Source organism: Labrus mixtus, chromosome 9 (assembly GCF_963584025.1).
Source record: "Labrus mixtus chromosome 9, fLabMix1.1, whole genome shotgun sequence".
NCBI lineage: Eukaryota > Metazoa > Chordata > Actinopteri > Labriformes > Labridae > Labrus > Labrus mixtus.
The window spans coordinates 9,560,503-9,763,002 of record NC_083620.1 but is presented as its reverse complement, the minus strand read 5'-3'; the positions used below and the strand labels follow the sequence as shown (position 1 = coordinate 9,763,002).

At 45.1% G+C, this 202,500-nt stretch overlaps 12 protein-coding genes, 1 long non-coding RNA gene and 1 other non-coding gene across 30 annotated transcripts in view; 6 read left to right on the top strand and 8 right to left on the bottom strand.

The window, feature by feature from the left end:
* Positions 1-7,876, top strand: part of LOC132980179 (chloride channel protein 2-like) — a 121,832-nt gene extending 113,956 nt beyond the window's left edge. The window contains exons 24-26 of the mRNA XM_061046152.1: positions 1,830-1,916; positions 5,047-6,676; positions 6,707-7,876. Of these exons, the coding sequence (XP_060902135.1) occupies positions 1,830-1,916; positions 5,047-5,241 (282 nt within the window). The 3' untranslated portion in view covers positions 5,242-6,676; positions 6,707-7,876. The remainder of the gene's footprint in view (positions 1-1,829; positions 1,917-5,046; positions 6,677-6,706) is intronic.
* Positions 1-51,133, bottom strand: part of fam131ab (family with sequence similarity 131 member Ab) — a 130,928-nt gene extending 79,795 nt beyond the window's left edge. The window contains exons 1-6 of one of the 5 annotated variants that reach the window (XR_009674142.1): positions 50,599-51,133; positions 45,462-45,601; positions 35,277-35,370; positions 35,007-35,189; positions 29,675-29,806; positions 26,513-28,846 (exon numbers count right to left, since the gene is read on the bottom strand). Coding sequence is in view for 4 of the 5 variants with exons in the window: in XM_061046154.1 (XP_060902137.1) it covers positions 28,209-28,846; positions 29,675-29,806; positions 35,007-35,189; positions 35,277-35,370; positions 45,462-45,601; positions 50,599-50,629 (1,218 nt within the window). In the remaining variant the exon portion in view is untranslated. Of the gene's footprint in view, positions 1-24,308; positions 28,847-29,674; positions 29,807-35,006; positions 35,190-35,276; positions 35,371-45,461; positions 45,602-50,041; positions 50,226-50,598 lie in introns of those variants that run through there. The other 4 variants (XM_061046154.1, XM_061046156.1, XM_061046158.1 and 1 more) reach the window with 4 other exon arrangements.
* LOC132979871 (heat shock protein beta-7-like) lies at positions 14,275-19,290 on the bottom strand. Its single transcript, XM_061045704.1, has 3 exons — positions 18,948-19,290; positions 16,121-16,281; positions 14,275-15,002 (listed from the first exon to the last, which is right to left on the bottom strand). The coding sequence occupies exons 1-3, from the start codon at positions 19,195-19,197 to the stop codon at positions 14,811-14,813; spliced, it is 603 nt and encodes a 200-aa protein (XP_060901687.1). The 5' UTR covers positions 19,198-19,290; the 3' UTR covers positions 14,275-14,810.
* Positions 51,134-57,244: 6,111 nt separating the features above from the next.
* Positions 57,245-71,310, bottom strand: alp3 (alkaline phosphatase 3). Its single transcript, XM_061046153.1, has 11 exons — positions 71,030-71,310; positions 68,819-68,935; positions 68,255-68,370; positions 67,519-67,693; positions 65,185-65,357; positions 64,946-65,086; positions 63,397-63,466; positions 62,657-62,791; positions 61,204-61,395; positions 58,801-58,917; positions 57,245-57,846 (listed from the first exon to the last, which is right to left on the bottom strand). The coding sequence occupies exons 1-11, from the start codon at positions 71,097-71,099 to the stop codon at positions 57,554-57,556; spliced, it is 1,599 nt and encodes a 532-aa protein (XP_060902136.1). The 5' UTR covers positions 71,100-71,310; the 3' UTR covers positions 57,245-57,553.
* Positions 71,311-73,538: 2,228 nt separating this feature from the next.
* LOC132980182 (uncharacterized) lies at positions 73,539-74,849 on the top strand. The gene is made up of 2 exons (XR_009674143.1): positions 73,539-74,406; positions 74,439-74,849. It is a non-coding gene; the product is annotated as an uncharacterized LOC132980182 (long non-coding RNA).
* Positions 74,716-118,283, bottom strand: LOC132980177 (eukaryotic translation initiation factor 4 gamma 1-like). 11 transcript variants are annotated; one of them, XM_061046140.1, is made up of 33 exons: positions 118,238-118,283; positions 111,448-111,497; positions 111,085-111,206; positions 109,997-110,080; positions 108,533-108,565; positions 107,116-107,136; positions 106,395-106,589; positions 105,420-105,522; positions 97,985-98,124; positions 93,257-93,349; positions 91,731-91,818; positions 88,689-89,849; positions 88,508-88,596; positions 87,989-88,169; positions 87,371-87,504; positions 87,034-87,180; positions 86,522-86,932; positions 84,579-84,725; positions 84,181-84,414; positions 83,990-84,094; positions 81,156-81,437; positions 80,909-81,020; positions 80,704-80,812; positions 80,266-80,585; positions 79,978-80,105; positions 79,718-79,890; positions 78,760-78,885; positions 78,492-78,573; positions 78,274-78,372; positions 77,867-78,001; positions 77,693-77,774; positions 76,405-76,545; positions 74,716-76,208 (listed from the first exon to the last, which is right to left on the bottom strand). In XM_061046140.1, the coding sequence occupies exons 3-33, from the start codon at positions 111,202-111,204 to the stop codon at positions 76,021-76,023; spliced, it is 5,463 nt and encodes a 1,820-aa protein (XP_060902123.1). In that variant the 5' UTR covers positions 111,205-111,206; positions 111,448-111,497; positions 118,238-118,283; the 3' UTR covers positions 74,716-76,020. The 11 variants fall into 11 exon arrangements, with proteins under 11 accessions (XP_060902123.1, XP_060902126.1, XP_060902125.1 ...); XM_061046143.1 differs by having other exon boundaries at positions 105,429-105,522; XM_061046142.1 differs by having other exon boundaries at positions 118,219-118,272.
* Positions 84,815-84,881, bottom strand: LOC132981330 (small nucleolar RNA SNORD66). Its single transcript, XR_009674554.1, has one exon. It is a non-coding gene; the product is annotated as a small nucleolar RNA SNORD66 (small nucleolar RNA).
* A 2,223-nt stretch (positions 118,284-120,506) lies between the features above and the next one.
* Positions 120,507-130,998, bottom strand: psmd2 (proteasome 26S subunit ubiquitin receptor, non-ATPase 2). The gene is made up of 21 exons (XM_061045608.1): positions 130,825-130,998; positions 129,460-129,516; positions 129,199-129,363; positions 128,592-128,713; positions 128,097-128,321; positions 127,852-128,010; positions 127,097-127,241; positions 126,737-126,797; positions 126,494-126,640; positions 126,293-126,399; positions 125,303-125,430; positions 125,036-125,123; positions 124,779-124,941; positions 124,582-124,683; positions 124,297-124,448; positions 124,122-124,205; positions 123,718-123,886; positions 122,760-122,854; positions 122,527-122,653; positions 122,281-122,399; positions 120,507-121,272 (listed from the first exon to the last, which is right to left on the bottom strand). Exons 1-21 carry the CDS (start codon positions 130,945-130,947, stop codon positions 121,090-121,092), a joined length of 2,721 nt encoding a protein of 906 aa, XP_060901591.1. The 5' UTR covers positions 130,948-130,998; the 3' UTR covers positions 120,507-121,089.
* A 1,045-nt stretch (positions 130,999-132,043) lies between these two features.
* Positions 132,044-144,854, top strand: prss16 (serine protease 16). Its single transcript, XM_061045645.1, has 9 exons — positions 132,044-132,295; positions 134,054-134,235; positions 134,595-134,827; positions 135,584-135,719; positions 138,259-138,373; positions 141,352-141,553; positions 143,100-143,190; positions 143,346-143,548; positions 144,555-144,854. Exons 1-9 carry the CDS (start codon positions 132,089-132,091, stop codon positions 144,662-144,664), a joined length of 1,479 nt encoding a protein of 492 aa, XP_060901628.1. The 5' UTR covers positions 132,044-132,088; the 3' UTR covers positions 144,665-144,854.
* A 2,036-nt stretch (positions 144,855-146,890) lies between these two features.
* On the top strand, positions 146,891-157,006 carry serpine2 (serpin peptidase inhibitor, clade E (nexin, plasminogen activator inhibitor type 1), member 2). Its single transcript, XM_061045652.1, has 10 exons — positions 146,891-147,109; positions 149,680-149,959; positions 150,210-150,437; positions 151,343-151,540; positions 153,438-153,636; positions 154,549-154,646; positions 155,521-155,607; positions 155,734-155,817; positions 156,480-156,548; positions 156,834-157,006. The coding sequence occupies exons 2-9, from the start codon at positions 149,698-149,700 to the stop codon at positions 156,515-156,517; spliced, it is 1,194 nt and encodes a 397-aa protein (XP_060901635.1). The 5' UTR covers positions 146,891-147,109; positions 149,680-149,697; the 3' UTR covers positions 156,518-156,548; positions 156,834-157,006.
* A 916-nt stretch (positions 157,007-157,922) lies between these two features.
* Positions 157,923-171,774, top strand: wdfy1 (WD repeat and FYVE domain containing 1). Its single transcript, XM_061045648.1, has 12 exons — positions 157,923-158,187; positions 159,553-159,620; positions 160,986-161,059; positions 161,246-161,300; positions 163,278-163,428; positions 164,353-164,465; positions 167,095-167,221; positions 167,506-167,611; positions 167,728-167,829; positions 167,908-168,038; positions 168,140-168,248; positions 168,430-171,774. Exons 1-12 carry the CDS (start codon positions 158,051-158,053, stop codon positions 168,487-168,489), a joined length of 1,233 nt encoding a protein of 410 aa, XP_060901631.1. The 5' UTR covers positions 157,923-158,050; the 3' UTR covers positions 168,490-171,774.
* A 57-nt stretch (positions 171,775-171,831) lies between these two features.
* Positions 171,832-183,136, bottom strand: dhrs12la (dehydrogenase/reductase 12-like a). The gene is made up of 11 exons (XM_061045658.1): positions 183,009-183,136; positions 182,245-182,357; positions 179,860-179,993; positions 179,016-179,098; positions 178,798-178,893; positions 177,951-178,032; positions 177,803-177,864; positions 176,959-177,063; positions 175,598-175,688; positions 175,320-175,457; positions 171,832-173,447 (listed from the first exon to the last, which is right to left on the bottom strand). The coding sequence occupies exons 2-11, from the start codon at positions 182,298-182,300 to the stop codon at positions 173,332-173,334; spliced, it is 963 nt and encodes a 320-aa protein (XP_060901641.1). The 5' UTR covers positions 182,301-182,357; positions 183,009-183,136; the 3' UTR covers positions 171,832-173,331.
* Positions 183,111-187,856, top strand: ap1s3a (adaptor related protein complex 1 subunit sigma 3a). Of its 3 annotated transcripts, none has more exons than XM_061045684.1 (5): positions 183,111-183,252; positions 184,013-184,191; positions 185,507-185,615; positions 187,033-187,170; positions 187,283-187,856. In XM_061045684.1, the coding sequence occupies exons 1-5, from the start codon at positions 183,250-183,252 to the stop codon at positions 187,316-187,318; spliced, it is 465 nt and encodes a 154-aa protein (XP_060901667.1). In that variant the 5' UTR covers positions 183,111-183,249; the 3' UTR covers positions 187,319-187,856. The 3 variants fall into 3 exon arrangements, with proteins under 3 accessions (XP_060901667.1, XP_060901668.1, XP_060901670.1); XM_061045685.1 differs by having other exon boundaries at positions 187,033-187,205; XM_061045687.1 differs by having other exon boundaries at positions 187,033-187,209.
* scg2a (secretogranin II a) lies at positions 187,526-191,346 on the bottom strand. Its single transcript, XM_061045637.1, has 2 exons — positions 191,219-191,346; positions 187,526-189,865 (listed from the first exon to the last, which is right to left on the bottom strand). Exon 2 carries the CDS (start codon positions 189,855-189,857, stop codon positions 188,025-188,027), a length of 1,833 nt encoding a protein of 610 aa, XP_060901620.1. The 5' UTR covers positions 189,858-189,865; positions 191,219-191,346; the 3' UTR covers positions 187,526-188,024.
* Positions 191,347-202,500: the final 11,154 nt, after the last annotated feature.

Below are 202,500 nucleotides of genomic sequence, written 5' to 3'. Positions count from 1 at the left end.
GAGGGTTTGAATGATTCTAACAGCACATAATGACAGTCTCCATTTGCACACAACTTTTGAGCACGGGTTGTTTTTATTTGGACTCCATAGAAATGAGATACGTCGTTTATTTTCTGTCATCACCATGAAAAGATAAACTTTAAAGACACTTTGAGGGTGATGTATGTTCAGGACATGAAACAGAATGTTGGCGTTTGACAAATATAATATTCTAGATACTTTAATTAGCTTAGCTGGTGCTAACGATGAACTTGACATTGATACTATAGATAGAAATCAGTCTTGACTTTTATCCCCTTTTTATACAAGAGGCTGGTCACCCTTTAATGTCCTCCTCTTGTGTGTTTGATCCCGGCCGTGAGACAGCTGTCTCAGGTTAATGTGTGCTCATCATCATTAGAGGAGCCTCAAGTCTGCAGGAAGAGTTTCACACGTATCCATGAAACTATTTATTTTGCCAACGGGTACCATATGAAGTTAAAGGTATAACATGCAACGTTTAGAGAAGATGTCCAGTAGATGTCGCACTTGAGCACTGGTCTCTAAGATGAAAGAAATCACTTTGCCCCCCTCCCCCCCCCCATGAATATGAGTATGTAAGAGCAACATTAGCAGTTAACTAGCTAATGTTAGCATAGTAAGGAAAAGTCATATTGATGCAAACTATCCTCAACCTTGCTGCTTTTACTGATGACTTAAGTTACACACATGATGGTTGGTAGAGTTGTCTCTCGGCGCTGGTGGCGCAGTGGTTAGTGCGCACGCCCCATGTATGGAGGCTGTAGTCTTCCAAGCGGCGGCCCAGGTTGGAATCCAGCCTGTGGCTCCTTTCCCGCATGTCGTTCCCCACTCTCTCTCTCCCTGATTTCCAACTCTATCCACTGTCCTATAGCTCAATTAAAGGCACAAAAAGCCCAAAATAAATCTTTAAAAAAAAAAGAGTTGTTGTCCGAGGGTTCGATCCCCAGCTCCTGCAGCAACATGTCCGATGTGTCCTTGGGCAAGACACTTAACCCCGAATTGATCCCGCTGCTTCGTAGGCGGCCTATGAATGGATTAGTTACTTGTGATGGTCTCTTTACCCAACAGCCTCTACCATCAGTGTGTGAATGAGTCGGTGTGACCTGCGGTGTAAAAGCACTTTGAGGAGTCAGAAGACCAGAAAAGAAACATACAAGCTCAAGTCCATTTACTGTTTACAATATCCTGCAGCTGAAGCTTAGGCTGCTGCTGTTGGAGTGCAATGCATCCTGGTACTTGTAGGATTTCTGGCATGTCTCTGCAGGTAGAAGAAATTAAACAAATAACTTTTAGCTTCAGTTTACTTTGTTTACCATTAAAACTGATTGCACCTTTAAACTGAAAGTTGCATAACTCCCTCTAGATCAAATCTAAATCAATCCACATCATAAACACGGCTATGATGCGCAGGGCAGGGCGGTGTTCTTTTTTAGGATAAATATCTTCGACTGATGAATGACTTGTGTTTCAAACTTTGTTATCGAGGTTAGAAACAGACTACTTTGATCAGCTGCATTCAGAGCAGGTTTTCGTTTCTTTGTTTTCTTTTCTGGATAAACTTGTGCAACTGGAACACTTTGAATGTCCCTGATCAAATTTCCCAGAACGATCGTGTCCCATTTAAAGTAACGTTGGACGATTTGAATGAATCCATTGTGCACAAAGTCGTCCATGTTGGATAATTGAAGTCAGTGGTGCGTTTCCTCTAACTGCACCTCACTTTCTACTTAAAGCAGGAAGCAAACACAGCATGCTCTCTTATTTTCACTGTTTTCATTGCTTCACTGATTGTTTCCGTTTCCCTGCAGACCCATACCATCTTCTCTCTGCTGGGCCTCGACCACGCCTACGTCACCAGCATCGGACGCCTCATCGGGGTGGTTTCCCTCAAAGAGGTACCGATCTTTTTTGGGGGTATTCTTTGACATTGGGGCATCATTAATGTGCATGTTTTATCTCTGTAGATCAATCTTTGGTTTATGTTCTCATCACACCGTGTTGTGTAAAAGTCCGGACTCTCATCATTTACAGACGCAGCTTAGATGCCGCTTTCATAACCGTAAAAAATCACTGTCGGAGTCGTCAGGAGCGCTGTCACCGTGCTGAACACATACACACAAAGAGCTTTCAGTCAACATTTATGATTCCTCCTCCCTCCGCCTGTTAGAGACTGTGACAGACAAAAGGCTGCTTAATATTGCTGTCTTCCTCTATTGTCTCGCTGTCTGTTCTCCGCCCGCCTCACTCTCTTTCCACTGCCGCCGCCTCACAAACAACTGGAAACCTTTTGCATGTTGTGAATTGGCCAGGAAGTGGAGAGAGGATTGTTGCTAAGTGCAGCGCCGCTTGCCTGTCCCTGACATTTAGGCTTTTTTGTTCTGCGTTCCTCCAGCAGACAAAAAAGCCAGCCAAGGCAGATAAAGCCCGTCCTCTCTCGTGGTCTGCCTGTCCGTCACTCAGACACGCTGTTACATCACAGCCTCTCCGCTCTGTGTGAGAGAAAAGAAATGCAAGGATGTTTGTGTGTGTGATTACAGTGGGTTATGTCCACCCTACAGTACGCAAAGGCTGCTCTATGCAGTGACACAGGATCTGTAGAAGCCAAATCCTTCACCCAGTATCAGCCAAAAGACGATCTCGACCCGGGCAAACAGAACACTGAATAATCCGTCATCCTGAGACCAGAGAGGAAAAGAATGAGACTTTTAGAAAACGTGTGCACAAACCACCAATGGATTTAGAAAGTTGAATATTGTTTGTATACGATCACATGTCCTGATAAATATGTCCTAGAGGCCATTCAACCCCAATGCATTCTGATTATTCAGAATTTAAACGTTTTTTGTAAACATTATTTTAAATGTAAATGCAGAAGTTTCTCTATGTCCCAAAACAGCGAACACTGCATCCCCACCAGGGGGCTCTCAATCGAAACAATAACAAAAAATGATGCAGAGGCTGGCGGGGAATCATGGGAGTGATTCTCTCTGCTACTCCACCCCTTCCCACCCTCGATGAAAACGACCTCCCAGTTGACCGTAGTCATGACGACCGGGTCAAACCGACCTGAGGAAGAGAATACGTTTACAGACAAGCTAATGTATCCGAGTATAATCTACATGACGTTTTTTTATCACAGCAGCACATACAGCGACAGTACGGCAGCTTTCAGTAGCAGCTCACGCTTCCTTATGCAGCGGGCTTTGTCGTAACATTCAGTATTTCCACGGCAACGATAAACATGTTGCGTTTGTTCTGGCGGCCGTCACGACACAACACGTCCCGTTACCACTCCAAAATGAAGGATTTCTCTGGCTTTGATAAGTGTTGGAAATATTTGAGGTAATGTAGGAAATCAACAAAAATATTAATATAACAGGTTTAGTCCATTTTTAATTAGTCCCCTTAAGGACATCATACTTCATGTTCGTCTTTTGTAAAATTTAAAGAAATCGTTCTGCTATTCTTGGCCTCAATCTGTGCCGACTGTAACCACATGTTAGTGACACCAAGCTGCTGTCATTGAGGCCGTTTCCAGAAACCACGTCCTAAAATAATTGTCTCCAACAGTCTCAGCCTCTTTGATTTCCAGGATGTAGTTACTGTAGTGGAAGCTGTGAGGGAACATTTTAAATCCACTTTCATTGCTGTGGTGTGTGGGAGGCGAGGAGAGTCGCAGAGATTAATAAATGTGGAATCGTTTCCGCTTCTCGTTTCTCCTCTGTGAAAGAATTTAGCCAACACAGGCGAGAGCACAAGTCAGCTCGACCTCAGCCTCCGTGCGTTCTTTCCTCTGACCACGATCGTTCCCTGTATTACATTCTATAAAAAAGAGAAAATAGCTCGTGTGCCTGTGCGTCAGATTGTAAAGTACTGACATGATCACTGTAGAGCCAGGGAAGCATCCAGCGAGCAGTTTCATTTCCTCTGAGGCCGCCCATGACAAAGCTGTGTGCAGCAGTTTAATGAGGCACTGTGAAAAGCCTGAACTGTGCAGCACATGAGGATCCAAAACCTGAACTACCAACCAACTGAAGCACCGTAGAAATACTCGCCCTCTTCAGACTGTGTTTCTGCAAAAGCGCTGTAACTTAGCTCCGCCGTCATCGCGTCTTTGTACGTTCATACGGATTCTGTGACGGCGTAATAGTGTGTAATGGCGTCCCAGTCTGTGAGGTCACATTGCGTTTCAGCGTTGCAGAAGTGCTGCACAGCGGGAGCTCCACATACACACACAGTCAGACATGCACACACACACAGCGCTGTTCTCCCCCGCTGGCTCAGCTGATCCCCTCTCTCCTCTGGAACACCTGTTACTACCTCTGCAGACGCTACAGAGGGGGGGTCACTTCGTCGCCCCATTACACCTCCGTGACATTCAGATTGAAGGTGATACGTCACAGAGGTGTAATTATCGCATTATTATTCTGAGTAAGAATAGTGATAGTATTCTTGTCTGATGTTTTTTGTTTTTAGGTTAGCTCTTTGTCTTCAGTTCTTCTGTCCTATTCACGGTGGTCAAATGTCACTATGGCTTCTTAAAACATGCAAATGGCCATGATTAAATAATGAATCACCAGCCTTCAGTCCTCCATGCAGGTGAACTTCCACATACCTGTGCTAACCGTGGTTACAAATAGCTCCGGTCGATTCGTCAGTTTAACCTGACACAGCCGACATATATTGTACTGTATTTCCATTTTATTGATCTAAATACTAACAAACTGTGCCGCGCTACATGATTCATTCTTCCACTGTACTGTTGTTTACTTCCTGGTCATAGTTCAGCATTAGGCCGGATGGCAGCAGCTACAGCTCCAACTAGTGACCCGGTACACAACATTCGACAGGCTTGACAAAGTGCAGTGTGAAAGCAAACCAACCCAAATGAAACATGCACCAAGATCGTAACTTCACCCATGAATCGCAGTCCACCAAACTTTATCTGTGAAAGCGACGAAGACGTTTTTGCATCAGACTGAGTTTGTGCCTTCAGGTCTAACAGTTTGTTCTCTTCCCTTCAAGCTTCGCAAGGCCATCGAGGGCTCTGTGACAGTGAAAGGCGTGAAGGTGCGTCCGCCGCTGGCTAGCTTCAGAGACAGCGGCACCAGCAGCAGCGAGAACGAAGCCACGGAGCTCCACAAGCTGTGGGACCGCCACAAGAGCATGTCACTGCCCCGCGAACACACCCCCTCCGAGTCTGATGAGAAGTCCCAGTGAGGGGAAAAGAGAAGAAGGGGAGGAAGAGGAGGCACTGAGATCTTTAATCCCCCAAAGCCACAAACGTGCAGAAATCCTCAGGGCTAAGGATCAATATTTAATTCTGGAAAGAGTTCTACTGCTACGCCAGCCTCTCCTCATTTCTCTCCTCATCTGCTTCTCTCTCTCTCCTTCCCCCGCTGTCATCACCAGTACTATCCCCAGAAGTCTTGCACTGACCAAGCCAGACACTCCACGAGGGAGTGGAGCACATCTCAACCATGTGCCCTGCTCTCCATTTTACCTTGGGAACCCACAGCAGAGCGAATGTGGATTAGGGTGAAAAAGGACATGTGTCGGTGGATTCCGACAAAGGGAGTGGGTTCAAATCTTTAAAAAAAAGGGATTTTTTTAAGCAGATTTTTTTCTTTTTGACTTGTGTATCGTTAGAGTTTGATCAAAGTTTAAACCTGAAACGTTTTATTTTGGAAAGAGTCTTCCACTTGAATAGAGAGATTCAGAAACTATGACAAGGAAGAATACTGTAAGTGTGTACTGTAAGTGTGTGTGTGTGTGTGTGTGTGTGTGTGTGTGTGTGTGTGTGTGTGTGTGTGTGTGTGTGTGTGTGTGTGTGTGTGTGTGTGTGTGTGTGTGTGTGTGTGTGTGTGTGTGTGTGTGTGTGTGTGTGAAGCGGATAAATGTGTGTGTGCATGAAGAGGGAGGGAGCAAACATACGGACGAGTACTAGGGCCAGGCTAAAGAACAAAGATGATGGGATGACATTATTTTCTATTTATGCATCAAAATGTTGAGAAAACAGTTAAAATGTCCATAAAAATAAAATCTCAGTTTTAAAGGTCACATAATAACAAAATCCACTTCACCATGTTTCTCTAACACTAATATGTGTCTCTAGTCTCCCTACAAACCCCCCAATGAGAAAAGTCCATCCTCTTCATCTTTTGCCTGCTCCACTTTTCAGAAAATGTGTGCTCAAACAGGCTATTTGGAGATTTTCCCTTCATGACATCACAAAGGGCAGTAACCCCTCCCCCAGGTGGGTGACACTCCCACAGCTAGGTGTTTGTTCTGCCCTCTGAGTCTGCCTTCTCACCCTAAACAATAGGACATGGAGTGAGATAGCCCGAGACACCTGAGCCCTTCCAAAGAGGGGGCGTGGTCAGACACAGCTCATTTACATTTAAAGGTACAGACACAGAAACAGCCTGTTCTGATCAGGGCTGAAATAGAGGGGTTTATAGGCATGATCAAATACAGGATCAGAGTGGATTTAGAACAAGAAACTTCACAGACATGTTTTGAGGAGCTCTGAGACTTATTTAAACTGGTTGAAGAGGAGGAGAATATGTAAAACTTTAAGAACAAGAGTGAGAGATGACAAGAAATAAACAGAAAAAGTTGGAAAGTCAAGAATAAAATTGGACTATTAGACCGAGTGTGAGGCACCAAAAAAGAAGGATCTGAGATTAATTTAGCTTTTTGATAATAGCAAGCAGAAAAAAGTACCGTAAAACTCCAATTAAAAGCCCAGGCTTTATTATCTGACCCTGCTTTTAACTGAGACAGGCGTCAAGCGTGCCGACGTGCTGCACAGCTGGAACGCTTACAAGCATTCTTTTCTTTCAATCTTTATCTCACAGATGTTGAAGTCCATCTTAATGTTTTAATGCTTTCATTTTTAACTGCAAACTAATGGACACTAAACGCATCGGGAGCCTCTAACTGAGAGCTGCCTTCATTAGCACAATGTGCAGCAACTCCAGGATTCTCAAAGGGACTAGGCCTGAACTTGTGATGGGCTTTTATTAGAAGTTTTACAGTAAATGTTGAAGTTAAAATGGAAATCCTCAAAATCTGAAAAAAATACTTCCTTTGGCGTGTTTTTATTTTCTATACCTCGCTTCTGGCTTTCTAGAAATTTGCGTTCTTATCTTTTTTTCCATCCCTGGCCCTGATAGTCGTCCGTACAAAAGACTTGTTCCTTTTAAATCTTAAACACATTTCACTCTTCGTTTCCGGCTCATCAGGTCGTCTGGGTTGAACTGGAATGTAAATCACTGTTTGTCCGATTGAGACGCATTGAACTACGGGACTGATGCCTTATTTTTCTGTTGTTTTGTTTTGTCCTCATTTCTCCACTTTAGACCTTTAATGGTCAGACTGAGAGCACGTCTATGCAAGCAAGCGTGCCGTTGGGCAGCGGCGAGAGCACCTGTAGCCCTTTTCAGAACGTATACTCCTCTCATACTGTAGCTACAGCCTTACATCACAAAGACACATTAGAAAACTGGCAAACAAAGAGGCGGCGGCGGCGATGCACTCAGAGTTTTCTGCTTATCTAAATTTAGCTGTTAATAACGGTTCATCTGAATGTTGGGGCGGATGGAGAGGGCAGGAAGCGAGGGAGAGACGGAGAACAGGGAGCAAATGGATGGCTGAAAGACTGAAGACATCATTACCTAACCAGCTGCTCTGGGCCCTCTCATCAATCTGCCTTTGATTTCCATGTTCGCTAACCTCCATTACTATCAGTAACACAGATTACCCCCCCCCCCCTCCCTCCACCGGCTGTATGATGACTCAGTGCAGATTGCAGACCTTGTTGTTTACATTCACATAAACACTCCATAGCTTACATGAGCAGCCTGATTATTGCAGATCTTTGACGTGAGGGACGAATGATACATGTTGCCAGATGGATGATAATCGTTTTAGTTGTACAATAATTGTAACAACTATGTAATTTACAATTTAATCTAAGAAATGCACAGTGCAGAAAGATCTTGGCATGTCAAACAAACAAACAAAGAAACCGTGTTAGTGATTGGAGAGTGTCCACCTCAAACTCTCCAACTCTGCCTGATTGCCCACAGCCAAAAGATGCTAAATGCATTTGGCTACAGCAGCCCCAAAATGAGTTCAGTGTTGGAGAACCAAAAAACTGAAGTTCTTCTAATGACCACTGGGGGCTGCTCTTAAAGTCAGTCAATCCCTTTAGAGCCTCATGTTAAAGACAGCTAACTTTACACTAGAAGAAAAACGGTTTTGGTCAGGAAAGGAACGCACTCTGTCGAACTTTCAATGAATTAACTGACGATTTGTCTGGACCAAAACGTTGGGTAGTTTGCATGCACATTTTTAAATCCTTTAAATTCTGACTTTGACATAAATATTATTTTGTGTCAAAGATGAAGCTAATGTTTCCATTATCTTGTGTTATAACGTAGGGAGGATTGGCGAGGTTAGAAAGGGTTAAATAATTGATGTTTTGACATCCCACTTCAGGCCACCCCTGCTAAAGTCAGCGCCCCAGTTGGGCCCCCCCCCCCCCCCTCCTCCCCAGTCCAAAAAGTCTGAACACGCCACTGGTGAGAGTCAGCGACGTTTGAAGTCAAAGTCAGAATGATTGTGACATTACTGCTACGAGCCAATCACGGCGGAGCGATGCAGCATAGAGCTGGAGCCATTAATGATTAAATGGCGGCCTTGTTACTGACTCAGCGAGCGCTCGGACATGACGGATGATGTACACATATACTGTGTGTATTTAATTATTCATGTCTTACATAATGTGTGTTGCTTGTCGGCGAGCTCTCTGCGTATTGATTTCTCCCCCTCCGTCTTTTCTTCCTCTTCCATGTATTTACTCCCTTGAGCCACTGACCACGAACACATCCTCAACGACACACTCCTTTATTTAAAGGCAGGGTTGGTTGGTGCAGACGGAACACTGAGGGAATGCTACTTTCAAAATCATGCTTGTTTTAGAAAATGACCAACCCTGCCTTTAAAATATATTTGTAATGTTTTTGTTTTTAAACTGAATGTCCTCTTCTACCTTCTCTAGCTCTGCTGTTCAGAGGCCTTAAATATGCACTCATAGTTCGGCTTCATTGTGCTAACTTAGCATTTGTTGCTATGCATGAGTTTAAGTTTTGGTGGTTTCCTGTCTTGCTGCAAACCACTAAAAGTAAAGAAGCATGGCTCTGCATGTGAGAGTGCACGTGAGATTTTATACGATCATAATGTACCAAAAATAAAAACAGAAACTTGACAGAAGTCGAACACGGGATGTATGAATGATGTTTGCCGTAATGTGCCTGTTTGTCGTTCGTCCTTACAGTCTCTTATTTTATACTCAAAGTGTCTGAATAATTCCACTTTGATCGGTGTCTTCCATTTATGCAATGAGCTTTATTTACGCGGGGCTGGGTTAGCGAGTTGTGCTCATAGATTAATATATTTAACATCATCATGTGTGTAATATAGAATCATAATTTAATGAACTAATCTCAAAGTTTTGACTACTCTCTGTTTGGAAGAGATTTACGGGGGCTGGTTTTATAACATGTTTTCTATTTGTATCACGTGAAGATTTGAAGATTTGATTTGAATTCTGTGTTTTTGTTTTTGGGTTGTTTTTTTGTTGTTGTTTTTTTATCTTTTGACATGCTGTCGGAACATTTCTACTAAGACAAGTGCAAATAACGCTGAAGGCTGCTCGTGGCTTCCTGGCGAGGAAGCAAAGATGAAATATGTTTGTGAAGTCAGGGACGACTTAAAGGAGAAATATTGATTTTTAAATTGAATTTCTGGATCTCAAAGACTAAAAAGGTACAAGAAGTTCTTCAATGGACGACTGTAGATCTGTCCAGCTGTAACGGCTTAAATATCTTTGGTGGTTTCAAAGTGAAAATATCTTCACAGAAAGGATTTCTATAGCGACAGAACTTTAAGATGATGATGAAGACGATTAAAGTCAAGCCTGGTTTAAACTTCTGAGTTGAATCGACGCCGTAGTGGCCTACACCGCCCTGAGCACTTCATATTTGTGCGTCGGTGAGTCCGCGTAGCTCTGCAATACTCCACCTACAAACGCTAGTTGGCAGAGCAATTTCTATGCTAGTTATACCGCCAGTTGCTTCGACCAAATTCTCAGCTGGTTTTATGTTCAGGAAACCGTGGCGACTGCGACCGAGCGTACGATGTCAGAGTTGGAGCTGACGCATATCGAGCAGCAGCTGATTAAACATCGGAGGAGATGTTCAGCTGGATAGTGTTGTTAGCTCAGGCTACCAGTTAGCATTCGTTAAACACACAGGTTCACATATATTCATCTTCCCGTCATAGTTAGACTCGCTATCAGGAGGGGAAATGGTAGACCAATCACAGGGTTTGTCGTATGCATCGCTTCATCGTGTAGTTCAATTTTTATGGAGGTGCATGTCAGGCTGCAGGCGTAGACTTCTCTATAGGTACCTGCCTAAAGGGCATGCTGCTGCGCAGAAGTCTAAATCAGGCTTAATTGAGACCCTAAAATATGTAAAATTAGGTACATATAATGCTCGAATTCTCCTTGAACTTTGACCTTTGAAGGGACCTGCAGGAGGTCAGTTGGCTTCCATTCCACAAGTGCCTGCATCGACTCTCCTTCTCAAAAGCAATCGACAAGTGTTTGTTTTTCTAGTCTTATGCATGTGGACGAGGCACTTTTCACACACACACACAAATGTGAGCAGGGTTGATGATTTGTCAGCTCAGTGTGCAATTATCACCATGGCGACCTGACGTCTTGTCCCCCCCTTATCTGCTCACCCCGGGGACTGACTGAGATCCACTCGTCTGATCTGGTTCTGTTCATTTGTTTGAGCCTTTCATCGATTTTTAGGACTCTGCGTTCTGTCAGAGACCACCTTCCCCTCCGCAGACATTTCATCTCGTTTTCTAGCAGACCGACATCAACCCGAGGTGGAGGCGTATTTATTAGTGTGTATTAATCAAAGTAGAAAATGTTCATTTCTTTTTTTTGGGGGGGGAGTTCTTTTTTTTTTTTTTTTTACGGATCATCTACTTGTAGGTAATCAAATTTGTGCAATAACAGTTGTTCATCTCACTTTGTAACCCCGTTTTAATTGATGCCATGAATGCAAGATAACCTTATTTTTGTAAAGAAACCTGAAAAGTGTAAAAAGATGTTCGACTACGAGGAGACGTGACGCTCACACGTGAGCCTGCGTGTGAGAACGAGATCTGTTATAGACGGAAGGTTTCCCAAAGTCTCACTGGCTCTTTGACGCCCGGAGGTGTTGTTTCATTTCGACTTTGGGAAACTTTCCGTGCGTCTGGTGTTTAGAGGCTCTGTAGTGACTCCTGCTGTATGGACTGTTGTCAGCGCTCTTATACAAGCCAACAAACTTTGTTTTGTATATCAGGGACGAATAAATGAGATTTTAACAAACAGGAAGATGACTCCTTTGAGTGTGTTTTTTTTATTCTGCTGCTGTGATTTTCTCCCATCTGCCGTCTGTCGTCTTCGTTCCTGGAGCGCCGTATTTCTCTCATGCTGATGCTCCCAGTGGGGCAGCAAACACAGTTATAACACAATAATGATCGAATTAGTTCATTTTTCCCCAAATCTTTTCATCGGCTCAGAGAGTGAACTGCTTTATGCAATACTTCTAGCACAAGCGCTGCGTTGTGATTGGATACAAGGTCCACCTGAAATACTCACCGCTGCAGGATTAAGTTTAAATGCCCTGAAATTCAAGCCGCCCGATCTGACTCAAAGATTAAACCTTTATTGCTGTTGCAGTTATTGTAGGTAAATACAAAAATGCAGGTTTATTACACAGACTGTAAATATGAATGTTTGAAGCCTGAGAGACTTCACCCGTCTGTTCCTGCAGGGGGCGCTGGAGTCCCATCGATAACGGTCTCCATGCTGGAAATGCTGACTCAGTCTAACTTTCAGTCAACCTAAAGACAGACTGAGAGCTGGAGCCGAGGCGGGTTTTAAACCTCCTGACAAACTGTTACACCGCATCCAATCTCACTGCCGGTTAATAGCTGTAGTGATGGGACACTAACACCTCGATATCCTGTTACACAACTGGGTTATCAACACGTGTAAGTGTGCGGCAGCAGCGTGCATATTTGAGCGCGTGCAAGTTCTCTCAGAATAAGACGGAAAGTCAGAGCTGAGTTGGATCAAAGCACAGCTGCAGCGGCTCGTCCGTGTTGCAATGAATGATCTTAGAAACACATGAGCGACGTAGAGCAAGAGCAAGGCGCCATCTGTCCGTGCCGTCGCCGCCCTCGCTCTGATGAATACCTAATAAAGGTGTCACTCAGAAAGAAAAAAAAGTCTTCCTGCTCTCAGCTACAGTGTAGGAAGTGCTGGTGTCACTTGGAGACAGATTGATGTAATGCCTGGTAAGAGCTGCAGACAGGCCTCTGGAGACTGGCACGCGGCGCTCTCTGTCTCCGTGTGTGTGCATGTGTCTTCTTCAACGCCACACCTCCTAACAAGCAGAGAAAAATGTCAATACAGGTTCCTTCTCCAGCTTGCAAAGGGCTCCATGCACAGGTGCTCAAGTCATAAAAACAAACAACCCAAGGCAAGCTGTGGGATTTGTGCAGAATTAAAAACAACTTTTATTTCTTATTATTTTAAAGCAGAAGCTTTGAAACATTCATGAGAGGAGGGGACTGCATGCATTTAAAGATTTCTTCAACACAACATGTTTTGGATTGTACAGATGAAAGCAACAAAATAACCCCGAAGTTAAAACCCCTTTTTATAAACTGTATCATAAACGTCCTGTCAGGAGAATTTAACCAGCTGTGACATTAAACGTGACATTTAGTCCTCTTAATGAACTTTAACAGCACAGAGAGATCTCTCAATAGTTATGTCATCATCACACTTTTTAATTTTTCTCTGCAAACTTTGAAAGTGGGCGGTTTAAATAAAAGGGCGAGATTTTGGTGAGAACTCTTGCTATATTTTACCCTCCAGTGGCTTTACATAATTCTCCTTCAAGCACGGCGTGCTCCGACCTCCACCTCAGCGGTCAGGGAAGTGTGGACAACAGGAACGCAAGGAATACAAAGAAGAAATCCTTACTGCATCTTATCCCATCTCCCCATATCCCATTTTCTGGTCTTTTATCTGCTCTTTTGTAAAGCGCCTCGAGATAACACTTGTTGCTGGATATAGACGAGCTTAAAGAATATTGAAATTTGGTGCCATCTTGACGAATATCCTCCGACTGGGCGGCCTGGATTCAAGTCTAGCCCATGGCTCCTGTCCTGCATGTCATACCCCCCCCTCTCTCTCTCTCACACACACACAGATGTCCTGCTCTATCCTCTGTCCTGTCAGTTAAAGGTAAACAGCCCAAAAATAAATCTTAAATAAAAGCTGCAGTCCCTTTTACTCGCCTGGTGTTGCTGCTTCTTTGGACAAATCAAGGGAGCTCTCAATGAGAGGCACCGATGCATTTAGTGTTGAAATAGTTTGTGGATCCTAAATAAGGAGAAAAAGCAGCAAGACACAAAAACCAATGATAAACAAATATCTGTGCAAGAACGACAGAATGATGCTCATATGTGTGCTGGACATGATGCAGGTCTGCATGCTTCTTTATGAGGTAAGTTCAAATTTGTGATGTATTTATTTTGTTTTTTGTCATCCTAATTTTGCACAGCTAAATATTCTTTCTGGTGTAAATTTAGTGTTTTATAGCGCAAACGATATATATATTTTTTTACTTTTTGGGACTTCTGGGGCTCCTTAGTTTTGCACAACTTATGTTTGAAGATGATTCAAAGGTCCTGTCTTGTTTTCATGCCCGTCCTAAATAAAGGCAAGGTCAGTATATGGACTGAGGTTTATAAACGGCTGGGCTATTAGGAGAAGTTTTATGGTATGTGCAAGATCAAGCGGCAGTTGTTCTTTCTTGTTGAAAAATGAAGCCGATACGTAAGGGTAAAAACGACACTTCATGCTATGAGGACCCGTTTTAAAACGCAAATATTAACACGTTAACAGCCTAGAACAAATCAGGACTCTGATCCACAGAGATCACTTGTTTATTGGTAAAAACTGTACAGTGTGAATTATTATATTATAGTTCATAAATTCTGTTTGTATCCAGCCTAAGCGTTGGGTTAGGGTTAGTAGGGTTAGGGTTGTGTTTGCATCATTGGGGAGGATGAGCTGACTGACAGGGCGGTGCATTGACATCTCCTCTTTCTCTCCAAGGTTGTGACAGAATTTCCAACATGGCAGCTGATATCTTTGGGCTACAAAATTGCCTCTTCAGAAACCAAAGGGTGACGTCACTGAGACTATACGTCCATGTTTCATACAGTCGTTGGTAAAATACAAAAATACACGTTGCAGCCGTCTCTCAGCAGCACAAGACTTCTTCAATTTTTATGAATATGGGGAGCGATATGTGTCGTATGTTATCATCTATACATTTTGCAAACAATCAAGTTCCTGCAGTTGTCGCCACTCGCCCTTTAACCATCTTGATAAAGGGAAACTTTAACCAGACAGAGGTGCCCGGGCTCACTGTCATCACTGGGAGTCATCCTCTCGGGATCAAACATTTTAACCACAAATATAGAAGCAGTCTGTCTGCTGGACTGATTATTAGGACAAACAGTTAGCATCCATTCAGCGGTAACTTCTCCTTCACTTTAAGATTTAAAAATCACAACTTCATCATCTGACAGTCACTAAACATCAGGAGGTGATGTACAGTGAAGTACAGGGGGGATCAAAGATGAGCTTCACTGCGATAGATTGGGACAGCCGGGGGCTCCGGTTCACCCAGCGCTGCTGTCCGGCGGACGCTCACAACCAGAGTGCCATCAGGATGAATGTTTCCACTGACAGACAAGGGGTCCATATCCTCCGGGAACAGGGACTTATGGGTGAACGTGGCACTGACGCCTCCGTCGTCGAGGATCTGAAAAATGAAGCCAAAAAAAGTCAGAAAAAAAGATGGAGCTGAACATGGAAGGAGGGGTTAACCTGAAGGAGGAGGGCGAGCGGAAAGGTCAGCGAACACTCGAGGACAGGGAGAGAGAGAGAGTGAGAAGAGCAACAGGGCCAAGAGAGGGTGAGAAAAGAGGGTGAGAACCAGTGAAAGAAAGAGGTGTGAGGGGTTACTGCTGCTCAGCGGGTAGAGAGAGAGAGAGAGAGAGAGAGGAGATCAACATGGAATAGTTCCCTCTTGTCCGCTGACCCGAGTTAAAATGATCCTCCTTCACTGCTGCAGAAACATTTCCTCCTTCTTCTCCTCTATCTCTCTCACCTTTTAAACATGACTAATGTCAAACTGTGGGGGAGCATAGAGAAAGAGAGAGAGAGAGAGGGAGGGAGAGAGAGGTAGCAGAGAGAGAGAGGGGGGAGGGAGAGAGAGGGAGGGAGAGAGAGAGAGGGAGAGGGGGGAGAGACGGAGCAGAGAGAAAGAGGATTGAGAGACAGGAAGCAAGCAGCTTGTCTCGACTGTAACTGACAGCAGGGCTAATTCAGAAACTGCTGGACCAGAGAAGGAGGCTGTACCTTTCAGCAGCCGTCGCATGCTCTCTGTCATGAGGTGCTGAGGTCTCTCGTGCGTTTATAATGACATGCACATGTCTCTTTGCAAATGTACTTTTCAAAACACGTCATAACAAAACACAGACATTGATTCAGTTTGTATTCTTATGTTTAACAATGCTTGAGATGCTGAGCGGCGCAACGAGAGGGATTGATGACTGAAGTTACCCCCTTAGAGAGGTTTTTCTATTGTCATTGCAAAATTTGCACATTTGGTGGTTTGAAGTTTGTCAGCCCTCTGGGGCCCCCTGCTGGCCTGGGGTCCCAAACAGTTGTCTGCCTTTCCTGTTGACAAGCAGCACCTCAGAAGGCGTTAAACCTGGTCAGTGCTCACAGGATCAGACTTTAGGAAACACACACACACATACACACACACACACACACGCACACACACACACACGCGCGCACACACACACGCACGCACACAAAGGGCAGAAACACACACACACACACACACACACACACACACACACCCACACACACCTTCTGGGCGTGAATGACGACGTGGTGGTTGTAGGCCATCACCACGATGTCATGCGGCTCAAACTGGCTGACATCAGCTGACATGTAGTAGCTGTCCCCCAGGCAACGCACGCCGCCACCTGTACTGCTCTCCCTGGCTGTCACAGCGCCACCTGCAGGAACTAGAAGGAAACGACATATGAGATGTGCTGTAAACGACTGCAAATGTTTGAACAAACATTGAATCATTGAATCAGTAAAAGTAGAATAACATGTTTGGATGCATGTCCTCTTGTTGTTGTTGTTTCCATAAAAGGCCAAATCTAAGTTTTATTTTACATTATTCAAGCAGCAACCTCCAGTGTAGAAATACTGAGCCGATGCTGAAGTGTAAAATCCTGCAGTTCCTCGAGTGTCCACTAGAGGCTGGCTGCAGAAGCACAGGAAGTCACATACACACCCATTCTAAAAAGCCTGTTTTTACAGCAGAGATTAACATGTTTACAGCCTGGTTCAAAAAAACAAATAGGTCTGATTAGCTCATGTCTCGATCGACACACACTGTACGGGGGGTGAATGTTTTGATGACTCATCAGTTTTGATTTGATGAAGGATAAGAGTTATTCACAATAAGGCGTGTAGCTGACATGATTGACAGGTGGGCGCGGTGTAACGGTTTGTCAGGAGTCTTAAAACCCGCCTCAGCTCCAGCTCTCAGCCTGTCGTTAGGTTGACTGAAAGTTAGACTGAGACAGCATTTCCAGCATGGCTTCGTCCAGTAATATTCAGTCTATGGTTTTATTATGTAGAAGCATTACTTACAAAAGCTTGTTTGTATTTCAAAATAAAAGTACTTTGGGTCATTTTGACAGGGGCTGAGTGGGCAGCTGTGGATCAGCTGGTAGAGGTCAGGGGTCAGCTTATGCAGAAACATGTCCGATGTGTCCTTGGGCAAGACAGTTAACCCAGAATTGCTTCGTTGCTTCTGATGGACTCTTCAGCAGCCTCTACCATCAGTGTGTGAATGTGTAGGTGTGACCTGAGGTGTGAAAAGTGCTTTGAGTCGTCAGAAGACTAGAAAAGAGCTATACAAGCTCAAGTCCATCTACCGTTTATATTTGTCTGTCGAGTCTTGTTGACGAGAAGAGGTCATGGACACACTGATATCTGAAAGATTAGTGCGTGTTAACTGGTGCATTACAGCTATGCACCTAATATAATGATTGATCACTTTTTGTGCCTTTATTCTCAATCCAAGCTGCGACGCTCAGATAGAGTTTTTTAGAACTTCATGTTGGGACTAGTAAACATGTTTAAGAGAACTTAGAGACTGAAATGTTTTTTCTGGATGTAAATTTAGTTTAGTGCATGTGTGCAGATCTGAACTACAGCATCTAACACGTCTCATCTTCTCTTTTATTTGATGGGACATGTGGGTGCTGGAATCTTCCACGTGAGTCAGTAAAATCAAATTAAACCCGATCATTGATTCTGCTTTAATCGGCCTGTGGAGCCACACATGCCATCAACCTTTTTTTTATTGTGGTTGGTAATGCTCTGTGCCGCCGCAGTAGAACTGTATAAACGCAGCCGTGTTTTATGTAAGAGGCCGCACGACGCCTTTTCCACCTTTAGTTCTGCTCTTTCTGTGACACAGTAGACGAGGTCTGGAGCCGACCCGACTCTCTTCTCTCACAGAGCACGGACGCTGTTACGACCCCGGCTCATTACTTTCTCGGCGCCGCGGGTCTTTTTCTTCTCTGTGGCGTTTCTTTCTTTCTCACATTCAATCAACCCACCACTGTAATGTGAGAAACGAATTCTACTCTCCCGCTGCTGCAGGAAATGAATGAAGAGAGTCTCAACACCCTGAACCTCGGAAAATGCTACAAAAGGGGGGGACCATGAACGAGGCACTAACGGCTCCAGTGGAGCTCTTAATGCGTGATGAGAGAGACGATGAGTCAGACTTCTGATGTACCATTAAAATCAAGTGTTTGAGCCGGTTATGACACAGGCCGAATTAAGACTGTAAGACTGTTGTCTCTATGTGAGCTATGTAAGCAAAACAGACCATAAATCATAAGATCAGTTATTTCTATTCCGTTATTCTTTAAGTACGTCTCAGCTGCCCCGGGGTCTGCGTCAGATCAGGTGATGAACAGCATGCTGCAAAAACTGTCTACACCCCTCCCCCCCACCCCCACCACCCTCTGTACTCCTTCTAAAGCCACGCCCCTCACTTACATGCACGAGCGCCGTTGGTCCAGAAGCAGACCTCAGCTCATCTCTTACATTGTGTAGAAACTACGTCGTCTCATGTCTCATTCAGCGGTAAGTAAACTCTCAGTGTAAACTCTGTCATCAGTGACGCGCTTTGAGAGTGGGATAGAACAGGGGTTCCCAAACTTTTTAGCCCCTCAACCCCCAATATAAAGGTGATAAAGAATGGGGACCCCCATTGTCTCTTGAGGTGGTTAAAACATTTGACACACTAGGCTTCTCCAAACACTGGCTTTGGAACACCACACAGCAGCCCAATACCATCATATTATCTTTGTAATTTATTGTAAGAAACTACTTTTTTGTATATTTGTTCAAATTAATTGGTGAAATATGCAATTTTAAACCATTTTCTATTTCTGTATGTTTTTGGAAGGAATCTTGCGACCCCTCTAACTACATCTAGCGACCCCCAAGGGGGTCCCGACCCTCACTTTGGGAACCACAGGGCTAGAGCATGCAAGGGGTAGAGAACGAGCAGGGAGGCGTGATTGGTTCATCAGACTGGTACCTCGTGTGAGAAATGACTTCCAACTCCACCACCTCCTCTCTCAAACGTCCTTACCAGATTGTCCGAAGGAGGATCGGCTGTGTCTGCTGAAGGGGGCCAAACAGTTTGGACCTCCGGGGCCCTCCTCTGCAAACAGACCGGAGTAATCAGCAGAGTCAAGAAACGGCTCAAAAAGTGGATCCAGAGAATCAGATGAGGATCCGCCCAGTGAGCCCTCAGACCTGAAGGAGCTGGACGTGCTGTAACGCGACGATGAGTGGAAGGACGAGGACGACCTGCGGCTGGAAGAGGTCAGAGATGCCATCGTTGAAGAAGTGCAAAATTAGCTTTCCTTTAAGCTCCTCAGCACGACTACTGAGAGAATGAATGACCCAAAAGAAAGCAACAAAAAGCTTTTAACCTCTCGCTCTCTGTCCAGGGGTTTTTATAAAGCCCTGGTGCATTGTGGGTCAGTAGGGCACAGCGTGGGCTTTATTCTTATGTCCATAAATGGACTTTTGTCTGACCACTGCTGCCAAGAATGTAACGGACAAACTGATAAGGAGGCAGAGACCCCTTCTTATTCAGACGGCAGAGATAACACTGAAGAGGGGCCTCACGGAGACGCTTGGAGCATGTGGTCAGAAATAGCAAAGTGTTTGAGTGGTCGGGTTGTCCGTTAGGCTGACTGAGCTTGCAACGTGAACACTTTATCAATAATGCAGGACAAAAATTGCCCATTTATATTCTTTTCACCTGCTAATGGAGTAACAGATAACGTTCAAATGTGAAACAGAGAGTGCTTCCTGAGGGAACAAATTCAAGGCTGGAATCAGGAAATGTGAAAAAGGATTTCTCTCTGACAAAAGCCAAACTTTACTTTCTCTTTTAGAACGCTTTTATAAACATGACTTTTAATTAACGTTTTTGGAACAGCCTTGAACATATCTGTTGCGTGCATACTTTAATTCACATCATTTGATGGCTGTCATCATCGACACATATCCAGAAAAGTACAACACGGCTGTGTCCGAAACCACATACTCTAAATACATACACTGCATACTGCAAACTCACCCGACCGTTAGCATGCGTATGGAGAAATCAATGAACTTAAAGGACTTCAGTAAGATGTGTAGTGAGTGAGATGATAAAGTGACCTTACTAGATGATCAGACATTAAGGAAACATGATATGTTGAAGCGCTGGCTTCTCTGACAACAATGCAGCAGCCAGTATGTCCTCCTTCTAACTTTAGATTCTGGTCCTGAATGCTCTGGATTTGTTTGGACCAGAGAAGGTAGGCGGTTTTAAGACACCCCCACACGACCGTTTTGGACGCCCCTTGGTTTGCCAGATATGAGAGCAGTTATCAGGTCAAACCAACAGGTGTTGCAGCGATGGAAGCGTGCAAGAGAACTGGTTCAGATAGAAGTGATTGTACCCGACCTAAAAAGTCTCTGCATGTTTCTAATAAGCTCCACGAGCAGAAACGTGCTCAAACTAGGATCAATATTGAAGATGATTTTGAAAAATGGAGAGAGGTTAGAACGCAGAAAGGTTTACAGACCGATGCAGAGCTGGATAAACACTGAAGCTTCAGTGTCCACCACATGGCAACCTGTGTGAGCATCGACTCTAGAGAGGAGGGGGAGGGGGGAGACAGGGCTTTACAATGTTTAGAATTTAGACTGCAGTACCCATTTTAAACACCAGGTGTTAGAGTTACATACTGCTCCTTTAAAAATAATAACGAATATAACATAATGGAGCAAACTTATCAAGGATTTATGTTAAGCCAGAGTCATCTCCCTCTGACTTTATTGATTCAAGATTCAAGGGTTTAAACACGTGGGGGCAGAGTTACATATTGATCCTTTTACAGTAAAACGTATAACTCATCATGAATCTTTACAGCGTGAGTTTTGGCAGCGTGCAGCTCAACATCGTCACCTTCACCCTGGAAGCGGTATCAGGCATTATAAATTACTACTAAAACATGATCAGTGTTGAGGCTGATGGCCTCTTTTATTTTTATAGTTCGTAAAGAGTCATCGATATTTATTTCACTGTGTTTCTTAAGCAGCTAAAAAGTCCTCACAGTAGCTTTAAAGTCATTTTTTACTGTCAGATATCTGAAGGATGTGTTTCCTGCAGCTCCTCACAGTCGGCAGCACAGGGGTTAATCCAGTCCGATCTCCTGCAGAGGTCCAGTGTTTACATGGCTTTAATCTCTTGGTGGCACACATTACCTCACAGAGCCCAGATCCCAGTACCCCTTGACCTCCAACAGATGGTGTGTCTTCATGAGGCTTGATTCAGAAGAGAGGGATGATGAAATGATGCAAATGACGCAAAAGCGGACGAACAGCAGAACAGCTAGAGGAGGGAAAAGGAACATCAAAGAAGCTGCTTTTAGCATTCCCAAGCATCAATTAATCATCGTCAAATCAACCGTGATCCTCGGAAGTCCTGCAGGAAAACCGCACAGTCAAGACCAGCAACTGTGTTTAATATCAATGCTTCTCTAATGTCGGGATGCTGCAACTGGTGGAAATTCTGGAGGAAAGAAAACTGAAAAGATACTCCTTTATTTATGCATAAATCCAGCAGAGATGTAAAATGCATGTCGGATGTCAGCCCATCACTCGGCCTATCTCATCATCTATTGATGGATGGACGGATTGATGGACATGTTCATATGCACAGTAATCTGACTTCAAAAATACATAAAAAATAAATCTAAAGGAAATATGTGGCTGTCAGATCTCTTATATCTCAAAGTAGAGCTGACATGAACACTTTTTCTGTTGCTCTTATAACCTCATGATGTCGTGTAAAATATGGATTTAAAAACGTGATAATTTGCATTGAAACCAGAATTTGATAGAAAAAAGCACAAAGAGAACAAGTCGGATGATGAAACGGAGAAATCGTTTACACTGCAAACGCTAAGCAAGAATATTTGTAAATGATTTCCTTTGTTTCCTGGTCTGGACTTCCTGACTCGTATATCACTGGCCTAACCGCATTTCCACAAAGTCTGTGGAAATGCGGTTTCCACTTTTCAAGCACGCGCCGAAAGCTGCTGCACGCTGGAAGCTCAAGCTGAACAGAATAAAATGACACGGACAGGAAGTCAGACCAGGAAACGCACAGAGCTCCGGTCAATTTCAAAGTAAAACACAACATTCAGACTCCCGATAGTATGTTCTATCACTTCATCGACATGACGTACAAACTGCATGAACAAAAAATCGTCCTCTCAAAGACAAAGCAACATATTGTTTGTACGTTGTTGTCTTTATTCCTGCGTGATCTTGTAGTTCTCCTGAGATCTTGTAGTTCTCCTGTGATCTTGTAGTTCTCGTGATCCTGTAGTTCTCCTGTGATCTTGTAGTTCTCCCAAGATCTTGTAGTTCTCCCAATATCTTGTAGTTCTCTTATGATCTTGTAGTTCTCTTGTGATCTTGTAGTTCTCTTATGATCTTGTAGTTCTCTTGTGATCTTGTAGTTCTCCTGTGAACTTGTAGTTCTCCTGAGATCTTGTAGTTCTCCTATGATCTTGTAGTTCTCGTGTGAACTTGTAGTTCTCATGTGATCTTGTAGTTTTCCTGATATCTTGTAGTTCTCCTGAGATCTTGTAGTTTTCCTTTGAGTACTGCTGCTCATGGCTGCGCTCACGACGGAGCAAACCTTGTGGCAGAACGTAGCGCAGCTGGACGTAGCCCGCTGCATCGCTTACTCTCTGCAGGTGGTTTCAATTTTCCACACTTCTTTTAAAAGAGACGCTCTTAATTTGTATGATTAATTAATTGAAATACTGTAACTCGATGCAGGAACAAACTTGTGTTACATTTTCAAATATTTGATCGACTTTATTTGCATACTGGACAACAAATCCGCAGTCTGTGGCTGTGGAGGGACTCAAACCCTGATGATCACACACGTTGTTGAACATCCTTCATATCCTGCTCTGATCCCTCCCTCGCTGACGACCCACCTAATGGATTTCTGAGCTCCCCGGGGGCCCATGATGTCATGGAGGAATGAAATACCTACTGCAAGAGGATCAGTCAGACCAGCTCGACTGCCGTCCTCTGCTCTGGTAATAACTTCTTAATGATGATGTCGTTGTGTCGGGGAGCTCATTGCAGACGGCTTCATGGCGTGTGTACCACGGTGATTGTCGTGCAGTAAATGATGTTTGAAGAGGTTAATGTAACAGTTCATTATCCTATCATAACCATAAAACACTGCACGAAGTTAATGAGATTAGCTGAGCTCTCCAAGCTTCTCCTCTGGGCAGCGCTAACCGTTATTTCAACATTTAAGTTCAGATGAAAACAGGGGGAAATCATCAATCTCAACGGGCGTCCGTATGGTTATAACATCAACGAGTCACTAAACACGACTTTGTTGTATCCTTTCAGAACCTTCACCTTCATCTATCTAAGTTTACGAGGACAGAATTTATGACCGAGCAGCATTTCTCCAATATCACTTGTGCACTGGTTGGTGAAACTCATCCACAAAACGACGTGACTTCAATACATTTAATTGTTCATACATAAATGTTAAAGGTGGCGCCTGATTGGCTGTGTGCTGTCGAGAAGGTTCAGAGCGGTTTCTGAGGCGTTGTAAAGAGAGCAGTTTGAAACAATCCAACAGAAGAATGAGAAATTAAACTGGACACGTGCAGCGCAGCTCATGACTACTCTGGGTGCTGGTGTGATCGACTGATACTTGACGGGAGGAATATATCTTAAGTGTTGAGCAGTGTAGTTTTGAAAGCGAGTCTGAATAAAACATTGTAGAGAGAACGGGCCGCTGCGTCCTCTGAGCTGTTGGGTCCCCTCCAACCTCCATTATGTCTGCCAGCGTCCCAACGCTCTTCCTCTTTATTCTTTCACCACCACATGGATCATACATCTTTATTTTCTCTCAGTGGTTTTTTATTGACAAACTTTGGTTTTCCCCGGAATAATGCACAAGATGCTAAGCAGAGCAACGAGAGTGATCGCTGTCTTATGGGGCCCCCATAGGGAGGTTTCCTCCTGTCATTGCAAAATTTGCACATTTTGAGGTACTGCTGTGGTTTAAAGTTTGTGAGCTCTCGGGGGCCCCTTACTGGCCTGGGGGGGCCGAGCAGTTGCCCACCTTGTCTGTTGACTGGCAGCGCCTCTGAGCTGCACGGTAGATGTGTATGTAGGAAGAAGGTCGTTGTTGGCGTCTCAGAAATAACAAAAACATCCACAGTTAGCAGGACGGACTCAGCTCGGAGTGGTTGCCATGGTAACTTTTTTTTTCTGCTTATTGGTGGATTGAGTACTCGGGTACAGAACGATGTGAACGCAGACCAGCGAGGGAGAGGGTCGAGGGGAACAATCGTGTCCGATGTGAAAACGTCCTAAGACAAGAAAAACACACTCCAGATTCATCTTTGTTGCAAAGAACAATAACAATATTTTATTAACTTGAAATAATATCAGATGCAGCAAACAAAGATTTGTTATTCAAATCCAAGGTGGCAATTTTCAAATAATTACATTCAGCCAAAAGAGGAAGAATAGTATTCAAAGAAGAAGAAAAGGACTAAAAGAAAGGTCGAGGATTGAAGTTTTCCGAGGGAGGAGACTGATGAGGGTGTGTGTGATGCTGAGATGATATGAAACGGATTTCAGGTCATCTGTGATCGCTTCATGGAGTCCTTGTCGAGTTGTATGGCTTTGTGATCCCTCACGAGCATCTTGTCTTTGTGTGTGTGTGTGTGTGTGTGTGTGTGCGTGTGTGTGTGTGTGTGTGTGCACCCCGTCCCGTCCTTGGTATTTTGAGATGTTTAAATCAAAGCAGTGGCGTCTAATGTGGGTTAAACTCAGGCCTGCTCTCTCTGTAAGTCTCTGTATTCATCTCCTCTTGCTGTTTTCACACTCGGGTTTTGTTGCAGTATCGCTGCTACGGGGCCGGTGTTGCGGCAAGCGGCCCTTCTTCTTTGTTCTAAAATGGTAAGTAGGCTATCGTGTGACGAGGGCGCCACCATCATCTCCTGAATATTCATCCGCCCTCCCGCCTTGCTGCTGTCCAACAGATGTTTTGATGTCTTTTTATAGCGCTGGGTTCTCCCGCCACTATCACAGAGAGAGGGAGCGAGAGAATCTGGAGCACTTCTCTCTGATAAGTGTCCAATGTCAGCGCTTGCCTGAAGCGACAAACTAAACACACACATACACACACACACACACACACAAAGAGAGACATCTGTCAGACCGAAGGACAGCAGGGGGCTCTTCTGTTTTTGGAAATATGAATCACTTCTGAACAGAGAGGTGAGCATTTAAAAAAAAAAAACTTTTTGGAGTTTTCTCGGACAGCTAACCTCAAAAGATGTTGCTTAGAAAAAGCTTGAGGCGGTAATGATGGGGTGGAGAGAGGGGGGGAGGGAGGTGGAGTGAAGGGGAAAATGACACAAGGGAGCAGAAAAGACAGACAGGAGAAAGATAGGCATCTCCTGCTCGTCAGGCCGTTTCATAATCGAGGGCTAATTGCCTGTTGGCAAAGGTAGCACTCAGACGTCCTCTTGCTTACATAATGAGCCCCCGCTGTGGGGAAAGATGGAAGGGTGGGGGACGGAGCGAGGAGAGGAGGGGAGGCCAGGAAATGACAGGACAGGGACAGAAGGAGGAAGAGGGGAGACATTCATCAGGCTGTCTGTGTGTGTGTGTGTCAGCAGGAAATCTTCCCTCCTATCCTTGTGAGGACAAAATGTTCTCACAAGGATAGGCAGACGAGGATATCCACCATGATGCCACGTCAACAAGGGGAGCGAGCTTCAGGTTCTGATATAGTAAGTAGTAAGTATACTCATAAAAACACACTCACGTGCAAGAGAGCAGCAAACACTCGAGTGAATGAAAAACGCACAAGGTGCCCGTCTCTCTGTCACACACATCACCGAGGAGAGGACATGAATACTCAGAGAGACAGACGGAGGGGATGCGTTGGAGTGGACAGATTAAAAAGGGGAGGGTGTTGAACAATGGCTCACTCTCATAACTGAGCCAGGACAAAAAGCGTCGCCCGGCTTTTAATGTCAACCAAAAGGACAGTGACGCAAACCGCCCGCTGTAACCTCCAGTTTCTACTTACAGGGGAAAAATGAATGCAGGCGATGCAACAGGATCATTTTTGTGCCTCTGTTGGAGGGTAAGGACGCTAAGCTATGGCCTGAGTGACAGCACAGATGATGATGATGTGATGATGATGATGGTGCAACTTGGGAGGTCAAAGGTGACGAATGAAAGGCACAGCTTCGATGGTTCCCCCTGAGTTGTCGCTGTCTTTTTCAAAAATCTCCAGCCTGGAGCTGCTCGTGTAGTTTTCATGAAGTTCTGAGCCCGATGAGTGATGCCGTTTCTCTAATCATTTCCAGATGTTTGTTTGTACTGAATGCTTTTCTCTTCGTCTTCTTTTGTTTAATTTGCAGCACCAGTAAAAGTTCAACCTCCAACAAGAGCTCCGCTAAACACGAGTCACTGCATTAAAGGGAATCGCTGCGTTGGAGGGGGGTTTGTAATGAGCTCACGATGCAAGCTTAAAAGGCTCGCCGACATCTTACAGTAAAGCCACACACACACGCACACACACACACGTTTGCACAATTCTTATGGATTCACACATTTAGGCTTTTCTTACCATTAAAACAACATTAAAAGAAGGATCTGGGGGCTGAATCTGTGCTTTATAGTAGAAAATAACCAGGCTCTCTCTCCCACACACACACACACACACACACACACACATGCACACACGCTGAAGATGAGAGAGGTGGTATGCAGGTGGGTGTGATGATGCACTGACGCTCTGGTCCAATGGAGTTTCCTGAGTTGTATGAATGACGGTCCCTCTGGGAGAGCCTCAACACAGTTCCTCACATCGCCATGGTGATGGAGGAGTTTCTGCATGTGCCACGTTTAAACATGCCAAATATCATAACAAAGAAAAGAGGATAAGTAAAGATTAAAAGGCAAAGCTTCTTAGGGTTCAGTATGAGAGGACGAGAGGATCATGACGTATGGCGATCACAAACCGTATCACAGTATCCTCTTTTCAAAACAAAATTAAAATTGTTCACATTTGTTTTATAATTTTTTTCCCAGTAAACTATATCACACAGTGATAACGAAGAAAAGGAGAAAAATCTACAGCCACGTTAGCTTCGTGCAAAAAACCACATACACTGGCACGCCGCAGAGGCAAAGAGATCAAAAGCAAGACAACGCATACAAAAATATAGAAAATCTCCGATGCAACTCTTTCTCTTCACAGACAAAAATCTGCCTCTTCAAGCCGCGCCTCTTCCTTGCCACACTCGGATGGCCAAAGGGTCACTTCAGGAACATTCTGTCACTGTTGCTGCTGCTGCTGCTGTTGTTTTTTTTTGTAAGACAAGCAAAGGTCTCATGGCTTCCACGCAGGAATCCACAGAACCTCCCAAAAATATCCGGTACCTACGGGAGATCATTATGGCGTCCATCATAATGATGTCGGGAATAAGGGGAACAACAACATGTCTGAGTGATAGAAAACTAGTACAATAAAAGCATATCATTTCTGTCATATAATCTGTATCAAGTCTTTGTTAACTTTGTTATTTTAAAATACATACTATGTCCTGTCACTTTGAAGACATTCCAGCATTTGCTCATAACTTGTAGTGACAGGGTTAAATAGTTTGGCATACTCAGCAAGCCATGCCCAAAAGGATGCTATTTTGTCTCTTGCAAAGGACAGGGAAGGGGGGGAGGGGAGAGGGGGGAGGTAAGGGCAGGTCCCAGGATGCAGTGTCAACCCTCCCTTCCACGGGAGACACTGGGGGTGTGGGCGAGGGGAAGGGGGTTATACAGAATACAAACCGAGCTCAAGACCGGGTCAGCCCATTTGATTTCAGCACTTGCAAAAACATGCAAAGATAAGTCAGAGTGTCGGACTCTGGAGTCATTCTGTCTGCCTGTTGGTGGCGTCCATTTGTCAGAGTCACTTCCCAGGACGGGACGGAGCCGAAAACTGTGAGCGTCATACCCACGAGTAAGTCCCTGGACTGCTGGAGCAAGCCCCCTGCTCTCACACAGATAAAAAAGATTGTTTTGACGCCTCAAAATAAAACACGTCAAATGGAGACAAAGTTTAGGAGGGAGTTGAAATGCTGCAAGTAAGGCAAAGATGGATGCTTCAGTCCAAAAAACAAACATGCGCGAATGTTCAAACTTTTCAGACACGATGGAGAAGAGAAGAAACGCCTCCACAGAGAGATCGAACACTGAGCTGAGATGAGAAGAGTCATTGGTTGTTTGGCTCTGCTGCCCTCTCCTCCTCCTCTTCGTCTTCATCCTCCTCATCCAAAGACACTACCCCAGAAGAGGCCACGTCAGAAACTCTCCTGCGTGGGTCATACTCCTCTCCGTTGCCCTCCGCCTCCACCTGGCACACCGTGCCCTCATAGTCCTTGCAGGGGGTGTCATCGTCTTCGCCCGGCGACAGGTACGTGTCAGAGTAAGACATGGAGAAGCACGGAGAGTCCTGACCCCTGCATGGCCTGATGCCCCGTCCTCCCCCGCCCAGGCTGTGGAAGGCACAGTCTCCCCCTCTGGGCCCGCTCTGCCCTGCCCTCTGAAGTCGGGCCAGCAGAAGCTCCTCCCCTCCCTGCAGCGCTGAAAGGATCTTGGCGGCGAGCTCGGCCACATTGCTGTGGGAGTGGGAGCCACGGTGGGAGTCCAGGTCGCGCAGCAGCGGGTGGTGCTCGTCCAGGCTGCAGAGGCTTGAGCACAGGGTGTCCGGAGAGCCCGCCGTAGGGGAAGGCTCACCGCTGCCGCCTCCCTCCCCTCCTCCGACATCGCAGCACGCCCCGCGCAGGCCCAGGTGCTGGCAAAGCTGGCTGTGGATCAGGTCCTTCAAGTAAGGAGGATATGATGGAACATCTAGAGGGGAAAAGATAGACTCTCAGCACCAGGAATAACACTTACAACAACAGAATATGAGATGAAACTTTAAAATGTAGCGATGATTCACTGAGTGGAGGTAGTCTCAGTCATTACACACAGCCAGTACTCAAAGACTTGACACTTCCTGTTTATTATTTAACTCATTTAAAGTTACTCTGTGCCTGAGAGGAGTGTTTGATGTGCCCGACATATTTTAGTTGGTAGAATTAACAGAACAGGAAACTCAACTATGGAGCAGCGAAAGACCAGAGGAATAAGCGTGCCAGGCTGCACGTGATGCTCTCGTCACTAAGAGGCCTGAGCCTGACAGTCAGAGGCCAAAGATGAACGCATAAAGATGGAGAAGAAACACTGAGCTGAATGTTATTAGCTGCAGGACAGGTTATTGGTGGTTCAGTGTAATCAAGATGAAAGCTCGGGCGTACACACACGCGCGTGCACACACACACAAACACAGCTCTGGTAAATACAGTGTATGTATTTATAACCCGCTCACACACCGACCTCACGCACACACTGTCTCTGCAGCAAAGGAAATGATATTAAACTTGCAGGAGGGATATCAAATTGCGCGGAGGGACAAAAAAAAATGTTGGTAGGGAAGAAAACTAGGGCACTGGGACAATGGCGGAGAGGCATGACATGAGAGAAGAGAGAAGAAGAAGAGATGGATGAGAAAGAGGGTGTGTGTGATTGGGTATCAGGCAGGAAGGAGCGGCACAATATGAAAGGAATAAATATGTATGTGTAGAGGTACTGTGTGTGTGTGTGTGTGTGTGTGCGTGTGTGTGTGTGCGTGCGTACCTGTGCTCTGTGTGGCGGGCTCGTTGGCAGGCAGAAAATCCTCGTCATATGAGTCATCGTTGGATTCGTCGCCGTCCACAGAGGACCAGGCCCTCAGCTTAGCCTCCGCTATGGCAAACTGCTCCGCCACTCCTGTGCACACACAAACATAAAAACACTTGTTAGGTGCACATGCACAAATACGTGGTTGGCATGGTAACAAGGAGGCAGGGGGCCATCGTGTCTCCCTGTCATGTAGCTGTTTGTCAGGACAGATCAAGGAACAGTATTATTAGACTGGACAGACGCCGCAGTCCCGTTACAGTTTATGTTCCTGAGCTGGCGTTTGGCTGCTGATGCACTAAAGATGGCTATCACCGAGTGTTTGAGGGTTCTTATGCAGGTTGCAATCCTGCCGCCTAGAGGCGAGACAGTTTTTTAGAAGAAGCGCAGAGAAAAGCAATGACACAATCATTGTCATAAGCTGTTTCCCAACGGCATGTCAAAGGCTGTCCCTTTTCGAGGCTTCCTTCAAATGCGTCCCTTCTCTTCCCGGGCCATCAGGGATGCACTCGGTGTATCCTTTGTGTCCCAACATATCCCAAGATCCATCGCATGCGTTAAACCGATGGCTGACTATTAAGCGATCAAGTGTAACCCTTAAATGTAAGAACAAACGGGGTCTTGACACTTCAAATAATCTTTAAAAATAACAGGTTAAAGGAGCAATATGTAACTCTAGTGTTTAAAATGGGTACTGCAGTCTAAATTCTAAACTTTGTAGAGAGCTGCCCCTCCCCGCCCCCTCCTCTCTAGAGTCGATGCTCACGCAGGTTGCCATGTGGTGGACACTGAAGCTTCAGTGTTTATCCAGCTCTGCATCGGTCTGTAAACCTTTCTGTGTTCTAACCTCTCTCCATTTTTCAAAATCATCTCCAATATTGATCCTAGTTTGAGCACGTTTCTGCTCGTGGAGCTTATTAGAAACATGCAGAGGCTTTTTAGGTCGGGTACAATCACTTCTATCTGAACCAGTTCTCTTGTCCGCTTCCATCGCTGCAACACCTGTTGACCTGATAACTGCTCTCATATCTGGCAAACCGAGGGGCGTCCAGAACGGCCGTGTGGGGGTGCCTTAAAACTGCCTACCTTCTCTGGTCCAAACAAATCCAGAGCATTCAGGACCAGAATCTAAAGTTAGAAGGAGATGTGTTTCTAACGCTTCAAAGGCCTTTTCTCAATCCCAGTCGCATTTGAGTTTGTTTCCATCTCGTTGTTTTTTCACCTGTAATGATAAAACTGCAATTTCTACCATTAAGATTGAAGCCCATATTTTGCAAGTAACCAAACAAACATTCACATGGATGTGCATGTTGATGACAAGCACACGCAAGGCCACACAGAGGACATCAGCGTGTGTCTGGCTGAGGTGACTCAGCACGTACCAGACCTAACATAAGCCACAAGGTCCAGCAGACCAATCACTTCCAATCATCATCAGGAGCCGGCAAATCACAGAATAAGACTCCACTTTCTCTTTTTCTATTTATCTCTCTGCCATGCCTCATCCTCTTCTTCCTCAGCGCCCGTCTGTTTTGTATTCCTCAGTGTTCTTCCCCTGCCTCCTCCGTGTCACGCCTTTTTCCCGACCGTCTCTCTCAATGAAACACTCTATCGACTCACCTGACTCTCCCCATTCCCACCAATTGCTTTTCTTGCATTGCCGTGCATGCAATCTCTCAGCCATGTCCCCTTCGCTCCTTTCTGATTTCTATCTGTGTCTCCCTCCGTCTCTCTCTCTCAGTATTCATGCATTGTCTCCCGCAGAGCGAGAGATCGATGCTCTCATTCATCTCCGACTGTAGCTCGGCCCTGAACTCTCCTCACGGAAACACTGACACACCCTCCAGCCAATGCAAACGCACAGGAAACTCTTTAGTCGGCCTGAAATCCGTTTTTAAAAGTAATTCTGTTGAGGCTGAAAGAGAGTTTTCAAGTGGGTACAAACTCTTTTATGTCGGTGAAGCGCTTACCAGACACAGGAAGTGATACGAGACAGTCATCATCGACTTACAGACAGGAGACCTGATTTGAAACCCGGTTCTGTATTTCTTATCTCATATATTTGTTTGTCTTGTGATTGCTTGATGTTGGTTTGTTCTCCTGTTTCTTCACTTCACTGCAAACCTGCTCCTCTTTTGAAAAAGTTATTATTGGATTCAAGAACAAACGCAGCCTGAAATAATATCTTTCTTCCTCCTCTGCATTGTTAGATTGTGCTGTGGCTTGTTTCCCATCACTGACGCCAATTTCCAGATTCAGACCGTCCAACAGGTTTGTTTGCTACGTGCTGTGTGTAGAGTAAACCCGGTGCGTCCTCTGCTACACTACAGTGTACGAGAAACTGGAGGACAGCCACTCAAACACACACACACACACACACACACACACACACACACACACACACACACACACACACTTCACACTTATCCACACACATACTTTCAACCAATCTTCTCACTTACACTCTTTCTGTTCCTCCTTCACACACGCACACACACACACACACACCGTGCAGTAAGAGACATAGAGGCTGCTGTGGCTTAGTGGTAGAGTTGGCCGTTTCTAAACTGGAAGGTCGAGGGTCCAGCTCCTGCAGCCACATGTCGATGTGTCCTCGGGCAAAACAATTTACCCCCAAATTTATGCGTCAGCGGTTTTATTGCTTTTACTTTTTCCTTCATCATTGTGCTTACAGTTCTTTTATCGCTTGTTTTTATTTTGTTTTATTTAATGTCAATACTAAAATGTCAATTCTTTGTGTTTGACATTCTTTGTGTTTTAATTCTCTTCTTTTCTGTCTGTTCTTTTGTGAAGCAGCATGTTTTTATGTATGAAAGGTCCTATATAAATAAAGCTGAGTTGAGTTGAATGTGTATGAATGGATAAGTTAATACTGATGGAAACTTTAGACTGCAGCCTCTGCCATCAATTAGCTCTAATCAGACCGCCGTTTAAAGCAGCGATATTTACGTTTCACCTTCAATCTGAATGTCCCGGAGGCGTAACGGGGTGACGAAGTGCCCCCCCCCACTCCGTCCTGTCTTCATTGGTAGTAACAGAGGTGTTACAGAGGAGAGACAGGATCAGCTGAACCAGCGGGGGGGAACAGCACTGTGTGTGTGCATGTCTCACTATGCGTGTATGTGGAGCTCCCGTTGTGCCGAGTTTCTGCAACGCTAAAACGTAATGAAAAAAAAAGCAGTCTGGAAACGGCTGTGTGAACGTGTAGGTGTGACCTGCAGTGTAAGAGTGATTCAAGGAAGTCAGAAGACGAGAAAAGATCAATACAAGCTCAAGTCCATTTACCAATAAACCTCTCTGTGTCAGTCAAGCCTGGCAGCCGGTTTCACGCACTACGGAGAGCGTGTGTGTGTGTTGTTAGAAGTCAGTCCATCAAGAGGACAACCAAACCTCTATTCAATTTCTCATCTTGCACTCAGTGCATGGTGTTGTGTTCCTTTACGTCCAACTAAAGGTACCAAACACAAACTTCACACGTTTGCACACTCTCACTCTGTGTTCCAACACGCACGCTGACATCCTCTCGCTGTGTCCAGTCAGCCACAGTAACTCCATTACTGCAAGGGCTTCAAGGAGACAGTCGACTAAATAATAGGAATCAGCACAACTGGCAGATCCCTGAACGTAAGGACACACGATGATGATGTAACAGATAAGATGGAAAGAAATGACAACCAAACCATCATCCTTAAAGTCAACGTTCGCGCTGAATCAGCAGGACTATATTAATATATTTCTGTCTGATGAAGGGCTGGGGGCAAGTGTGGTGATAAATTCTATTAAATATAAATTGGAGCAACGACTGGTGTGTAGTCTAAGGCCCTGTGTTTACCTAGTGTTATTTTCTGAGCGCCAGCGGCTTCTTTCAATTGTTTCTAATGAGGAGAAAGCGTTTAAGCAGCAGAAAGTAAACGCAGCACCCAGCGTCTTTTTTCTGAGCGCCCCCCCTTTTTTTGTGCGGCCGCTCAGAAAGGCACTGTCGACGTCACCGGCGCTACCGATCTTGTAGTTCTCGTGTGATCTTGTAGTTCTCCTGTGAACTTGTAGTTCTCCTGTGAACTTGTAGTTCTCTTGTGATCTTGTAGTTCCCCTGTGATCTTGTAGTTCTCCTGTGATCTTGTAGTTCTCCTGTGAACTTGTAGTTCTCTTGTGATCTAGTTCTCCTGCGATGTTGTAGTTCTCGTGTGATCTTGTACTTCTCTTGTGATCTTGTAGTTTTCCTGTGATGTGTGTACAGCTGCTCATGGCTGCGCTCTGCTGAGTGCACGCTCCAGAAACTGACCCGGTGGGGCAGGATGCGCGCTGCCCAACAGAGCAAAACTGTGGCGCTGACGGAAAGCAGTGTGCAAGGATTGTGTGGAAAACGGCAGTAAGAACTATTTGGGGGCGTGTAAACAAATCAGCTTTTTTGAGTCATCGTTACAGTTTCCTGTGAAACCGCCATCCTTACCAATGAACTTTAAAATAGTTGCGATAATGGATCAAAAAGATCGGAGCGTGAGAAGAGAGCAGAAGAGAAGTCGAGTAAATAGTAAGAAATAAAAGAGGAAAAGATCAAACGGAAGGTGAACAGACGAGGCATGAGGAAAATCGCTCAGTCACGGTGGCACAGGCCAGGAGCAAAACCTTACTGTGCAAATTAACCTTGAGAGTCTGCATTGCAGGGAGCGAGGGAGCGAGCGAGGGAGAGAATGGAGGGAGAGCCGACGAGAGAGACCGGGTGAGGAAGAGGAGATAAAGACACAGGGGGCAGAGAGAGGAAATTTAACAGAGGGAAATGTGAGTATGGGAGGAAGTGAGTGTTGAACTGAGGTTAAGGGACGAGTGAAAGAAAGAAAAGTTCAAGATGGAGTCAGCAGTTTCTTCCTTCAAAATAAAATACAGACTTCTCCTAAAGTAAAGCTGCTCCATTGTCCCTTCTGGGCCTCCATACATGTGTGGTGGTGACTGTGTCTGCAGAGACTCTGTCCTCTGACTGGATTTTACTGTTCTGGTTGACTCAGGACGTTTCTGGGTGGAGCTGGTGTGTTTCCTCCAGCCAATGACAGCGCAGCAGGTGAATTTAAGAGTGGATACAATTCAGTGATTTCTTTTAAACAAATCCTTTACTACCAATCCAGCTTTGAAATTGATGCAACACAACAGATTCACATCGGCTACTGACATCGCTGCATGCCACACGTCAACAGGGCGGACATCTGCAGATACCGATGTTCAAATCATTGCATCTGTAACTTATGTAATAAACAAGTCGGAGTAGAAAACGTACCGGCAGCAAAGCGAGCCTCTTGTTCTCCCTCAGTGAGATCGGAGTACGAGTTGAAGTCTGACTCCAGGGCTGCCGGAGTGTCGATGGGCTTACACCAGCCTTTCCACTCTATGAGATGGGCCACTCTGCCCTGAGCCATGGCTGTAGGCTTCGTCACATGGTCCTTCACTACCTGGGAGATACCTACAAGGAAAAAGACACGTGTTGCTTTTAATACATAACATCTTTACATGTGTTTAAATATCTGCTGCATGCTGCTGTCTCACTCACCATGCAGGGAGGATCGCGCTAATGCAGCAATCTCTTGAATGGTGAGAGCTCTTCTTGATTTTGGTAACATTTCAATGGTGTCATCAACATTCACCTGAAAGGGCAAGAAGAGGAAAAACAGTGTGACTCAGGGAGAAAGTAGTCGAGCAGCTCAGCTCAGCATGCACGTGAACCGGCCTCTCAATGTGTCATGACTCAGAGAAAAAAACTAATGTTGTCTTTGCATGAAGAGGGGACTCCTGTGTGCTCCGCTCTGCAGCTCCTTCAGAGTATTCAAGGCCTTTGTCATCAATTCTTTCAATGACTCATAAGCTGACAAGCACACATGGTTTTAAGAACATGCACACATATGCACAAACGGAGCTGTACTGATCGATGACCACTTCAGCAGCTGCTTTTATATAAAGTGTTTCTATAATGAAGGCTGAGCATGTTACATCGTGTTAAAAGAACAGTTTAACATTTTCCTGCCACCAAGTCGATGAAAACAAACCACTGCTGACTCTTTTATTCTAGTCGATTCTCACGCAGGTTTCCATGAGGTGGACACTGAAGCTTCAGTGTTTATCCAGCTCTGCATCAGTCTGTAAACCTTTCTGTGTTCTAACCTCTCTTCATTTTTAAAAGCATCTCCATCATTGATCCTAGTTTGAGCACGTTTCTGCTCGTGGAGCTTATTAGAAACATGCAGAGGCTTTTTAGGTCGGGTACAGTCACTTCTATCTGAACCACTTCTCTTGCCCGCTTCCATCACTGCAACACATGATAACCAGAGGCGCTGCTTGTCAATAGGCAAGGCAGGCAACTGCTTGGGCAGAAACGCAAAAATGCAGTGTGACGGCTGTCATGAGCACGCCAAGTCAACAACGATGTCCTTGACATGCAAAAATGTTCTTGCCATTCTTCTGTAATGACCATTTCATTTCCAAAGTTATGCCACCGACACAAAGTCTGCACAGGTCTTGTAAAAAACCATGTGTGCAAGGAAACTCAGATTCACAGAGCAGATTTAACGGATGCAGTGTGGACGGAGGGGTTTATTAAATTAGCCTGCGTGCTAATTAGCGCACTTTAGTCTGGTTTCGGTAACCGAGCTGACCCTCTTCAGGCTGCAGCTCAGAACATTTTGCATGCGTCGTTCGCCGTGGACAAGCGGCCATAAGGTGATGGAGGTCGCTCTCACTGGATTGGTTGCTGACATTATCGAACACAAAGCCAACACTCGTTGCCCGTTATGAGATTTCTGACGTCACTGCAATTATGTGAGTAATTATTCCATTCTTGAAATGATCTTTTTAAAGCTCTGTGTCCAGACAGCCTGGAGGGTCAGCGAGTTAACAGACGCAGACAGGAGACAAAAGATGAACCCCCTCCTCCCGCTCTGTCCTCCATAAAATCTGTCTGCTCTGTAAAGTCAAACCACAGACGGAGTATCGGGTGTTGACAAGCCCCTTTGTCTGCACACTCTTTTTTTAGCTTTACCTGTACTCACGTGGGAAACGTTCCCGTCAACAGCAAAGGCCACATGTGGAGCCAACGCTGCCGCATTGTTGCTCTATATGGGTCACCACACCTGGAGCATTGAGCCGCTTGATGACGGATTTGGGCAGATAAGTGGAGCTCGACAGGTACAGGTCGCCTCCAGTCCTGTGGTGAGTGACAGCGGCTCGCTGAAGCTCGAGTTTCAGAGACTCTTCTCACTAAAGAGCAACAGAAGCAGGGATGATCGTTGGGCCACTAATTTCATTTATTTGATTTGAAGAGAATCGGAAACTACCAGACACCCTACCAGACCTTGTCCTGTTAATTCCTCTTCACACAATCACTTCCACAGCAAAATCACGATACAGGACCTACATACCACCCTGAATGTAAAACTCTGCCCTGCACTCCACATTCATGTAAATAAACGAACAAACAAAGGAGCAAACACAGTAAAGTGTTGATTGTTTTTCCAAACTGCTTCCCCTCCAGGTGCTGTGGATCAAAGCTCGTAGCATCTGAAGTTGTGGCCTTTGTTTTCCTGCAGTCTGTCTGGTGTAACGAGCCGCAGGCGTTAGCAGATCAGGTGACGATCTGATTGGCAGGTAGAGCATGACAGCAGAGAGGAGAGCGTGTTGGTCAGGCGCTGATGTGATTTGTTGCTCTCAAGTCACAAACAATGTTTGGTTGAGTAGACATAAAAAAAATGTAAACTATTGTACATTTGGCTTTTTCTGCTATAATTAATCGTACTGCGGGCAACCTGATGGTACAAATACGATACTTATGGGACATCTGGCAACACTGGGCAGCGAGATCTGAACTTTCACTACAGCCACATTGAATAGTTTGAAAAATTCAGCCCTGAAAAACTGAACAAACAACAACATCATCCTTTCAGAAAGGCCGTGCAACAGCAGCAAAGAGGGGAGGGGAGGGGGGTCTGGAGATGAGGATGATATCAGCGGCTGCCGAGAGGCGTGATAATCCTCTGGTGCCGCAGAGCAGCTCACAGATCAGAGGGAGGATAATCTGGAGATAATATGACATATGCCCTCGAGGAGGAACAGAGAGGTATAATGTGCTGCTCTTTAAATTAAAAATCACACGTCAGCCGTTACTTGTTGTCCACCCACAGCGGGTGCATGTTTTATTTGTTTTCAAATAGACACCAGGAGAAATCCCGCCGCATGTCGGGGGAGGGGGTTATTTTTTCTACGTCTTCAGAGATATTCATCTCAAACACTGCTTCCTGTCTTTTGATTTCTTATGAGCCTAAAAAAGGAGATTTTTTTTATTTCTGTTTTTCTCAGGGCGCCATCCAAGGCAAGCTGTTTCAGAGACATTTCCACCCTTGGAAGAGTTTAGAATTGGAAACCGACCGCTTCCTTCCACAGTTTGGATGCAATTCTTGTGTGACATTGAAGTAAATCTGTACGAGCTGGCTGAAAGCATCGGCTTGAGCGTCACCTTGCCACACAGCTCCAGTGAACAGCACCGCTGGCTGCTCGGCTCCCCTCCCTCCCTCCTCTGCTTCTACTTCCCCACTGCCCTACTGAACATCAGAATGAACGCAGAGGAAGACATGAGCAGCACTCAGAGCAGACCGAGCACATCATTACACCGCTGTGCACTCGTTTCCTGCACGCACTCACAGCACAACAACATGCAGCATCAATATATGCACGTCCAGTAGTTCTAACTAGGACCTCAGAGCAAGCTGAATTTAACACCATATTATTCAATTCTGAGCTAAACACACTGGAGCATCACATGAGAACAGCAGAACAACCACATGGATACTGTAAGGACTAATCTTCATAGTCTGGTGCACACAGACAGCAGACAAGCTTTTGGCTTTTAAACCACAAGTAAACTGTCTACACGGTCAGCGTGGGCGGACTAATGCAGCCTTGAGACCGCGGAGCGAGACACACAACAGACTCTTCAATACAAGGCGCATGTTCGGAGCTGCCAGAGTGCAGCTCTCAGTGTTTGTGTGTGTGTGTGTGTGTGTGACATAACACTGACCTCGGTGGTGTCTCCCTGACTGCGTCATCAGGAAATCTGCACACTCAAAATTTAACTATTCAGCTGCTTTTGTATTTTTAATGTGCAGAGCTCCCGATGACGCAGTGAGTTGTTTTTGTATTTGCTACGGGACTTTCAGGTTTCACATTTTCCTCGGTAAAGATTCACAATGAGTCAGAAGTTTGACTGTTAAAGGTCCAATCAGTGAGATGTGTAGAGAGTGAAATGATAAAGTGACCTTACTATATGATCAGACATTAAGGAAACATGCTATGTTGAAGTGCTGGCTTCTCTAACAACAATGCAGCAGCCAGTATGTCCTCCTTCTAACTTTAGATTCTGGTCCTGAATGCTCTGGATTTGTTTGGACCAGAGAAGGTAGGCGGTTTTAAGACACCCCCACACGGCTGTTTTGGACCCCCTCGGTTTGCCAGATATGAGAGCAGTTATCAGGTCAAACCAACAGGTGTTGCAGTGATGGAAGCGGGTAAGAGAACTGGTTCAGATAGAAGTGATTGTACCCGACCTAAAAAGCCTCTGCATGTTTCTAATAAGCTCCACGAGCAGAAACGTGCTCAAACTAGGATCAATATTGGAGATGATTTTGAAAAATGGAGAGAGGTTAGAACACAGAAAGGTTTACAGACCGATGCAGAGCTGGATAAACACTGAAGCTTCAGTGTTCACCACATGTGTGATCACCTGTGAGCATTGACTCTTGAGGGGGGGGGGGGGACAGCTCTCTACAATGTTTTGAATTTGGACTGCAGTACCCATTTTAAACACTAGGTGTCAGAGTTACATACTGCTCCTTTAAATTGTTAGGGCACAGGAAATGTTTACCTTTCTTATCACTGGTTTAGCTTCAAATGTATAATTGTTATAGAGGATTGAGCTAGTGGGTATGGGCAGTATTCTTATTCATGTGTTTATGAAGAGCTGCTTTTGCATTTTTTCCATCTAATACTTTGAAAATCAAGTTTACCGCAAAACTGCTGTTGTTTGGGACAGGCGTCAATATGAGACGAGCCTTTAATTGTTTCTTAACAAAAGGTGTTGTTTTTGCTTTGTAAGACAGTATGCTAAGCTGCTGCACGGCTGGTACACTGCCCTACAAAGGCAAAAGGCAGTAACTTCAACTTTTTCAAAAATTAGTTTTTGTCATTTTTGGAACATTACAGATGTGCTTTATCATGTGGACAAATATCTTGAGTCAATTGTGTTGTTCTTTTGAGAAAATAGTAGGTTGTATTTGCCTTAACTTCCAAAAGCCCTCGAGAAAACAAGACAGAGTCCAGTAACTTCACTCATCAGGGTCTTTGCCTTTGTACTGCAGCATTCAGGAACGCTCAAACTGAGTTAAGGTCTTCTGTCATTGTTTTACTGCGGATCAAAGTGAAGTTACTGTTTTACTGCAGTGGAGTTAAGGTGTTATGCCTTTGTTTTAATATCTGTCATTAAGCACTTCTGACACACACAGTAGCTTGACTAAAGTGTAGCAAAGAAATAGTGTTGGTTGTGTTATTTTAACAATGCAACCAAGTGGAATACAGTATCAAATGGAAGTTAATGCCTTTTGCCTTGGCATGACGCCTTATTATTGTACAGGCAATGCAACGGCAGAGTACCTTAACTTCCAAATAAGGGTCAAAGGTCATGATTGAGCTAAAGATTTTTATGTACATTAATAACCTGATTAAAAAGACAAAGAATTGCCACATTTCCAATATTCTGCCTGCAACTCATTTGGCTGGACAACAAAAATACTTTAAAGTCATTTTTCTCAGTTCTACACTCTGGCGAGTTCAGGTCTTTTGCCTATGTAGGGCAGTACACACTAGACAGATTGTTATATCCTTGGACTAACGGGACTCTGCGTCTCAGAACATCTCGCTTTATTCAGCGTAACACCTTAGAGTAAAACTTCCACCAATGTCTGCCACGAGGTAACAATCTGATGAACCAATCACACGCCTCCCTGTCTCCCAGCTCGCTCTCTACCTCTTGCGTGCTCTAGCTCACACTCAAAGCACTTCACCGATGATACTGAGAGTTTACTTACTGCTGAATGAGACATGAGACGATGTAGTTTCTACACAATGCAAGAGATGAGCTGAGGTCCACTTCTGGAGCAACGGCGCTCGTGCATTTAAGTGAGGGGGCGTGGCTTTAGAGGGAGCACAGAGGGAATGCTACTTTCAAAATCATGCTAGTTTTTCAAAATTACCAACCCTGTCTTTAATTCTCTGAATGTTGAGTAGTTTTGTTTCCTGTGAAAACAGCTCCAGTATTGACTTTTGTGACTATGAGTGCAGTGGTTCTCAACTTGCATAAAAAAGTCTGTGAAGCACTTTTTAAACATGTTTGATGTGTTCAGTTTCTTGTTACTGTCACATGTTTTGTACCGACTGAGGTCCAGTAAATGAATCTGATTGGTCGAAAAAATATCAAAACTTTGGGCTGTGATTTTTCACGGAGGAGTTGGTGGTGGGTCCTGAGGCTAGACGAGTTGAGAACCACTGATCTAAAGTATTTCATGGATTCATGTCTGTTACAATTTAGAGAATTAAGAAATTAAGAGAGAAATTAAGAGAACGTCATGCACAGAAACGCTCCTCAAACAAGTTGCCTCTCTTCTGTTTCCGGTTACATCACAGTGGTGTCATTGAACCGGCTCGTCAAGTCACACAATGTTTTCTTGCATATTAAACCTCAACTACAAAACCCACAGTTGCACTGACATGTTGCTTACAGCAGTCTGCTCTTCTGAGACAAACAGGAAGTCATTTTTTAATCCATGGGAGAAAGCGTGCTGGTTTCCATGTGATAAATTGGCGTGATATATTCCTCCCCTGGTGGAAAATAACCTGCACATCCTTTTCCTCCTGCAGCAGGCCATGTTTCTGCCTTATGTGCATCTGTCTCTGTCTCTCTCTCTCTCTCTCTCTCTCTCCCTCTCCCTCTCCCTCTCCCTCTCTCTCTCTCTCTCAAGTTTCCACTATGGGAACATTTCTATGGCAACTGGTCGCCATGGAACAATCCCTCCAGGTATGCCTGAGTGCCTGATTCATCGATGATGTCACACTCTCAGAACATCAAGCGAAACCACAATAGCCAAATGAATGTCTCCTGAACCTGCTTTCTCTGCTGTGAATGCCGTGGACCTCGAAGGCGTCAGAGACCAGACGTTTGCATCATCAAAGCCAGAATTAAAGTCTTTGGTAGAATAATGAGGTAGAAAAATGCAAGAGCCTATTTCTGGTTATTGCTTCAAAGCGTTTCCAACTAAAAAATGAATTACTTCCTGATACTGATGAATTTGACCAAATGAAGCCAATGTGTTTCCTTTGGATGGGGGGGGGGGTCCCTGAAGTGTGAAGCATTGAAGAGTCCTTCCGCTCTAAGAGTTATGTGATAAGATCAGCGAATCCTGCCAACCAGTCTCTCTCAGTGCTCAGCATTCAATCAGCGGCCGAGTGAGACTCTGAATTTCATAATGGATCACTTAGGCTCCGCTAATCGTCGCCTGGCTGCCTCGCTGTGACACATCACATTCACACCCAGATGGTGCACACTGATGGATAAAAGAGGCAGGGCGGATTCGTCATCCTCATTAAACATCATCATCATCATCTTCTCTGAGCCAATTATTGGAATCCAAAGAAGTTCAGGTGCACAGCTCGGGCAGTGCTTTGATTTAAAGTCCAGAGATTCATGACAGGAGGCTAACAACTTTAGCATTTAGCGTTGCTTGTGTGTCCTTTGTTTTTCTGGAGCCCCGGCTTCAGTGAAGCCTCCAGAGGTCTCGCTACAGGTCGAGCAGAACAAGGACAAGAGATGTTTCCAGTAACACATCCATTGTCAGACGCTCTCCTCTTCCCGTACTCCTCACCGTGCAGTAGGCACATTTCTACGAGTGTGATAAATGTCGGCCACCGTGCAATATATATAACTATGACGTGAAACTTTTTACTTTGGCTCGATCTTAAAAGATAAAAAAAACTTGAGACCATCGTGCAGTGTCTGTGTTGCTGAGTTGTAATCTGTGATCATGACTTCTGCACTTTATCTACGAACCAATCTGCACATTTTTATTGTTGTTGCTCTGAACTGTTTCTGAAAGGCAGGGTTGGTAATTTTCTAAAACTAGCATGATTTTGAAAGTAGCATTCCCTCAGTGCTCCGTCTGCACCCCCCTCCCCTCTGTGCTCCCTCTAAAGCCACGCCCCCTCCCCTCTGTGCTACCTCTAAAGCCACGCCCTCTCACTTAAATACACGAGCGCCGTTGCTCCAGAAGTGGACCTCAGCTCATCTCTTACATTGTGTAGAAACTACTTCGTCTCATGTCTCATTCAGCAGTAAGTAAACTCTCAGTATAAACTCCGTCATCGGTGACGTGCTTTGAGTTTGAGTTAGAGCATGCAAGAGGTAGAGAACGAGCAGGGAGACAGGGAGGCTGTGATTGGTTCATCAGATTGGTACCTCGTGGCAGACATTGGTGGACGTTTTTACAGACTTACAACTGAAACAGATGACAGATTTTCTTTGTTCCTTTCTCAGAGAACATGAGTTATTAATTTCTGTCAGGACCTAAAGACAATTTCAACCAGAATCAAAAAAAGTGGATCTGGAGGAAATGAGCAACCCTGCCTTTAATCATGTGATGTTTATGATAACGTGTGATGCTGCGGCCCTCTTGGCCATGTCACACTCGTTAAAGAGATCTAGAAGTCAAAGGGTTGATGACCTGCTTCAATAAAGGTTAAATAAAAACATATACATCAGAACCGTCTGTTTTGTAAACTGTTATCTTATCCATAGACTATGAGACACTGTGGTAGTGACTTATTAATCACAAGCAGGCTGTGCTTTAAGTATTACCCACATGTGTTCTAAACTTTGCTCTAAATTAAACCTGTAATTCACCAAATGGAAAAACATGCTGTACTGAAAAAGACTCAACTACAAGCGATCAAGATTTAATCCAAAGTGTTAGCTGAGGTCATTAATCGAATTTAAAAAGACTCTCTTTCTATTTTCAGATCTGCGTCTACGTCTCTTTGCAACCTGTGGAGTCTCCCCCTGCTGGATAAATAAAAAAGAAAAATGCAGTTTCTTGAACCAAGATGTGATGTTCACTTCTAATATTTATATATGATCGATGACCAATCAAATTCATTGCTCTGGAGATCGATTAAATCATTAGGAAAGAGGGTGTGTGCTCAGTCTGAAGTCAAACACAGATGAATATTAAAAACTGATCCGGGTCAAACTGATCCAGGTCAGCAGGCTGCAGGTTTCGACCATTAAGGTTCTGATCTCGTGTTAAATTTTATCCGAAAGCATCCGACTTTAATACTCCGTCTCGCTGACGTTCCATTTAAAATCCGTTTAAATTAAAAATTAGCTGCAGCTTTAATCATGCCGAATGACTTTCAGGTAATTAGAAACCAACTGGTTAACATTAATGAGAGCTCAGAGAGGGAACGGACGGCTCGATTAATAAGGTCGTTATTAAACCTGGAAGCTGGAGAAAATCATGGAGGGTCTGGTCGGGAGAGTGTCTATGTTCCTTCAGCGCCATCTTTGCTCAGAGTATTACTCTCCTCATTTGCGCCACCTGCTTGTGCAGTCGAGCTTCAAACTGCACCAAACGTAAGGGGGGAGGGGGGGGGGGGGGTGTGTTCCTGAGGGAGTACAGGGCTTAATTTTGATGGGGGAAAAGTTCAAAGACATTAAGGGAACATAGAGATGATCCTGTCTTGGTCTGTGCCTGCATGACGATCGTAACTCTGAGCTCAAATACTTTGAATTGATTTGCAAAAAGAGAAAACCCAAAACTTGTGATGAATGCTCTGAAAACAAACATCTCTGGAGTCCCTTGTTCCTCACAGATGGTCCGAACATGAAGGCTTGTTTAATCGAAAACTTCTTATCTTTCTGAAAGTCTGAAAAGTGTAACATCTTTAAAGTCTGCTTCTGCAAAACAACCAGCACACTTTCACTGACTGAGACGCGGGGTCGATGGTTCCAGTTTTTCATGGCTGATACCGGTTATTAGATTATTACTAACATGTGCCCCTAGTCTGTCTACAAACTCCCCAATGATGAGAAAAGTCCATCCTCTCCGTCTTTTGCCTGCTCCACTTTTCAGAAAATGTGTGCTCAAACAGGCCGTTTGGAGATTTTCCCTTCATGACATCACAAAGGGCAGTAACCCCTCCCCCAGGTGGGTGACATTCCCACAGCTAGATGTTTGTTCTGCCCTCTGAGTCTGCCTTCTCACTGTAAATAAACCCAAGCCCTTCCAGAGAGGGGGCGTGGTCATACACAGCTCATTTACATTTAAAGGTACAGACACAGAAATAGCCTGTTCTGAGCAGGGCTGAAATAGAGGGGTTTATAGACATGATCAAATACATGATCAGAGTGGATTTAGAACAAGAAACTTCACAGACATGTTTTGAGGAGCTCTGAGACTTATTTAAACTGGTTGAAGAGGAGGAGGATATGTGACCTTTAAAGCTAAGGAGCAACTCGCCTCATTATGATTTGCAGATGAAAGTGAAAAATTAGACATTTCACGAGGTTTCAGTGAAGCTTCATTGGGAAGGTTATATCATAAAACCAAACCAAGCAGTAATGATGACAATGTCAAAAATATAAGAGCACCTGGCTGAAGTCCAGAGCGCCCAAAGGTGCTGTCAGAATCAGTCTGCGTGCCAAGCAGGTCCGCGTGTTCCCCAAAAGTGCGACGTCGGACATGGAGCCTGCCGGGCTCCAGTCCACGCGCAACGAACCGTCAAGTGCCACTGTCAGGAGGAAGAGAGCCACGTGAAGATAACAGCAAATGAACAAGAACTCAAAGCAGCTCCCAAACATGTTCTCGCTCCAACTTACAGGAACGTCATTATTATGACAACAAGGACGCTTTCCAATTGAATGAAGTAACATAAACGTCGTTGTTCATAATAACTGGAGCGAGAGCGGCCAAACTAACTACCGGAGTCTTAAAGATTAAGCCAATCCTTAAGAGTTGCAGTCACCATGCTAACCCACATGCCTCCTGCGGGGGCTCCAGCGCATGAGCAGAAAGGGATGTAATGTTGCCATATCTCACTGCAGTTTCTCCCCAAAGAAAACCACAAAGGAACCCTAGACGTCAGATGATTACCCCTTTAAAATAAACATACGACTGTCAGCAAAAGTGAACATAGACATCGACTTCACGCAGCCAAATGTGAAGAAAAAAGAATCAAAGAACCATCTGATTTTGAAAAATCAAGGACTCAAAGTTACTCCAAGGGGATATTGTTTGGTGATTTCGTTTTAATAGCGTTTACAGCGGCGTCGAGATGAAGGTTGAGTGTTATTATCTCAGGGTGCTGCAGGACTTAAAAAGGCGTCTACAAAAGATGCAGTTCTGGAGTACCCTTCTTTTCAACACTTCTTAGAATTCACGGAGCACTTTATTGCAGCGTGCTCTGCAGAGACTACTTGTAGTGAGATCATGTTGGGAGGAGGGGGGGGGGGGGGGGGTCGTGGAGGTCTACTTCCATGCACTTTAAAGCCATGCCGTGTCATGCAGGTAAGGTCAAGGCCCTGGCAGCAGCCCAAGCCTGTTGGATATTTTATGAAGTTGCCTCTGCTTTGTCGGAGGGAGAGAAGCATTATAACACAATAAGCATGGTGCCTGTGGATGTATTATGCAATTTCCTTAGACCTCCCTGTTGTCTTAGGTATTCTGACGTGATAAGGACACGTCATCAACAGAAGCAAGCTGGTGCGCGCTGCGGGACCAGAAAGCTGCTCTGCAAGAGGCGCAAATGTCACTAAGCAACCCTCCTCCTGGCTGCAAAACGTGACTGCCAACAGGAACAGGACTATGTGGTTGACTACGTGTGTTTAACCTTTCTAACAGCTGCCCTCGTCGTCACCTGACAGGCTCAGCGCGGAGGTGCTTGTAAACTTGCTCCTGTGTGCATGAACCTCGCACAGCTGCAGCTAAGGCGTGCAGCGGGACATTTCAGCACCTGGACAGCTCCCATATCCTCACTTCACTAGTGCAGGCACACACGCACACGTGCCAACCCCGCGCGTGCTCGTCACTCTTCAAAATCTGATTTGCGAAATGAGATTAAGAGGTGGGCCTCTAAATGTCAGTGCCTGGCTCCTCTTTCCGGCCCTCCGCTGCTGGGGAGGCGTGTCTAGTTACTGTCTGTGAAAAGAACGAGCCGCTCGATTAGTCGGCGGCACCCATCTCAAATATTGAGTCCAATATCAGGACCAATCACTCACCTCCGGGTCAAAGAGCCGACGATTTGCGCGCACGGGCTCAGGTTGCTCCAGCAGCACAATTCAATATGTGCCGTTTAATTGGGTGTGATGAGATCAGATACCCGGGGTGTATCGTATCATTGAATATAGGCCACATCGGTCAATGCATGTATTGTTGAGAGGAGTGAAGGATGCGCACGTGTTTTGTTGAGCAACAAACTCCTGTGCAGACTGTACCAGACACTTGAGCCCGGTGCCTGCTCGCTCTAACCCGAGGGGGGATTTTAAGGTGACACATGCAGGAACAAATTGTCAGAAGATGTCTCCGTTTCGCAGGAATCGCCACAGCCTCCTCCTGTCAGTTCACGTTCACATGCGTAAGATCTGTTTTTTTTTAATATTCCAGGTGTTATGCGTAGATTTGCCTGCACCTCGCAGGACAATGTAAAATATGGCAGACCGAATCAACACTGACGTATGAAGCATCCATCCTTAAATTTCCTCTACGGACACTTCAAACACTGATTGCAGTTCGTATTTACGCAGGCTGATAAACTTCACAGACTTTGTCATCACAGATCTGCCCCCCAGAAATAACATTTATACCGTGCTCCAACAGTTCCGCGAGATGCATGCAAACCTGGGCAGGAATGCAAGTGTCGACATAACACCGGTCATGTATTGTTTGTGAAATGGAACATCGTGTCGAAGGGATGTGGTGACTCTTGTACTCACTCGACACCTTATTTTGAGCCTTATCCTGGGTTTCCTGCTTCAAACAAATTATAAACCTGATTATCCACATCACAATAACATGACGTATCCAGTTCTCTGTTCATGTGTGTGCAGTGTTTCCCGATGTACTCAGTCAAGTGCGCACACTGGTATCTTGTTATGGTTATGTTTGCGCATGTGAACATGATATCCTGGTTTTCAGAAACTGGATAGGAGATAGATTGTGGCTTTTAAACACTTAATCCAGGTGACTCTGACTCTCATCGTTGGTGCAAAACTTGATGGCTGAGATGGTGAGAAATGATGATCTAATCACACAGATGATCATAAACATGGCTGCTGCCATGCAGGGGTTAGGATAACCAGGTTTCTTATTCTCCAGACACAAACAGGAAAGGACTGAAATATCAATACGCATGTCATTACAATGCATGACTTGATTACGCGGGCTTCAAACATTCACCCACAGCACTGTAATAAGGCCTCAGTCAGGTTTCTGAACATTCTGCAGAACTTAAAGGAGAAATTGAGACATGACTGCACAGATGATCAGAAACCTGGATATCGTCATGATATCCAGGTTTCTCTTGTGCCTTGTCAACATCATTATCCCGAGTCAGATAAAAAAAAAAAAAACTCTACTGTAAACGCGCTCCATAAATATGTGGCCCTGGCTTTTAGAGGTTTGCTGCGACACACAGTGGATTCTTTACGCACAATTCAAACTCATGGTCTTTCACTTCTGCAATGCACAAACCCAGTTCTGTTGTTTTTGCAGCAGTGACCCTGAGAAAGAGCAAGAATGCACATTTTTTAGATGATGGCATGGAATAAAGAAAAGAGATGAAGTCAATGTTTGGGAACAAACGAATGAAACTACAGACTCATGTGAGCATGACATGCTGGGCCCGAGGAGACTGAGAGGTTGTCTTTTCTACTTGGAGACTGAAACTTGTGTCCGCTCTCTGGTGAAGCCCTGCGGTCATCCTCCGTCTGTGGCTCATTTGTTAAATTATTCGACGCATTTTTTTTTAATCTCAATTAATCTGCTTCCCCTGACCGCGATCTTTCTAAAATGCTTCCTCTTCCCTTCAAAGCAAATGTGAACTACAGTCCTATTTTTATTTATCTATGTTGTTGTTTTACTTAGGTCTCTCTCACAAACACTCTTCTTTCTCTCTCTCTCTCTCTGTCTCTCCTCACTCTCTCTCTCTCTCTCTCTTCATCTCTGTAGTTCTCGTTGTCGTGGAAACTGCAGATAGGGAGACCTCAGTCGCGCAGCCCCCCCTCTCTCTCCTTCTCACCCTCTCTGTCTCTCTCTCTCTCTGTCTCTCTCTCTCATGTCTTCCAGTGACTTAAGAGCGAATCAACACATTAAGGTCGACACCAGCAGCAGTAAGATGTGTGATGTCACACACACACACACACACACACACACACACACACACACACACACACACACAGGCTGAATCTGAGAGTCAAACAGGTGGCTGCTATACTGACCTACTGTATAGCACTGCCTTGATAAATGTGCAGAAACGCACGCACGGTGCTCTCTGTGCTTTATGGGACTGGAGCATGTCCTCACGTTACGCACTCCGCGACAAGGAGACGGGGACGAGGCGCCATAATCATCAAGCAACTGAAGCGACACATTACATAACCAATTAGGAGGTACAGAGGGGAGACGTCAGCATGGCTATGAAGCATACATCACAGTTGCAAAGGTTACATGAGACATTAAAAGCAAAAGTACGCAAGCATGTCTGCTTGAGTGTGAGGAACGCAGACCAATGAGTTGATGCATGGATGGAAAGATGGATGGATGTGGGACCGTAGATTTGATTTATGGAGGCTCCAGACGAGTCCCAGTAAGACAAATAACAAGGTGGAGGGAAATCTAGGGGAGACACACGAGTCGGAGGTCGGGGTAGCACACATCAGGGATGGGGCTCACGGCGGCTAGCGGAAGGGAGTCACGTACAGCGAAGGTGTAAACAACCGTGAGAGCAGAGAGATGCGCTGGCAACAGGGAGCTTGTTTCTTGGCAACAAGCAGAAGGAACTCCTGCTGTACGTGTGCGCCTTGAAGAGCTATATTTATATTATGCGTCTGCAAAATAGTCTGTCGTTTAACAGCAAGAAGCTATAAGCCCGTTAAGCTTAGAGAAATAGCAAGTTATAACGCTGAAGATCTGGTTGGTGAGCATGCGTCAGGATACGAGCTAAATGGTGTCCTACCTTGCAACTAAACTGGGTCAGCGCGGTCAGAACCATCTTGCCTGGATGCGTCCTCTCCTCTCAGACACGCAGAAAAACCCGTTTAACAGCGCATCCCTCAACGGTGTCAAGAGCACCTCTGTCTCCTGCCTCTGACTGGCGTGCTCACCAAAAAGCTTCTTGCAACTCTCGAAGCATCGCGATGTTTAGGCTGCAGATACCAGCCCCTAAAGCTCCTTTCCACCACCCCGCTAAAATACCCCCCCCCCCCCCCCCCCTCCCTCCCCCCTGTACACATACACACAATTTAACCTTCAAATGGACCGAAATCCTAGAAATTCCAGTCATCTTTAACGCTTTTTGTTAAAAAAAAAAAAAGCTCCTTATATATGAATGCATATGACTCAGCAGCGCTATCATATGTCTCCTAGCTCGGGCACAGCATGCTGTGCACTAAAGCACCCGAATTCACTCCAAGCCGCTGCACCCGCGAAAAGGCTGCAGCAAAACAAATGCGAAATGTCAGGCTCCCTCCAACGTGCGTTTCTTTTCATGAGAGCAGATTAAACACATCTTACCAACTGGCGATTTGGAGCTGATACAGCCCATTTTTGCAGCTGCATGTAGAGCCCTTCAGGAGAGCAAACTAGCAAAATTGATTTCCCTAATTTCCTCGTGCAAGAGCGTACCTCACTGATCGAAAGCCTCTGTCACTCTCCTCATCTACGGAGGCTCCGCTGGGTTCCGGTGCGAAGCGGCAACGCGCTGCTTTGGCTCAGACCGCCGGAGTGACGCTGAGGGCGGGGGGGAGTCCGGCCATCACTTCTGCTCCGTGTTTTCTGTCTCGACTTTGCTTTTTAAGTTGCTTCAAATCCATGCAAATGAACATACATACTTCAAGTGCAGATGTGATGTTTGTTTTTCTTCGTGGATTGAGTCTTGGGTCTCTGCTTGGATGAGTCTTAGCTTTACGTCACCGGTCGAAGGGTAGAGACTTGTTGTTCAGCACCACAGCGGACGGACAGCGCTCTCTGCAGCGGTGACAGCATGTGTTTCTTTGGTCGGCTGGGAGCTGCAAAAGCTGGGGTTTCCCCTCCCGGTCTGCACAAACCGGTACAGCCCTGTGAGCGCTCTTGTGGTCGCCCAGATCGGCTGTTAATGATTGGAGGGTGATACTGATACAAAAATCCCACGCTTAACTGCTTATATACACCAAGGGCGAGTTTCCGCCTCCTTGTGCCGTTTCCCCCAGCTAGGTAGAAGCGGAATGAGATGTGATTGGCTGGTGTCACCTTACATGGGACACAGGGAGAAGGGAGGAGTCAGAGCGGTTCGCACATAAGAAGAGCGAGTTGTCAAATGGTTGCATTTCAGCTCATCAGTTGGCATAATGAGAAATGAGGCACATGCTGCATATTTCAACAGGTCTAAAGGGAAAATGGCTGAGTTGACGACAGCCTGGAGCAGGTAATGATTATAGCAGAGCAGCTTGTGCAGAGGTTCAGTATTAATGTGTGTTTTCCTCTCGCGAATAATGAAACAATCCGGGAGAAGAAAAAAAAAAGGTCGAGTCAGACCTTTAAATGCCCGCGGCCTTTTAACACGGCGATGAGCGGCGAAGCAGTAATAGAAGCATCCAATCATGGAGAAGCACATGTGAGCAAAGTGACATTTTTCACATGCAGTCTGACACGTTTCATGACTTCAGACCCAGTATCTTGCGCTCACACTGGCTGCTGGCTCATTACGACTAACAGCGTCTGTAAAAGAATACGTTTTAACATTCTGTCTTCATGCATGCTCGATCAAAGTGACCTCTCACAGCTCATGTGCTTACGGCCTAAATTAATTTAAAAAAAAAGAAAAAAGAAAGGTCTATTGTGAGACCTAATCGTGGCCTCTTTGTCAGCGGCCCACTCTTGTCTCCATCAGGTCGCGCTGAAGCATTTTTATTCTCCTCTTCCCTCTCTTAACGCCCACCAGGGCTCTAAACATAGGCCCGCAGAGCCGCTGACCCACGCAGCTGCTCTCCCATTGCACTTATCATCTGTTTCCCCGGAGATGCGCATTTTCCATTCATCCCTATAAGAACAGCATGTTTGGCGTATAGGTGCTCAGCGCGTGCTTGGATTTTTAAGACTCTCTGAACCACATTCACATATTTGCCACACACACACACACACACACACAAAAAAAAAATCTAAATTCTCATTAGATTTGATCCTAAGAGAATAGACTGAATATATATCTGCTTTTAATCAGAAATGTGTGTTTTGTGGAGAATTCAATCCGCTCATGGGGGAACAAATGGTACCCTAACTTTAGTGTCTCCTCTCTCTGAATATTTCCCCGAATCGTCATTATGCATATGTGGGAGCTGGTTACATTTCAGCACGTGTTCATTGCAGTTAAGGGATTAGACGGAGAATTTCCACTCATGAAACCAACGAGATGTGTAAAGTTATACAACCTGAAGATGGTAATTCGACATTAGTGCAACACGATTAAATAAGAGAATCTGCATAGACTCTCCAGCGCGTGTTGCATGCAAGTAATTGTGCGTGATTTAGGCGTGAAGGGACAGGATGGAAAGCCGCAGGTGCCACAGGTGTTTGTTTTTTGTAACACAGTGAATGCATCCTTAATGCACAATAAGTGATCTGAACTACATTACAGTAGACAGTCTGCAGGTTAATGTGAGACACAAAATGAGACAGCTTGAAGACAAACCGAGGGAAATGTGCAGCATTGCTCATCACACATTCAACACGTGGGAGGACACGCAGGGTTATTTTTGCTCATGTAATGTGCCACAGTCTGTGATTTTTACAGTGAGAAGCCCAGCAGACTGTAATCTTCTGTACTTCCTCTCTTCCTGCAGTGCGCACTCAGCTCCGATTTCATAACACAACAAAGTTGCGGCAAAGCCACAGCTCATGCAGCCTGATCATCAGCCCTCTCTGTGTGCCAAATGGTGCTTTGTCCGGTGCTCTAGCGCCACCGAAAGGAAGCCTGTGGTACAGGCAGCAGTGGGAGCTGCTGGACTGCGGAGAGCCTGTTGCCTGTGTGTGACTGCAGAGCTGAGAGCGCGTAGATGTGCTGGGAATACACGAGGAGATGGCGATATTTCAAATTCAAGGCAGAATGTTAAAAAGCTGCATACGTTCATGTCTCCTGCTGAGTGCTAGACAAAGGTTTAGAAAAAGTGCATTTTTACATAAAACATAATATTCCTCCTGTAAAGTCTAAATCATCATCAAATACTCAGATCCTTACATAATCTCATAAATGCTCTAAATGTCATGCATGCAGCAGAGTGAGGCTGGGATGATGCTGTTTTGGTTTTGTTGTAGTTTTTGTGTATGTGTTTGTTCTCATTCCCCCTCACCTGTCTGTTCTCGTTCTCCTGCAGGTATGTGAGTGGCAGGGGGTGTGGCTGGCTTCTCCCCTCAGGCTCACCTGGCTCCACTCACCTCGTCCACCTGACAATAACAGCCTGGTCCTCTTCACTCCACCACTCTGCGGGATGATTCTGTCTAGTGCTCTAGTACTCTCTTTTAGGGCATCTTGTAGTGACTTTTCTCATTATGTTGAGGTTCCTTTGTGGCATTTTTGTCCTTACCTGTGTTTGTTCTTGTGCTCAGGTATTCTGGTATGAGTTCTTGAAGTATTGCCAAAAAGTTTATTTTTTTCAAACTCCACGCAGTCCATCCTTGAATCCAAGTGGATGCTTTTTGGAGATGGTAAATGATAAACATACTGCACTAATGTTCTCCTCTAGTCTTCTGACCACTCAAAGTGTTCATACACTGATTGCAGAGGACGCTGGGTAGCAATGTGGGGTCCAAGGTCTTGCCGAAGGAAACTTTGACATGTGGACTTCAGGAACTGAGGGATTGAAACACCAACCCTCCGATGAAGAGACAAACCACAGAGTGACAGCCGCCACAAAGCATTCCCTTTGGGGATCATGAGATCTTATATTCACAAGTATGAGACAACATGATGCCTACAAAGAGCCACCGCTTTCACTGGCACAAATCACCTGTCATGAAGCCCACAAACTTCAGAGCCAGACCTCTGTGCCAAGGGAGTGAGAGTGCACACAGACCAAGTGCTGGATCAGGTGAGGCAGAACCGTCTGGTGATGCAAACAGTCAAGCAAAGCCGACGCCAGCAATGAGACTGAAGGTGCTTGTCCTTCATATCTGTCCCAGAGTTTCTGTCTGTGCTGACACTGCAGACGAGATGCAGATCTGAATCAAGATCATGCAGACTCATCTTCTCAGAAGAAGAGGCTTTCTGAGCAGAAAATAAGCATCAGTATCCAGTGGCAGGAGGAGATGTTCTGTCCCTTCAGGACTCAAAAGAAGAGCCAGCGGGTTCTGAGGGGGACGCAGAGCGCGGTGAGAAAAAGCCGGAGAGCCGTGATGGACGGGAGGATTCTTAAGGAACGGGAGGTAATGAAAAACGACGCAAGTCCAGGTAAGTTTCAGAACACTTACAAAGTTTGAAAACGTTTTTTTAATCAGAACTTTTTTAACCAAGACATTTAGGGATCTGGACCGAGTCAAGACCAAGACATTTAGGGATCAGGACCCAGTGAAGACCAAGACATTTAGGGATCAGGACCCAGTCAAGACCAAGACATTTAGGGATCCGGGCTGAGTCAAGACCAAAACATTTAGGGATGGGGACCGAGACAAGACCAAGAAAGAGGCAGCACAAGTCCAGATACACTTGTTTTTATGTCTTGAAATAAGATGTTTATCTGGATTTATCAAGTGAACGAGGATTATAATAAATGAAAAGAGATATTTGTGACTATAAATCAGATGAACATGTCGTTAAGATTTGAGTTTTCGCAGATGCGTCTCCTCCTCTTGTCTCCACCCACTCCCGTTTGTGTGGGGAAGGTGTGTCACTAATTTAGACTGTAACACCGGGAAGGCTGGGACCGGTCTTCATACCAAGACTGATCTCGATTACTACAACACTACAGTGTAGATGTTTGTCAGGAGTCTCAAAACCCGCCTCAGCTCCAGCTCTCAGCCTGTCGTTAGGTTGACTGAAAGTTAGACTGAGACAGCATTTCCAGCATGGAGACCGCCATCGATGGGACTCCAGCGCCCCCTGCAGGAACAGAAGTCGGACGCCACTCAGGCTTTGTCCATTCATATTTTTGGTGTCTCAAAGTACTGAGGACCGTGGAATGATGACAAGGACCCAGAGTGCTGCTTCCTCCGTAACCCTGAGTATGTCTCTTAATAGCAGAAAAAGACACTCACGCTGTGGAGCTTCACTCCGCCGTCCAACATATCAATGAGTCTTGACTGACTGTGTGTAAAAGACGAGAACGGTCTGATGGCCTCCGGCTCGTCCTAATGAGTACAAGAAGCGTCTGAATCAGGTTTAATAAGGTCCAAACCCCAACAGATGTCCAAAATAATTACCACAATCTGTCACGAGGAGATAAAAATAGGTGATCTTTAAATATTTTGCATTATTAATGGAGTGCTGTAGAAATGTCATCAAACCTCAATTAGCTCTGCGGATATGGAAAAAAAAAAAAAGGATCAAAGAATGAAGAGTCTCTACGGCACTCATGTTGTACCTCAGGTGAGAGAGTAGTACCCTTTTTATAACCTGAAACCTGATTGGCTGCATGTGATTAAATTGTAATGACCACTAGAATTTAAAGATGAATCTATAAATCTACAAACTGGGACTGATGGAGCGTCTCAGATTATAACTCGTCATGTGTAGACGCAGACTCAGAAGCCTGGGGGAAGAGATGAATGTTAGCGACCTAATATGATGCACGCTTACTTCAAAATATCTTAAAAACGCGGATGAATTATGCATCTCAACACTTGCCCACATCTCACATCATAAACACAAACATAGATTAAAGGAGCAGTTCCGCAACTTGAGGAAACTCAGACTCCTGAGAGTGAGATGTTAGACTGATACGGCTTTAATGTTTGTACACTAGATATGACGCTTCAGCCCACAGGACAGACGGACGGACAAACGGACGGACCGATGGAAAGATGGATACTTTCTTCATCCCGAGGGAAATTCAAAGCATCCAGAAGCCGCTTACAGGACACACATGACATGAAACATTTAACGCCCGCTTGCCCCCCTCCCTGTATGTCTATACAGGGAGGGGGGGGCAAGCCAAGATTCAAAGCAACCCCTACAGAGATGCAAATAAAAAGTTAAACCTATATCAGGAACATTCACATAACCTGTGCAGGAACAAGAAAAGAAACCTAGGGGGCGCCGGTAGCCTATCAGTTAGTACGCGTAACCTTGTGTACAGAGGCTTGGTCCTCGAAAGAGCAGATGGACCGGGGTTCAAATCCGACCTGTGGCTACTTTCCTGCATGCCTCTCCCTGGTTTCTGAATCTAGCCACTGTCCTGTCACTAAAATAAAAACATAAAAAGACTCAAAAAATCAGACCTGTACACATAAGAGTCGACCTTCAGCTGCACAGCAGAATTTATGCTGCAGGTACAGCAGAGTCTGAAAGGAGGCAGGGCATCTTTTGAAGGAGTCTGTGCAAACTTTAGAGGTGCAATTTTGCATTTATATATTATTTGTCAAGATTAACATTAAAGTGTCCAACTGGAGGCTGTCACACATGAAATATCTAGATATCTAGATACTTTCAGGAGGACTGCTCAGGATATTCTTGAGCGTGGTGAGCTGTGTCTGACCACGCTCCTCCCTGGAAGGACTTGGGTGTCTCGGGCTTTCTTGCTCCATGTCCTATTGTTTACGGTGAGAAGGCAGACTCAGAGGGCAGAACAAACACCTAGCTGTGGGAGTGTCACCCACCTGGGGGAGGGGTTACTGCCCTTTGTGATGTGGGAAAAATCTCCAAACGGCCTGTTTGAGCACACATTTTCTGAAAAGTGGAGCAGACAAAAGACTGGACAAAAGGATGGACTTTTCTCATCATTGGGGGGTTTGTAAACAGACTAGAGACACATATTAGAGTTAGAGAAACATGGTGAAGAGGATTTTTGTATAATATGAATCAAATATTTAAATAAATTTATCAGATGGGCTCAAAGTATCCTGTGGAGTTTCATATTTGTGAAGATGCGTTTTGAAGAATCAAAGATTTTAGATGTTGTGAAGATCAATAAATTTAAACATATGATGTTAAAGCACCAGTAGATGTGTTTATGTTGATAAAGTGACAAACCCATTGTTGGATAAAAGCTTTATTGGTATGACACCAGGAATCGTCCGCCTGCCAAAGTGAAAACACATTTACACTGGATGGTTCTTATTATGTTCATATGTCTCTTAAAGGCTGTTTGTCCTCTCCGCTGTAGAGCTGATGGTGCATTCATGTTGTGTTTTTGTAAATAAGATGTTTTGCTAGAGGCAGCACAGCCCTGGTCGGCTTCATCCGCCCTGCTGAGGTGTCTCAGCCCTCTTCCCTTAATGACCCTGACCTCCCTGATTTGGCAAGTTGAGTGAGATCGTTGGCGGTCGGGTAGGAAAAGGGATCTTACATCAGCAGGGTAAGTGTTAGCAACACACTGAGGAGGCCACCAAGCAGAGCAGCTGAGCTACGAGCCACCGCCCCGGCTCCGTTTAGGTCATGGCCGACGGTTGATTGGCAGTGCCTCATGTCGGCGCCCACACAGGCGGCGTAGCCCATGGCGTGGGCGATGTAGTTCTGCTCGTTGACGCCCTGGAAGAGGTGGGCCATGGGTCCCCGGGCGAGCACAGCTACATCTTCTCCGCTGTGGGTGGTCGACTCTGTGGGGGCGGCAGACAACTGGACGTAGTCTTTAGATTCTGGAAAACAGAGTAGGATAAATAAGTATGATACATGGACGTATTGTCAGTGATGTCATCCGTTGAAGCCCAAGGATGGCGGTCGACATTCTGTCTTTTCCTTATTTCACGTGCAGTTTTTTACAGATAAAGTAAAGAGATATAGAGGCTGATACCGCTTTTTGAACCGGCATGTAAACATTTCTATTTCTGTCTATTTAATTTGGGACCTACTGGAAGTTTCAGGACTTTAAAAGCCTCAAGTGGCCACTGAAGGAACTGCAGTACTTTGGACTTATATAGTCCTCTGACTGGATTTTACTGTTCTGGTTGACGCAGGACGTTTCTGGGCGGAGCTGGTGTGTTTCCTCCAGCCAATGACAGCGCAGCAGGTGAGTTTAGGAGAGGATACAATTCAGAGATTGGACGATTCAAACCGGTGAATATGACGGACGTGGACGTAACAGCAAAGAAGAGTAAATATAATCACAGTGAGGAGAAACACCAAGTGGATAAAGCTCGTTCTAAAACGAGGGTGAACCTTGTGTTATCTTTTACCCGTGGACGTGGAGTTGTTCTGCTTCCTGTTGGACAGGCAGGTGACAAACACCGGCGGTTAGCTTATGCTAGTGTATGTTAGCTTGCAGTGTAGGTACAAGCAGTAAACGTACACGCTACATCCTGCAGGGGGCGGGGCTTCTGGGGGCGATGAGCCCAGGAGGAGGGGCACAGTTTGAATGTTTACAAACATTTCTACTGACTCCGCCTTTAAATCTTTCTCTTTTTGGTTTATAAATCAGAAGAGTGGAAATGAAATCCAAACAAATGCCAGAGAACGAGAAAGATCAACGAATCATATCAGAGGGAAAGGTTAGACTGTATTACAAACATGGATCGAATCGAAATGAAAAAGGAAGTAACCATGTTTACTTCGTTTAGGTTATGTCTACAGGGTCCTGTGAGGGAAACACTTACTAGTGTTGACATTGCGGATGTCTGGACGAGTCCCGTTTCGGATTTTGTGCCCTGGTCCGTTTCCGTACATCAGTGTTGTGTACGGCAAAAAGTCTGTTCCCCACAACGGAGATTTACCTGAAAGAAAAATACAGGCCGACTATCAGACACTGCATTTAGTTTTCCTGCTTCATTTATTGACACACACACAGACACACACACACAGACAGACACACACACAAAGACAGACAGACACACTCTCATGAGGGAGGGTCTCTGGATCCTCGGGGTGTTGCAGGAGGTCTACAGCTTGTTGAGTATCTCTGTGTTTCTCTCCAGATGAGCCATTAGCCTGGCATGCCACCTCCCTGATGAAGAGCTCAGAGTTTCACAAGCACATTAATCACTGCTGTACCGCTGGGACGAGGAGGAGGAGGGGGGGAGGAGGAGGAGGAGGAGGAGGAGGAGGAGGAGGGGGGGGAGGGGGGAGGAGGAGGAGGAGGAAGAGGGGGGGTAAAATAAGGATAGGACAAGACAGAGAGAGTAGAAAGGTGGAAACACAGGATGTAACACAAAGGCTCGATCGATACAGCGAATGATACAGATTAATTCGCTGGCTGAATCTTTCAAAGTGAGAGAATCATTTAGATTTCCATTTATAAACACAAACCATACAAGCAACAAATCTGATTTTATACGTCTGTGCTGAATCTACACAGCTACGCCACACGTGTGCGTTGGTGCGTCTGCATAGCTCTTCAATACTCCGACTAAAACACTTGTTGACGCTGCAGTTTTTTATGGCGTTTTCACATGAGGCACGATTGTTCCCCCCTCCTCTCTCCCCCCGCTGGTCTGCGTTCACATCAGTAACATTGTTCTGTACCCGGGTACACCTGCATATGTACACAGTCCGATCCAGCAGGGGGCAGTATGCACGTAGTCGGTTTGCAAGAAGCAGAAAGAGGAAAAAAGTAACCATGGCAACCACCGTGCAGCTCAGAGGATGAAACGGGCCCGTGTTGTGCGGATATGACGGTTTTTGAAACACCAGGAGACGTTTAGAAGTACGTCCACTTCCTCGTTTGAGCACGGTTGTGTTCACATCTTCCTCGGACTGTACTTGAGTACGGGTACGGTACCAGAGTCCTGCAAGTTTGTGTTCACACTGATCAAATGAACCAGACTTTGGGGTCAGGTCTAGTGGGATCTGGGTCAGTGTCCACAGTGTGAAACCACTCTTAGTTACTTCGCCAGTTTCTGGTTCCTCCACATTCTCTGTTTGTTTTTTTACAGGAAACCATGGGGACGGAAACCGAGCGTATTGATGATTAATATTAAGCAGCAGTTGAAGTAGAAAAGAGAGGAGATGAAATGTAAGACCACTGAATCAGCTGAGTCAGATGTTGTGAATGCAGGAAATACGATACTACTCAGGGGACCAATCACAGGGCTTGTAGTCTGCGTTGGTTCGATGCATGGTCACATTTTTAAGGAGTCACACGTCAAGGTACGTAGGTAAGACTCTGCGTAGGTTCAGGGCTAAGCAAGCTTACGGCGTACGCTTCAAGGCAGAAGTTTAAATCAGGCTTTAGAGTATTCATTTATGTAATATGAGCCATGTTAGGGATATTATGGATTATTTCAGTCCCATGTCAGATGGAAAGTTTCAGAAGGGTCCAAAACTACAGCACACAGCTCAGTGTGCAACCAGTAAGTCACTGAGTAACCCCTCCTGTCCCTGCAGCTGGTTCATCTCAGGTCTGAAGCCCTCAGGTAAAGGACGGGGAACAGTGAGTGAGATGAGACGGAGAGCTGAAGGAACAAAAGTAAAGGAGTAAGTCAGGTCTATAAAGGGACGATCCAAAGGGAGATTAACAGGCAGGGGAGATCGACAGAGCGAGGAGGACTTCGAGAGAATAATGAAAGAGAGGGAGGGGGGAGAGAGAGGTGTCGGTGTTGATGGTCAGAGATGGGCAGCAGGAGGAGAAAACGAGGAGGAATCGAGGGACTGAAATAGAAAGGCGAGGGGGAGAGAGGCTGCAGTTATACGTGTTTACCCGGGCTGTAATTGCAGAGGAGAGAAAGCAGGGAAATGTCAAGCTGCTGGCGGAAGACGAACACTGAAGCAGAGAGAGGGCAGGCATGACACACACACACACACACACACACACACACACACACACACACACACACACACACACACACACACACACACACACACACACACACACACACACACACACACACACACACACACACACACACACACAGGAACAGACAAAAACACACCTGGAGGTGCGAAAGAAAATCATTGTGCCTCAAAAGGAGTTTGTCTGCAGGTTCAAATCAAATTAGACATTTCTGATATCGAACACTTTTTTGAGGGATCTTACTCCGTACAGGAAGTGATGTCATAATTACCCAGAATGCTCTGCCCTCTAAATGGGAATCCATTGAGGGTAAAAGGGTGCGAGTGGTCAGCCATCACTATGGTGAGAGTTTCCTGCTCCTTGGTGAGTTCGAGGCCTTTGGCGATGGCGTTGTCCAATGCAACCGTCTCGTGGAGCGCCATGTACGCTCTGCCATCGTGATGAGCCTGGTCAATACGGCCACCTGACCACAGAGAGAGGGAGAGGGGGGGGGGTTAATGAGGAGAGATGATCAAGTAATGGTTTCTGATGGTTCTTGGAACAATAAGGGAGGGATGACAACTGATCTTTAAGATGGAGTCAGCAGCTTCTTCCTTCAAAATAAAATACAGACTTATGTAGGGACCTTCAAAATAAAATACTTAGTAAAGTAAAGCTGCTCCATCGTCCCTTCTGGGCCTCCGTACATGTGTGGTGGTGACTGTGTCTGCAGAGACTCTGTCCTCTGACTGGATTTTACTGTTCTGGTTTGTTCTGGTTGACAAAGGACGTTTCTGGGCGGAGCTGGTGTGTTTCCTCCAGCCAATGACAGCGCAGCAGGTGAGTTTAGGAGAGGATACAATTCAGTTTAAATGTTTACAAACATTTCTACTGACTCCATCTTTATTTTTAAGGACGTTCTTTAAATGTTTTGAAGAAAGTTTCGTTCAAATCAACTCTCCGATCTCTGTGTTTTTAATTAGACAAAAACATTTTCACTAAATACTGAACATGACAAAGAGACCTGAGCCTCAGTCTTCAAATGCTCTTACAAAGATTAGCATTTCAGATAAAACTCACTTCTGCAGAGATCCTCAGTCTTGCTGCAGGATTCATCTTGTATATCTCTGCTCCTGGCCTCTCTATCCCCGTATTGGGAAGTGAAGTAGACTTTGGGTTATTACGTTGTGAGCTGTCAGTGATTGGGTGCACCATATGCTTGCGTCTATTTATACATTTGCCTGTTATTTTAAAAGTCATTGTGAAGACACTCAGTAGTGCCGTGAAGTCCCCCGACGGCTGCCTCAGATTAAAGGAGAGATGGATGAGGCGGCCGAGCAAACACACTGCGGCAAACTCATTGAGCAGTATGCGGAATCAATGTCAAATAAGTGGATCCACTGCAGCTACACACTGCTCCACAACGTGCTGTGCTGTTGAATGCTGTTTCTACAGCACACACCATGATGATTAACTCCAAGAAAAACCTCAATATCAGTGCTGCATGGCGTTATAGACGCTCTTACTAACTTTGTAAAGACCAACAATCACCAGTGTGTTCATTTAATTACCACTTGGGACCACATCAACAGAATCAATGCTTCCATTGATCCAGTGTGACCTGCCACGTGTTTTTCCACCTATTTTTAGAAGAAGCACCACCTCTCAGGAGATTTCATTACCCAACCTTTGTCTGATTAGGTGAGGGGGAGTGTGAGGAAGGTGGGCCAAGCTGTTTTCCTCACCCTCCACTAATAGGAAGAAGCCTTTAGGGTTTTTCTGGAGGATGCGGATGGCCTTTTCTGTAGTCTCAACGATGGATGGGTCCATTCTTGGATCCCTCTCCGCCTCGTAGCGCAGATCACCCGGTTCAAACAGAGCTGGGGATAGAAAAGATGCAAAAATCATTTTATTTTCCGATGTAGGGATACAGTCATCAGTTTCATCCGCCTACAGTGGATGTGAAGCAGAAGAGGGGAAGTCCAATCCTCCTCCTCCTACTACTAAAGCTATTTTCTGCACACGAGCGATTCAAGTCTCTGTACGCTCTGTAGCATCAGGGAGCACAAAGTCCAAAAGAAGGACTCGTTACATTTCCTTTAACCCGTCACACATGACGAGAAAGACACAGATTTGACAGATATAATGATACTGTAAATGAAGCCTGCTGTGCATCAAACAACAAGTGAAACATCACATACAGGAAATACTGGAGCATTTAGAAACAAACTATTAAAGAGCCTAAACCTACATGTTGGATTTATAAAGCGTGTTGACGTAAACCAAACTGTTTTCCTGACCACAGATTTGACAAGCAGCCTCAGCTGTAGGTCAAGAACAGCAGCTGAAGGAAAACCTGAGAAGAGTTTGAAGGACTGACATCACAGGTAAAAAAGAGACGAGTAAGCAGAACCAAGGCTGAGCTCTGGGAGAGCGTTACCTTCATGATTCTCTCTGAGGAGAAGAAGAAGCGCAAAACACTCACCCATGAGGTAGTCCGTAGTTTCAGGGTCGACAGCATCGAAATCGTTTTTATTCCACACGTAGCGGGCGACCTGTGTGACACCCAGCACATACAGATTTACACACTGAGTGGGAGGAAGGGGGTCAAGTGTTTGCTTACTGTATGAGTCACTTTCTGTTTTGCTCTGTTTTCCTCGATTATGTTCAGTTCAGTCAAGAAAAATGTGTTTTTACAATCATTTATATTTGACGTTATGGCTCTGCTCTGGGATCTCCTGCCCGTCTACGTGCTTAGGCTACGTGGAGAGCATGAGGAAGGAGCAGCACGCATTCCTTTACTTCCAGTTCATATGTGGAAAGACTAAGGCGAGGAGAGAGAGGCAGCGATAACCCAAACAGAGCAGCATGACATTAAGTCAGAACGCATTAAGGAGGAGCTGGGGTGGAGGAGCGGCATGCAGAGAGAGCAGCTTAAATAAGGCGGCATGAGTGCAATTAGCCAATAGGATGTTTTGAATCAAATCAGCTGGCCATCAGCTAATGAGGGCTTACATGAGATCAGCTGTTCTCAAAAACAGTGGCATGAACAATTCTGAGCTCCACAGTTCCTTTCATTTAAAAACTGTAGCTCTTTAGAGAGAGCGATGTTGACACTCAAGTCTTGGGATTTAAAAGTGAAACATTTGTTTTCAGTATGAAATCAAATACCGTTTACTTATCATCCTGCATGAATTCCCCCCATGGGCACATGTTGGAGGATCACTTTGTCATTATTAGGTCTCAAGGGGATGTTGTCCTGTGTGAGTATGGCTCAATGTTACCACCGTGTGTTGTTAATTTAGGATTGGGATCCGGCCAGCTTGAGCAGCGAGGTGACAAAGCTCTCAAAGTAGGCTGCAGCAAAAGCAAAGCTTTTACTCTGCGTGTAGTTAGTAGTTTCACACATTGCTGCGGTTGCAATTTTGCAACCTACGTTTTAGCTCACACTCCACCCTGAAGAAGCTGCTCTACTTAAAGGTCACATACCGTATTCTGTAAAATCCACTTCACCATGTTTCTCTAACTCTAATATGTGTCTCTAGTCCGTCTACAAACCCCCCAATGATGAGAAAAGTCCATCCTCTTTTGCCTGCTCCACTTTTCAGAAAATGGAAACATGCAGGCCGTTTGGAGATTTTCCCTTCATGACATCACAAAGGAAAGTAACCCCTCCCCCAGGTGGGTGACACTCCCACAGCTAGGTGTTTGTTCTGCCCTCTGAGTCTGCCTTCTCACCGTAAACAATAGGACATGGAGCGAGAAAGACCGAGACACCCAAGTCCTTTCAGAGAGGGGTGTGGTCAGACACAGCTCATTTACATTTAAAGGTACAGACACAGAAACAGCCTGTTCTGATCAGGGCTGAAATAGAGGGGTTTATAGACATGATCAAATACAGGATCAGAGTGGATTTAGAACACAAAACTTCACACACATGTTTTGAGGAGCTCTGAGACTTATTTAAACTTGTTGAAGAGGAGGAGAATATGTGTCCTTTCAGAGCGTTTCCTCTGCTCCGACAGAAGAGTTACCTTTTCTCGCTTCATGTTCTTCCACTCTTCAATGAGGTTGCGTCCATCTCTTCTTTTGCCCCTGGAGGAGAAATCTGCAGGGTATTCTGGGTCCTTGGTGTACCGAGGGGTCATGTACTTTCTACCCCCGCCAATGATCACCTGGAAACCCACACAGTGGCACACACAAGGATATTTAAATATGATGTCATCGTTTTAAAACTGTATGTGTGGAGGGCATTTGTTTTGAAGGACCTCACATCTATGTCTGTGTTGTTGAGGAGCTGGGAGGAGATGTCAGTGCAGCCATCCTTCTTGGCACCTGCAGGCACGTCGGCGTCACTGTACCACTTCCTGCTGGCGCTGTGGGCGTAGCTGGTTGCGGGGGTGGCGTGTTGCACCCGTGTGGTCGTCACAATGCCGACAGACTTGCCTGCAAGATTGTTTCATGTCAGGCTTAATGTGTTGTAGAAATGCATAATGCTATATGTACTTAAGCCTGTGATTGGCTGTCGTGCAGGAAGCAACAGGCTGCAACGATTTTCACTGTTTGTCTCACAATTCTACAAACATTTTAATTAAGTACGTTGATATTCAAACTCAATCAGGTATTTTTTGTCTGCACAGTATGAATTTAAATTCTCAGCTATTTGTGCATCCTGTTATACAAATATTTAATATTACGTCCCACCATAAATAAGAAATCACACTTTATGTTGACAATTTGAGAACATCGTCTTTGCCATTGGACCTTTAAAGGAGCAATATGTAACTCTGACACCTAGTGTTTAAAATTGGTACTGCAGTCTGAATTAAAAACATCATAGAGAGCTGTTTCCCCCCCCCCCCCCCCCCCCCTCCTCTCTAGAGTCGATGCTCACACAGGTTGCCATGTGGTGGACACTGAAGCTTCAGTGTTTATCCAGCTCTGCATCGGTCTGTAAACCTTTCTGTGTTCTAACCTCTCTCCATTTTTCAAAATCATCTCCAATATTGATCCTAGTTTGAGCACGTTTCTGCTCGTGGAGTTTATTAGAAACATGCAGAGGCTTTTTAGGTCGGGTACAATCACTTCTATCGCTGCAACACCTGTTGGTTTGACCTGATAACTGGTCTCATATCTGGCAAACCGAGGGGCGTCCAAAACGGCCGTGTGGGGGTGCCTTAAAACCGCCTACCTTCTCTGGTCCAAACAGATCCAGAGCATTCAGGAGCAGAATCTAAAGTTAGAAGGAGGACATACTGGCTGCTGCATTGTTGTCAGAGAAGCCAGCACTTCAACATAGCATGTTTCTTTAATGTCTGATCATATAGTAAACTCACTTTATCATTTCACTCACTACACATCTCACTGATTGGACCTTTAATGACGTGTGTGTTTTATTTGATCAAAGACTAAAAAAAAAATTGTGTTATGTAACCCACATTAACACACCTGATTGTCAGTTCTCAAAGTGCTTTACTGGGGTCAGGGCTCATGTGTTGTGTCACAGAAACATGATAAGCGGGGAGGTGTTCCCCTGTGCAGCACATTATCCTGCAGTGTAACCTGCAGCCTGCGCGGGCTGCTGGTGCTCTCAGCTCCCCGGTGGCTGCTGTAATATCGCTCAGACGAGACTCCGCTGCTCGCAGCAGAGCGCTCAGCTGTAAAATCAGGGTTTTGCAGAGGCTGTATGAAACTCGAGGGATTTTCTTTTGTCGAGAGCCTGAGTGAAACTGTGATGCTGCAGGGCAGAGTGAGGTATCAGCCTGCTAGCTGACATCGAGTCACAGAATCCCATTTGTTGCTCGGATTGAAGACGTCCACCATTATTTTCCCTTCAGTTTTATTCTGTGCTGCCATTGGTCAGAAATTAAACATTTGGAGTCGAATAAGAGTCTCTTTCTACTGCAGACAGTTATTAAGAGAGTCATTCATCTGCACCTCTCTCTCTCTCTTGTCCTCTCGCACCCTCACCCTTTTTCTCTGGAAGATGCCGCCTCTCCTTTATTTCACTTCAGAATCTTGTTTGAAAAACTTTCACCAATAAGAGGATCAGTAATAAGATCATAGTTCATTCATTAACAGTGATTCAATCTCTAAGCCTGCAGACTTGTTTACACATTACACCCTGTAACAGGCTGTAGTACAAAGGTTACCATGGTTACCATAATTATAGTGCTTTTAAAAAAAAAAGACAAGGGCACATAAAGAAGTTTAATTGTATTATTGTATCCTTGAATTAATTTGTCTGTGTTTTATTTTAATTATGTGAGGAGTTTCTCTCTTTTATGACGTCTCTTGGGTGTCTGAAGTTTTATTTTTGATGTATTTTTAAAAACGATCAGGGGACAGGCATTGCAAATGAGCCATAAAGCTATAAATGCTGACCTATTTGTTTTTTTGAACCAGGCTGTAAACATGTTCATCTCAGCTGTAAAAACAGGCTTTTTAGAATGGGTGTGTATGTGACTTCCTGTGCTTCTGCAGCCAGCCTCTAGTGGACACTCGAGGAACTGCAGGATTTTAAACTTCATCACCAGCTTCATATTTCAACACCGGAGGTTGCTGCTTGGATTCAGCAGAGCGTGTTTGTGTCGTGTGGTGGTCTTACCAGCGTCTTTGGCCCACTTCAGGATGGACGTGACCTCGTTGCCCTTCTGAGTCTTGCAGATGCCGTTGCGAGCCGCAGCGTTCACACCGATGACGTTCAGGTTGGTTTTCACTCCACACAGGTACGCTGTGGCTGTGGCTGCGCTGTCTGCGATCTGGAAGTCCACACTGTAGGTCTGCACACGTGTGTGCATGTGGGGGGTTATTACAACTATATCCTGCAACTGCAGCACTACCGGTTCGACTTTAGTGCATGAAATGAAGCCACTTCCTACTCTTTTTTGCTCGCCATAAGGGTGTTGTATGGAGGATAAAAGTTAGGACCCATACCAGGACTGACAGGGACCCTAAAATATTCAAACCTCAGTTCATTCTTTTTCAAATATGAAATTATATTCATGTTTCATGGGGCCCCTGATCCCTGCTAGCCATTATATTCATTTATATAAAGACAAATGTTTCGGACTCAGTACCTAATCGGCCATCTTGGATAGTTTAATCATGCTTGGTCCTTTTAAAGTCATGCCTTCTTCCTTAAGACCCCTCCACCCCCACCCAACAGGGAAAACCCACAATTCAGGAGGATTACACCTTTCTAAATCCAAACTTTATAAACATGCTTTTTTGTCAGTGAGTAACATGTACATGTTCATCAGGATATTATTATCGCACCAGGTGTCCCATCCCTGTGTTCAGGTAACTGTCTTGGTATCCTCCGTAGTGTGTGAGCGTGTTACCTTTGCTAGTCCCACGTGAGGGAAGGTGTCCATGGTCATCACTGTCTCCTCTCCTGTCTGGTTCTGAAGCTGTCCCTTGAGGATACGAGCCGCTGTGTAGGTCGTGATTCCCATACCTGATGCACACAACACAACACAACATAACACACACACACACACACACACACACACACACACACACACACACACACACACACACACACACACACACACACACACACACACACACACACACACACACACACACACACACACACACACACACACACACACACACACACACACACACACACACACACACGCACTACTTTTAGCCTCTACTCTTACGTCATGTGTATCTGCAGAGGGGTCTCGATGCAAACATCAAAGTCTCATTGTGCTTTGCTCCTTTCTTTTTCTTGTGATTTCTTTTGTGCTGCACTTTGATGAATCAGACGGGAAACGGGGGAGAAAAGCCCTAATTATACCTAACCAGGTCAGAGCCGAATTCCTGCCTCTTAGCCTTTCAGACACTCCAGACCGGAGTGTCATTAGGGGGAGATGTTGACCAGTTGTGTAACCTACCATCGCCGAGGAAAAACAGGATGTTCTTGGCCACATTGGTGTTGAGTTTACGGTCCAACGCTGACTGCAGAGTCTGTCGGGCCTGAGACCTCCAGAACTCGGGGTTCTCCTCCTCAACTATGGACACACAGATCACATCAGGTATGGTGGAACATCTTTGTATGATCGGTGAAAAAAAAGCTATATTTATGCCGTTTGTTTTCTCTAAACGTCAGGACAAGTCAAACACGTCTTTGGTGAAACAGTGAGTGTCGATTGAAACGTGCAGATTAAAGCACAGCTAAAGCTTTTAGTACATCATGTATCCGAGTGCAGGTGTGAGATCTCTTTGAACACGCTCGGTGCATCCTGCAGAGATCAGTGTGAGCAGCATCAACATCAACACACTGCTCTTTGGTGGGGCCTTTTGGGACTGTGTGTGTGTGTGTGTGTGTGTGTGTGTGTGTGTGTGTGTGTGTGTGTGTATGTTTGTTTGTTTGCCAAGCCTCTTTCACATGCTCTCTTATCTGCTCCAGCTGATCATCGTCTCTGTGCTGTAACAGCCAGTTTGATACAGCAGTCCACTTCAACGCTGATAGCAGCCGGTTGCATAACTTTGCAAGAACTGAGTGTGCTGCTTTGAAAAAGTTTGCAGGCAAAACAAATGCAAAGTGTGCAATAGGTGTGAAGTTCTGTAAAGGATGACGCTGGAGTTATGAAGAAGAGAGGAACCTGAAGTGAGGGCGAAAGACAGAGAGGAGAGCGTCCGCCTTGAATGAGCTGTGATTATTTTAAAAACAGAAACTGTCAGAAAAGTCTGACTGAATTAAAAGATCATGATTTCATAGTTAAGTTTTTATCTTAATTTTAGTTTGGGTTTGAAGGACTGGAAGTTATCTTTTGTTCTTCTTTACTTTTATAGTTTGTTTATTTCAGTGTTTAGAATTCACTTCCTGTTTTATTTTGCAATAATCCCTTGTGTTGCTTTAATCCCCGATATAAATTTCTACTACTTCCTGGATCCATATATTCCTGTTGCTCGTTTCCCTGTGTGAGCATCTCCCTAGTTTAGTCTTTTGTGTTTCCTGTTTTATTTTGTAGTTCTCGCCCCCAGTGTTTCCCGTCTTGTCTCACTTCCTCTCTTTGTCAGTTCATACATCTGTAAAAACAGGCTTTTTAGAATGGGTGTGTATGTGACTTCCTGTGCTTCTGCAGCCAGCCTCTAGTGGACAATCGAGGAACTGCAGGATTTTACACTTCAGCATCAACACTGGAGGTTACTGCTTGGTTTGTAACACTCTTTTAACAGCTCTACTAAAAAAGTTTATTGGGGAGCTAATTCAGAACTCTGCAGCTGCATGTTCATTAAAGGGGACATATTGTGAAAAATCCACTTCTACAGTGTTTCTGAACATTTATTTGGGTAACCTGAGTGTCTACTGACCCACAAAATGTGAAATAAACCCATCCAGTCCTTTATTTGTGGTCTGCATAAGTCTTACAACACAGAGAAATATGCTCTCCTTGTGATGTCACAGTGGGATTCTGATAAAAAATCCCCTCCCCTCCCCTCCCCTGGTATCTCTACCCATGGACTCCACCCCCAGCATAGAGCAAAGCTTTTGCGCAGGTACGCCATTTTTATTCTCGCTACAGAAGAGTGATGTCTACCTGGAAAACTCAGGGGGGGCTCATTGCATTTAAAGAGACACACACACCAAAACGGAGCGTTCTGAGAGAGCTGGTTTAGCACAGATGTTTCATTTAGACCACAGGAGACTTTTTGAAGGGGGATCATATGTCCTTTTTAACAAATAAATACAAGAGAGAGAGACAGAGCATTCCTCCTTTTTTTTCAGCGCCTTGGCTGTGAGGAACGTAAAACACATCAAATAAAAAGTTAAGGTGAGTAACCTGCAGCGCGCTGTCATGGTTCCAGAGGATTCACAAGTGCCGTCCCATTCCTATTTAAACTTTTCAAGCCCTCGCAGCCTCATGCACTCAGTCACTTTCCAGGTGACATCAACAAAGTCTCTAAGGGTTCAGGATTTAGGGATTAAGGATTTGGGTTCAGGGAGGATTTAGTGACACTTGAGGAGTATTTCCTAAGAAAGCGAACATCAGATAGAAGCATTGATTCTATCGGAGCTCTACGTTTAAAAGCTTAGTCAAGTCAAAGGATGTTGCATTCAGCATAACGGAACAAAAGAAAGTGAAGAGTTTCATCTTTACCTTTGGCGTGACACGATCCAAACGCCACCAGCACAAGTAGAGCCGAGATCGCCGCTCTTTTCACTTCCATGATACTGTGTGTTCAGGCTGGAGTTATGCTCCTCTAACCTTCCTGAAGATCAACTCATAGTGCTTGTCTGCGATCACAGCAGCTGCTAATCATCTTTTACTGCACGCCATAAATACACGATGACCCGCAGGCCTTTAGGAGACGACCTGCACCTGAACAGGTAGCAAAACTATGGAGCCAAGTGTGAAGATGAAATATAGCTGAAACAAATAATAAAGACCTGAGAGTGTGAAAATGTTCAGTAAACAATGATGGACAAACAGGTTAAATCTCAGAGATTAATTATTGACAGTTTATTTCAGGGGATTATTTATGATGCTGTGCTAAAGATCAAGTGTGTGCACATGTGCGTGTGTCTTCTAATCATAACTGGAGTGTATCTGTCTGATAATGCAGCAGGGGACTCCGTTATGTAAGGGAGCCAGACAGAGTCCACGGGGACGGAGCTGAAAGGCACAAACACTGCGCCTTCATGAAGACGTTCAAGAGGAAACTGTTTCCGTACCCGGAGTCATCTTGTCTCTTTTTTTAATCGATTGTCCAAGCTGTCTCCGTCACCGTGACAACGTGGGAGGGAGAAGAGGCAGCAGCGAGTTTTTCTTTTCATTCAACTGGTCCCGTTCATCACACTGATAACGACACGTTTCTAATTTGATCACCTCGTGTTCCCGATAAGTTCACTGATTAGATCTGCTGATGTGGCGTGGAACATGAAGTCGAGGACTTTTATCTTTTGTTCGCGCAGACTGAGTTTTAAAACATGATTCATCAGGGTGAAACAGCAGGTCAGATGTCAAAGTGGGGGGTCGCCAGGGGGACATGGACTATTAGGGCTGCGGAGGGCAGAGAGAGGAAATGGAATGAAAATAAAACACTTAAAGGTCCAATCAGTGACATGTGTAGTGAGTGAAATGATAAAGTGAGCTTACTATATGATCAGACATTAATGAAACATGCTATGTTGAAGTGCTGGCTTCTCTGACAACAATGCAGCAGCCAGTATGTCCTCCTTCTAACTTTAGATTCTGGTCCTGAATGCTCTGGATTTGTTTGGACCAGAGAAGGTAGGCGGTTTTAAGACACCCCCACACGACCGTTTTGGACGCCCCTCGGTTTGCCAGATATGAGAGCAGTTATCAGGTCACACCAACAGGTGTTGCAGTGTCTGAAAGAATTAGATCTCAGATACAAGCGGCTGAAACGAGTTTCCACTGGAGGGCGTCTGGGCTCAGCCTTAGAGAGAGGGGGAGGAACTCTGACATTCTGGAGGAGCTCGGAGTAGAGACGCTACTCCTTCGCATTGAAAGGAGTCAGTTGAGGTGGTTTTGTGTGTGCGTGTGTGTGTTTGAGTGTCTATATACTTTAGTATCACGTGGTTCAGATCTGCTGCTGCCATGGATGCTGGGGTCAGATCAAAGAGGTTTAGGGTGCTGAGAAAAACTCAGGAGAGGAGGAGAGGCAGCTAGAGAGAGAGAAAGAGAGAGAGAGCCTCTCGGTGGAAATCCTGTTACATGTTGTTCCTGCTCTCAGGATTGTTGATTTAAAGCTCCAAAGTTAAAATGTTTAGCAATCGCAACAATTAAGACATAAGATTTCTCAAACATTTTACAAAGTTTAAAATAAATGAATAAAGGACATCTTCTTCTTTGGTTTCCCCCGGAGGTCAGAGAAAGGTTTGAGAGACATCAGAAATGCTGCTAACGTCATATGAGGGGAAAAGGTCAAAGCAATCAAGTCCTGGTTTAGAGCCTGCACCATAGGCCTGCACACACGGCTGATTGGTCCAGAGCATAGCAGATGGCTCAGCCCGATGTGTGTGGTGGCTGAATGAAGAAAAACAGCGGTATAATATATATATATATATAATATATATAATATATAATAATGGAGACAATTAGGATTGTTAATTTAGACACTTTTTTCATGTGGGTCCTTGGGGGGGGGGCTCAGCTTTCCTCACATATGTATGAGAGAGGTGTTCCAAGGGAATAAAGGTAGGGAACCGTCGTTAAAGATGATGGACGTCCAGGATGTCATGACGACTACAGTAACTAAACGTTGGGAGCATTTACAGTGCAATGGCTCCCTCTAGTGGAGATGTCAGACATGCAACATCAGCTCTGGAACATAGAGGTGGACAGTGTGACGAACAAAACCCTGAACCCTATGACTTTATATTTTTGATTATCCTTCAGGTGCATTATTACACCCATAACTAATCCTTTCATGTTCAGAATTAGAGGAGGGATTGATGTAACCCTGCAGACATGGCAAGTAAAAAATGCTATTCTTGATTACATTAATAATATCCTCAAATGCTTCTTTTTACATGAAGGGGTATGATCTGTCCACTTGTGATGCAATTGTGTTAACAAATGTCAACCTGAGTATTGCGTCCTGCTGACAGGGCGATGATACAGCAGCAGAGAGAGAGAGCAGGTTAGAGATAAGGCGATCGCCCAGAGGCTTCAGGGAGAGAGAGCAGGTCTCGTAACAAGTGAGATAAGCCGATAAGGGTGGTTCAAAAAGATGGCCTAGCGTTGTGTGAGGTTACACACACTCACAACAAAAGGTTTGTGCTGTAGGTCTGATGTGCGTGGCGAGTGTGGGTGTTTTGGTTAAAAAAAAAAAAAAAAAAAAAGGTGACTCTGTAAAAAGTGTGTAGGTGAAGCGGAGAGAGAAAGTAAAAATGTGGGAATGTGGAGGAGCTGGGTCAGTTTGTCTCTCCGTTATTTGTTTTGCAAAGTTTGCTTAGCGCACACACACACTGTCTTTGGGATGCATTTAGAAGCTTTCCAGCACAACCACACTTTCTATTTGTAGCTGATGCAGGGGGGCAGAGCATGAGAGTGATGAATTTCCCTTTGGGGACAAAAAGGTATATCTGATCTTATCTTTTGTTTTCTGCTTCTTAAAGGTCACATATTCAGCAAAATGTTTCCACAACTCTAATATGTGTCTTTAGTCTGTCTATAAAACCCCCAATGATGAGAAAAGTCCATCCTCTCCATCTTGTGCCTGCTCCACTTTTCAGAAAATGTGTGCTCAAACAGGCTGTTTGGAGATTTTCCCTTCATGACATCACAAAGGGCAGTAACCCCTCCCCCAGGTGGGTGACACTCCCACAGCTAGGTGTTTGTTCTGCCCTCTGAGTCTGCCTTCTCACCGTACACAATAGGACATGGAGCGAGAAAGCCAGAGACCACCCAAGCCCTTCCAGAGAGGGGGCGTGGTCAGACACAGCTCATTTACATTTAAAGGTACAGACACAGAAACAGCCTGTTCTGAGCAGGGCTGAAATAGAGGGGTTTATAGACATGATCAAATACAGGATCAGAGTGGATTTAGAAAAATAAACTACACACATGTTTTGAGGAGCTCTGAGACTTATTTAAACTGGTTGAAGAGGAGGAGAATATGTCACCTTTAAGAATGAACATCTTCAAGTTACCTTTGACCTTTTTCTCCAGGGAGTCCGGGCAGACAGGAGTTAACTCTTAACTCCAAACTGTAAAGACACAAACCTTGAAACACAGAGAATGATCAAAGCCTTTTCTCTGTGAGGTCACATCGGTCCATCCGATCGGTCTCCACAAAAAGCACGAGGAGCGAGAAGTTTCTCTTTTATTGGCAACGATCTTTATTAGCTCTTCCAGTTCTGGATGTGAAAAGAGGCATTCATTTTCTTTAATTAAATATCTTTTTTTTAATAAAGTAAAGCAAAAAAGTATTTACACATTTTCAATTAAACTGTAATCAATGACTCGGGTTGGATAATTACAAGCACCTTCTGCCAGCTGCGGAGAGAAAAATATAAATACAGGGAGAAGAGCGTTTCTTCTTCTTCGAGTACAGAAAAGAAAAGATCCGTCGTATATATTTACAGAACGCTCCTGAAGGGCATCTCCACTCGGGGAAGCAGAGATGGCGCCAGGAGGCGAACTGTTGAACTCTGAAGTCCTTTTTCGTAAAAGTGGATTTTTTTTTTACTTTATATTTTTCATGTTTCTATAGCGATATTTAATTCTTTAAAAATCTGACGACCGGCTCGGTGGGAGGGTGCAGCCGTGAGCCCTCGCTCGTGCTCGCGTCCACCGTTTGTTTTCTGAAGCGCAGGAAACACGTGAAACAGACACAGGAGGAGGGGGGGGGGGGGGGGTGTGTCATTGGGGGGCGTCAGGGAAGCATCGCCATCCCCAAGCAGCAAAATGGTCAATGTCAGTAGCCCCTCCCCCCCAGAAAGTGACGCCGTCCTCTTTAAGGAAGCGTTTAGTCCTCGAGAGTCCAACAGCTTCAGCTCCCGTGTGAAATGTCCGTTAGACAGCGCTCGCCACTTTTCTTTGTAGTTTTCTTTTTTTTTTTATAAAACACTCACTCCAATCATCCAACACGGGGAAGGAACCAAAGCGAACCGTCTCTACATGAGCGACGTCATGAAGATCCGAACTTGTGACGTGACAGTGCTCGCCGTGTCGTCACACGATGAAGTCATCAAAAATATAGATATGAACAGCTTTTTTTTTTTGTTTTTGTTTTTAAATCTGTCGTTAAGCAAAGTGTCTCGAATAGTGTTGCCGTGGCGATGAACAGCCGTTTGGAAAAAAAAACAGGAGAAGGGAATAAACCTCAAAAAAATACTGAAGGACACAACGCCATCTCCGACATCTCACCTCGCCATTTCATTGATTTAAAAAAAAGACATTCGCTTTGCTCAAGAAAAAAAATCAAAAAGAATGAAAACCAAAAAAAAATAACACGATCGAATGTACGATCCATAATACAATCTCTCCCAGGTGAAGATTTTTTCTCTCGTTTTTTTTCTGTTTATGCAGAAGGTCGTCTGAGTCCTCCACGAAACATTCACACTCGTCCCGAGGATCCTCCCCCGAACTCCCCCCCGCCCGGCTCCGACCAGCAGGCCCTAGCTGTTGTCGGACTCGTCCTCGTCCTCGGCCTCACGGAGCCAAGTGAAGAAGGCAGTGACGGACTTGAGGGCCACGCCCTTGCCCTGCTGCTCTGCGGGGTCTTTGCTGGACTCCCACTTGTAGAAGGCCTCCTCTTTGATCACGTCCTCGTCGTAAAGGGTGTCAAAGAACATCCGCAGCAGATCTGATGGCGAGGTGGGAGAGAGAGAGAGAGAGAGAGAGAGAGAGAGAGAGAGAGAGAGAGAGAGAGAGAGAGAGAGAGAGAGAGAGAGAGAGAGAGAGAGAGAGAGAGAGAGAGTCAATTAAAACCTCAAAATCACAAAGATAACAACGTCATCTGAGAGTGAAAGAGGTTTAGAGATATCAGAGGTTGTACTCACTGGCGGGCTGCTCCATCTCCACCATCAGGGCCTGCAGGGCGTACAGAGCCTGCAGCTCCTTCTGCTCGTCCTTCAGGTATTTCTGCAGCAGCTTGGCCCTCTGTTTGATCTGCTCAGCATCCACCTTGAACGGGTTCTCACCTGCAGGAAATAATTTCAGGGAAACTGTATCACACCAGACCACAAAGACGCACAGCGTACTGTTTATGAAATACATTTGTAATAGGTTAGGATCTTTCTGTGTCTAAATAATATGATTAATGAAATGTTCCTCATGGAGGCTCATTGTTAACAATCCTAAACTAAAGCGGTTTCCATCTGCACTCCAGGAGGACTGCTCCGGATATTCTCCTGACCTGGTTGTTCACACATGAACCTCACATTGGGAGACTATCCCTGTCAGACAAGAGGGGGGCAGGGGGGGAGGGTCTACTGAGGTAAGACGCAGAAGAAGTGGATGATGCATCAGAGTCTGCTACACAATGCTTAAATGAGAATATTTGTCTTTATATCAATGCTACATGCAGTTCAACATAATCCCAATCTGAACTAAAGAGTGGAGAAGAACATACTGGAGAACAGGAAACATAATGCAGCAGGTTCATTAGAGCACAGAGATGGTAGAGGTGGCGTGCAGACAGTCTATGATCGTGCAGCAATCACAGGGAATAAACATCACCACCCCCTCCCACTCACTCCAGGTGAATTCTCCTGATTATATCCTGCTGCGTTCTCACATCAGCTCACTCTGACTTTCTGCAGAATAAAAACGAGGAGGCTGGAGGAGAAACATTCAGCTGTTTGTGTTCACACATGACGCTCAGCGAGGAAAACTTCAGGAGTTTTCTGCAGGTGTGAAAGCAGCTATTAGAGGGCAGGATGTCATCGGCTGTAGACAACTTGCTTTAAGAAGGTTCATATTCAACACAAGACATTGCACCACGGTAGATCCACTGACAACAGGGACGCACTTATGGATGTCTCTCTCTCTGATCTCCTGCAGAGCGGACACGGCTAGCAACGTGTGCATGAGAGGTAAAGAGACAGGGACGCTAACGGATCATCTGATAAGACGGTGACCTGATATTAAACAACAGGCCAGAAAGATGCCTGGGCAGGCCGCTGATGAGCTTCATAAGGAGGCTTTATTTTTAAAGGCTTTTGATTCGTTCATTGAGAGGACAGGGATAGAGCAGATAGAGCTGGGTACAGGGATCAGAGAGAGGGGCGGGGCCTCATTCATTAACCACGCCCTTAAAGTAAATCTTCGATCTTTGTGTTGACTTACAAGTAACGGCTGACTGGCAGACGCAGGTCATCAAAGCTCTGACGAACATGTTGGACGAGCTCTGCTGCTCATCCAGGTTGGCCTGCACACACACAGAGGATGAATTTACTTATTTTATTCATAAATCAAGGATTAAAGATTGAGACAAACTACACATGGAGCGCCATTACGTACCTCGATCCAGTCAAAGATCCTCTGGGTGTCGGCCTGGTCTTGCATCAGGCGCTCCAGCTGTTTGGTCAGCTCTCCGGAGCTCAGCTCCTTCTTGTTGCTTTCCTCCGACTCGTCACCCAGAGTGAACTCCACATCCTGGATTACACAAAACAGGTTCAACTCTTTAGCTTCATAACAGGGTAAAGAACCTCTAACTCGCCATAAGTGCCCCGGTGGCGTTACATTGGTGTCCCAGTCTGTGAGGTCATGTTGCCTTACAGACCACAACAGCCAAATCATTCAGCGCCACCGCTGATACATATTAATTATATATTTTACATCTCACTGTAATTTTGATATCAACAGATGTATTATAAAATGTAGGGAATATTGCATCTGTGGCCAGTGAAGCGGAGCAGCCCTCTCACCTTTTCTGTTACGAACTTGTTGACATCGACGTCTTCTGGGAGGAAGTCTTTCCACCGGAGGCCAGCTTCCCTCCACATGGCGCCCGCTTTTTTATGGCTCTGATGAGAAAGAAATGTTTGAAGAGAAAGTTTCAGAGGCCACTATCATAGGAAAGAGTCAGAAAAAACCCCTCTTCTGTACGATAACACTAATAAGGATATTATTGTTCTGGTCTCACCATTCCTTTGCAGAGTAAAGTGAGGATGTGGACCAGCAGGACCCCTGCTTGGCCCAGGGGGATCAAAGGCTTTGAAATCTCCCTGGAGACATAAAAAAAAAGGTCAACGCAGGTCAAACATCTGGTGAACAAATTCCAAACATCCACGGGCCGTCTTCTCGTGCAGGTTGATTTTTTTTAAAACATGGTGATGAGGAGAGAGAGAGAGAGAGAGAGAGAGAGAGAGAGAGAGAGAGAGAGGGGGGGGGGGGGGGGGGGGGGGACGTACCTGAAAAGTTCTCCCATGGGGATGCCTCCCTCGTGGAGCATGGGCGTGATCAGCTCTGCCAGGTACAGCCAGATGTGAGGGACGTCTATAGCCATGTCTTCGGCCACCTCCAGGATTTCCTGAAGCCTGAGGACACACACACACTTTAAAGTCCAGGTTTAAAGGAGGAAAAGGGAGCTCCACATGTCTCAGCAGACAGATCTGAGCAATATGTCGCCAAATTAACTCAAACATATGGAAACTGATTTCTCTGGCTGAGAAACTGTTTACAGAGTATTTCTCTTCAGACACTGATTTACTTCCTGCCCCTCTGGGTGTCTGCTCATTTAAAATCCTGCTGTCCACGCTTTCAGGCAAAACTTGCATTTCAAAGAGTTTGATCTAAAATGCTTTTCTAATAACATTTACAGTTTTCACTCTCTTTATATCAAGCTGCACATTTCATGCCAGAGATCGTCCGAACTGTTCTCAAAGCAACTCTCCGATCGTAAACAACCTTTTTCAATATGTAAGTAAATAAGCTGGTTCTCACAGAAATTACAAGCAATGATCTAGAGAGGAGGAAACAACGTCAGGAAGTGCAAACTAACTGATCAGAGGTGCTGACAGGAAGTGAACAGAGGCAGAGCATCATCATCATCAAGGTCGTAGGTGTTCAGAAAGAGCTGGGTCTTTAGCTTTTTCTTAAAGGTGCAAAGGGACTCTGCCCCAGGGGGCGACAGAGGAGACGAGTCTTGTTAGAGACATAATGAAGGCTGTCCACATTGTGTACCTGCGTGCGTGTGCATGAACTGTACCGTGCCGAAGCACACCTCTTTGTTTGAGCCCGAATCAGAGGACTCACACTAGACAAACAAACTGGACTGAAGGGGTGACGCGTCTTTAGGCAAGGTACGGATTGCCCAGTGTGAGTGCGCCCTTACTCCCAATTTCCACATAGTCTCACCCCAACACTCACCCTTTGTAGTACTGCTGCTTTGGGAGCGTGCCGGCCTTGATCAGCTGGTGCAGGAGCAGACCCGTGTGCTCTCTGGCGATGGTGCTGCGCTCCAGCGTGGACTCCAGCCCGTTTCGTACGAACACAAAGAGCAGCTGAGTGCTGTTCATCTCCTGCACACACTGCAGGGCCTCCTGTGGAGACAGAAGAACAAACACATGGTTACAAAATGAATCCTCTGTAATCCTTAATGATATGTCTATATGTGCGTAACTCTGTACCTTCATGTCGTTGATGTGTAGGTACTCCTCGATGATGGCGATCGACTTTTTGTTCAGCTCTTCTTCAGTCAAGGCAGGCTTGGCGGGGGTCTGGGGAGGTGGGGGGGTGGCAGTTTTCTCCCGCTTCACTGTTTATGAGCATAACAGAAAGGAAATGAAAAACTCTTAGGGGGACGTAGGGCGCTGGACAATGTTTTGTGGTGCCTGGTTTTGTTTTTCAGCTGAATACTTAAAATATCATTCTTTAACAATCGGGGTCTCTCTCTATTTCTGAGTCACTTCTCTCACCGTCTTTGCTGCTGGCTCGCTCTTTGCTGCCTCGGTCTCTGCTGCCCCTGTCTCTGCTGCCCCTGTCTCTGCTGCCCCGGTCTCTGCTGCCCCGGTCTCTGCTGCCTCGGTCTCTGTCGTCAGTCATGCTCGCTACCCTGCGGACAGGATCAGCCGACCCGCGCTGCTCCCTCTCCCGGCTCTGTCCTTCATTCTCCCGGCTAAAACTGCGCTTGGTGACCTGCAGGCGGTTGCGATCTCGGTCGTCCCGTCTGTCAAATCTGTCACCGCCGCGATTAGAGCGGTCGTAGTTCTCGCCGCGCTCCCGACTCGAGCTGTTCCTGTAGAGACGTAGAGAAAAGAGGGAGAGCAGAGTCAGGGGGAGTAAAAAAAAAAAATACCGAATGTTTCTGTCTTAAAGCGCTTGTTTCGCTTCGACGGTTTAGTTCTGTTTCTAACCTCTGAGGAACTCGTCTGTCTGAATCCGCTGAAATGGAGGACGAAGACTGCTGCAAGGCGGAGAACCTGTTGAGAGTGCTGGCACCTGGACGCCCGCCCGTCTCTGAGCCTATGAATGAAAACACACACACACATCCAGGGTTGAGTTTGAGGAAGTTATCTACGTACTTAGTGGATGTAAACGTCATTACGCTTGGAAACCTACCAGGTTCTGCAGGTTTGGTGCTTGAACCGCCGCTGCTGCCCTTTCCCCAGCTGCCCCATGTGCCTTTACCGCCGGGGGCAAGAAGCTGATTGTTGAAGTCAAGAACAGGAGTCTAAAAGAAGAGACAGTTGTTTAACACGTGGGTTAAAAACTTCAAAGAGTGCCGTTTCATTTGGTTAATGTGTAAAACTGTAATTTAGGTGAAGTGATGACAGCACCAGCTGAGAAGGTCACCTCGCTCTCCTACCTTTGTGATTTTGCTAAGGCGAGATGTGTCAATAGGTCGGTTCTTGGAGATGGGCACTGTGTTCCAGCCCTCATCCTGGGGAGGAGCACCGCGGCCTGGGGTGTGATGGCCCCCACGACCGCCCTGGCCTCCTCCACCCATCCTGCCTCCGCCCGAGTCCTTCTTGGAGACGAGGGCTTGCTGCACCTTCATCTGCTCCCTGTGCTCCTCCAGCTCAGCGTCTTTGTGGATCTGGTCGATGGTCTTGGGGCCTTGGTCGCCTCGCCGGGGCACCCAGTTGTTCTGAGGTGGTGGTAGAGATTGTGAGTACAGCGCAGTGCAGCAGAGGTGGGGCATATCATCAATTCCAACAACAAATCCTAACATTTAAGAGAACAAGTCACAGATTTGGAGGACTAATCACATGCATCATGAACACATGTTGGATTTCTATAATAAAGTCAGACTTAAAGGAGAAGAGATCAACATCTATAAGACGTTTCCCTCTTCTCCTCCAAAGGAAACAAAGAGTGTTTCACTGTTAAACTGGGCCGATGTGCTGACTTGGAGCAGCTGATTTTTGGCTTATAAAAGCCCTGAAGACAGCAGGTTTTGTAAGGCTGCGTGGGCGGGACTGGGCACATAACTACAGGACTGCAGCATTCCTTCAGAGCAACGCTTCCACTCCAACAAAACGGCTTTATATCACTACTAAAAAACCACACCAGCCAACAAACATGGAGACGTTAAGGACATGTAAAACCTCTGGTGTGATTGTCTCAGCCAATGGCACAGAGCAGATCTATGTTTAGGAGCAGTGCTGCATTAAAGAGCTGAGGTGGCAGTTTCTTTGTAAGCCCATAAAAGAGACTCACACAGGCCAGGGCTGAAGGACCAGTGTGGATGTCTCTGGGGCTGCGTACAGAAACACACACTAAAATGAACACACACACACACAACAGACTACATGCAACAATACAACTCACACTGAAGGCCACAGAAACACACACATGGAAACTAACAAGGACTAACAGAGTCTGCTAAGAAACACGATGAAGGGAACTACTAAACACTGACCCTCCAGTAAACATGGCGGTGGGGGGCGGGCTCAGGACAAAGTTGTGATTGCCCACCAAGGATGACCTTTAGTCATAGCTAGGTGCAACTCCTTTTGTAGGTCCCTAAAAGTTGCTGATCATTTTCTCAGTAAAAAAACAAAAAGAGAACCCGTCGCCGAAGCATTGCTCTGAGAAGCCACATCTGCTCCTTTGCTTTGACTCTCGACCAAAACTCAACAAGTCGATGTCGTCCACAGTCAATATGGAGGAATAGGAAATGTTTCTTTTGATGCCTGACAGGATTTTATGACACCACGACTTGGCAGTGGTAGCGTATTTCAAGACTGCTTAAAACCGCAGACTGTATAAAACATGGACGTAGGCTCAGTTAAGTCACACATTGGTTCCTGTGGAGGCGTTTTGAAGTCGAACAACTGTCACTGTTTGTCAGCTCAGCAGCGTTCTGTAAGGTCTCCGACACGATGGGAATAACTTTTTTATCTCTACCAGGATCTCAACTTAAAAGGCAAACTCTTAGAAAATCTCACAAGACTAAGAAATTTTGGGAATTTTGTAACTCAGAGCAACTCTTTGTTCTTGGGACACTTTGTGAATTAGCTATTGGATAAGCCTCAAATGGACATTTGAGGAATTGCAGCCTTTTTTTGCCTTTTTTTCAGCTGAAGAGAGACAGGAAATGATGGGTGGAGAGAGCAGGGGGGACATGCAGCAAAGGGACGAGGTCAGATTGGAACCTAAGGCCACTGCTGTGAGGACTTTAGCCTCTGTACATGAGGCGTGCAACATAACCGCTAGGCTATCTGGCACCCTGTACACTGCAGCTTCACATTTCAACACTGGAGGTTGCAGCCATCTTGAAACAACATTTAAGTGTGCACGCCCTATAATCGGAGACTACAGGCTGAATCTCGATGTCCTCCCTAAACCCTGAGTCCTTACTGACTTCATTGACGTCACCTGGAAAGTGATTGAGTGCATGAGGCTGCGAGGGCTCCAATGGTTAAATAGAAATGGGACAGAACTTTGCAACTTCTCTGTTACCATGACTGCATGATTTCATGTAGCAAAGCTTATTTTACCTTTTTTTACTTTACTCACTCAGCCATGGTGCTTATAAAAAGTTCTACTCAATATAGGCCTATATATAAATGTCTTGGTTGTGGGAAAAATAAAGGTTAATCTTATTAATATAATTTGACTAATATGCTCTCTGTCTCTTGTTTTTGTTTATAGACTTTCAAAGGAGTTCTGAATTAGCTGTAGTTTCCAAAGAAACTTTTTTAGTAGGCCCTAGACTGTAAGGTTTCACCTTCCTGTTTTTTTTACCGTCTCTACCTTTTTTCCGTTTTGGTTTTATGGCGTTTGTTTACCTTTCAATTGTTATGGGCTTCCCCGGGAAATCATATGTTTCTCGTCACAATGCTATGAACTATGGGTAATTCCCTCACGTTAAGTCTGCAGATATGCCCACTTACGGACAGGGTGCATAAAGGGCTCGTAAAGTCAGCGAGAGATCCCTCAAACACTTGGCGATTTCACAGTGGGACAGCACTAAGCCCTCACAGACTTACCGGGAACGCGCACCAAAGTCAGTGAGTGTGTGAGGGTGAACGGAGATTGGGCCTATAGTCCTCAAAGCAGGTGGCCTGGGTTCAAATCCGACATGTAGCTCCTTCCCAGCATGACCCGGACATTAAAAATGTACCTGATGGTCTTGTTTTGACAAGCATGAGGATACTAGATGTGAACTGTATGCGTGTGATATTTCTGCTTTACCCGTCGAAGGTCGAGCACATCCTGCAGCATGAAGCGAATCCTGGAGCTGTTCTTCTTCTCCTTTGTTATTTTCTCCATCTGGTTGAAGTACTGATCCATACGAGGCTGAAGATGAACACAACAGTCTGGTGATTCTATCTCTTAGCATAAGTTTAAAATCAAACCACACGTTTATCAGCGTGCATTGGTACCTTGGCCTTTTCAAAGTCTAGGTCCTTTCCGATGGTGGAGAACAATCTACACAGGCACTCCAGCGACTCCTCGTCATGGTTTTTCAGCAGCTTTACAATGCAATCGTGCATGATGACCTCTGTGAGCATCTTCAGCTTAAACAGCTCACCAATGAACTTGATGTTGCCCAGTGAGCGCCTCCTGGCCTTGTCTTTAGCCTCCTGCAGCTCCTCAGTGAGTTGCTTCACCTCATCCTGCGTGTAAACAGAGACACAAAAACAGAAATAGTCAGCTGTAAATTCTCTCTGTACGTTGGTTTCCTCACGATGCATCGTCACCTTCTAATGAGCCCCAACAAACACCCAAGATCAACAATCAAACTGGTTTCTTTTGTGATGTTAAGAACCCGTTACTGTACCCCTGACGCCGCCTCCAGCTCTTTCTGCTTCTTCTCAAAGATCTCGTCGTCGTCTTTGTCCTTCTCAAACTCCTTCTGGCATCGATTTAGCAGCAGCTTGCGGAAATTCACAGTGGCTCCCGGCTTATCTGTGGCTTCGACTTTGAGCTGGAAAGAGAAAATGAATGTTCAAAAAGAAAGAAAGAACGAAAACAGGACAGGGAAAGACAAGAAGTAGAGTTACCTAGAGCAAGTGTCTCCTCAATACCATCATTTTGATCAGTGGCCCAGACACGTGGCGCTAATATAAGGTCATCACTGGATCCTTTAATCTGCCACAGTTACCACATAAACACCTGAGCGAGGTCTGCTACAACAAGCCGCCATATTTCCGTGAGGTTTCACCTTCGATATGAATGTCGCAGAGGCGTAACAGCCGGGGGAAGTGGACCCCTCATTTGTATCATCTTCGAAAGTGTAACAGAGGAGGGATGGCTGAGCCAGCAGGGAACGCAGCGCTGTGTATGAGAAGCTCCTGCTGTGTCGTGCTTCCACAACACCGAAACGCAATATGACCTCACAGACTGGGACACCAATATAACGCCATCGCTGAATCAATGTGAGTGCATGAAAAACGTGATGATGGCTGAGCTTTGTTACAGAGCTTTTGAGAAAAAAAGCTGCTGCCAGGGCTGGTTCTGATTGGCTTTTACTTGTGTGACCTGTAGCCAATCAGATAGCGTTGTGGGTGGGACATTAGGACTGCAGCGGAGCCAGAGGAGTGCATTTATTAACTAACGTAAAATACGGACTATAATTCGCAGTCTGTTTTTGAAGATCTCTCAGAGAGAAAAAAAAAAGGTATACACTGTCGTCCTGCGTGACGGTTTCTACCGTGTTCAGCGAAGTCGACAGCGTGTAGTTTCTCTGTAGCTGTGTCGCTCTTTTAGCTCCATTTGTTTTTTCTTTGTTTTTTTTTGTTGGAGTTTGCTCTCCTACTAGTCACAGTACGGTAGTCGAGCTCTCAGTCTGCAGGGAAAGTTGTGAAGCGCAGAGCCCGAGCTCTCTGCCTGACTCCACTGGTCACTCTTTAAATTCAATACATGACTCTGTCAATCAAAAGAGCACTCGACAAGATTTAATTACAGAACAATGTACCAACGTTTTCAGTAAAGTCATGATTAGACAAGATGTGAGAAAGTCCCGTAAACAGACTGGTCTGTGTCGCTGTCTTTCCCCTCACAGCGTGCAATCAGCTTTCAACACACAATGAATGGGGAAGCATTTCTAATCGTGTCAGGTCGCGTGCGTTGATCGTGGCGGCTGCACTCGGCGCGTGTCAACATTTCATACTGGTATATTGGTTGCACTGGTGTATAAGATGTAGCCACGGGCTGGATTTGAACCCGGGCCGCCCGTGTGCCACCAGTGCCCCAAGATGCAGCCAACTTTTAAGATGGAAAAAAGGTATTAAAAGTGGATCTCATATATCGGATTTTACCGTCATTCATTTTATGTGCAAAGTAAAATAAAATGCAGATACAGATAATCCGCCAACTGCAGAATATCGCCCCCCCCCATGCCGATAACCAGTCCACCCCTACTCTCAATAGCTCGATGGGAAGATTGGTTTAATGTGCAAAGGATTGTGGGGAAAAGAACCCCAAGGGTGTCAGGGTGCAGTAGGACTTTTTGTTCTGCAGCGATTCTTATTTGGACACACTAAATCTCGCTGCGTCTTATCAGAGGGCATTTTTTTAGTTGTGGATCCACAGCACTGAATCAAACGAAAACCCGAACATGGCCGACCTTTTCATATCGCCAAGTCATTGTGAAAAGAATAAAACAAATATATATAATTTTGTGATGTATATAAAACAAAACATCATGGACCTCTATTCACAAACAAACATGCATTCAAGTGTATTCAAAACGTATTTCCTGGTGTGTGCATCGTCACTTACCCCCATAAGGCAGCGGCACATGTTGGCGTAGGCGACGGAGAAGTCCGGCTCAGAGATGGCCTTTTCGAAGGTCAGATCTATGACTCCTTTCAGTCTCTCCTCAGTGTCAATAGTCAGTTCCGACACCTGTTTCATGAGCTGTTGAAACTTTTGTGGGGTCAGCTTGTTGAGGATGCTGCGGACCTGTTTGAACAGCTCCTGGGTCTTGGTGTTTTGGGGATCGTTCTCCTCAACCTCCTCGGCTGCGCGGCCGCGAGTGGATTTCTTGGTCGAAGGTTTCCAGGCCTTCTCTGCCTTGTTCAGCTGAATGTCGTCACCGAGGGACATGGTGGTGATGATTTTCCTCGGCTCTTTCCTCTGCATCTGCTGAGAGCGACGCGGGCCGCCAGCTCCCATGCCCATTCCTGGAGGCTGGGAGGAGCGATGGGGAGAAAGGTGACTCAATGTAAATCAAGGGTTATGACCTGTAAAGTGCAGAGCTTTTGCATCCCGTTTTATAAATGTTAACTCACCGGTCCTCTGTTTCCTCCTCCTCCCCCTCCCCCTCCTCCTCCCATGCCAGGCCGGCCAAGGTTTGCAAAGGAAGGTGTGAAGTCAGGGCCACAGTTCATTCCCTGAAGACGACTGGGATCAAGTTGGCGAAGTGGGTTTTTATTGGCCTGGAAAAACAAAATTAAACGTCATCTTGATTGCAAAGATTTCCATCACTGCTCATGTTTGTGTTTCCTCAGAAGCAACGTACATTCTTACAGCGTTAAAAAACCCACCGGGGGCCGACTGCTTCCAGCACATTAAAACATGACAAGTTATTAGCATGAGACTAAATGTTTGACCCCGTGTCTTTATCACCTTGTCCAGGACGACATCACTGATGGCTGGCAGACCCTCGGGCTTGTTCATGCTGGCGGAGATGAACTGGAAGCCCAGAAGAAACTCTCTGTCGTAATGTTTCTTCTCCTCTGGGTCGATTGGCTTCCATTGTTCTGAAAGAAAAAGCAGAACGAGAAGTGACCACAGCTCCTCTGCAGAGACTCAGAAAGGACGCAAAGCCGTAATTCAGATTAAAATCAGTGTAACTGTAGATGGTGTCATGAATCACAATGTCCACAGGGCGGCAGACAGGCTGGTGAATGAATGCATGCATTAATCAAAAAGGGGCTGCAAACGTTAAATTTAATGTTACATGATGGGCTGTTTTTGTTGCTTTAAACAATAACAGAACGTTTGCAGAACAATTGTTTTAAAAGCACAGAATCTTGAGTCTTGCTGTTCAAATCTTACGTGTGTAATCACATAAGTTCTGTTTTCCTCTGAACTCGTAAAAACAGGAGTACAATCGGGTCAAAAACCACTCCCTGATTTGCAAACATAGTCATAGGACACATGCTTGTGAGGTCAGATAAGATTATGGTTAAAAGAGAGTTGCAGGCATAAGGCCTGGTAAGGTTTCAAGGTTCAGAGACCAACCTCCTTTGTACTGGTACTTCTTGCCATCTGGCTGGATGTTCTCAGCATCCAGCTTGTCCTCCTTGTCCTCCTTGTCTTCCCAGGTCAAGTCTGCCTCCTCTGGGGCAGGAGGGGAAGCGGTAGGGGGCTTGGTCTCTGTTGCTGGGGCGGGCTCAGGCTCCGCTGGGGCCACTACCTGCTCCTGGTTTAAAGATGGAGAGATGTTAGAAGAACAGTCACACTGCAAAAGATTAAATCTGATTTCTCAATCTGTTTCATCAGGTTTACAGGATCTGAGGGCTCTAAAAATGCTTTTTATTTCCAGAAAACAAACAACCTCAGGAAAAAGGTTAAGTACCTACGTCCTATAAACCGGAGCCACCAACATACCAATGCTGACTCCCTCTGCAATGCAGACAAATCAAACCCCGACCTTCCAGTGGGGAGACGGCTGACTCTAGCAGCTGAGCCACAGCTGCCCCTGTGATGTGAGCGATTTCAAGTTGTCACAGCATTAAGTATAAATGTAAGTACACACACCTCTTTAAAGGCATCCAGGAGGTCTCCAACGGCCTCTTTTTTGTTCAGGTCCTTCATCTTCCTCTTCTTCTTTGGCACAGACACAGCAGCTACAGAGAGAAAATAAACACCAACATGTGTGAGAGAAAATGAAGAAAATCCTTTATTGACGACAATATGATGGCAAGTTGTAACTACTGACCTTGCATAGTAGTTTCTACGAGGGCAGGCGTGACCGTCTGGGGGGGAGGGGTGTCCTCTCTCTCCTCTGCAGTGGGAGGGGGAGGAGTGGGCGCTGTTTCCGGGGTGCTGTCAGCTACGCTGGAAACCGTTTCTGCAGGAGTTGGCTTCTCTTCCATGACGGGGGACTCAGACAGAGGGGTGTCGTCGTCTTTGACATCCAGTGCGACTGGAGGAACTACTTCTTGGGTCTCGGGTTCGGTGGGTGCTGTCAGGACAATGGGAGCAGCAGCAATCTCCACAACGGTGGGTGCAAGTGCAGGCTCTTCAACAGGTGTAGGTGTGGTCTGGGTAGTTGGGGTAGGTGTGGTCTGGGTAGTTGGGGTAGGTGTGGTCTGGGTAGTTGGGGTAGGTGTGGTCTGAGTAGTTGGGGTAGGTGTGGTCTGAGTAGTTGGGGTAGGTGTGGTCTGAGTAGTTGGGGTAGGTGTGGTCTGAGTAGTTGGGGTAGGTGTGGTCTGAGTAGTTGGGGTAGGTGTGGTCTGGACAGCTGGGGTAGGCTCCGCCTGAATGATGTCTGCAGCAGACTCTGTGATGGGCTGCTGGCTGATGTCCGGCTCAGCGATTGGGCTGTCGTCACGCTCTGCTGTGCAGAAGGCGGGCACCTCGGGGTCTTGAGGGGCCGGCAGCGGCAAACCGTTGAGGAGGCAAAGCTCCTCTGGCTGAGCGATAGGAGATTCTAGAGGAGCCTCCATGTGACTGGTTGGCAACATGACCGGTAGCTTTTCTGTCTCCACCTCTGGGACACCGTTGGTGGAGGTGGGGGGTGCTTCTTCTACTTCATCTTCCTCTTCCTCTTTTGCCTCTGTGTCTGTTTTGTCTTGTGCAGCAGAGGAGGGGACAGGGTCAGGGAGCGGTGCGGGGTATGCGGGCACCTCAGGAGCTGATTGAGGCGTCGGGGTTGGTTCCCTAAGAGGTGGGGGAGCATCCATCACATCTGCAACAGGAGCGCTGGGTGCAAGTGTGGAAATCGTTTCAAGAGGGGCGTCCTCTGCTTCTGATGGGAGAGGGGGCAAGGCGGGTTTAGTGTTCGTGACAGAGTGGGTAGCCTCTGTGGGGATGGGGTCACCCTTAGCAAGCTCCGGGGTCTTTGACAGAGGAGGTGGCGAAGGTTTGCTTCTGTCATCTGGGGAGAAGACAAAAAGAACATTGTTAGACTTCTGAGAAGCGTTATTACTTCTCTGTTATGTGCATCGCTCGATTATGTTTACATGTTTCCTGCTCTCGCCGCATGGAGAGATATTCATTCATCTCTTAAAGTACAGGTTAGAGATCAGGTTCCACTCCCTCCTTCAACATACCCATTTCAAGCCTCCACTTCCTGAATAAAAATGTACTTTTAAATGACATTACATTCCAGAAGCAGAGCATGAAATAACTCCGCTCGACATTTTATTATCCAGAGGAAGCTGCAGGATATCACTGGCTCACATATCTGTCCATGCAGGCTGCAGTCTATCGTATAGTAAGCAAACGTGTGCAGGAAACATGAGGTCCTACATGGTGAAAGCGTCCACATCAACCTTTAGGTTTTGGGCTTCAAACAACAGAAGCTGCTCTTCATGATGAATTCAGGTATTTCTGAAGCCTCGGCTGAACTTGTACAAGGTTCAGAGCCTTTAGGAATCGCTCCAATATTTTTCTAGCTCCTCCAGGGGGATCCTGAGGTATTCACAGGCCTACCTCCAGTGTGTTCTGGGTCTACCTCAGGGTCTCCGCCTAGTTGGACGTGCATGGAAGACCTCCAAAGGCAGGTGACCAGGAGGAATTGGGTAACTCACAGTAACACAATAAAAATGTATCCATCAAGGCGTCAAGTGACTCCCCTGTTTGGTACAAATTCTGTTTGTGTCAGTGAAGTCAGGTGGCTCTCACACCACATGACCTTCTGTCCGACACGAACTGAGAGCTCACACTGTAAGAGTAAAATTCACAGACAAACTCCCCACAGACGGAGGAGGACTTCAGCATTTCCTTTCGCTGGGTTACAAACAACGGCAAAAACGGGCTCTCTCTCTCACACACACACACACACGGGCGCGCACACAACTCATCTGCATCACAAATAAACACAAGCAAACTAGCAGCTAAATTATTTATTCCCTTTCAACTGGAGTTCTGCAGATATTTCTGCCATAGTTTCTTTCATGATAGGAGCAGGGAGACAGATTAAACAGACATGCCTGCTGTTGCCATAGTGATTTCAGACGCTGTCTGTCAGTTTGTGGAGGTAAAATCAGGGAGGGAAAAGTCCTGGACTCAAAGAATCAGCTTGTGGCTCTGCTCACACTGTGTGAGTGTGTGCAGTCTTATATCAAACATGACAGACATTCGTCCGACGGATCGGGAGCAGCTGATCAGCCGTCCTAACGCCCGGCAATTGGGCTGAAATTCCGTCCGACTCAAAAATCGTAACTAAGTCGGCCTGACATCGTACAGTGTTCTTTACTGTTTAACAAAAAAAACCCTCTATTTTTGTTAGACCTCCTTCTCAATTTGTTAAGATATTTGGAATCACAAACTGAGCAGGCAAAAACAAGGACTTTCATTGAACATGTATTCGGGTGTTTCTGATCGTGTGCATCTGTTCAATTTGCAGTCAATGCACCTGAGAAGGTTACACGTCTGACAGCTGGAGAAACATATGAGTTTAAACACCCAAAAAAGAGGAAACGTAGTAATGACCATCTTAAAAAGATATTTAGAGAATACTGCAGCTCATCTCATTGAACTCAATACCAATAAAAGCTCAATGTGAGCTAATAATGTCTTTGAACATGAAACAGAATTTATTTACATTCCGACCCCTTGGAGTACGAACCGACCCGCTGCTGCTACAGTATGAGCATAAGTACATGTTTAAGACGGGTTAACAGGCGTGTATTGGTTCTGTGCAGGTTCCTATATTTGAATAAAAGTCACTCAAACACAGGAAACATTTCTCAAATATTAAAAACACCAATATAATAATCATGATATAGTCCTCATGTGTTTGTGTAGCACTCACCTGGTCTAACCAGCGCTGGTGTGGCAGCAGCTGGGGCGCTCTCACCGTTGGCCTGGCTCGCAGGACTTTCTGATCCAGATATCGCCGTCTGTTGGGAGTCACACACACACACACGGCGGAAGGTAAGGAACAGTTTGACCTTAGATGTTAGGACCGCACTTATTTTTCCACGAGTAGAGGGGGAAAAAAAGCAGCCCTCAGCAAGTCACTGATTGGCTGTTTGAGCCACACGTCTGTTTGATCACGACAGGTAGAACTGCAGCACATGTATGACGGCTGGTTATCTGCAGCATTCCTCACAAAGCAGCGACGCATGGACAGCACAGGCAAGTATGTTCTTGTCTTAAAGAAGTAGACACACAAGGAGGTATGATGTGAAGCAGAAGATTATGTATAGAAACGTTTTCACATGGAACCCTGAGAAGAGAAGTTATTAGTCCTGTTCAGACCCCCGTTTCAAGCCGCAGTAATTACGCCCCTGTGACCTTTGTGACCTGTGGCAGTCGTCTAATTCATCATCTCAAACAGAGGAACACATCTGAGTGTGTGCTGCAATTTGACATATTTTTAACATACACTGTAAACATGAATGGTTGAAGCCTGAGTGACATCACCCGTCTGTTCCTGCAGGGGGCGCTGGAGTCCCATCGATGGCGGTCTCCATTCTGGAAATGCTGTCTCAGTCTAACTTTCAGTCAACCTAACGACAGGCTGAGAGCTGGAGCTGAGGCGGGTTTTAAGCCTCCTGACAAACCGTTACACCGCGCCCACCTGTCAATCAGGTTAGCTACACGTCTTATTGTGAATAACTCTTATCCTTCATCAAATCAAAACGGTTGAGTCATCAAAACATTCACCCCGTACAGTGTGTGTCCATCGAGACATGAGCTAATCACACCTATTTGTTTTTTTTTAACCAGGCTGTAAACATGTTAATCTCTGCTGTAAAAACAGGCTTTTTTGAATGGGTGTGTATGTGACTTCCTGTTCTTCTGCAGCCAGCCTCTAGTGGACACTCGAGGAACTGCAGTCATTTTACAACACCGGAGGTTGCTGCTTGACTTTTAACCTAAAACTGCTGCTAAAGAGAGCGAGCATTGCCTAAGTTGCACAAATACGTTGTCGAAATTTTGGTTCCAAAACGTTTCCATCGTATTTATGCATTTGGGACGTTGTGAAGGAATTTTGTAATTAAAAATTAGACATCACCAAATATTTGTTGCTGTGGTTTCGAAACAGGTATCGATATCATTTGAGTTTATTCGGATCATATCTAAAAATAAAAAATTCAGGTATCGTGACAACCCCGATTAGGGGCTTCAAAGATTCTTAGTCCAGGCTGCCCAGCACTTATAACGATGAACTTGCCGTATATAAAGCTGAAAGCATCAAAAGCTGGAGATCCAAAGACCGTTAACTACACCCACCATCATTAGTTGCATGTATGAGGAATCCCCTGATGTGACCTTTTCACTGACCTTTAGTTTTCCCTGACTCATTATAAAAGCTGACAGCGTTTGTCTCACCTGTGGTGGGGTTGGTGTGGAGCCACTTCGGCCCCCTGACATAATCTCCTCTGTAATGTCTCGGCCTCCCTGGTTAGGATCTCGTATTCTGATCTGTGGAAGAGAGGGGAGAGATCCTCAGTTACGGTGAGAAGAGCAGCAATGACAGAAAAGTAGGAAGAGGTGGGAGCAAAGTCAAAGCTACTGAAATGAAAAAGAGAAAGGCAGAGAGGGTTTGAACGCTTCAGAGTGAGGGCAGTGTTCTGTAAGAGAAGCATGACCCATGATGCAACGCTGTTGTACAGTCATCAGCCCTTTTTTTCCTGCATTTACGACTCGCTAGCTGCCTTGATTCAATGAATGCTACGTTTCTCTCTCATTGTGAATGCCGAGGCACACCAAATCTAAACACCAACCACAAAGCAAATTCCTCCACCGCACAACTGAATGTGCTTTAGTCTGTTAGTCACCAGTCATGCTGCAGGAGAGAGCGAGAAGCGAGTTCCCCGACTTTAAAGCCAAACTGTTTAACAAATTCCACTGCTGGTTGAAGTTGTTGTGAAAAATGCCTGACGCATGAAGGCATAGCACAACGCTCAGGGGGGGGTTAAAACAGAGAGAAAATCTAATCACTCGCTCACAAGGAGTGTCCATACATGACAAACACATGCTTTCTATTTGGCTCCCATTTTCTTACACTCACACTCGAAATACTGAATCTGGAAAGTCAGAGCTGTCATGAAACTAGTGTGAGTCATAATGCTACTATATAAAGTTACACACACACACACACACACACACACACACACACACACACTTCTATTTTAACAACGAGCTGTTAAAAAAGTTTGCTCTCTCTCCCCCCTTCTTAAGTTAAGCAAAAATGCTTCTTGCTACCAACCTTTACCTGGTTTAGGCTGTCAGCGACTCCTCTACTGGGGCATTTCAAACCCTAGCAGGCCTCTCTCATCCTGGGGCTGGAGTAGCTGATCCAGCAGGCTCTGGGCCGGACTTTAAACCCTTCAAAGCTTAACTCACACACATCCAGGCTGAGACGGGGGAGCTGCACGCCGGCAGGAGAGGACAGGGCAGGGCTGGGCCTGACTGTCAGTAAGCTAGCTAGCAACTTGACTCTCTCTCATGCGCTCAACAGAACAGGGAAGGGGGGGAAAAAAAGGATAAAGCGACTGGCCTTGTAAAGCTATGGTATTGGAATGCATGAGCCCGCCCACAGAGACTAACAGACTGTTAAAGGGGCCAGAGGGGCAGGCTAAAGGGAGGGTAGGTGGGAGGGTTTCCAGGGGAAAAAAAAGGTTTTGTTATCAAATGAGCTGCAACTAGCAGAAGAAACTCCCCCTCTTCCTCAGTTTCTCCGTCCGCTCTGTCATCCTGTACACTCAAGTCGCTCCTAAGAATTTTTTCAAGGCTCACCCCTTCTGAGAGGAAAAGAAACCAGCGCAGGAGGAGGAGGAGGAGGAGGAGGAAAGGGGTGCCACAACAGCAAAGGAAGGCTGGTTGGTCAGCCCTTCCGGCTCAGAAGGGGGAGTAGACCAGTGGCCACGTGGAGCTGAACTATGTGCTGACATGTCCTCCCCCTCCTCCTCCTCTGAGAGGACAAGCAAGGAAAGAGGAAAGTAGAGAAAAAAGGCCATTTGCAAAGCTACAACTTCTGCATGTCACCAGATCGTAAAAGGACTAAAATTGGGTAATGGGGACATTAAAAAAAAAAACTCAAACATGGGCAGAAAGTGTTTCATGTTCTTAAAAGTTCCAACACACACTCTCACACTGTTTCTCTGTCTGGCTCGCATGCAACGACATAAAGGAGCTGGCGCTTTGGGAAGTTAAATAGCCCTGTGGTTCAATGAACACAGAGCTTCAAATAAAGGTCACAGATTGCCAACACTGAAGCCTTGTGATCTGTAAACATGTTACAAGACACCAAATCTGCACGTCTAATATCCAAGAACGCAGAGACTGTGGTGCATACTGATCATGGACAAATACCCTGACATACAGTCTTTAACCTGAGGGACTAACTTCATTTCATGTCTGCCATTTTGCAAAAGTCTTTCCCACTTTGTGAGCATGTGTGTGCCAGAGGCGAGCGAGCGTACACAGGGACTTGAAGTCAGTGTTACGGCACCGGCGAGGGGCCCATGGGAACGGGCCAAAGTCCACCACAGGCACCTACAGCTGCTGATAAGCAGCCAAGTCGCCCACTGAGAGGGACCGGACATCATGCGATTATTACAACACAAGCTCAGAGTCACAGCTTTTGGTGGGTTTCGTTTACCCTGAAACTCAGATGTAGCAGCCGGAAATGGCGTCACACCCGAGTTAAGCTTGTTCCAGTAATGACTTGGCAACAAGTCAGAAAACCAACATGGACGCTTCCGAGAGTACCTTTCTTTTGTTAGCTTATACCAGACGATGACAACACACTACACAATGGTTTGAGGGGCGAAAGTCACATGACAACTTATCCTCAGACAAAACTTGTACGACACAATCAGTGTGATTGATTTAGTCACACTAAAACAAAACTAAGCTGCCAATAAACACGATAATCTAAAGATTAAACCTTTCTGTTGATTCACGTAGCAGCCATGTTGGATTTTAGCTCAGGCTGCTGAAGGTTCGCAGAGTTTCCGACTTCAGGGGGCGCTCCTGATAACGTATCAGATGTATGAGCTCAATTAGAACGCACAATTTTGACAGATTTGGGGGGTTGACGAGATGCAAAGCCTTAAAGGAAGAATGTGCGACATGTTCCACATAAATAAATCAGAAATTAAGTCTATCCTGTGTAAATGTGTCTCTGAGTCATGACTGTCTACAATGAGTGAGAAGCTCGAGTCCCGTTGGCTGTGTTGTTGTCAGAGATGTGTTTACATGGACGGGACGGCCAGCTCCTCCCCTTGTGTATAAAAGCTGTTTTAGTCAAGGACTAGAGAGGAGAAGAAGAAGAACATACTCACTGATTATTTGAATGTTACTAAGAGTTTTTAGATAACGCTCATTCTGTGTCAGTTTACATGCAATGTGAAGCTACGAGCTAACTAAAGAGCGCTAACATTAGCATGCTAACACAACAATGCAGGACACAGGTGACTGCAAGGACAGAGGACAGTTTAATCCGCTGCTTGCACTAAACTCCTCTGTGTGAACGCGAGGGAAGAGAGGGGTTGGAGGTGTGTCTCTGGAGGAGAGCGGAGGCTTCAGTATGGAGGAGGTGTGGCCAAACAGCAGTTTGATTTGGTTTCATACTGGTGCTCTAGAGTGACATCTACTGGATGAAAAAGTCTTCCTTTGAAAGGCCCAGTATTCTAGAAAAAAAAACCCAGATTGAATTTCTTTCCACGAAGCAAACATTAGTTTGAGGAAGTTTCATCAGATAAAGGGAAGAAAGTTGCATCATGTTAGACAGCTTTTACAAAACAGCCTGGACTACAGAAGACAGAAGAAAGTCTTTTTCTAGCCTCATGGAAAGACGAATGTTGACGCATCACTTGTGTGTGGGATGTTAAAACGCCGATTACATGAGGGAGAGGCACAAACTGGGGCTCCGCTTCACAGAGAGCTACCACATACCAGGCGAGGGCCATCTTACAGAGCAGAGGAAACACTAGACATACTGTGGAACCGGGGGGAATATGTCGTACTGCAGCTTAGCCTGACACCAAGGTTAAGGTTAGGTTCACCACTATCACTTTCAGGCCTTTAACTGAACTCTATGTCCCGACTCAAGACAGACAGCAGACTCATCTTCTGATGGGATTGGTGTTCCTGGAGGTTGTTACAAACACTTTTAATAAACACTTCCCTGATTCCCACTGAGATTGAGAACGTCTTTTCAAAGAGAGAATTGGCCGAGACAGTCAGCGGTGAAAACACAAAGTTTCAGACAGAGACACAAAGAGAGACAAATTACAAAAACACTAAAAGACAACCATCTATGCGTCAAATCTGAAGTCTACACTCCTGTACTTTCTGCGTGATAGAAACACAGAGGTAGAGTGGGAGCAGACCTAGAGTTGTCTTATTTATATAAAGGTGTACCAGTGTGTGAGCCTACAGGTCGCCAGAGAACGCCATCCTACCAGAGCGTTACAACTCCCAATTGTGAGTCAATGATGTGGAAAAAACAAACCAATCTACAGTCATTCTTTAATCAAAAGATTTCATGATCATGAGAGAGAGAAAGAGAGAGGAAGGGGGATAGAGAGAGAGAAAGCTGGAGCTTCCAATAAGCTGGATGTGTGATCAAAAATGCAGATTTCACCTGCCAGCGTGCTAGAAAAGCCCGCTTTAGACACGATCTTTGAGTCTTACAGAATTTCGTCAGGTGTGCAGTACACACCGAGGCAGGACGGCCGATAACCAATAGGCTGCTCCCGATTAGTCAGATGAATTTCTGACATGTTTGATATTTCGGTTATACGACTGCACACACTCTCAGTGTGAGCAGAGCCATGAGCAGATTCCCCGACTGCGGGTCTTTACCCCCCTGATTTTAGCTGAACAAACTGACAGACAGAATCACAATGGAAGTCAGTGTTAGCTAATGTGTGAACGCTGCAGCGTACGGCCTGCTCAGATCGAGAAGGCTGCACGTTTGGATTTGTGGAGAAACTTAAGGCCTGAGAAGCACAAAGAGAATTCCTGAACCAGATATCCATTAAAAATAAAAAATGAACATAATTTATTGACTTTAAAGTGTGTCGTTTAGTTCAATGCTGACCGTACCTGTTTGCGTTCCCGTTTGGTGGGGATGTGCTGCGGAGGCGGAGGTGGTGGTTGCTGCTGTTGAGGGGCGGGGTTCATAATAACCGGCGCCGCCTGCACCGAGGGGGTGAACTGAGGCTGTGCGGGGTAGTAGGCCCCTGCTGTGGAGCGGACAGAGAGAAGAATGTAAGACACACATATGGATTTTAATCCTAAAGCCATTACTTCGCACATCAGCCTGCTGCACGGACACGACACACGCACACACGAAAAGCACATAGCCGGTGTTTACACAACAGCATGAAACACTCCACCTTGCTAAAGCTCTGAATATCCTGTTAGGCTGCTTTGAGATGTAAAAGCTGCGTCTCAATGTGAAGGTTTGATTTCTTGGTGATTTGTAGGAACACAGCAGTTTTATGTCCACAGTAAAGTTAAACTGTGAGGTAATTGTCCATTTTTTTAAGTGCTGGTCTTTTCACTGCATACGGAGGATGTTATATCTGCTCTAAAGAAGAACGCTGCACAATCTGTGTCAACAAGACTGAGTTGGATTTATGTCCTGGATCGCAAAATCAACAATGTCTGAGTCTGTGCTTCAGTGAGCTGAGAGACACTATAGCACTGCTATAAGTCCAGTTCGTTTGACTCGTGCCAGTGCTCCGATCCGTGCTCAAGCTCCGTGAGAAGAATCACCAAGCGGATAAAGCTCGTTGTAAAACGAGGGTGAACCTTGTGTTGTCTTTTACCCGTGGACGTGGAGTTGGTCTGCTTCCTGTTGGACAGGCATGTGACAATTAATGGCGGTTAGCTTGTGTAGCTAGCGTGCTTTAGCTTGCAGTGTAGGTACAAGGAGGACACACACACACACACACACACACACACACACACACACACACACACACACACACACACACACACACACACACACACACACACACACACACACACACACACACACACACACACACACACACACACACACACACACACACACACACACACACACACACACACACACACACACACACACACACACACACACACACACACACACACACACACACACACACACACACACACACACACACACACACACACACACACACACACACACACACACACACACACACACACACACACACACTGCTCCCCGCTTGCTCAGCTGATCCCGTCTCTTCTTTATAATGACTCCATGACATTCAGATTGGAGGCAAAACGTCACATAGGCGCTTGGAGCGGCACTCTGAATCTGGCTTTTGATCAGAAAATGGAAACAAAGACTGTTCTGTGTTATAAATGTCTGTCTGAACCCGACCCTACGGCAGCCTCCACAGGCATCAGAAATGACAATATAGAAATAATAAATCTGCTCGCTGGTCGTCTTGTTTGCTTTGTAGGTCATGAAGAGGCATTGGCATTAATGTCAGGCTGTTTCATAAGCAGCTAGAAACTCCTCACAGGAGCTTTAACTGATCGTTTCAAATCTAAACTGGTGTGATTTTGCACCACATGCTTCCTCTATGGAGTAACAGATGACTGCCGTGAAGCATCAGGTGAATGTAATTAAACAATTTTCCAAAGTACCAATAAACTTAGAGTGGTTAATTTCCTCCAGGCCCCTTTTTGTATCGCTGTAGAGAAGCACTCGCTCCTAAAATAAATAATGCCAATTTGTTTGTCAATCCAGATAGTTCAAGTTGAATTCCTTAAAATTGGAATGTACCTTTTCAAAATAAGCCTCCATGTTGGATTTAAGTGATCAGAAGCAGACATGGCACCTGGAAGGGCGCACAGGTAGGCCTTCAGACCATGACACAGCAGTCTAACCCTGCGTCCAGTCCTGCTTTGGTACCCCCCCCCCCCCCACCCACCCCCCCTTTTTTCTTTTAAAGGCAGAGGATATTTAACAATTTCACAAAATCATCGAGAAAGCTGCTGCTACGCTGACCAAGAAAAAAAAGCTACCACAAGTCCAAAGAACATCTATTCGCCCACCCGGTCAATAATGTCAACAAGACAACCAGCCATTCAGCGATATTACCTGGCCTTGTAACTGGCCTCAGCTACAGTTCAGAACCAGTTGTGGCCCACTTTCAAAGGACTGGGGCAAAAAAAGGAATCCTCAAAATGAAGAGGCCTTTCTTTCAGCCCAGCGGTAAGCTAGCTCCTGCTCTGCCTCGCTCCCCCTCTGCACGCATTTCAGTCTAACTCACATTACTGAGTCTGCATTGTTGACCAGGAGCAGCACAGCCTAAATATAGTCAAAACCCCACACCGGCTGGGGGAAGAGACTGCGCAAGACGGAAAGGGAGGGAAGACAGGCAGACGGACAGACGGTCGGAGAAAGGAGCATGCACAAAACCAGAAACCCAGAATGCAGGAGGAGATTTTTCATGGACAGGGTGGACATACTTGAAACAACAGGCTTCATACACACGTCACTAAAGTGCAGGAGATAGAAAAAAGGAGGTGAGGGAGTGCAAAGACCTACCCTCAGAGTCCTGCTGCTCTTGAGACCCTCGATTCCCCATGCTGAATGTCTATTGAATGCAAAACTGCGTATGTACAGGAAAAAAAGGAGAGGGGGTTTCTGTTCAAACCCCCTCTCTAACTTCTTCTTCCTGCCCTCTCTACAGGTGCCCTCTCAGAATGACTTCTTTTAACGCTCAGCCCTCCCTCTTCCAGCGTGTCTCTGTTTCGCTCCTCCCTCTGACCTTCCTGATTCCTCCCTGCCTTTCACTTTTTTTCCACCTTCCTCCCTCCCTCCCTTCTTCCCTCTAGAGAGTATTGGCAGGCGAGCAGAGTTATTCACTTCTCATGCAGAGTGGCTCACTTTTGCCTGATCTCATCCAGGCTTTGCAGAGACATTAGAGGGGAACAGACTGGAGGTGTAATACTGTACCAGGTTTTGATAACTGAACTTAAAGGTCACATATTCTCCTCCTCTTCAACCAGTGTAAATAAGTCTCAGAGGTCAACAAAACATGTGTGTGAAGTTTCTTGTTCTAAATCCACTCTGATCCTGTATTTGATCATGTCTATAAACCCCTCTATTTCAGCCCTGATCAGAACAGGCTGTTTCTGTGTCTGTACCTTTAAATGGAAATGAGCTGTGTCTGACCACGCCCCCTCTCTGGAAGGGCTTGGGTGGTCTTGGGCTTTCTCGCTCCATGTCCTATTGTTTACGGTGAGAAGGCAGACTCAGAGGGCAGAACAAACACCTAGCTGTGGGAGTGTCACCCACTTGGGGGAGGGGTTACTGCCCTTTGTGATGTCATGACGCACAAATTTTCATAGATTACATATTAAATGACAGGAAATGTCATCAATAGTTTCTGTTGGATGGACCTATGTGATCCCCGCTCTGATTGGGCCAACCCCCCAGAGCTTAGTCTTGCATAATGATCCTGCAGCCTATTACAAACAGGGTGGGCTCTATGAGGGATGAGTTAAGCAAATCATTCAGCTCTTGTGGGGAGGGGTCTTAAAAATAGACACTGGGCCGAGTGGTCAGAGGGACAGCAGCATGTTAGAGGGGAGGGGGCTGGAGGGGGTTTAAATGTTATTCTGGGGTTGTTACTATGCAGTGACCAGGACTAAAAAAAAAGGTAAAGAAGAGTTTACTTTCTCGTCTCTGTTACGGCTTTGCAACTTAAAGCTGATGTCAACACCTCACTTTAAATCTGATTTACTAAGTCAAGCCCAGAGAGGGGAGGGAGGAGACATTAAGAGCCATGTCTCACTGTCACATGACCAGTTATTTAGGGTCATGTGACCTGCAAGCACAGTTCATGCTACACTTTTCATCTGACCTCCTAGAATTCAGGCATCCACCATCTATAACAACCTACATTTAGCAACAATAACACCCACAATCGTTATTGTTACTACGTCATCGTGAGTTCAGTCTTTAAAGTCCTCTTATTACCGTGTCCATGTATGACTCTCTCTTGCAAATCACGGTTTCATTCAGATCAGGGCACAACGCACAGCGAGCTCAAAGGCTCCCGAAGAGAAAGTAATCACAACATGCAAAAGCTCAATTCTCTGTCATCATGAACTAACAGGCTGAGGGCCTGATTCACTAAAAGACTGCGCTGCTTTCGTCCCCGCTAAATTTATCAAAAAGACGACGTCTAATCTCTAATCCACAAAACACACAGAGGGGGTTAAACGCACTGCGCTGCAGGGCAAGCGGCATCTCTGTGCATCGGTGCTGTTTGTGTTTAAATCTTCCTCTTTCTATGCAAATCCGCCTCGTTCAAGACAAGAGTCTAAGACCTCGTGTCCACTTGCCGTTTTCGTCCGGGCAGAAAAGCGCTGGCCGTGGCTCTGGCATCCTGCAGAAATAGAAGTCTTGTGTACCTGCTGCAGAGGGCTCCAGACTGACGGGGCTGAGACGCAGCGCAGCGGAGCCAGTGGAACATATCAGCTCCGTGGAGCAGACACGGAGCAAGGAGGATACAAGACACGATCCGTCAGGAGGCAGAAATACGGGGAATATCATACATTTTGAAAAGAGCTTTCTGAAAAGTTACAATATTTTCAACCCGAGTGCCCAGAGCAGGCGCACTGAAAAGGCGGAGCGCTCGGAAAAAAGACTCTGGGTGCTGTGCTTTGCTTTTTGCTTCAGGTGGCAGTTTGCTGCTGCGAACGCTCTCTCCTCATTGACAACAATTGGAAGAAGCTGCTGGCGCTCAGAAAAAAACACTAGTTGGACACGGGGTCTAATTCACGCACAGTTGGAGCAAAGAAACGTCTGCTGTGAGCAGGCGTTGACTCCTCAAAGTATTTATAAGAGATGTGACACTGAAACTTTTGAGTGATCAGGAAAATGATTCAGTCTGTAAATAATATGACTGATTACTATCGTTAATAAAACCAGGCGGCTCCACACTTTGACCACGTGTGTGATTGTCCTGCAGTCTGAGCCCGGCTTTACATAAACCTGTGATGAGCTACCGTAGAGAGGAAATGCAGAGATAAGCGTTCCCTGTTCATGTGCAGCATCTCGACTTCATTTTACTGATTTAAAATCAACAACAGAGAAAGCCTATGACAGTTTTCCAAAAATGTATTATCAGATTACCTTTAATGTGCTTTGATTTTATATCCTTTTTTTAACATGTAAGTATATGTTTCTGTATTACACACATGCACCAATGCAGAGTGCAGAGGGGCTGATGAAGTGACCTTGCACAGAGTACAGTGAAAGAACAAAAGAGCGTGAACAAGGGGAAGCCTGAGGGGAAAGAATAGTCTCTTTACTGTGCTGCATTCAGGCCAGTGCATTGTACTGCTGATGAGCTACAGTTTAAACAAAGACAACACATAGTTCAGATGCCTGCTAGTGGGGGGTCAGCAAGTTTGTTTTCAGGGCATCATCATTTTTTGTGCAATGACCCTCGGCCACCTTTAGAGGGAGTGAGAGCACACGGGATCGGCAGCACATCTCCCAGTGGCAATCAACAAAAGGCATCCGTTTCCAGTAGAAAAATGCAGCGTCTTTTCACAGTTCAAACAATCGTAACAACAAAAAAATCACCTTCCTTTCAATTCAGTTCAACACACAAAAGAAATCCAGAGTGGGCGTCTTGTCTGTGTCTAACTCTTTGACCACCAGTTTCAGCACCGAACTTGCCCACCGAGTGAGCCCTCACTCTCCTCAACAATCTTCGGCCACAGACAACACAAGGTCGGAGTTACCTCCTGGACCCGGGCGATCCTCTGCCTCCTCCGTCTCTACAGACAATCCTCACCGTGGACACTCCACAGAGGAAGGTACGACACTCAAACACACCACAGACTTTTTGGAAAACGGCTTGGGCAGACACGGACGTGGGAACCGGCTTTTTTGGTTTTGTGGGCGCTGCCATTTTGTTTTTCGTCACCGCTTGTATTAACAGAGCAACGTCAATCCAGGGAGCTCTTTCGCCAAAGAGTCACTCGTTACAGGTTGTGGAGCGAGTGGAAAAAGTTATCAGTAAGAATTTAGGAGGATCGCCACAACACGTGGAGTAAAGGTCGTTTTGATCAGGATGTGAATTCAAGTCTGTTGGGAGTTAATGAGCAAGATAATAAATCTCTGTGACGATAAAAACGACGTTACATGCTGACTAAAGATGTAATTTATGTTGACATGCTTCAGTTGTTTTTAAAGTAAACCCAATCAACAAAAGGGGGAAGAAATGTAGAAATGAGGACCAACCAGGTCTTCATCAGGACTGACAAACATGGTCTACGTGGTCGTCAGTCCTTATGAAGACCTCTGTGGTAGAAACATGCTGGCGCTTCAAATTAAGTATTTCCATCCTCATTTTTTACATTTTCTTGCTTGGAGTGCCTCATTTCCTCCCTTTTTTATGTACGTTTCAACCCGTTTTCCAGGAGCATCCAACAATTTCTCATCTTCTTTGACCACAGTGAGTGACCAGTCGACCCCCTTTCAATAAACTCTCAATTAAGAAGCAAAAACCATCAGTGACATCATCACGATCTTCCTCCTCCTCTTTACCTACAGACTCAAGCGTCCCCAGAAACTGTGTGTGTGTGTGTGTGTGCGCGTGCTGAATGTCACTGAGCATTTGACAGTCTACTCTAGATCAGGGGTACTCGATTCTAGAAATGTTCTACAGTAAGGTCCTGAACATCTTAAGGCCCTGACACACCAGAGAGATCTGAGCTAATTTATGACAGACACTTCCTGAGTCAGTAAAACAAAAAAACAAAAGTACAATTAAGGGGACATTGTTGGCACGTTGTTGATCAGTGAATGTGTCAGGAGGATTCTGGAGGATCAATCATATCAGGCTCTTAGTTCTTTTATTTTCTGTGTCCTCAGATCAGATGTTTGCTGGTTCGATCCCTCAATCGATGTTTCACATTAATGATCACGAGCGTATTGGACATACGAGGCTTTTTTAACTGACCGTTTGGAGACTGAACAAAGAGGAGTCGGTCCATTCTTCATTAAAATCTGAGTCTTTTTCCTGACTCACTTTGTTTTTTGAGGCTTTTACAGGCGGCACTGTTCAGAAAAGAAGCGCCCATCAAGTAAGTCTGGGTCCGGACAGGACGGAACCTGGGTCTGGATTCGGATCCAGGTTCTGTTTGGTACACTGGTCACACTTTCATTCAGAATGTAGTTTTAGTTTTGCTGTTTTTAGTTTAGTTAGTATTCCCTTTGTATTCTTATCTTTATCAAATCTTGTGTTTCTTTTTTCTGTTGTGTGTCAGCTGCTGCTCTGTGTGTGTGTGTGTGTGTGTGTGTGTGTGTGTGTGTGTGTGTGTGTGTGTGTGTGTGTGTGTGTGTGTGTGTGTGTGTGTGTGTGTGTGTGTGTGTGTGTGTGTGTGTGTGTGTGTGTGTGTGTGTGTGTGTGTGTGTGTGTGTGTGTGTGTGTGTGTGTGTGTGTGTGTGTGTGTGTGAGGTGAGGCCCCAGGTAGAGCCTCTTACCGTAAGTACCATATTCAGCGGGGCTGGTCCCGGGGTAGAAGCCTGGGGTTCCTGCAGGGACTGGATACTGCTGGGGCGTAGCCACATATGTTGCAGACTGGTACTATGGAGACCAAGCAGAGGGGAACGGGGGAGATGGGGAGAGACGTGGAAACAAACAACATTATTTAAATAGCCGCCCGTTGACTGAGTGTCTTCGTTTTGATGTGCGCAACTTTTCAAGGCTTTTTATTGGCGGTTAAGGAAACTAACAAACCAGTTACTCGCTGTTAACGTCGCCTCTTTTGCTGCGGCTCTGCCGACCAAATCTCTGCAGCCCGATGCACTTTAAAGCCGTTTTCAGGTTTGCACGGGACACGCTGGAGTCCTTTTGTTTACAAGATATCCAAGATGGCGGCGAATGAGAGTGAGATGATCTTCAAGAACACCAAAGCCTGTCTAATGTTGTCATGTAGCCCCCCCCCCTAGTTGGGGCTGTAGCTGCTGCCATCCAGCCTAATGCTGAACTATGACCCCGAAGTAAACAACAGGACAGTGGAAGAATGGTGCCCTGCAGCACGGCACAGTTTTTCAGTATTTAGATCTAAAGTTATGTCGGCTGTGTCGGGTTAAACTGGCATATCGACCGGAGTGATAACCACATTTAGCACAGGAATGTGCACACTAACCTGCAAGGAGGACTGAAGGCTGGTGTGTTAGCAATGCTAACGTTAGCCACGCTTGGAAAAACCTATTTGATATCGTTTACAGACGGCTAAATTCAACCCACAATGCACTGCTGTTTGATTCACTTCCCTCATTTGGTTAAAATAAAACGATTCAGAAAAGATTCTTAAGAACCTTAAATCATGCCAATATGTAAATATCAAGGATCGCATCGAAGAAGACGAGATGTGATACATCGTCTCATCCCTGATGATTTCCTGTATCTGGCTCTGATGGTTAGACTATGACAGCAGCACTACGATCCCCTACCTGTCCAGGTATGAAGTATGCAGGTCCCTGTGGTGAGCTGGGGAACGGCAGCTGCTGCCCAGGGATCATCATCATCCGGGAGCCAGGGCCTGCCTGGTAGACATGGGTGGGTGTCACAGGCCGAGGACCGCTGCTGGGAGGGACACCCCGAGGCCCGCTGGTTGGAGGCAGGCTGGTCCTGTTGGTGTAGTAGGGCTGAAGAGGGGAGGCAGGGGAGGAGAGCGAGGTGGACGAGGAGGGAGAAAGAGGAGAAGGAAAGAATAGAGGAATTACAAAGACACGGGAAAGGAGGAAATGGATGGAAGAGGTTTAACAGAGGAGAGACAAAAAACAGACTTGTTAGTTACCTTTCTGAAACCTAAGACATAAAAACCATCCCCCATTCTCGTGTTATTTTATCTCCTGCACTGATTGGAGCCAAGTTTGTCTCGCCTGGATGTTCGCCTCATAGCTTGTCCATCAATCAATGGCTAGACTCCATCTGGAAACATCGCGGCTCTGTCTGCCACAAGAGCTAAAGCAGCTAACGCTCGTTCATTCAGAGCCTCCTCATTGACATTCTGCTGCTGGCCTGGGAGCCGCTCACCATGTCCAGGAAAATCGCACCAAGCCAACAGAGCGAAACAACGGCAGATACTAAGACAATACCAATACATTCCTCAAAAGGTCGAGGGGGAAACAAAACGGTTGAAAAACTTTAAGAAAGAGGAAATGGAGTTACCTGTAGCGACCTGAAGCTTCCCTTCAGCAGCACAAACACAGATCACACACAGAGACACATCAAATGGAAGCAAGAAGAGGTGGGAAGAGGGGGAAAGAGAGCACCACAATAAGTTAATGCAAAGCGCCCAGAAACTGTCTGCTCTGAGCCAAGCAGAGAATCAACAAGCAGCATGCAGGGAACAGGCAAAACTTGGAGGCTGACTGGTTCCTCTTGAATTAGATGCAAACTCAAACTATAGAATAAAAGTGGATAATGGGAAGATGGAGTTTGTGTTAGTGATGCAACTGATCAAAAGCTATCTGTGTCTCCTTGAGTCCTGATCACGGTGTAAAATAACTTTACGGCAGCGTAGGGCTGGGCGTTGAATCAATCTTTATCAATCAATACATCAAGATTTTCTCTTATACCTACTTCGTGTACAGGCTCCCATAGTCCGCATCCTTTACTTCCAACTATTTCCCCAAAGTTATACTCTGCATCAGTTTTACTTTTTCTGACCATGAAGTTACAGCTCGCACTTTAACCCGAATAGAGAAAATCTTGTGACTTTATTAATCCTCGAAGGGATATTCAGTTTGCTTTTGTTATTTTTTGTACCGTTTCATTCATTTGTATTGTGGAGAAGATTTAGGATGCAACACGTTATCATGCAGTGTGATTGTTTTGCTGTTTTCTTGTGACTCAAAACTGTGAAACATTCTGAACAGTGAGATTTGATGCAACACTGAGTTTGTGTACATGAAGACTTATAAGTCATGTGTAACCTAAATCAGTTTTGCTGCATGTTTTCCCGCAAGCAACAACAGTCACCTTTAAGGGTGCACTCACATTGCCCAAACACCTTTGACCCCCAAAGTCTAGTTTGTTGGACTAGTGCGAGTGCTCCGTTCCTCACTTCCTTTGCTCCAGCATGGTTAGGTTGCTCATGCACGTACACAAGTACGGGTACATAACATGGACATGAAGTATAATCAATCCCGCCTCTATTATCAAGAAATCCCAGTGTTCTATGTATGATTAAAATTACTCAAAATAAGACAAAGGGTCAGTAAAGTAGCTGTCAAGTTCTCAAGGTGCAGACGCGGACTCGACTGCGTGTCCCTTTTTATTTTCGAGTCCGCCTGTCTTGTAAACTGAGCACGTTTCATGATCAGGTAAAGCCATGCATGTGTTGTATTACGACGTTAAGAACAAGAGGTCCACGTGCTCAGGCCCGGTTAGTCCTGAAGCAGTGTGTGTGCAGGCCAGCGGGGGGCGACCGAGCCTAGTGAGTGCACCCTTCAATTTGTGATCATCGTCTTTTAAAATGTAACTCTCTGTGAGGATGTGCACACTTCAGTTGTTAGTACTTAATTCAAAGGACACCTTGTAGCCCCTCCCACAACCCAGAGTTAGTCGACTGTGCTGTTAGTACCTGTTGGTGTAAAGGTCGGGGCCCAGGGGCAAACTAGAGGAGGAGAGGAGGAGAAGCAGACAGGACAAAGGTTAAAGACAAAAAGCACAAGATCCACGCTTCACTCTCCACATTTAATCAAACGACCTCAAGATGTTTACTTTCAGGGCTCATTAAAACGTCTTTCAGGATGTACAGCAGCGGTCTAACTGCCAATTCTAATTTAGTCTGTGCGTGCTGTGTTCCGTCAGCGCCATGGTTTAGCTCCATTTGGCGGTTTGTGCCCTGCTCCCGTTTCTGGACTACAACATCAAGCAGAACATTGTGTATAAGACATGTTGCTTTGTTTTTCTGAGGACAATTTGTTGTTCATTCGGCGCCTGTTTTGATGTCAAGTGACAGAAAATACGATCATGAGTCTGAATGTTGTGTTTTATTTTGAAATTGACTTGACGCTCTGTGCGTTTCCTTGTCTGACTTCCTGTCTGGGTCGATCTGTCCGGTTTAGCTTGACGCTGGCTTGCAGCGCACTCCGTCAACAATAGACTCGGTGTGTATTTGAAATGGAGCAGAGTGGAGAGGCGTTGCTGGCACGCTCCGGAGACGGACCGCGGTGTGATGTGGAAACAGCGGCATTGACTAGACTAGCAGCAATCAGCGACATAATGTGCGGCGCTGATGGACATGTGGAATTTGGCAGTAAGACAGAATTAGAAATAATTGTTTTCACTGTTGAAGGTCATTTTATTTTTCTACTGGCGGCAAATTAGTTTTTTCTTCCAAGTGTGAAGCCTTTGCAGAAAGCGACTCACTAGAACCTGATGGGATAATACATTTTTATAAAAATATTTGTTATTAATATACAGTATGTCCTCAGCAGAACAGTTGGCATGATCGGGTAAGGTGCGTCTGGGGTTCTCTCGCCAGAACATTTTTACCACCAGACATTTACATTTTTTGCATTCTTATCAAAATTGTGTGAATTGTTCCCATTTAGTTTTATCTTAATGACGGCACAACTTCACCAAAGCAGACACTCAACCTTTAAGGAATGAGAGTTTAAGAAGTGCAGATGGGGTCAGCGTGAGCGTGTCGCACTCCGAGCTGTGATACTTGGTGAAGTAGAGTACGGAGGACAGGCTGACACCGACTGTTCAAAACGCTCGGCAGATCGAGTGAGAAGTAGGCAAACAGACATGAAGGCGTTCTAAGAAATTCACAGAAGGACTCAGAGATTTTGTTTTCTATTGGGAAGATTTCAAAGAGCTGCAGCGAGGAGCAGAAAATGCACGCAGGGACATTTGAAGCAGCAAGAAGAGACCTTGAGACTCGATCCCAACTATAAATCCTGAATCTGTTGTCAGCTGTTCTTCACACAAACATCAAAAATTAAAGCACTTAATGAGTAAACTTAATAAACTGTCACAGTGAGGATGAGAGCTGTAATAAACTGGAGCTGAGTGGGTGAGCAGCGGGAAGGCCTACCTGTCGGGTCTGTGGTGTTGGGTTCATTTGTGGAGGCGGTGGGGTGGCAAACACAACAGAAGGGGGCTGCCCAGGGAAGGAGGGCTGCAAGAGACAGGATGTGGCATCAACAGCAGAAGAGAGGGACGCAGGAGGTGTAGGGAGCAAGAAGGTAAGATAAGCCCTTTTCCACAAAAGCGTTGTAACTAAGCTCAGCGTCTTTGTACATTCTGCGACATCCCAGTCTGTGAATTCACATTGCGGTTCAGCGTTGCTGAAGCACGGCAAAGCTTGAGCTCTACGGTCGCACACAGACGGACATGCATGCACACACACAGCCCTGCCCCACTGAAACCGCCTCTCCTGTTACTACCTCAGAAGATGGTACAGAGGAGGGATAACTTCGTCCCCACATTACGCCTCTGTGACGTTCAGATTGAAGGTGAAATGTCACAGGGGTGTAAATATTGCGGCTTGAAACGGCAGTCTGAATAAAGTTAATAAGAGGAGAAGAGAGGTCAAAACATGAACAGGTTCAAAGAATCGAAATTGAACGTCTTATTATGTGGTTTCCACAGCCAAGCGTACCCTTACACATCACAGCAGCGCTACAAAGTGTAAAAAGCCGATAAATTCAACAAAGAAGAAGAACGTGACATAAGATCAACGATTTATAGGAAGATCTGCACCTCCGAGGTCGCCCATGGGGTGGTGCTATCCGCTGATATTAGTCGTATAAACAGTCTAGAGGTTACTCTCTCCAAATCCAAAGGATATTTAAACATGCAGCGTTTTGTGTTTGTCATTTATTACCGCTGTCGCACAGGAAGATTCTTTCGACCAATCACCGGAGTGCAGTGTGTCTCCACCCTTTAGGAACAGAACCGGACAGCTTGGTGGAAACAGGGCTACACTAGTTTGGAGTTGTACTAAAGAAGTGATTGCATGTGCTGCAGCATTTCTCCAGCGTTCATCGTTGTGTGATCTGCTTTTCATTACGTGCACAAAAACTCTTACCAATTGCTTTGTTTAATTGAATAAACAAACCAAGATGGAGATGAATGTCCTGAAAGAGTTTAAACTAAAAGTTAAGCAGCAGGGTTTCTTACCTGTGAAAGGCCAGGGGAGGGGGCAGGGTGGGGATTGGAGGGGGGTCCTGTTATAGGCTGTGGTGCTTTATTCATTTCATGGAGTTCTGCATGGGGAGGCAGATGTGGACCTGTGTACATATCTGACACAAAAAAGAGAAAAGTGGGGTTGGGGTAAGATCGGTTTAAAACTAATAACAAACAGAGTTTTCTGAAGTTTTGGATATTCAGGACCTAAATCATGACACCCTTGTGGCCGTGGAGCTAACAGAAATGCTTAGCAGAAGGCGGGGAATGAGGTAGAGAGGGTCTCTCACATGACATTCAGATTAACATAAAAGTAGATGTTTCCTGTTAATAGTCATAGCTCAGTTTTATACTTACATTTATGAATCTTGGGTCCTTAGTGTAGTTACACTGAGGAACGTATTTTCCTAAAAATGAACACAGAGAGAAAAACAGAAATGTTGTTAATAATGAGCTCGACATTTCAGACAGTATAGAGCGTCTATTATTACCATTTATATTTAAAGGTCCAATCAGTGAGATGTGTAGTGAGTGAAATGATAAAGTGACCTTACTATATGATCAGACATTAATGAAACATGCTATGTTGAAGTGCTGGCTTCTCTGACAACAATGTAGCAGCCAGTATGTCCTCCTTCTAACTTTAGATTCTGGTCCTGAATGCTCTGGATTTGTTTGGATCAGAGAAGGTAGGCGGTTTTAAGGCACCCCCACATGGCCGTTTTGGACGCCCCTCTGTTTGCCAGATATGAGAGCAGTAATCAGGTCAAACCAACAGGTGTTGCAGCGATGGAAGCGGGCAAGAGAACTGGTTCAGATAGAAGTGATTGTACCCGACCTAAAAAGCCTCTGCATGTTTCTAATAAGCTCCACGAGCAGAAACGTGCTCAAACTAGGATCAATATTGGAGATAATTTTGAAAAATGGAGAGAGGTTAGAACACAGAAAGGTTTACAGACGGATGCAAAGCTGGCTAAACACTGAAGCTTCAGTGTCCACCACATGGCAACCTGCAGGAGCATTGACTCTAGAGAGGAGGGGGCAGGGGGAGACAGCTCTCTACAACGTTTTGAAATTGGACTGCAGTACCCATTTTAAACACTAGGGGTCAGAGTTACATACTGCTCCTTTAACCAAAGCAATTAGAAAAACCGCGGTAGGCTCCGAATCTAACAACATAAACAAGGGGTAAATAGCCGACTGTACAGTTTGTTGTGATGAAGCAGAAAAAATAGTCATCCTGTACATTAGAGGTATAACAAACAGAACTGGTCCAAAGGTTTAGCTAACAGCTGTTTTTACTGGAATACTACTTACAATAAGTCTCGTTAAAGCCATTCGTATGGGATTCATTAATTTACAAGGTCAAGCCAGGTGAGCGTTAATGAGCTGAGCCAGAACAACAGGGTTGTTAAATGCTCTTTTTTAAATCAGGTGAAAATTAAATCCAGGGACATACACATTACACCTGAAGCTCACGGCACAGGATTAATTAAGCCCACAGGATGAATCCTTAAAAACAACTGGGTTTGTAAATACAAGCTTCAGAAAAAGTTCCTTTCCGTATGTTAAAAAACCTCAGTAGATGCTTTATCATGAGGGGACAGTAGATTCTTAAGTCAAAGTTGTTTTTAAGATTTGAAAATGGAGCTCGACATCAACACCAGAAAGAACTGAAACTAAAAGAACAATCCTTCAATGTGCATTCTTTAAAAATCACTGCTACTACACAGATATGCGCCGATATTACTCGATTTATTCTCCAGTCAAACAGCATTTCATTTGGGTTGCATTGTATTACACTAGCAGTTCTCCTTCACCAGCAGAGGGCGCTATATGGATTACAACAAGCATCATCACTCTGCAGAGTGTCCAGCGGTGATGCACATATATGCTCTGTTACTTTCCAGTTGAGTGGCCATCTTGTCTTTCCACAAGTGTTTGATAACTGCATTTTAAGGATCAACACAATAGATATCTGTCCATCTCTACAGATAGAACATAGATCTAAGTTATCCAATATATCAGGCCGATATTGTTTCATCAGATTTATCGGTATCGGATTTCTTTTTCTCCCCAATATCGGTATAGACCCATAAATCCCATTTCGGTCAGGCGCCTATTCAAAAGTCTAACACCACAATGTATTTATATTTACAACTATTGGGTAGGTTTGTTTTGTTAGTAACTGAAGTGTGACAAAGAAACTATTTTCCACCTGGAGAGTAACTGGACGAATCGACACACGGTAACTATTGATCAGCTCGCACTTTCACAAGTCATCCCTTTGCACCGTCTCTAAAAGTCGCTTTGTGTTCAGTATGAACAAACCAATATCTAAAATAAGATCCCAACATGCTGCACTTTTTCAGAATAGATGAAACTAGGAAGATGTTTCCCTGATACACTTTTTTTCTTAGGTGGTGTTGTCCTTGCACCAGCCACACATTTGGTATTTATAGCCAAAGCCTACATTACATCTGCCACTGACCCACACAGCGTTACACTCTCTCACTCCAACACACACTCACAGAAGCAGCAGTGAAAAAGACCTGAGTCATGATGAATCAGGGCGTTTTTTTTTTTTAAAGGACGAGGAAATCAGTCTGCAGAAATGGTTGTAGTCGCCACTGTTACCATGACTCCAGCACACAAACACAAGACAAATAGATAACTAAGCAGGGGTTTCCAAACAGCCGGATTTAATTCCCAAGGTTTGAAAAACACTTTCTGACAGGCACTGACAACCGGCTCGCTCATCCCAGGTATACCGGAGCCTTGGAGAATGGCAGCAATAGCAGTTAGGGTTAGGAAAGACGGTCATCTAACAGCTCAAAGAATCATCCCCAAACACAGAGATTTTCAGACTGAGCCGAGCTGGCTGGGAGATGTGAGGCTGAATAAACAAACTCTTGGCTAAAAAGAAATCTCTGAACTCCTATCAGCTGGGAACACAAACACAACCTTTTATTGTTAAGAGGGAATTCTTTACACTGACGAAGTGAGTAAACAACGGCAATGACATAAAACCTGAACACTAACCGAGTTTGACCACAGACACAGACACAGTCGTAGCAAAGAGGGGTACTTTTCTGGCGCCTCATCTTACAGAACTCTGTTGTATTGGGAAGGTTATGCGAGCACACACAAGGCACCCCAACTCCCAATCACACACAGTCAAGTCATTTGAGCCGGTCTGTCATGCAGCCTCGCTGAGATCCAGCCACCAGCACCACTGCTAGTGAAACATGCGCCTACAACTGTTGCATAAGCCTCTCTCTGCATGCACTCCTATGACCCACTAAGGAGAAGAGGGGCTGAAGTATGCTAAAAAGGTTGGCTATCATGTCACCAACACAGGTTGAGTGAGTTTACCAGTGTTGCACATGCTTTATAAATACATAAGACTCCCTGTTCCATGCACAACTGTCAAACTTAATGAGCTTCTTACAGTGCTTACTGTGCTAAGAGCTAAGTCAACTCTGCTGCCTGGTTTAAGTCAGAGGGAAAGAATTAAATGAGTCACTGGCTTAATGAGTTCATGGCCTGCTGCAGTGTTCAAGATACTGTGAGAGTAGAGCTGAGCAATATGGAGGAAAAATATGATCCTGAACGTTTTAGTCAATGCATTCATTTAATTATTACTGCATATAACTGATTACGCTGTCAGTTTGAAAAGTAGCCACAAAAGCCCCTTTAATGCATGCAATGCACCCATGAAAATGACACGACACTGTCCAAGTGCACGTGTGAACGCAAATGTCCAGATACGAACAACGGGAGTTAATTTGTTAAACCTCTGCAGCATCCTGTAAAATTGGCCTAAAAATCCAGACATATGGTAACAAACGTTCATGCTGTTCTTGAACCGTCTGGACCAGGAGCACAGATAAGGTCTCTTTTGAAAGCTAACAATCTTTAGTTTCAGAATGCATCACAGGCCGTAGTCTGTTTGGCTTCCTGCTTTCAGAATGCAAGGTGTTGGTTGAAACAGCAGAATCACGTGTCCAGAATCTCATCGTCTCCAGACGGCACTCATCAGCACAGTCGCAAACAACTGGCTGGATGTAGAGACGTCAGAATGGGGACAGATACCGCCTTTCAACTCAGGCTCTCATTGGCTATTATAGGCCCAGAACAGTGAATGGAGGCTTGTAATTGGCCAAATGAGGTGACATCCGAGGGCTCTGAAAGCAGTCGCCATGTTGATGTCTTGGAAGCATTATGCCCAGAAACATTCAGTAAAACTTCCAATTTAGAGTCAATATAGAGTAATTTATAGTCATTTAATGTCGTTGGTCTGACAGATGCATAGATTGTGGCTGTGTTGGTCGAACCTTGAAATGGTTTACATGGTCGTTATAACTACAACATCAATCATGGAAACCTGCAAGCACACTTTTCCTGAAGCTTCTGCCGATTACACTTTCAGTAACTTCTCTGTTACAGCTCACCGCTGTGCAGACTGTGGTGGCAGGGTGTACCAGCCACAGAGACACCAAGACTGCTCTTATAGTAACATTATGATAGAAAAAGCTCCACTAGTGGCAGGCTTCACTTAACTTGATGGATCGCTTTAAATGTGGAATTTAAAAATGTATATATATTTAGCCTGAAAGTCACAGGAGAGAGGGCAGCATGCCTGTGATGTAAAACAGTCATGTTTTCTTGTATAGCTAGAATTAACTTATTTTTACAAACTAGGTCTGAATTTAAAAATCCTGAATGGTCTGTATTTGTTTGGACCAGAGAAGGTAGGTGGTTTTAAGGCACCCCCACACTGCCGTTCTGGGCGCCCCTCGATCAGATTGATTGTACCCGACCTAAAAAGCCTCTGCATGTTTCTAATGAGCTCCACGAGCAGAAAAGTGCTCAAACTAGGATCAATATTGGAGATGATTTTGAAAAATGAAGAGAGGTTAGAACACAGAAAGGTTTACAGACTGATGCAGAGCTGGATAAACACTGAAGCTTCAGTGTCCACCACATGGCAATCTGTGTGAGCATCAACTTTAGAGAGGAGGGGGCAGGGGGGGGACAGCTCTCTACGATGTTTAGAATTTAGACTGCAGTACCCATTTTAAACACATCCATGACAGAGTTAGATATTGCTCCTTTAACTTTACTTTTCCATGATCACATGTCCAAACAACACATTTATCTTCAATCACAGTACATAAGTACACAACAGAAATCTTCAGTGAAGACGAGATGACTGTGACAGCCTGGCTTTGACGCACCATGCATGTGTCCTGCGATTGCACTGACATGTCAGATATCCTTACATTTCAGTCTCCCAGACTGAATAATGTAAGTAGATAGACAGAAACATGGGGGGAAAAAACAGCTTTAGTTCTGCCACACAGTGACTGAAAGTGCAACCATTTTGGACCCACACTCTCAGCTTACGCCACATCTCAACATCAGCCTCACCACAGCAGGCATGGTCAAGTGATCAACAGCCGGCTTAAACATGAACATAGCAGCGTTGCCTCCCAGTAAACCAACAATCTGACACAATATCAGTGCTAACACGCAGCTGTCAAACCAACTACCCAGTGGTTTCACACCCTCTGATTCTGCTTGGGAGACTCTTTAGCTATGACACAGGGGCGTGTCTGCATGTCTACACACACACACACACACACACACACTGCACGATAAAGACAGCTATTTGCATTGCATTTCAATAAACACACACAAATCAAACACACAGCATCTTACAGACATGAGTGTGAGGATGCCCTGCTGTATGTTGTGCTGTTAGCCTTTTGCTAGCTCTCCTAGGCCCGGTCTGGTTTACCACGTGGTTTGTCTTGCTGTGGGCGCGATGCACACCCCGGCTGCCGGCTTCATGTCAGCCACACCTCAAACGACATCGGCTATGACAATCATGTAAATCCATAAAAAAGCACCAAATAAAACACGTTTCAAGGCGTCAGCAGTGGTCGAGTGAATGAATGGGAATACTTACAAGATACCTGCCAAGCTAATGAGGTTGCTGTTGGTTATTAGCTCTGGCTTTCGTGATCAAAAGCTCAATATTGTTCCTCTTAAATTTGTAGTTATCGTACCGAGGTGCATCACAGCAGCACGCGCTGTCGCCGGAGTCGTGACGCCGGTGAGTCCTGAAACTATCCACAATGAGTCACACACCTCCGTTTCTACACCAGCATCACCACTGCTGCGACATCCCACGTTTACACCGATGCAGCACAGGATGGTGAGTTTAGAATAGCTGTCATCAAAGTGACTCTGAAGGCACAGCGACCTGTCAAATAAACACCTCAGCAAGACTCTGGTGAAGACGTCACATTAAACTCTGTCTGATCCGTCTCTGCGGACAGTTCATCTGCATCACTTCCTGCATGCCAAAACAGACACCCAGAACCTGAGAGCATCTCTAGGTCAACAGAGAGATATTTCTGAATGAAAGTGAGAGCTGAATGACTTCACCGCCACACAAAAACATATTTCCAGAGAGCTGGCATCGCAGTCACATGGTTTCAGGTGTCATGTTATAACAGCGTGCGTGCTATTTACAACCAAAACTGTCCAAAAACACGTTTTCAAAAACAGCAGAGCCAGTGAATAAGACGACACACGTGTTGGTGCTTTCTGTCAGAAGGCTGACACCAGGGGAAAAACACGGCATCCACAAAACTGGTGTGATTTAACCTCACTGCTACCTATGTAGCATGCTGTGAAGCTAGCTAGCAGAACGGTGGGGCAGCTAGCAACGTACATTACGTTACCGGCGAAAACAACAACACTGTGATGCGACAGTCTGTCTGTCGGTGGTCTTACAGCATGTATAACACACACTATATCTGTTCCTCAAAGGCATGCATGTAAATAGACATATTGGCAGTCTAACGTGAGGTTTGTTTGCCAAGTGGAAAAGCTAAAGTGAAGAAAGAACACCCACGTCGCATTAGCATGGGATGCTAGCAGCCAGCTAGCCAGCTAGCTAATCCCTGAAAACACAACGTGAAGAAAGTCACCACAGCTTCATTTATCTTCAGACTAAAAGGACAAACCTACACTTAAATGCTCTTCTTGAATCTCTATTCAATATTGACTTTACAATAATCTGTAATTGTGAACATTTAAATGAAGATTTCTTACTCAGGACCGTGGCAGTTACCTTTCTCTCCTTGAGTCCGCAGAGCCGGACGGACGGAAAATCTTCCCGGAAGCCGGAAGCCGGAAGCAAGGTAATTCCGGCAAAATCCCGTCACGTGAAACTTTCTCGGTAATAATTTTCCGTAATCACTGTATTTTTTATGGAGGAGAAATACGACCAGGAAAGATAAATAAATAACGAGGAGGGGGAAAACTTCATTACACACATTACACACAAAAAATAGAAATGTTGAGAAAATACATTTAAGAATAAAGTCGCAATTTCAAGAAATTGTGTTTCAATTTTATTCTCAACATTTGGACTTTTTTTTCCTCGAACCTGGCTTTATTTTGATGACTTAATTTAAATGTATTGGGTAACTTTACGTCTCTGAGCGCGCTGATTACTTGAGATGAAGGCCAGTCACGAGAAATAAACAACAATGTAGACACGCAATTAAACTGACAGAAATTTTGCTAGCCATTGCTAAAAAATGTATTGCATTAAAATGGAAATCAAATGTCTGCATTACTACATGACGCTGGCTTTCTGAGGTAGATAGACTTAGACTTTCTTTATTGTCATTCAAATTGTACCTTACGGTGCAGATCAGAACGACATTTCGTTGTAGTAGGCTCGTCATAGTGCAGGATAAAAAACAGCAGCAAGTATTTACATAAAAAATAATAATAAGGTGCAGACATAAATAAGTATAAAAAGAAGTAATGAATAAAATCAAGTAATGTATATATTATATTGTATTGTATTGCACAGTCCAGTGAGGCAGTCCTGTGTGGGGGTTTGAGAGGGGGTGGAGGGATTCTTTTTGTGTGTTCAATAGTCTTATGGCCTGTGTGAAGAAGCTGTTACAGAACCTGGCTGTTCAGCTTCCTTTAGAGAAAATTATGTATCATTTGAGGAATCAGAAAACAATATTTTACAAGATGTGGCAACCCTTTCTGGATTATATGAAACATCTTCCACGATACACTGTCTAGATTATTTATACCAGGGATGAAATGCTCATATTAATTCCACCCTTGAGGTGAGAAACTGACATTTGTCTCTCTTTATTTAGCTTATTATGTATCTTTTTGTAACTCACTATTACTTTGTTGTCTATTGTCTCAAATCCTGTAGAGCAGTGAGCATTATTTTCTTTTTTGCTTTGTACTCGTCCATGTTTTTAATGATTGTGCAGTTTTTTTGTTTTGTTTTGTTTTTTGTCCCCATGTTTAAATTTGATTTTAAAAAAAAAGCAGAATGAAATATTCTAATATATATATTTTCATCTCTTGGTGCATGATGGAAAATCAATCTTCCTCCTAGCGTCGTTTATTTCTCGTGTCTAGCTCTGATCCTCTCCCACATTATTTATTATCATGTCACCCGAGACGTTTGAAGTTCTCCGAATGAAGCCGGGTTCCCTTTGTCTTCTGGTGTGATCCTTTCGCTTGAATAGATTCTGAAAACATTTTAATGACATTACATTTTGTATCACAATTAAAGGAAAGAAGACTTTATTTGTGTTGTCATGGATCAAGCAGACTCGGGCACAGTACCCGAGTACGGTACGTTTGTGTTCAAACTGATCAAATGAACCGGACGTTGGGGTCAACTCTAATCCGGGCCCGGGTCCCTAAAGTGAAACCACCCAAATTTACAAAATCTTTCTTGAAAGAGAATTTACCAAATGCTGGAGGTGACCGGGAAGTGATAGAGGGAGTGGTCAATTAATCAGTTTTGAAGAAAAGACTGAGCGTTAACTGTCTCAGGTGGGCTCCACAGAACAGACAAAACATCATTGGATCACCATAAACTCCGTAGAACACTTGCACGCCAAAACAAACTACTTGAACTTCAGTCACTTCCGCAATCTGTACATTCCCTTTCCCACAAGATTCTGCCGTTTCTAAATTTGTCTCTGCGCTCGTAAAGTCGTTTCACATCTTGTAATTTTGTTTTATAAAATGTAAATTTGTCTCAAGCGTTGCAAAAGTGTTTCACATGTGATTTTGTTCTGCACTTCCCAGCCACCGTAGTTCTCTTTATCAAAACATTTAAAATCCAGGAGTCAGCCGTGTTGTTAACCTTCATTTAAATCTGAATTTCTTCACGTTGCTTCCAGTTCTGTCCTCCATGAACCCATTAAAGTTTACATATTTCCTCGGGCTTTTCTTTCCCCTAGGTGGCACTTGTAAGCTTCCATAGACCTGTCTGTAAAACGACTCAGCACCACGTCTTACTGTCGCTCATTAACCACCACGACACTCAAGACGCCACGCTTCCACCGTGTTTGATTTAAGTTTTTATTTTTGATTCAACCTTTTACAGTACTGTAACAAAAACCAAAACAAAAATACAGAAGAAAACGTGTTTAAGGAATACATATTTTTAAAGGCTCTAATTACAAAAGTTGACTTAGAATGAAAGTAGTGGCGGGGGGAGGGAGGGGCACACATTTGGAACGGGGATGTGGACTGAGCAGTTGTTTTTTTCATAACATTGTGACTCCTTTGAATGGCCCCTGGTCAGTTGAAGAGCTGATTCGGTACTTGTTTTAGAGGGGGGGGGGGGGGGGGGGGGGGCTGGTGGATCAAAATAAGAGCAACACCGAAACCATCCATGTTGAGCTGAAGAGGTCCCAGTTTTACCCTCCCTGTGTCATCCCAGACCCCAGTCATCCATCTTTTAGTGACTGCCGGGGCTGGGCCACGGGCGACAGTGAGAAGACACAGCAGGGAAGGAGGATAGGCCCGTCTTGGTTCTTTCCAGCCATGCATTAAACAACTACATATAACAACTGCCAAGAGCCATGGAGGGCCACCTTTACAAACAGAACGAGAGGCCAGTGAGAATGCGAGGCGGGCAGTCTAGGTTTCATAGTTGGGATTCTTGCGGAGGATAACAAAGCCCTCCAGGATGGGGGTGACGGGGAGGTACTCCTCTGTGGCCAGCTCCGCCCTCTCTCCGTGAGCCAACAGCACCGGCGTGGTGTGAGTCTGGAAACCTGTGATGGCCTTTGGCTTTCCTGCCTGGCCCACAACATCCACGGCCTGAAAGACAAAATGAACGAGGTGATGTTAGACAACCATTTCTTAAGACGCTCAGACGGCATCTCAGGAAGTAACAGAACTTCTCAATTATACCAGAAATCCCTTTTTGCTGAATATGTGATGTGATATTGTCCTGCTAAGTCCAACTGACACAAGAGAAAGTCTTGTAAAACAAACTTAAAGAAGCAATATGCAACTCTGACACCTAGTGTTTAAAATGGGTACTGCAGACTAAATTCTGAACATTGTAGAGAGCTGTCTCCCCCCGCTCCCTCCTCTCTAGAGTCGATGCTCACACAGGTTGCCATGTGGTGGACTCTGAAGCTTCAGTGTTTATCCAGCTTTGCATCGGTCTGTAAACCTTTCTGCGTTCTAACCTCTCTCCATTTTTCTAAATCATCTTCAATATTGATCCTAGTTTGAGCACGTTTCTGCTCGTGGAGCTTATTAGAAACATGCAGAGGCTTTTTAGGTCGGGTACAATCACTTCTATCTGAACCACTTCTCTTGCCTGCTTCCATCGCTGCAACACCTGTTGGTTTGACCTGATAACTGCTCTCATATCTGGCAAACCGAGGGGCGTCCAAAACGGCCGTGTGGGGGTGCCTTAAAACCGCCTACCTTCTCTGGTCCAAACAAATCCAGAGCATTCAGGACCAGAATCTAAAGTTAGAAGGAGGACATACTGGCTGCTGCATTGTTGTCAGAGAAGCCAGCACTTCAACATAGCATGTTTCCTTAATGTCTGATCATATAGTAAGCTCACTTTATCATTTCACTCACTACACATCTCTGGACAATCACACCTAAGAAGGCGTTCAAAGTTTCCGAGCACTCTTTGCCTTTGGTGCCAACAAGATACAAGTTGTTAAATTGAACGCAAGGTGCTGACGAGTGCATTTTGTTCGCCCAAGAACAGAGCAAAGTGTCCAGTCTTTATGCAATCCTTGGGTAACTGTTAGCAGTTTTCCAGGAACAAAAAAACAGTTTTTTTTCTTATAGCCTCACCTGTCCGACTCTGACAGACACAGGCAGCGGTCGCAGCTCCTCATCGAAGGTGACCAACATACGAGGCTGCATGGCTGCGACCAGGCCGTAGAGAATGTAGTGAGACTTCCCCAGGATTACTGTAACGCACAAAGTGAACAGAGACTATCAACAAACAGAAACCAAAAATGTAACTCAGCTTTTAAATTAGAGAACAGAACTGGAGGATGTTAAGTGTGTGGAGCAGCAGGAGGAAAATAAACTGACTGTTCTTGACGTCAAGGAAGGAAACAAGCACTGTGAGAAGTCCAGCCACTGCGACCTGACTCATCAGCTGTCTGTCGCTATGGTAGGGACAGAGTGTCAGTGTGCCTTTGCCCAGGTGAGTCAGACCCTGCGGAGAGACAAACAGCACAGAGTCAATAGAGACTCAATAGAGAACATTTTTCACTTCAGTCCATGTGTGTCTGGTACAGAGTGCCTCTTGTGTTGCCACCCACCTGAGCCAGTCGGACCATGAAGAGATTGTTGGGGTCTTTGGCGTGATACTGTGCCAACTGACGCAGCATGGCGGCCAGACGGGCGTTATTCGTTCCTGAGGAAGGGAAAAAATTAATGAAGAGGTTGTTAAATGTGTTGAGGAAGTTTAGACTCTGGGCTCTCCCAGAGGAGCAAGATCACTCAGGATGACAAATACATCACACCTTCAAGTACATGTTATTCCTAGTTGGTTCAATGCTGGAAATAATTTGGTGTGTTAAAGTTGAACTGAAGCTGGCAGTATAGGAGCGCCAGCAGAAACACTGTGCTTCCACTCTTTCCAAACCCCAAACTGGTTTCACCAGGAATGGGGGGGACCTGGTGCTTTTCAAATTAACGGCTGGGGCAGTTTTATTTACATCTATTGAGGTCACATCTGTTCCTCTTACAATGAGAATGAAACGGGTCATAAAACATCTACATTTGTTTTTTTAAAATGTAACCATAGATTGTCTGGAAGTAAACCATGCTTGTTGGCAGATTGTTTTGAGACTTGGTGTTAAGTCTTTAGCACCTCTATTCAGCTACACGAGGAGATACGTTACAGAGGAGAGAGGGGATCAGCTGAGCCAGCAGGGGAGAACAGCGCTGTGTGTCTTCAGCAATGGTGAAATGCAATATGACCTCACAGACTTGAATCAGAATCAATATGAACGTACACAGACGTGTTAATGGCTGAGCTTATTTATGGTACCCTTGCAGGTATGCAGCCTGAAAAGGGCTTTTGTGTGCTACCAGGTTGTCAATAAGAAAAATAACAAATTACAATTCAATGTACAACCCCTACACAATCACATATACTTACTGGTAGGCTAACACAGAAGTGCCCTCTAGTGGACAAACATACCAACAGCATGCTGATTGACAGAATTGAAATCAAATGAGATCAAGTCATCCATCCACTCCTTTCTAACTTACCGCTGCCCACCATGCCCATGGCGAAGATGGAGTTGTGAGACACCTCAGGGTCGGCGTCGTGTGAAAACTTGCTGAGGGTGTCCAAGATGTTGAGACGAGGGTTGGACACTGAAATGAGAGCCAGGGCGAGGGGCACTGCTCGCCTCAGGGTGGGCTCGCCATAACGCAGCTGGTGATAGGAACACAGAAAAATGTATGATTGCAGTGCAGTACATACTGCATTACATAGTAGTGTGTCGTAGGCGGTTTCTAAAACAGCTAAAGGTTTCTGTTTGAAGGGATGCTGAGGAAGGAAGATTGTGATGTATCAACAGAATGAAAAATCAGGTTGTGTAGAGATGGACAAAAATGTAAGTATCTAAAAGGTAAATATAAACGAAAAGAAAACAAGTCGTGCTACTGACCAGATGTCCAAATGTCCGCAGGGCCATTTCAGAACCAATCTCCTCCCCCATGGCAATAAGGGCAATACCAAGGACAGCTACACCCTGAAAGAGGGGCATCAAAATAACAGCGACGTGAGTAAACGGAGAGAAACACAGGCACATAAGACCGTTTCTGTAATAAGTAAGTCCTTACCTGGTGCGAGCCCATGTCAGCAGCACTCTCCTTCTTATCTTTGTCCTTCTTATCCTTCTTGTCCTTGTCCTCTTCTTTCTCCTTCTCCTTGGCTTCGTAGTGCTCGCTGCAGATGTGGAGAAGCTGCTGCACCTTCAGCACATTACCGGAGCCTGAGGTGGAGGGGAAGCGGGTCAGTTTTAGGAATCAGAACCAGCAGACTCATCATTAAATGGTAAATCACACAGAGATGATTACATGCAGAGATTGGATAATTTCTGGAAATTGCATTTCTTTGAGACTGACCTGCGTATGCACAGATATCCACTAATGTGTTGGCAAAGCTGCGGAAAGGTTCAGGTACAACCTGTAGAGCTGCCAGGGTTGTCTCAATGGCCTCTCCTTTACCTATGGACAGAGAATCCCAAGGAGTTGGTTTTATTTCTCCTTTGGGTCATAATCAGAGGTATTCTCTTACAGGCCTGCAGGAGGCCATGGCTCACCAAGGTGATTGAGTCCCAGGCCTAAAGGCAGCCAGCGGGCGTACGAGTCCTTCAGCTCCGTTTCATTCTTCTCCATGATGGTCTGGACGATGGTGGAGGTCACGTCACCGTTACAAGATCCTACTGCGATCATACCGCACGCTAGAGCTGTCACGCCCACCACCTGGAGATCAAAGACACACATACTGAAACTTTGCAGAGGTGGCTGAATATGTGTGAAGTAAGAGGAGCCCCTAAAATGAAATGTGTCCCCTTACCTCCATGCTCGATTTGGAGTCTCCCATGACGGGGAGGAGCAGAGAAAGGACGTCTTCTCTGTTGGAGCCAGCGTACGCAAGACCCAATCTGAAAGCAAGAAAAGAGAGAACTCAAATAGAGAAGAAGGAAGAGTGTTTACTGACTCCCTGTGGAGAGACTCAAGAATAACAGAGCGCAGAAAACTTAAACCTCTTTGATCCTGGATAACACTAAAAATCAAGAAAATGTCCTTGTATATGTTCGCTAAAGGAGACCAGTCTCCTCACCCAAAGATGGCTCCTATCCTCATGATGTTGCTGTTGTGGAGGACGTAGTCTGAGAGCAGGGCGAGGGCCGGGTCACATTCGTTCCTCACACCTGAGTTGACAATGCCACAGGCCAAGAGGGCACCGGACTGCAAAGGGAGAGACGATGAAGGTGTAAGACAAAAAAAAAAGACAAAGAACTTGAAAGCTTGTGTTGTGATCGTTTCTCCTCCTGGGTGATCTTTCACCGCTTCTTTGAAATTCTTGATGTATTTAAATTGTTGCCGGTCGTCCCTCCTCTTCAAATGTCACTGGAACACGCCTTACAAACTGCACGGTGCTGATCTTTCCTACAGACGGTCTAACCAGCTATTTCCACATAATCGGTGCACGCTGCGTTCCATCAGCTTCATGGCTTAGCTTTAGCCCAGCCGACGAGAAACAGCAAACCTGTCTGTTTCTGGAGGGTGAGCGCAGCTATGAGCAGCTGTATACACGTGTTTGCAAGATCACAGGAGAACTACAAGATCACAGGAGAACTACAAGATCACACGGAAATAAAGAGAACGACATGCAAACAATATGTTGCTTTGTCTCTCTGAGGATGTTTTGTTGTTTGTTCGGCGCCTGTTTCTACGTCATGTTGATAAAAGAGATGATAAATACGAGTCTGTATGTTGTGGTTTTTTTGCTTGCAGCGGGCTACTTCAAAAATAGACTTGAAATGGAGCGGAGTGGAGCTGCTGGCACACTCCAGAGACGGACCACGGGGCGTGAAGTGGAAACAGTAGCAGTGACTAGAGAGGCGGCAAACAGCTCCATAGCGTGCAGCGCTGATAGGCCGCTGCGAACCATCAGATACACATCGGCTACTGACCGAGCATGCAACGTTATTTGCAGATGGTCCGATGTCCGTCAACCGAACCGATATGCTAAATACAGATGTTTAACCATTGTCATAAAAGTAAATAATAGTCCAAAAGTTTCCCAAAACGCCAGTCCAGTGTTTACCTTGATGTAGTCTTCAGAGGAATAGAGATATTTGTCGATCTGAGTTAGACCGCCATCCACGTCCCACAGCAGGATCATACCAAGGGAGGCAGCAGCACTTAACATTCCTGGGGACATTAACGGACAAGGATAAATGTCTAGAAATGGCGATCGGGCTTATAATTAGGTACTACACCTACTGTGATATTTGTCTTCTCTTACCATGGTCCTTGTTCTTGTACAACCATTTGTTCCCATCATCTGTGAGCAGCTTGTCCTGTCCAAAGGCGGCATTCACAAAGCCGTTCACAAAGGAAGAGGCCAGGTTCATACGAGCAGAGTCCACCTGGGATCCGCTGCCTCCGAACCCTGTCACATTACGTAGAGGTCACGACAGTTAGTGGAAAAAAGCAATGAATAAAGATTCTTCCAGTATTGATCAGGTGAATAAAAAAAGTGGCTCACTGTTGTTTTCCAGGTGTGTTTTGTAGATGTCATCGGGGACTTTGGGCTCCATGATGTCCAACTGGGGAGGAGAAAAAAACAAAAGACAAGTTATTTACAAAAGTGAAAGTTTAGTCTTCATGATGGTGAGGGTGAGCTCAGGGTCACGATCCTCCACCGCCCTCTATGAACCATCTACTTTGTTCTTTTCAAATCAAATAAATCCTTAAAGTCCCTCACAACTAAACCATTCGACTTCAAGCTCCTGGGACGATCTTTTGATTTTGGCGACCCCACGTGAACAAAGCAGTGCCCTTCACGTCTAATACCGGCGCGACTTATATTCTGGATTTTAAGGTATTTGTCGTATTTGTCTCTCACCTCTCGGGCCAGAGCCAAGAAGTTGCTGTTGAGCTGCACATTGGACATGATCTCTGTTAGGTCTTCATAATCATCGACATCCTCGTTGAGCTCCAGAAACATGCCATGACGACCCAGCATGAATGCCATCTGCTTCTGGATAACTCTGCAACGGAAAGACAGCTTTTATTTCCATGAATCACCTACTACTACATCCGATACCTGACATTTAAAGTTCAAAGCATTCATGGAAAACGTACAAGAACAGCAAAGGGTAAAAACGAACCCCAAAGGTTTGAAATATCCACTTCTACATGTGCATTAGTTAAAGTATAAAACAATTGTAATATGCATATAAACTGCATGACACTGCACAGTGGTAAGACACACATGGTGCTGTTACGCCTCCACCTCTAAGACAACGTGCATCTGTTGCCTTAGAGTATGTGTATATGTATTCAACTGTTACCATGACGACTATAGGCTATGGCTAAATTGGATCGGCTCATTCATACATGTTTAACAGGTTTGTAAGGTTCCAAACTTATAAAGCGAACTTGAAGATTGTTGAGGAAAGAGACAACTTTTTGAAAACATAACTCAAGTTAGAGGTTATTGTTCTATTAGATCGACTTGGAAACAACTATTTTACTGAACAAACAATAATTGAACCAAGCAAAAATAACATGTCGATCCATCTTTTAAACATTCATACATTATGAACATCAGCATGACATAGTTCACAGTTTAGGAAATGTTATTTTGATCATCCTTACATGTCTTTGCAGGATGTGAAGATGTTTTCCACCAGCTCCACGTCGTTGAGCATTAGGGCCAGGCGCAGGGCCTCTGGGTAACGGTTGAACTTCCTGAAGATGTTGAGGGCACTTCGTAGCAGCGCTGAATTCTCCGGCTCAGGAACGTAACTCACGCAGCTGAAGGAGGGATGCAGAAAGTCAGCAGTAGTAGACACACTTTGAACGATAAATACGTCTGAATTAAGTGGAAATGTTGCACGTACCTTGTGAGATACAGGCAGACTTTTCCATAAGCATTTTCGTCGATGTAGTCCTCCAGCATGTCCAGCCTCTCGATCTCCATCAGCAGGTCGCATGCCTCATGCTCGGCATTGTGGGCCATGTTGTAGGGGACGATCTCCTTAACAAGTTTCAGCAGGGTCTCCTGTTGGGCCTTGTCATTCTCCTCAACCTCCTGCCACTCTTTAGCCACCTCACCGGCCAGGTGTCTGTGAGACGAAAAACAAAAAGGAACCAGCTTAGACCAAAGGAATGAAGCTAACAGCTGACTCCGTCAAAACATACTGAGATACTAAAATCATCAGTTTTCAAACGAAGAAACGGTTCATCCATTTTTGGTGTAAAAGGTTATTTTTCCTTCTTAAATACAGAAAATAGAAACCATCACAGAATCTCTGCACGCAATTGTTTTAATACAGCTTCTCTAAATACTACAGAGCCTTTCACGTACTGGCAGAAGTCGCAGAGTCACTTCTCACCTGACGTATTCATGTCCCCAGGAGGCCAGCTCTTCCTGGGATCCCAGCAGACGGTACTTGAGGCACTCCCTCTCACCGCTCATCGTCATGGCAAGCACTGATACCACGTCAGCACAGAAACGCTGCACACACGAACACACAGCAGCCAAAGTTTGAAATCAACATTTATAGTTGAGATAGAAGCTGCAGCAATCAGTCAACTTATTCTTTGGTCAGTCCTCATAAGATTATTCCATTACTTTCTAGGTGCAAGAACTAAAACAAAATCATCCTGGTTCACAGCTGCAGAATCAGAACTTTTAGGGCCACGAGTCCTCCCCCTAGAGTCCCTGTACTTTCAGAAAATACTATCAAGTCCAAAGAGGGCCTCTAGGGGTTGTAATAATGTGCCTGGATTTAGATTTAGACTCTGGAAACGCAATAAGTTCCTCTAAAGGTTCTTTGTCTCCAAATAAACTTTGCTGTTATGATTTTTGCCATTTTAAATCTGACCAGATCTATGAATTTCATAGTGTCACTTTAAAAACAAGCACTATTTTCACAAGGTTATTTTTTCAACAACAACAAAAGTGTGCAGAAAATGTACCCATGCATGAATTTGCCCTACCTTGTTCTCTCCGGTAGCCATGCCGTCGTAGATCTCTTTGAGCTTGCCATAGTGTGGGCGCAGGAATTTGAGGGGCTTGGGTACTGAGGTCATGGAGGTGGTTGAGGAGCGGATTAGTCTGCGCAGCTCTTCCAGTGCAGGACGGTGCAGTGACGTGTTCTTCTCCTGGTGAATTGTAAAATAGGTCGGTGTTTAATTTTGCAACTTTACTCAGACATGAAACAGGTGATAATAAAAAAAAAATGTAATAGCTTTACTTACACTCAATCTCTCCACCATCATTTCCAGATCTTCTTGTAACTGCTTGTCTTCCTCTGACTGTGAAGAGGTGAAAGAAGAATGTAAGTATTACTTATCACAGCCATGAAGGTAAAAGGATTGATCCGCCACTACAGCCTATTGCCTTAAAGCTGAGAAAGAATAGTGTTATGGTTGTTTATGTGTTATTGCCTGTGACGTTGTTATTCCAATTGAGGTGCATCCTAAACTTTGCGTCAAAAACTTTCATTGCAAACTACTGATTCTTCTAAGCATTAAAGTTAATTGTACTTTTTTCGTAATTGAGTTAATGCTGTGACCGTAGAACTAACAGAAGTTCCTTACTTTATTTCCAAATAAAATCAGGGTCGATAACAAACAGCAGGTAAAGTTCTCTCAGCGTTAAGACAGTACAGAAATGAAAAATAAAAGCACAAATGTTTTTATTTTGAAATGCAAAATGATGGAGTTTCAAACAAGCGAACGAACTGCCTCAGGAGAGGCCACAGCCTTTTTAAGGACTTGTCCCACCAAGGACAGCATAATGTTGAACCGCTAAAACGTCAAAAACACCAGAACCATTAGGGCAACAAATGCTGCACCAATGTGACTTTTCTTACCTGTGCAATATCTCCTGAATGTGAAATACACTTTGAATGTGACATTAACATGTTTAGTATTCATACTTTTGTATCTATTGCTTCTGAAGCAACAATTGTGAGGGCAACATCTTTTTTCAATTTCGTTATATTGTGTAATAACCATTAAGATATTCTAATTTAAAAAATGTGATTATCGCGATTTACTATTGAAATTTGGCGATTAATCGTAATAAAAGAGTTGAATCGTGGACAACTCTACTATCTACATGAATAAGTGTTGTCTTTAAACTAGACCTTAACTCGGTGAAAACAAGTTTACAATGTTATTTAATTAAATACCTAGGTTAGATCAGGTTGATGCATACTACATTGTAAGGGTTTGATTGTTTACGTGACGGCGTTAGCTGCTTTGTCATGTTATCCAGTGTTAAATCAGCTAGCTTCATATGCTAACACTGATGACAGCACACACTGCAGCGGTAACAGCTAGCATGCTAACGTTAGCTCACCGGCTGGCTAGGCTACACTTAGCTAACTCATGAACTCATGTTAAGAGTTTTTAAGTCGTAGCGCATGACGGTGAGGTTGATTCGTGTGCAGAGTGATAATATGGTATGATGGAGTGTTATCAGGTGACTGTGTTGCATAGTGAAGGACTCGGCCTGCTCCCCCGTGTAGTCAAAGCGGCAGTGACTAAGGCAAAATAACACTACATGTACCGCTGGTTAGCACGCAGAAAACATGCGAATAAAACACTCCACCGTACCAGTTCTTGCTCCTCTTTCTTGTCCTTATCTTTCCCAGAGGGCTGCTGCCCCTTCTCCTTCTCTTTCTCCTTCTCATCGGTCTTTTCGGGCAGCTTTTTCTCTTTGTTTTTTGCCTCCTCCATGGCTGCGGCTGTATGAACTATCGGCTAGCAAACGGAACTGAGGCGCACAGAGGCAGGACTTCTTCTTCTTCTCTGGTGTGAAATGTGTGTTGTAATTTCTTCACATCGCCCCCACTGGTGGTGATCAGATATGGCGATTTGAGATAGTTCACGTACACATGAGTAGCTTTACGACAGGTGACCGCCCACCTTTTCGGCAGCTCTAGTTCTAGAACTACATTTCCCCCATTCAAATCCTCGAATGACATTTTACTAAATTCGTATATCAAGAGATTGGACCCTGGTACGAAAACAACCAGCTACCCAAATCCTCGTGAATATAAGTAAACATGTAATTCGGCGTCACAACGGCATTGAAAAACGGAGAAAAGGAAAAAGTACAAGACCGTGTACATATCTTTTTCCGGAGTCAAGGAACTACACATCCCACAACCCATTGCGAATGATAACGTTTCTTCCTAAATTTAAAATTTGTCGTTGTTATAGTGTGCATATTATTAATACAATTGTTGTTATATATTGTTGTTTGTGGTGTGTAAATATATGAATTACATTCACTGCGGCATAAGAAGTTTATAAGTACATTTCGTTTTATCCTTAGCTCACTAACTAACGTCGGGGAAACATTTCCATGGTTACAGCGAGCTCCACCAATCAGAGACGTCGCTGTGAAACTTTAAGATCGTGGGTAGTGTAGTTATTTCTCTCTATATCGCGAATAAACCACATTGAATTTAAAACGAGGTTGATATCACAAGAACTTGTGTCTTTTACTGGAACATATACCTTCGTTTCACACTCAGGTAGCTCGTGGTCAGTCTACCTGTGATGGCTCTGTAGATATTATGAAGTGTTTTCAGTGATAATTTGACTGATACATTTGGGGCCGTAATGTTTTACGGTCTCATAAAATATCAACACATGCTACCAAAATATGTGTCGATTGTAAGACTTTATAAATTCGTTCTGATTGTGGAAATCAGAAAAATATGACAGGAACTCCCTGCAAGTATCAAAGAGATCAGTCGAGTCTGATACCTCCCACATTTTCTACAGACACTTAAAGTAGCAGAAGAAGTTGTCATATGACTATACGAAACTGTATCACATGCTCCCTGTCTGTTTCCTTCTGTAAAACATCATGGCTTTTGAGGCGTGCAGGTTGCCTCTGTGCAAATTCACCTTGTTGTTCTTGTTTTCTCTCTTCGTTTTTGGAAAGACACAGCGTAAGGGCTTCGGGAGGTTCAATCAAGAGCAGCACAGCAGCACAGCAGATGTGTTTGGGGAGCAGTGGTTCCTTCAGAAACTGGATCACTTCAATGGTGCAGACAGTAGAGAGTGGAAGCAAGTAAGTCGTTTTTTTTGTGAATCTTTATCATCCTGCACAGCGTTAAAATTGGGACAGAAATGACATTTTAACGGTGTTTAGATGTAGTCTAAACTTAGAGAAGTGAATGAATGCTCACAGAAAATAATTCGACCAGACAAGAGAGTGAAGAAGTACATAAAGTAGATTATAAAGAAGTCCTCAGAAGTTAAAGTAGAAATAACATGGGTAATAAAATGATTCTAACTATGAGAGATAATAAAAAAAAACATGAAAAAGGGTAAGCAGCTGTGTGTCAAGGTTTGGACTCTTTGTTTAGTATTTTATTATTTCTCTTGATTAGTTTGAAGTGGTATGTTTTTCTTAATGTTTAGCGTGCTTACATTAGGGTTCTGTGGCTCTGTTCTTCTCAGTTGTCTTGTTTCAGAGGTGTGCAGCGTTCCTTAGACTAAATCATCAGGATCCTGGTGGGATAGTTCAGGGCTTGTGCCTTTTTCTATCCATAGGGTGGTGGGGGTGGGGTTCAGTTATGTCAGCTCAGGAGGCAGAGGACTCAAGGTTTGCAGGGCACATGCAGACCAAGGCACCAAAATTAAAAGTTGTGCAGAAATTAAAAGGTGTGCAGTGTACCTGAACGCTGGGGTTTTTCCACACAGCTGCAGATCATTTGGCTTCATCTACGTCTGCTCTTAAACTCCTCCTCCTCATCTCCAGGCAAGCTGCAGGATTGTCTTGGCTGCTCAGTGTGCCTCGCTCTGCTTTGTCCCAGTGCTCCTGAACGCCGACAGCCTCGCTGCCATTCCTACACAAACTTCAAGCAGTTGAACCGACTCCTAAAAATCCTTTAGATGAAGTGATGGGTTATGAATCTGCCCAATCAAAATACATTCTTTAAAAGTGCTCACATTGTTATTCTTAAGATGTGTTTGGGCCTTGTTGCCTTTTATTAGAGAGACAGAAACGCTAGGAGGAGAGAGAGCAAGGGGCGACCTGCAGCAAAGGGCCGGAGGTCAGACCCGAACCCACAGCCGCTGCACATTGGGTGTGCAACACAACCGCTAGGCCATCCGGCGCCCCTCACATTTCAATTTCAAGAGCCAACAGCCTCACTAACAATCCTACACAAACTTCAAGTCGGCGTTCAGAGACCCAGTCACAGCAGAACAGAGACTGTCAACCGTCAGAGCTAGAACCTTTTATCCTCTCTCTCCGAGTTTCGCTTTTTGGACCAGGACTTTTAGCTAAATTGTCCCACTGTGGAGGTTAATTGCATGTATGATAGCTTGAAAGATTATTGCATATTTAACAGATTTTGATTGAACAGTTATTCCAAAGTTGTTGTCCTTTGGTGCAGTATTGCTAGCCGTTGAATAAGTTAATGTTTATCCAATTATAGAGGGGTAGATGATTTAGTCCTGGTGTCAGAGAGGGAGGGATTATGGCGTGAGATGGCCACAGGCAGGAGTGACACCATGAGGTGCCCTGTTGTCGATTTGTAATAAAAAACTAGGTTAGATGAGATTTTGGCAATACTGCAAAGACACATACAGCTCAATGCAACCTGACGTAACATAAAAACAAACACAACACACAAGCCTGCAACATTAAATACAACTCAAGAACATCCTAACATGTTCAGTCTTCGTCTTTCTCTTCTCTGTCTGACCTGCTGGCGTTCGTCTCCTCGGCTCCTCCTTTGAACTTTAACCCTGGAATGCCCATTCCTTTAGGATTGTCCACCTTTAATAACTTACACTGTGCTCCCCCCCCCCCCTGCAGAGGTACTTTGTAAATGAAGCCTTCTACAAGCCCGGTGGTCCGGTGTTCCTGATGATTGGAGGAGAAGGGGCAGCCAACTCAGCCTGGATGCAGAGCGGCACCTGGCTCACGTACGCCGAGAAACTGGGAGCGCTGTGCTTGATGCTGGAACATCGCTTCTATGGAAAGAGCCACCCAACAGCGTATGTGTGACTTCCCTGTTCAATGCCTGACCCTGTTTGTTTAAACTACAAGGCTTTTATCTCTAAGGTTTATTTGAGTAATAATGTGATAATAAAAAGGAAGCATCACTTCTGCTTTGTGGCCTGTTCCAAAGAGCAGCAATAACCATCACACTGAAAATGTGGCCTCGGCAGTTTGAGAGATCTCAGCGGCTCTGGTTGCACATTACTGTGGGATCAACAAAAGGACATGACCCTAACTTCATGTGTTTTGGTGTGTAGAGCAGCTGAGGCACCACTAGATGGCAGCACTAACCACAGCTCTTGTGCTGCAAACTTGTTCAGATGCTCACTCAAAATTCCTTCTTCTCTGTCTTTAGTGACCTCAGCAACGACAACCTGCGCTTCCTCAGCAGCCGCCAGGCGTTGGCTGACCTGGCACACTTCCGCACCGTGATGGCAGAGGACCGAGGGTTGACCAACAGCAAGTGGGTGGCATTCGGCGGGTCGTACCCCGGGTCTCTCGCTGCTTGGTTCAGGCTGAAGTTTCCTCACCTGGTCCACGCCTCCGTGGCCACAAGTGCACCTCTTCACGCCACTGTGAACTTCCCAGGTATGAAGAGTCACCAGCCCATCCGAGAGACAATCAGACGATTTAGCGGATCATTTTTAGGCTTTTTATGCCTTTTTATTACTGAATTGCTCTAAATTGAAATTCCACATGAATGTCTAGTTTTGTTCAGCGGCTAAGAAGTCAGAGCCCCAGACGGGTTAGCGATGAGGAGGAGTTCTCTATCTGTGTCTGTGCTGTGATTGGCTGTTCCTATTGTTTGCTTCTGGAAGGCCTTAGGAGGTCAGAGGAGCTTTGACCCTCGACCCAAACGCTCATGCTCTCTTAAAGACATTTTTCGAGGAAAATATCCACGACAAGATTCCCCCGATGATAGTACACATGGATAACTGAGGTCTGATATCTTTCTTCTCCAGTCCGAGGCAACGTAAGGTCATTATTTCCCCCCAAACATCACAGCAGTTAGTCAGCAGTAGGAGGTTACCTTTCAATACCCCGAGATTTATAAATGTGGAGCATCCCGTTTTAGAGCTTCATAAACTGTGACGTCCGCTCTGGTAGTGACTCATCGTTTTACTTTCAACTTCCCAGAAACATTTTTAAACAAATCATCCTCCCAGCACTCGACTGGAACTGGGATCAAGTGTTATTTTGAGGGTGAATTGGTGCATTTTAATTTGGCCTGAAAATATCCCCGCCGTGAGTTTCTGAGTTTTTGTGTCTTGCTGTGTGTTTTTTTTATAGCAGCACAGGTTTAAGTATCCTCCCGTCCCTCTTTCTGTCTTCACGTTTCGCTAGAATACTTGGAGGTTGTGTGGCGTTCGCTGGCCTCAGAGAACGCAGAGTGCCCCCTGCTGGTGAAAAAAGCTTCAGATACCCTTCTTGAGCGCCTGAAGGACCCGAAGACCTATGACAACATCACCAAGGACTTCAGGTACAGTGTTTTAATTCTCTGTTGTCCGTACTTTGGCTATCCTGTAATTTACACCAAAAAAGAAATGCAAGGTCTCGAATAATGACATTCACCCTACATAAAGCAATATGTAACTCTAACACCTAGTGTTTAAAATGGGTACTGCAGTCTAAATTCTAATCATAAAGAGCTGTCTCCTCCCGCCCCCCCCTCCTCTCTAGAGTCTATGTTCACACAGGTGATCACACATGTGGTGAACACTGAAGCTTCAGTGTTTATCCAGCTCTGCATCGGTCTGTAAACCTTTCTGTGTTCTAACCTCTCTCCATTTTTCAAAATCATCTCCAATATTGATCCTAGTTTGAGCACGTTTCTGCTCGAGGAGCTTATTAGAAACATGCAGAGGCTTTTTAGGTCGGGTACAATCACTTCTATCTGAAACAGTTCTCTTGCCCGCTTCCATCACTGCAACACCTGTTGGTTTGACCTGATAACTGCTCTCATATTTGGAAAACCGAGGGGCGTCCAAAACGGCCGTGTGGGGGTGCCTCAAAACTGCCTACCTTCTCTGGTCCAAACAAATCCAGAGCCTTCAGGACCAGAATGAGCAGTGCTGCAGACTTGCTGGTATAGCTTGGCGTACTATAAAGACTCTGTTTCTTTCAGCCTGTGACATCAGTTCTTTTTCATCGTTTTTGGTTTTTGGCATTACGTCATGCTACGTCTGCAGACATTTAGGCTGACCCTGGTGATGTTTTATAGTCCCATATTTCAAGTTGTTATGGTGAAGCTAAGGTCATTCATTGTCATGTTGTTTATAATTTTGTGGTTAGTCTCACTGAAGTAACACAGTCATGGAGAAACGCTGCAGCCCTGCCTATGTGTCCGCACTGTGCTGACCACACTGCAAGTATTTTATTTGAGCTTCTTTCAGATCATGCAGACATGTCCTCATGTAGGAACAAACACACACAAAAGGCGTTCCCTGCTTCCAAACCACAATGCCTCAACGGATACGCTACTTAAGTCAAAATCATCAAGAATGACGTATCGTTCCCTGAAACACAAACTGGGCTGAATATACAGTCGTCTCTATTTTAGCAGATCACAAAATCAGAATGCTTCCTAAACCAAACTAAACCAAAGATGTGAAGGATGCTGAAGGAAACTCAGCCTGTACCACTCTGACTCTGCACCTCATTACTGTCAGAAAATCCCAATCAGTGAATTAGCCTAAATCACTTAATGTAAGAACTTAAGAGGACAAAGCTACAGCTATCGTTTCTGTGAGTCTGTACTCAGGCACACCCCGATGCTAACAACACTAACAAGGTCACTTATTGCTTATTATTACAGTTTTAATGTTGGCAGCACTGGAGGCCAAGACAACTTTCCCCAAGGTGCAATAAAGTGTATCTCAACACATCGCATCGCTTTTTCATTTCATTGCATCCGATCCGATCGTAGGATATCGTAAAGTGTCGCATCACATCCCATCCCATCCCATTCCCAAATGATACCCTCCTATCTTTCTCCCTCTGGACATTGAAGTCGGTCGATTCAAAAATATTCCAGAAGAAAACGGACTTAGTGAGATGTGTGAGTTGGACGAAGTGGAAACTGAGTCCCATTCACAAATGATGACGACTTAGGGTCCAGTCCTTTTTTCATGAATTTCAAGAGCTTGGAAAAGAAAACAAGATATTCTGTTTAATTTGGTTTGTCTTGCTTTTTCCTTTCTCTTTTTGTTTAGTGACAATAAATAGACCTACGCTGCACTCTGATCCTGGAAGGTTTGAATTCATGGTGTCATTTACGCTCATGCAGGCTGGGCAGATAAATGTATGAATGACACAATAATCAAACTTTCCTATCGTAGAGTATCTTAAGAAAGGGGTGGTTTCCTTCTATCAGTAGTGGACCTGACCGGTCTTGATATAGAATCCAGGGTCCACACCGAGAAAAGACCCAGTAGAAATGCTTTCGACTCCGAGGCGAGACCTTCAAAAAGAGATCTTGAGACCAAGACCAGTCTGGAGTACTAGAACACTCTGTGGTAGAGTGTCACGTTGCATCCTATCGCATCATCACATCCTGTTTAGCAGTAGTTTGTACAACTTCTTATTTCACATTTTCAGTATGTTTACATTTATAAATGAGCAGGGGAACTAGACACTACCCTGTTCAGTACGTGTTTCAAAAGGCCCCTCTCCTGGTCTGGACATGAGGACGCTCGTACCAGTTTTTGTGCAGACTGATCTCACGGCAGTCTGTCCAAAGCGTTAGACAAACCGACACGGTCGTCCTGCCACTCTGTGCTTTGAAGTTGAACTGTTCATTGAGAGAAAAGTTTTTAAAGACAAGATCCCACAGTTCATCAATGTCCATGTCTCTAATATTTACTTTGGGGGTCCTGAGGTTTTTGGAGAAAATGTGACAAGATGCATCTTACTCCACATGTCCTCTTCTATCTCCCTAACCCCTCCCTTGTCTCCCTGCCTACTCCTTTCCTCTCTCCTTTCCTCCTTCCTTCCTTCCTTCTTTGCTTCTCCCCCTCCAGCCTGTGCTCAAAGCTGCAGATCCAGACAGAGAGGGACTCGGCCTACCTCCTGGAAGCGCTGGCGGGCAACTTCATGGATGTTGTCCAGTACAATGAAGACAACAGGGCGTTCGAGGTGAGGGAGAGAGGAAGCATGCCAAACAAGTACAACATGATGGTTCAAAGGTCGCTGACAAACAATCTCTTAAGACCCAACTTTAATACTTTCATATTCTAGCATGCCCAGGAACCATCAACAGTTCATACTCGTGTTTGTGTAGAGATCTCTCGGGTCAGAACGGGAGATTTATTTTCCATCTGATACACAAACATCACATGAGACAGATAAAGGAGGGTTTGTGTTGATCTTGTGGAGGCCACAGGTTGACCTATAGTGTCGAGTCTTGGTCGAGTGAAACGCAGGTATGAAGCGCTGGAAGGTTACAGGAAGTCTACAGAAACTTTATACACCAGCTTTGTTAAACAGCAGGAGGCCCAGAGATGCACGTCTGGAAGAGGGTCCACTGTGGCTGCTGGCTTTCATACTTTGTCCGTATCTCTATATGAGAAGTGGAACCCCTTCATGGAAGCCAAAGTGACGCTTCTGTGTGACTTACTGTTTACAGTTAAACTGAGACTACTCCAAGATGCCGCTTTAACTGTAAAGAAACTGAAGAGCACAGAAAACGAAGCTGAAGCTGGAAGTCGTCCGTCACTAACTGCTAACAAGACGGCTATCATTCCCAGAGCCATAAACCGCGCTGAAGGGTTCAAGAATGGACACTTCATAAGATTTCATAAGAGCTTTAGTGACATCCCTTGAGGTGACTTAAAACGTAAATGTTGTACACAGCAACACCTGTAGGAAGACTTTGTTATGTTCTTGTTTCTATTTATTATGGAAACTCTTGTTTGGACGGACAAAAGGGTCGTTGGTGGTCCTATAACTGATAGACAGTTCGTCCTGTTGTGTGCTTAGATTAAAGGAGGAGTCAGTAGGAATGTTTGTAAACATTCAAACTGGACCCCTCCTCTTGGGCTCATTGCCCCCCAGAAGCCCCGCCCCCTGCAGGACGTAGTGTGTACGTTTACTACTTGTATCTACACTGCAAGCTAACGCACGCTAGCACAAGCTAACCGCCGGTGTTTGTCACCTGCCTGACCAACTCCACGTCCACGGGTAAAAGACAACACAAGGTTCACCCTCGTTTTAGAACGAGCTTTATCGTTTCTCCTCACTGTGATTATATTTTCTCTTCTTTGCGGCTACATCCTCGTCCCTCATATTCAGCTATTTGAATCATGTCCAATCATTGTCTCCACTCCTAAACTCACCTGCTGCGCTGTCATTGGCTGGAGGAAACACACCAGCACCCGCCCAGAAACGTCCCGAGTCAACCAGAACAAACTGGTCTCTGCAGACACAGTCACCACCACACATGTACGGAGGCCCAGAAGGGACGATGGAGCAGATTTACTTTAGGAGAAGTCTGTATTTTATTTTGAAGGACGAAGCTGCTGACTCCATCTTTAATGTCTTTAATGCACATGTGTTAAATGTGTTGTAACTTTAATCCAAGGCCTTTCTGGAGACGGTGAACACAACCTCTAATCTTGAAAGTATCATACAGAAACTCAAAGTTTAAAGAAATCTCTGTTCTACAATAAATTACATCAAGCTGGAATTTTGACCAAGTTCCAATTGTGGTGAGATGTAATCGCCCCACGCTTTCTGTTCCTTTTTTTGTTATTTTCCGTATCAGTCCTTTATTTTATAACCAGCCTTTCCGTTATTCCCCTCCCCTTTTTCACCCCATCCCCTCTCGGGCTCCCTTCTGCCTTGAGGAGACGTGAGTCCGGTTACCAATAAGCTGATGTGAAAGAACAACAAAAGACTCTGTGGTCTCTCTAGTTTCCTGTCGCCCCAAGCTAAAGAGACGCTTATAAAAGATCCGAGAGGAGCGCTGGGCAGCAGAGTTTACAGAAGCCAGCAGACAAACATAGCAAACAGCTGCCTCTGCAACACAAAAGGCAGCGCAGAGAGCAAACTACGAGGTTTTAGGTACCACTGAGGAATTTAGGTACGAACCAGAGCTGTGGTGAAACTCGATCTGAAGAGTCAGAGTGGTGGCTTCACAGTTGAGGGGTTATCAATGGGTGCTTTATAAAATAGAGAAGGACATTATGTAACACCACTGCTTGAAGATAAAGCACCAACAGTTCTGCATTTCGCTTAGAAGATGAAAATGTGTTATGAGAGTAGTCACGGCTCATTTAGAGAGACTCTTTCATTTTGTAACAAAGAACAACCTGTAACTGCTGCAAATGTTGACTCCTCCAACCCTCATTGCAAAATTTTGCTTATACCTGACCGGGCACCACCACCGTGTTGGACTGATGCAACCGAGGGGCTAAAGTGCAGGATGAGTTTGTAAACATGCAAGGGGTCTCCATAGATATCCGAAAGTTGCACCAAGGTGTCAGTTCATAGTCGTTATATCCCTACAGATTCTCACTTCCTGTCAGCACCTGTGCTCTGCATCTGGTCACTTCCTGTCAGCACCTGTGCTCTGGTCACGTCCTGTCAGCACCTGTGCTCTGCATCTGGTCACTTCCTGTCAGCACCTGTGCTCTGGTCACTTCCTGTCAGCACCTGTGCTCTGCCTCTGGTTACTTCCTGTCAGCCCCTGTGCTCTGGTTACTTCCTGTCAGCACCTTTGTTCTGCCTCTGGTCACTTCCTGTCAGCACCTGTGCTCTGCCTCTGGTCACTTCCTTTCAGCACCTGTGCTCTGCCTCTGGTCACTTCCTTTCAGCACCTGTGCTCTTCCTCTGGTCACTTCCTGTCAGCACCTGTGCTCTTCCTCTGGTCACTTCCTGTCAGCACCTGTGCTCTTCCTCTGGTCACTTCCTTTCAGCACATGTCCATTCACTTCTGCATTGGTTTAGTTTTTCAGACCCAGAAGCTAACTCCACTCGTCAGACACAAACAGTAAACTTTCACTCACAGAGTAGGCTTCCACAAACTGACATCCATCCTTTCACATGGATGAATTCAGAGAATGATAAAGAACGCATGTGTATTTCCTTTTCCTTTTTGAAACGTGTCAATTCAGGGCGTGGTGGGTACCAACGTCACCATCAAGGTGCTCTGTGGCGTGATGGGTGACACTTCACTGGGGGACCCTTACGCCCGCTATGCTGCCGTGTCCCGCCTCATGATGGACACCTTCTCAATTAAATGCCTGGATGCCAGCTTCGACAACTACCTCAGAGACATGACGAACACATCCTGGGAGGGGACGGCTGCAGGGGGAGGTAGGTCTGGAGATATTTTTAAAAGAAGAATGTGCAACATGTGACATAAATATATCATAAATCAAGTCTATCCTATGTAAATGTGTCTCTGAGTCATGACTGTCTACAATGAGTGAGAAGCTCGAGTCCTGCTGGCTGTGTTGTTGTCAGAGCCGTGTTTACATGGACGGGACAGCCGGCTCCTCCCCTTGTGTATAAAAGCTGTTTTAGTCAAGGACTAGAGAGAAGAAGAAGAAGAACATACTCACTGCTTATTCAGATGTTAGTAAGAGTTTTTAGATCACGCTCATTCTGTGTCAGTTTACATGCAAAGTGAAGCTACGAGCTAACTAAAGAGCGCTAACATTAGCATGCTAACACAACAATGCAGGACACAGGTGATAGCAGCTCAAGCCGAGGACAGTTTTGTCCGCTGCTTGCACTTGACTCCTGGGAGTGGAGAGGGGTTGGAGGTGTGTTCCTGGAGGAGAGCGGAGGCTTCAGTATGGAGGAGGTGTGGCCAAACAGCGGTTTATTTTAGTTTCATATTGGAGCTTAAGGGCGACATCTACTGGATCAAAAAGTCGCACATTCTCCCTTTTAAAGGTTAACATGTTGAATCTGTTTAGAAATGTCACCTTTACGAAATCATGAATGTTGAACAGCTTTTTTCATGAACCTTGTTTGTTTTCCAGTCCTCTTTGTCGGCAGGTTCTTGTGTTTTTTCTTTATTTGGACTAAAATGTGTATAGTGCTGTCGTTCAAAATGTTCCAGTGTTGTCCAACGATGATCCAGGAGCAAAACGCTCAAGAAGGAACACAAGAGTAACCTCAGGAGACAAAACCTAAACACAGCTACAAAAAGATATGTGAGCGGTGGGATGGGATGTGGCCACTATTTTAATATGGCAACCCCTTTTTGGATGTTTTGTGACCAGATTTTAATGGAAAGATTAAACCAACGTTGGCTCGGGGCTTGGTGGAGTTCTGGCAAAGTCGGTAAACCAAAACACAATAACACTTTCTTATTGTTCGGGTGCAGTTAAAATAAGCATTTATGTTTTATCAGCCTTTGAAGAAACCATGATGTGTTTATTTTTAAAATGTCAATGAGAACAGTCGACTATTCTAAGACTGGATGTGCTAATTTTAGTTTACGTGTGTTTTTCTCTTCTCGCAGTGTTTAGCCACAGCTTTGGGGTTCTGTGAATGCCGTGTTGTTACCTTTGTCCCAGGCTGTGGTTCCAGTTCCCAGCTTTGGTTTCATGAGTGGGAGTGCTGGAGGGAGACAAAACTGGAACAGGAAGTGGTCTCTTTAAAAAACCACTGGGATGTGTCTGCAGAACCCCCCCCCCCCCCCCCACCACACTTAGTCATGTTGGTTTCAGTTGCACTCTCTCTCTCCGTTAATCGCTGCTGAACTAATGACAGTGAATACTTTATCTAGAGGAGAGCTTTTTTCATCTATTCGTTAGCCCTCTTTGCTGTGAGTGCTGTGATTTTTACACACCAGCTAAATATGTGGCCACTGGTAAAATGTTGTGTGTTTGTGTTTGTGTGTTGCCAGGGCGACAGTGGGTCTATCAGACCTGCACTGAATTTGGATTCTACCAGAGCACCGATTCCCCAAACCAGCCATTCTCCGGCTTCCCTCTCGTGTGAGCATCCTAATCATTGCAACCCTGCACAATGAACACGCAGTTACTCACTAATATGATCATGAAAACATGGGAGAAGTCCACCTGTACTACTCTTAATTTATATATCCTGTTTATGGAGGCCCTGCGTTTTAAATGTGCGTTCTCTCGTCTAGATTTCACGTTCAGCAGTGTGCAGACTTCTACAACGTCAGTGCTGAGCAGGTGGCCGAGGCCGTAGCCCAGACCAACGAGTATTACGGCAGCTACGGCATCTCCTCCTCCAGAATAGTGTTTCCCAATGGGTCCATTGACCCATGGCACGCCTTGGGAATCACCCAGGGCACCAATCCTGACCTCCCAGCTGTTTTCATCAAAGGTGAGAATGTGTTAAAGGTGACATATCCTCCTCCTCTTCAACCAGTTTAAATAAGTCTCAGAGCTCCTCAAAACATGTCTGTGAAGTTTCTTGTTCTAAATCCACTCTGATCCTGTATTTGATCATGTCTATAAACCCCTCTATTTCAGCCCTGCTCAGAACAGGCTGTTTCTGTGTCTGTACCTTTAAATGTAAATGAGCTGTGTCTGACCACGCCCCCTCTCTGGAAGGGCTCGGGTGTCTCGGGCTTTCTCGCTCCATGTCCTATTGTTTACATTGAGAAGGTAGACTCAGAGGGCAGAACAAACACCTAGCTGTGGGAGTGTCACCCACCTGGGGGAGGGGTTACTGCCCTTTGTGATGTCATGAAGGGAAAATCTCCAAACGGCCTGTTTGAGCACACATTTTCTGAAAAGTGGAGCAGGTAAAAGACAGAGAGGATGGACTTTCCTCACCATTGGGGGGTTTTGTAGACAGACTAGACACATGTTAGAGTTAGAGAAAACATGGTAGTAATAATGATAATATGTGACCTTTAAAAGGAAATTGTTGCAGAAGACGATGAAGGGAGACTTGGTGTGGTTATGTTGTGACGTCTTCTGGAAATAACATTTTAAAATGAGCTGTATTTATCTGTCCATGCCTCCACTAACATCTCTGCTTCTTTGTAACGTGCTGGCTGCAGTTAGAAGCTGTGACGTAGATGGAAGTGAACTCAGTGTTTTACGTGTTGTTGCTTTACTGCAGCTCTAGTCAGAGCGTTCTGGGTCTGCCTCTCCTTTACAGCCTCAACTGAATCCTTAATGAGTGTTTCCAGGTCTAACATCTGTTCAGTAACCTTTAATACTAGATTTCCTGACATTACTGAATCTAAGCAGCAGCCTTAGAGTAGAACAATGGCATACTTGTTCAGCTCTGAGTTTATTGGTGTATAATTGTCCTTGTAACTCAGAGAATCTGTTTTATTGTTGTTATTTGTTTTCTTTATATTGTGTCTCTCCTCCAGGAACAGCCCACTGTGCCAACATGTACCCGGCCAGAGCAGAGGATCTCCCCCAGCTAACTCTTGCCCGTGATCACGTCTTCTTGCTCCTGCAGCAGTGGTTGAAGGAGTGACTGACAGACGAACAGGCCAATCAGAAGCGTTTCAACGCAGACTAATTGCTTTTTTGTCCCGATCATTGACCACCACGTTATGACTTCTTAAAAAGGCACTTTACAAGAGTATCAGCAGGTACAAAGTTCAGGTATTTAAAATGAAAGAGCCCATTTTACACGAATGAATAAAGTTCTTTTTTTATGATTATTGGAGTGTTTCTGTCTTTATTTTCAGTTTCACTCTGAGATCTTAGATTGTAAAAGTGAATGCATAACAGAACCACTTTTTGTTGACTTACCAGGAGGGGTGTGCATGAAACTAGAGCCCTCTTCAGACTGCCGATCCAAGCCATGATATTTACGCCCCTGATATGAATCATTTTAACAATTTGACTGAAGATCAAACTTGAAACAAACACAACATACTCATGCCATAATGAAAGGAAAAGCGCTCAGTGAAGACATCCCTCGTCCTAATTATGCCCGAATGATAAGTAGCATAATCTGTCCGATGGCCCTTAGTTGCCACAGCAACCAAACCAGCATCTCCAGCTTCAACAGAACCAGGCTGTGTTGATAATACTATATACCCTACCACATGGCCCCTTCTGGACCCCACAACTCAACCGTGTTGGCTGATGGACAGAAAAAGCTAGGACATCATCTGGAGATGTCAAGTGGTAGACTCCCTTCATCTGTGTTTTGTCACCGATTAGTCCCACAACACCTCGGGAAGGCCGGACAGACCACTTTCTTGTGTGACAATAAATGAAAACTTCCCTTGTTTGCTTTTGTATACAAAATGCCATTATCTGCCCCAACCGTGACACCTCGTTCGACCGAATCTTAAGCGAACATGTTGCATGTTGAGTAACTGCGGCTTTTGAAATGTCAGGAGCTTTCGAAACAGAAGTTATCAGTCAGTTCATCGACAGCATGAATGCACACTCTACAGTCATGCTGAAACAGGCAGATATGAAACAAAGACAAATAACATTTCAACAGAGAATATGCCCAGTCTTGCTTAGTGTTGTTTTGTGATAAGGATGCTACCTGGGTGCTCAGCAGGAGCATGGTGGTACCTGCAGCAGCACACGCTAAGAGCTCTCTTAATTAGCCTACATGTTGCTGTCCTGAAGTGCAGGCATGCTGTTTAAAGGCAGCCTATGCAACGGGGGGAAAAGAAGCGGCCTCTTGAGTCATGAGTAAACGACTCATTACCTCCTCCAAACACAGACACAGTGACCCCTCTTTGCATACCAGTGTTGCTGGACATCATGCTTATAAGACCCCCACTCTAAACACAAACCACATGCCCATAAATACTGTGGACCAGGACCCTGCTTTGAATCCAGCTCCGCTCTGAGTGTCCTGAGCTGTGGTACTTAGCTGTCAAAGCCTCCGTCTGTGTATTCAGCGAGAGGCTGAGTGACTCTAATCCATGGAAGCTGAGGCTACATGTAAAAAATATGTTATACGGCCATCCTTTGATAAGCTAAACATTTACAGAGGGTGGTCATTACTGCCTGTACACTCCTGTAATTTAACCCCCCTGCACCTACTGTACTCGTAATCCTCTCTTTTGGCTGCAGCAGGGATGTAATAGAGCTTCAGTCTGATTCTAAGTGTGTGTGTGTGTGTGTGTGTGTGTGTGTGTGTATCAGCTCACAGGATAGAAAGGTGGTCTTTTATGAAAAGGTGTCTGTGGTGGGCGAGTGGGGCCATTAATAACCTTTATGGTGTTAAACTATTTGCCCGTAAAGGGACATTGTCATTGTTGTTATAACTGACATCAAATGAACAGGGTGACCATTTTAAAATGTGTAAATGTAAAATTCTACATCAGTCACTTCCTGTTGTCAACACCTTTTGGAGTTTTTATTTGTGTCACAGCCCCCCTTGTAGGGACTTGGGTTGGGAACTGGAGGGTGGCAAGATTAAGTCTCGGTGCAGACCAAGTTTGGAAGTTGGTCTGGTTGCTGGAGAGGTGCCAGTTCACTTCCTAAGCACTGCCGAGGGGCCCTTGAGCAAGGCACTGAACCCCCACCAGTTCATGAGCGCTGGCTGTGTGCAGCCCCCTCACTCTCACGTCTCTACATTAGTGCATGTCCACGGGATCCTGTTTGTGCATTAGTGTGTATTTCAGACTGTGTGTGTGCAGCATGTTTCCCCTTGATTGATAAAGTGCATCTTCTTCTTCTTCTTCCTCGAGTTATATTTTGAAAAGTCTGCCGGAAATGAGGCTTCGGTCAGTGTGAGATTGACTCGGAGATAGTCGCTTCACGCTTCGCTGTTTTTGGGTGAAGGCGGAGCTCAGTCTGATAAAGTCCTGTTGAAACAACAGTGGAGTCAGTAGAAGTTCTTCTCACCTTCTCTGGATTACTGACTTCTTCACCTGCGTTACGGACTTACCTTCGTTAGAGGATCAACTCTCACCTGCGGAGGAACGTCACCGCGTGATAGGTAAGAACTGTTTCTTTTTATTGCTGTTGGCTCATTAAATTTAGCAGCCTAAGACAAAGAGGTAAACATGATAAAATTAAAGCCTAATATCGTTTTTTATATCACCGTGTTTTCTGTTTTCTTGTGAGGGATGTTGCTCCTCTTTAAATAAAATGTGTATGAAGTCTGCACAGCATGTCCGTCAGGTGTGTTTTATTTGACGATCAGTGAACGCACCAAAGTCACCTCAGAATTTGACTGAAGTTTGGACACTTGCAGTGTGAAAAACGCCTCACATCAAGTGTTGAGCTTTAATTGTTTCTGTGAGGTGCAGTCTGAATGAAGCTGTGCATGAATCATGAGAGACATTTAACAAACATGCATTTCAAACTACATAAAAAACGTCTTTCCTTGAAGCATAACCTCATTGGATGAGCTTCAAAGTATATGCATACATAAAAAACAATGTCTGCTTCTGATTTCTTTGAACTTTAACATGATGAGGCCAAATGAGAGGGTTCTAACTTTATTTAAAAACCATGTCCTGCCATTCTCCTTGAGGAGCTCTTAGGTCATAACCTAAAATAAGCAGATTTTGTCATTGGGTTTGGTTGTGCCATTTAACAAACTGCAGATCCATTATTTATTTTTACGGTGATGCGAGAGCAATCTGTGGGATTTCAGTACAAGTAGGTGCACAGATGTTTGCAGAGTAAAGCAACATGCCCCTCCGAGGCTGCTGCAAGCATTCTGTGTGGCTCCTGTTGGGGGGGGGGGGGGAGGCTGAATCATTCTCCTGAATTGGACTGAATGACTTAATTGACTCCAGAGCAGGGGCGTGTCCAGATTGTTTTGACTAGGGTGGCCCAGCTCGGAAATGACTAATGCAGGGGGGGGGGGGGGGGGGGGGGGGGGGCATGAAGTTTGTGTGCACACTATTACACAAGAGAACGGCAACATGTAAATTTTCTTGGATTAATATGGACTCAAAAGAAGATATCCAAAATCACAATCACAAGTACTTAATAATAGCACGCTAACCCTTGCACATTGTCTAACTCGCAGAAGTACATGCACACACTGTCTGCAAGAGTTTGCTTGCCAATTTTTATTGGAATATTGTTCACTGACATGTTAAGAAAACCACCTGCAGCCTGTTTCAACACAGCCAGTACGCCTCATTTAACTTAAGTCCCGCCTCTGATAAGGTTAAAAGCCAATCATAGTTTGAAATTCTGGGGTGGCCAACCAGATACCAAGGGATGTCCATGCTACCCCTCGGGACACACCCCTGGTCCAGAATGCTAATAAAAGAAGTGCCCGGTTTCACTCAGTATGATGTTTGACAGTCTGAGTAAGAATGAGGACCTTCTCAAGGTCCAAGAGAACGGTTACAGATGATAAGCAATGCAGTGATTAAATGTGTTCCAACCAAGCAGCAACCTCCTGTGTTGAAAAAATGAAGCCAACGCAGAAGTGTAAAAGTCCTGCAGTTCCTCGAGTGTCCACTAGAGGCTGGCGGCAGAAGCACAGGAAGTCACATACACACCCATTCTAAAAAGCCTGTTTTTACAGCAGAGATTAACATGTTTACAGCCTGGTTCAAAAAAACAAATAGGTCTGATTAGCTCATGTCTCGATCAACACACACTGTACGGGGTGAATGTTTTGATGACTCATCAGTTTTGATTTGATGAAGGATAAGAGTTAAGGCGTGTAGCTGACCTGATTGACAGGCGGGCACGGTGTAACAGTTTGTCAGGAGGTTTAAAACCCGCCTCAGCTCCAGCTCTCAGTCTGTCGTTAGGTTGACTGAAAGTTAGGCTGAGACAGCATTTCCAGCATGGAGACCGCCATCGATGGGACTCCAGCGCCCCCTGCTGGGACAGATGGGTGATGTCACTCAGGCTTCAAACATTCATATTAACAGTGTATGGTTCCAACATATAAACACCTGTTGTTGTTTTTTTACATGAAGAAAATCTGTCAGTCACCATATCAAGTGTCATAACAAAAAAGGAAGAAACCCATCCAAGCGTCATTTGCATCGTTGACTGACAACTGTGATATTCTTTGTATGCATGCTATCTCATCTTCACTGAACATGTTGGACTCAAGGTACCATAATGCATTGCAGTCTGTCTCTGGTTTGGGTTTTCATACATCATTGTGTCTTGTATGAGAGAGTAGGTTTGTGTTCCTTGTCCAACTGAAGGATGGAGTACTGGTACATTTTTATTTTGTTTAATGTTCTCTGCTGATTCCTGAAGCTGTCAGCAGCTTGAGCTTCGATCTCAAGGACTCATCATGTTTTTCACTCCTCAAACTCGCTCTGTCTTTGGTGAACAAGCTGTTAGTGTGTTTGCTCCATCGTCTTGCTCTGAGCTGCAGAGTCACCTTAAACTAGAACATTAAGATTTAAAAAGCAAGATAGCGGATCATTTGGCCGCTGTATGAACATGTTTCTCTACTGAACGCTACTGATTGGTTGACTGATTACCGATAACCAGTGTGTTTTCTACAGAGATGCTTCAGGCTGCCTTGGTCCTGAAGAAATCCCTCTAATGATCTGTTCTCTGTTTTCTGGCTAGGTGCTGTAAAGGTTAAAGATGAAGCACCTCTTATTGCTGCTCCTTTGTTCACTGCTAAGCTTGCATGGACACAATGGTGCGCTGTCCCAGGCTCCCACCTATGGTGAACGGGGCTCTGATCTTGGCATACAGGTGTTTCAGCATGTAGTACGCTCCAAGCCTCTGGAAAACGTGGTTCTTTCACCTCACGGAGTAGCTTCTATCCTCGGGATGTTGCTACCAGGAGCCCATGGAGAGACCCGGAAGCAGATCCTCATTGCTCTCCGCTACAAGAAAAATGGTAAGGAGTCTTTCTGGTTGTAGAAGCTCAGACACAAGCTTATGTGTTATTGATGTGTTGATTTTCTGAAAAAGATTAAAGTAGCAATGATATCCATCCTACTGCTATTGATGGTTAGAAGGTGACGGCCAGGATGCTGAACTTAATGCTTCATAACAAAAGTCCACAAACCAATGTGTGGTATAACCCTGACCATGTTCACTGCTATACACAGACTATGGAAATAATGGTAATTTGACTCGCTGCACAGGTCCATACAGGATGCTGAAGAAGCTGCACAAGGCTCTGTCTGCTAAGTCCAACCAGGACGCTGTGCTGATAGCCAACGCCATGTTCACCAAGGAGGGCTTCCCCATGGAGGGGACTTTTGTAGCCACCAACAAAGACAACTTCCAGTGTGAGAGCAGGAGCATGGACTTCAGCAACGCCGACAGGGCAGCGGAAGAGATCAATACATGGGTCAACAACAAGACCAAAGGTAGGAGGCATGGATGAGCTGTTTAAAAGATGCCCACACAGCCCGTCATGTATCTAAGTATGTACACGACTTCAGTTTGGAAAAGAGAAAATAGAAACTAGCAGATACTTTATCACCTTTTGTGAGACAAATCATGACAGACTTACCGTGCTCATAGTGTGGAGAGTAACATGACGACCAACTGAGCACACCACACATTAACAGATTCATTCACCAACCACCAGAGTCTCGCACGCGGTTGAGGAAACAAACATGATGGTCGTGCTAAATGTGGCTAGCTGTTAGCTACCAGGTACATCCATCCAACTCCATTTGTTGTCGGTTGGTTTGTTTTGTTTGTTTTACAGGACCTGACGTCCATCTGACTTAGTGCTTTCACAATTGCAGTTGTCGCCATGGTTACGTTTGTTGTGCTTCCTGCTTCAGTAAGCTTGCTTCCCGATTGGCTAGCGCGTGCTCGGACTTCCTCTGTGTTCTCCCATCACAACAGCATTTCTCATCTAATAGTTAGTATCTACGATTTGAAATCGGGCCTTCCTTCGATCGTCTCGAGTAGATCAGAGAGGTTAAAATCACTCTTCACACACCTCACACCTCAGGAGAATCTGTTAGATCATCTTTGGGAACATCAGATAACGGGGTCTTGGGAATTGGCCAGATTATCTTGTAGTGTGTTTCCTGTTAGATGGTGAGAGTTGTGTTGAGCGTTTTGGCCTCGCTGTACTCTAACCTCAAAATAAAGTTTATTTTCAGCTACGACTAGTCTTACTATTGCATGTTCTCAGTATAGAGACTTGATTTGTGCCATGGGAACATTTCTGGCATGCAGATCGCTAAACCATGAGGAGATGCCTCATATTTTCTCCTGCACCTCTCTAATACTCTTGTGCTGCATATTTATCCAGGTCACATCCCCAGCCTGATCAAAGCAGACATGCTGGACTCGGCTCTGACTCGTCTGGTTGCTGTCAACTCGATCTACTTCAAAGGCTTGTGGAAGTCCCGCTTCCAGCCCGAGAACACCAAGATGAGGTCCTTCACCGGGGGCGACGGAAACTCATACAAAGTTCCAATGATGTCCCAGCTTTCTGTCTTTAACATCGGTGAGTGCTGATACGGGGGAGGTTACTGATGGTCCAATATGTGAAACATTTCAATGTGATGCTTTAAATGTATGGTGATGCTCCATGAAATATGTTCTTCACTGCACCCTACCAACAAATCATATTAACAGATAGAGTCAGCAGCTTCTTCCTTCAAAGTAAAATACAGACTTATGTTGGGACCTTCAAAATAAAATACAGACTTCTCCTGAAGTAAAGCTGCTCCATCATCCCTTCTCCTCCGTCACAAGGTGCAGAGAACATTTCTCTGTGAGAACAAACGTGCAGGCTGCTCTCCTCCACTCTGGTCTGCCAGCTTGATCTACTGTTCTTTAAATTATTTTTGATGTCTTTCATTTAGTTTGTTTTCATGATATAATTACGACGGCTGCTGGTTTCTGAATCATGAGGCAGCTCGGGTGCAGAAATGCAGGCTGAGACGTGCCACATCCGCAGCAGGACTATGATTTAGCCCCGTGTGAAATGAAATGATACACCAGTCAGTCGTCTATATTTAGATGAGCTGTCAGAGTTGTGTGAGCGGGGCAAGTGCTGCAGATAGATTCTCACACAGCGCTGGTGCTTAAACTGTGTCTCTCAGAGTATCCGGCCGTGTGTTGACATGAGTCGTCATTGTCTGCGATTTGTTTCTTCTTGTCCTCAAATGTCTACACGCAGGTCATTAAGAGAACACGACTCTGAAAATCTCCTGACTTTAGGCTTGATAAAGTCGTTATGCATGTTCTTGGTGTCATGACTTCACAACATGACGTGTTGTGAGTTCACTTAAAGCCTGTATGAAGCACGAGGAACTGTGCGGTCCTGCATGTGGATGTTTGTGTTGTGAGACTCCTTGTTGAGACTTGTGTTACTCTGACATCAAAATTAAACTGTACTTTCGTCAGTCTTGTTTTGGAGTTAAATGCCATAGTGGTTTGAAGTAGGGCCTGACTGATATCAGATCTTTGGGGTTGATACCGATATCCTGGAGGAAAAAATTCTGGTATCGATATATCAGCCGATATCTTTCTTTGATCTGTAGAGATAGATATTCACATTTATTGAGTTGTTCGCTCAGATACACTTGTTGAAAAGATATTTAATGAAGACAAAATGGTCACTCAACTGGAAGGTAACTGAGCATGTACGTGCATTACATGGATGGTGATGATGCTTGTTGTAATCCATATAGTGCCCTCTGCTGGTGAAAGAGAACAAGTGAAAAGTTATTTGACTGGTGAATAAATCTAGCAATATCGGCCTATATCACTGATAAAATTAGCTGATGACAACTATCAGGTGACATGCTAATATTGGCCGATAATATCGGTGGGCCGATAAATCGGTCGGGCTCTAGTTTTGTTTTGTTGTTTTTGAAAAGTCTCCGGACATCAGAGTCCAGCACAACCAAAGGCATCTCAAACTAAACACTCCATAAACAGTTTATTTGTATAAAGTGCAAAAATGCTTCTTTGAAGGCTCAGTGGAAATGTAAGTCATGTCTGTGTTATTGTTATGTCATAGTTCTGCTCCTCCCTAACATTGAATGATACACAACAACAGTTGTTACTAAGAAACCAGTTCAAAGACGGTTTCTGCGTTTGCTGTGATGAACATCAGCTGTCTGGTACTGTAAGTGTTTTTTGAGGAAGAATCTGTGTGCCAGGAAGTGATGCGTTTCTGTCTCTAGTGTGTTTAGACTACGTAAAATAACTGAGCTACAAAGTCCGTCATGTTCAGACGGAGAAGAAAATCGTGTCACCCACAGTCTCATAAATGTTCTAAACAAAGAGCTGCTTGAAATATGGCTCATCGTTCAAAACACGATCGAACAGAGCGCGGGTGTCATCTCTTCCATCTTGGTTCCCTTAACAACTTCAATCTCCCCTTCTGCCAGGTGTAGCCACCACCCCGCAGGGACTGAAGTACAAGGTGATCGAGCTGCCCTATCACGGCGGCACCATCAACATGCTGATCGTTCTTCCGTTAGAAGAGGACACCCCTCTGTCTCGCGTGATTCCACACATAAGCACGGCCACTGTGCACAGCTGGACCTCACTGATGCACCCGAGAAAAGTGCGCCTACTCATCCCCAAGTAAGACACGCACACTCAAGCATACTAACCTCATTGAAAGGTTGTAACTGTCCCTTAAAGGTCACATATCCTCCTCCTCTTCAACAAGTTTAAATAAGTCTCAGAGCTCCCCAAAACATGTGTGTGAAGTTTCTTGTTCTAAATTCACTCTGATCCTGTATTTGATCATGCCTATAAACCCCTCTATTTCAGCCTGATCAGAACAGGCTGTTTCTGTGTCTGTAGCTTTAAATATGTAAATGAGCTGTGTCTGACCACGCCCCTCTCTGGAAGGGCTTGGGTGTACTCGGGCTTTCTCACTCCATGTCCTATTGTTTACTGTGAGAAGGCAGACTCAGAGGGCAGAACAAACACCTAGCTGTGGGAGTGTCACCCACCTGGGGGAGGGGTTACTGCCCTTTGTGATGTCATGAAGGGAAAATCTCACACATTTTCTGAAAAGTGGAGCAGGCAGAAGACGGAGAGGATGGACTTTTCTCATCAGTGGGGGGTTTGTAGAGAGACTCGGGATACATGTTAGTGTTAGAGAAACATTTTTCAGAATATGTGACCTTTAAAGCATAAACAGAAAGATTGTACAGATCTGAAACTCTTACATGAAACCAGATTACATTTGGCTTAGTGAGAAATTAATGTGATCTGTATTTATTTCCTGCAGCGATTAGCTTGCTTTTTAAAAAAACATTTAAATAGTTTTCCTTCTTTAAATTTGTGTTTTTCTCCCTCTAACTTTTTACGGCCTCTGAGGTGAAATCTTCTTTAAATTGAAAATAATTCAAACGAGTGTTTTTAAAAATCCTCTTGAAAGAGCCGGCTGTACAACAGATACCAGACTCAGTCTTAACATTTATTTAAAACGCAACTGAATGTGACGATGGCATCGTGCTCTTGTTTGTGTTTTATTGTCTGCAGGTTTACTGCTGATGCCGAGGTAGATCTGGAAGCCCCCCTTTCAGCCCTGGGAATAACAGACATGTTCAGTCAGGCCAAGGCTGACTTCAGACACATCAGTGAGTAAGAGAACAGTCAGTCCTCACACTCAGCTGACACAATGTCTCCGAGTGTTAACAACAGGTCTATGAGGAAAGGCTTGTAAAATGAAGAATACTGTTTGCTGTTTACTGCCACAGCAAGAGAAACATGAGCTGTGTCTCACTGAGCGGTGTGAAAAACTGAATCACTGGCTTTCTGCTACTCTCTCTTCTCCCCCTGAGTGATGGAATAAATGCAGCTCTGAGCTAAGCCCTCTGGCGCCATCCTGTGGTGTAGTGCTTTTCCTTTCCCCAGCTATGTTTTCTAGCTCCTCCTGGAGGTTTCTGAGGCGCTCCCAGACCAGCCGGGATGTATAAACCCACCAGTGAGCTCTGGGTCTACACCGGGGTCTCCTCCCAGTTAGACATGCCTGGAAAACCTCCAAAAGCAGGCGACCAGGAGGCATCCTAATCAAGTTCTCAAACCACCCCAACGGGATCCTCTCCATGCAGAGGAGCAGGGCAGGGGGTGATAAAGTTTAAACCCTGCTCACACTGTGTTTCCTATTTGATCTCTGTGCATGTAATGGTGCTGCTTCATTAAACTGTTCTGCTTGAGAGGATGTTCTTTCCCACCTTTTCGTTTATGAATATGCCCAGTTACCCGTATCATTGACATAAAGGTCAAAACTGTCCTCATAGGTCATGTCTTGTGGGACCCCCGCCTTCCCGTCTGACGGGGAGAACCCTCACGCTGAGAGGGACATGTGTGCAAGGGCAGCTCGGGGAGATTTCAGGGGCAGACTGTCTGGAAATATTCAAGAAGTTGTCACGAGTGCCTGTGTGAAAAGGCAACGATGGCCACAGTTTATTGGTCAACTCAATGTAGTATGAATTGTTCTTATTTCCTCAGGTGGCGAGCCCCTCCACGTATCCAAGGCACTGCAGAAAGCCAAAATCGAGGTGAATGAAGATGGAACAAAAGCAGCAGCTGTCACTAGTGAGTATTTGTATCTGTGATGTAAATGTGGAGCTCAGCTGTATCATGCTGAGTGTAGAAACATTCGTAACAGGAACCCGTAACCTTAAAGCGTCTGAAATGTTTGTATATCGTCTTTGTATTTAGCTGCCATTTTGCTGGCTCGGTCCTCTCCCCCCTGGGTCACGGTGGACCGACCTTTCCTCTTCCTCATCAGACATAAACCCACAGGTACTGTTCTCTGTTTACAACTCACAGTTAAATGTGTATATAAGGCTGCATTTCCACCAAAAGACCAACCATTTCAAACATTTGGGTTAGGATTATTCATTGTTCACGATGAAGAGGCCAAAGTCCTCATTGCAGCGGCCGTTTGAGAACAATGGCTGCAACCAGCACAGTCATAACTTTTTAAACAATCAAACCATGTGCAGCTGAAATCACCTCTTTGTGTCACCTGTTGTCATGGTGAATCGTAGTTTCCAGGCTCCATTCGTGATGGCTTTTTTATAGTCCTGGTAACCTACTCAGAGTTGATACAAAAGAGTTGAACAAACTCAATCAGCTGATTTGGAGCTGGACACTCAGGCCCAGTCTCGCTGTCCATCCTCATTCACCCACTGACTTTGAGTTCCCGCTAAATCCGTCAGGGTTCAGGGCTCAGGGTTTGGGGCTCAGGGTTCAGGGCTCAGGGTTTGGGGCTCAGGGCTCAGGGCTCAGGGTTCAGGTTTCAGGGCTCAGGGAGGAAATCAAGATTCAGCCTCAGAGTTTCCCAGCTCAGGCTCCGTCAACACGGAGGTCGGGTTACGGCTCAGTATTTGTTGAGCCTGCTTTCTGAAATAAGAGCCCCGGTTACCTGATGTATGATGAGTTCTCTCCGTCTCCATCCCCAGGAACTATCCTCTTCATGGGCCAGATCAACCAGCCTTGAGCCCAGACGTCCCTGGTAGCATCAGAGGCCAGTACGGGAAACCCCTCTACACTCACACACACACACACACACACACACACACACACACACACACACACACACACACACTTTGCTGTAGACTTATGTACAGTGTGGACTTCTGATGTTTGTTTTATGTTTTCTGTAACATGCTTTTTCAAATGTTCTGCAGACTAAATTTTCCAGCTTTTTTAATTTTTTTTAAATACTTTTTTGACTTTATTACATTTTTAAAAAGACTTTGAATGTCCAAATGTGTATTTTGATGAGTTTGTTTTGTTTCATGTGGTTGTTTTAGTGTTGAGGTTCTTCATGTCACGACGTGTCACTCCAGTCTGTTACGTTTCACTTCTACGTTATGGAAACATGTACTCGCGTCGTCGACACCTCGGCCATTTCCCTCGCTGAGGAAGTTTTCTGTTCTCATTCTGCCATCATCATATTCGATGAAATAAATACACATGTTTAACATCAAGGATTCAGCCTCGCTTATTGTCAGAAATAAAACGACCACTGTCAGGGTGTTCAACGCCGGAACAGGGAGCAGTCAGCTGGAATTACAGCTGTTTTTAGGATGTAAACATAAGGAGAAAGTGGTTTCAGATAATGAATGATGGAGTATGTGGGGACATTTTGAGATCAATCAGGTCACATCAGTCTTCACTTCAGAGCTTGTGACGATTTTACGGGCACTCAGGTGGGTGGAGGAAGTCAGAGCTGGAGATATACTGTAGAAGAAGATATATTTTTAATTATTAATTAATATTATTAATCAATATTATTAATCTCGTGAGGGGAAATTCTATTTTACACTGAGCATGCTACACATACACGCACAAGCAGGAAATAAAATGGAATGATACAAATAAAAATCGACAACTGATTAGTTTAACTTCACCAACTCAACTAGTTCTGCAGTTTAACTGAAACTAGTCTGTTGCTAAGCAACCCGAACATTCTATTCTACCGTTGGTGTCCATGGTTACCACAGAGCAGTGAGTCTGTGAACCTTTACTTGGTTGTTAAAATAAAAGAATGTGATCATGAAACCAGGTGAGTCTGTTGTTTGAGATGATGATAAACTGTTCATTGTAAATGTTAAATCAAAAGTATTCATAGCACCTGGCTGAAGAGGAGGAGGGATACATATTGTGAAAAGTCCAAATGATGTCACTCATGGGAGGCCTCTTGTCCAATCAGATTGCTTGGTCGGAACTAACTTTCGTAATATGAGAAACAACAAAAGCTGTTGTTGTCGCTCTGGGCTGTATGGTAGTAAGGATCTGAGGCCTCCAAATAACTTCTGTGTATGACCTGTGGAGGGCAGCAATACGCCATAGCTGCGTCTAGTCTGCCGGAAATCTAAAAGAAGAAGATGATTGTTGTTGTTATTGCGCATTCTTGCCTTCTTTACGGTAATCCTGACAGCGGATCCGGTTGTCAGCTGATCCTCCGTTACGGGGCGAGTGAGGAGGAGAATCAGCTGAAGCAAAACACCGCCGGGTACCTAAAACCATGGCCGCGGAGATCCACTCGAGGCCCCAAACCGCCAGACCGATTCTTTTGAACAAGATTGAGGGCCACTCGGACACTGTCAACTCGGCCGTTTTAATACCGAAAGAAGATGGAGTGATCACCGTGAGCGAGGACAGGTGAGTTTACCGAGCAGGCTAAAGGTAGCCTAGCGGGCTCCGTCTATGTCCTGGTTGTCGTTACACTCACAGTGCCTGCTGCACTGGCTGGATTAGTACGAAAGTAAATGGAAGAAGCGAGTATTTTAGTCTGAATGTGTTACTGTAAGGTTTAAATACTATATTTAGACCCATAGCAGGGCGTGGGGTTATAAATACATAATGAGCCCTTATTTTAAATAAAGAAACGTTAACGGAGTGTAGTTTCATCCGCTTTTCGACTCCTGAGTTGACTACAACCAGAGCCTTACACCTCACAGTGATGTGATACCTTATCTACCAAACTACATCTCAGGAAACATTAGTCTCAAACAACGACTTACGCTTTCAAATGCTCCATGTATCCGGAATGACTTTTTACTTAAAGGAGACATATTATGAAAATTCCACATTGTTTTTGAACATATATTTGGGTAACCTGAGTGTCTACTGACCCACAAAATGTGAAATAAACCCATCCAGTCCTTTGTTTGTGGTCTGCAGAAGTCTTACAACACAGAGAAAAATGCTCTGTTTCAAATGTGCTCTCCTTGTGATGTCACAGTGGGATTCTGGTAAAAAAAAAACAAATACCCGTCCCTCCCCTGATATCTCCACCCCCAGATAGTGCTGGGCGATGTATCGTGAAGCTCGATTCGATCGATACTCTACTCTCGAATTGTACGCTCGCACACAGATTTTAGCGCAGGCTTTCTCTACTAATCTGACCCCACTGGATATTTAAGGGGGAAGCTTTGGGCCAGTTTGCTGCTTTTGCTCTCGTTTCCGTGGTCATCCTGCTGACTTTTTTTTACGGGAATAGAAGTAAAACCTTCGACCTGATTCCTCAGAGAAGCTCATTTAAATTCAGCTGAAGTGAAACTAATGTGGTTGTCAATGAAAACGTGGCCCTTTGGTGTCCAGTTACTTCAGTTGATTTAAGGGGGAAGCGTAAAAACAGTCCATGAAGTGTTCACATTGATCATAGCACAGCTGTTATTACATTTAAAGGACACGGTGCTAGAAGCTGTTTAGGACCTAACATACAGCACAAGGAGTGGTTCAGTAAACAAACGCTGACCTAGAAAGTATGTAAACAAAGTGTTGGAGCACTGTCCTGTGAAGAGAATCCAGCTCTGTGTGTAAACAGAGTCAGGGCAGGTTTCCAACATGAGGGCCGGGTCGTAAACGAAGGCCCTCTCAGTCGAGTTTCATTTCCACATCAAGAAGAAAGAAAGTGTCTGACTGTAGATTCATAAGAAGAGGAGGAACCTCACCTTCATGAATATACCACAGTGAACGCTGACGAGTGGTTTTCATAACGCCATGTTTCCATGTGGTTTTCAGAACGATCCGGGTTTGGCTGAAGAGGGACAGCGGTCAATACTGGCCCAGTATCTACCACACGGTGTCCTGTGAGTACGGCTGCTTTGAGTCACTGAGAAGAAGAGTCATGGGGACGACATGTTTGGACACCTACACTTCACACACACTTCCTTTTTTGATACCGCTGCTGTGACAAACAACAAACTACGAGCTTATGAAAGAGGCAGCGCGGCTCCTGATGTTCTGTCAGCTTCACACTGCAGATACACATTAGAAACATTAAACAGTGGCGTTTGGGTCCCTCTGAACACGCCTGGCAAAGGTTCTGAGGGACTGAAACGTTGTGATTGTTTCTGATAAATTGGTGCTTAAATTGTGCGGGATATTTTCTTTTCAAGTGATAGTTTGTCGTCCTTCATGAGAGAGTTGGATGTGCGAACACCTCCTTAAAAACATTTCAACTCAAAATTACTGCCCTGAAATGTTTGAGAGGAAACGTTTTGCTCGCTTTGACTGACTTACTCTCTCCGGCTAGCAGCTGGAGTTATCACGATCACCGAGTTATTTGACCATTATGCTCTTTATTGTGTTTCTCAGCGTTAACATACAGCCCCAATTCACAACTTCTGCATTTCTAAGTGAGACAAAAATACAAAACATGAAAACACAAACAACAAAAAGAGGCACACACATGACTCTTAGCTGTGCTTATCACAAGTCGTCATGTGTTGTATGTTATTACATGATGTACAGAACATCGTTATGATCATCTCCAGAGAGGGACCCAAACAGCTCTAAAAACCTTTGTGTTATTTTTAGCCTTCCAACTGGCTCATCTCTCCGCTCCCTAAAGCTGACTTTCTCTTTGGAGTACAAATCAAACTACTGTACATGGACACGTGTTTGATAGCATGATCACAAGTATAGAAGCGTTAGGCACCAACATTTCAATTCTTGTTTTTCATTAGCAGTCAAACTCCTGCACAGTTTTCTAAATTCCACAAAAACATAATCCACTTTCACCACGATTTAGACCCATGTTTTGAAATATTCCATCTTAATGATCGCTCATAATCCAGCTGAACCTCCCTGTATATTTGAATGGACCACCGCTGCTCTCTTTCTTTCACTCCCAGCAGATTTGAGTTCAAATGATGGCTTAAATCTGTAGGACACATCTTCTGTTAGTCATGACATGTGTTACTCCAGTGACATGGCTTCTGTTTTAAAGGAGAAGCAAGTCCATTATTTGGGGTTCTAGTAGGTTTGACCAGCGTACTCATGGATATCATATTTCAGGCATTAGAGGCATTTCCACTACTGGTATCAATATCGTAGCCTCTCTGTGTTTGGTCCACCACAGCAGTTTTAAAGAGAAACTCTTTCCCCGTGATGTGTGTGCAGAGTTCAAAGTGATTCCCCTGCTCAGTCTGAAAGTCTTCTCTCTCCTTCAGCTCCGTGCTCTTGCATGTCGTACCACCACGACAGCAGACGCATCTTCATAGGCCAAGACAACGGAGCGGTTGTGGTGAGTGATGCTCACTCAAACATGTTGCTCCAGGTTCCCTTTTTAGCTTGTGCAAACATATTTGGTTGAAAAAAAAGCTGCCTATCTGGTTTATGTTGAGCACAGTTTCAATATTTGGACTATTTGAGATGCCTTAGAGGGAGGGAGGGAGGGATGGTTGTTTGATCCTGTTTCTTCGCCCTCTAGGAGTTTCTCATCTCTGAAGACTTCAACAAGATGAGCCATGTCAAAACATATCCAGGTAAGAGAACCAGCTACGGACTCATTTATACAACCGTCAAGTCTAATGTCACATGTCAGCTAGGGCTGTCTTTTTTCAATTAAACCACTTGGAACAAATGAAGAATGACACGGTAATGTTCCAACACATCCTACCCCCCCTCCCTGCATTATGACCTGCTGACGAGAACACCTATTGACAGCTCAGAGACGTTCATGGTACACACAAATGGAGCCCTGCGTTAGTTCAGGTGGAATATGGTAGTGCTGCCCGCAAGCGGCTATCAGCTGATCTGAGAACTGCCCCAATGCCAACCAATCATTATCACACTCTGACCACAGGGCGGTCTATTTAAACCTTTCTGCCTCTCACTCCTCCTGCATCACATCCACTCTGCTGCTAGACTCCCCGACCTCCACCAGCATCAGTCAGCACATTTTATATTCTAGGATATACTGCTGAGAGCTAAGAGCAGAACAAATACAGCCAAATACAACTGTACAAACCAGAAGTGCAATAAATGGTTAAATCTATGACGAGAGTATTCCTGATTGAAATATTTATGAGCCAGCTTGGAGAGTTGTGGGTTTGTTGTGACCCTGAGTCTCTCCACGTCTCTCTGCCAAAGCCTTGGGAGAGAGGACGTTCTCCCCCAGGTTCCAATGAAGGTTCCACTTTAGAATAATGATTGACAGCTCTCGAGTAGTTGATCTATAAAAAGCTGTACATCGCAGATAAGTGTGAGCGTGCATCCTTCATCCTCAACCTTGTACACCTCAGTTTATCCAAAAGGAGTATGTGCTTCTCTCTCTCTTTCTCTCTCTCTCTCTCTCTCTCTCGCTCTGGAACTGAAAATGAGTCGATGATGTTCAGCCTATTTAAGATGAACGACCATTAGGATATGAACGACTCGAGAAAAGAAACAGATCCTCGGAGGAGTCAAATAAACAAAGGACGTTAACTGAGACATTTATGAATGAGATATTCTGATCTGTAGCCTTCTGGTATGTGTTTCAAATCATTATTATGTAGCTGTCACAGAGAGTTCATGTGAGTTCAGTGTTTACACGCTGACTGTCGGAAGAGTTTGTCCCACTTCCTGCTCCAAGAGACCCGAGACAGACGGTGGCGAGAACCCACAGAGAGCAGAGGACGTCTTGATTTCATCTCCTTCTTATTGGTCCATTATGAGCTGAGCACACTTCCTGTGACTGTGATCAGCACGTCTCGAGCCTCGTCAGTGGAAAACAAAAAATCAGCCGGCGTGCTGCTTTAGAGAGCTAAACGCCACATGTTGTCAGTGGAATGCTGCGTCTGGTCTCTACCAGCAGGGAGTGCAGAGACGTGACTCACCACCAGATCAAAGATTATAATGCGTGTGTGCACTTTAAATACAGGAGGGGCTCAACATCTCCGTCTGGCAGTCAGTTTGACTTTGTTTAAAGAGAAAAAGAAATGTAGACTTCTTCTTCCAATCAGCTCTTTGCTAACCATAAAAACAGCGTCCGTATGTTCAGTCTGGATTTAAATGTTAAACAATCCTCTCTCTGTAGTTGGAACCCAAGATAAGAAAGAACGCCTCCATCATGACCTCATCCAATAACTGGTTATAGTACAATGCATAACTGGTTCGTTGGTGGCCTAGTGGTTGATCTGCACGGCCCGTTAAAAGAGGCTACAGTCCTCGATGACGGCAACTTGAATACATGTAGTGTGAAAACAACAGAGTGGACCTTGGAGTTGATCCCCAGATGGACCATAAAGACTGATAGGAGTCCAGATTGTCTGAAGGGATTAATCTGTGTTCGATAAGATTACAGCGACAATAAGCAGAGCCTCTGATTGGATCGGAAGAGGGAAATTAGTCTTTGATGGTTTTTTGCTCCGTAACAGCTTGGATATAAAAGCCCAGTGGAATAGATATAATCCTGTTTGATGTTTACCCAACGTGACTCGAGCCTGATCAACCCTCTCTCTGTGTGTGTGTGTGTTTTACAGCCCACCAGAACCGTGTGTCAGATATGGTGTTCTCCCTGGAGAGTGAGTGGGTGGTGAGTACCGGCCACGACAAGAGTGTGAGCTGGATGTGCACCCAGAGCGGCAGCATGCTGGGGAGACACTACTTCACCGCCTGGGCCTCCTGTCTACAGTATCCTTCATTCACGCTCTGTGTAGTGTGCTGTCAAACAACTCACTCATACACTCCTGATATATTGATATAGATATTATTTTCTTATCCCCTTTTCACTCATACCCTCCTAAAAAGGTTAGGACAGTCGGCTCACTCCGCCTTCTTGTTCACATATTTCAGGAAGTTCTCAGGAGATTGGTGCATGTGTGAAAAGGCTAGGAGTATTTTTACCTTTTGCCTTCATTGGATAAAAAAAAAAAGAGAGATAAGAAATGCGGAGAAGAGAGAGCGAGGATGAAATGAACAAAAATGTCACCGGTTGAAAAAGTGTCGGGTGCATCGAGGACTTGCCTCGGTAAATGGTGCCTCGACTGACCAAAATCTGGTCCTTCATCCCTGACTTTCTGGAGACATCCATCTGTGCTGCAGAGGATTAGCACGCCCAGGCCCCTGCCCACACCCGCCACCAGGCTTAGCATGCACCTGACCCCCCCCTGCCTCTCCCTGCGGGTGGTGGGCCTACAGAGTGAATAAAGGAGCATCGAAAGGAGTCAGTTGAGGTGGTTTGGGCATCTGATTAGGATGCCTCCCTTTGGAGGTTTTCTGGGCATGCCCAACTGGGAGGAGACCCCGGGGCAGACCCAGAGTTTGCTGGAGGGATTATATATCCCGTCTGGCCTGGGAACACCTCTCAATCCCCCAGGAGGAGCTGGAGAACATTGCTGGTGAGACGAAAGTCTGGGCTGACTTCCTTCGCCTGCTGCCACGGCAACCCGGCCTCGAATAAGAGGAAGTAAACTGATGACTGGACATTCAGGTTCTGACATTTCTCTGTCTTTCCTTGAAGCGCGTTGTTCAGCAGCACCTTTTTGAATCAACTGAACTGATGTACAGTTTACATGTAACATGGAAAGTGTGTTCAAGCCCTGACTCCCTGCTCAGATATGACCACGAGACGCAGCACGCCTTTGTGGGCGATTACTCAGGACAGATCACGCTGCTGAAGCTGGAGAAGCAGACGTACTCAACCATCACGACGCTGAAGGGTCATGAAGGTAAACGCACACACCCTTATACACCTTTATACACGTGTGGTCACCCGCACACAGTTATTGTTTTCTCCTCACATTCTACTTATGAAGCAGGATTCCTGGGTAGTACAGGACCTTCAGGGTTTCCATGGAGACCTGTGATACACACATAACCTGCATAGCCTCAGTGGGTGGAACTCTAAATAAGAGATCAACCTGTTTAAGATCCTCAGCCCAACATTAGAAGCGGAGGCAGGAGTTTAGAGACAACAACTTGATGCTCCCTCGGGTGAGAGTGTCTCGTGATAAAGGGCTAAAACACTTGATGATCCTGAGGTGAACGAATGATGATTTCACCACAGCTCGCCTTGACATTTCAACCTTTGTCACAAAATGCCAAAAAAGAAACCTGAATCTTCTTCCCCTCGTTGATTCGTCTTTAGTCTGGCCCTTGTTGCTCGTCTGTACATCAGGCTGCTGATGCTGAAGGCTCGTGTCCAGATGTGGTCCGAGTAAAGATTTAAGAAGGATGATTCACATTTTTCCAACGACAAGAGAAGCAAATAAAAGACTGGTCGCATCACTTATTTGAGCCATCGTGACGAGACACACCTTTAGATTTAAAGTTGATTTGAATGAAAAGTCTAACTCTGTTTTGCAGGGAGGAGGTTAAAGTTTTTAAAAAAGAAGGGGCTTACGTACGATCTGTTAAACTGACCACGCTGCCACACAGACTTTCTAAATGAGTACAGCTGTGCTGGCAGGATGTGAGACTTACTCTCCAGGAGAAGTCCTTCATCATCTGGCTCTGAAGACGACGACGATGAAAGAAATGATGCTCTCATGCTGCTCTGGAAATCCCCGTCTCTGCTGCAGATGTTGGCTGTTGTGTTGTTTCACGTTCAGAAAGCTGTGCAGTGAAAAGAGAATTTTAAAAACTCACGAGAACTCCCCACAACACGCCCACAGAGTTCTCCTGCTCTGTGCAGGTTGCTCTTGTTTAGTGTGTGAATGTGGAGATGAGCTCTCCTACTGACGGAGCTGCTCTGTCCTCCTAAAGATAAAATGAGTCTAACTGGTTAGTCTAAAGCTTCCTCTCTGAACGGAGCAAGCGCCTCACATCCTCATGCTAATAACGGCTTATTTTATGAATAGTTACTTCAAGGTAATATTCACTAAATTTATAAACAGCTTTTTTATTTTTTTTTGAAGTCATTCAGAGGCAGGATTGTTATCATGATCACTGGAAAGTTTGCGTGACATCTCTTACTGCGCCACAGTTAGCATCAGCTGTTTGACGTCCTTTAGCGGGTGCAAAAAGCAGCGCCATCCTTTTGTGGATCAGGCCCAACAGTATGTGTATAAAGCACCAAAGAAATCTTCAAAGGCCAGTGTCCATTGTGGTATCGAGCTCCATGTTTGTGGGTGTCTTCTTGTGTCTCATTCAGACAAAGTAACAGTCAACACGGTTAGTCTCCCGCCCCCTGCTGCAGGCTGTTATTCATCATATGACTCATCGACCTGCCCCAGGGTTCCGATGTTTTTAGCTCTTTGTGACTGAAAATCTGTGATTCAGCTGAACTAAAACAACATACTGCAGTGTTCTGCTTCTGCCCACAACACAGAAGTAGAATCATCTCTAAAGAATGAGCAGATGGTCTGAGTGTGTGTTTCGCTGGGAACAACCGATTTCTGCTTAATTAAACTAAAGAACTCAGAAAAGGAAATGTAGACTGAACAAAGCGAAGCTCTGATGAAACCCATCGGGTCAATTATTAAAGCAGCTGCAGCTGTTTCACTCGTCTCAGGATTTATGTGTGAAAAATATTTAATCTTATAAATTCCTAAAGTACGGAGGGCCGGAAGTCCCAGAAAGCATGCGATTTGGATTCGCTTGGTTGTGTCTTCATGTTGTTTCTGAAGCTTCAGTGTAACAAGAAGACGGACCAACAGGAAGCTGAACGACGGGTTGATCACATGTTGAGTTTTCCTCTGACCTCGAGTGTTTGGGATATCTCTATCTCTGAGTCCGACCTAGCCAACGGGCTTCTCACTCTATTAACTTGCTTCAAACTTTAAGCTCCTGACACTCAGAGCTTCTTATGTTTTCATATTCCTTTACTTTTTTTACATTAAGTCAAGTTTGACTTCTTAAACATTTCCTGTCTAGAGCTCAGATTACCAGCTGCAGAACGTGTGTATCATACACTCGTTAGCTTTAGCCTCTAAAAGCTAATAATCAGACAGACCTTCACATCAGAATTAGACTCTTCATGAATAGTTAACACTTAGTTCACTCTAGTAAATGTGGTTAAAGAAATATACGTAGACATCACTGAGTAAGCTTTGAGTGCTGCTACTCGGAGGACGGCGTTTCACGTTTAAGTTTCTCTTTACTGAGGAGTAGATAACCTCTCAGTGAGAAGGTTACAGACTAACAGAGGAAAGTTGTGCCCACTGTAATATTTGCACATTTTATTACCTTAAAAAGAAGAGTGAACTCCCCTCTAAGCTAAAAGTGTGAGGGGTGTAGTTGGAGCTTCTTGTAGTTTTCCCAGTGTACACCAGGGGGCGCCAACATGTCAGACCATTAAGCTGTCCCTCAGACGCCTTCAATAACCCTTCTTTCAAACATGTGCTTCTTTGTCTCCAGGAAGTATAGCAGCCCTGTGGTGGGACCCCGTCCAGAGGCTGCTGTTCTCGGGGGCTGCCGACCACAGCGTCATCATGTGGGACATCGGGGGCCGCAAGGGACGGACATTACTGTTGCAGGGACACCAGTAAATCCTTCTATATTTCTTTATGCACAGATGCTGAATTAGCATTGGCTCGTCTGTATCAGGGATGTGGATGCTTCAAAATAAATCGGGGGAAATGAGGTGGGGTCATTGGGAAGAGCCTCTGAGTCCAATCCACAAAACAACCAAAATCTTTTTTTAAAGTTGCAGAGTTGGATGCTGATTCTTGTGTGACCATATTGATGCTGAAGGTTAAAATGAGGTGTTGTGTTTTGATTGAAATCATGGATTTGATCAGAACTGTTTCTATCGTCTTTGTCCCTCAGCGAGCGCGTTCAGGCAATACGTTTCCTGCAGCTGACCAGGCAGCTGTTGTCGTGCTCGGCAGACGGAGGCATCGCGGTGTGGAACATGGACACACAAAGAGAAGAGGTTTGCATCACTATGTGAATATTGACACTCTTTGTAGCAGGTTACTCTCGTTTGTCTCAGTTCTGCCCCCCCCCACCCCCCCCCATGTTTAATCCTAGTCTCCTCTGTGTCTTCAGGCCCCCCAGTGGTTAGACAGCGACTCCTGTCAGAAGTGTGAGCAGCCTTTCTTCTGGAACATCAAGCAGATGTGGGACAGTAAGACCCTGGGGCTCAGGCAGGTACGAGAGTCTGCCATCTTTTTAAAATCACTCTTATCAGTCATATTCATACTAATGTGCCATTTTTCTTTTAACCAGCACCACTGCAGAAAGTGTGGCAAGGCTGTGTGTGGGAAATGTAGTTCTAAACGCTCCACATTCCCAATCATGGGCTTCGAGTTCCCTGTGAGGGTGTGTGACGCCTGCTTTGATACCATCAAAGAAGAAGAGTGAGTAAAGAGCATCTCCAAGCTCTGTGATATTGTCTAACACAACACTGACAGCATCTCTGATTCAATATTGTGTGTGTGTGTTTGTGTGTTTGGTGCAGTCGAACAGCACTGGCTACATTCCACGAGGGGAAACACAACATTGCCCACATGGACATGGACCCGTCCAGAGGCCTGATGGTCACCTGTGGAAGCGACCGCATTGTGAAGGTAAACAACAGTTTCTTTGTCAGCAGATGATTCCTGCATAGGCTCAGGCTGCGTCCATCACAGAATCTGATGCCTGCTCTCACAGCAGGGTGTGACTGGACATCAGAGTTATAATAAAACAGAATCTTTCGATGTAGATTTGCACCAGGCCTCTCGTCTCACTGGCTATTTGTCTCTACAGATCTGGGATATGACGCAGGTGGTTGGCTGTAGCTTGGCAACAGGCTTCTCTCCGCGCTGATTGGCCGAGGCCCACTGCATGGTCCTCCTCTTCCTCTTCAACCACCCCCATCCGCTCTGTGCTCCGCCCACTCTTCCAATGTCATGGAAACCCCTCTGTACAGTATATCTCCCCTCTACGCTGGGGATCGTCAGCTACAACGAGGCCTGCTCTCGGTGAACGTGTGTGTATGTGTGTCTGTGTGTCTGTGTGTGTGTGAGTCAATGGTGCTGCCCTCCACTTTCCTTTAGCTCATAACTAATTTGTCTATAATGTCTAACTGTCCATCCCACCTGAGAGTGGGTGTGGCTTCAATCTGAGACAGACCCCTAAGCACAAAGAGTTGTATGTGTGTGTGTGTGTGTGTGTGTGTGTGTGTGTGTGTGTGTGTGTGTATGTGTGTGTATGTACGTGTGTGCATGTATTGTGACGACGCCTCCTGTTGGAGGACTGCTGTTAGTGTTTACATTATGATAATATTTCCAATGCTTTTTCTGACTGAGGTCATTTTTTATTACCCTTGCACTGTAAAGTTCACTAAGTCGCCACCCTGCCGCCCCCCCCCCCCCTCCCCCCACTGTACAAACAGACACTAGCTTCTTATTGTGGCCCGTTACCTGCATATAAGTCACTGTAACATGTACAAACCCCCGATCATGTGTATATATCTCCTGCATCGTATGTATTGTAGATAGCTGCTTGAATTAACTCTCACTGATCAAAGTGATCAGTTTGCTCTCCTCTTTGTTAGTTGATTTTCTTTCACTAGTTGGCCTTAAATCACTCTCAGGAGGTTTATTATCGTCGGTCACCAGGTGGGGGCTGCACGGTCGGTCACCAGGTGGGGGCTGAACAGTCGGTCACCAGGTGGGGACTGCACGGTCGGTCACCAGGTGGGGGCTGAACAGTCGGTCACCAGGTGGGGACTGCACGGTCGGTCACCAGCTTGGGGTTGTTATATCACGTCAGTCGTAATCTTTATTCGTTCTTGTTTTTCCTCAAATCGACAAATGGAACAACTTCTTCTGAAATCTCTTTTTCACTGAAAAAAGATGCTCCTGTAGATATTGGTTGAACTTGTTCTGTTTGCACGGCAGCTCCGACCCAGGAAATTAGATGTTGTTACCATAGTAACCTGTACTAACAGTGACATTATTAAATATCCTGTCCAGGCAGGTGAAGTGATGAGGTTATCACGATAAATAACACACATAATTGTTATCTTTAAGTAAATATGTAACTACTATTTAACTGCGTTAAAAATTAAGGATATCTTTTAAACCAAATGAATTATGAATCTCTAGTTTGATCTCGCATTTTAAGAGAGCACGGCTGGTACGCACTCTAGCATTTTTCCGTTTCAACACTTAATGCATCGGGGCCTCTAATCGCGAGCTGCATTTATTGATCAGAACATGCAGCAACACCAGGCTAGTAAAAGGCATTGGCCTTAAACTGGGTCCTAGGTACCTAATATTGTTTTTAGTTAGCACAAATTGTAATCAAACTCCCACACACACACTGCCTACATTTTAACATATTTGCCAGATACAGCTCTCTACAATGTTTAGAATTTGGACTGCAGTACCCATTTTAAACACTAGGTGTCGGAGCTACATATTGCCCCTTTATAACCGGGTTACTGGTTTGTAAAGCATCTCAGCCCCCTTGTGGCTAAACTGAGTATTACAAAAACCTGTTTTCCGTATTGGTGTTTTTCCTCTCTCGCCTCTCAGATACCGATCTTATAGTTCTAAAAAATAGCCCAGCATCACCCCTTCCTATATATCATCACTCTCTTTAAAACTCTGTGTAGGTAGATACCACACTCGTGATTCTGATGCCTCGTGCCGCCTACTCGTCTGTATTTTCCTGAATATAAATAATTCCAATTATTTGTGGAGTCAAATTGGATTTTGTCCCCGTAGAAAGGCACTTAACAGGAAGGTACTCTAAAGTCAATGTAGCACTAAAAGCTGAATCGCGCTGCCTGTGTTCCTTCAAATGCCTTAAAGAGCGAAGGACACACACACACACACACACACACACACACACAGAGAGCCTTTTTAGTCAGTATATCCTTTTCCGTGCTTACGACTGTTCACTTGCGCTCATTCACTCTCCTGCTCTCACCTCTTTCTGGAGCTGTCTCCTTCCCTCTCTCTAACTCGGCTTCTCACTCTCCTTCTGCCCCCCGCCCCCCCCCGCCCCAACATCTGTTCATCAAGGATGTCTCATACCGCTCTCATCAACATGCACTGAATTGCACAACTCTTTGTCTTTGACTCTGACTCAAAGATCATTTTTGTAAGTTCATATTTGGGAGGGATACTTTGTTGATTCGATGTAGCGTCCGTGTAAATATCCGCGTGTATCCTGTAATGTTAGACTCAACGCTTGCCTTACTGTGAGTGGGAAAACGAGCATTATATTGTCCATTTCAAAATGTAGTCACATTCCAGGTTTATGATCATGTAGTGTATATTTATATTTGTAGTAAAGTATTTATCTGTTCTCACGGTGATTCACTTGTCTCTGTTCCCGTCATGAGATCCTGGTTAAACACACTAAATCATTTTCAACCCTCTTTAAAGAAGCACATCCAAACACTCATTGGTCAGTATTTACATCCCAACATGGACTGAACACTCAAATATTCAGAGTTCGACTGAAACGCCAAGATTTAGTATAAAGGATAACTGTCCACCCAAGTGGACACTGGAGGAACTGCAGCTTGTTGCACTTCCACATCGGCTCCTTGTGTATTTAATAATAAAAATACTGATTAATTAACACCTAATACAACTTAACTAACGCAGGCGAGCAGATATCCCGGTCCAACTCATGCCACAAAGCTCCATGTAGGATCAACAGGGTAACCGACAGAGCTATGGAAGCTTCGTCCAATCAGAACTCCTCATCATGTCCTTTGTAATTTATGCATTCGGTGATGAAAGCCGTTTCTGATTCTGCAGGCTTTACTCCGCAGCAGATGCACCAGAAGGTGAATTCCTCACGTCATAACGGTCGACATTATTTCTTCATGTTTGTAACTCCACATCATCACTTTGTTTAGATCGCCCGTCATTTCAAAGTCTCGTCAATGGATTTGTTTGGTCGCCGTCGTCTCTTCCAGATGCTTGTGAGAGACGCTCGCTGTTCCAACACAGTGTTGTTCATGTGTATCTCTAAATAAATGTATTTTTTAAATACTTTTGTTGACGGTACAGAACTGACTTTAGTCTCTGTGTGTGCTCGAGACGCAGAGGAAATACTCACTGCTTAATAAAGATGTACTGATCTGTTGTCGTTGTTTTCTGCGATGTTTTTGTGCATCTGAAGCAAAACGAGACACAAAACCTGAAGTGATTTTATCTTTATTCAAACTGACATTTTACAAGAAAGACGAGTCAAAGTCAGAGAGGAGCTTTTCAAACCGATTTTACTGAGTCATGAAGAAGTAGTTACGCTGCTGAAGCTAATGAAGCTAACGGCTAACACAGAGAGCACTTCAATCTGCAGCAGGAGGAGAGCGTCGCCATGACTGTGACGTGTCCCACGTTTCACTCGTCACTCGCTCAGGAATATCGTGGTCACGTTATATTTAGCAGGCGAACAAGAAGAACAAGGCATGCTGTCATCAGAACGTTTGTGAGACACGATACTGAAAACACAGAGGACAGCTGATGAGCGTTTGAACCTCCAATGTGACGGCGTTAGGACTGACAGTTATTTCAACCAAAGGTTACGATCAGTTATTCTACACAGACCCACCTGATGTCTGATGAGCCTTCATGGTTATCAAATTGATTCATTAACCGACTGATTTGAAGGGTGTAGGTGATGGAGTCTGACTGAACACGGACGATGAGGAACATGCAAACAAAGTGGACGATGAATCAAGCCGCCGGGTTCCTCACAGACACCAGAAGCAGAATGCTAACGTATGAAAGCTACGCTAACGGACAGAGAACAGTCACATGCAGACAACGTGGATTTAACTCTACATCGCAGAAGGGGGGAAAGTTGCGGCCGGGGGACCACTTACAGCCCTCGACTCTCTCAAGGCGGAGACAAAAATCTACTGTGCGTATTTCAACCTTGGTATTAACGTGGCCCATCCCTGATGTGTTCAAAAAAGATTTCTAGATCTTAATCTGTGCTCAACGGATTCTCCCTCCACTCCGTCCTCCAGGATGTAGCGGTCCCCCTGATGTGATTAGTATTTATGTAACAAGGTCATAAAAGCAGCAATGTAGAAAGCGAGAATGTGCATTAAATTAAAACCAATCTGACCTTCCTTCCAAAAAAAGTGCTCGACAAATCAAAGTTCTCCTCTGTCGCTTTTTTTTTTTTTTTAACTCACATCTGTAAGCCATCGAGACTGAACCCACAAATGGCGACGTGAATAATTAATACTGCGATGTGCGTCGGTGACTTCGGTCACATCAGATTCCCATCTGATTGACAACTTCCTTAAAGTCACAGTAACACGCCGCGTGTTTTTAAAGGTGCTCTCTCTGTTAGCACGCTAACGTTTAAAGGCAGCATCGCCATCAAACACTTGATAACATGTTGTTGTTTAGTGTTCAGTCAGGCTAAGCTCACAGAGAATCTGTTTTAGTATAAATAGTTTTAAACATTACAGGTAAAGTTTGATCAGGTCATGTGAGGCTTGAAACGCAGTGTGTCCTGACGTTTGTCCCGTTTTTTTAAAACGCTTTGGATAAACGGACCCGGATCGCTTTCGTCATCGACATCGGGATGAGACATCAAGCCCAGCCTCGGTGAGTACTTTGTTGTTGCTGTTAGTGTTGTTGGTGAACTGTTAAAAAAACAGAGAAGAAGAAACGTCTTGCGGCCTCAGTGTGGCTGGAACGTCTTGGCGAGGTCCTCCAGGAGAGACATTAACTTCTGCTCCTCCAGCGGGGAGTTGCGGGTCCAGGCCAGTGGCAGGTGGGCAGACGCTATCTTTCTGTCTGTGGCACAAAAACACAAATATTAACCCTTAGGGCGTTTCCATGGATACAAAGGAGCATTAGGGCCACATTAAATGAGAAACCCGTCTTAAGAGAGAGTGCTATTTCTTAGTATCTGGATAGTACTCAAGAGCAGTCTCAAGACCACTTGTTGGAGGTCTCCAGGGGGGGCTGCAACATTCACAGTTTCAGATTCGTCTCTCTGTACTGACTCGCAAATAACCACTGTGCCTTCGCTGTACTAAGGCAGCGAGCGTAGTGCAAAGGATGATGGGGGCGCAATGATGGTCTCTGTGGTTCCCGCCGATTAAACTGAAACTACACTACACTTTTTGCGGGAAGATCAGTCGTTTCATACCGTCACAGGTCTCCGACGGTATCCTGGTGTACCTTTTACCCGTCTTCTGGGTGTGGTTTCCATGTAAGCCACACCCACACACCTGCTTTTCTATGTTTTCTACGCTCCCTGTATTCACTAGTTTAAGTCACCAGAAGAATGGAACGATAACTTGAACATTTAAATAATTTAAATCCATAAGGCACCGACCCGTATCAGCGGCATCACTGACTCCTGTCACAGTGAAGGCTCTTAGTGTCAACATGTGTTAAAGCTGCAGAGAAAAAGCCCGACCATAATGCAACTAAATCAAAGTCCTGATCTCTTCTCCTATCACGACTCAATCACGTCGCCGTCTCCACGTCTTCACACTCGTATGCTCCATTGAAAGCAGCAAGGTCGTACGATCCGCTAAGATTATTAAACAAGGACACCAGGCATCATCGTCTTACAACACAGAAAAGGCTGTGTGTGTGTGTGTGTGTGTGTGTGTGTGTGTGTGTGTGTGTGTGTGTGTGTGTGTGTGTGTGTGTTTTCTCACCGGAGTGCATTAGTGTGTGCTCTCATAGAGACAGTATCTGGCACCAAAAGCAGCCCACTCCAGCTGCAATGGACACAGGCCAAACCCTCGAACACACACACACACCATGTCGACCCACAACTGACAAACACATAATTCAGTCTCCACTCGTCTCCTCTCCTCTTAAAGCCCAAACTGCTTTAAACCTGTTTAAGACATTCAAGTCAGACAACTGTTGTATGTGATATTGTCTTAGGGCGCGGTCACACTGGCCATCCGTACCGTGCCATACTCAATGCGATGTTCTGTTCTGTCTGCACCATTTTTAGTTGAGGTGACACCAGTTGAAACCACTGGTCTAGAGGGTCAAACATACAAACCCTTTCCTGAAAAACTCAGATTTCACAGAGGGGCTGTATATGTGAACGCAAACAGACACATTTTTCGCTCTTCTCCTGCTAGACCCAGAAGATTTTTTCCTCAGTAAGTCAGAGTGGGCTGATGTTAGAACGCAGCAGGATATAATCAGGAGAATTCACCTGGCGGGGGTGGTGACATTTATTCCCTGTAGACTGTCTGCACGCCACCTCTACGATCTCCGTGCTCTAATGAACCTGCTGCATTATGTTTCCTGTTCTCCAGTATGTTCTTCTCCACTCTTTAGTTCAGATTGAGATTCTGTTCAACTACACGTAGCATTGATGTAAAGACAAATATTCTCATTACAGCGTCATAAAGAGGACTCTGCTGCTTTGTCCGCTACTTCCGCGTTGTTTTTTTACATCACATCTTACCTCAGGAGACCCCCCCCCACCCAACCCCGCCCCCCTTCCCCTCTGACAGGGATAGTCTCCTGCTGTGAGGCGCATGTGTGAACAGACAGGTCAGGAGAATATCCGGAGCAGTGCTCCTGAAATGATCTGGATATTATCCAGAGTGCATATGTGAAAACGGCGATACTGACCCCTTAAAGATAAGCAGGTGAGTTATAACGACAAAGACTGATTTCAAGTACCCTGGTAGAAGTGTCCACTGGGGTTTTTGGTTGCAGCCTCCGAGACAGCAAGCCAGACCACCGTGTCAGCGCCCTGATCCGGGGTACGCAGACTGTCCTTCATAGAGCGATGGAAGTCTGGCATGGCGTTGGCCACCGCTGACGCAGAGGGAGGGAGAGAAACAAAGTTGATTTAGTGTTAGGAAGTGACAGTGAAGTGAGAGCTATTTCATTACACTAGTCCGGGAGGTGACGACAGTTTGTTCTCCATGTAGTGAGTGAAGGTGAACCGGACGCACCTGGAGTGTCCACCCAGCCGGGATGCATGACGGAGAAGTGGATGTTAGTGTGAGTCTTGGCCAGCTGCTCTGCCATCACCACCTGCTGCCTCTACACACACACACACACACACAGTGAAAAACAAAATCAGAACCAACAAGGTACCATGTAAACTATCAGATGGAAGCTGACGTAGACCAGCAGCTCCTGTGAACGGTTTCTGCAAGGTAAATCTGATTCTGCTAAAGGGTAACTAAACCCCTGAGTTTCAGCTTAAGTGCATCTACCCTTGGACGTGGGCGGGGCGGAGGGGGCATAAGACACGCCCACTCACACCTTCGTGCCGATAGCATCATCTTACAGACTGTGCAACACACGCACTTTAAGTTTATGAGCGACTACTCGAGAAGCAGCGATGACACTTTTGTGACAGAAATCGAGGACTTCTGTCCTCCAGAGTCTCGTGTAGGCCGCGACCACGGCGGTCCAGAGCTGTGTCAGCTTGAACCGTTAGCCCAGACAGCGAGTGCTGAGACAGCCGACAGGGAGGGGCGGGAGAGAATGGAGGACCACTCTGATTCACGGGAAATATCACACTGCCCCCTAGAGGATTTGAACGTTTGCTTTACCATTTTTAAAGAAATAGCCCTGTTTTTGCACTTCAAGATCGCCGTATTTCACAACAAGCCGCTTAGATTTCAGGTCAAATCAATCTGCTTGATTCTCTCGATCAAGATGACTTCACAGTTTGCGGCGTCAGCTAACGTGGTTCTTTTTTTTTAAGGGTTTGGTGATTAAAGCTGGTACGACATCTGTCACACCGGCCTCCAGATCAGCCAAAAGATTTGATTGCTGTAGCCTGGTTTCAACCTGTAGAGGGTAGTGGCTACGCATATCCTTAACTCAATATGTAGAATCTCAATACTCTGTACTCAAATGTCGGTCGAGATTTGGACTTGAACTGATCAACAACACGACTTGATTCCCGTATACAGAGGTCTTTAAAGAGAGTAATGCAATGGCCCTTCCTTTTCTAAAAGTAACTTCTTACTCTCTCAGTGAAGTTGTAAGACAATAACAATCTGGACCAGTCAGATACAAACACCAGCATCTGTCTTTACAGACTGTTTACGATACATTTGGTAGCTCTGTTATTCAGACCTCAGAAAATTGGTCTCAGAGAAATACCGTACAGCGAGTCAGAGGTCAAGAAAAGGCGCAGATCACTAACAGTATCTTTGACAAACTGTATCTACCCTTCATCTTGTTAACATGCTTACACCTCCTAAAGTAGATATTACTTTTATATTCTTGTCGGTGTCCTTACAAACCCAGGGACTTTAAAGCTGGACATTTGGACAGTTTCAGATGGAGTTCTTACTTTGTGCTGGGCGTAGACCATGGTGCCGTCGAAGCGGCCTCTCTCAGACTGCAGATTTCCTGTCCGCAGCTTCTGCACCAGCATCCCCCCTGATGACACCGTGATCTGAGCAGTCACCAACGGAGACACAAGTGAGTACAGGCATGATATCAAATCTCCTCAAACCTCGATCGCTACTGACGCATTCACAAAAACACACAAACACAAATGCATACACACTTACACGATGCTGCAAATTGATTTTTAAATAATAAAAACAGATCAGGGTTTCGACTAATGGACGACTAGAATAGAAACGTTTCCAATATTTGGAAAAAATATTCTCCTCACAGCTATCTTAAAGGTCAAATATTATAAAGAATCCACTTCACCATGTTCCTCTAACTCTAATATGTGTCTCTAGTCTGTCAATAAACCCCCCAATGTTAAGAAAAGTCCATCCTCTCCGTCTTTTGCCTGCTCCACTTTTCAGAAAATGTGTGCTCAAACAGGCCGTTTGGAGATTTTCCCTTCATGACATCACAAAGGGCAGTAACCCCTCCCCCAGGTGGGTGACACTCCCACAGCTAGGTGTTTGTTCTGCCCTCTGAGTCTGCCTCACCGTAAACATGGAGTGACAAAGCCCGAGACACCCGAGCCCTTCCAGAGAGGGGCCCATTAGCGTGGGCAGCTATGAACTATGAAACAGCCACAATCTGCTGTCACAACCTCATTCATTACTCATTAAAATGGTGGATTTATGATGACCAGTACTGCATTATGTTGTGTTTATGAACGGTGAGAATAGAAGGAACAAATGAAGAGATATTCTGACACACACACATTTAGTTTCTCTCGGACTCACCACTCGGGGATCTGCGCTCTTCTCCAGCAGCGGGATGAGACTCTTAGTGAGGATGTAAACACCTGGTGGACATTAAAAAAGATTTTCCTTCCGCCATCTTTCTTCAATTTAAATTTGTTTTCACTCTCCACCTTAACATTTTACGTACCTAGGACATTGGTGGCGAAGCTCTTTTCGAGCCCCTCAGTGTTCACATCCCTCTGACTCATGATGGCGCCGGCGTTATTGATCTGAAACAGGAAGGACAATTCTAGAGTTTTCCCAAAGGACTTATTTGACCAGGGTTCAGACTTCTATTTTTGGAAACAGGGCCGTACTCTTGGACCCAGACTGAGTCTAAGAGGGCCCCACATGCAGCTAGAGGTTCTCACAGATATCGACCCCTCCATTTCTGAAGAGACTGACATGTGACCGCCACCATCAAGTTATTGAACTAATTAGGTTACAAAAAAAAATAACCTGACCAAGGTGAGGTGTGTGCAATACAAAACCAATGTTAACACCAACAAAGTGTAAAATGTAAATATGATGAATATGGTTTCCCCATGTCGTGCCAGCACCAGTCCATCTTTCTTCTTCTACGTCCATCCAACCTCAACCGCAAATTATTCTCTCTCTTACCCATATCCCTTCATCCATTCAGCCCTCGACCTCTACTCTCATCCCTTCATCCAAAATCCCCCGAACCTTACCCTCATCCCTTAATCTGTAAAAATGTACCTTCATCCCTTCATCCCACATCCCTCCTTCCTCCACCTTTACCCTCAACCCCTACCTTCATTCCTTCATCCCTCGTCTGTACCCTCATCCCTCAACCCTTCTACCCTTACGCTCATCCCCTAATCTATCGGCCCTTATAATTTCCCATCATCTTGATCTCTATCATGCATATCACAATAAACTATTCCATATCTTTCTTGGTGTGGTCTCTGAGTGAACATGTCGATATATAATCGATGTATTTTTTAATGTAAAAAAAACCTCAGGTAACCCACCAGAACATTGAGGGCCTTGAACTTCCTCTTGAAGCCCTCGGCGAACTCCCAGACCTTCTTGGTCTCAGAGAGGTCCAGGATGTGGACGTAAACCTCCTACAAAGAAACCAGGCGGTGAGATCGATGAAAATCTTATGTTTGGATCACCAGACTGATTTGAAATGTGGACCGTCCCTGTGTTATTTAAGATTTCTGTCCAGAGGTGAGTCATATCATACTTTGTTTCCTGTCTCCTTGACGATATCAGCCCTTGCCTCCTCCGCCTTGTCCTTGTTCCTGCACACCATGTGGATCGTTCCCCCTGTGACACAGAAAGAGTATTTCACTTTTTACCGGCTGAAGAGGAGAACATTACTGTTGGACTTGTTGTCGACTTTTTGTGATGCATCACGATCTTAACACTCCCATCAGCTGGGAGATTGTTTGGTTTCCTCGCTCATCAGGAGCGACTGACTACACCTGTGGTGTTCTACCTCAGCTGACGGCTGATGGCGATCAGCTGGGCTCGGTGCTTTTATAGGGAGGTGGAAGTTTCTGTGTCTCCAGAGAGTCGACGCCATCAGTCGGCTTTCTGTGTTTTCTGTTTGAATGAGAATCTCAGTTTTGTGTGTGTGTTCCTGTTCATTGACTTTTGGCTCCAGTTTCTGTCTGTCTCTCATTTTTATAGAATCAGTAGGTGTTTTTGGAGGTTCTTCTGCCACCTTTAAGAAAACCAAGGCTTAACTTAATTGGTTCCTCGTCTTGTAACAAGTGCAGTGTGTCGTTAATTCCCCAACTCGCCTCCCCAACTCGTCCTCTGACATTCAGATTTTGCTTCCTGAGGGGAAGGTGGCAGTGACAGCATCGAGCAGATTCATGGCTGAAGAGGAAATTTGAGATCACAGATGTGAGCTGAACTTGCACGCAGATATGTGTTCATGGAGATTAGATAACGGAAGTGTCAGATCCCTAACGTTTCAATACTTTCATATACTGCGCAAGGATCATGTCCTATTAGTATTAAAGAAAGTGCATTATGTAACAGCAGGGTTAATGAGGACACACAGGCTTTAGGGTCGATACCTTTCTTTGCGATCGCCATGGCAGTGGCTTTCCCAATGCCACTGTTGGCTCCTGTGATCATGAACGCACGTCCAGCCATGGACACCTCCAGGTCCTTCTCCACAAACCTCTTGGATGCTGTCAGGAAGGCTGACCTGTAAATTCAGACACGTGCTGAAATTATGATGACATCAGCAGCCTCGCCATTTACATGTCTTTAACACATCCGCTGTGTTCTTCCAACTCAGGGCGAGGACTCTAGTGAATCTAAAGATATTAAGAGAGAACGTGTGTGTGTGTGTGTGTTCGGGTCAGAGGGGGTCAGTGTTGGGGGTCAGTGTTGGGGGGTCAGTCTGGTCACTGTACATCTCTTCACAGCTTCACTGTACAGACACAATGACGCGCTCGAGCGTGCCTGGCATCATCTCTGAAGAGAACGGCTTCGGGGTGAAACTACAGAGGGGGACAACAGGATCGGTGTGCGTCTGTGTGTGTCCTCGGTGGCACTGAGGTCTTCAATTGGCCCCTTTGTCATAGATGCTATTGTTAAGAGTGGCTGAAGGGGGGGGGGAGGATAAAGGGAAGGCAAGGGGGGGTAAAGTGAGGCTAAATGGCCGCTCTGTTCCATGGTGTCATGCAGAGAGCCATTAGTGCAGGGTCAGAGCGGGCTGCCGGGCCGCTCGACCACAGTAAAGATAACACAGAACAAAGGGGCGAAGGGAAACAATCACAAAAGCACCTCTTCACACAACTTGGAGGGCTGCATTGTGATGAGGAAAGGCGCCTTCGGGCAGCAATACATCAGATAGGACTGATGGCGCGTGTGAGGCCCGTTGTGTTTGAACGACCGACTGGTGGTCCTAAACGGGCCCTGCTGAGTCATTTTGTCAATTCATACATCAGAAATACTCAAAAACACTTTGCAGGTCGGTGACATTTCCAGTCAGTGATTATATGAATGGCACACTTTCTTATATCGAAACCTTTAAATAACTTTGACCTCCTCTAACCTCATATGACCTCCTAACAAGGTTGTAATCCATTACCATTAGTTAGACCGTTGAGAGATTGAGGGTTCTTTACTTGTTGTGTGCTTTCATTTTGAAATAAAGTAAGGCCCTTCCTGTAGCTGGAAGGTTAGGACAGTAAGTTAAGCACAGAAACAGGAAGAGTCAAACAGCTCAAAGGAACGGTAACAAAGGTCAAAGTGTGATGTCATAAGGTGGATATTACTGAATGATCATGACACACAATTTTATTTTAAACTTTGAACTATAGACGCCAGAGAGCAGATAAGTCTTCCGCCTGTTTCTCTACATCTTTGGGTTTCACTTTATCCCAAGCCGTCCCACTTACAGGGGTGGGAATCACCAGAGGCCCCATCATACCATATAATCACACTTTTAAACATTTTGTTTTATGCTGAGAATTGTGATATATTTGGCTATTTTAACATCATTGTTGTGATAAGAAGGAAAACGCCTCTTTTTAAAAGAACAAATAACTTTTTATCCCCCAGACGCAGCCTTCCTGGTGTTACGGTCTAAGTGAGGGACTCGCCCCCTGCACACAAGATGATGATTTTTCAGAGATATGTATGGTCTTGGTCTTGACTCGGTCTCGCCCTGCCTTGGTCTTGGTCTTGACTCGGTCTCGCCCTGCCTTGGTCTTGGTCTTGACTCGGTCTCGCCCTGCCTTGGTCTTGGTCTTGACTCGGTCTCGCCCTGCCTTGGTCTTGAACTTCACTCTGGTCTCAGGATGTCTTGGTCTCGGTTAGTGTGGTCTACAACACTACGTGGTACTATGCCGTATCTGATCCTCTTCACCTCTAGTTTCTTTATAAAGACCACTGGCTGGTATGCGTCATTTTTCTCATTTCAGATACAGGAATTGAATCACAATCCTCAAACGATAAGAATTCAACAAAGATGTGTTCACTTTGAAAGTCCTTCATCCCCTCTGCAAATCAGATTCATCAATACACTGACTTTATATCCTTTTTTACAAAGATTGATCCGTTCATCTTTACTGTTTTTATTCAGTCTGCTGATTTCTGTATGAGTCTCCTAAAGACCAGTATCCATCTGAGCTCATCTGTAGGATTTATTGTGTTTCAGCTGCTCCAAACTGACTTCAACCTGAGCCCCTTCCTGTTAAAACACTCTATACAGTTCTACATTAGATTCAGCATGAGGCGGATACAATCCCTACATTTCACATTTTCTGTTCAGGCTACGATGCATTTAATAACTTAATGAAGCTCTAATCGCTCCTCTTCACGTTTAGAAGTAATACTAATTCCAGCGCACACACACACGGGAGGATGCACACAGGACGCACAGCAGCACAGAAGTCTAGAAGTGGTGTCTGCAGCCTGCAGGGCGGCACACACAGGTGTCCTCTTACCTGGTGAATTCGGTCAGTCCCTTCACGAACCAGGCGGAGTTTCGGTACAGAGACATGCTGTTGTGCTCTGGGAAGCCTCTCGCTGTGCTGAGCTCTCTCCTCCCGCTTTAAGCCTGGACCACAAACCACGTGAATCTGCGATGAATTAACATCACTGAACAACTGAACCCCTCCTCAGTCTCTCCCCCCTAACCCTAACCCTACCCCCCCCCCCCCCCCCCCCAGCGGCAGCACGGAGGTCTGCAGGCATCCGTTTTTTTTAACCTACAGTAAAATGCAATTCGAGGCCATTATTGCAAAGAAGGATGTAGTAACAAAACCAAACGGGTACATTAAGTTTATTTTACATTTAGATCACAGTTACAATTAACACCTCAAATAAAGAGCACAGAGTCACAGCTTTGACCAGCTGTGGATGACGTCATTGTTTGAAGTTTAACTCCGTTTCTTATTTGAAAAACAAAAATAATAGTTGGCTTTTATTTTGGTAAATTGACATTTTTAAATGTGAAAAATAAAGAGATTTGTTACAAAATATTCACTTGTATGTGACACTTTCTGATTCAAGAGGTCAGTGCCCTGAAAGTTGAATCAACACTTTAAATAGAGCTGTAATAGATGTACTATAATGCCTCTGGGAAACTGGGACAAAACCGGAAGCCCTCCAACTTCAGTCTGAGTGATATCACCTGGAGTTATCTGCTTCTGTAAATGTACTCTTCCTGTGCAGATATACCTTCATATTTACAGTCTGTGGGACTCACCTGTCCCTCTGAGGGCAGTTTGCAGTGAGGCTCCTCCGCAGCCAATCAGCCGGCGGACAGCGGCGGGGCGAGGCGTTCACCGGGAGAAGGTGTGTGCGCACTGATTTCTGGGACGAGCAACAATGTCGACTGCGATGCACAACAAGCATGAGCAAGAATAAAGAAGGCTTCAAGTATTGAAGAGAGACGTGAGGCGGAAGGATCGCAGTGCTCGCGACTTCTCTCGGAGAGCTGTGGCAGAATGGTGAGTCTCTTACCTGAGCTCGTTGTTTTACTTTATCATCCATGTTGATAAAAGCTGATTTACTGCAGTGTGCAATGTAAGCCAATAGCTGTGTGTCCTCTTTCTTTAGCCCTTTAGTAGTGACTTTCCTGATCAAATGTCTGATGTTATTCCATCATTCATGAAGCTCAGCATGTGGAAAACACTGCAGAGTGAATGTAAGATTCATCAAACAGCTTTAAAAAGGGCTGAAAGTCTTGTTCTTATGTTTGCTTATGACATGTACAGTCATGCTAATCGCCCTGAATGCTGTGATCAGTCTTTTAAATGTCACTTTTTATGGTTTTCAAACAGTCAGATGAATGTGAAATATGACTCTGGTGCGTTTGAACCCAAATGACTCTGCAGAGGTGTTAAAGGTGCACCTCTCCTTCTTCTCTCCATATGTCAGGTTCGATCTTGTTGCTGCGTGCAGCCACACCTGTGGGCAAAGTGCCCCTTGCACAACAACACAAACATTTGTTTTTCACGTGTAATTGCACCCCGGGTGATAAAGACGACCTCTGATTCTCTTTCCTAGTTCTGAAAGCTGTTGTTAGGCATTGTTTCTGTTGCAGGCTTTGTTTGCACATTGCTTCCTTTTTATGTTTGTGTTTGTTTTCTTCTGTTGACAAGCTTCAGTACACACGAGCTGCATTAAAGTACACATTCTAACAGTTCCTCCTGTTTGGTTTCCTTGCTCCGTTTCTGTAGTCATCCTTTCTCGTGTTCTCCTCTCCAGATTCGCTTCCTGTTGCTGTTCAGCCGACAGGGCAAGCTGCGTCTGCAGAAATGGTTCACAGCCTACACGGACAGGGAGAAGAAAAAGGTGATACGGGACATGGTGATGTTGGTATTGGCCCGTCAACCACGTTCCTGCAACTTCATCCAGTGGAGGGACCTGAAGATCGTTTACAAGAGGTCAATCAATCAGTCTTTATTTGTTTACACCAATTCATCACACGTGTTATCTGGACATGGGATAACATGCAGGAAGGATTTCTCCTTTGTATTCCTCACGTTCCTGGTGTCCACACTTCCCCACATGACAAAACGAGCGCTTCACGGCGTGCAGCAGTGTCAACGTTGTTTTCGTGATCGTCTGAAGACAAATTGTTTTTTAGAAGAACAGTTGAATCTGTTTCAACCTGAACTTGTTTGAAGTCTTTGCTAATGCTTCGAACTGCACACAGAAACTGACACACCCATTGCAAACAAAGGGTTAACAAGACCTGGGTATAATAAAGGGGAGGGGGGAGGTTAAACACACAGCACAGGACCTCGGTCACCCATGGGACGCTGATAGCGATGGTGCAACACGTCTCTTATAAGTCATAAAAGTAAAGGAGCTGGAAGTGGACAGAGAAGACAGGAAGGGCAGAATGCAGAACCTTTAAAAAGCTTTAAATCAGTTACTAACACGTGTAGAATAAACATTTCTCTGCTTGTTCTTGAGCTACAACTCTTTCTGCCTCTTTCTTTTCTTTGAAATACATCAAGCTGAGGACGTAAACAAACACGGACAGTCAGAGCCAAGCAGCAACCTCCGGTGTAGAAAAGTGAAGCCGATGCTGAAGTGTAAAATCCTGCAGTTCCTCGAGTGTCCACTAGAGGCTGGCCGCAGAAGAACAGGAAGTCACATACACACCCATTCTAAAAAGCCTGTTTTTACAGCAGAGATTAACATGTTTACAGCCTGGTTCAAAAAACAAATAGGTCTGATTAGCTCAGGTCTCGATCGACACACACTGTATGGGGGGGGTGAATGTTTTGATGACTCATCAGTTTTGATTTGATGAAGGATAAGAGTTATCCACAATAAGGAGTGTAGCTGACCTGATTGACAGGTGGGCGCGGTGTAACTGTTTGTCAGGAGGCTTAAAACCCGCCTCAGTTCCAGCTCTCAGCCTGTCGTTAGGTTGACTGAAAGTTAGACTGAGTCAGCATTTCCAGCATGGAGACCGCCATCGATGAGACTCCAGCGCCCCCTGCAGGAACAGACGGGTGACGTCTTCAAACATAAATATTTACAGTGTATGGTCAGAACATGCTGGCCCCTGGGGGGTGATGTGGTCACAGAGATTGTGTAAGAAGGCGAGCAGCAGGATTCTGGGTATATTTTAGTTAAATACAGATATTAGATCAGCTCGGTCCCATCGCTGGTAATCTTGTTCTTGTCGTTTGTTTTTCATGTGTAAATTAATCATCAAACCTTTCTCCCTGTTTTTAATCGCAGGTATGCCAGCCTGTATTTCTGTGCCGGTCTGGAGGCCTCGGACAACGAGCTGCTGAGCCTCGAGGTGCTGCACAGATATGTCGAGTTGTTGGATCGATACTTCGGCAATGTACGTACGTAGAGCTGAATGTCATCGCCTCCATGTTGGTCGAAGGACTCGGTGTAAACTTCATCTGTGTTACAATCGATTAAGAGAGCAGGCTAAGAATGTCACAGGTTTAGAAACTTTGATACCACATGTTTTAAAAAGATAACTTACTATACAGATGTTAACCTGGAAGGACCGCTTTGAATGAACAAATTCTCCTTTTGTTTTTTACTTCTATCATTCCTCTGAGTGTCCCACAGTGTAACACAGCTTTGTACAAGCCCGACACATTAGAGCCTAAAGACTCCACTAAAATAAAAATCTGCTGAAAGGTTGTAGGCGGTGGTGTAAAGCGGGTATAGTTTTTACCCCAAATGTTTGTTTTCTTTCAGTGTCCCGTCCAGCAGAGGATAAATGACGTCTGATATCGACAGTGACATGTCAGACTTCTGCATATTTAGTCATTGTGTACTAGCCAATCAGAGACAGAGTAGGGCGGGTCATCCCTTCACCGTCCTAGGTAAAACATGCAGCATACCGCTCAATATTGTCAATCAATCGATGGTGTGAATCAGAGGAGATTTAGAAGAGGGTATATCCTCTGGAGACTGAACAATACGTTGGTATACTGTACCTGCATGTACAGTGCACTGATTGTAGGACAACCACTCCAAAGACTGAAAATAAAAAGGCTGGCTAACATATGATCTGATACCAGAGGCACATGCATGGGGCCCCAGACCAGTATGAGGGCCCCTGAGGGCTCACAGATTTAAACCAAAGCAGTGGCCCTAAATGTGCAAAATGATGTAATGACAATAGGAAACCTCCCTCAGTGGGCCCCATCTGACAGCACTCACTCTCGTTGCCCTGCTGAGTGTTGCAGCATCAGTGCTGTGAAAACTAAAGTTTGTTTATGAAAGTCAAGAAAGAGAAATGGAGAGGAATTATCCGTCTGCAGGAGAGAAGAAATGAACAGTAAAGACGAGGAAGAGGAGTAAGCGTCAGGACTCTGGCAGACATGCTGAGGGCCCCACCAGACTCTAGAATCCCCACTGACTGTTACCTTCATACATGAGAAACAGAGTCCCAGGCTTTGATGTGATCGTATTAAAGCGTCTACTGTGAACCAGAAAATCCTCAAATTAAATATAGAAGCAAATCCCTTTTACAAAGTACGCTGCAAGGCCTTGAAGTCCTGTTTATGGCTCCATCTGACTCCCCCTGGTGTCCATAAGGCATCATTACCTCCATTTATTTCAATAACAAGAACAGATGGAAATGAAGCTTTTACATCTGATTATGGAAAACTATTTGCATCATGTTGCCTGACTTTGTTGTTGGTCATCTTCTCTCATGGATAAAATGATGCTCTGTACAAATACATTTAAGGAATGTGTTTTTTTTCCCTCATCCTTGGTGTGATATTCTGCCACAGGTTTGTGAGCTGGACATCATCTTTAACTTTGAGAAGGCGTACTTCATCCTGGACGAGTTCCTGATGGGGGGAGAAGTTCTAGAAACGTCGAAAGCTGCTGTGGCTGCATCTATGGAGGAGGCCGACACACTCCAGGAGGTACTTTAGGCCAGTGTGAAAGACTCTTAGCGGACGTAGGTTTGTTCTTATTAGTCATAGAAATGGTTTTATGTTTCTGCTGTTTGCTGTAACTCTGCTCCTCTCCTCACAGACGATGGAGGAGTACATGAGCAAACCTGCCTACTGAGCCACGGAGAAGTGAAGATGTCCTATGTTTCAAGACAGGAAGATTCATCGACCTGCATCGTTTTTATTACGAAGTTTTAAAGAGTTGTTTGCGCCTATAAGTGCCTGTATAGCCTCGTATTTCAAGTCATCATATTTGAACGAGCTGTCGCTGTTGATGCACATCGTGGTGTGATAGTGAGCAAATGAAGAAACACTACACAGTAAGGAAAAAATAAAGTCAATGCTTTATTAACCTCAGGTATGTCACATACGACCACATTTAAGAAAGAGTTACCAAAAAAGACACAAGTGAATCAGGGGGTCCAACACTGATATGGGTCGTGTGGGTGTGTTGATGCGTGTGCGTGTGCGTGTGTGTGTGTGCGTGTGTGTGTGTGTGTGTGTGTGTGTGTGTGTGTGTGTGTGTGCGCGCGCGCGCGTGTGTGTGCGGGTGTGTGTGTGTGTGCATGTGTGTGTGTTGTTAAACTGTAAGGCTGGTGAGTCACATGTACTGTTTTCTAACAGATTCATTAAAAAAAAGCATGAAATTGAAAGTCTGCACACTCGTATGTCTGCTCACGAATAAGAACTTTTGTAAAACTACAGAAAAACTAAACTCGACTGCATGTTTTTACTTCAAAATACTTTTATTTGCACTCGCTCCCTTCACCAAAAAAACAATATATATTTATTTATATCTATGTATATGTATCTACAGCCTGCTTTTAAATTCCTCGGGCGGTGTTGGCGTCACTCTCTTCTGTCTCTGGGTTCAGAAAGCTCAACAAACTCATCAGCTCCTCGTTGTCAAAGGCCGCCGTTTGCGTTTCCCCTCCCCTCTCATCGTCCTCAGTGTGTCTCTTTTCATTTGAGCTTTTATCAAAGTCCATCTGTGTGAAATAATCCTGCATGGCCTGCTCGAGCGAGCCCGTCGTGCTCTGTCCCACCTCGTCACGCTTCTGGCTCTGCTTCTTGTTGTTACTGTACGCAGGTTTCTGATACTGCGCCAGCATCTGAGCTGCCAAATACGCTGCGAGTTCATCCTCGTCCACGCTGTCGTCATATTCGCCCTTTAAAGAGCTGGGAGGGAGACGCCGCTGCTGCTGCTGCGTGGGAGTGGATTCCCCTGAACGCCCCGCAGGCAGAGTGTGAAGTCGTGACGGAGGGCTTTTGTACTGCTTCCTGACGGGTCTCTGATCCCCCACGCCCCCTAACCCCAGGATGTTTAATATCTCCTCCCTCCTCAGCTCCTCGGGGGTCTTTTGGTGTCTGCTGTAAAATGTCGCTTCAGGGATCTTGTGCGTCTTCTTTAAGGACATCTGAGGGTGCTTGCTTCCTGCTCTGAATAATTCATTCTTTTGTACATTTTCTTTGTTTTCCCCAGTTTTGAAAATGTCCACCAGGTCCTCGGGTGGGATCTGGTATTTCTGGGAGATCTGAATGAGTTGGTAAATGGCCCGTGGATCTATGTTTTCACTGTACTGCGTCTGAGCTGCTCTCCTCTTCTCCTCCTCCTCTTCTATCTCTCGTTTCTGTTCCTCTTCCTCTGTTTTCTCCAGCACCTTCAGGAGGTAATAGTCCACCAGGTTTGCAACGTCATCAGGATCTTTTGACCTCTTGACTGGGTAGCTTTCATCTTCCTCCTCCTCCTCCTCGTCATCGTCCACATCGTCATCGTCGACATAATCAAGCCCTCGGTTTGCCTCGTGTTTGTCTTCCCTTTGCCCCTCCTCCTTTTCCTCTGTTTCCTCCTCCTGCTCTTGCAGTGGACCCCAATCTGCCAGATCCAGGTTCCTCACATTAAACATATCATCATCTCCCTCCTCATCCTCCTCCTCCCCATCGTCCTCCTCCTCCTCTTGGCGCTTATGCATGGGCTTGAAGCTTGTAAGCTTGTCCAGTTCGTCAAACACAGACTGCAGGGTTGCTAGATTCTGGGGCGTATACTTCTCCTCCACGTTCTCATTGGTGCGTTTAAAGGGGCTCTCGTGCTCCAGATCCGACCTCTCTTCATCCTCATCGCCCTCACCTTCTTCCTCGTCCTCAAACATAAGCGGCAGCTTCCTGTGAGCCCTGATGCCATGCTGCTTCTGCTGCATGCTGGGGTGAAGTGAAGCCGGCCTTGAGGCCTTCTCTGTTTGCTGGAGGGTGCTGAGGACAGCCTGGAGCAGCTCTTCACTCTTGTCTTCCCTCCCCTCCTCCTCTGCCTCCCGTTCCTCGCCGCTCTGCGCAGGGTTAGAAACCAGCCTCAGCATGGCTTGCAGCTTCTCAGAATCATCCGCGCGGCTGGCATCGTACCCTGCAGCGAAGGGGCTGTGCTGCTGGGAGTCCATGCCGGTTCTTTGACGGAGGTTTTGGATGTACTCCAGAGCTTTGAGCATGTCGGCGTTGGGAGCCTGGTAGACGTCTGGTTCACTTCCTCTCAGTCTATGCTCTCTGAGGGACGCCCCCTGAACGCCAACGCAGAAGGAACTGAGGTAGAGGTGGAATAAGAGGAGGTTGGCCAAACAGATGGGCAAAGGTTTGCCCATGGTGGCGGTCTTGTGGAGTGATGGCATGGTGACGCCTGCACAGGGAGACAAAGATACACACGTCAACACTGACCTTTCAAACATTTAGCCAACAGGTTGGCATCACTTTCCGCTCTGACATTTCTTAAATGTCTTTTGCTTTTATCATCACCCTAAATGTCTGATTTGATGATAGCAGTACGGAGCGGAGAGACAGGGAGATTGATCTGAAGGCAGGATATCAGGGTGCCGTTGACATTTGCACTGCTGTTATCTAGGATTAATAAATACCGCAATATTCACGGTCAATCAAATTTGTATCTCTACAGCGCCAAATCTTCACAAATGTCATCTCAGGGCACTTTTTTTTAAAATCAGCTCTTGCTGTTTATATGAATACATTATCCCATTAACAGTTAACACTTGGCAAAAAAGGAAAAGAAAACCCTATTTTTAACAGGCAGAACTGGACTCTACCCCAAGTTTTCCTCCCTTGTCTTTTAATTATAGTTAAGTTAAGAGTCTGCTCCTCTATTGAGTCCTCAGTATTTCGCTCTTACAGTTTGCAGCAGACCTAAGCTGATACATGCAGCAAACGAGGTGAAAGGTAAAGCGCGTCGCTGCCTGTTGTCTCTGTTTGAAGATCACTCTGGACTCCCGCCGCCTGTTTGCCAGCAGCAGCGGTGGCACGCAGCTCTCGTGAAAATCTCATTAGTCGCCAAATTGCTGCTCTCCGTGAGTCACGGCCCCGTTGTCAAGGTAACCCGGTAAGACTGATGTTTCCATGGAGCCTCTCCTTTAACCCAGCCGATCACCTCTGAACCCAATTAATGCTGTTTTTTTTTTTTTTAACTCAAATTAAGCATTTTTTCTGTAACTCGTGAAAAAACAAATCCTTGCTTGAAATTCTGCAAAAATGTTTATTTAAGGAAAATGATGCATGCAAGATTAATAGCATCAAGTTGATATTTTTTATATAGGCTAATTACATTATCATCAAAAATTATGGAAAAACATAAAACTGCAAATCAGAGAACTTAAAGCGACGATACGACGATTGTTTTTTCAACTATATGCACGCTTACTTCTTCCTTCATTCTGTTTTTCCAGCGTTAATTTAATTGCAAAACTTCACTTATTCGTGTATGAATTTTGATTAACCCTTGGCAGACAACTTGCGCTCGCGGGGAACAGAAAGAAAAGCACATTTTGATATTTATTTTCCGACGGAATGAGAACAAAGAAACTGCGGGAAACGCAACCTCTTCGCCTTTACATCCGAGCATCAGGTTGGCAATCAGCCTCCGCGCGACGAAAAGCAGCGGCTCAATGTATCAGAATCACCCTCATGTTGAAATAATCACCGAAGTGTAAAGTGGGTCGTTTGATCAAGAACAACTTAGTCTTACCTTTGAAATCAGTTTCTTTCGAGGCTCGTGAGCGAACTGATCATGTCTCTGTCAGCCGCGCGCTGGGAGTGTGTTTTCAGCACCGCGGACAGCTCCTCATGCTATTAGAGGAACCACCTGACTCGTGCGTCAGAGAGCGAGGGGATACGCAACACACTCATACACACACACATCCCATACACTCATACACACACACATCCCATGCACGCACACACACGATACACTCACGCGCACGCTCTTAATTTAGAGTCAGCCAAACAAAAACTAGTTCTAACCCATGCAGCACATTTTTAGTGTCTGCGTAACGGCTCCTGGTGAAGTGAATACACTCATAACAAGATGTTTGTTCGTTTAGTTTTAGGACTGAGGATGAGACATGTTCTGTTTCTGGTTGTGTGTGTAAAAAAAAGGTGACATGTTGGAGAATTCATCATCCTATAGCTGTCTTTCGTGGTGCTCTAAATTACTCAATCAAAATTATGTGATTGCATCATGAGGATTAAAGTGATTCTATATTTACTCCAGTGTTTTTATGGCCTTTTGTGATTGACTGGCATCGTGTCCCTGCTGCGGCACTGAGGGACAGAGACGGTTAAAGTCCACCGATGACTCACACGGTTCCGCAAAAGACCCAGACGGGCGGGGTGAGTGTGTGTGTGTGTGTGTGTGTGTGTGTGTGTGTGTGTGTGTGTGTGTGTGTGTGTGTGTGTGTGTGTGTGTGTGTGTGTGTGTGTGTGTGTGTGTGTGTGTGTGTGTGTGTGTGTGTGTGTGTGTGTGTGTGTGTGTGTGTGTGTGTGTGTGTGTGTGTGTGTGTGTGTGTGTGTGTGTGTGTGTGTGTGTGTGTGTGTGTGTGTATCAGAAACAGCACCATCTTCGTCAGCCAGCGCTCACTGTGGTCTCTATTTTTGGCTGCCTGTCAAATCTCGTCTAGTATGGATCAGTGTGTGTGTGTGTGTGTGTGTGAGAGAGAGAGATGCTTGCCTTTTCATTCATAAATCCCTCTGGTTGCCGTGTTTGATGTGAGCTATCCTGCACTGACCTGCTTGTCTCAGCTATCCTGTTTTCAGCTCTGCTGCTTTATTTAGATCACTCTGTGTATGAAGGACGATTCTAATATGCACTGATCAGCCATTAAATTATGACCACTGACAGGTGAATTTAGTAACCCTAGACTGTGAATATTAACGATCGTAGCCTGAGTGACATAACCCGTCTGTTCCTCCAGGGGGCTTTGGAGTCTCATCGATGGCGGTCTCCATGCTGGAAATGCTGTCTCAGTCTAACTTTCAGTCAACCTAACAACAGACTGAGAGCTGGAGCTGAGGCGGGTTTTAAGACTCCTGACAAACCGTTACACCGCGCCCACCTGTCAATCAGGTCAGCTACACGCCTTATTGTGAATAACTCTTATCCTTCATCAAATCAAAACTGATGAGTCATCAAAACATTCACCCCCCGTACAGTGTGTGTCGATCGAGACATGAGCTAATCAGACCTATTTGTTTTTTTGAACCAGGCTGTAAACATGTTAATCTCTGCTGTAAAAACAGGCTTTTAGAATGGGTGTGTATGTGACTTCCTGTGCTTCTGCAGCCAGCCTCTAGTGGACACTTGAGGAACTGCAGGATTTTGCAACTTCATGATCAGCTTCATTTTTCAACATCGGAGATTGCTGCTTCACCTGTCAGTGGGTAAGCAGGATATGTAGGGAAGTAAGTGAGCATTTTACACTCGAAGTTGATTATGTGCAAAAGGCCAAAATGTGATGGCTAAACCTTTGGTGAAGATTATCTCCAAAACAACAGCTCTTGTAGGCAAAAGTGGTCCAAGGAACACCTGTATCTTTAAGAAAAAGCTGAAGACACCTACAACCTTAATGATGATGATGACGGTATAAAGGATTGTTTTGAAGCTGTTTAGAACTCTCAAAAACAGCTGTTGTGCTCTGCCTCTGGTCACTTCCTGTCAGCACCTGTGCTCTGCCTCTGGTCACTTCCTGTCAGCACCTGTGTGTCCGATCAGACTTTAAGCTCCTGACGGTGGCTCCGCCTCTCTAGATCCTTGCTTGTGTTGTTCTTACTCTCTGATGTTCGTCACTTTGGATAAAAGCGTCTGATAAATTAATTGTAGACTTGTTGTAGAAGTCTGTCTTTCTAAAGATGTCAAACGGGACATTTCAGGAGCAGGAGAGGGAAAGAAAACCAGGACGAAAGAGTTGTTTTAATCTCAGTCTGATTACACTTTCCCTCATGACTAGCTAACACAAATGCACACACACACACACACACACACACACACACACACACACACCCAGTGCCAGTTATGTTCTGATACAGCTCGAGCTGTCAGGCTAATTGCTTGCGGTTGTATGTGTGGCAGAATTACTGGTAAACAGAAACCAATTACAGCTCAGTTCCACCCCCTTCTCCAACGCCTGACTGCTAAAAAAAACCACACACGGTTCTTCTCAGGTCAAATCAGACGTTTCTTACAGGCAATTAGTAGAATTTCTGCCATTTCTCACAGCACTGCGGTCCAACTGTTTGTGTCAAATCTTTCATAGTAAGGTGAATCTGAAAGTATTCCTGCACAGGGAGCGGTACTTTTAATTTCACCATGGGGACCAGTGTCATTACAGTCTCATTAAACCGGATTTACAGGAGCTCGTCTGAAACACTTTGGAAAAAATAAAACCTCAGAAGTTATTCTGCCTTCAAATGGAGATGGGAAATATTAACCATGATCTCTGTTTCCTTGAAAGAAGTGTCAAAGTTCATACATGGAAAATGATCATTTGACTAAATAATACTCAAGGTCCAATTATTTGTACATTTTCTTCTTGGCTGACTCTCAAACACTGAACTTTGACTTCCTCTCATGATGGATTATAGATGATAAGATTTAGTCATCTTGCAGGGCCATTATTCACTCATTTGTTCCCATCCTGCTGCTTCAAACAACGGAGAAGAAACAGAATCCGCATTTGGCCACAGCTGCTTTCGTGTGTGAAGTAGTTGGTAGATGTTTAAATGTTGCTAATCTGGTTAGCATTAGGAGCTAACAGGCATTTTCTTTCTTCATACTTTAATCTTGAACCGGTTCACTGAAGCTAACCATCACCTTGGGGACTTGTAGGGTGGTCTAACTTGGCCCCTGAGGTACAGTAAGCAGGGGTGGGATAAAGTATGTGTGCTCACACACCAGCATCCAAAGTCACCAAAGGAAGTTCACCACATTGAAATGCAAAGAAAGCTACTGGCAGCCTGTTGCCACAGAGGCCAAAGTGTTGACTTTAACATTAGTCCCATCTCTGTCGAGATAAAGAGTCAATTTTACGAGTGTGGGGTGGGCAGTCAGATTTAAAAGGGGTCCAGGCCCCCCCTGGCCCCCCCTTGGCCCCCCACTGCTAACACAACAATGACAGCAGAGTGACCGGGGTCTCTCAGTTTGTTCTCCACTTATTTTTTGGGTTATCTCAGGCGGTCACGGCTTGATCCTTTTCTGGGGACCGAGTAAACCAAACAAGAAGTCTGGTCTCTGTGATAGACCAGACCTCGAGATCCCATGCTAACATAGCTCACTATAGATAAGTTGAGCCTATTTCTATGTTTGTTGTGTGTTTTGGAAACTCTGGGGAAAATAATAAATAAGTCGAGATCAAACAGAAATGACTCATCATGACAGAAAGCAGAGTCAACTAAAAATGAATGCTGACTTATGGCTTCTGTGAGGACGTCCTTATTATACAAAAAAATTAGATTTGGTAAGAAACGAATGAAGAAACTACATATTCAAAGACTTTAAATGAATGATGGTGCGTTGTGCCTCCGTGTGTGTGTGTGTGTGTGTGTGTGTGTGTGTGTGTGTGTGTGTGTGTGTGTGTGTGTGTGTGTGTGTGTGTGTGTGTGTGTGTGTGTGTGTGTGTGTGTGTGTGTGTGTGTGTGTGTGTGTGTGTGTGTGTGTGTGTGTGTGTGTGTGTGTGTCCTGGCGACTGCCCGGCTGCTCCCCGTTCATTACCTCGAGGCCTGACAGCCAATAACTCTCCTCCTTAAATCAGGTTGTCAGAAGCTTGGCGGACTCATCCATGAAAGAGAGAGATAGAGGGCAGGAGAGCGAGTTGTGAATGGGTCTACAGGGTTTGACGTCAGCCTCTTTCTCTGGTCGATTAAGTGTGTGTGTGTGTGTGTATGTGTCTGTGTGTGTGTGAGTGTGTCTGGGAATAGATGTGATGCATCAGTTTTTGCTCTTTTGTGAAATGTGAGATCTGGCACCAGATTGTGACTCTCCAAGGCGTTTACGGCACGCAAGGGCAGACGTACAGAATATTTCCAAGAAATGATAAAAACAGTAAAAACATCCGTTTCTCAAATCGGTGTGAGGTTTACACTCGACCACAGGAGACTGAAATGGTGCAACAGAGAGAGAGAGAGAGAGAGAGAGAGAGAGAGAGGGGATAGAAGGGGCGACACAGAGCGTGACATTTATAAAATGTTGTCTCAGTGAGCTAAGTCACCTCGGGGTGCTCATTTTGAGGTGCTTTATCCAAAAATAATTCATGTAACTGTGCTCAAATCCACTTTCACGCTCCCATGCCGTGTTTGTTGTTGTGATGAAAGGGAAAGGTCTGCTGCAGGTGAGAGTGAATTGTGTGCGTCCACAGGAGCATGAGTCACCGCCTTCACTGACGCGTTGTGAGGAGAATGCAGCAGGAACAATCAGGCCACTCGGGATGTTTATGAAATCCAAACGAAATCTGCACGACATTGAGCACGCACGGAAAATTAAAACCAGGAACTTGTAGATTCAGGAGGAGGGGTTTATTTGAGGTATTTATCACAACACAGATGTGACATTTTCAAACTAAAGGCCGACACACGAGTCAGAAGCAAATTTACATTTCCAATCATTAACCTCGTTATTCTTTTTGTTTCTTATCTTTACTGTTTGTTTCCTAAATGCATGATGGATGTCTTCAAAGGTCGTGCTCTTTTTTTAATAAGGTTACTCTGCAGAAAAACACTTTCAATTCACAGTGTTTCTTTTTGATAATGTCAGTTTTTTTCACATTTCATAATGTCACCTCTTTACGGTGTTGTTGTCTCCATTCAGCTCCCCAAAATGTTTTTCCAACGTTGTGTCCCCATTCTCAGTGAGCTCCGTGTTGCTATAGAGGCGTGGCTGTATTTTAAAGAAGTGAGAATTAGAATGAACCAGAAGTTCAGTCTCTTCGTTTCTACTTTTCCTTAAATGTCAGTGAGAAAAGTCCATCCTCTCTGTCTTGTGCCTGCTCCACTTTTCAGAAAATGTGTGCTCAAACAGGCCGTTTGGAGATTTTCCCTTCATGACATCACAAAGGGCAGTAGCCCCTCCCCCAGGTGGGTGACACTCTCACAGCTAGGTGTTTGTTCTGCCCTCTGAGTCTGCCTTCTCACCGTAAACAATAGGACATGGAGCGAGAAAGTCCAAGACACCCAAGTCCTTCCAGAGAGGGGGCGTGGTCAGACACAGCTCATTTACATATTTAAAGGTACAGACACAGAAACAGCCTGTTCTGAGCAGGGCTGAAATAGAGGGGTTTATAGACATGATCAGAGTGGATTTAGAACAAGAAACTTTACAGACATGTTTTGAGGAACTCTGAGACTTATTTACACTGCTTGAAGAGGAGGAGGATATGTGACCTTTAAAGGTGGAGTCTGCAGAAATGTTGGTTGTAGTTTGTATTCCTCGCCAAGAGTGAAAAAGGTGGAGCTCTTCGGTCTTAATGCAACTCCTGAACCAATCAACTATCACCTGAAAATTTAACTTCTAAGCAAACACATCTGCATGTGAGTGCAGCTCACTACTGGCTCTTTGACGCCTCTCAACTCCAAATCTGTTCTTGTATCTCACGTTGCTTTTCAGAAGGAAGTCTTGACCAGAAGTCCTTTATTGTTAACCGCTGGCAACACTGAACGCCTGAAAAGTTGGCCTTCACTCCTCCAGGCTATACTGCTATCGTCCATCCATCCATTATCTAGACCGCTTTTTACCTTTGGGGTCGCGGGGGCCTGGAGATCCTCGCTGTCATTGAGCGAGAGGCGGGGTTACACCCTGGACTGGTCGCCAGCCAATCACAGGGCTGACATATAGAGACAGACAACCAGCCACACTCACATTCACACCTACGGACAATTTAGAGTCCCCAGTTAACCTAACGAGCATGTCTTTGGACTGTGGGAGGAAGCCGGAGTACACAGAGAGAACCCACACATGCACAGGGAGAACATGCAAACTCCACACAGAGAGGCTCCTGAAGGACAGGGATTCAAACCAGGAACCTCCACGCTATGAGGGGACAGAGCTAACCACTGCACCACCCTGCAGCACTATACAGGTTTTTAGATTGTGGCCTAACCAACTATCAACCCAGCGTCTCCCTCATTCCCGTTCCAACCTCCAAGCAACAACCGTCTGAAGTTAACTTCACATAGAACAAAATGTCTCATTACTTCTATAAGACAATGTTCTCTTTTTTATCTCCACCTACTCACTCGTGCACTCTCAGTAGTCTCTTCTCGGGTGTTGTCACAACACATCAAATATCAACATAGCTGCAGCACAGTAATGTTACCATGGTGCACGGTCTTTAAATCCACATTTTGTCACTTGTCGCTGCCTTTCTTGCCTCAGGCAGCAGATGATACGCAGAAAAAAAGGGAAGAAGAGAAGTTGAGTGAAGGGAGCCGTTTTTTATCCTGGGTTTAGTCTGCATATTAAAGTATTAGTTACACTGTCAGGTTCACTGAAGTCCATGTGCAGGACTAAACATCCAGAGTCGTCTTGTCTTTTCTGAGCGTCTATGTTGCTGCTTTTGAAGAGCTCATGTTGTGTTGTCGCCACGTCAGGGAATATTCGGTGTTTACTTCCTCAAGAAAGACAGAAATAAACTCCCCCCCCCCAACTGGCATCTCTGACAAACAGCATCTTTCTAGTGCAGCACATCCAAACACAGCCAGGATACTTGTAAAGGAGCAGGGGGCTAAATGGGACTTTTTTGTTTTCGGAAATGAACCATACTGTGTCACTATTTATAGCAGAGGAAGGGAAGAGAAAGACAGAAGGGGGGGGGGGGGGGGGGGAGCGAGGGTTTTTAAGGAGGATTTCATATTTTGCTGTTCAATGAATCTGCAGGCACAAAGTCGCACGCTGGCTTCAGGGACGGTTTGACAGAAACTCACCCTCAGTGCCAAAGCAAAGAAATCAGTGAAACATTGGTGTCACAAATCAATAAAAAAAACCTGTCAAAAACAAACTCTTTGGCTGAGAAGCTGCCATGCTTGTTCAGGATTTGATGCGCCAGATAAATGTTAAATGGACTTGAGCTTTTAGAGACTGCGTGTCCATCCTTTCAAGCACACATTAACACACCACCTGTGAGGCAGCAAGAGTAGCTTAGTGAAACTTTGGTGTAGGAGGAGCTGGGGATCCAACCCCCGATCTTCCCTCCATGTTGATCGCCCTGATTGTCTTCACCTGTGTCTGATTACCTCAGTGTCTATTCACCCTGCATTCACGTGCTCCTCTGATGGTCCCAGTTTCTGAGTTTGGAAGTCGTTCTTCCAGCTTCAGTGTGTTCACATGTTTCCAGTTCAGAAAGTCTGAATGTTGTAAGAACAGCAACAAACAGTGCGGATGTTACAAGTTCTATTTGAGCAGAAAGCTGACGTGCAATACGTGAAATAATCAAAAGTATCTTAACATTAACAAAACATCTTTTGCCCCCATGTTGATGACCATTATGACGTCAAGTCGGGAAGTCGGGCACCTCATTCTGTCCCGAGTTCCTGAGTTGTTGTTTCGACTTGAGCAGGTGTTCATGGGCATTTTCCCAATCAGGAACTAGTTTTCCCGCCTTGTCAGAACACACGGCTGCAGATTCAGTGTTCCTTCTGCGTCAGTTCTTATGAATGCAACGTGTTCCCGTGTTACCTTCCTGTGTTCACGTCTGTGGTTTTTCCTCAAAGCTTTAGTTGGACTTTGAAGTTCGAGAAAGCAAGTTTCTGTTTTTTAAGCCTTTTGGTCTTTTTTGTTGAATTCAATCTTTGTGTTGAGATCTGACATTTTGTTCCACTCCTTGTTTTGTCACTACATGTCACATTGGGAAGAGAGAGAGAAGTACTGACTGTGTCGTATCTCTGAGCTTTTACAAAAAGATCAGTCATGAATAAAAATTAGGAAAGAAGTTTCCACCAGACACAGGGACAAACTGAAGCATGCATTAAGCATGAAGAAGAAGAAGAAGAAGAAGAAGAGCTGAAGTAGTGGGAGTAAATGAAGGGAGAAGACCTGACCACAGAGTATTCTGACCAATAACCAGCAGCAGCACCTTTCAGTAGTTGACTGTTATACTACATTCTGTCCTTCAACCTCTGATACTGTTGCTCTTTTTTTTAGCTTCAGCTTCAATTAACTGTGTATTCCATTTCATACATTTCTATCTTTGCTTGTTATTGATTCTTCTCCTATCTGGACTCTGCCTTTTGAGCGGATTACCTTGTTGCAATAAATTCCCAGACATGTAGGCAGAAACGGTGTAATAAATGCAATGGTACTGCTCCTTGTGAGATGTGTAGTGAGTGAAATAATAAAGTGACCTTACTATATGATCAGACATTAAGGAAACATGCTATGTTGAAGTGCTGGCTTCTCTGACAACAATGCAGCAGCCAGTATGTCCTCCTTCTAACTTTAGATTCTGCTCCTGAATGCTCTGGATTTGTTTGGACCAGAGAAGGTAGGTGGTTTTAAGACACCCCCACACGGCCGTTTTGGACGCCCCTCGGTTTGCCAGATATGAGAGCAGTTATCAGGTCAAACCAACAGGTGTTGCAGTGATGGAAGCGGACAAGAGAACTGGTTCAGATAGAAGTGATTGTACCCGACCTAAAAAGCCTCTGCATGTTTCTAATAAGCTCCTCGAGCAGAAACGTGGTCATTGAAGTCTTTCATGCAGGACCAGCAGAGCTCACAACAGGCTGATTTATTCATAAGTGTGTCCGTGGATCTTTTCCATCTAGCAGATACAACGATAACCAGACGGCAGGAGATCAATTCAGGAAACAGACTGACCAATGTTCAAATTCCCATTAAGCCATTTGAGCAAAGAGTCAGCTGATTTCACACATTAGCTTCTCCTTTCAGGCCGGAGATGTGATCAGAACAGAAATCCACTTTCACATGAAGCTTTTGATTTTCTTTATTTGGTCATTGCAGTCCTGCACTTTGTCTGTGACGGTCAGCGGTTACGAATTGCCCCCTTAATTGCTGGTTAAACTCGGCCTGGGTTAGCGGTTGCTAAGTGCCCAGAGAGAGAGACAGGAAGCAGCTTCAGGACTGCGGCTGTCTGCAGCATCCATCTGCGACATCCAGTGGGATGGGGGGGGGGGGGGGGTCTGGAAGTACAGCCAGAATGACTCATAGGTCACATTTGTGTGAGTGAACGAGTTTGTGTTTGTGTGTGTGCATTTGGACTCACTTCTCTGCATTTGCACGATATGCAAAATAGTGTCTCAGTGTTGATCTGTGTCTGAGGGAGAGCCGGAAAGCGCTCTCCTCTCCTCTCTGTGTCATCGGTCTGTGACTTTGCTCTTTGATGGAACCGTGTTTTTCTCTTTTTTTAAGAATGGTCACTTCGTTCACACTCTTCTCAAGAAATGTACACGCAGCAGGTTCAGGAGTGTTTGCTGTTCGGCTCAGGCTTAATATTCAGTCTGTGGTGGAGCCGAACAGGACATGAAGATATTAAAAGGAGACCTTGAAACACTCTCTGCAAATATAAGACGACCTAATTACTCTGAATTAATTGAGCATGAGTGTATTTGAAAAGGAGCAGAGACTAAATGAGATCATCGGTTCTGGAGCTAACTTGTCTTAAAGTGACCCCCCGATGTTTTTCACACATGTAGCTTGTTTGCTTTGTTCTGATTCAGATGATTAAATGATGCATCGCTGCATTTTTCCCCGTTGAGTTGTTTTGTGTTCGCTCTACAATATTGCAAAGCGTGCCAAAGCACACTCCAAAGCAAGAGCTGACCATAAGCCATGACATCACAGCATGCTTCACAGCGTACTGGTCGTGCTACACGTTTTGGAACGGCTCCAAGACGCCAAATAATGTTAGCAAGAGCGGCGTGGCAATTGGGTGGTTCCCGAGGACTCCCGTATGACCTACCCATTCCAGGCCAAAGCGGCTGGGGGTCGTAGAGTTTCTAATTTTCAGAGTATGATGTCAGCCGTTGCTCAATGAATAGTCCTCAGGCGGCCGTCGTGCAAACCAGCCTGGCCTGCCCACACAACTGATCCCCGTTTGTTGTTTGACATCTGATTGGCTCATCATGACCAAAAACAAAAGTGTTTGCAGGCGTCTGAAGTTTTGAAACTTCCCGGCACAAGATGCAGCTGAATGTGCAGAACAAGTTCACAGCATCCTGGTCGTGCTTTACGTTGTGGGATGGCTCCGAGATGCCAACTAACGTTTACCTACTCTGATGTCCTACTCTCTCTCTCTCTCTCTCTCTCTCTCTCTCTCTCTCTCGGCCTGTATGTGGTTGGCTTGGTTTACATCCTGACTCAGCAGCCAATAGGCAGAGTCAGGAAAGACATCAGGAGATTGTGTATACCTGAGTTAAACAGGCCTGAGTTGGCTTTCCACTCTAACTTCTCTCTCTCCTCTCTCCCTCCCAGTCCAGCAGCTGGTTTGGTTTTAAATGCACTTCACTCATCGACACATCATGACTGATTTACCTTTCATTGTCACTTACTTCGAGCCAGGTCATGACACTACCAACAGAATGAAACGTGGGGTTGACTTGGAGCATTGATGAGGCTCTGCTGATGTTAAGTTGGAAGGAGACGGTGAGTAACGTGAGCCTATCGCTATTTTTAAGCTGATTCTGTTTTTAGTTGACATTGCCTATCGCTGTTTCAGGTCCTGTGTAAATTGGAGGGGCTACTTAATTTTGGTGCTGGCAGCAGCCAAGACAAAACCGATGTAGTTCAGCATTTTCAGCGCTCAACGTCCTGAGCACTAAAAAGCCTTTTTACCTTGGAGAGGACAGCTGAAGAGGGACAGGAGATGTTGGGAGAACAGAGAGAGAGAGATTCAAACCCACAGCTACTGTGAAGACGACTAAGGCCGTCGTACATGGGGCATGCAACATAACGGTTTGGCTTATGGTGCCCCACCTGTAGGTTGATTTGTAACTTGTTTTTTTCGCTGTGCTCCCGGTTTAAAGAGTTGA

Coding starts and splice junctions, on each gene's coding strand:
- LOC132979871 (XM_061045704.1), bottom strand. CDS start 19,197: ATGGCATCTCTGACCTCTTCCAGCCGCAGGTCGTCCTCGTCCTTCCAC. Junction 16,282..18,947: donor ATCCTCCTTCGGACAATCTG/GTAAGGACGTTT, acceptor GTTTCCTTCTAG/TTCCTGCAGGTGGCGCTGTG. Junction 15,003..16,120: donor TCGTCATTCACGCCCAGAAG/GTGTGTGTGGGT, acceptor TTCATTTTTCAG/ATCCTCGACGACGGAGGCGT.
- alp3 (XM_061046153.1), bottom strand. CDS start 71,099: ATGGAAGTGAAAAGAGCGGCGATCTCGGCTCTACTTGTGCTGGTGGCG. Junction 63,467..64,945: donor AGAACATGAAGCGAGAAAAG/GTAACTCTTCTG, acceptor GGTGTCACACAG/GTCGCCCGCTACGTGTGGAA. Junction 57,847..58,800: donor CATCCGCAATGTCAACACTA/GTAAGTGTTTCC, acceptor TCTGTTTTCCAG/AATCTAAAGACTACGTCCAG.
- LOC132980177 (XM_061046140.1), bottom strand. CDS start 111,204: ATGTACACAGGTCCACATCTGCCTCCCCATGCAGAACTCCATGAAATG. Junction 84,095..84,180: donor TAGACTTTGAAAAGGCCAAG/GTACCAATGCAC, acceptor GTTCATCTTCAG/CCTCGTATGGATCAGTACTT. Junction 80,106..80,265: donor GCGAGCCAGCAGCAAAGACG/GTGAGAGAAGTG, acceptor GCTCATAAACAG/TGAAGCGGGAGAAAACTGCC.
- psmd2 (XM_061045608.1), bottom strand. CDS start 130,947: ATGGAGGAGGCAAAAAACAAAGAGAAAAAGCTGCCCGAAAAGACCGAT. Junction 122,855..123,717: donor CATGGGCATGGTGGGCAGCG/GTAAGTTAGAAA, acceptor TCCCTTCCTCAG/GAACGAATAACGCCCGTCTG. Junction 122,400..122,526: donor CTTCCTTGACGTCAAGAACA/GTCAGTTTATTT, acceptor TGTGCGTTACAG/TAATCCTGGGGAAGTCTCAC.
- prss16 (XM_061045645.1), top strand. CDS start 132,089: ATGGCTTTTGAGGCGTGCAGGTTGCCTCTGTGCAAATTCACCTTGTTG. Junction 135,720..138,258: donor AACATCACCAAGGACTTCAG/GTACAGTGTTTT, acceptor CTCCCCCTCCAG/CCTGTGCTCAAAGCTGCAGA. Junction 141,554..143,099: donor GGGGACGGCTGCAGGGGGAG/GTAGGTCTGGAG, acceptor GTGTGTTGCCAG/GGCGACAGTGGGTCTATCAG.
- serpine2 (XM_061045652.1), top strand. CDS start 149,698: ATGAAGCACCTCTTATTGCTGCTCCTTTGTTCACTGCTAAGCTTGCAT. Junction 154,647..155,520: donor GGCTGACTTCAGACACATCA/GTGAGTAAGAGA, acceptor TTATTTCCTCAG/GTGGCGAGCCCCTCCACGTA. Junction 155,608..155,733: donor AAAAGCAGCAGCTGTCACTA/GTGAGTATTTGT, acceptor CTTTGTATTTAG/CTGCCATTTTGCTGGCTCGG.
- wdfy1 (XM_061045648.1), top strand. CDS start 158,051: ATGGCCGCGGAGATCCACTCGAGGCCCCAAACCGCCAGACCGATTCTT. Junction 161,301..163,277: donor CCATGTCAAAACATATCCAG/GTAAGAGAACCA, acceptor TGTGTTTTACAG/CCCACCAGAACCGTGTGTCA. Junction 167,612..167,727: donor TGGACACACAAAGAGAAGAG/GTTTGCATCACT, acceptor CTGTGTCTTCAG/GCCCCCCAGTGGTTAGACAG.
- dhrs12la (XM_061045658.1), bottom strand. CDS start 182,300: ATGTCTCTGTACCGAAACTCCGCCTGGTTCGTGAAGGGACTGACCGAA. Junction 179,994..182,244: donor GGACTGACCGAATTCACCAG/GTAAGAGGACAC, acceptor CTGAATTTACAG/GTCAGCCTTCCTGACAGCAT. Junction 175,689..176,958: donor TGGTCTACGCCCAGCACAAA/GTAAGAACTCCA, acceptor GTGTGTGTGTAG/AGGCAGCAGGTGGTGATGGC.
- ap1s3a (XM_061045684.1), top strand. Junction 185,616..187,032: donor TGGATCGATACTTCGGCAAT/GTACGTACGTAG, acceptor ATTCTGCCACAG/GTTTGTGAGCTGGACATCAT. Junction 187,171..187,282: donor AGGCCGACACACTCCAGGAG/GTACTTTAGGCC, acceptor CTCTCCTCACAG/ACGATGGAGGAGTACATGAG.
- scg2a (XM_061045637.1), bottom strand. CDS start 189,857: ATGCCATCACTCCACAAGACCGCCACCATGGGCAAACCTTTGCCCATC.